Genomic DNA, 243,801 nt, shown 5'->3' on the forward strand with positions numbered 1-243,801 from the left:
GTCGCCCATGCACCGCCACCCCCTTGCACACCTCTCTCCCCGACAAAGATTGTTGCATTTGCAGTTTGATTTTGTCTGACACCGCCCCCTCCCCTCACTGTAATACTGTATTTATCTCCTTCGATGTAAGGTCCATCTGTGGCTTCATTATATGTGGTTAGTGCCGTTCTTTTCTTCGCCGCTTCGATCTGTCGCCAAAGCAAACACGAGATTCTCTGTTTTTGGCACAATCATGCAGATGACTATGATGGCTGCCGGGCTGCTTCGTCGGCGCCTGCTGCTGCTCAAAGAGCCATTTGCCCCCTCTTAAGGTTTCTTTGAAGCTGACAGGAAGCACTCAAATTGAGAGCTGCGCTGCTGTAGTAATCCTGAGATACCTGGCCGTCCGTCAGACCATCCTGCCGTACCACCATAATAACCGCAATAGGTCTACCCGGTACATTCGTCCAAATGCTCATCGAATGTATATATTGTATATTTTCCCACGTTGTTCTTATTATGTGCAACGTGTGTCCAATGGCGCTGAAAGGTTGGACCTCAGTCCATGAAATATTCCAAACGCTCTGAAACTGTGTGTGTGTGTGTGTGTGTGCGTGTGCGTGTGCGTGTGCGCGCGTGCGTGCGCGTGCGTGCGTGCGCGCGCGCGCGTAGAGGGTGCTTTTCCAAAGCCATACACATGAATAAAGTTTCTTTCCACGTTCATAAACTCAGTTCCAGAGAAGCACTTACCGCGGCCATTGTTTGGCCCCAGGACAGAATTAATATATAAACGAGCAAAAGTGTATATTTGTAAGGACATTGGAGATCCACACAGACAGAGAGACACGCACGTATTCTACACAGCCGGAATGACTCTTGCAGACTAATGTAATTAATAGCTTTTTATCCATGTAGAATTTGAAATGAAGATGTAAATTGTTCGTTTAACATAGCCATAGGACATGGAGGCTTCTGCTGTCAAAGTCAATTACAGACTCAGCATAGTTCCAGACTTTATGAAAACCTAATCAAGATGTGCTGCGTGTGTGTCTGAACACTGGCCTGCCAGCTTTTCCACATGCGTGCGTGCGTGCGTGTGTGTGTGCGTGTGTGTGTGTGCGTGTGCGTGTGCGTGTCGTACATTGTTTCTGAGCAGTTTTTGCAGACGTAAAAATATCTGCTCGGCACATCTCATCAGAGATATGAGTTGGTTCCAATTCAACTTCTTGCGTTGGAGGAGGGTGATAATCTTTAATAAAAATAAATAAATAAAAAGCTTAATTCCGCTGGGGCTGTTCCAGTGAAGTCAGTATTTGTGTTGCAAGTTGAACTTTTTCTCCTGAGTGTTCACCGTTGACACCTGTTCTCTTCAGAATTTGTGCGTCTGAAGGATAAAAGGACGCCTAATTTTGCAGACGTCAATGATGTTGATGAAAGTATTAAGGCAAAAGAAAAAAATGGACGCTGACAAGTAAAAAATTTTAGACGCCCTCAACCTCAAGTAGGTCATATTGGGAAATTGTGAAGAATGTATGAATTTTATATTTATATATATTTTTAAACATTTTCTGGATCCGGAAAACTACAATGCGGCACTTTAGGCAAAGAGGGAGATATGCTCATTGGACTTAATTGTTGATTATCTACTGTACATGACCGTCATCAATGCTGGGGAATGCTCAATGCTCCTTCTAATTTAGTGATTGCAAGAAAGAGGTGAAATTGTTATAAGCAGACACACAGAATGCAGTGTACAATGACACCTTGTACCATGTGGACACTTGACCTGAATTAGAGTTATAATCTATCCATGTTACTAATAAATAGTGAGTTTAAGACAGTCTAAGGTCGAAGTATATTCTTGAGAAGGCATAATAACAATTTTCCCAATGCATTGCATGCTGAATTTAAAAAAATATATATCTGACACTTTTTTTAAACTCCTGTCTAAAAACTTGTTTTCGAACGTCCTCTCTCCACTATTTAGTAATACAGATAGCGAAATATCAAACTTTCTAACACAACATGTCACGTTAGCGGACAAGTGAGAAAAATTCTGTTGACAGAACTCAGACGAGCTCGTCCCAGTAACGCATGCAGGCCGAGGTTTGCTTGTGCGGAAAGCCATTTATAAACGCCCAGAGTAGCCATTCGTGCTCAATGATTTAGGACTTTCAAAACACATTTCGAGCTCATTTGAATAATAATGGTCATAAAAAGCATTGCCTGAGGCGCAGCAAGCATACATCAAGCGGCAACCAAATGCCTTCTGAAGTTGTCGAAAGGCCTGCAAACACGGAAACAATTAGGACTCCCAACTTAATTTGCAAAGGGGGGGGGGGGGGATATGTTTATGTGCTCCTGCATGCTCATTTGAATGAGTTTGAAGGAAGCTGTTGTTCGTGCTGCTATGATTGATTGATTGATTGATTGACGAAAGCCAGACGCACTGTTCAAGGTTAGACAGTTTTGTTTGTTTGTTTGTTTTTTCTCTTCAAGAAACATTAAAAGCACGCCTTGCTTTTCCCCGCTTCTTCAAGCCCGCCTTAATCACACCAGGTAGCTGATGATAAGCCTCCGCACAGGGACGGATCAAACGAAGCCACCCACTGAAAAAAGATGACCTCATGATTGCCTTACATCAAAACGAGCACGCAATTAGAGATGAGTCGCGTTCATCAGGCTGGCTTCGCTTTGTGCAGAGGCTTTTCATTGTCCGCGCAATTGGCGGCAAACATCTTTGAAAGGAATCGCAAGAGACATGCACAATTTCATTGTTTTAATTTCAGGGATTGGGGGTGGGGGGCATCTACCTTGAATTTGTCGCAGTTGCAAGCTGCTTCAAAAAAATCAAACTTGACAATTATTAATGCATTCACATAACCAAAATGATGCCTTTTGCGGGTCATTTGACCTCCATACAAATGCACTTCGTGTCGGAACAATTGCCTGAGAGAATGAATGCTTTTCAGCCCACAATGGCTTGGCGAGGACCGTCTGCAATCGGTCATGTTCCGCAACTTTCAGCTGCAATTTCTTTTTATTTCTCAGCTAATCCTCTCTGATCTGGTTGTGTTGGCCGATTATCCTACTTCGATTGCAGCGGATGAAGCCATTTTTGTTTTGTTGATTTTTATTTAAACTATTTCTGAAGGAACGTTTTGGGAAACAATCGGATTACAAGCAAGACAAGCGACTCGGAACGCATTGAGGGAGCTTTTGTGTGCGCGGCGCTTTCAAAGAGGGCTTGAACGTGAGTCAAACCGATGTTTTCGCTGCTCCGCGACCTGTCATGCGCAGTGGCCGCCATTTGGCCGCCGTGATTGGCTTTCATTTGGCGCGTGGAAAATTGACAACTGCCACATTTCCAAGCACCACTGGCGACCAGCATTTGCTGTACGGTGACGTCAGAAGCCATGCTGGGGGGGGGGGGAATACCCAGCGCCGCTTAGGCGGAGCTGACACAAACAAACACGTTAGCTCACCGACGGAAGGAAAAACGCTCGCAGCAAAACAATGCAAAATGAAACGGGATTAATATTTAAATAGATCATTTGCAAGATTGGTATAATTAGCGGCTCATATTCATGTATTCACTTCAGGGGATATCACGTCGAAACATGTCTACTTATTCAAATAGGATGCAACATGTCACCGGGTGCACATATGCAAATGCACATATGCCACTAATTACGCGGCGCCTGTCACGGAGCGACAGAGGCTCTCTGCAAAAATCTTCAAAGTTGCCTATGAACTGTTCAACCGGGCTGCGCAGGTCTAATTAAAACACGCGTGTCCCCGAGGCCTTATCAAAGCGCGGAAGAAATATGTACATCTCAAATGGAGGAGAATTGGTTCAATCAAGGACCTCCGACGCGCTTTGGTCCCGCTTCCTGCTCACAAACTTGATTTCTGACGGGCTCTCGTCGCCAGAATTGGAGACTACTCTGACCCTAGTCGAGGGACTATTATTTTGACATCTCCTCCCCTGGCACGGCGCTAAACGTGACACCGTCGGAATGGAAATCAGTTTTGATGGTGACTTTATTTATTTCATTTTTATTTTTAATGAGAGGTAAAGCTTTGATTCGGATTCGCCCAGCGGGTTTGTCTCTCAGCATACTCTGATCTATACGTGATGTAGTCGTTTTAATGAGAAATGATTGGATTCTTCACCTGAGTAGCTCAAGTTTGATTCTCACTGAGAAGACCGTTTTATTCATCATTGATGTGGTGGAAAAAAGAAAGACCCAATCAACTTGACATGATCAGAAATGTTTCCGTCGGGATTGTTGTGCTCCAAATATAAATATATCCCAACTGTGCGTCGCCTGAAAGTTGCACATATTTATAGTATACAGTTCAACCTCTAAAGTCTTCTTTAGGGTTTGTTTCATATTCAAAACTTTTTTCTCGCATACATTGAAAAATCTGCAAAAATCTACTCCAGCGGCACCAGACGGCAAGCAGCATGAGAGTAACGGCTCAGATAGGCTCCAGCTCAAGAAGAAACGTTGTCATGGATAGATAATGCGCTCCAACGTGACCACGTTTTTCTTTGAAGTAACATTCTTCACGGTCACAAAAGTGTGTACGAACCATCAAAATACATCAATCGAAAATAGTACGCAATACCCACGCTGGACTTCTGCATTAGAACAACAGAGCTGTCGCTTTTGTTGTGACGCAGGTTAAGCTGAGCTCCCGCCTGTTTGCCATGTGATCCTGGAACATTTTTATCCTGTTTTGACAGACGATCGGAGCGGTGGGTGGGGGGGATAATTGCACGATTATTTTCTGCAACAGAAATGCAATAGAACGTCTTGACCGGTAATTCGCTTTTTTACAAACGGGAGCAATTGGCCTCCACTCCATTGCGCCATTTGGTTGACTTTTCGTCCTTTCCATTCATCAGTACTGGATTACATTTGAAGTCATATTTTACACGTTCCGCAAATGCTGTAAACATTTTTCAAATGAGACTCTCAGCCCAAACGTAAATAGGGAAAAAAAAAACAAAATCAATCCAACACAATATCAGCCATTTCTCAAAAAGCCGACAGGAGTAATACAATAATAAAAGTTGCAGTCAAAAAGAATTGCCGCAAAGGACATTTTGTATCTCACTCTCTTGCATTCAAAAACGTATCAATTTGTGTTAACATAAATTTGCATTTGCTCAGGCAAACACAAAGGGGCAGCAAGCATCGAGAGGCGCTCCGTGTGCCGAGCTGTCCGCGAAGCCTGTCTGCGCCGGCAAAATAAATTCATGCAGCTCAAATCAAAGTCATGTTGCACCCTGTAATCTTTCTCCATTAAGGATGTCACTTTTTGCAATCGTTTTGCAATTGGCGCCTAATATCTTTTACCACTCCACTGCAGGGGTTGGTGAGCTTTTGTGAGCCCGTGCACACTCATGCGCACACTGTTTCATCAAACAGTGTGAAGGTATCCCGCTGAAAGAATTGCTCATGTGTGTCGTTCAAATAGGAGATGAGAACGCTCTTGATTAGGATGGGAAGTCATGTGTGGTCATTTCACCATTTTTCTTCCCCCCAAATCACTTTCTGTCTATATACTGTACATACATATATATTGTATGTGTGTGTGTATATTATATAGCAACCATTCGCGCTCACAATCACAACCATGGTATACCCGGTTGAGGGTGTACCATGCCCACTGCCCCAAGACAGATGGGATAAGCTCCAGCACGCCCGTGACCCTCGTGAGGAAAGGCGGATTTGAAAATGGATGGATATTATTGTTTTCATCTTTGTTCACGCAAAGAGGACACGCCAAAATGCTTCCACACAAGGAGGATTTTTCGGGCCTGTTTGATGAGAAGGGACGCATTATTGGGATTGCCTTGCCAAATTACGACCGATGGTTCCATCTTCCCCCAAATGCTCTTAGTTGAACCTGTTGAACAACAAAACCAGTTGTGAGTCGACATGTTTATGTCGCTTACTTTATGCAATTTTGACTTGTGCATGTTGCAGATTGTTGTTTTTTTTGCAGTTTGCAGATTCAACCCCCCCCCCCCCCCCCGCCCATTCCCCCAAGTAAACCTAATGAAGTATCCAATGAAAAACTACCTGACCCTGACTACACTGAAAAGACCTCATTGGCATAATATATCATTTGGTTTGTAACAACCTCCATGAAGGTAAATAGGGAAATAAGAAGACGATCTATCACTTTTTTGGTGATTTTTGTTCTTGCTGTTTGTCGCATCCAAATTGTCATATTCAAGCTCCGTTATTACTGGTATCGGTCCCTTATTTGCGCAAAACACAGCCCACCCGCAGCAACCCATTCGACATACATTTGGTGTTATTGACCGAGGTTCATAAACTGTAATTTGAAGTTGTAGCGACACTGCAGGGTGCCTAATATCCTTTGGATTGAAGATGCTTTCGATAACGCGCCGTGAAAACATCGGACGAGTCAAAAGGTAACGCTTCCTCGATGCAGATGGAGCGATCCGAAATCAAGCCTCCCCTATTCTGCCCTCCTTCCTGTTTCGCGCGCTCCCGCTTCCTCTCACCACCTCACCCCCATCTCAATTGTGTCCCTCGCCTCTGGCAAATGGGAATCATTTGTTTGTGTGAACTTCCCATAACCTGCAGTGCGTGCGACACTTATCATTCAGAGTGCTGGGGCTCCTTCGTCCTCCTTCGTTATAATACCTCATCTATTCTCGCCCCCTTTCTTTACCGCATTTCAATATCTATTGTTTTCTTCTTTTTCTTTTTTAAATTTGACTGATCTCTGCTTTCAACCCATAAAACGCTTAAATTAATAAAGGTTAGAATGTCTTTTATCTCCTCGTATCCGGGATCGCCAATGGAGGAGAATGTTGACAAATGTTTGACAGGTTTTGAACTCAAAATGTGCTTTTGTGTGTTTGCTTTGTTTTAGGCGGCACGTTGGCCGAGCGGTGAGTAGTCCGACTCAAAGTTTTGAGTTCTCACCTTGACGTTCCTTGTTTATTATTTTTTTCTTTTGTGGTGGTACTTGGTGAAAAGGTTTGAGAAGCACTGCTGTATGCTACACTTTGATATTGTGTAGTGTATTTCTTTGTAGTTCATCGCTCCTTTATTTATTATTTATTCAGCAGGAGTACCGGGAGGAACTAGCCAAAGGTTTGGGTTGTGGTTGACCTTGGGGTAAGAAAAAAAAAATCATATATATAGTATATATTAAGAAATATTTTAGCACCGATCAGGAACCATGATTGGTATGAAACGTGAGTGAGCAACCTTTTTGACATTTCACCTATGTTCTCAATTTAGGATCTTCAATGCCAACATACAAGGTGGTGGCTTTCTATGACCATGTCCAATTTACTTATCCAAATGACATTGCTGTTTCTTGACCGATGCCATTGTAGTTTTTAATGGATAAGTAATGGGAACATTTATGCAGTTCTCCTTTTCTTTAGCACTTTCTGATCATCCAAAACAGCCAATGAAACTGCTTGCTAATGGTCAAAGGCCATCCGCGCTTCTTAATACCTAAATGAAGTCCTATCTAGATGATTCTTATTCTGGTTTCTTATAAATAAATGAGTGCCCTTCTTTCTCAATTTGCTCACTTCCTCGCTTAATCCCACTATTTTCCCCATATACTGCACCTCCCATTTCGACCCCCACCATCGTCCCTCTCCAATCTCCCTCCCCATGTAATCTCAAGGTGCACAGGACTGTTTTCATTATGGCACCACTCATCTTATCGTCCACCCTGTCATCTCCTCTGTCTCCTGTCTTTTTTTTTATGCCTTTATTCTAACAAGTCTGCATCTCAGAAGCCGGCAGCGGTCCACCCCTTTTTCATTTCCCTAATGTTCCCCACCAGACGCACCCTTGCCTCCCCCTAACCCCTAATTTCATTCCCCTAACCTGGTCGCCATCATCATCGTGATGTACAGCACACACCCCAGAAATCCCCTCCCTCCCCTCCCCTCGCTCAGTGTGTGTGTGTGTGTGTATGTGGTGTCTTACGTGTTTCAGTGGCCTTTTTGGTCTGCTCTGTATCTGCAGGAAAAACAGAAATAAAAGAGAGGGAAGTAAAGACGGACAGAATGAGAGGAAGCAGGCGTTGGGGCCGAGGTGAGCCCCGAATCTTCTTGCTTGCTTTAATCCTTCATTTATGTGAACTCAGCTTTGGAAATGAAGCTGTCACTGTATTTTACTTCCTTTCGGCCAGCCGCTGGTATAATCACAAACCACACACACACATACATGAAGCACACAAAATCACTCAGGAAAGGTGGAAATTCATTCCAAAGGTAGAGGCAGGAGGCTCACCTTGTCTCCTGCACAGCAAATCTTCGGATATGTTGGAGACAGAGAGGAATTATGGGGAAATGGACTGGTGAGGAATGATAGGCTACAATCTATGACTTTAATCTGAATTCGATGACACACGTCATTCATTTTTGGCCAATTTTCTGCAGTGCACAGAGCCCATGTAGTCTTTTTACTCATTTTTAAATTGAAAAACTATGCAAACTGTGCTATGGATGCACGTCAAACTAGCTTCCTATGTGTTATGAGAATGAGTGCAATGGTGCATACATTACACATGAATCGACATACACTGTATATTATTCAGTAAAATAATAATAATTGTTCATTTTAATTCATAATTTGTCGAAGACATCTTGCTAATTGAAGAACCAAGTGCACCATAACGGGCAGTCATGAAAAGCGTCAGCTTGTATATTATGGCGCAAAGACTTACACTGCCATCTAGCGGTTCTTCCGAACTACTCCAATGGCTGCTGACAAAAGACATTTTAATCTGGTTTGTCCAAAGATTTTTTCAAAAAGGATCTATTCAATTAGGTGTATTCATTGTATTTACGTTATTTATTAATTGAAGGAAAACATATTCATAATCATTGAACTGCAGAATTCATCTTTTTTTTTAAAAAAGTAAATACTGTATTCAAGAAAATATTTTCGCTGTTTAAAAAAAAAAAGCATACAACCACAATAATCTACATATCGATAAATTTGTACCACAGACATGCCAGCATTATTATCTTTTTCAAGGCAAACGTTGTAGAAAATATTTTCATATTCAAATACATCAGGCAGGTTTAATGAATGAAGAGAATATTTCCCAGAGAAAAAGTACAGCATGCTAATACTGTCTTTTAATATTTTTTATATCAGACAACACTTAACCGTTCATTTGAATGGAGATGTAGATATTCCTCCATGCAAGCTTAAAGCTGAAAAAAATCTTCCCAACAGCCTGTACAAAGTCACAGGTTCATTAAGATAATCATGAGGAAACAAACGCAGCACAATCAAGATTTTAGGATTCTGTCCATCTTGCTTTCTGCCATTCCTATCTTGACATTCCCCCTTCGTCATCCTCTTCAGGTGGAGCCGCCATCACGGTGATGTGTGATGGCGTGCCGTCGGAGCGGTGAGAAGGAGGCTCTCAGATGAGATATGTGACTGGCATGCTAACACACACTTTTATCTGAGGAAGAAGAGAGCGACGAGGCCCCCGCGTCTCCACACTGTGCCTTTGATTAAAGTTCCCTGGGTATACACTCTTGCAAAAACACACAGTGTTCGCTCATGCACCAGCACACATAAATAAATTGCAGACAGGAGCATACACACATACAGTGTGTGTGTGTGTGCACGTGCGCGCACCGTGTCCCCATTGTGGTTTGCTGTTATTTTGACCTGAGCCAGGCAGCGTGTCCATTATGTAGCTGATATGGAGGATTTGGCCAATGTTGATTTTAGATGGCCATAAATAAGCGGAGTGTATTTTCAGAGTCACAATGCAATTCAGCGGAGAAAGAGCTCTCGGTTTTATCCCCTGGACTCATCCACAGTGCGTGAAAGTGCGCACACACACACACACACACACACACACAAGGCATACTCCTCCAATCGGATTTGTGTGTGTCTGGACAAACATATATTTAAAAGTACATTTTGCCCAGCCCGACTCAGTTTCAGCTTGGAATGAATGTTTTACATTCCAGCTTGGCTTTAGGCCTTGCTTCAGTGTGTGTCTTCTCAAAGAAATGATGGAGGGAAAGTAGTTAGAATTTTGATGAACAGCATCATCCGGCAGTGAGGTTTCAATAGCCTGGGAACAAACTGTATATCCCTGACCGATGCAAACGTGCAGGGGGAATGATGACTTTCTTGGAGAAGAAATGGGCAAACATGCCTTGTCGTGTTATTGCAAATAATATACTGTACCCTAAATATATTTGTATCCATAGGTCAGTATATTTGTGCAAATATTGTTCCTGGGAGAATAATATACGGACGCAAATAACGTAAAAGTAATTTTGCATTTTGTGAGGAAAAGTTAATATTTCTTGTGATGGCAATTGATGGTATACATTTTATGGAAATCATTTTTCTGTCAAATCCTTTGTTTACTTTTATATAAAAAATATTGATCATAATCATACTGGGTACATGTGATGCGTTAATTAATATATTCAACCACAGAGATGAAGCAGACACTTCATTTGGTACCTAATCCGATACCGGAATTGTCTCAAAAATTATAATATATAAAATATAATATATAAACACAATAAATGTCATTTTGAGTTTTGATTGACACTGGGACACTGAGGCATTCATTTAGGTTTATTGGCATTGCAGTGTGCAACATGATATTAAGTAACCAAAATATTCCAAACGCATACCTGTCATTATGATCGTATGTTGCAGTCGAAAGAGTATTAACATTTTCTAATTTAACAACACTCAAACAATTTTTGCTTGGTTCTGTTTCTTGTGGAAGGGGTGATATCTACATGCCATAAATTATGATGGACATTGGTTCCAAGGGAAAATAAGATAGCAATGTAATAAACAGTGATTTGAGTGATTTCAGTCAATATTTTTTAGTATACTGTATTTACATCACCCGAAAAATCTCTTTGTTGCTATGTACAGAAAAGTAGAAAATATGAGAATATCTCAACACATATTGCGAACATGCATTATTTTACTCTGGCTTCTCTCCACCCTTTTACCGGATTAGTGTTTTGATAGCAGAGGAGTTTGTCAGTGTAGCTTTCATGATGTCAGTAGCCAATGTGAGCGCTGATATTTTTAGCGACTCGTGTATTCAAATGCTACATTAAAACAGTGGTCCTTTGGTGCATTCACCAGTAAAGTTAACGGTGCAGCACATTGAATCTTGGACAGTGTACTTACTCTTTGAACCTCAGATACTGGGCGAGGTTCCTTTTTTTTTTTGTCCACTATGATTGAGAGCAAAGGCATGATGTAATAGAAGACCCCATGTCAGGGGTCTGTCTGCATGGAAGGTGAAGGACTGGTTGGAGGACAAACGGGCTGGGGAAAGTGTTTGTACATCTCAGGGGCTTGACCTTGAGGAGGTGATGGGATGGGGGTGTCTGGAGAGGCTGCAGGGAGAGAAAAAATGTTGGAATAAAAATGACTTTTTTAAAAATATGGATCCGCCTATATTCGTTCTATTTTACTTATATTACTCGTGTGTGCATTTTCTCTACCTATCTGTTGGGTGTGTGCAACAGGCATGGTACTGATGAGCAGAGTGTGTCCTGTTACAGGGTCCTGGGTTAGCTGGGCGTGTGCTGGATGGTGAAAGTGGGTGTTGTCCGACGTCAGGCCTGGGCAGAAAACAGAGACCCCCATTGGTCCAGCATCAGCATGAAAATACCCGACCCCATGCCCAGGTAATGTGAGTTGTTTGACTTTGACATATTTGTGGAGAAAGTTTTGGTTGAACCTTAGATTCACAACCTTTACTGCATATACAGCTCTTTGTATATAGCGGTGGTTGTTTTAAAGGGCTCGATGAAGACAGTTGAGTTGAGTTGAGCAATCGATTGCAGAACTCGGATCTCGAGTCCCCGGATGTTTGTCCCACGAACTGATTATGCGCCCTGAAAATTTGAATTTTTACTCGTAAAACTGAATGGAAAAAGTCATCGAATTGAATCTGTGTGGAAAACAGTTTGGAGTTTGTATTTGTAAAACTGAATATGAAAAAAAATACACACAGATGACATTTCAGCAAGGAGTTCAAATTCAAAATTGTGCAATTCAAAGATTTAAAGATTGAAATTATACAATGCAATTTCAATGGATGCCCTTCATATTCAGTTTTTCAGTGCACTTAATCAAGTTTTGCGATTCAAATATAAATGAACCAGATTCATTTTTCTGGTGGCACATATTTCAGCCCCCCAAAAAACAAAACACAGTTTCATTTTCACTTTTGTGCGAGGGCAATGTTTACGTCGAGACGAATTCTCACCTCCCAGCAACATCTCTTGCAGCAGGTTGTCAATCTTGGCGAGACCGCAGAGCTTAATGAACTGGAGTTGTTCGATCATTTGCCAGGTGATGCTTTGCAGAGTGGGCAGAAGGAGTAGCAGCTCCCCAAAACGACCCCGCGAGTCATACTGGCGGTCATTAATGTAGTCTTCCAGACTCATCTGAACCTGCAACCCACAATGCCAACACTTTTAGCATTAAATCTCTATTGTGAATCTGCAATACTAGTTAGATTTGTGTTTTTAAGGAAAATCGCCCGTGAGATGTTTGTCCCTGATCTTAATCTGAAACAGGATCAAACCAATTACCTGCAAACGTGTGGCTTTGATTTTGGAAGGGTCCCGCAAAGACTTTGCATCTGCATATTGGGCGACAAGACAGGATAAATATCATGAATAAGAGTACAGGTGGAAATGTGACCCCTAAAAAAAAAGTACAGTTTAAGTTTATTGGCTATTAATGGTTAGTTTTCGCCTTATAGTGATATGTGTTGTACTTTTTGGAATGCCTTGAGTTGAGTTTGTAGTGAAATGGGTTTTGTTTTGAGGTGAATGTTGTGGCTTAAAGTAGCCACAAGATGGTACTTTTCTGTCTTTGTTATGTAACAAATTTGGCGATATGAGCGTTGCATGCTGGGGATGTTAGTCAACAGAAAGAACCAATGCCATAACGTTAGGTACACCCAGTAAATTGACGATAGTCATAGTTAAGATGAGGTAAGTTACCTGGGTCAAAAAAGACAATGGCCTTGAGTGCAGCATATTCATTGTCATCGATTTGAATATCTTGGAAAGGTTGGACCAGCTCATCCAGAACTCTGTTTGCCACCCGGCAGAGCTCAGGTTCCGGACTGTTCCTGTGTATCACACAGCCATTGCCTGCACACACACAATAGTGGCTTTCAGACTGCAGGAACCAATTCCAGAAGTTCACCATATACCATGGTACTTTGTGTAATCCTTTATTCACACACAAATAAGGTTCCTGGTCTTGAAGGTTTCACCAAGGTCAACCTAGGTACCTCCTGGCACTAAGGTCTTCCCGTACTTACCTGGAACGCTTTGGGGGAGTGGGATTGTACCGAAGTACGGTGATTGATTGGTTGAACTTGGGGATGTGCTGACATCACATACCAATATATTCTGTTAGTGAAGCCTGACCTTTTTCGGCATGTATTTTTGATTTGCACGCTTTTCCGGATGGACGTTTTGAGACGGTTACAAAAACGTGTGAGCGCGCCATCATCTTCTATGCCCTCCTCCCCAGACCTGCTAAGTTTCATTTCACTTAACTTTGTAGGACACCTCAATAATTTTCTGTTAATTATTGCTGTTACTCATTCGGTGTTTCTCTCTCAATAGGTAAGTGGAACAGGGACAGAAAACAACTCCGCCTGGATCATGGACGTGCCAGACCGCTATTTCTTAGGAACAAAGGTGCCGCGTATTCAAACAGCAAGTATTCCTGTCAGTATACCTACTAAACTTTCAGCAATTGTTGGTTTGTGGGTGTAGCTATTATATTTACAGAAATAGTCAGGGTTTGTATTGAGTTCCTCACCTGCTGTAATAATTTTCAGCAGCACAGTTAAGTTACCTACAGTGTGTGAAGGAGTATACGGGGTCGGATGTGGGTATGGTGACCCGGAGGCCCGTGCTGAGCCTCTTTCAAAATTCTAGGTAAGGTCATGGTAAAGGTGAAAAGGAGAAGGCGCGAGAACTCTTTTGTGTGTGTCAAAGTAGGTTGGTGACAAAGCTGCTTGCACTATGACGCTGCCACACACCCCAGCAATGAATTCTTCCACTTATACTTTTGAAGTCACAAAGAGAGAGAGAGAGAGAGAGAGACTTTCTAGTCAATCATTCCTCAGCTAACAAAACATTGAATCAGTCATCACATTTCAGTGCCGAATTATATGAATGCCCATCATCTCGAACAAGATGACATTCTTGCCGCCACTTACCTAAAAGCAGGAAGTCCTTGAATGGTATCGACCTTTTGGCCACTCCCAGCAAGAGGTGCTCGCCTGCATGTGCCCTGAGCAAGCTCACCTGCAGGCAAACACAGCAGACTTGAAACACAAACAATGAAAGAATGCATGCCTCTGGTTCTTACATTAATAACACTTATAAAAATATCCAGGAAGTAGAGTATATAGTCTCTGTATGCTAATAACTCTCTGGCTAATCATTACTTTTCAATATTGCTTGATTCAAGTACTTAGCTGGTGAGCTTCGTACAAGCATGATGTTTGGTTGTGGTCTTGCAGCCTGTTCTGTCAAGACTTTGAGTGGAAATTTGTAGGGAAAAAAAGCAAACCCTATTTGTTATAAGAATATGCAGGCTTTACCCAACATGTTTTGAAATTAGTTGTTTGGTTTCTCCCCACAACTTGTATTTACTACATCTCAGTTTGCCATATCACTGACATCTATTTAAAATACTGTTCATAAATTTCTCACATTTTAACAGAGCTATCTTCCGGGAATATGTTTTGATGTGTGAAAAGTGTGAACAACTGCAGTTGAACTATATCAAGTCTATGACTTAATTGAGCAGTTGATGGATTTCATAGGTGCGACATCTTGAAGCTTTGGCGGCAGTTTGCACTTTCTGAGTGTTGAAAAAAAAAAGAAAAATATATGCTTCCCAACCATGTGAAATAGTAAAGTGTAACTTGTTGCTACGTGGCTAAACACCTTTTCTTCTATCAAGGGTATTGTGACAAGCCTAGCCAGAGTGTGTGGGGAAAATAGTACATGCCAATTAGTTTGGACCATGAATGCTTGAATGAAGCATGATTGCCATCTAAATTGCGTTGGAAATGCAAGCTCAACTAAACAACTGAAAAGGGCACCCCGTTAACATGGACGTGTCAACGCTTTTATACAAAGGTGATGGACACCGGACTGTCTTCCTACCTGGTCATCCAGCGGTAGTTCTCCAAAGGATGGAATGTATTTGGCCCATTCCACCAAAACCAGTAGTTGCTGTCTCATAGAATCGCACACATCGGCAACAGTGGCGGATTTCTGCTCTCTTTCAGCTGCTATTCCAACTGGAGCGCTGATCTGAATAGAATCAAGGAGTGATGACAGTTTGAGTCATCACTGTGGTCCATGTACACACCATAGTTATTGCTGATCTTCAGGTCTATCTGGAGTTTGAAGTGGGATGACCACCTGTTGAGATATTGATTCAGCTTGGGCCAAAACTGTGATGGGTGGGAGGTCTTGATTGTCGGGAACGCTTCTTCTAGAGCTGATCCGATCTCTCTCATTTTGCACAGCTAAAACACAATGCACAGTTTAAGAAATGGGGAGCAAAACAAAAACAAAACAGAACTGGCAGTTGAGTGAACCTCTTTCTCCATGTCGACGAGATGTAAGAGGAGAGCAGACAGCTGGTTGGGCTAATGCAGGTTCACGTGTCAAGTGCCAGCTCTTTTTCATTTTAGCTTGTAACATACCGAGACTTTTTATCGGGACATCACATGAGCCCACAGTACTCTCTCATGCTATTTCTCTCTTGCACTTTGTGACTCCTTCAGTAATTTGTGTACCTCCGCCCCCAAAAATGATAAGCCTACCTTCAAAATAAAAGCTCACCAAATGAGAAATTGACGGTGATGCAGTAGCCTTATGAAGCTTTTATTTTGAAGTTGACCCGCGTGGTGGCTTGACGACATAGCCCCGAAACCATATTCATTTGCTGATTTAGGACGATATGAAAACACAAGTTAATTGTTCTGTCATTGTATGATATGGCACAAGCCTCTGGCATGATTTATTTATTATGGATTTATTATCCATTGTCTATTATACACTGATTTGTTAAGTGATTAACTTAATGATCTACTGTTGGCCATCTCCTAATTTACCTGGCACCAGACGAATAAGTGGACTATCGGCACTTTTTTTTCCACTTGAAGCGCTGGGTTGAAGTTAATATTTAGGAGAATGGTCATAGAGGCTGGCGTCAGCAAGAGGAGTCAAACGTTAACCAGTTGCAATCCTGAACAACAGCTTTAAATAACGCATGATTAGGGGTCATAAAAAACCGTGCCAAGGTTATTCTCCTAATAAAACACATATACTCAGACGCGCGCGCACGCACACCCACACGTTTGTAATCAGCTAGTTTACAGCTGCCACGATTTCCAACCATTTTGAAGCAGCTCTTGGAAGTAAGCCATTTTAGATTATTGCCTTGATGAAATATTTCCACCAAATCGTGAGAGCATAATCTACGGCTCTATATGTGAGTAGTTTCATTATGGTTATTTGTCCTGAGTCATGTAAATATCTTGCCGATTACAGTCGGTTACCTTCTTTTTTCATGCCAGCTCGGAAGCATTTGTTGAGTCTGCAGAAACGACACTGGTTCCTCTTATCTTTGTCGACGACACACTGCCTGCTGAACCTACGCATGACGGAACAACAGTTCAAGTAACAGCATTCCCATGCACAAGATGAGCCACATAGTTTATCCAGCGCAAGTCTACAATGTACGCCACCTTAACATGAGAACTGGCTTGTTAAGCTTTGGGTCCAGTGTGCAGGCGTACACGGGTGCAAAAGGAAAATATGCCCGCATGCACACAACGCAATGAAATTCATTGAAAAACCTGCAGTTGCAAAAATAATTCTGCTCGCTTCTGAGGTGTCCTTTCCAGACTATATATACTGTATGTCTATCTATATATCTAGAGATATACAGATATATGGGTTTGATGTCAAATAGCACGGCTCTTAATTTAGCTCCTGTCTTGGATATTAATATTGGCTTAGTGCAATTGAAGTAGATGCAAGTATTATTTTCAGATTCCTCCTCAGTTCTTCAGTATGTAGCTGCATAAAGAGGCTGTAGAATTTGTGCACAATGCCGGTCATAATCGGTATACCTGCAAGTGTAGATGTGGCTCTTGCGTATGGAGCGCCGAAAGAAACCTTTGCAGCCGTCACAGCTGGAGGCGCCGTAGTGTTTCCCTGTGGCTTTGTCTCCGCAGATGGCACAGTTACTGTTGGCCCCATCCGGACATGGCAGGCTTGATTCAGTTGGCATGCTCTCTGAGACAGACAAAACCCAGGGAAATACACAAAAATGTAGTCCAGATTGGTCGACAGTATTGGTACTCTAGCTCCCCGAGTGAACATCGTTTTTTCCAACCTTGCATTTCTGTTTTTCTTAACTGAACATTAATCATTAAGTTGATGGCTCATATGAATTGCTTCTCAAGGAAAGTTGTATCATATCGTTGAAAAGTTGGGTTTGGGCCGCAGTACGTTTGCCAGCGAGAATTTTGTGTTTTGCCGACACCGAATACCGCTCAGATAAACTCAACCGGGAAATGGCAAACATTGGATTCACTCAGTGGCTCCCTAATAAACATTCTTGTTGATATCCTTATTTCCACAGTCATCTCCGCGTCATTATTACCCTTGTCACGTTGATTATTATGATAAGCACTGCCGCTTTTGTCACCATAAACGGAACCGTCATCATTATCATTGTTTGCCACCTTGAAAAAGTTTGCCAAATAGAAATGAACATCATGCGAGAATGGAAAGAGGTCATTTTTGCTTCTATTTTGTCATCCTGCGTGCTGGGATGACATCAGGAAAATAGTCGCTCGTCAATAAAGCATTTTTATGACTCATACCTTCAATGCCTACCCAACTGTTCTCAGCTTTATTAAAATTCTGATTGCAAGCTTTTATTAGTCTTCCCTCTGCTCTGATTTTCTCATCCTGCTTGCAACATCATTCACAACAACAATCAATGGAAAACAGGGTAACATGCACAACATAAAATGTAATCAGTTTTCCAATCATCAGCATTTTAAAAGCTATTCATTGGCCTTCTGTACCCTTTTACTGACAGTTTCCACACAAAAGGCAAAAAAACCCCTGATATCATAGTGGTCAATCTGTGTGGTCTATTTATATTTTGAACGGACTTGTGATATTGTCAGAGTATCTTTCGTGTAATTTGTTTCCAATTTTCCATTTTTCACATTCGTGGCTTTTACTAGTAGTGCAGCAATAATGCAACGCGGAACGCAGCAAATTTGTCCTATTGCTCCATGAAACTTATTTTGGGTCATTTTAATGAATTCTATCCTTCCCTGTGGGGGAGTTTAACCAGTTTTACTTGTACATTATGTATTTATTCATTTGGGTTTTTCACATTTGCTGCTTTTTTCATGTCCAGCATTTGTATCATGTATATTTATTTTGGATTTATGAATGAATGATTTGTAGACCATGTGCTTTTATCAGCGTCCATGCCAGCTGTAAGATGTTAAGGAATGTGCTTCCTGTCCATTTGTACTCAGATGTACCCCAAATGAGCGTATGAGGTGTGTCCGAACATTTCCAGGAAGTGTCGCAAAAAAGCTACTCCATATTTCAAGCCCAAACAATAAGTCGTCAATATGGGCCAGACTTTAAACAAGCACATTTACATAAACAAAAGATAAAACCTGAGGTGTTTGCATTGCAAAAAGAGGCGAGAGTTCTGACACAATGACAAGGCACCTGCACAAAATGAGCATCTGACAGTTCCTGCCTGAGGAGACCATTGCTGTGTTTTGATCCCCCCCCCCCCCCCCACACACACACACTTTCTCTAGCTAAGGACGACTATTTAGGGCACCTACCTCCTCCTCCATAAAGTACATCGTCATTGTCAAAGCCCAGTGTGCTGTATGAAGGATCCAGACAGTCACAGTAGTTGGCAACTTCCATATCTAATAGAGATTTACTCTGAGCAACAGTTGGGTACTTCATTCCTGTGATCCTCACACTTATTTTCTTCTGTCAGTCCTTCCCTTTGTTCCTTGTGCTCACTCGTGTCCACGTTATCACACATCTTTCAGAGATGTGGGATTAATAAAACATCTATCATCTGAGGTGATTGGTCCGCAAACAAGGTGAGGAGGAGGAGCTGTTGCCAAGACTTCTCACCTCATTGTACAATACTTATCTCTCCTCTCCCCTGCACTGATCACAGGGATGGCTCCATGACAGTGGAAGATATCAGAACTTTGTTTTGTTTTTAAGAGTGTGAAAAGTGTTTTGTTTGATTAAGGTGGATATACTGTACCTCAACCTTTTTCCTTGTACAGGAAAATGTGTGCAAATGCATGAGCATGTGCACAGACTTATGAACGTGGGATGTTGGGTGTACGTGTCCTCCCCAGGCCTAATCTAATCTAATCAATAGTGGAGTAATAGCAACATCGCCTCAGCAGATACTATCTATAAATGCGCTCTTTGAAAGAGCCAACCACTGATAAGTCCATTAAAGCCCTCCGCAAACAATCTGGCTTCGTAAAACTCACCTCGCTGACCAGACCCCATTTAAAACTTGACGCAGTTTCAACTTTTTAGTTCAGTCATGCAACGGAAGATTATGAATTAAACCAAATGTGTAATTATATTATGACCACAGTTTGTTGAATAACATCTCACTGAGCACGCAGCAGTTTGTATTTAAAGTAGGCCATTTGAGGAATGTGTAATATCGTACACTGGTGAGAGGCCAACGGAATTCCCGAGCGAGCGCAAAAACGGAAAATGCAGACCAAAGGCAACAGACCTCAATGGAAGTCACCCAAAATGAAAAGTTATCCCCTCATTTTTTTCATGTTTGCACGTCGCCGGGCTCTCTCGGCCACCGCCTGTGGCGCTTCATCTGTTGAGCCGGAAGCACTTCAAGTTGTCACCATAAAGCAGTTTAAATGTGCAGCCAATTGACATCAGGGTTTGTGCTAAACCTCATTGTGTTTCACAAAGTCAGCAGTTTGGGGTATTATCTTGAAGACAGTCGTAAAAGTTAAGAGGACGTATCTGAAAGGAAGTGAGAGCGGAGATACACCTACTGTCAATACTGAGGAGATCACGAGCTGTGCCACAATGGTCGCCTTTACGAAAATATATGCATAACAATGAGTTCCATTGACATTGTGAGCATGTTACTACTGTATGTTTATTATTCAGATTTAAAACAAGATTGAGCATTACCACAAAGGTCAATTTTTGGATACTCTGGGGTATCGAACATATACCTAATATTTCATACAAAGTACCATATATGATATGTTGAGCATGGTTGCTTTGTTAGAATGAGAGGGAGAGCGAAAGGGGTGATTACATTTTAACCAGGCGGTGGGCTCAGTCCTCCTGACTCATCACATTTGTGGAGAGTGAAAATGTGCTCTTAACCATAATGTTCACACCTAATAACACCACTGACAAAAAGCATTTCTAGGAGTGAGCTTGTGGCCATAATAGATACACACCAGCTAACTGCAGTAGAAGCAGTCAATTTAACAAAGCAAAAATTCAAGGAGAACTGTGTCTGTTTTTAGTAACTTGTACAGTACCACTCTTGATGAATGCTTGCCCTCGGCAACAATCCCAGAGTAATAAGATTAATAAGCGCATAGTCATTGGTTTTACGGTCAACGTGACATAATTTGTGTGTGTGTGTGTGTGTTTTGTGTGTGTGTAGTGGGGGGTGGAAAGAGTGAAACTACAATAGCACGTTTCAGTTGTAAACCATTAGATTTTATTCTATTTTGAGTGACCGTCACTGTGTTATAGTACCCATAATAGAAAATTGGTAAGATTCATCTTGGAAAAGACAAAATACCTTCTGTTGATGTTTTTCATTTCAGTGACATACATACAGCCAATGCGCCTTACCTGTGGTTCTCTTCCTGTCTGGGATATGCATCTATCCAGGCGTCGACGCTGGCACTGAGCAAGTCCAACTAGGAGAGGCTGATTGTGTTTGAAGGTAAACGCATTCAACTTGAAAAAGTGAAGTTTGGAGAGGCGAGCAGCCTATAATTCATGGAGCGACACATTGAATGGCGCCACCATAGCCCTGCCATTAGATCGATTTACTAAACAAACTGAAAGATGGGTGGGGATGTTAAACAGTAACCCAAGCGCCATAAAATCCAAAAGGAGAGGGCTCACAAGGTGTGAGTGTTGGTGTGAATGCCTGGAAGTCAAAGCGAGGCCTTCAAGGTAAGAGCCAAAATGAGTTGGGGTAATGTTTCACAAACTAACTGCAATAACGGATGTTTCTCCAATGGCTCCTCTCTGTGCATTACTAGTTTGCCCAGCCTGTACTGAGGTTGAGACTTGCAAATGGAATGGATCCCTAAGTAATACAGTTCATGGTGGTGTAAGATTTTTCACAATACACAAGTCATCGGGCAAGATGATTAAATAGCCTTTCCACGGAAGCACAGTGAGCATGTCCTCCTTCCCAAGAGGGTGATGCAGCATGTCCACGCAGTTAAAAGGTGGTCAAGCTCAGAAACACCTCATTGACATACTGCAGTTCAAGGTGTTCCAAGTAATATAATCGGAATACGTGGTATGGGATGAAGCACACCGCCATGATGACGATGAAAGATAGACTCTTCAGCTGAGCCCCAAAGTCTTGCTGTAATGTGCATCGCCGGCATGTCTCCTGTATCAAAGCCACAGGACATTGGCTTGGAGGCCGGTCAGCACAATGGCGATCATGACGAATAACGTACTGATAATGTAGTTGTTTGTTTGTTTGTTTGTTTATTGAACATAAAACATATATACAGTAATAATTTGACAGAAAATAAGGTAGATAAAAAAAGAAAGAAATCAATCTTCATACAACACAGTTATTATGTTCAAGGGAGTAGGAAGAAGTAAAAAACTTATCTAGTCCTACCCCGTTATGTGATTGTATCTAATAAATCATTTTTATATCAATCAGAAAAGAAAAAAGTAAGAAGAAAGAAGTCTCCATTAAGGCTCATACTTTACCCTTAACCGTGATATTTTTACAACTTTTGGTTTGTATCGGGATTATATACTTCCACACCCTGACACTCTTGTGTCAATTTTCTCTTGTATTCAAAATGGATATTTATATACCTTTCTCTATTTATCAACTTAGTTCTGATTTATCATTATATTTAATGTTTTGAATTTATCATTTTAACTCTGATTGATGTAGGTTGTTTGTACTATTTTTTTGAATTTGTTTTTGAACTCAGCAAGCGATTTACTCATTTTCAGGTCCGTTTCGAGATTATTCCACAGATTAACACCTTTGATAGATACACTTCTTTGCTTGATGTTTGTTCTTGTTTTGAGTTTTTTGAATAAGTTGGTACCTCTTAAATCATAGCTGCTTTCTCGAATTTCGAAAAACTTCTGAATGTTTTGGCAGAGCAGGTTATTGTGTGCTTTGTACATTAATTGGGCGGTTTTAAAGTCAACCAGGTCATAAAATTTCATCGTATTTAATTTGATAAATAGTGGATTTGTGGGTTCCGTATATTTTGATCTATTAATAATTCGAATTGCTTTTTTTTGTAGGTTGAGAATAGGGAGTGTGTTTGTTTTGCAGGCATTTCCCCATATTTCCACACAGTAGGTCATATATGGTAATAATAATGAAGTGTATAATGTGTACAAAGATCTCTTATTTAGCACTTCCTTGGTTTTGTAGAGGATCCCTACGGTTTTGGCTATTTTTCTTTTTACGTTATCGATATGTGGCTTCCAACATAGTTTTGAGTCTATTACTAATCCGAGAAACTTGGTTTCATACGCTCTTTCTATCTCAATTGAGTTTACCATAATTTTAGCTTGGTGTTTGATTGGTCTTGTGCCAAAAACAATTAACTTCGATTTTTTCAGGTTAAGTGACAATTTATTTCTGTCGAACCAGTTTTTTAATTTGTTTAATTCGTTTTCTACGGTTGTCAGGAGCTGTTTCAGATTTATTCCAGAACAGTAGAAAGTTGTATCATCAGCAAATAGGACACATTTAAATTGTTTTGAGACCTTGCAGATATCATTTATATATAAGATGAATAGTTTTGGACCAAGCACTGACCCCTGAGGAACTCCGTGAGTGATTTTCAGTTGATTCGTTTTTTTATTGTTGAGTTGCACGTACTGATATCTGTTTTCTAAATAACTTTTTATCCATTTATAAGCTACACCTCTAATGCCATATCTTTCTAGTTTTTTCAATAATATACTGTGATCTATTGTGTCAAAAGCTTTTTTTAGATCTAGGAAAACCCCAACAGTAAATTCTTTGTTGTCTATATTAGTGGCTATTGCTAGTTGATCACCTTGGCAGAGGATCCAATGTTGTTGCCAAATCTGAAACATAATAATTAAATCTTTAAAAAATGTAAATCTTCAGAGATGCGCTGTGCAGAGTTCTCACGCAAAACTTGTGTCCTGTGACTGCTAATGTGCATGTGTACCATTGAAAATGATTTTCTGTTTTTCCTTTTTTTTTTTTTTTTGGTCACTGTCCAAGCCCATGGTTACTGGTTGATTTAGTTTTATTTCAAATGACTGTGACTATTTTCGAGAACTTATTTCATAATAATTAACAAAAAAATCAGAATGTTTTGCCTATTTGCAGCATCACTTCGATAAATGTGAAGAATTATTTGTGTATGTGTGTGTGTACATATAAAAAACTGGGTAAATTTCAGAGTGCGTTCCGAGTGGGGTTTGTTTGCAAGACGCAGTGCTCGCCATAGCAGCAAGGGGGCGATGTTGTGTTGAAGAGGAGCTGACAAGCGCCTCCTTGAAAGAAGAGGACTGCACGGCCCGTCGCTAGGCAACAATGCTGCAAATGAAGACTTGTTTGGCCCAGACGAAACTAGTTCAACGATTGAAAGATTTACAAAGGTTTTATTATTTTCTTGTCGAGGTTTCTTGCTCACTAATAGCCCAGGTAAAAGATCTCTCTGTAGCAAATTGAAACGATTAGTTAAAATGTAAGTCCTTGTGTGCGTTAGTTCACAGTACAGCTTGAGTATTAGTAGCTACCGTTAAGGACCCACTGTACTTTCAAGTGCGTTGTCTTTTTTTCGTTCAGAGTTAAACTCGTGGCCTTTAAAATGCAAATAGTAGGCATGATACTTTAGCCAACGCATTCCTTTTAAAATTCGTTGAAGGCTTAAGTGTGTTATGCCGCCTGCTTCTTACCAATCATCAGGATTAATCAAGATGATCAGACGTGTACATGACATCACCGACGAAGTGTTGCTTATCAAGGTGCTCGTAATATTGATCAAAAGTATTTCGTTACGTAACGAGACGGCCACCCGGATGCCCGCTTGTGTACTTCCGCTTCAATTGTACCCCAAGTAACAGCGCGACGCTTGAAGTAAGTTTTGCCTGAATTGTTTCGCTTACGGTGGTCCTCGCTCATTGGAATGCGTTTGTGTTTTCAGCCATGCCTCCTCCGGAGACCATGTTCTGTTCCCAGCAAATCAACATCCCGACGGGACTGCCAGAAGTCCTCAAGAACTTCACGAAAGCAGCCATCCGAACTCAGCCCAAAGACCTGCTGGTGTGGTCTGCAGCGTGAGTTCATCTGCGATGCTCTGTCAGGTGTATGCTTGATAAGAGTGACGCCCTGCGTCCAGCATCACTGCACAAAAACCCCCCTTTGACCTCTGCGTCTCACATTTGCCTTGATTTGGCTGTCATTGGATCCCGCGAGCTTCTTTGTCACTGGCCCTCAACAAATAAAAGACACCGAAAAACTGGCAATGAACATGTGTAACCCCACCGGTCTATGACTGGCGATTGGAACTTAGCCACATTTACAGAAATTGAAATGAGTTATATCGTGAAACCAAATCATTGTAATGTGTCATTAGCTCCAAAATACGTCACCATCCTGATGTGGAGCCTGGCTGTCGAGTTTTGTGGAGGGCGACACACTGCCGAGGCTTGCCTTGAACAAGCAGCAGAGGAGAATACTGCACCTCCGCGACATGGCCTGCTGCCGGGTCACTCACAGTTCACCGCTGTGAGTGAGTGGCTCGGGGAGCAATTTGCATATTGTTACTTTACCAGCCGGAGAAGCCTCCTGGCCTTAAAAATGACCTGAAGTGCGGTTGACCAAGGACAGTCCGCTATTTACACTTTACCCGAGCTCGTGATATTTTCAAATGGAATTCTTGTACTCATCACACGTCCATTTTTGACAGCTACTTCGATGCGTTGGCGAAAGGAGAGATTCTTCCAGTCAAGGAGAGGCTGGAGATTAATTTTGGCAGCCAGACAAAAGATGCCATGCTGACTCCAGGTCTGCTAAAGACTTTGCATAAACAGGTACTGTAGTTTCATATTACTGTATGTCTTTTTCTGTTGTATTTGCTCATTAGTTCCTTTCTTAAAAATAAAAATGCCCCCCCCCCCCCCAAAGCTTAATAAAATGAACCTCTAATTGACGCCAGGCACTTGCCGGTTTAGGTCGGACACAGAAAGTCAAGACGTTTAAAAATATAATGGAATAATAGCCATAAAACTTCAATGGTATCACACCTTATGGTTTTTGTTTGTTGTGAATGAGAACATCATGCTTGTTGTCTCTCAACATAAACCAAAACCACATCAGCTCATCCTCAACACACAATTTCCATTGTCCCAAGTTGTATTTCTGTTGCTTATTATAAATCAGCATCTTTTTTAAAGCAGTTATCATATGTTTCTGTTCCATAGCTGTCCACTGCGGAAACATGCGGCAGGGAAATGCTGCAGGACAAATGGAAGGCTTTGTGTCTGCCCATGGAACAGCTGGAGAACATGCTGATCCTGGGCAACTTCAGCATGGACGTCAGCTGGATGGAGTTTTTTGCGCTGGGATGCAGTGCTCTGGGAGATGTGAGATTTTTACACTGTACTTAGTTTGAGATGATTCGTCCTTTTATCAGGGTCTCTAGACGTTTAAAACGATGACCCATGCATTCTGCTTCCTTAAGTCTGTATTTCCTCTGTAAAAAGTGGCTGGGCATTTAATCCCATTTAAATAAATACACACACACACACACACAAATGATATATAAAGTTCAGCAGAAAAAGGCTACACTGCAGGGGAGCCCAACAACGGGGGCACTGTAGCTCATTTGGAGTCATGGAAGGCATTCACGTGCAACGGCCCTCCATGACACCGACACTGAGTGACAGTAAAATTTCAAGCATGGCGAACATTTGAGAATAATGTGCTCAATGCTCGTTGAGCTGGAAAAAAAAGATGATGAAGTAAATGCTGTTTACAACTTTGACCGCACGAGGGCAGTCAAGCTCCATATTGCCGATGCTTTGTTGCGCGTCTTCCACCTAACTGTCTATTCTCTTTTCTAAGTCTCTCAAGACCTCGCTCAAGGTGGCCTGTGAGATCCTGACCGAGGATGAGGAGGGGGGTGCCGCGAGGATCCCTTTTGAGATATTTTCATTGCTGTGCACCTACCTGGCAAACCTGGACCCAGAAATGCCGCAGGGCCACATCGATGGCTTCCTCACGAGTTTGGAGCCACAAGTGTAAGTTATTTTTTATTTATATATTTATTCTTTTAATGGAGTGTATAACTTCCCGTTGGACTTATCTTGGAGTCTGTAGGGTGACACGACGACAGTGATAACTCGAAAGTCAAACGTCCCACACGTCGAATAAATGTTCTGGTTATTGATGTATGAAAAGTTAACCAAGAAAAAAAAAAATCATGACATCAGCAGATTCATGAGAGTTAAGTGTTTTGTAACGTTACCACTGAAGGACACCCGTGATGGCAAAGAGGAAATGTGACAACCATAGAACAGCTAATAGAACTTCATATTGGAAAGGGACTCCTCAAATCGAAAATGAACCCTATGAAACAAATTTACTATCACTTATCAACGCAAATTATTTTTACCAATCAAAAGTTGGTGGTAAATTCATCGACAGTCCTTGGCCACAATATTCCCTTTGTACGGTCGATAGACTTGCACAAATAAATAGGATTCAATCAAAGAGGCGTCTTACAAGCTCCCCGTGTGCAAAGAAATTGCAGCGTTGCAGAAGTGAGGCCGTGCGTTGGAATCCGGGCTCCAGCATTTCTGTGTGGCGTTTGTACGGTCTTCCAGTGCTTGCGAGGCTTACAGGGCCTACTAACATTCCAAAAACATGTTACATGGCTTGTGATTGGTTAGCGCTCGGCTCCAGCTCACCCGGAAACCCTCATGAATGAGAAAGGTTGTGCCCGACTACACTGATCCACCCAAGTATGCAAAGCTGTTTTACAACATGACAACTGAGAACATTCGGACCTCTGTTTGGCCTCAGTTTGAGGGTGGACCTTGTTGCGCAACCGCCAATTTTTTTAACTATATCTCCAGAGACATGACAAATGTGGCAATGTTGTGTAAAATAGAAGATGAGCAAGTGGACACAAAAGGCCTCCTTCTCTAGCCCTGGATGTTGTGTAACACGTTACCAAACAGCCTAATTGAGGCTGGATGTACTGCAGAGAAGTTTTAGCCGTCACTTTATTGGCCGCGACAGCATTCAAAGACGTTTGCACGTTGGAACATTTTGTCCACTGACGTCTTATTTCAGAATCTCTGCGATACGTTCTAAATTCACAATAACTTCCCGAAGGAAATCACTTCAAGTCAGTTAATGGGTTCCAGGCTCAAAGAGTCGCACAAGCGTAAAGAGAAATTAACCACTGCATAATAAATAAAATACAACCTACTACTGTACTTTTTGTATGCCCAACAGACATGTATCTGCAATGAGTTAACCTGTGGGGCTATGCTGATCACATTTCCTCTTTACTTATTTTGGGGCATCACACACACACAAATCAGAAAAAGGTTGTGGCTTAGGGGTGGCATTTAATATGTCGGATGCTCACTGAGAACTTTATTTTTGAGGTATTGTGAGTTCTTTGGATGAAGTCAGTCTACCTTTTAATTGTGCTGATTGAGCTCGATTTGCTATTACGTTACCTAGAGTTGCCTATGCGCATCAACTGGAATGGGATCGGCTCCAAGTTGTCATTTAACATGAGTTTGGGTGTACATGGGTGTCATATAGGTGTTTGTATATTGGGGGGAAAAAAACAAGTCTTATGTTGCAGGAAAATGCAGCACGGCATGATCAAACCTCTTGACTTCATCCATCGGGAGGATATGAAGCCGCCCAATGAGTCATCGGACTAAAGTTGAGCAAAGCAGTGTCACGACCTCTGAGTGTGTGATATGGGGAAAAAAAACAAACCAAAAAATGGTCTACATTTGGAATCTGGATGATCTGCAAGCATACAAGAGGGAACCACCACTGTGATTAGCAGTTGTCGGTCTAACTTCTCCCACCCAACCCTGTCATCTTATACTGATGATGTCATTATCCTGGCATATTGGAAGATGCTTAATTCATCACCGAGGCAACGCTGAACAACATATCCGTTCAACAGTTGAGCGCTAATTCCCATGAATTCAATAACTATTGAGCTGTTGACACGGCTGTTATCATTCGCTCACAGAGGTTTGTGTTTGGACATGTGCAATCATGTCTATTCATCCCGCTTTAGGAAGATTTGAACAATAAATGAAGCTCTTTCTATTGGCTGTATTTGGGAATGACTTGACACACACAATCACTGAAATTATCATTCAAAACGTTGTTAGGGGTCATTGTGAGCTGATTAAAACCGGTTCATTATTCTCAGTGGACTTTTCGATTCGTCCTTTTTTTTCAGCGACCAGCTAATTGAATTAAATGTTTGTCCTTAGTTTCTCATGAGGCCGTCGGCGTGAATAATAGGAAGAGTTCATCGATCTTGAAATAATCAGCACTCTCTCTTTGCCATTAAAAAAAAAAACACATTTTCAGTAGAATCAGCAAAGCCACATGTCCATTGACTATTTGTGTGCCTGCGCCTGAGAAGAGATCTTTGTGAGGCCTCGCGTATGCATCGCAGGAGCCCATGGAGTGAGCCCTATTAACATTTTTCAATTCATTAGCAAATGTTAATTGAAGTACAAGTAACTACCGTTTGTTGAAGCAGTTGCCATTTTGTTAATTAGGGCTGTGCTGAGAGAAGGTCATTTGACAAACTTGCGTGAATCCAATCACCATCGGTTACACCAGCACAATCCAGTCAAGTCAACGTCGAAAAGGGCGCCGGTTGCACGTTGCCAAAGTCCATCCCAATTGCTCCAATTTTAAAAACGCAATATCCCACACAACATAATATAAAGGGAATTCAATTGTGCTGGGTCCAAACTGTCACTCATAAAAACTCATAATATATGTGGGTGCCTCTCAAGACATTTTTCCTCTTTGCCGCCGCCGCCGTTGCTGTGTTTCTGTGGTGCTGTCATAAGTGACAAGTACCGAAAGATATTACCGACTCATATATCAGTACTTGTGTTCATATATGACAACACAAATAGAACCGGTTGTGCAATGTTGAGGCTTCTTTTTGGCCCCCATAATTAAACGACCAACTTCTTCCCATTGATGGTTTGTTCATAAATGGTCCGGAAAGTGCAGTTGTGTTTGTCCACAAAAAAAAAAGCCACGCGAGACAGCCATCACATTTTATTTACAGTCCTCGGTGGCCCTCTGAATCATCCACCAAACGACTTTGGTTTGCTTTGATTGTCCATGAGAAAAATAGATTTGAATGCGAAATTGATGATGTGGCTCAAGTTGTGCTAATTGCTACTTGTGCAAATCCTACATCACAACGTGTGGGTATAAAAACATGTTTTCTTCCAGGCACTTTTTGTGCTTTCAATAAACCAAGCGATGTTTTACGTCACTCTGCAACTAGGGAAATGACACTATTTTTTATTTTTTTTGTAGAATTCAATTTCATGTGAGTCGCTTTCCCTGGAAAGTGGAAACTCCATGCAATGAGCGGCCCATTCATCCAAATCATATCTAAGGCACAATCACACAAAATCTCTTCACTCTTCACGATTCTAAACGCTGCTTTTTACGTAGGTTTGCTCCTACTTGTATTATGAATGTGTTGAGCCCCCACGACACCGGCCCGCCATGTCCAAAGGTCAGTCCAGCCCTAGCTGCACCCGATGAAAAGGTGTTCAAACTAACATTTTTGAGAAGGCGGGCACAATACAGTGCTTTTTCAGTCTACTGATACTGCTATACTACAGATAATGTTCCGTCCCCAATGTCGTAGCGGAACACCATTGCAAACCGAGGATAGCCTGTACTTTAATCGAGAGAGAGATGGGAAGGGGGGGGGGGGGGGGCGCGAATAGAGGGCTGTCCCGGGGCCATGTAATCGGATTAAGAGACTGCATGTTCGGTTTGTGTCTCTCCCCGCCCTACATGTCACGTTTGGGCGCAGCGTTTTCAAACGTGTTGTTCTCCCTCTCACGCGCAGACTTGGGACCTCTTTGGACGTGCAAGTTTGCGCTCATTCAAGAATTGCGCGCACGTGCAGTGACTCCGAATCCCGTCGGGCACGCCACGAACTCATCCGAACGACCCGACGGCGAATGAGTGCACGAGGAACGTAACCGGCTGAGAAAGTTTGACCGGAATCCAGACCGGAGGAGACGGCCAGTCCTATGCCCGCGCCCGGCTCGCCAGTCAGCGCTAGCCCTGAGTTAGATGGTGCTGATCACGGACGACAGGGACGGAGGGGTCGCAGCGTCGCTCCGGGTCAAGCAGCTCCAGCAGCTAAAAAACGGCGCTGGCGTCGCTCAAACCCATCCGGCCATAGTCGAGGAGGAAGACTACCGCGGCTCGTGGGAGGTGGGCCAAGAGAACGAGGAGGAGGATTTCGAAGAAGTTGACTTCGAGGACTTGGACGACACCAGGAGCATCGTGTCCGACGACTCCTTCTACCCTCCCGATGATGCGTTCGAGGACTCCCCGTCCCCGCAGAGTCTGGAACCCGTCTCCTTCTTCCGGGCGTGCTGCACCAACAACGCCGCCGTCGTACGGATCATGATACGGCACGGGCTCGCGGAGGAGGAGGTCACGCAGACGGACCGGAACAACAGGGTACGGAGTGCATTCATAGAAACGCGCGACGTGAGGGCCACCTCCACTATTTACACTTGGACACAGCCATGCTTTACCCAATTTCAAGGGTTTTTAGCCTTCACCTTAGAGGGCAATACAGAGCCACGTCTCTATTTTAAATGCACATTGGAAATTTAAATAGGCCAGGTCAATGGTAAATGAGGTGAAGACAAATACATTAATAAATTCAACGCGCATGTAAAACATGTACAATGTTAATCATAAAATGGAGATCTTAAATTAGCAACGATCATATTAATGAAGCTAGAAAAATAATCACAAAAGGTGATAATTATATGGCTGTAAAATTTACATTGCTTATATATATGTATATATATATATATAATTTATATATATGTGTGTTTGTGTGTGCGTGCACAGTGTGTATCCATCTGTCCATCCCTCCATCCATCTATCCATTTTCTAATCGTCCGATCGTCACAAGGGTCGTGGGCCTGCTGGAGCTTATCCCAGCTGTCTTTGGGGCAGTCGGCGGGTAACACTCTAAACTGGTTGCCAGCCAATTGCAGGGTGCACGGAGACGAGCAACCATCCGTGCTCACACTCACACCTCGGGGCAATATTGAGTGTTCCATTCACCTGCCATGCATGTTTTTGCAATGTGGGAGGAAACTGGAGTACCCAGAGAAAACCCACGCAGGCACTCCATGCAGGAGCACACGTTTAAACGCCCTATCTTGCTTACACACTGAGATCAGTTCACTTAGGGCGTATCCGATTCTGGAGAGAAATAATTAAGCCTGGGCTTTGTGCAGAGGCTTACAGGACTATTTTAAGGCCTCGTGGGAAGGATACAGTCTGGCCTCCATGTAATACCATTTTACTGGGCCAGTTTTGCCTAATCAAAATACAGAATTGAACACAATCATTTTTTTTTCATGTGAAGTGAATAACTTTGTCGCTTCCATAGACTCTTTAACCACTGGAAACAACATTTAAAATAAAGAAGTCTTGCTTGACTGAAGATATGTGGAAGACAAGACATGAGGGGACCGTCTTATAGCATATGTGTGACGGCATTGCTCATATTGTAGCAAGAAGAAATGTAGCAATCAGTACTATTCCCTGTTCTATGGTTGCTAGTACACTTTTTTTTCTCTTCCTCGCTGAAACCTCTGTGTAGTCAGATGACAAAAAAAGAAAGAAATATAAAACACTGTGAAATTAATACTTCTCCTGCAGTCAGAAGATGTCTCATAAGATTGGGGGGGGGGGGGGGGCATGTCACAAACATGATACAAAACAGGCCATTAGTTCAAATTAACAATCCAGAAAATACCCAATACGATATTATGATTCATTTACTGGTTTCATCTGGTCTCTAATTGGCTACAGGCTGCAAAGTACAAGCTGTGCAACTTGGTCTATATTTTTATAGTTGTACCCCCTGGCAAAAATATAGTGTCCTTTTAACCCCTTCTGGGAAAGACTATGACCCTGACTCAACAGCCTTGCACACGCAACCCCCCCCCCCCCCACACACACAGAATCCATTAAGTTTAAATGAGGCCACTGTTCTCGTTCGCCCCCCCCCCCCCCCCCGTTTAGCGCCCGTCGACCACATTTTCCTAACAGGGTGAGTGCAGGAGAGGAGACAAGGAAGGACTAACACAGAATGTTGTTAGATTGTATGATAAATATGAGTGCAGGACAACAGCGCCATCAGGCCAAGCGATGCTATGGCAGTAGCCCAGCTAACGTGAACGATTGAAAAAATCAATGTCATGCACATGTGATTTGATATCGCTCCAGACAGGAGTGTTCACACGTTTCCATTGAGTGGAAATGGCCCTTGGTCTCACCCTTGCACTGTTGCATGATGTATTATTATTATTGTTATTTTGCAAAAAAAGACCGGCTATATGAGAGACATGCTTGGATAATTTTAATGAATCAAGAGGTTGACTGTCTTAATGAGTGCAGTGCATCATGACATCTCTCTTCCTGTGAGTGAGAAAGATAAGATGTTCAATTTCTGGCGCTGGATCCTCCCAAGAGGATGCTAATAATAACTTGACCACATTTCTTTTGCGTGATCGAACATGCAACATAACCGGCATTTTTTGTTGCAGTAGTATGGGCTTGTGGAGTGCATTTTTTTGATGAGCGCTTTTAATGCACCTGGAGTGATAAGTAGATGTCGCCACTTTTACTCACATTTGCAAGAGGCCACCAAAATGGATGGACTTGACAGATGTCGGTCGGGGTGTTGCCACCAGCTCCAGTTAAATTGCAAGCCAATGACAGGCACACGACTGAAGATGCGGACGTGAGGTCCACAAAAGATGAAACGATGGCATGTTTGAGTCGGAAATTGGTTTGCGGAACAAGTCCAACACTGTATGTGCATGTGTCTATGAGACAGGCTTGCATGTGTACAACCAAACAGATCTGCGCGGACCAGAGTCACGTGTGGTTTTACAGACAATCCACCAAGGATTGCCGACAAACATTCCCCCTTTGTCTCATCGTGGCTCCGGGGCCTGATGACGTTAATGTGATTACATGCACTCGGCTGACAGCCTGGCTTGTTTTAATAGTTGTGTTTGTTTTGCATCATGTCCATTACGCATGGGCTATAAATTCTGCCTCAAGCAGCCGGCACTAAGGGAAATTCCAAATACTCTGTCGGTGGGGATTTTATGTTGTGTGATTTCAAAGGTACAAAGTATAACATTGGATGTTGGTGTTGTTGTTTTTTTTTTTTTATTATCATTCCGGTTGTTTCTCCGGGACTAACCTGAGAGTTGCAGAGCGTTCCCTCCTTATGAGCTGCTGTACATATAGACCAATTTTGATATTGAAGAATATCATGAAACTAACGACAAGAGCCCCATGCGACTCTTTTTCATCCTTATGTTTCGGTTCTGCGTGGCTTGGGAAAGTACATTGCAAGTGTCCGTCAAAAACGTGTATCACTTCTCTTCTGTTCTCTGACTGTACACTAGGTGTCAGTGTTGCTGGTTAAAAAAATATTATCTTTCGTCGCTCAAAATGTGTGACACGCCTACAGCCTGGTCAAACGTTGTGTACACACACACACGCACAAAAAATGTGTGTGTGTGTGTGTGTGTGTGTGTATATATATATATATATGAGAGACAGACAGAGAGTGAGTTATGATGTGAATAGCATGTACAGTATACAAAACAGAGCTAAAGGCGCGACCCTATGAAGAGTAAATTTGTACTCGGCCATCATCAACTTTGTTTGTGTTGGCTTCTGACTGCCAAGAAAGTACCCAACTTTTACTTTTACTTTCAGCTGAATTTTCCAGGGTCATCACTGTGGCAAACATAAGCATCACTCCCACACAGAGCGACATTCACACGTACGCACACAAACAGCAACTCCTTTTCTGGCACCCAAAAATCAGACGGCGACTCTTGCTTATTTTTCCGTTGAGTTCAACATGTCTCGGTTTGCAGTGAAAACATGTCACATGAATTCACAAACGTCCGTGCCTACTGGCGCTGCTCTGCTTGGATTTTGCATCTCTCGGGGTTCAACGTGGCAGCACAAATCTTGCGTGCGTTTCCCTCATTTCATGCTCTGACTTTTTGTCGTCTCAGACAGGGCTGCTGGTTGCTTGTTACCAGGGTTACGTTGACGTTGTCATAGCGCTGTCCCAGTGCCCGTATCTGGACGCTAACTGGCAGGACAGCGAGGGGAACACGGCCCTCATCACTGCGGCGCAGGCAGGTCAGTCGCACAAACGCCCGACTCCATTCACAAAATGATGCAAAAAAAATGCCTTCAATTACTCGGGAACGAAGGACTCTGATCTATTCTGTTTGTGTCTGTCTTTTCTTTAGGTCACATTACCATCACCAACTACCTGCTCAACTACTACTCGGGCTTGGACATCGAGAGGAGAAACTGTCACGGCTTCACTGCTCTCATGAAAGCCGCCGTGCAGGGCCGCGTTGAATGTGTGCGCTCGCTCATGATGGCGGGTGAGGAGAATGTCTGTACGTCAAGTCCAAATTGTTCGCAGCACTGCTACATTTACAACCGGGGGGGCCAAGAACTCAAAGATTTGAAAATACTTTTCAATGAGGAAGTTTGAAAAAAAATCATGACAGTCGTTTGACCTGTTTGTTGAAGTCCTTGGTGTTCCCACCCTGAAGCGTTGGAGTTCCGAGAGTGTAACGTCATCGAAGATCTGACTCATTTCCTCTTGTTACTATCAGGAGCCACCCTAAACGCTCGAGACTGTGGCCGCCAAATGACCGCCAGAGAGTGGGCCTTGTTCACTGGGCGCTATGAAACTGCCTGGGTGATGGCCCGACTGATGGAACGATCCACACCGGATCAAATATGTGACGCGTACAGGTAAAAACCAAAATTCCTCCTCTTGGTCTTGCGCCTCGCTCCAGTTGAAGGCTCACAGCAACATGACTTTCTCAGTCTAGAATGGCCTCCCTTGGCATCAATGGTGGCCAAAGCCCGGGAGCCCCGAGGCTGTCTGAAGCGCTTGAGCGACTCCGTGCGCGACGTCTTCAACGTTGCCAACGTCACCAATCCCGAGGACGCCGGAGTCATCGACCACCTGGTGTCTGTGACGACTGCCATCAGGAGCCCATTTATCGCCGTGACTTGTCATACGGTGAGTGGCCGGAAAGTCACTCCCTCTTCCGAGTTCGAATGGGGATATGGTCTAAAATAGAGAATGGACTGAATAGGATTTGTGAACATATTTCCTCTGGTTTACAATAACCATTTTGACGTTCACCGATTACGAGACGGAAATTGTACTCTTGCGTATTATCACAGCACCTTGCAGTTGGCCGGCGATTAAACATTTGTAGCAACACGGCACACAACCCTAAACGCAGCGTGCTTTATCATGCCGCCTGATCATGTTTTTTTTCATGGTGTCACTCGGAACCCCATAGCGTCCCAATGTCAATCCCGTCCTAAACCGAGCGCACCAGGTATTGTGTTTTGAGCTTCTGGAAAGTTCTGCCAATGCCACTTGTATTTTAGGTGTGTCCTGACAGCCCCCCGAGTGTGGGCAAACGCCGCTACGCAGTTCCCGAGATCCTCCATCATCAGCGGGCCAAAGAGCTCACCGCCATCAATCCGGACAGGGCGGACACCCACCTGAAGCTGTTCCAGAACTCACGGATCACTTTGGTGCCCAAGCCCTCACCCGACCGACGGGCCAGCCTGCAGACACAAAGCACGACGCCTCGAGCCGGGAGCTCCAGCCTGACAATGTTGGCCTATAACGGAATGGAGCTACGAAGGACCAGCCTGCTGCCTCTGCACATGTTGCTCAGGAGGAGCAGCGTTAGGCCGGGATTCAGCATCCCCAAGGTGCGGGTGTCCAAGGCCCCCCCGCCCACTTATGAGCCTGAAAAGGTCCGCAGGAAGAGCAGCGCTAAAGATGGAGCCAGACACCTGCTGCAGGTCCCTAAGTGGCGATATAAGGAGCTCAAAGAGGAGAGGAGGAAAGCCGAGGAGGCCGAGAGGAGGAGATTGGAGGCATTAACCAAAGGACGCCTCACTGTTGGGATGAGGAAGTAGTGCTTCTTTTTAATGCGGAATAAACCAAAAACAGGTCATGAGTTGGCCGTTATTTGACTCAGGGTGACTCGACTTACCAGCAGTGTTCCAGAAAATGTTGATTTGTATCATGAAATGAATGGATGCAAAGAGGAAAAAAGATGGCAGTCGGCTTTATTGGTGCTTATGTCATTTGCAATGTCACGTATGGATTACCCAGGGAATATTATACTTGAAAGTGTTTGAAGCTTTAACTTATTTTTCCTATTTATTGCTCTTAAAAGCAGCCCTAATGGCCAAGCCTTTATTTTTGTAATTAAAAAAAATATATATATCACACCAACGTTTTGGTGGGGGGGTGTAAAAAAAACCCAATCCAAAGTCTCTTGAAGCACAACAACAAAAGCTTCATTACCTTTGTCGAAAATGACACAAAAACAGAATTATATTTGTACTAGGCTTTTTTCCAGCAATACACTAAATACGAGTGGAAAATCTTGTTGCAACATATTCTACAGACAGGCTGTGCTGAAAATACTGTACTGTATTTGGTAATAAATAAATGAATTATGCAATCATGTCAAAGCAGTTGTTCATTATATTACATCACATCACCAATTCACCTTTTCAAACGTATTTTTGCGGGGGCCAGAATTTATCCTCCATTATTTGCTGAAAAACTTACCGATTTGCTGTTGATGTCTTCAGGCCATCGGGTACCGTCTTTGTGCCCAGGAAACAATTTCAGGTTAGTTGAGGCTCTTCATTAAGACAAAAGTGGTCGTTTGCTGACAACTTGTGGCATCCATAGTGACCTACAAATCCTAGTGAGAGTTTGCATCAACTACTTGTTGATTTTCACTCTGCAGCAAGGCCCCAAATCTACATCACCTTTTGCCAAGCGTCTCCAAGGATTGAGCGTAACTCATCCGCGATCCTATTATGGACATGCACTATTGTGAATGGATGCATTATTATGTTATTATTATTGTTATTTTAGTGCCACTGCCTAAGGCAGCGCAACAAATACATATGCACAGTATATGCCTTAGTGAAGACGATTCATTGTATCCATAACCTGCAGAGTACAGTACACAGTAAGGTTAAAATATGATTAGTCTATTTTCCATCAATCCATTTTCTGATCCGCTTTATCCTCACAAGGGTCGCCGGGCGTGCCGGAGCCTATCCCCGCCGTCTTCGGGCAGTCGGCGGGAACCAAGAAACGGTTGCCAGCCCATCGCAGGGTACACAGAGACGAACAACCATCTTCGCCCACACTCACAACTTGGGACAATTTCGAGTGACAATTTCAGATTCCAAAAACTGCTATGCATGTTTTTGGAATCTGGGAGGAAACCGGACAACAGAGGTAAGTTGAAGGACTCCTTGCACTTGAAGAGACTAGTGCAAACCCCACATGAGCAAGGTCTCGTATTGCAGCATGTGGCCAAGACAATCATATTAACACTGAATGCATGACATAGTATGTAGGTCATGAGTCAGTCAGACGCTACAGATCCATGCGCACCAAATCCAGTAGACACTTAGCTTCTTCCCTCTAGCCATTACCTCCTTAAACAGCCACTGACCCACTCTTCTTGTACTACAAAACTACTGGTTACTCTAAAATGGTTCAATGATTTTGTTGTTTACGATGATACTAATGCAGCGTGTTATACCGGAGACAAATTCCTTGTGTGGTCTACATACTTGGCCAATAATGATGATTCTGATTCTGAGTGTTGCTGAACCAGCTGTTGGCCCTCAGTGTAACCTGAGGTTATGACATACTACAGGCGTGCTCCTCCTCCCGTCTATATGACCCAAATCCATCATTAATTCAGAGAAGCCTACATTTAGAAAAAGATGAAGCAGTACAGTGGAGACTGACATGACAGCAATTACAGTATGCAACCATGCGATGCTCGATGAAAGCGTGGGGATTTAAAAGAGTGTGACCTCATTCTGGATTAGCACTTTCAGGAGTGCCGGATTGGAGTTTTGCATGGAAACCTTAATAGGGGCCCCTGCTGGTTGCTTGTGGGACAGGACACGCAAGAATACGAGTTGAATGAGTCACACATGAACGAATGTTATTGGACCTGTGAAGAGCTTCGTACTTGATCCCGATATCGATACTATCATATCGCTTGTAATAATTAGATTGACAGAACGAGATATGTGCAATGTATTTTATTTTATGTTTCCACAGGCATGTGTAAAATGCTTGGCTGTGTGTCTTGAAACAACTATTCAACACCAGCTACACAACACGCCATACCTTCTACCTTCAAAAGAGGTGAGTCAAAGCAATATAAGTCGATTGATGAGCCAACCCGTCAACGGTGTCAGAATTTCACCATATCTATTCAGTTTACCTTTTTGAATTATTCTTTTTTTATCTACCTTATTTTCTGTCAAATTATTACTGTATATATGTTTTATGTTCAATAAACAAGAAAAAAAAAAAAAAGAATGTACACTAGGGATGGTGTTACCTCATGGAACACACAACTGACACTTCACATATTCAAATTACAGGAATACAGAATAACTCAGGCGTTTTTAACCCCAAAAAGATGACCATTTATAGAGTAGTAAGAAGTTTTAACCCTTGACGCGTGTTTACTTAAGAGCATGAAGTAAGTACAGTGGAGACTGACTGGTTACTCTAAAATGGTTCAATGATTTGTTGTTTACGATGATACTAATGCAGCGTGTTATACCGGAGACAAATTCCTTGTGTGTTCTACATACTTGGCCAATAAAGATGATTCTGATTCTGATGAAGAATCTACTTGGTGTTTTTTTGGGGTTAAAAATTCCTTATTCTGTAAAGTAGGCCATGTATTGTAAAGCGTTTTTAAAAGGAAATAACGACCATGTATAGGAAGGCGTTTTTAGCCGAAAAAACCCCACCATGTATACTAAGGCGTTTCGAGCCGAAAAAAGACCATGTACTGTAAGGCGCTTTTAGCCGAAAAAACACCGACCATGTGTTGTAAGGCGTTTTTTGCCGAAAAAAGACCATGTATTGTAAGGCGTTTTTAGCTGAAAAAAACGACCATGTATAGTAAGGCGTTTTTAGAGGGAAAAAATGACAGAAAAAAACGGCCATGTATAGTAAAGGGTTTCGAGCCGAAAAAAATGACAGAAAAAAACGACCATGTATAGTAAGGCGTTTTTAGCCAAAAACAACAACAACGTATAGTAAGGCGTTTTTGGCCCTTAAAAAACGACATAGTATAGTAAGGCGTTTTTGGCCCGAAAAAAACCGACATAGTATAGTAAGGCGTTTTTGGCCCGAAAAAAGCGACATAGTATATTGAGGCGTTTTTGGCCCGAAAAAAACGACATAGTATAGTAAGGCGTTTTTGGCCCGAAAAAAGACGACATAGTATAGTAAGGCGTTTTTGGCCCGAATAAAACGACATAGTATAGTAAGGCGTTTTTGGCCCGAAAAAAGCGACATAGTATATTAAGGCGTTTTTGGCCCGAAAAAAACGACATAGTATAGTAAGGCGTTTTTGGCCCGAAAAAAGACGACATAGTATAGTAAGGCGTTTTTGGCCCGAATAAAACGACATAGTATAGTAAGGCGTTTTTGGATCGAAAAAAACGACATAGTATAGTAAGGCGTTTTTGGCCCGAAAAAAACGACATAGTATAGTAAGGCGTATTTGGCCCGAAAAAAGCGACATAGTATATTAAGGCGTTTTTGGCCCGAAAAAAACGACATAGTATAGTAAGGCGTTTTTGGCCCGAAAAAAACGACATAGTATAGTAAGGCGTTTTGGGCCCGAAAAAAACGACATAGTATAGTAAGACGTTTTTGGCCCGAAAAAAACGACATAGTATAGTAAGGCGTTTTTGGCCCGAAAAAAACGACAGTATATTAAGGAGTTTTTGGCCCGAAAAAAAACGACATAGTATGGTAAGGCGTTTTTGGCCCGAAAAAAACAACATAGTATAGTAAGGCGTTTTTGGCCAGAAAAAAACGACATAGTATATAGCAAGGCGTTTTTGGCCCGAAAAAAACGACATAGTTTAGTAAGGCGTTTTTGGCCCGAAAAAAACAACATAGTATAGTAAGGCGTTTTTAGCCCGAAAAAAACCACATATTATAGTAAGGCATTTTTGGCCCGAAAAAAAACGACATAGTATATATAGTAAGGCGTTTTTGGCCCGAAAAAAACGACATAGTATACTAAGGCGTTTTTGGCCGAAAAAAACGACATAGTATAGTAAGGCGTTTTTGGCCCGAAAAAAGACGACATAGTATAGTAAGGCGTTTTTGGCCCGAATAAAACGACATAGTATAGTAAGGCGTTTTTGGATCGAAAAAAACGACATAGTATAGTAAGGCGTTTTTGGCCCGAAAAAAGCGACATAGTATATTAAGGCGTTTTTGGCCCGAAAAAAACGACATAGTATAGTAAGGCGTTTTTGGCCCGAAAAAAACGACATAGTATAGTAAGGCGTTTTTGGCCTGAAAAAAATGACGTAAAAAACGACATATATACTAAGGCGTTTTTGGCCGAAAAAAACGACATAGTATAGTAAGGCGTTTTTGGCCCGAAAAAAACGACATAGTATAGTAAGGCATTTTTGGCCCGAAAAAAAAACGACATAGTATATATAGTAAGGCGTTTATGGCCCGAAAAAAGACGACATAGTATAGTAAGGCGTTTTTAGCCGAAAAAAACGGACTGCCTCGGGAGTGCATGTCAAATATGCCAACAGTTCAGACCAAGTCACAGTCACTGGTGGCGTAGAGGTATACATGCTGGCTTTCCGTCCAGGCAACCCAGGTTCAAACCCTGCTCAGTGACGTGTGAAAATGCAACACCAATTACCTTTTTCCTGCAAACCTTCCAGAGTAAAAGTCAAATAGGCCGACAGTGCAGAGCAGCTCATAGTCACTGGTGGTGTAGAGGTTATCATGCTGGCTTTCCGTCCAGGCAACCCCGGTTCAAACCCTGCTCAGTGATGTGTGAAAATACAATACTGAGGATTTACTTTTTCCTGCAAAGCCTCCGGAGTGCATGTCAAATACGCCTTCAGTTCAGAGCAAGTCACAGTCATTGGTGGCGTAGTGGTATACATGCTGGCTTTGCGTCCAGGCAACCCAGGTTCAAACCCCGCTCAGTGATGTGTGAAAATTCAACACCAGTCACATTTTTCCTGCAAACCGTCCAGAGTGAAAGTCAAATAGGCCGACAGTGCAGAGCAGCTCTTAGTCACTTGTGGTGTAGAGGTATGCACGCTGGCTTTCCGTCCAGGCAACCCCGGTTCAAACCCCGCTCAGTGATGTGTGAAAATACAAGACCAAACAGTTACCTTTTCCTGCAAAGCCTCCGGAATGCATGTCAAATACGCCAACAGTTCAGAGCAAGTCACTGTCACTGGTGGCGTAGAGGTATACACGCCGGCTTTCCGTCCAGGCAGTGCGGGTTCAAAACCCGTCCAGTGACAGCATGAATGTCAGGTCCGATTGCCGAAAGCTGGGATAGGCTCCAGCAAGCCCCCAGTGACAGGCGATCATGCAGGAGAAGTGTTTTAGCCCCAAAAAAACGACAAGGCGTTTTTAGCCCGAAAAAAAACGACATATAGTAAAGCGTTTTTGGCCCGAAAAAAACGACAGTATAGTAAGGCGTTATTGGCCCGGAAAAAAACGACATAGTATAGTAAGGCGTTTTTAGCCCGAATAAAACGACATAGTATAGTAAGGCGTTTTTGGCCCGAAAAAAACGACGTAAAAAACGACATAGCCTTACTATGTCGTTTTTTTCGGGCCAAAAACACCTTACTATATACTATGTCGTCTTTTTTCGGCTAAAAACGCCTTGCTATACATGGTCGTTTTTTTTCACCTAAAAAACGCCTGACTATACATGGCCTTTTTTTTCGGCTAAAAACGCCTTCTATACATGGTCGTTTTTTTTCACCTAAAAAACGCCTGACTATACATGGCCTTTTTTTTCGGCTAAAAACGCCTTTCTATACATGGTCGTTTTTTCCGGCTAAAAAAGCCTTTCTATATATGGTCGGTTTTTTTCGGTTAAAATCGCCTTACTATACATGGTCGTTTTTTTCTGTCATTTTTTTCCTCTAAAAACGCCTTACTATACATGGTCGTTTTTTTGGGCTAAAAACGCCTTACTATACATGGTTGTTTTTTTCGGCTAAAAATGCCTTACTATACATGGTCGTTTTTTTCGGCTAAAAAAGCCTTAGTATGCATGGTCGTTTTTTTCGGCTAAAAAAACGCCTTACTATACATGGTCGTTTTTTCTGGCTAAAAACGCCTTACTATACATGGTCGTTTTTTTGGGAAAAAAAACGCCTTACTATACATGGTCGTTTTTTTCTGTCATTTTTTTCCTCTAAAAACGCCTTACTATACATGGTCGTTTTTTTGGGCTAAAAACACCTTACTATACATGGTTGTTTTTTTCGGCTAAAAACGCCTTACTATACATGGTCGTTTTTTTTGGCTAAAAAAGCCTTAGTATGCATGGTCGTTTTTTTCGGCTAAAAAAACGCCTTACTATACATGGTCTTTTTTTCTGGCTAAAAACGCCTTACTATACATGGTCGTCTTTTTGGGAAAAAAAACGCCTTACTATACATGGTCGTTTTTTTCGGCTAAAAACGCCTTATTATATACATGGTCGTTTTTTTCGGCTAAAAACGCCTTACTATACATGGTAATTTTTTTCGGCTAAAAACGCCTTACTATACATGGTCGTTTTTTTCGGCTAAAAAACGCCTTACAATACATGGTCGTTTTTTTCGGCTAAAAAACGCCTTACAATACATGGACGTTTTTTTCGGCTAAAAACGCCTTACTATACATGGTCGTTTTTTTCGGCTAAAAACGAATTACTATACATGGTCGTTTTTTTCTGTCATTTTTTCCCTCTAAAAACGCCTTACTATACATGGTCGTTTTTTTCGGCTAAAAACGCCTTACTATACATGGTCGTATTTTTCGGCTAAAAAACGCCTGACTATACATGGTTGTTTTTTTCGGCTAAAAATGCCTTACTATGCATGGTCGTTTTTTTCTGTCATTTTTTTCCTCTAAAAACGCCTTACTATACATGGTTGGGTTTTTTTGGCTATAAACGCCATACTATACATGGTTGTTTTTTTCGGCTAAAAATGCCTTACTATACATGGTCGTCTTTTTGGGAAAAAAAACGCCTTACTATACATGGTCGTTTTTTTCGGGTAAAAACGCCTTACTATATACATGGTCGTTTTTTTCGGCTAAAAACAACTTACTATACATGGTAATTTTTTTCGGCTAAAAATGGCTTACTATACATCGTCGTTTTTTTCGGAGAAAAACGCCTTACTATACATGGTCGTTTTTTTCGGCTAAAAACGCCTTACTATACATGGTCGTTTTTTTCGGCTAAAAACGCCTTACTATACATGGTCGTTTTTTTTCGGCTAAAAACGCCTTACAATACATGGTCGTTTTTTTCTGTCATTTTTTCCCTCTAAAAACGCCTTACTATACATGGTCGTTTTTTTCAGCTAAAAAATGCCTTACTATACATGGTCTTTTTTTTCGGCTAAAAACGCCTTATTATACATGGTAGTTTTTTTCGGCGAAAAATGCCTTACTATATACATGGTCGTTTTTTTCTGTCATTTTTTCCCTCTAAAAACGCCTTACTATACGTGGTCGTTTTTTTCGGCTAAAAAACGGCTTACAATACATGGTCGTTTTTTTGGGCTAAAAACGCCTTACTATCCATGGTCGGTTTTTTCGGCTAAAAACGCCTTACTATATATACATGGTCGTATTTTTCTGTCATTTTTTCCCTCTAAAAACGCCTTACTATACATGGCCGTTTTTTTCGGCTAAAAACGCCTTTCTATACATGGTCTTTTTTTTCGGCTAAAAACGCCTTCCTATACATGGTCGTTTTTTTCGGCTAAAAACGTCTTACTATAAATGGTCGTTTTTTTCGGCTAAAAACGCCTTACTTTACATGGTCGTTTTTTCCGGCAAAAAACGCCTTGCTACATGGTCGTATTTATTGGCTAAAAACGCCTTACTATACATGGTCGTTTTTTTTTCGGAGAAAAACGCCTTACTATACATGGTCGTTTTTTTCGGCTAAAAACGCCTTACTATACATGGTCGTTTTTTTTCGGCTAAAAACGCCTTACAATACATGGTCATTTTTTTCTGTCATTTTTTCCCTCTAAAAACGCCTTACTATACATGGTCGTTTTTTTCGGCTAAAAAATGCCTTACTATACATGGTCTTTTTTTTCGGCTAAAAACGCCTTATTATACATGGTAGTTTTTTTCGGCGAAAAACGCCTTACTATATACATGGTCGTTTTTTTCTGTCATTCTTTTCCCTCTAAAAACGCCTTACTATACATGGTCGTTTTTTTGGGCTAAAAACGCCTTACTATCCATCGTCGGTTTTTTCGGCTAAAAACGCCTTATTATACATGGTCGTTTTTTTCGGCTAAAAACGCCTTACTATATATACATGGTCGTATTTTTCTGTCATTTTTTCCCTCTAAACGCCTTACTATACATGGTCGTTTTTTTCGGCTAAAAACGCCTTTCTATACATGGTCGTTTTTTTCGGCTAAAAACGCCTTCCTATACATGGTCGTTTTTTTCGGCTAAAAACGTCTTACTATAAATGGTCGTTTTTTTCGGCTAAAAACGCCTTACTTTACATGGTCGTTTTTTCCGGCAAAAACGCCTTGCTACATGGTCGTATTTATCGGCTAAAAACGCCTTACTATACATGGTCGTTTTTTTTTCGGCTAAAAACGCCTTACTATACATGGTCGTTTTTTTTCGGCCAAAAACGGCTCACTATACATGGTCGTTTTTTCGGCTAAAAACGCCTTACTATACATGGTCGTTTTTTTCCGGCGAAAAACGGCTTACTATGCATGGTCGTTTTTTTCGGCTAAAACGCCTTACTATACATGGTCGTTTTTTTCAGCTAAAAACGCCTTACTATACATGGTCGTTTTTTTTCGGCAAAAAACGGCTTACTATACATGGTCGTTTTTTTCGGCTAAAAAAAGCCTTACTGTACATGGTCGTTTTTTTCCCGGCGAAGAACGCCTTCATCTTTCCTCTTCTTTTTCCCCCGTGACGTGGAATGATCTGCGGAGCGCACGCGGACCGTGCAGCTGGTCGGACGGGCCGCGTCGCGGTCATACCCCTCCCCCCTTCCCATTCATCCTCCCCCTCATTACATGTTATGTCTTCTGACTTGTTGTAACTGTCATATGCTAATTTATGTGCTAGGGTCTTTTTTTATCCTGGACTTAAATTATCCTCAGAAGAGGATAGTTCGAGTGTGGTTTTTTCCCCCCCTCTCCCTACCTTGTGGTTTCCTTTCTGAACTCTGACTGTAAATTTCCCCATTGCGGGACAAATAAAGGATATCTTATACATGTTCGTTTTGTTCTGTCATTTTTTCCCTCTCAAAACGCCTTACTATACATGGTCGGTTTTTTCTGTCATTTTTTCCCTCTAAAAACGCCTTACTATACATGGCTGTTTTTTCCAGCTAAAAACGCCTTACTATAACATGGTCGTTTTTCGGCTAAAAACGCTACTATATATACATGGTTGTTTTTTTCGGTCATTTTTTTTTCGCTGGTTGAGTCAGGTGTAATTTGACGTTTCGGCTCAATCAATCTGGCTGGTCCCACGTTATACTGTGCGAGCTGCTTTACTGGGTTAACGCGAGCTGACATGACACCTGCTTGCAAAAATGGATTACATGAAATAACACCTGGTGTATGCGCTTCTTTGCGTGTGTGTGAGTGTGGCTTGGGATCAGACTAACATCTCAGAGACACCGTTGTTTCTTTTCCAAAACGCCAGCTGAGCCCTCATCAGTCTGTGTGTGTGAATTCATTAAGGAATGCAGCTAAGGAGTATTCCGATAAACAAGCCTCCAGACATTTTGTTTTTTGTAGTCGTCATTTAATTTAAATAAAGAGACAATTTATGATTATTTCTGTCTTTATTTACGACGACAACCACAACCAATACCAAACTCCAGTTGAAACAGTGGAAGATTTAACGCAAGAGAAATGTGAAAGACAGCAACAATAAAATTCTTCATCTTAAATTAAAAGGAAATGATTTGTACTTCTTACTGCTGCAACATAGCAGTGACGGTGGTTTATGTGTCTTGATATGTTGGAAATACAGAAGGCTTGTGTGGAACAGAACTCCGTTCATCACAACCAAAAAGATGGAATGGTTAAGGTTTTTTTTACTCCTTGCTCCTTCCAATTTACATATTTGATGTTTTTTGGCGACGGGGCTTTTGTTTGGCTTGTTGTATCCTCAGACTCTTGGTATGTTAACGTTTGAATGAAAGCCCCCTCCCAAAAAACAAACAAACAAAAAAACAGCATACATCTCTGTCGCTTCCGATAAAAGGTACACAACTTGCAAAGGATTTGGCTTGATTAGCTGCTGAAATAGATGAAACATAAAATAGCACGGTGCAGGATGTCAACAGGCACTCCGGGATTATCTTTGTTTAAAGCAGGTTGCGTGTGCAGACCACATTAACAGTGCAGCGATGAGGAGGATGAAAAAGCTAAATGGTCAACTGCATTAAGATTTGCTATGTTACACTTTATAATACACCTTGGTGGCTCACATCAAGCAGCTAACTAAGCCGTTGACGCGATATTTGATGGCACCAACGAATGAGCCATTCAGTTCAAAGGATTCTTCCCTTAATTAAGACTGACCAATTAGTGGTTGCACTGCTGGAATGTTTATTGGTTAGAATGCAGTTTCTCCTTTTTGTGGCCCACGTGCAATGCGGCAACCGCCTGACTATGAAAACATGTTTTCAATCAGATTGTTTTCATTGTTTTTTTTGGGGGGGGGGGGGGGGGGGGGGTGTGTATTACCAAAAACAGATGATTTGCGGTTAGGGTTTTTTGGCCTGTTAAGTATGTACAAGGCCTTTTGTCTTTTTAATTGGTAAGTTTTGCGGTCTCACTTCACCAACTGTCATTGTGTTGACCGTTCGGTTGATTAAAGAATAGACATACAGATATCAATTACGACTTTCAAAAAGAAGGAAAGAGGAGACAAAAGTGCACCACTATCAGTGCAGCACCAATGCAGGGCAAGTTTCAGGACTTGAGTTGAAATAATAGCCAGAATAGTATTAGGCCTCTGTTGCAGACAATTTCACAACAGACGGAAAAAAAGAAAAAAAAAAAAAAAGACCAATCAATCAGGACATCCATACCTTGCGGTAAATCGTGTTCAGTTGGGAAGGCCGACCGGTGGAGTTAGCATGGCCACAGTGTAGCGAGCTTCCAGCTCACTTACGGGGCTGATGGATGTGCTGGTTGATGTGCTGAGAGGGGGGCAGCTTGGGGATGCCAGGCTGGGGCTTCTGGTGCGCCACCTGGGCAGCAGCCGGGGTGAAGTCCTTATCGCCCTGAGTCGAGTCAGCCAAAAAAATAAAAAGTCATAAGCAATTCAAGTGATGTGCGTTGATGACTTCCTGCTTATACCTGATGCTGTCCATATCAGAATCGCCTCTATTGTCATTGTATAGCATACAACGAAATTTGGGTGTCACTCCTGAGTGCATTTCGTAAAAAATTAAATCCTCAAAAATGACTTAGACAAAGTAAGAAAATGCCCCACAATGGGGAAATTTGCAAAGTATGTGCCCCTGTCTCAATTTTTGGGGGGAGAGGGTATTTTCTCCCCTTTCATGTTTGAGATTCAACAAACGAGACAGCCAAGCAGAACCCAAGTAATCCCAAATGATCTTGAAGGTTACATTGCCCATTATGAAAAGAAGGCTTCGAAATCCTCCGAACTGGTTGGGCCAACATCAGCAACAATAACTAAAATCAAGCATTTCCAAAGACTAGCAACGAGTGGTTCTCATCTCTGCGGAGGTATTTGGGCTCACTCGGGATTGAACAGCCTTTGCCATGGTAGAATTTCATTTTGTTAGACTCCAGACAAACTCACTGTATTATTAAGAAAGGATTATATTGCCACGAGGCTAACGTTAAATGTCTGAATACATGTGTCTGTGGGTGTGTTACCTTGGTAACCACTCCGGACACAATCAACGGGGCCTTGGGTGGACTGAAAAGAAAGAAGAGAAAACACAAGTTACTCAGCAATAAGCATGATACAATGTGCATAATTTATGCCAATGTCTTTTTACTGTGTGCGTGTGTATTAACTAATCATCTGAAAGAAGGGCCTGAGAGGGTTGCACTTGATACAAAGTGGAGCTCCATTTACAGATACATCTCAAAACCGCTACCGAGACTAAATTCAAAGACGCTAAGTTGTCTGAACAGCGCACCCCTTACATTACATAGTACACAGAGGCCCACACAAACACACACCAGATGGAGCTCCCATGAGCTTCAGTACCCCCCCCCCCCCCACCTCCCACCCCATTCATCCGAGCCAAAAACTGGAGCTCACAGCTACTGGATGTCAAAAGGAGGTAGAGGCGTGGGGAGAAAATGCCGTGCGACGTGCCCACTAGTTGTTTTCCTTCATTTCAAGACATACAATAAATAGCACACATTCTCTTTGTGACTATCTGCTCCTTTCTTGACAATTACGACAGTTTTTATTTCTGGTTCAATTCAAACTAACGCTATACAGAATATCAAATGGGGAGCCTCCGAACCCGAGAGAGGATGGCAGTTTTTCCATTGAAGTGCGTCGGTAAATGTGCTTTGCTCAATCACGTGCTGTGCGGACACGAGTCAGCTACTTTTTCCCGCAATGGTCTACGTCCGTTGCGGTCGGCCGCGTGGCAGGCCTAAGGGAGGCCAAAGGGCAGAGAAGGACATACGGAGGCAAACACCTTTATAGCAACAACAATAATAATAATGGATCGTTCGAGGAGAGAAACCGGAGGGGGGGGGGGGAGGGGGGGGGAGATATGGAGGCTGAGGAAAAGACGAGCGGCACGAGCGCCGACTCGACCTTGACGTGACAAACAAGCGCCGGCGTCTAATTTTACAGCGGCGTCACCCCACCGTCGTGCTGCCCACCTTGAAAAATCCCTTCAAAGACGAGCACAGGGGACTCGACGACAACGGTCAAAACAATATGCAGCAATGGAGAACTCGATAGAAGTATAAAATAGGAGCAACTTTTTGCCGACGGTGACACTGACTCACAGTGTCTGCAGGTTAAAAAGGAAGCCACCCAGACCTCACGTTCACTTCACGGGACCACAAGCGGGAGATTGGCTTCAATTTTGTCACATTATTTTAAGACATTTTATGGTCACTTCTTTTTTTTTTTTTGCTATACCAGCATAAATAAGCCAGCATTCTAAGATAAATTATGTGCCTTTGTCTCACACTGGGGAAATTTGCAGTATACAGCAGCAAAATGGGAGGGGGGGGGGGTAATAAAGTGTTTCATTGCACAAAATAAATGTTTCAGAAAAAAATGGCATTTGAAAGTGGAATGAAGGATTAATTGTTATTTTTAAGGATGACTACATTCTTGGTTTTGGAAAATGAATTTTAACGGGTTTAAAACAGCAGGGGGAAGCCAGTAATTAACAGCTCTGATGAGGCTACAATTAACCTAGGCAATGACTAGTAAATGACATTCAAGTGCATTCAAGTCCACTGCAAGGGTTCCTGAGTTGACATTTTGTACAGAAAGAGTTGGCTCGGGACATTTTTCTTGACCGGCGTGCAGAGCCTGCAGGGGGAAGCAGAGAGCCGTCAGAAAGACTGCCGACGGTTGTCTCATGAGGGAAACACTGAGGAAGCCTGGCGTTTGAGGCGGAGCCAAGAAGTCGGGATGCTAATTCACCGACGAGTTCAAAGAGTGAAATTCTTTTTTTTTTTTTTAATGTCGAGCATTCTTTGGAAACGGCCACTCAGTGTCCCGCAGCGCAGAAACTTTGTTGCCGTGGGCAGGGAGGTGGTTGCCACAGAAACTGAAGCACGCTGCATTTTCTTCACTTGCCCACATTCCCCCGCTTCACTTTTGCATCCAGGAACTCAATTTGCCACACAACAGCCTCGAACGAGTTGCCAAACAACCGTCGCTGAGTTTTAACGCGCGTGAGCTCCAGCGTTCGTATCGATGCACACATTTTGCCAGCCCAGGGTTATTTCACCCCCTTAAATTTTGAAGACTCAACGCGTACTCACTGTTGGCCATCGTTCCAAAGTGGCCCTGCGCCTAACTTTGCTTTGCACTCTCTTCTATTGGCATGAGCGCTTCGAGTTTTGATTTCTGCCGCGACCAATTTAAGCAGCAAACACGCGGGGGCCCGCATTATTTATGCCCTTTGTCGGTTGCTTGCAAGTGATGCTTTCAGCGCAGTGACAATACAACACATTTCCACGGCTATTGTTTGATGCATCAAAAAGGAAAACATCCACGCCAAACTCTTCCGTTTGTCTCATGCGTTTGCTTACACGGCCCTGACCTTTGCGTTGCCAACCCCATCCTCGACTTTCCTCCTCATCTCCGGCGTAAACAGGGGCCGCTGTCTCTCCACCTCCCTTTGCCCCATCTGTCCATCTGGGCTAGATTGGTTTCGGCAGGTGCTCCCCTGACTACAACGCTTCACTGGTCGCACCTGATGTGAAATTTACCCACTAGCCACCTGCTGGACATCCATCAGTCTGACTCATGGAGGGTGCGACGAGGAGTTTTTACTGATGGAGTGTAACTACGGCACTCTACACAAACTTTGTGTGGACAAAGACCGGTATTTCACAGAATAAAATTGTGGAGATCAGAGCAATGTTGTTAAAGCAAACAAATTGTATTCAGTTTGATTCAAGACAACATTGGCTGTTCGATGGTGGCAGCACAAAACAAGAAGGCTTTTTCGGATTGTCTCAATCAAAGTTGGCGCTGTTATCTTTGTGGAGGCAGAATTTTTGTCGTTTTTTTTTTTTTTTTTGAGATTGCACAGGTGTACCTAATGCTGTGGGTAGGCAGTGCATATAATCGGGCGTGACTGCAAAAATGTGCATAAAATTACTGCACTGATGGTAAAGGGCCCTGCCGTGCACGGCTTGTCAGCTCTGATCAGCACGCAACGTGAATATACCGTCTGCACCCGCTTTATTTATACTATCAGCAAATGGAATGGAAATTCACCGTCATACCCCACATTTGCAGCTGGGAAATTCTAATGCCGGTCTATCAATCTCCGAATGGTTGGAAGTCCTGAATACATCAAAGAAATGCAGATTAAATATAAACTCAGTAGGGCTCTGAGATCTGCAGACTTGTGTCGTTTAGTGGATTCAGACTTGAAGGTAAACATGGTGAAGCTACATTTGATGCTTATGCTGCATGCAAAAGGAGTGAAATCAGCCCCGAGTGTAAATGCTGTCAAATCCAGATTAAAAACTTTACTTACATTTTTGATTGAGGTCCTCTAATCATTTATTTATTCTTTAATCATTTCTTTTAGGATTTTTAAAAAAAACTACTTTATTCTTAAAACGGTTTAAATCTTAACATTTTCTCTTCTTCTCGTAATTCTGGGAAGCTAGTTTTATTTTCGCCGCTTTGCTTCTGAATGTCGCTAGCTGTTCTCTTTTTAAATGCTTCCGAGTGTTGTCTTTGCTTGTGTGAAGCACATTGATTCACCTCATGTCTGAAACGTGCTACTGAAATCAAGCTACCAGGTCTTGAAGAGGAAAAATGAATGCTAGTTTGTTCTACACTAGAAGATTCTCATTATACTGTTCACACTGCATGAAAAACATCAGAATTGAGTTGCCGTTTCAATTGAGCCACACGTGTCATTTTCAGATTTTGCCTGCGGCGCGAATTCAGCTGTGACCCCGTATACTTATATGAGCACGCGTGAAGCTCACCTACTGCTCACATACTCCTCCTCATCGTCATCTTTTGGCAGAGGTTCCGGAACAGCAGTCGGCTGGTGCTTCTGCACGATCCTCATCCCCCCGGCCTTCACTGCAACACAAACAGGTTTGAGAAAGACAATTTGAGTCACGACCACATATGAGGAGGTCTCATTCCTCATGTGAGCGGCAACAAATATCACAATACATGAATAATCCATGACATGGATTATGGGCAACAGCTCAGCGGAACATTGCTAGACCACACGCTCAGGTCGTCACTGCCTTGATCTGGCAGTTTCAGCAAAGTAATAATACCAGAGTACGAAGCCTTGTCAGCGGCCTTCGAAGCACCCAGCTGTCCCACCGGCATCGGCTGTCATGTGCCGTCATGAGATCTGTTGATTCAATTCAATTATTTTGGGAAATAAAGCTATTCATTGCCGTCTCGGTCCCTATCCCCCATAAATAGTGGGGATTCATTTTGGGCTCGGGGATTACATGATCAACAATCGTAAACATGCAACGACAAGGCCACACAAGACTGTAAAAAATTATTTCACGGTATTCTATGGTTTTCTACATTTGCTGTACTGTTGAGTAAAAAAAAAAAAACGTTCCTTGGGAATTTCTCCATTGTGAGACAAATAAAGGTTTTCTTATCATCCTTTTCATTTTGTTTTAAAAATGTACTTTACATGTTGATAAAATGATGTACTCTAGGTTCAAGTATGGCTGCTTTAAAACTGGCAATTAAAAAGAAAAAACAACAAAAACGCACTCCACTGGGGTAAGCCCACTTTCCTCACAAACATTTTCAAGAGACTTCCTGTATCAAGTTTGCAAAGGCCAGGGAAAATATGGAATAGTCCATTGCATGAGAAGAGGGGGGGGGGGGGGGGGGAGAGACAATCAAAGCTATGAAGACAGATGAAGCAATTTGATGTGGGGGGGGGGGGGGGTTGCAAGTAAATGAAGAGCAGAGATTCTTTTTCATCAAAGGAAACTTTATCTAGGGGCCCAGACAACTGGCTGGCTGTGTCTGCCTAATGGTAAATCGACCCCAAAAATAAACAGCATTACTGTATATTGCATTATATCTGAATGCACGCTTCCTACAAGAATTGGGGCAAGGTCAGTCTCAGCAGTCGCTTTCTGAGTGGAATATAAGTGACTGGTTTGCACTGCTCAGGGTATTAAAATCTGAAATTATCAACATGATGCAAGGCGTCGTGTGAGCGCCACACTTATGTAGTTTGACGGATTTATCGTTTACCAAAATGGGAGATGTTATTCCCTGCAAATGTCCACAGAGCGTGTGCACTGGGGCAATTCCTACTGGATAGCCACCTTTGAACTCAAAAGGTCTGACACTGAAATGTCACCTTATCTGAGTGCGTTATCAGTGCAGCTGCTGAGGCCGCCGTGGCCTGTCCACGTACACATTATACGTCCATGAGCCTCCTCGCTCACGAACCTCCACGTCACCATGGGGCTGCAGCTGCACTCTTGTAAGACGCCTCAAAATAATCATGCTATTATTAAAAAATGACCGTTGTGTGACTTGAGGTGCGAATTGGGGATCGCTCGTCAAGCAGGAAGTAAAAAAATGCCCGAACATTAGGGACGCAAACGTAGCACAAATGCTCACTGCCGACCACAAACACAAAAATAAGATTGTTAGCCGTATACATGTAATCCTGAAAGGGGCATATTGCTTTTTCGGTGCACTGCGACACATTTGGCTTTCACAACGATCCTTAACAACATGATTAGGCCTTGAGACGCGCAAGAAGGCTGTAAATAAAAACACTGGAGTAGCTTTACCCGCAGGAGGATGTCCACCCCTGGTTTCGATCTTCTCTTTCGGTGGAGACGACATACTTCAGGCTGCAAAATGTGTCGCCGTCAATGGTGTGCGCTGGCTACTTCTCGCTTTATTCTGGCTCAAATTCAGCACGGAACTCCAGTCTAGAGTCGTCAACGTGGCTTTTCCTCAGAATTGTTTGGGAACGATGCGTCATGGCGTCACGGGTGCAGCGTGCGACGTGACGTTACGTAACAAAAACTTTATTGGTCATAAAATGTTAACAGATATTAGAAATAAGAATAAGAAAACCATCATTTGTCTCACAATGGAGAAATTCGCAATCCACAGCAGCAAAATTGGGGGTAAGAAAGTAGAAAAAGAAAACGAAGTATTTGCATGTACAAAATACGTGAAATTAACTGCACACCGTACAGAATGCAATGTAAAATATAGAATATAAGATATAATGCAGCATATAAGTGTAAGTTGAGGGGTTCGTTGTTTTTAGTGGATAGCTCTTCTTTACGAATGACAAAAGGAGAGATGGAATCCTTTAATGCAGTTTGTTTTAAAAAAAAAGGGAGGGGGGAGAAACGTCTACACCGCAGAACGTTCGAGAACACAACTGCCATAACTAAAATCACTTCCTACTTCCCTTACTTTAACAGCCAATCAGAACCTAGCAACATAAAAACATGTCTAAGCAATTATTAAACAACAGAATATAATTTAGGTATGATTAACATGAAATAATATGATGCTCAAACATAAAATGATAATTAATAATATAACATAAGCTTACATATGCAAATGCATATGTGCTGCATCAGGTGGCTGTGCTATTTACAATGGGTGAATGGGGGGTGGGTCCAGGTTTTCACGCGTGTTTATTCGGCCGCCTGACAGCAGTCGGCAGGAACGAGCGGCGGTACCTCTCCCTCTTGCATCTCCCCCTAGCATCCTCCTGTTGCATATGACTTGAATATGATGCGATTTTGACTAACAACATAACAGCAGGGAGTACTTCAAGCAGAGAGACTTTTACCGGTACAATCAATCAGTGGGAGTTGTGGCGGTTTGCAGTTATCAGGTGAACCCAACTGCAGGGGAGCAGGCATGTCAGAAGTTTGGGGGAATGTCAAAACGTATTTATTCCCTCTCAAAATGGCAAACAAAAGCACATGGTAGCAAGAGCAAAAAATATCCTAAAATACCAAAAGTCCAAAGGCCAGGTTACAAAGTCAACAAATCAATGTCAATCAACTCAAATAAGGGGTCCTTCCCACTCACGATGACAGGCAGCGGGGAACCGAACAAACTGTCGAGACAATGAAGCATTCCTGTGAAAGACATGAGCGGAATGAGAGACCTGATTGGTTGACAAAAGGGGAGCAGGGCAGACGGAGACAAACACATCATGAGCAGACGAGGAAGACGGAGAAAATTAAGAACAACATGGCAAAGCAATATCAAACCATCAATCGTCAGAGCATTGACAAGAAATCTAATGGTGGCCTATCGCTAAGCATTCCGTCATCATCACCCTTTGAGTTAATTAGTAAAGCAACGCGTGTTAATGTGGTTCTGCTTTTAGTCTAAAAAGGAAATGCCACCGATAAGAGAAAGATTACCCACCCATTCGACTGTAATGTTGTGCCCATTGACAATTGTATACACGTCCGTGGCCACTAAGAAGCAAAGTACCGCTTCACTTCATTTCAATCTCTAGCTGTGAGCACTTTGTGCCTGCTCCTCTGTTGTTCCCAAAGCAGAAAACTAACACTGAGCTCATGAAAAGCGCTACCATTACCTCTGCCGTCCTTTATGGGTCATTTTAGGTGTTCCCTCCATTTTCCTTTTTGATATACAGTATATGGAGAGAGTTATGAGTTAGCGCAGAGAACATTCATTTACTCAGAGTGTAAATCCAAGGCACATATTAAAACTGCTTTACTGCCTTGGGTGGAATCCTTTCCTCAAGTCAGTGATCTCCACAACTGCCCATGGCTGATATCTCAGCGTGTGCGTGTGCGTGTGTGTGCGTGCGCGAGGAGAAGCACCCAGTCGATATCTTGGAGAGAGACAGAATGAGGACGTCACAGGTGAATGCTTTTGCTCAAACTGACAGACAGGTTCATGCACCCACATGCATGCACTCCCTCAAACGCATGAAATCATGCCTTGGTTCCCTTCGATCACTGGCTGCTTGAAGTACGGATGTAGACTGTCCTCAATGCAGCTACTTCCAGCATAGAAGTGAACATCTCATCACACCGCTACAGAGAGATGTCTTCTCTCCGTTGCCTTTTGTGTTTCATTCTTGCGTGCCCCATATGCAGCTTCCTGCTCCTCCATACCAGTTTCTTCTGTAGCAGCAGAAGTAGTTAACAGCCATGATTGCCTTCAAGTATTCTCTGTAGACAGCAAAGTGCTGTCTACAGAGAATACTTGAAGACCTTGAAGGCCACGTGGCCTTCACACGCACATACACATGCACACACGCACACACTTACGCATATGCAGCACTGTCTGCGGGAGGCAGCCGGCTGGCTCTCCTGCAGCAGCGCCAACATGCATGAATAGTCAACACCCATCTCCAGCGTAGACCGCTCAATATCTAACGGAACACCATGATGTGCGCATGTGCCAGACGACGAGCAGTAAAGAGAGCGTAAAAGTGCAATGATGTGCATAAGAAAATGTTCAGTGATTCCCTCACAAAACTACCAACCACTCATTTGACTTCTTTTGGCGTGTTTTAGTTTCGATTCGGCAGCATGGAGAAATAGCTAATCAAAACTAATTACCTTGTGTGAATACAGTCGCGCCAAACGGCAATCTTAACTTCATCAAAACAATACAGGGAAATTGCACTCAGTAGCACACCCCCAAACACACATTCAACTCCCTGTTGACCGTGATGAGACAATAAGAGCCTCATTTTTAAGGCTAGCTCCTGTTTTGTTTTGAATGTTCATTTTCTGCGGGGGGGTTTTTTTTTTAAATCAATCAAACCATGAGTTCAGCCTGGCAGCTCTGAACCCCCCCACTGTGGGTAGGGCTCGAATGGTAACATCCCAAAATGTAACACCGAGGCCCAATATAAGTGAGTATCTAACTCTTGGCGGCTTAAAGTTTATAGTTATAGCTTATAGTTTAGCTTATAGTTTACTCAGTTGATAAAAGTCCAAAATGGATTGTAAATGTTTCTCTTTGGTCATCCCCGGTACAAAGATAATAAAAAACAGCAGAGCCAAGATAATAGTCGATATTAACACATGAAGTATGGAAGCGGCCGCTTATGAATGCTAACCAAATGCTCTTTCAGGTCTGCTGAATGCATAAATAAGCGTCTGTTTACTAAAGTGCTCTTCATTCTACCTTAAAGGTGCTGGTGATCAAAGGCTGTCTGCATCGCTTCCAAGTGTCAGAAAAAAAAAAAGCCACGGATGTACATCTAAGGGGGTCGAGCGGGTAAGAACCTGAGAGCAAAAAATGTTTTTTAGCAAAAACCTTTTCAAGAGGCTTCAAAAAAAGGGAAAAAGTTATGCATGACTGAAGCGTGCCCTGATTTCTGCTAGCAGCTGGTACGGGGAATCATGTAGCATCTTGTTTTACTCAAATATTAAATGAACTGGTTTATGTTTGCTCCAAGAATTTTTTAATTTCTGCATGTGTTCAAATACGGTCCTTTCTCAGCAGGGTCATTTAAGAAGCATGAATACACAGTAACACACAACTCGCACCAGAGCCTGAGCATCTTCAGGTAGGATTTCTCTGTTGTTTCATCAGGGGAAGGACGGGCGGGCGGGCGGGGCGCCAGGGAGCCGCTGTTTCACGATTAGAGCAAGTGAATTCAAGTTCTGTTTGTACACCAGGTTTCTTTTTTCTTTTTTCGCTGCAAACACTGCGCTTTAGTGACACGGATATCTGCACATAAAAATTATATATTTATATTCATATATTTATAGATTCTATTTCAACAATTCATTCTAGTGATTGGACCGTGATTAGCAAAACCGGACTGACCGTCGGTAAGAATGCCTTGCATGGACACTGATTTGCACAGACACACAACGGAGGCATACGCGCACGACTTCACACATGCATGCATAAATACGTTCACCCGAATGAATGTGTCTGCACGCAGGCCACACATTCTATCACCGACATGCACACAAACGCACACGCATCCGTACACGCGCCCGCAATTGCTCAGAGCTGACACCAAGGACAGCTCTACACAGTACACCAAAGGGAAGCTACCCACATTTCCCAGTAATATCCGGATGGGGGGGCACAGCGACATAAAAGTTACAAACAGCAGAGCGAGACATCCAGTCAGTGTCTGAAAACTGAGACGGAATGTCCTGTTAAAGTCATCCAGGATTGACCCGAGAGAGGTCGGAGTTTGGCAAGGTCTTTCTTGTCCTTCGTCACTTTAGTTTACATTGGATTGTACAATATTTACTCTTGACGAAGTGATGATGCTGTCCCCTCCTTCACTAAAGACAAGATGAGCTTTCTCAAACACAAACTGTGCTTGGAAATATATTCTTTTTGAGGCAGTGAAAAAGCACTCTCCGTGTGTGTGCATTTCCATTTTCCACCAAAATATTCAATTGGATGAAGTTCGACTAACACAAATACTGCAAAATTGGGATGGTGCTGACTTCCATTGTGGTCTTCAAGTCCGCTTCTTATGTTCTTATTCATGTTTTTTTTTTTTTTGCCTTCCTCTTAAAACCAAATCACAAACAATCATCAAATGAAAGAAAAATTGTGAGCACGTTTGTAATACATAAAATGACTTCTTGAAAAATTGAAAAAATGTAGAAAAAAAATGACATTGCGTAAAAATAAAAACAGAGGCTTCCATGGGCAAAAAGGCAATAACAAGAACAACAACAAAAACAAAAAAGGGCAGGGGACAGAAGCAGTGCTACGTTTAGGCAAAGTAGGAGGGACCCACTTTGCTCCTCATATCTGATATGCTTCCATTCTTCCTGACCTCCTCATGCGAGTCATCCTCTCTTTGCTCTCGCCGCCTTCAACAAACGGTCAGGACTCCTCCCGCGAATAAAAGCTCTTTGATCCCCTTCATACGGTCATCCCTCGCTCGCCTCCTCCTCTTTAGTCATCTCCCTGTGCCTTTCGTGTTTGCTTTCTTTCATGACTTATTTATTCTGCACAGAGCGTTTTTGGCCCCTCACACACCTTCCACTCACTCAGGTGAGCAGAGCTGGGGTTGAAGACGTAAAGTGAGCGGTGGTTAAAATAAAATAAAAAATGAAAAAAGATAATGCATGCACATGCATTGTTTGTCACTTGTCCTGACTTTATTACACGTTCTTGCTCTTGTTTTGAGAGAGCATCAAAAGTCCTTGTCAGGGGGTTCAAGATTACTCAGCAAACTTGATGTGCTTGGAAATAAAGCAACAACAACAAAAATCCCCTCCACACACAGAGACACATGTGAACCCCTCTTCATCATCGACAAAATCGTCTTCATCAGCCTAATTAGACCCATGAGTCAGGCGAGGCTGGATAGTGGCTGGTCTCATAGTTCAATTCGCTGTACGGCCGCGATGCTGAATAGAAGTCTACATAGTTGCCAGTGGACTTGAGGCCCAGATGCATGCGCAGGTCCTCCCGTGGGTCCCGAGGAGGCCCGGCGGCACTGGGAGCCTGCTGGGGTTGGGCCTGAGGTTGAGCCTGTGCTTGGCCCTGGGGCTGGGGCTGGGTCGGCGGAGGCGGTCCCTGGTCCTCGTAGTAGGCCTCGTCGAAGCTCCTGCTCTGGCTGTGAGGCGGAGGCTGTGGAGGCAGAGGCTGGGGGAAGGAGGGAGGGGGTGGGTAATGGTCGTAGTCTTTTAGCACGGCTGTTGACGGACTGTCCTGTTGAGGCTGCGGGGGCATGGTGCAGGGCTGAAGTGGGGCCTGTGAAGGATGCGGTGTCCGGCAGACGGATGGTGGTGGAAGTGCAGTGAAGGGAGGCATGGAGGGGGGTGGAAGGTGAGGTGAAGGGAGAGAAGGCTTTCAGGCAGTGTCGGTAAAAACCAAAAGAAAAGAGTGGCGGGCACATGCTGCATAGGATTGATTGGGGCCGCCTTGTCACATCAACACAAAAATCTGCGCTCTCCTTTAACAATATACGAAATGACATTAGAACTGCACGGATATTTCCATTTTCCTTTTCAACACCCAAAAATTCATGAACAAGTAGGGATATACCGCCAAATATGCTTTTTCCATGAAAAATGGAGGTTGGCACCCCCCCCCCCCCCCCAAAAAAAAGTCTGAATAGGTGAATCTGTAGGTGGTGAGTGTGTCGGGGACCACAGTATAGGTGGGGGCAAGTTCAGGAGAGGGATTTTGCACAACTAATCAATAGTACATGCTTTTACAGCAGGAGACACTATTTGAGGAATTTCATAAGAGTGGCAACTTTTCAAATTCCTTCTCGCTATTATCTCCTGACAGCCTATGCCAAAGGAAGGACATGCTGGATAAACTATTTGACAGGGTGTACAAATGCATTCAAATCTTTTTTTTTTTTGAGGCTCACCTGGTTTGGCTTGATATCATCGCTGGCTGTCAGGTATGAATTTCGGAACAATGTAGACGTTCCACAGGACACTTGAATGGGGAAAACCAAATGATTAATAACGACATTTACATGTGGAGTGCCACTTCATTCTTTCTTAAAAATGCTGCCAAGTACATTATTCCAATACGATTCAAGTAGCCAGGACTAACACAACCAAAAAAAGATGTAAAAATAGAGACAATTGATTACATACTAACCAAACAAAAAGAACAAAGAAGAGCACTCTGCATGGAGACGACAATGCGATTGGTGGAAAAGAAAGACTCACTACACGCACAAGCACGGGCACGCGCACACGCACACACACACACACACACACACACACACACACACACACACACACACACACACACACACACACGCATTCTCATACGCACCTGCCATGCCATCTTTCCGGGATGTGTGCTCGCCTTTGTTGCTATGGAAACCAGCATTGGTTGCTGTGGAATCGTAGTCCATCTTGCGTTCCTTCAGACTCATCATCTCTCTTGGAGAGGCTGGAGCGCTTGCTGCACACACACACATACAAAATAATGAGAAGAGCATGAGAATTCACAATTCTCTACATAGCCATATTAACGCATGCATGAGCATTCTGGCCTGCCAAGGTGCATCATCATTCGTCAATATATACAGTGGGATGACCTGTGAAACATTGACATGCTCTACAAACTGCTTATTTGACACAAATCAAGATACATGATGTATAAAACAGAGAGATGCTTTTTATAACAGATCCAATGGGACTGTTTTACTTGTGGTGCAAATGTGGAGGTTACACTGACAGATTTATGACACTGTATTGGGATTATATTTGTCCAGTTGCACCATTTCAGCACCACTCTATTTCACACACATCACCGCAAACTTGCACGCTACAATAGTTGAAACCGTTGTTTTACCCCAATTCTCTCTCTCTCTCTCTCCGTCACTCGCTCACTCACTCGTTCACAGCGCACACAGCAATGTTACGCCCCTTATAGCATATTCAAAATGCTTACTCAGTCCCTCTTATCTTGACACACGGGATTGCCAGAATGCTGCCTACCTACCTGCCTGCCTGAGAATCTACCCCCTCAGTTTGCTTAGCTAAACATTCCTGTAACTACTCCATATATGTGGAGTGCATTAATGCACTGCAAGATTAGCCAGGGGCTTCAAAGTGAAGGACACTCTAAAAATACCCAGTCTGGAACAGTTCAGTCTGACTTTGCAGGTAACGGTGCAGCTGCAGTGGTGAACAATTTCACTGCATCATATTCTGAGATTTGTTTTAGCTACACGATATAGCTACAGGGGGAAAACATTGGAAATGGCCATTAGTGTAATCGTCCTACACCGCAGCAAACTATGAACACAACATTAAACATATTGCCTATTGAATACAGCAGAATGCCCCTATGTGATACATTCTTAGTTCAGCCAAGTATTTCTGGAAAAAACAAAAACAAAACTATGCACAATGCCAGATTAACTCCACAGGTGTGTGTGTTTGGGTTCTTTTTTGTGTTTGTTTATGAAGGGTCTAGGGATGGCAGAGGAAACTTGTAGTGATAGCTACAGAACCAGCAAAAAAGAGTTAGCCTCTTTATAATTTTATGCCAGTTAAAAATATTTCTAAAAACACTGGCTATAGATTAAAATTGATTTATTATGCCGACAGTTTAGGGCTGGAACAAATGAATTCACTTTACGTTATTTTCAACGGAATATGATGATTTGAAATTAGAATTGGATTTTTTTTTTTGTCTTTGGAGCTTATCCTTATCTTGTGGGTAGTGCCTGTGAAAACAGAGCTGCATATATTTTCTCAGTGCGCTTCTATGAACGCTCTCCCTTTGTACAAGAGAAATAACTTTCCTCGTTTCAACGCAAGATTCTAAAAATAGGACCCAAAAAAGCCTTTGTCGTCTTTGGCATTCCTCCCATATCATGATGACAGCAGCAAGGCAAAACTACCCAAATAGAATAAAGGTTTTGAAACACATTTTCTGAAGTGCCTTTAGAAATTATCTTTCTCTATTTGAACACAAAAGAGTTACCTATTACGGTCCAAGTCCTCTGTGCTTGACATTTAAAAGCAAAAGAAAAATTCAGTGCCTCTTATCTGCCTCCCAGATATTAACAAGAGACACTATTGGATGCAAACAAAAGCTCAGCCAGGCCAACTTTAATGAAAAAAACCCCCACAGCTTTAACTTGTTAAGAACATTACAAACACTATAGTTGATTGCCATGGCCAACACGACGACATAAAACTGACCCACTCCATTTTTAATAGCCACAAAACAAATGATCGAGCACCCATCTGGCCACAATATTAGGTACAGCGACACCATGGGCAGAATATTTGACGCAGTTATGGATAGCATCTCTTTCTCATATTTTGCCCCTTGGTTTGCTTTGCTTGGCCTTTGACTTCTGGCTAGCTCACTTACTACGGATGTATTTGGGCTTGCTCCCAACAGCCTCGGGAAATCTGCTGGGAAAATGTAGTGTGCTAAAATAGAAGATATTATGGATTACAAGTAGTTTGAAGTTACCCGCCATATAAATGAAGCTAGCTCAGCAACAACAGAATGACAAACTACTAAACTGTTACTAAAGAAAGGTAAACCTACTGTCGGTGGGTCGAGCCTTTAAAAGGTAATGGATATACGAGTACAATTATAATTACTGATGTGGTCATCATTCCATTACCTCCATTAGATACGTTGTTTTTTTTTAACCTAATGTCAAATTATTTAAAAAGATCACAACAATTTGGTCATAGTAAATAATCTGCACAAAGATAGTGATATTTTTGAGGAACAGAACCTAGCAAGCAAATATTGATTTACTTGAGGATCTGTGAACAGGGGTAGCCAAAGAGTCACATGTGCCTTGCAACCACCTTTGGCCACCTCAAAACACGCGAAGAGAGGACTTTTCAGACATGAAACCTTTTTCTTAACACGGAAAATATCTTATGACACCCCTGGGGTAGCTTCCTTTTAGCTGAGCGCTGTGACCTGACACCCGCAGAGATGCTGCCATCACCTCTGGTTACAGTGGCAGTCTAGCTGGGAGACTTGTTCAATCAGTTCTAAACACAGCAGGGTCCCCGTGGCGGCAATGCTGGATGCAAAGGTCTCCTTTACCCTCTGCCTCCCTGCAAACTCGTTATGTCTTTTCTCCCCAATTCCTTAACACACACACACACACACACACACACACACACACACACACACACACACACACACACACACACACACACACACACACACACACACACACACACACACACACACACACACACACACTTTCACTCCACCATCATTACCCTCTCTCCTTTGATCCGTCTCTAGGGGACGAAATCATGGAGCACATGCAGGGCGAAGATACAGATTCGCATTCATGTATGTGTGCGACCAGACAGAGAAGCGGCAAGAGAGAAGGATTACTGGAAGAGTAGAAGGTGGAGGACAGGTGAATAGATGGGATGCATTACAATCTTACAAACGCATGCACACAAATATGATGAACATTTCAATGTCACTGTCCAAGGTCAAATCCTCATCCCTGCATTAACCGTCCTTTAATACCTAATTCCTCTCTCACACTCGGTTTATCATCTCTCTCTGTGCTGTCTCCACACCCACACACGCATGACTACACGCATGGCTCCGTCGCTGGGTCCTTGAAGGCCCCTCTAAGCTGGGAGGAAGGAAAAGTACTTTTCTGCCTCATCAGCCTGCTAAGCCTGATGCGGAGAAAGCACAGCTAGAGGCTCCTTGACGCCCGATGCTAACAGCAAATGCACACTTTGCAAAGCATGAAGGCCACTGGGCTCCACCTAAAGGCTAACGGTAATCATGCTTCAAGTCTGTGGTCGGTGAGCACAACTCCTAATAGCTCTTCAGCACAGATGTCGCCAAACTGACCGGTCAACGCTTCATCGTTTACATGTCTAAAGTCCAATTTCTTCGGTAGACATGCAAGTAAAACATAATCACAAACGACTTCTACTTTTTTCTCTGGTAAATTCAGCCCAGAGACATATTTTCACAATTTGCATGTTTTGTGTATCGGATGCCAGCTCTTGCTGTGTGATTGCATGTTGCAGATTGTCATATTGCTTGTGAAAAACGTATTTCCATTTTTGTCATTAACATTTTTTTTTTACTTTTAAGGGAATGTCTGAAACGCGGATACCCAATTAACGTTAAAACACAGACTTGCGTGATTTTCACAGAACGGCGACGATATGCTCGTTAGAAAAAAAAGAAGATTTTTACCTTGTATTCACAAGTCAAAGAAGACTTTTGTAAGTGGATGTGAACTCTGCACGCCCCCAGTGATCTTTGCAAGCCATGTCAGATTGTACAAGGTTAAATTTAGTTCAAATTAAATATTAAACCTAAACTTGAATGACTTCATGGGAAGAAGAATTTCACAGGATATAAATACCCTTGGTGCAATTATGGTATGATGGTGACATCACAGCTTACACACACACACACACACACACAGACACACACACATTATATGATATTATAATGGCTACTTGTCGTATACTTACCGGAGCGGTTATTTGGAGATGTCCTGATAGGCGACACGGAGGGAGTTCGAGAAGATGAGTATGGTCTCTGTCTGTCTCGCTCTATTGTGGAGGCAGAGCCCACAAAGTGATACGGAGAGTAGCCATCCTGAAGTAAAAACACACCAGGGGAGACACTCATAATTGATGAGAAGAAAAGGCAGTGTACCGTGTTTGTGTGTGTATATATATCTATTCACACAGTATATATAGGCGCTCAGTGAAACGGGCAGGGTAGAGTCCCTCGAGGAGCAAATTTGGAAAGCCCTGGCTAAGATAGAGAGATGTTATTCATCCCATAATGCAAATAAAAATCTGACTATTGTTGACAAAGTTTGAGGTTCAACCCAAATCAGCGTAAATCTGTGAGGAACAGCCAGCTCCACAATTTGTTCAAAGAGCAACAGCTTGATTCAAACAATTAATTGTCTTTTTTATTCATCCCCAGGCTGTCTGTTCGAAAATGTACTTTTTTCTGCCAAAACGGACATCATCACATCAATCACCTCTTTCATGATCAGAAATTGTTCTGAACACTGAGAGCGGGGGCGGGGGACCCACCCGCACAACACAACTGGCCAGCACAATTGAAGACATTTTCATCAAGCCCGAGCACCGTCTTATTACTTTACTGGCAGGGACATTTGAACACAACAAGTTGGCATGAATAATTACTGCGGTGCCAATGGCTTTTCTGTTCGCATGCATATTGCTTGAGCAGTGATTGGAGCAAAGCACTTTTCAAAAATGGATTATGATAGTCCGCAACAATCACAGAGCTGGAACCCAATTCAATTTAGCATGAAGATAATTGGCTACCTCTGAATACAAACCACAAGTAGATGATAAAAGTATAAATGGAGATGTGCTCCATCATTGCTCGGCTGTCTGGGGGGCACGGGCTTGCCAATTGGTTCTGGCGTGCATACATTTGGGTTGGAGGTGGGCTGAATCATTTAAGTGGAGTTGCTGGCGAGGAGGAGGAGGAGGAGGAGGAGGAGGAATTAGATCAGGCAGCGGGAGAAAGGAGGAGGACAAGTGAGACAAAAGATGACAGCACGTAATGAGAGCGGGGAGGAGCGCGGAGAGTAATGGCGGGGCGGTAATGGGCCAGGCAAGCAGAAAGAGATACAGAGCAAAGGATCAAGAAGTAGGCTGTGTCCTCCTTTGACTTTCTCGCCAAAGCAATGAAGACAAATAGAAGGCGGCTCCTCTGACACCCGGTGCTTCAAAAGGTCGATCCGTTCCAGCCGCGCTCACTCGAACCACGTATCCATCAGTTCACTCGTCCTCCCACCCAACACACATCTCATTGTAAGCCGTGTAACCTCCTGATGGGCCACGCCGCCACCCCGCAATTGGACACGTGTTGCTCAAATGAGCGCAGTGGCCGAGTTTTGAATAATGAATGCAAATTCCGCGGTGAGCGATGGGAGCGGTCTGCCGTCCGCGGATGCCGATCTTTCATCGGGTCCTCAAAACGAGCCGCAGGGGGGATTTGAGAGCGCGCGCACGAGATACCCAAGGAATAGTTCAACATTCCATTGATTGAATTCACGAGATGGATGATCGAGGAGAATATGTATGGGTTTGCTTTTACCAAGGCTGAACGGATGGCATCACTGATCGCACGTCTGTCTCCCAGTCGGGAGATCTGGGTTTGAATAACCGTTGCAACATCCCTCAATGGAGTTTGAAATGGTTGCCATGAGCATTTCTTCTGCTTCTTTTCCTTTCGGCTCGTTCTGTTCCATCCATGCGTGTCTTCTCCATCCTACTCTCTGACATCATCTGCCCTTTATCAAAACTTCTCGTAGCTCTCCCGTTAGCTCCCTTGCCTGCCAGCTCCATCCTTCTGCCAATGTACTCACTATCTCTCCTCACGACGTGTCCAAACAAATCCAAGTCTGCTCTTTCTAACTTTGTCCGCAAAAAGTCCTGACTTCCCCACAGATGACAAACAATTGTTTCCAGTGTACAAATGGCATAAAGGACAAAAAAAAAAGCTGGCTGTTTCAATACAAACCCCTTCTGTGTGCATTTCAATCAAGCAAATGTCTCTTTTTTTTTTTTTTTTTTTGCTTATCAGACAATAGTGGACAGTTGTTGATGGAGGCGGCCAACCGGTGGCATCCCTCCAAGGAAGTGAAGCAGGAGTGCAAACACAGAATGAGGACATCGAACTCAAAGAAACCGAATACATTTGGGTACGAGTGGCGTTTGAAAGCACGCTGGAGACTTTTACACATGATTTATCTTTAAGGCAAGCGCCACTGTTGCTGAAAACAGATTTTGGCTTTGGTTTATTAATGACTGCTGCACCACTGATCTTTCAAGTCATCTCAGATGCTCTCCTTCGTGCAGTTGCTGTTTGTTTATGGGCCCTCACCCAACTAACATCCACTGCCTCCGCCGCAATTCCCTTTTCTGCTCCTGTGGAATTGCTACAGGAAGCGATAAACTCTACTTAGTGCTGTGACTGTCGCTTGACAAAGAAAAAAAAAAACAGGAAAACAAACCATACACTGATGTACTCAGAAAAACAAGTCTCAAAACACTCATTACGAGAACCAAACAAGTAGACTTATTAATGACCCTGTACTTTTTTTCAAAGGTTTTTTTTTTTCTCCCATCATCCACAACACTCACCCAAACTCTCTCTGTTTTTGTATTTGATCAGAAATATTTGGTAGAGACTCTTCCTGTCTAAATTGTATGCTAATCCATGTCAGGATTGGAGGCTAACAGGATTTTTGGCTGCTTCAAACATCCATGACCTAATATGTGCAAGGGAATAATGCAGGGTTCTGGGCTCAGATGATAAAGCCCAAGAGTGGATTTAGGAATGTAACGGTTGCCGGAGCAAAAAAGTCAAACTTTTTTTTGTTTGCTTGTTTTTTTGTTTACCAGGCACAGTTTCGTGAGTAACTGCAGAAGGAGACCAACAAAATGAACAGTAGTTAGACAATCCAAACACTGTGAGCTGAACTTAATTAAAGTTGCTGCCAATAGAAACCTCATTTGACCTTTATTACTTGAAAACACTAACCATCGAGAAAATACCTTCGAGGAAAATAAACCTGTCAGTGTTGACTTGCAGTTCACTCTAATCCCCACCGCCCACTGCCATCACTGAACTATTAGAAGGCCGCAGACTACAAGACAAGGCCAACTTCACTCCAGAACAGAGTGGCCAGTCTCATTTGATTGACAGTTTGATTGCAATTTCAACATGCAAGCTCCACACAGGATTCCAACCCACGACGTCGTCTGCACTGTGAGGCGGACGCGCTAACAAGACGACCACCATGCCGATGAAGACAAGATGCGTCTTCCATTGTTGATGAAGGCTTTCTCCATTATCGTCATGCCTGATCTCGACTCAATGGATTTCAAATGAAACCCGAGGTATGATCAAATGTTTTGTAAAACGGTAACAACAGGCGAAAGAACAACAGACGCACCCTCCGAAGAGATAAAAAGGGGACTTCTCTGGCTAAAACTCAGAAATGAAAACGTCTGTCCACTTCAAGTTGACAAATATTCAACCCCTGAGCAGTCCACATGGCCCGATACAACATTTGCCAATTATCACCTGGCTGGTTCATCGTGGGCAGCAGCTAGTTCTGTGTATTTCTGCTTTTCCTCCACACTAAATGGAGCAGAACACCAAGCCAAGGACACCATCTTTAATACCATCCAATAACTCGACAACACGCTCGTTAAGTACACTGGATTGCAGGCAACCTTGGTGGCAGATATTCACTTAACAGTCATTAGAAACAAATGAAGGAAACAGAACGCTCATTACCTTTAATCAAGATGCCAGGCTGTGTGCATTCATCATTGCAAAAAAAAAAAAAAAAACAGTAACTAGGAACAAAAATCTTTTTTTAGTGTGTGTTAATGGTGCATGTGTGAGCAATGGGGAGGGAAGGGGGGGGGGAGCACCATAAACTAACAAGCATGCGCACACAAACACCCCTCCACTGAAATCTTCCTCTTTGCATTTGCTTGTGTAGATGTGTGATGTCCAACTAAGATTCTTTATTGGGAAATGGGTTTCCTGGTAGCCAGCAGTGTTCAACTAGTTTTGTTTTGTTTGTTTTTTTCCTGGAGCGTATAATGGTTCCAAGTAGAGAAACCCTTGATCTTTGGTTTGGGTTGGGTTTTGACTGACCTCAAAGATAGCAAACAAACAGTGACACGTGTGCACACACACTCACACGCTCAACTACACTGTGGTCATTTTTGCTCGCACATAGATGAAGGATGTCATCATTATACTTGGATCATTAAACTGCACTGTCGTCATTAACAAGACATTTTTCCTGTCCAATACTTGTTCCGTCTATTCTTTGGTGGTACCGCTAGTTCATACTCAGCCCTCAACCCTGCTGATGAATATCTTGCATGTCACACCCCGAAACATAACCATGGAGGCACAGTGGAGCAAGCTCATCAGTGTTTACTGAAGCGCAAATTCTCTTCAATGATTCCGTCTGCACGTAGCGCCGGTGCACGTTTAACCATGTGCGGGGACCCCATTTACATGCGGCAAGACTTTAGCAGCAGGGTTGAACTGGGCTCACTACAGAGTTGACATTCAATGTCTTTGTGTGAGCAATAGCGTCTATGGACGGAGGTATTTGCAGTTACGACATGTTTTAAGGTAGCCATCTATTTGTCTTGAGAGGACGTTGCACCCGGTGATTAACCGGGTCACACACTAGCTACAGATCACTACTTGTTGCGGGGCCATGATTGAATTGGACATTTTGACCTATACATGTGCACTTAAAGATTTTAAATAAATTCATTCTTAAAAATAAAAAAATATAAAAAAACAGCAACGTGTTGGGGTACACGGCCGTCATGCAGAGTCACCACTGGCCATTCGCGTGAAAGCGCACCGTCGATATGAAGCGGACAATGAATGGAGCATTTAAAATGCACAGCATGTGTTCATGATCGCAACGTGTTACCTTCTTGTAGAGGGAACGCAAGTCCCTGTACTGCCACATGCTGCTGAGCACCTGAGAGGCCGCCTTAACCACCTTGGCCGAGTGTCTGAGGGGAGATAGGACACGGTTACATCTCCGCCGCACCATTACTTCTCATCACATTCCAAAGTGTTATTCCGTTTCCTGTCAATATCACCTTGGAAAGAAATGTGGAGGTTGTCGGCTCTTTAAGAGCAAGAAGGCCATTGCTATTTACAACAGCCAGGTAAAAGGACAGCGCCTTATCCCTGCCATTCATGCGTCCTTTGCCTGGCCACTTTGCGTGGAAAATGACTCCGGAAGCTCATAAGCAGTGGCTCCTTAGAGAGGAAAGTAGAGCAGATGCTTGCAAAATGAAAAGTGCTCTTCTGGTAGTAAACATCAGCCTTTTGCTCAGTTTCCCTCTGTTAACAGCAGCAACAAAAGCGCTTTAACGCCTACTGTATAGCTCAATTTTCTGCTTGGACTCAGTCGATGTTTGTGTTTCCACCGTCAAAAAAACACGTGACATCACCCTCTTGTTTCGGGAACATGAATAAGACTGTTTCCTCAAAACTCACTCGTATTCTTTGGCATTCGACTCAGCATGACTTAGATTTGTTCTTGGTTTTACTGTTTGGTGCTTTCTACCATCCTTATTACCGATTTGTTTTACTGTTTATTGTATATGTTAAATTGCTCCATGTACAGCACTTTGTATGCAGCGATGGCTGTTTGAAAATGCTCTATAAATACAGTTGAGTTGAGTTTGCTGGATGGATGAGACATTGGACCTTGATGCTGTCCCTACCATAGAATTTAAAAAAAAAAACGTTTTTGTACAATAAAAGTGCTTTTTTAAAAATTTTTTACACTAACAAATGCAGCGTAAATGCATTAAACTAAGCTGGTAAACTATTGGATTTCTTGATGGGGCAAAAGCTTCATTTTGTGATCGAGGCAAGGCTGTTCATAAGGAGCATTTCTTCTCAGTGAACCTACCTTGAAAAAAAAAAAACCAAACAAGATGTGTGAGCCATTAGAAGCTGACTAAACTCACTGAGAAATTTGCACTCTCTTCCCGCAACGGGCTCATCGCTCTCTGTAATGATGCCCTTGAGCAAAGTTCGGTGAAGTCTCTTTCTCTCCCCCCTCTTAACAATAACTCATTGTTTGACGTGCGGTTGATGTCTTTTCTAGCAACGCCTGACTTGCTGGTTGCCATAGCAGCAAGCAAGAACACCCTGCTTCGTCTTCTGACCTATATCATTCCTTGTTGTCGTTTCGGGATACACGAGTGAACCCGGATAGCCGGCTTCACGGAACAGATTGCTTTGGAATTTGGAGGTTCCACTAGTATTTTTTTTTCTTTGATAAAAGCTGCACATTTACGATAAGAAGACACTTTATGTTGTTGAAAAAAAAATCGCCCATGATAACGCCAAAATTTGTAAACGTTGGTAAAGAAAAACAACAAAAAAAATCCATTCATCAAGAAGCATCAAAGCAATAGAATTATGCGGCGAGGTGGATGGCTGACTAAAGATATTCTTTTTCGGTTTCCGGGAGTCAAAATTAAGGTGTCGCAGCAGTAAGCAAATGAACGAACGAACGGACGGACAAATATATAAAATGTGTCTTTAGTGTGAGGGGTGTCAGCTCAATCGTGTGGGACACTGTACATATATTTGAGCAGACTTAAATGTTTTGAAGATAAATGTGAATCAAAAAGAACCCCCACCCAAAAACAAACCAAAGTGACCTTCATATGACAAGTTGGCAACACTCACTTTTCTCCTTTACTGCGGGCGATGCCAATCAGTTTTTCAATTCCACCGGCGTCCCGGAGGGCTTTGGCGTTCTCCATATTCTTGGTGATGACTTCGTGTAGTGCGCAGCAGATGGCGGTGACGGTGTCATCAGACATGGCCTTGTTGGCTGGACCTGGAGTACTCAAGGTCCCGCTGCTGGGGGCGTTGTTGTTACTGCTGCTGCTGCTGCCAGGTAGTCGATGGATCAAGTCTCGCATGGCGTATTTACCTGAAACGGGAAGAGGGAAGGAGATGTTTTCCCCCCCCATTAAAAAAAAAAAAATCTTTGGTTTCATAGGTGCACAAAGGAGGGAACTACTGCTCAAAAACACTCAATGGCCGCCACCACCCGCGGACTTTTTAGATCCATGCTATACTTCTCCCTTTTGTCCTTTTAGTTGCTACCAAATGTTCTTTCTGCCGAGCAACCAATATCCACTCTGGTATTTTCTTCATCCGGCCACAGTTTGCTCAAGTATCAAGTACAACTTTATAGAACGAAGTAACAGTACGTACGCGGCGGATCAGAGGGGCCGTGTGAGCGTTTAACCTCGTTTCAGAAAAGTTTTGAAGAAATCAGAAAGTACAGCAAACATTTATGACTTAACGACGCCGCACGCTCGCGCACTTTGACTCCGCCATAATTCAGCGGACTTAAATCACAAAGTGCTGCGAAGGAAATTTAACAAGTTAACAGATCCTTTGAGTGTCTAAGTAATAAAGCAAACGTCTTGCACAGCGAGTGAGTGCTTGGATAACTCCATAAAGCTTTTGGCCTGAGAGGGCTCACTGTAAATCCTCTCACGCGGCCGCATTAATGCTCACGCTTAGAATGCAATAAAAGGGGCCGCCTTGCGATATTTCAGTGAATAGGCTGGCATATGAGGAGACGGAGAAAGAAATGACATTCAAAGGATGAGCTGTTGGGCTCATTAAGGAGTTGCGGGAGATTCGGTCGGATAGCAAAAGCCATAACAGCAGCGCGGAATAACTCGGGAAGACGAGCAAACCACACCACAAGCGAAACGGACACCATATGACGTGAGGCCAACCGTTCGAGTAAGCCATACGGCTGCACATTTATGATGAAAGGACACAAGAATCTGTCTTTGGGAGAGGTGGACGAAAAACGTGTGCTTCTGAGACCCAAAATGCATCTGAGTGACAACAGTCAAGCAAGGGTGCAATGTAGCAGGATTCCGTTGACAGCCAATAAGTCAAAGTGATCTGGGAAGGGGCTGAAAACGGCGAATAATCAGGACGTTCCGATGACAATAACAACCGTCAGACAGAGAGCCACACCGACGCCAACGATGAGGAAACACGAATGGTGAGCTCGTGTATGTGTGCAAAAAGATGACACACAACCTCACGCTCACACTATCTGTGAGGATGAGTCGTGGGTTAATTGGCCCAGCGTTATCACTGTCAGACAAGAAGAAGCAGAAGTTAAGCAGTTGTTTTTTTTGGGGGGGGGGGGGGGGGGTTTAGCCCAAAAAGTTGAGCGAAATATATAACTTGAATCACACCGACTCATTGAATGACTGATGAACATACTCACGATGGCTTTTGTTTGAAAAATTTGGGAGTGACTGGCTGAATAATTCACCCACGACATGACTAACTTACTGACCGGCTAATTTCGCGCGCGCCTTGCCAGAAAATTGACCGTGCCAGTGACTGATCGTTTATTGAGTGAAGTACTGATTGCATGAACAACTGACAGATGGTAATATTCAAAGTCGGGAATGGCTGTGCTGAAGGAGGGCGTGACAACTAGTCGACATTTACAGGTGCGTTTAAAAACATCTTGTCCGTCCATCCATTCTGTGCAGGTCAAATAATGATGGTGGTGTTGGGCGAGCTGCAGCCCCCCCCCCCCCACCTGACTTTGGGCTGGAGGTGGGCTGCACCCCGGACCGGTTGCCGCAGTGCACCTTTAAACAAACAACCAATCACTGTCACGATCCTCCCTTCAGTTTTGTCTTGCTTCTCTGTGCGTGGGCTCTTCCACGTTTTTTTTTTTCTGGTGCTTCTTCACTACGTGTTGCAGAACGGCCTGGCCTTGCTCCATCTTGACCTCGCTAGCCCCGGGCTAGCCTCCGTTGCTTCTCCATAACAATAGGCACCAACGGTTGGGGCGGGCTCAACTGAACTGCAGGAGCCTGTATTGTGTTCTGAGGCTCGCTCTAAAATATGTTGTAAAGTATCACTTTTTTTTTTCCTCCATTATAATCGACCACAATTTGTAAGTGTGACTAATGCAATGTCCATTGTGTGCGGATTCTGCTCTTCATCGAGTGATAAATCATCAAGTTGTGTGTGAGTCGCCGGAGGCCCACACATCATCATTTTGGCTAACCTTCAGTGTTTTGCTCACCAACACAAGTACGGAGAGATGTCAGGAAACCCCGTGATGGATCTTTTATGATGTGTGAGCGTCATGCGATAACCGCCCTTCCTGCGCCTGAATGTTGCAGCTGTGCGTTTTTTATTTCATTAGCAGCCACTTATCACAGTTCCCAGCTTCAAACACTCACACTTGCAATCAAGCACTTAGTGAAATCCCCCGTGGTACACCGCTGACGTTGCCACGGTAACGTCTCGGGCGCCGGCGTCATCAGGGCGAGACACAATGGCCGCGCGAGAAAAGGGGAGAGGTGTTATGAGCTCATGTCTGAGATGGCATTAGAGTGGGCGTTGAATTAAGAAGGTACGGTTGGAGGAAGAATCATACTCATGCTGAAGACAGGAAGGTGGGCAATGGAGGGAAGAGAGCGGTTGTGTGACAAGGAAAGAAAGGAAAGACCGCGAGAGCCCGCAAATTTGCCGATAGACTTGTCATTTCGGGTGACAGTTACATTGCATTTGACGTCGCATATTTCCCATAATCCCCGGTGTTGCTCTCCCTATTTGAATTACGTACTCGCTGCAAAAAACAAGTGAAAAAAAAATCTCATTAAATCGAGCTGAGAATTAATTAAGTGTCTTGAATTAATACCGATTTTGAATTAATCGCTTTTCATCCGGCATTAACTTTGTTTTGGTGGCAAGCGCAGCGTGTTTATAAAGAGCGTCACAAAATAGCTGCTCCATTTGGAACGGCGCGACGACTGCTTGGCATTCCAGCTTCGCTCTCAATTCATGTGTGTCAAATTGCCATCTCCGAGTCGGCGGTGCAGAATTGCAAAGACGAAGCGCACAGCGCTAAATGTCACTTCTTTCTCATGACATGGCTTTATAGAATATGAAACAAATGCCAACCAAAAGAGGAGCAATCAGGTGGGTGTGAAAGCAAAAGGTTGAGAGATGAGATGAATGACATCAACATGCCAACAGATTGCATTGAAGTAAACTGAAATGCACGCAAACGTGCGAACGTGTCGGCGTCAGCCGTCAGCGCTCGCTCTTTTTCGACTGATCTTCATCTGTAACCATTTCTTGGACCACACATTAACCCTATCCCGCAACCCCGCCCCCCAAAAAAACCCAGCGGTGACAACGTCAAACTTTGCAGCAGTCCCATGACAGTAATTTGAGGGTATTTAGCGAAAGACCTCTGCCACCCGAGGATGGTTTTGGCCGAGTTGAACAGAAACAAGAATTGACTGTGAGATTTGAGTCAGTGGGTGTTAATAAAGCTTCTGCACAAGGGCCAAGCAGGATGGGGCTCGGGATGTCTGGCCTCTACCTCTTTGCTGCCAACACCAATCATGTCACACCTTGCCGAGAGCAAACGCTCGTCTCCGAAGCGGCTCTTACGCTTCTCCGTTTGCATCACTCCGAGTTTGTTGTCATCTCAGTTCACCATGGATGACAGGGCCGTCAAAGCCAAGTAGAAAATAGACCGTTGTCGAAATGACGACTTGGAACCCAACAAATGACGACGTTATACGCGAGTCTTCCTCTAAAGCTGCTAATTATTCGGAGATTCTTGCCAGAATTCTTTGCTGTCTCGTTCTGTTCTGAAGAGGCTAATTAAGCAGCGCCATAGAAGTTGATCAATTGCCTTCGCCTATTCTCAATTAGCTAACTTTTTAATGATTCCCAGAGTAGATCATACTGTACATTGTTCGCATTGCAACCCCCCCCCCCCAAAACATAAGAATAGCTCATATCCAATTTTACGATGTGCCCCATCCATTAATTTAAACGGAGCCTTTAGGTCAATAATGTAACAGAACAGCTCACTTGCATTTGGTGCAAACTCCTTTTTTTTTTTAATGGCTATTATAACTTCTTTTTAAAAAGGAAAAAAAAAGAAAGAAAAACAACTACTATATTTGATATAGGTGACATTAATTAAACACATTTAGAGGTTTTGACAGCCAAATAATTTGCAAAGTTACAAAAACTACCGTGTTGAAGCCCAAACTAACGAGCAAAGAAATGAAAGAAAAACTGCCAAGTGCAAGGCATCTGCTCCGATGCGCCAGCTCAATAAATGTTGCATGGGAATGTGGCGCTTTGACAGTGGCATTACTCTGTGTTCTTCCACCACATCGAGAGCGCCCGCAGAGACTCCCGAAATCCTTCCCTGCAAGTGAGGGAAGCACGGTTGCTATAGAAACCACTGAGCCTACCCAAAAGCTGCAATAATTAGACATAACGGAGGCAGAGGCACACATGGACACTCCCCTGCAAAAGTCTTGGAGCCCACAGGCCAATTTATTTTTGCTGTCATTCTCCGAATCACTTTGGTTTCATTTTTCTTTAAAGCGGCAGACAAACGTTTTTTTTTAATTGCGAGGTGCTGATTTTCATCCCTCTGCACCACCCGCACACCGCAGAATCTCCCAAACCAAAGCCGCAAAGCAATTTTTGTTCGATGATTCAACAGATTCTCTTTTGACCGGAAATGGAAGAAAGTTCAATGATCAGGACTCACCGATTAACTCCTTGTTCCGGATGTCCAGCGCCATGTTCCTCAGAGCGGTGGCCACGGCGCACACAACTTTGTCGTTATCGATCCGCAGTAACTCCACCAGGATGGGGAGTCCTTTCTCCTTACGGACAGCGGCCCGGATATACACAGACCACTGCGAAGCAAGAGGAAAGGTCCAGGGTGATCATCTTTTTCACCAAACTCTTTAACTCATTCAGTACCAGCATATTCTGGACCAAGTCTGAAAAGGCGTTTAAAAATGTCTTTGGGAGGGAATGAGTTAATGGATCATGAGAATGTTCATCGGGGAATCGCAGCTTTTCCAGCCTTTTTGACCCTTTTTTCCCCCCCTTTCTTTTTTCATCCTCAGTGTGAGCACAAATGATTTCTGAATAAAAAGCGGGTCGGTGTAGCAAAACAGCCGTGGGAGTCAGACGGAGTCCCACGCTCGAGAGGGAAATGGCAGATTCAGGGTCCGAATGAAAGGCTGAAGTCATACAGTACAACCGACTCACAGCTGATCTATCTTAAGAGGGAGAATTATTTGAACTGGAGAGAAATCTTCAGGGCTCGGAGACCACTCTAAGCTCCCTCAGCAACTATCAGGGCACACTTAGATGTGTTTCTCCGCCCAAGACCACTCAAGGACTGCGAGCTTGTGTGTCATCCGCAGATAAATGGAAATAGGTAAAAGATAATCCGCCTTTTCAAATCACTCGAACTTCAAGCCGTTATTGTCGATTGCAGTCAGCAATCGGGGGGGGGGGGGGGGGAGGCTTTCATCATTTCAGGAGAATAATCAAGTGAGGAAAAGAAGCCATCCTTTTGCCTTATCTGGCAAACGGTATGCGTTTTCCCGACAGCGCGCCTTCTACTTTCCCCACTCTTCTCGATCGAGAAACTCACCAGACCAAACACACGTGGGACAGACGCAGAGAAATCCCTCTTGTCCGCAGCGCGTCCTTGAATTCAAGTGCACGTTTCAACCAAGAAAAACAAATGTAATCTCACGGGAAGCTGTCAACCGCATCCACGTTGCCGCGATGCCCATTTGCGACCAACCAAACGTGCCAGTTGAGTTGTGTCATTTCAAGGTGACAAACTCTCAATGGCTGTCTCCTTGCAAAAAAACAAACAAACAGACAAGCAACCCCCCCCCAAAAAAAGTGTATTCAACATCTCTAGGTTTGCCCAAGGATCACGCCGCCTTTACTGATCGCATCCCTTTGGATTATATGACACATTCCTTATTCTCAACAAGCTGCTTCCATCAGTTGAACCCTGGCTGGACTCCTGCTTGGGCTCAGATTACTTTCAAATCATTCCATTCCTGCTGTGCAAATCATAGGCTGCATTTCAAATTTAATTTCGTCTGCTCTTAATTATTTGGAGTCTGGGAATTCATGAAAGAAGAATGCCAAGATATTAGCCAATCGGACTATTCAACCGAGCATCCACTCTCTTGTCAAAGAGTGCACGGAAATGAAGAGTTTGAGGAACAATTTGGACGTATCCTTCTTTACCTTCCAGCTGCCAGCAGCCAGGTTCTGCAGGGCTCCGGCCGCTCCCTCGAGGGTGTCGGGATTGGAGCATTCGGACAGCAGGGTGAGGTAGGGCTTGACAATGGTGGGGTGCCAGAGCATTTGAACTCCTTTGGGGGGATCCACCGTGTCTGGAAAGGGGCCAACGCCGTCCCACTGGAAAAAAGGAGGACAAGAAAAAAAGGAAACACACATGAACACCACACAGATCATCTTTGAACTATTTCCATTTATGAAGTATTAAATAAGATGCGGCCTGACACTTTGATTTCTTTTTTTTAATTTATTGAAACTGATGAAATGCAAAGAGTGAGCAAGGGCAAAGGATGAAATAAAATAGCTGCTTTCACAGAGTAACTGCATTTTTATTTGGGAGAAATAAAACCAAAGCATTTTAACTGCCACCTCCTTCTCTACATCTCGATCCTTTTTGTTCACTCACTTGGCCTGTCACTTTTTCTTCCTCCACCCTCTCTCTCTCTTTCTCTTTCGTACCATTCACTGAGAGTGTGTCCCTCCTTTTCTCCCAGGATGATTATTTCTTTCTTTCTCGATGTGTCGCTGTTTTTCTGTCCCGCGTGCCGCGCATTATCCCGATAAACTCTTCTTTCCCCGTATTCTTTTTCTATTTCCAGACTTCTCCCTCTTCTTTGAGTTTTCCTCCCCATCGCCCTGCTCGTTCCGCTCAACTGCTCCCGCTTACCCACTTCACGGCAAACTAGGCAAGTGTGTGCTTTGCACTATGTATGTGTGAGAGGGTCTGTGCGTGCCATATTTACATCAATTGTCTGACGGCAAAACCAAACCCTTAATGAATATTGGAGACTGAACACAACCAACCTATTACCGACGTTTGTTGGCGGGAGTGAACGTGAACAGATGAGGTTTATGTCGAATGCTCAAAAGGCACATTATATTGACGTTTTAGGGGGAAAAGCAAAGCCCTCACACCTATTGTGGTTGATTCAATAGATGTCAGCAAGCCTTAAAAAAAAATCGATTGAATTTGTATGACTGCTACCCAAACAGGACAGAGCAAAATGTTTTATTTTGAACCGATGAGAACACTTATGAAGTTCCTAATTTTGGAGAAGTACCTCAACAATTTATGGCGCCTCATGGGGTTGAGGTCAAGGCTCTCAAGTTCTTCCAAACCGAGAGTGAAAGGATTTGTGCAGGGCGGGAAAGAAAATGTTGTTTGGCCATTTGTAACCAACCTTACAACGGCCACTGCAAAATATCTTTGCAAGAACAACAAGTAAGACCTCAGCGGGAACTAAGGTCTCGTCCATCTGCTTAATCGAATCAATGAATGAAGACGTTTGTCTTTATTGCGTGTATTTGATTAAAATGAACCACTTCTTCCCGCCACTGGTGGCAAGAAATTGTGTGATTGTGTGTGTGCGCGTTTACTCGTATGCAGCAGTCAATTAGGAGTGTTTAGCTTTAGTTCAGACTCCCACGCTGCTCTTTGGCCTTGCTGTCAGAGCCTCTAATAAATGATTAAGTGGACTTCATTACCACCTAAGTGACACCGCCTACCCTTATCTCTTGCTGGCGATCTGTTGCCCATTATTATTCCATTTTCTCCGCTCCTTACTGTGAGATATTGCATGCCGAGTGGGACTATTTTTGGGATACAGCTTGTCTTGGGTGTCCGACTGTGTAGCAAAAGTGATGGGACAGTAAGTGAAAGAAAAACGGCTGCTTTGGGTGTCAAGAATACGGAGGTAGAAAACAACATAACCGGCTCGTTTGAAAGCGAAACGGGCGTGAGCTCGTCCACTTTGCATTGCAACGTCGATGCAGCAGGCATGCACGACATCAACTGGCAGATCAAGATGGAATGGCTCGAAGACTTTTTCAGGTCACATATTTCCCACTTCAGAACAGGTACATGTGGTTCTGACTTTTTGACCCACCGGGCTTAAGCAAATCTCAGTTTATTAACTTGAAAGGGAAGGAACAGAGGAGACAGAGGGGAGGAGGTCCATACAATTAAGATTTTGACAAGATCTGGCTGGAAAAAAGAAAAAAAAAACTCGCTCATAATATAAAGTGTCATAAATGAATGAAAAGTTGCCTGTGATGCAGCTCATTCGAAAGGAGGCGACTGCATTGAAACAAGTTTGCGGCACACTTGGCGATCCGAGATTTCCACCCCTCCTCTGCATTATTCAGCGCACGCATCCGCAGTCTGGATGACTGACACCGTGTTCCTGCTACAACATGAAAGCCGGCTTCTACTTTTTGGACCATCGTGTGTCGGAACACAGCGTTTGGCCACAAATGAATATAAATAAATGAAAGGAGAGCTCGCAGCGCTGGGCTGCACCGTCATCACATCTGAACCCGAATGAGATCCGAGGCGGGTTTCCTGCAAATGAGGACTGGTGTTACTGCTTTATTGCATCAAATCTGCACACTCAAATAGCTTTCTTTCAATATACGCCCAAGGGCGAGCTACTGTACAGGGGCGTAGTTGCTGAGGGGGAGCCGGGGGACCACCCCACCCACTTACAAATAGCTCCATGTGTGAGATTACCGTTTTCCTATTCATTCAAGAATATCTAATTCATATCCACGAATGTGAATGTTAATTTGAAGATGTGAGACGGTAGCAGCGTACATCCTCAAAATTCTCTGGAACGCGATTCGTGTTCCGCAAAAAAAGTAACATGACCACATTTTTGTCATGAATAATTCTAAAACAAGACAAGTCACCACTTGTGTGTGTGTGTGTTTTTACCTGGTCAGCACCCTTCTTTTTCTTCTTCTTCTTGCCCCAACAGCCAGAGCTCTCTCCGTCGCGACCGCCGGAGTCACAGAGGAGGCCATCGAGCTCCTCCAAGCCTCCCTGCTGGCCGTGGGACGTCTCGGCTGCCAAGCGGTAGGACAGGTTCCTCAGGATGCAAACGCAGTTCTCCACAGTCTGAGTTGGGGAATGAGAAAGATGAGAGACCAGATTTAAGCGATGTGCACTCGATGCACTTGAGTGAAACGTCACGCTTGAGAACACGGCTCCAAGTGGAAGTGGAGGCCTGCTAATAAAAGTGATTTTTTTTTTCCCCCGACGACAAACGGTACTTTTATCCGCCTTCCACCCTGAGGCAGACTTGGTGGAGGGAATGAGAGGACTGAGGCAATCCATGGGGGATACGAATGTGCCTTTTATTAGTTGTGACTCTTAAACAGAATTAGAGAAACCTCAGGTAAACGAGACCAATAGAATTTCAAACATGCCGTTAAACAGGTGAATGTGAACTCACGCCGATGCGTAAATGTGAGCTTTCGTGCGTGCGGCCATGTTTAGTACGGAAAGCGGGGTGTCATCAAGTCGACGGAGCGGAAATTAACAAAGACAAATCCTCCATCTTTTCGCCGAGAGAGCGCCACTTTACAGAAGAACAGCCAGGGAGCGTAATTGAACACCCTCGGGAGACGCGACAAACAAAACAACGTCGCACTCCGGCGAGCCGCAGTCACATGAAATCCATTCCCTGCATCCAAACATCAACAGGTTACGTATTATTTCCAATTCACACTGACATTTCTATCTTCCGTTCCATGTTTCTTCATTCAGCGGCACAGCCGAGTGAATAAACACGTTTGATCTTGCCGATGATATGTGTTTAGTTTTTTTTTCTTTTAGAAAGGGAGTCAAGTTCAAGCATAAATAAACAGAATGACAAATGCTTTTATCTTAACGTCAAATGCGGCATTCTCCAGTAAGCCTTGGTATGAGATTCCTTTTGAGTTTGTAGAAATGTTTTCATCACCTTAAAGGCACTATGCCATCATTTCAAATGACGTCCAACCATCTGTGCACATACCTAACACATATCATGACATGATTTCATTTTTTTTTTTTACAAAATAATTTCAAATGACGTCCAATCATCTGTGCACATATCTAACATATATCATGACATGATTTCATTTTTTTCTTTTTACAAAAAAAAAATCAAAGTCATGGGTTGGTGGTTTTGCACACGGAGAAATTCCCCTTTTATGAAACCAATTATCGGGAGCATATTAGACTACAACGCAAGATCTGGCCTGAAAAAAGAAAAGAAAAGAAAAAAAAAGATGACCGGTCAAACCGCTAAAGCAAAAGAGCCGGCAGTTATTTTGCTCAGAACCACCTGCGAGTTCACCTGCCAATCAGTCTTTGTTTGCGAGGCAACGGCTTCTCTCCTCCGGTGGCTGCAGTCAGATGGCGGAGAGGAGCGGGCGGATAAACAGTGATTAAGGGAGGCCATTTAGAGAGCCTGGCAGACAGGGAGACCTTGAGAAGCCAGCCAGCCGGACCAGCCACAACATTGTTTATGCGATATCGACTGGCCAACACATTCTTTGACACGAGCGCACGTACGCCGCAGGCTCGGTCCGACCGCAACGTCACATGAAGGGGAAATGTTCACTGGATGAACACTCTATGGCTACTAAGAATAAAATATGACCCCTTCAGCCTCCGCCCCCCCCCCCCCCCCCATTTTTGGGAATGATTTGGTCGCAGAGTTACTGAACGGTGACTACAACAGCATAGCATAGCAATCGATACACGCACAAGTGCCCCGTCGTAACAGCAAAGGGTGATATCATAGCAAGGTTATTGGATGCAAGCACACACCTTGCTGTCAATCTCACTGCTTCCCAGAGAAGTCTGGATGACGTAGAGCAGAGCGTCCGTCAGACCGTCACACTCCCGCATCCTCCGTCTCGCCTCCTCACCCGCGGAACTGACGTTCCTGGAAGAATCACAAGCCGACCGAGTGGTCAGAGTGCCTTTTGCCAAACGCAAGGCCAAAATGCCGCGAAACAGGGAGCTTCACACGAGGGACGGTGAGGTCGAGAGCTTGGGACTTTCCCCCAAGCTCTAGAATTTGCCATCTTGAAATGCCAATAATAAAATGCAAATAATTATGAGTCGACTGCCGTAGAAGAAACATGTTTTTAACCCACCCACAAAATAATAAACACAAATATATATGTACTGTATATATCTTTTTTGAAAACGAATCACGGGTCCATTCGGAATGCGGGCGGCCATTTAGTGCATAGCGATTGCTCTTTCCCTCTTTTCTCTCTGTCTTCATTACATCATCATCTGTGCTCACCGCTTAATTACCGCCATAATGAAATTCCACCATGATGAGTTTGCGGAGAGCAGAAACCCAATAAGGGAAACATCAAAAGAACTATGAAACTAATTAGTCGGTCGCTCCAAGAGTTTGGCGTATAGGTGAACAGATATGACAGACACCAGAAATGTATCGATGGCATGCAGCGGAGTCCATTCATCATGCTGGCATTCGAGAGAGATCACAGCTCTTTGACTAGTCGATGAAATGAGGGCAATCCTTTATTGTTGGGACGAGAATGAGGTGAGAGAAAGACACAAGAACTCAATTAAAACTCGACGTCTAATGCTTGTGGCTTTCCAAGAGAAGGTCAAGCCGTTTTCACCGGCTCTGAATGCTAATGGAAAAACAAGCTCACTTTGCATAACTGGCTTCAAAGTGACAATTCTCTGCAACGAAGACTGACAACGTCTCATTCAGAGGAATAAAGACGCTCGCTTGACTTTTGAAATGTTGAACGTTTGCTTAGCTAGCTCGTCCGGTATTGTTCCGCGAGCCATTTCAGCAGAGTCTGAAAGAGTTTTTTTTTTTTTTTTTTTTTTTTTTTTGGGGCGTGAACTTGGTTGGGTCTGCCATCATGTCTTATTTCGCGGTTTGATGCGCTCTTCACCTTTTAGGGAACACCTCTGAGTGTTCATAAGATGAATGACGTTTTCATGTTTTAATTATTAAGATCACAAAATAACGATCTGATGTCACTCCTCATTAATTCCGTCGAACTCGTTAGCTTGCATCATGAAATAATTGCCCAGTGAGAAGAACGACAGAACATGATGAAGCATCCCATTCACAATTCAAACAGCCGTTATTTTGGCTCTGTCACGCTGATGAATCGCACGCCGCTCGTCGGACGATGCATCATGTCGTTTTTCCGAAATATGTCAGTCCGAGCGCACCTGCCATGCCATAGACACTCTTTGATCAATGCATTGGGGGGAAAGTAGGGCAGCGCCTCGTCAAGTGCCGCAAAAGGTGGGACATTATGTGGGGAGGAATAAAGGGATTGAGGTGAAATCGGAGAGTTTGGGATCGCCTTGACGAACGTGCAGAGTCCTCAACTCAACATTTGGACATGGGTGGCTTTGTTTCAAACAGGGAGGGCTTTTCACCAACAACTGCAAACGCGGGATTCCATTCGACGGCGGTTCTTGGTTTGAATTCAAGGACCACTTAAGAACTATCCCATCGTTGAAGTGCTTTTAAAGGTGGATTTGAGAGTTACTTCACTTACCACCGTGGCAATGGAAAAGAATCAAACACTCCAATTGTATGTCTCGAGAGGCGCGAGCCGCTAAATGCGCTTTGAGGACAACCCAAAGAGGCTCGGAATTCACTTTCCTCCAGTCGGCTGGAAGCGAAAAAGCTCCCTACCTCTCGGAGGACAAATCGAGTACCTATTTGCTCTGGAAATGATCGTTTCGTTTCGATGACCTTTTCCAGCATGATTCCTCATGCGGGCATCCAACGTGTACAGGAAACACATGGACACAAGTGAAGGGTTGGCAGATGGCTTTCTAATGTCGCTCAAAGAACAAATAACCACCGAGTGACATGAGAGCAGCTGGCGTGAGGTGGCGCGACGCACTCGTCCAACGGGGGTGTGTGTGTGTGTGTGTGTGTACAGTAGAGGATCATCAGCAGTTGTCTCACACACACACACACACACACACACACACACACACACACACACACACACATACACACGCGCACACCCACACACACAATCCAAATCCCCCAAAAATCCTACCAATAAAATGACAAGTTTGCTGCAATGACGCCCAGTCTCGATTCATCCGGCCACGAATTCTACGCTTGCGTGCGAGTGGGTGTTGTCGTGGGAGCAAACAGGAGACGGTGAAGAGTGTGCGTCTGTGTTGGTGTGCGTGTGTCCCGATTACCTCGGGAACAGAACCGCAGACAGAATAAATGTATACAGTGGAGAAAGCCAAGATTTTTTTTTTCTCCGTCTCTGCGCCTTGGCTGTGAACCAGCACCCTGCGGGAAGCTAAACAGAATTCAATTGAGGCTATTGAAATGCATTCACGGGTAAGCCTTTGTCCAAGCGTAGGGAAGCGTGCGCGTGCGCGTGTGCGTGCATATGTGAATTTGGGTGCTGATTGATGACATTGATTACTTCTGGGCTGATTAGGTGCTGCACACACGTAAACCAAATTCAAATGTTTGGGGTTTTGTTGCTTTTTTTCAAGCAAATATTACGTTTTACATTTTATAGATCCCAAATCAAATTGCTCCACATTGTGAAATGTTACCTGAAAAGCTAGATTCAGCAGCTTCCTCGATGCTGTCACTTCTCAATGTCAAGCTTCAACAAGCGGGAAGCATTTTTTTTGTTGTTGTTGTTTTGATCAGCCTCACGCACCAAAAAGAAAGTCCTCAAGTGACAACAACTTGAGTAAGTATGAAAGTTGTTGCTATGGTTACCATCTGGAGCCAAGAATCAAAGGCGTATGAGTTTAAACGGTGCATAAGAAAATAGTTAGCATTCATGAATATATGCATGGTGCACAATAAAATGCCTGCAACAATGAAATGAATATACACATTGTGCAATGCACGTGATGTGAATTTGAATGTCACAAATTCATAAAATCCGCTACATTTTTCCAACATTAAAAAAAAACATGGGCAGAATGGCAGTAAAGAGAGAAAGTACTGCAGGGAGCTAGCATGCTTTACCTTTGAAAAATCTCCCTATTGAATGTAGCGCTTGTTGGTTCGTTTTCAGGAATATGCACAAAGTATTGCAAGCCAAATTAGACTGCTGCGTTCATAGGCTAGAGCTCAACTGTCGAAGCTTTTCCGTCATCAATTTCAGAATTTCTGCATCAAGACCATTTTTCGTGTTCAGAATAAAGTGACTGTAGAATCTCTGCTTGGTTAGCCAGCAAACGCGGGGAAACACACATCGCCCCGGGCTGGTGGGCAGCCTTCTAAATTTTGCCGCAAATGCTTCGAGAGGAGCCGACTACGCAGGGCAGCCTTGCTTCAACCAACAGCTTAAAAACAAAACAACACAATCCACACGTACAATGAATCAACTCATTGATTTTTAGTCTTTTTATCTTCCCTAATAGAAAGACTCTGCGCATCTCGATCCACTTGTAACAATTAGCATGTCTCCACGAGAGTTTCCCGAAGTGTGCACGGTGCTTTTACCTGAGGCAACCGGTCGCATTTCGCAGCACCTGGGAAGTATGAAGCTGGAGCTTGCGGTCGTCATGGTGATTGGGGGAGGAGTCCCAGTTGGAGTGGGGGATGATGACGCTGTTGGTCAGCACAGCCAGCGCATCCTGGATGATTGGCATCTTGAGAGCGTCACATGACGACAGGTTCCACAGGACGCCTGGGCATAAAACGAATGAATTTGTTAGCATGATTCCGTTCCGACAGATTGGTTGATTTTTATCAGGAAAGATTTGCTTTGGAAAAATTCCTTGTGGTTCCCAAGGAAACGCAGTGTCTCCCGCTGACTTCCTCGGCTCTCTGTCTGCTAGCATGACATTTAGAGGCGCATATTTGATGGAATTTTAAGCAGACGGTGATGTGAACCTCTCAGAGGTGTCCAGGGCAAAGCATTTGGTTGTATTTTGTAAGGTTAAAAGTTGGATCTTGTTGCTCACACTGATGTGACAAACAAAGACAGCCTGAAAATTTGAACACGGCGACGGAGGAGAGGCCACAAGGCTCGAGCCCAAAAAAAAAGACCGTAGAAGGATAAAAGTTTTTCGCTTTCTCCTCTTCATACCCGAGGAGCAGTCCTTAAAACCGACTCCATATTTGTGATGAAGTGACAAGTAATTTTGTGCCTTGGCTACATTGCACACAAGCTGCTATCAACAGTCCGTGCATGCTCACACACTGTCTACCTGCTGAGACGACAACAAGCAATGAACACGAGACATTTCTCTTTCTGGAACGGCATACGAATGAGTCCCCATCAGCATTTGCAGAGTTGAAAATATTAACAAGTGCATGTACTGCTGACAAAGTTGGTGACAAGAAACTAATATGGGGGAGGACAGTCAGACAAGCTGAGTAATAATTTAGTCAGGCAGGAACAGACTGAGACAAAAGATGACACATGCTTTGTCGTATTGCCATGGTGAGCTTTGTCCTTTTCCTCCCCCAAAAAAAGGAAAAGAAGCTAGAAATTAAAGTCACCATGTCTCATGCTTCTGGAGTCATAGAATTCACACATCATGACACCGACACAAACTATTTATCAACGTATGTGAATAAAGAAAAAAAGAAATGATTTTAAAAAGGGTAAGGCCTGGATTTGTGTCAGTACGATAGTACAGTAAACATGCTTTATGAAATTAAACAACATTCCTGGCAAAAAAGATCTTCTGACTGCTCCCTACATTGGAAGAAATGATGTGTCGAATTTACTCCATTTTATTTCGTCAAGTTGTTGCACGAACGAAAATCATCTGGATCCAAATCCATTTTTGAACACGTTTCCTTTAAAAATGCATCCAAACCCAGATGATTGCTTTGTTATTGTGTGGGACCGTTTTATATTGGTAAAAGAGATAAAAAGTCAAAGCACACATTCATCTGTGCAAAAGCAAAATGTGGCAATTTGTGTGAAAGTAGGCCAGAGAGAATCAAAGAGGATAATTGCTTGTGTGCGCCTTTTTGACGGTCTGGGAAACAAGGACAAAGAGGGTGATAAGGTGATGACCAGTGCTGCTACTTGGCACCAATCAGGGGCTTGGACCTTTCTGTGCATGCGTTTCCATGGCAACATTTGCCATCACTGAGCGCTCACCAACCTTTTTTTTGCACTCCTCAAGCCTCTCTCTCTTTCGTCACCAATGCTCTCGTATCACAAGAACTTGCACAAGCAATTCAACCCCCCCACAAAAAAAAAAAACCCACACAAAAAACAACAGCACATTATAAATGTGTTTTCCGAGGCCTTAAAGGTGCGGACAACACAGGTCAACCATCTGGAGGAACTCAAGCCTGTGTTTCTTAAGAGGCTACGAATGTTGGCTCATGATTGCAATCAGCTTGCAGCCATAGATTGTGTTCTTCGTCAAGTGCCCGCGGACAGAAACTAGAGTAAAGGCTGAAGCGTTTTCTGGGACAAGGACATTGCGTCTGCCACTGTGTCATGTTGGCCAAATTCAGGTCTGACACACACTATCGCACACACATCTGCCTGCTCAAGAAACATGGATCTGCCACGCTTCACTAAACCTACAGGGCCCTTTGGAGTATTGCAGTCAGGTGACCAACAGACAATGACATCATTTGAGAGCTTTTTCTGTGTGCCAGCCAGAAAGTGTGTGCGTGTGTGTGTGTGTGTGAGTGTGTGTTCTCCTTTATCTCATCCACTCTAATCCGTCTCTCTCTCTCTCTCTCTGGGCTCAAACTGGGTCCCTCCAGACACATGACAGACAGTTTCCAAGGAGCCTGGTGGTTTGGGGGGAAATGTGGGGATGATTGCATGAATTCATGAATAAATGAGAGTATGACTTGTCAGGGGGGAGCCAAGCCTGGTAGGAGTCAAGTGGAAATGTTTTATGAAACAGCCCCTCAACTACACAGCTTGGTGCGAATGAGTTAACAGCAGAGTCAAAGACGAGAAATTATCCAGCATAGGTGGCAAAATATCCAAAACGAAAAATCTAAAGTAGACGCCTTGACTTACTGATTTTATATTGGCCGGTTTCTACATGCCGGTACTTTTTTTTCCCCCCATTCCTATTTTTAAAAAATAATTTCTAAAGTTCATTGCCTGTACTTTTGAAATGGTTTAATGATTGCAAAACGTCCGACTCTGCAACATATCGTTCCAAATCATTGGTCGGCCAGCATCACAGAATAAATTGGGTCCAGCATTGGATGTTTAGTCGCGAAAGACAATGGAAGTCGATCCGTCTTCACGACTAACATGCTAACAAAGAAAAGATGGAGAAAAACTGCCAAATGTCACCTGTGCCCCTCTCAGCTAGGCGGAGCATTCCATGAGCCGCAGCCCAGTCTGATGTCACAGTCCGGCACCTCAAGGTGAGCCCGCAAGCACGGATAGCATCTCCTCTCCTATTGACACCCGGAGCCTCGGTATCGACCGGACTTTGATTGACAGGCCCGGAAGCCTCAACTTCCTCCTATCTCACTCGCACGGAGGGCCAGGAAGCCAATAAATCTCGTCTAAATGTAAACTTCAGAAAGGACAACGCAATACAGTAAAAGGTTTCCTGTCTCATTTCCCAGACTACAAAGCACCTTTCATCAAGGAGGACAAAATTCGATAAGACTGTCAAGACGTGGATGGTAAGGAGGAATCTCATTGCTTCGTACTCAAGCACAACTACGTCTGGCTACGGAAAAATAAGGAGTAGCGCGAGCGCGTGCCGTTTGAGTGGCCGCCGTTGGCCCTGATGCATTCCCGATGGACTGATTCTTTGTTACCGATTTGTTGCTTTACTGTTGTACATGTTAGTTGCTCCATGTACAGCACTTTGTATGCAGCGATGGCTGTCTGAAAGTGCTCTATAAATACAGTTGAGTTGAGTTGATTGAACACTGATTAGTAATGTAATAGTAATTCCATCAATCCATCCTCCGATGAAAATCAGTAGAAGGGCTGGACTAACAAAAGTTAACGCCGATGGGTTTTGAAGTCTGAAGACCGTGAGAGAGAGAGAATCACACTGTAGTTTGTTGCATTAACTTGTCCCAAGGCTGCGGAGCCATTGTCATGCTGACAAACAATTGCAGCAACATACGGATATGACACTGATAGTTGAATGTGAATTATATAAGCGAGACAGCAGGGTGTCACGCTTCAGTGCGTAGAACATCGAATAAGATGATGAAATGTGAGTGGGACGCCGTTTGCAAAGTCATCATTTTGCATTGAGCATTTTACTCATTTTAGGTTGGGCTACAGAACTTGACAAATAAAAAAATGAGGAAATTTGAATTTTAATACAACTCAAGCAGTAGCCAAGTAACAAGACGAAAACGCAGGGGGGGAAAAAAAAAGTTGTGAGAGTCAGGATGTTTCGAGACAATATCGGCCCGCCTTTCATGAAACGTCCTTATTCGAATTTAGCCGCAGTGCTCCTTCACATTTGAAAAGAAATTCTTTAAAATCAATCAAGTGGAATGTTGAACAGCCTTGGTTTGAATGAATAGTTGCAGTTGATTAAAGAGCGAGTGAAAAAGTTATGAATGACGTCAATGGCGCCGCTAAAATACTGCCAGTGTTGATGTCAAGGACCCAAAACACGCCGCAACTGTTTGAGAGCGCGTCGAGCGGTTGTCTTCGACATCGCCAGTCAAATCCAAAGGAGGCAACATTTTGCGCAGGCATACTTTGCATCTATGCCCCAGATTTCTGTGCGTGCGTGCGTGCACGGTCTATTCAGAGCTTACACCTCCACATAACAGACGTGGTTCACTTTTTCCAAACCGTTTCCTGTCATGCAAACACTTTTTTTTTTAACCACGATAACAGCTCTTCTGTGGCTACCGAGTAACGGCGGCGGAAAGATAAGTGTGTTGCAAAAGACATCGTACCTGTGACCAACTCTCTGATTTCAACGTCTCCTGTTTTCCTCAAAAGGCGGACCAGCGCTGGGATCCCTCCGCAGTTCTTCAGGGCCACTTTATTCTCGTCATTGGCCTTGCCATAAACCAGGTTCCTCAGAGCTCCGCAAGCACTGCGGTGAACCTCGCTCATCCTGTGGTCCAGCAGGTCGACCAGCAGCTGGATGCCGCCTTGTCTGCGGATCTACAACACACGGACAGAAAAGTGATCACTGCGTCGGTTTCGCGGTCAAACTGTTGTCAAGGCGTTGTCCAGACAATAATGAACAGTTTTTTTTTTCTGGTCACCATTAAATTTTGAGCATGCTGAAAAGTTCTTTGCGACAAAAGTTTGAGATCATTCAAATTGTTGGCGAATGGCTTTGCCACCGTTTGCGATCGGCGTGCACACACTTGCAAACCTCGTCCGCTCACTAAGATACGGCCTGAAGGGATTCCCAAGTTCAGAGGTGAGACCCAAAATGTCTCACCACCTGGTTACTTTTTTTTCACTTGCGACCCCAAAATGAGGATGAGCAGTATAGAAAAGGGCCGAATGGCCAAACGCATCATACCTTCGAGCGATTCAACAGACCACACCAAAGATATGGAAAACCTGATGGAAAACCTTCCCTCTCCACCTTGGACAATAACTATCTGCCTGAAGTGCTTTGGTTTATAGAATGACAGAGACGGAGAAGTGACTTTGGCCAGGGCTTTCGGGAGAAAAAAAAGACAACAACTTCTAACATTGCATTGATCACATTGAAGTGAAAAGATATTCAAAAGGGACGGAGGTAAAGAAGAAAAAGGAATGCACAAGCGTGCGTTGAAGGGCAAGGAGAGGACATGGGTGGTTGATGACACAGCAGGAGTCTATTGAGTAAAATGACTTTGCTTATCTATTCAATTAAAAGGGATTAAGGGTTGCCGTGAATGGCAAACTAACCTTGCTCTATTGACTACATTGTTTCCTTGCTGTCCCCGCTCACGCCCGACAATCTTTAGCTGCGTTCCCTTCGTGCAAATCCGTCTCCCTCGTATGGCTTGTTTCATCTCATATTCTATGAAAACGGCATCATGCCATTGCTTTGCATTGTCTTTGCGTTACCCACGCGGCCGTCCGTTACCCCCCCCCCCCCGACCCCCTTATGCCGTGCAAAGAAGATGAGAAGCGGGGATTGATTGGTCTTTGTTCTGCAGCAGCCACAACTATCGGTAACCCATAGCGACAGCATTACTGTGGTAACAGTTAGCGGCGGCGACAGGCGAGATCCCGGGACTCGGGGGTGCTGCGGGCGTTCAAAGGAAAATAAATAAATGAAAAAAAAATCCCAGCGAGATACGCGGGATACACGGGTGACACTTCTTCGCCGTGATGGTTAACAAGAGTGTTAGTGGGCATGAGTCACCACATATGGAATGTCAGGACACATCATCGGCACACTTACTCTTTAGTGGCTTGATTGCGAGTGAAGACATGTCACACACCTTCAAAGCCATCACACTTGCATGCAAGCAGACCCTCATGCAGGTTTAATTTGGGGGGGGGGGGGGTGTCTCACAGTTTGCCTCGATTTTAGAACCTTTCAACCTTTGCCTAATTGAGTTTGTGGCCTCAAGCAGTGATTTCCCTATGGGGACCTTCCAAAGTAGGCCACCATTTACCATCTAATATTTGCACGGAGGCAGAGAGCACAATGAAGGCTTCACAGCAAGTGAAAATCGACGGTGACAAATTGCTCATTTTGTCAAATACCAAAACAGCAGCACCGATCCGCACAAATCTGACCACCCATCCCCCCCCCCCCTGCCCTCCATCCAGTACAACTGCTGGTTAGTAGCTTAATTTTCTTTTCTTTTTTTGTTAAGTACGTAATAGAAGTGCTTTTCTTAACTACCTCTTTCCTGCCTGTGATTTTTTTTCCCTGCCTCTGGAACAAAAGAAAGGCAGCTACTATTCTTCAAGAGAGCCTTGAAGAGCTTACTAAACACACAAACAAGTGCACTAAAACAAAACATGAAATTTTAATCAGCAAGGTATTAATGACACAAGTCGCTCCTGTAACATAATTCAACAGAGTAATGTTCAGTTGGCTGACAATGGAGACGTATCGTAAATAACAGCGGGGATACTGTTGCTACAGTCGCACGTTAATTGTGTTGACAAGCTTTCAAGAATTCCCCAATGTAATCAAATGAGCGGGATCCACAGAAGCTCTGAACTTCGCGATGCTTATAAGAACACAATCTAATGAATAAACATGTGAAGATTTCATTCTGGGGGATTTGTGTAGCTAGTGACATGCTCCACAATGTGCACGTTTAAAAAAAGAAAATAAAAAATCCTCATGTGTAAATGCTTTCATTTGCCAATTATGCGATAGGCAGGGCATCATTCATCTTGTCTAATGAATGATGAAGTGCTCTTGCCGCACTTTGGACCTTGAATGAAACACTGAAAGTGGTGAAAGAAACTCCCTGCACTTGAATGGGGAGGTTTTTTATTTGCCTCACCGTTGAATGCCTCCGCCGAGAAACGTTAATTGCCTCCATTATAAAAGACATTCAGGTGAAAGTTTTTTGTTTTGCCGAGTGGCGATGCGTTTATGTGCAACTCTGACTGCATTTTCCGATTTTACCGGCGCGGGCGGGTGGATAAGTCGCCTTGTGAGAATTGCAGGTATCGTCTTGAAGCTTAACTGTCTACGTTAGCTGCAAGTTAGCAGGTTCATCATGCACGCGTGCGTGAGCATGCACCTGTGTGGGAATGGCTACACACACAAGGCGTACTTTTTTCAGAAAGACATTTTCACCTAGATCAACGTTGCCACTGCAAGCGGAATGTCAGAATATGACTGATAATGGCCTTCATTCATTTAGATTCATCTCTTATTTTGTTCCGCTGAATGATTCATGAACCTATGCTCATGATTAACACATTTTTGATTGGATTTATTCTCTATATTGCACTAAGGTAGATGTCTCGTACATTCAAAAAGAATCATCATCATCATCGTCATCATCATCATCATGACTTAGCGGTAGAATTTTGACACAGTTCTTCTAATGAGTCTCAACAGATTGTGCACTTCATCCAGTCACGTGTGATTGTGTACGCCGACACTTTGTTTTTAGAGAGCCGCTCAAGTATCCCATTGAGGGCTTCCATCCGGAATTGGGTTTGCGAAAGGAGTGAGGACTGAGTAAATTCCATAGCAACGGTAAGATTAAACAAATCGATAGAAAGGAGAACTCAAAGGAAGGTTACGGGGGTAAGCTTTACAATTCCAAACAGGTTCATTTATCTGCCCATTACTTGAAATGGGACACGGGGAATGCAAAACTACGCAGAGGAACTTAATCCCCTCATTTGCGAGGAAGCGCTTTATCGGCTATGCCGACACTAACCTCAGCTTTGATCTTGTTGTCTCCAAAGCAGAGGTGTTGAAGGTATGCGGCAGCATTGGACTGCACAGATGGGAACTGATGTTGCAGCATCTGGATCACCTCTGGCAGCTCGGGATCCCTCCAGCCAAACTCCCTGCGCGCACAGGACAGATGGAGACATTTTGACTCCTTGGGAGACCAAACAAACGTCTTGCCGCTATTACCTTGGGGAAGACAAATAAAATCCCACACTCTCTAGCCATCACACCAAACGCAACCGTGACCTCTTTGTTATATGTGGAGACGTGCAGCTATTAATATGGGCCGTCTTTCATCAATTTCCACCCCTGTGAGCAAGAGTAAATCAAGTAAAACAACACCCAGGAAAGGGGCTCCCTCATGGTAGCGTCCACTGCTGACAATTCCTCTGGAATGGTCCGCCGAATGGGAAAATGAGGAGTGTTTGAGAAAGTGTGGGTGGGTGTATCTCCACAACCACCCATGTTATTTTCTTTAATAACCGCCCTTTAAGTAACTGGCTTTCAGGAAACTCGCGACTCCCGCCGCGATCCCACAAAAAGCCTTTGTTGAAATTTTGCAACCTGCATCGATTTTGCTCGATGGGGATTGATTTTGCCGTTACCGCCTTCACGCTGGCCCTTGTGTGCCAAAATAGCTTCTGCTATAATCCCCACCTGGTTTATTTTCCTCCGTTGCCCGTACATGAAAATAGGGTAAATACAAAGAAATTGAGCAGCCAGAGGAGCCGGAAATGGCCCCGGCCACCATGCTGCGGTCTCTGCTGGATCAAGAGCATGCGGTGTGAGAAGCATCGTTACAAAGCACGGAGCTCACGAGGAGTAAACATGGCTCTCCAAGATAAAGTGAGCTCTTGCCCGGACGGGTCTTTATCTGCCAAATGATAAGTGTTCATTCAGCTGGAAAGCATGGCTGATGGAGGGAGGTGGAGGAGCGATAGGAAGACCGCGCTTGAGGAGGCAGCGGGGGAGGAGGAGTGGGGGGCATTCCCAGGGCATTTAGGAAAAGGTACCCTCAAACAACACTAAATCACATGGGCAGATAACATCAGGGGACTTTGTTTATGTGTCTGTACAAGTGGCAAGATTTGATTAAGGCTGGAGACGTGGACGCGCGTGGCCCGACTTGTTTCTTTCCAAAATGTGTGTGTGTGTGTGTCCGTATAAGTGTATATTTATTTCTCTCTTTAGCTTTGTTCAAACCTTTAAACCTGTAAACCTGGCTGCGCGTGTGTGTGTGTGTGTGTGTGTGTGTGTGTGTGAGATCCATCGCTTCCAACCTCACAGCTCTGTCAGTGTACGTAATAGAAAGCAGTGAGATCTGCTAAGATAAGATAAGCATCGTGGCTCCCCATTAATTAAAAAAGCCCTGGTAGGGAGAGCAAGACACACACGGAGAGGAAAGCAGAGCAAAGAGCTGAGGGAGGATGGAAAAACCCAACAGAGGAGTACTGGAGAGGGGAGGATAAAAATACATTTCTTTTCAAAAGAAGGAAAGGATAAAGAGGTAAACAGCCCTCAGAAGGGACACCGGTCAACACTGGCGCTAATGAGCGGGACAAACCTGTTAAACACACCGCTGGGCGACGAGCCAGTGACGTGAAACAGCGGGATGCAAACATAGAAACGCAAAAAGGTTGTGCCAGGCACAAGTTCACACAAAATATGTATTATTAAGCTTGTTCTTGCCAGAATTCTACGAGCTTCGGTGCCTCTAAATATGGTAGATATATTTTTAAATGGCCTGTAAAGCTTTATTATTTGACACGTGGGGTTTTTTTTTGTTTGTTTTTGTCAGGCGGCGCCGTGCAGGGTGTGGTTAGCATGTCTGCCCCCAAGTCATCACGCGCCGACCGAAACTCGGCTTGGGTTTTTCGTGTCAAAATTGCATGTCCCTCAGTGTTTTTGTGGGTTTTCATATTCCATTGCCAGTAAATATGCATCCCTGTAATTTATTACGTCCTTCTTGCCCTCGCGGTTACATTCGCATCCATTTTCCGAGCCCACAACACATTTGAAAAGACAGCGCCCGACAGGAAGTGTGTCTCGCTGGCCTTAATCTGATTGGACAAGGCCTGTCATTTATGTTAACTGATTGGCAAACAGGGCAGCACCGTGCATACCAAAGCAGATGCTAATTAGGACCTGAACATCCATTTTGAGGGCACGGAAATGGACGGAGGAATAAAGATAGCCAGATTTGGTTAAGGGATTAAAAAATATTGGAAGGAGGAAAGTGAGAGAAAGTGCCGGACACAGTTTAAGTAATTTATAGCCTTAGGTGATGAAGTGTCTGTATGTTACTCCGGAGAAGCTAAATAGTGTGTGTGCGTGTGTGTGTGTGTGTGTGTGTGTGTGTGTGTGTGTGTGTGTGTGTGTGTGTGTGTGTGTGTGTGTGTGTGTGTGTGCGTGCGTGTGTCTTGACTTGGCATGAGCTGATCTAATGCAATGCTTAAGCGAGTTTCAAGAGAGAGAAAATTGATTCCTGCAATTCATATCGGCAGACAGAACCACAACTTGTTTTCTAGTGTCAGCATCGTGTTTGGATGAGGCTATATCGACAAGCCTTCAGCGGAAAAAAAAAATTGTGATATAAAATATTGATTCTTTGGGCTTTTATCTCGTGTATTATCGTTTGACTTAAGGGCTATCAAATAGAGCCAATCTCCGAAAGGGCTGACAAAAGATCATCATATTTTCTAAGGATGCAGTTTCAGACTTTCAAAAGGTCCTGTGGAGATATGGCCTTTTTCGACCGCGCTTGTGTTCGTGCAAGCTGCAGGCCAGTGCCCAGGCAAGCACCAGTTCTTTCGTTTCCCACCACGGAAAGTGGCTCTCGTTCTCGCTCTGGTTCTTGAAACTGGCCCCAATTATATGTTGAGCAAGACTCTGGCACCAACGACGTTGGGGGGTTATCATGACGATCGCAGATTTCGAGGAATGACTCCCTGGGGACACGGAAGTTTTGAGCGCTGGACTCCGGCACAATCGTGTCCCACCAGAAGAGCGATGGCAGATGTGCCCAGATAGCATGCGATCTCCGACTCGCGGCCAGCCCGGTAATCATCTAGGACCTTTAAGAAAGATAGACGCGTTTGCTGATTGCTTGACTGCTAGATACTACATACAAGTATTATCGATGCCAAGCTAAGTTGCCTAGCAGAACAATTACTGTAAGGATACAAATGAATAAAATACTTAACATTTTCAAACACTACGAATAATTTTATAGATATGAACACCTTGAACATCTTCAAGCAGCATAAAATCTCACTGAATACTGCACAATTGACACCCTAACAACTGATCCTGGGAAAAGCATCTGTTGTTCTATGCTGGCCCAAATGTCCCTGCCACTTCCAACTTCTATCTTTGTTTTTCTGTGACTTGGATGGCTGACATGCTGTGCACCAATCCCATGTGATACAGAATTGGAACCCTTTAGATACCGCTCTTCCCATCTCCAAAAGCTAAACTGCCCTCCCTTCACATTTGAATGCATAGCCAGTATAAGAAAACCGCTCTTGGGGTAGAAATAGAAGGAAAATGGTGAGAAAGAGAGAAGAAAAGAGAAGGCCAAGAATGAGATCAAGGAATGTGATGAAGAGAGGAGAAGTACATATTACTTCTTTTATCATCCTCATCACATCAGGACTAGTACGCCAGATGCGACTTGCACTTTCATTCTAGCCATACAATTGTCTGCACACAGCAGTAGCCCCCCCACCCCCCCGCCCCCATAAAACCCCACAGTGCCCATCTTAGTCTGCTCCTTGTTCTATATTAGATAGGTTGGGAAAAAAGACCAAGACAAGGAAGAAAAAAAAAATGAATAGACTTTCTCCAGGCTCTTCCAGTCTGGGATGGATGGCTAGGGAGTGTGAATGAAAGTTAATCAAAGAGTCTGAGTGACAAGAATTTGAGGTGTGCGGAATGAAACTGGCTTACACATCATGATGCTATGGATGCTGTGGGGAAAAAAAAAAGCGAAACATGAAATGTATGACAGCAAACATACCCGTGAAAGAAAACGCACACGTCAATTCATCTATAAATGATGAATAGTTCCAAATACCAACCAGTGTTAGAATAAAACATTCAGGCTTGAAGATGATCACACAAAATTTGAGTCCTAATCGACTTTTTGTTTTTTTAGTCATGAACTCACACGTACATACAGTACATTACACAAACTCATTCATACAAAAAAAGGAAAAAGTCCACACATATTTACAAGGCGATTATCCCATACACAATTTGCTGAGCACAAATTTTCAGCCCAGAGTCGCAATTCCCCTTTGATGCAGTGCAATTACTGAATGTTTACGCAGCAAAGCAGTGAAACACACATTAGACCGTGAGGTGACCTCGAGAATTATGCACCGCCCAGAGAACAATGTGATGATGATCATTAAAAGCGGCAATCTCTGGGACTTGAAACGCTACACTAGCCGATTGGAAGGTGACCCAAGGTTTGTGCGGATGCAGGTAGCCAGGAATGCGTCTCACAAGTCATTCAACACAATAAAAATGGAGCCAACTGTGAGGTTGATTGTTTTGACTTATCATACATTGCAAGCAGAATCAATTCATCATTAATAATGTGCAAATGTATGATAACTAAAAACAATCAACCTAACACGAACAGTCCGAACAAGCTTCTACTTCGTTGAGCGCTACTCTTTCTTCTTCCTTGCACATTCCAGCATGCTTCACTGACTGCCACTTGGCATCATGCTGCCCCACACAGGTCAGTCAAAGTACTACAACAGAGATTTTCGGTTCAGGGGAGGAGACTCGCAATATTGTTGGTGGACATATCTTTATGTGTGCGATGTGATGTGCTGGTCACATCACTATAAGAACTGATCATGCATGTTGATCCCCCCCCCCCCCCCCCCATGCTTTAAAAATACTCGAGGTAGTGATTCAAGCATACGAGATGTTCTGAGACTGAGGGAAGACACTAACTGCAGCCGTGATCAAACACAGTGAGCAAAATATCCGATCAAAATCCTCATCTCGTGCACTTAACCAATCAAAGTGAGAGAGGAAGATTAAGATGATGGAGGAATAAGAGCTGGCTGAGAAATTAGCGGTGCATTGTCTTTTGATTTGAAAGCCCAGATGCAATCACCTCAACAAGTAGCGCGATGCAGCCTCTGAATGAAAAGCAGGAGAAACGAGCTGGTTCCGTGCTGATAATGCTAATGAGGAGGTTAACGCGCGCGTGTGCATGCGAGTAATTGACAAATTGCAGCTTTAAGTCACGGGTCTCTTGAAGGTTGAGCTCACTGCGACCCTCCTCATCCACATGCTGCATGCAACGACAAATGAGCCATAGATAGGCTGACATGCTCAGGTCAAAACTGCATTCCATCTCTCTGAATATGTATGCACATGTTCGTGTGTGTCTCATCTGCAGGGATGTGTTATAAAATACAGCAAAGGTTTTTATGATGCAATATTGTATGTAGAAATATTTTTTTAAAGATTGGATTATTCTATTTAACATAATATCTTCACGTGCATAATATTGAGCAGAGCGTCCAAGCGAGATGCAGTCCGGACGTCACAAATCGATCAATGCCTGATTGTCAAGCAAAAAAGTTGGTTCAACTTAAATTCGCTTCACAAATAGTTCATTAAGATTTTCTATTTGATCTCATTGAGTTATTTCGACCATGCTGTGCGTGGAGGTTACGTGCACATTTTGCACATTGTGCTCATAGTCGCGTTGCAGGCATAACAGAGGTAGAATGTTACCTGCGGAAACAGGCTAGTGGCAAGCCATGGCAAGGGTGTGAAGTTTAACGCAAGGCTACCACTGTCAAGGTCCTGGATGCCGTCACTGGCATCGACGGGCATCTAATGATGCGTTTACGGTGAGCCTGCGCTGTCGTGCGCCGCAGCGACAGATGCACCAATCGAGCGCGCAGGCTCGGTAAAAGGGGCTATGCTTTACAATGTTTGACAGAGGGAGGGCTTAATGTATTTTAGTGCTCATTGTAAAGGCTGTGATTTGTGGCGGCGCTGTAGAATTGCACTGGTTTACGCAGTCATTATGGTCACCTGGCCTGGACCGAATGTGTGTGCGGGCGCGAGGGAGTAATGGGGAGTAATGCAATAATCGTCTGGCAGAGTCTCATCACAGTAACATATATTTATTGCACAGTCAAACACTTAGTCAGTGGTGTTGATTTACTGCTCTTTTTCAAGCTTATTACCTCTCCTATTCATGCACGTGCACGCCAAGGTGACAAGCCTGCTGCCAATATAGAGAGACGGTAAATCCAAATGTTTTGACTTGATGAAATTTAAAAATCTCTCTCTCTCTCTCGCTCTCTCTCTCTCTCACTCTCTTAATTGCTGTTGTAATAGAACAATGGGTGCCGTGTGAGTGTTAATATTTCGGCATTACCCACAGGCCCTTATGTGAGCTGAAGATAAAAACAGTGAAATGACGCAAAAGGGAGAGAAAACTAATCGACGGGTGTGTGGCTCGTGCACCTGCTCCGCTCGTTAGCACACACTCGAGCAATAAGACGGCAAGGCGAACCGCAGAGGGCACCACCACTCGCCAAAAGCTTCAGATGGCGACGCCATGCTGCAAATGATGGCGGTGATGATGACGTATAGCGTGAGCGCATGGCTATGATGGATTCGGAAGACAGAAATGAATAAGTGAGACTGTGTCATGCGCCGAAAATGACGATTACTAGTTCTTCCGAATAGCCAGTCGTCAGATCCAGAGGGAAGACCAGAGGAAAAAAGATGGAGGCGGAGACACAACCATTTGTTTTCATTCCAAGGTCAACCAAACACATCCCCCAAACATGCACACAAATAGATAGGCCACTTCCAAAAAGGAAAATGACGACAATGGGCAATTTACTCGGAAGAGGCAGGGGCGACGACCAAGCCACAGCTGCACATGCACTCGCACCCCCCGGCGCACCATCACACGCACGTACAGCTCTGCCTCGGGGCCGAGGTTCTGGCAAGGCATCATTACCCTCCCCTGGAGGTGATACCATATCCCAGCATGCATTTCTCGTGTGGAGTGGAAATGACCCAGGGGGCATGTTGAGAGGCAAAAGTGTGCGTCCTCTCCTCGATATTCTCTCCCTGTTTCCATTTCTCTGTCAATCCCTCCCTCACTTTGGGACTGTGACAAAGTATGCATTTACTGGCCCATCCACCCATCACACCTCGCTCTCGCTCTCTCTCTCTCTCTCCTAAGCACCGATGACAAATTGTGATCCCTCGATCATTTTAATTGCCCAAACCGATAGTATTTTGTTTCCTTTCGGCCTGCAGCCCCCTTTCGTCATTTACTCATGGCAAGGTTTGAATTTTGAGTTCCTAATCTTTTGACCAAGAATGCATCATGAAACGCCTTTTTATTTTTGTATGTATGTATTTATTTTTGGATTTATTTATTCAATTGGGACAGTGCACATTAACCAACACAAGAAGAAACAGTGTAAATGTGCCGGACTTAGCATAAATGCTAGTTTTCAGACGTAGTCCCAAGGCACGTTTCTAAAATAACACAGTGAGACACATATACTTTAAGACCACAAACACCAAATAGGTCATGAAAGAAACAATACAAGCAGTTGCAGTACTCAATTATAAGACAAAAGACCAGGACAGACAAATCACTTAGAACTACGAATTGGTTGGCCAGAAGCCCACTGGAACAGGCTGGAGTCTGGAAACGGTATTTAAATTATCGCAGTCTCTAATGTGTATTGGCAACTTATTCTAGGATTGCGTTCCTCTTACGGAGGAGATCATTTCACCGAACCTTGTTCTACATCTGGTTATATTGCAGTCACCTCTCACCAAGGCCCGAGTTCTCAATCCTTCACTGTTTCTCCTTTGAATGAATTTATCCAAGGGTGGGGGTGCAAGCGCATTTAAAACATTTTGATGACATAGGCATCCACAGACCTAACACCATTCAGCACAGAAAAACTCATTTCGTCAGACGAAAAAAAAATCACAAAGCAAAATGAAACTTTGGGAGTAATACAACATATTTTTGTGTTTAATGTAAAATACGTTCATATTTGACCATAACTGGTACTATTGGCTGCAATTCTATACTCCCTCATTAGTTCTTAGACGCTGTCCTTGGTCCTAATGAAACAGTCACCGCGTGGTGCTCTCCATGGTGCTGAAACTACTTTCAGCTTGCAAAGCGCACTGCAACAGAAGCTCTTTTCAAATAAAAACGTCACCTTCATAATTTCCTAATGGAGCCGCAAACTTTAAGCTAGCAAACCACACACTTGACAAATTTTCAAATAAAAATGGCAATGAATCATTTTCATGTATTATTAGATCCCTATCCTTTCCGTTACGTTCCAAAAATTGCACTCGCACCAAAGTGCTCATCAGAAGTTACTCCTGCATATTTGCTGAATAATTCTGTACCGTAGTATTACTGCACAAAATCTGAAAAACCTTAAACTAGAGAACAGAAAGTGTGGCAAGTAGCCACAGTTTATGAGGTGAAAAGAAATCTCTCTGCACTTGAGACAATAGTAATCCCCAGCTACGGTGTCGTAAACAGTGCAGTGACAGGTTCTTTCACTTATGCGGCTGCGGAATCCCCAGTTTGCAGATAATCCTGTGGTCAAGAATCTGTCACACATACAAACGCAGTGTACACTCAGCTTGCTGCCACCTTCATTTCCATCGAAAGCAGCTATCCCATCTGTAAACTCATACATAAGCAAAATATATCCAATCCACCAGTGCGCGTGTGTGTGTGTGTGTGTGTGTGTATATATATATATATATATATATATATATATATATATATATATATATATATATATATATATATATACACACACTGTGTATATACACACACACATACGTGCATGCGTGCGTTGTATGTTGACACAGTATGTTATTTTATTGTACCCTTAAAAATCGTTAGCTAATATAAAAAACATCAATGGAAAGGCATGTATGCGTTCTCCCCGGCAGAATGCTGCGGGCTTGCTGGGTCTTGTATAAGAGTGGAGTAAAGCAAACACATGGGAGAAACAATAGATGGCGGTCTTGTTTTTGAGCACTGTGTTGCAACAGCTTCCATTTGCTTTCCCATCAATCCGCATCTCACTTGGCCAAAGTCCCCCCGCTGACACACACACACACACACACACATACAACCTCGTTCAAGATGTTTGCAAGACACCTGTGCTTCTCTTGAGCTGTTAAGCTTTGCAACAATAACCATCCACACCCACCTCTTCCACCTTAGTGGTCCCTAATTCCCACTCTCCCTGAGCTAATGTTCCTCTCCCCCTTGTTCTTCCTCACACACCCCACCCACGGTGCCTCACTCCTTGTTTCTTCTTCCTTCCCTCTTCTTAATCAAACTCTTGTGTGTATTTTCCTTCCTTAGTGGCCACCCCTTATTTGTTTTCCTTTATTGACTGCCTTTACTTCTTCTGGGGCTTTAAGGGAACCACAAGGAAAAGAACACATTTGGGCACCCACTAATCTAACTTATAAAACCGCTACTCGAAATGATTGTATGCACTTTGAGCCACTTTCCTCTTCACCAAATCCCCCGTCTTACTCTATTTGCCACCCCATCCTTTTCAGGGTGCTTCTTTATCCCTTCCCTTCCCTTTGCTTACCTAACGCCTCTGCTTCCGGCTTCATCTTCACCCGTTTCTCACTTGCTTTCTCCTTTCTCCTTTCCATCCCTTATCCACTTAATCTACCACCTTCCTTTCCTCCCCTCACCTATTAGGACTTGGTGAGTACTCTGTGTCCTCACTTGTACTCCATCCCGCTCACTCCTCTGCAGCTGGTAATGGCGCCCTAACAACGTCACCAGCAGCCGCACATAACACACACTCACATTAGGATTCAATATACATACTGGGAAATATAGAACCCCAAACACATTGATTCCTTGTACGCGCATTAGCACACTCTTTAAAAAAAAAAAAACACGCTGCCTTCAGTCAAGTCATTCCTTGTCTCTAAATAGCCAATAACCCATTTAGCACTTCATGCAAGCTCAGCTTGATCCAATTATCGAAAAAGAAAGACTGCAGTTGGACGAGGCAGCCAGTTAACCTCGTTGGCAAAGAGAAATGTAACACGCAGTGCAGTCACAATACAATCAGATGAGGCAGAATGAGGGATTATCATGGACTGACAAAAAGAACAAGTGAGGAATTTGAGCTGTCACCGTTTTTCCCCATACATTTGATGTTTTGACAAAACCAGTCAAATGCGGAGGTATTCCTAACATTCTGTACCGTACACGAAAATAGCGTCTACATCTACCTTGTTGTCAATCATCAGCTCAACACAAAAACACCATCCATCCATCCATTTTCCGAACCGCTTGATCCTCACTAGGGTCGCGGGGGGTGCTGGAGCCTATCCCAGCCATCTCCGGGCAGTAGGCGGGGGACACCCTGAATCAGTTGCCAGCCAATCGCAGGCTCTGTCATCGTCATTCATCGATTGCAAGATATTTTTCCGATGCGTATTGAGAGAAATATAAATCAGTTTAATGTTTTTTTGAGATTTGTACTTTATATGGAGGGATCTTACCTGGGGTCCTTTTGAATGGAGTCAACGGAAGGCGAACGTTGCAGGGTGCCTTCTGGCGGCAAGGCGGGCCCAGACTTGCTATAAGGTGATTCGACCACCGAGGGGCAGTACTGCAGGGTGCGGTAAGGGTCGGCCACGTAGGGGTCCGAGCCGTACATGTCGCCTCCTCCCACGCTGGTGGTGTAGCCCGGTCCCACCGTGGCATAGTTGTTGCTCCCGCCACGGCCGTAGTTTGCCGTTCCCGTGCCGTGACTTCCTGTTCGCTGCAAAGGGGTGGAGTCGACACCAGGGGAGGAGGGAGCTATGGCAGGAAAGTAGGGACAAAGGACATAACTTAGGACATGCTCATGGAGACGGTGGGAGAAGTCTACAAGGACAGTTGATGAGATGGAAGGAGGAGAGCAAACGGGCATGTCTCCGTATGGATTGATAAATATTGGCCACATGCCCAGGATTAACAACAAGACCAATGTTTACCGCGGGGATTGGAGAGAGGGAGAGAGACAGAGAATGACAAATATTGTGTGGGAATCATTTAGACAAGTGCGAGGAATTGCGCTTGCATTTCAAGACGTCGCTCCTTCAGGAACATTCTAAAGGAGCTACAAAATGCTACGCCCCACACACTGCACGCTTTCCTTCTTGTCCTGTAGCTGGATAACAACGGGATGCACTTTTGTTTTTGGCCCGGATAATGAGACACCTGCTCGTGAGCGGCAACGACTGGAAAAACATAAAACAAAATGTGTTTTACGTGCTTAGCGAGACATGGGAATTGCTTGGTGACGTAAGAATTCTGCAAGGCCACCGGAGCTGTCACCTTCCTTCGCTCCTGTGTGGGAGCAAAGGAGCGGCAATATATCAAGCTGTTAATGTGAGTCTGGGGGCCTTGTTTCTCTGGCTGTATACACACACACACACACACACACACACACACAAGTGGGGAGGCCGATCCATCTCGTGCGTCATTCAATTCAAGGTAAAAACACAAAATGTGCACCCGTGCAAACGTACCCGCTAAACACGCTCTTCAAAGACAATGTGATAAATCACAAAGGTGCGGGATCAATGAGGGGGTCGTGATTGACTGGGGCTTTAACGCAATCCAGTGAGGCTCCTCCTAAAGGAGTATTAGCCCTGAAAATCGCAATTGAATCGAAAACCACACAGTCAACATGAGATGTAAATTGCTGCCTAAACAATCCTCTGACCACAACACCAGGGACAACCCACGATCTCAACAAATCTTCACATCGTAAGAATTTAGTTTCAGATTTCTGTTTGGTTGTTCAAGGGGCATCAAGCCAAAACTACAGTAATCCATTCACTTGCATACTCAAATGCATTCAAAATAACGAAAGCAGGTATCAAGTGGGGATTGTAATGTGGTTGTCTATGACAATGCATTCCTAACAATCTGGTGACCTTTGCCTTTCAGTCAAAAATTGTACATCATCCTGAGATTTTATTTTTCATCTGTAAGAGGCATCGTTGTTGTACACCACTGCACACTAAAACAAGCGTTTTTTTAACCACTGTATCTAATCAAGTGACCAGTGAGTGTACATGCGCGGGGCTCTTTTAAGTGTGGCCCGAGAGTACTTGGCTTGTTAGTGCTCTCTTGAGAAGTGGCACACACTTGTTCCCTGTCATCGCTCCCCTTAACTCACAAACACCCCGACTTAACACATCACACAACACTTAATTACCGTACCTTTTCTTTTTTTTTTTTTTTGATTACTTGTTTCAGACAAGCAGGAAAAAGACTGTCCTGTAAAATATGGAAATGAAGGTCAATATAATAAGAGTCCCTCGAGGGGTGAACCACATCTTATTCAAGTTCACATGTGAGGGGGGGGAAGTACAATCGAGGGGTATCTGCAGTGGGCATATGGCCAGTAAGAGCATTTCACCAGGCAGTCTGCCTTGCAACCACACTGGGAAAGATGCAACCCACAAATGCTCATATTGCAAAATAAAGACGTAGTAAATGAATCAGTGGTTGTTTGCCTATGGTCCCAAAGTCACAAAATGGATGGACAAGTTTGATCGTTGCGTCATGTTATTTCATCGATTTAGTATGGCCCACGGAGGACTTGATAAACCGAAATGGCAACTGAGAGGAAAAAAAGCTTCCCCATTTTCTTGATATTCCAGTGAAAAGTAGTTTAAGAAAAGAAGAAAAAAAAAAGGTGTGGAGATGAAACGATGGCAGAGCAGTGGCCGACACGGAGCGAGAGAGGGTAATGAAGCAGAGTCACTCCCATCAGAAACAAATCCTCATCTTTTCTCCCCTCTTTAAATCGTCCCGGTGTGGCGTCCTTCTTCCTGAACGTCTCATTAGTAGCCGGGGCTTTAGGCTAACACCACTAGCGTGCAAGTGAGACCGCACCCTCCCAGGGACTTGACAATGAAATAGGACAAATCTCCAAGCGGGAGAAATGGGTGGGAGGGCAAGCGAGATGAAAGGAAAAGCGTCAAAATGACCAGCAAACTCATTTTCTGGCAATACCGTGCTGTAGTTTTACTTTGATTTGGTTTCAAAAGTAGGATGAAATGATTGAAAAGCCCATGGGCTCCTTCACGTTACATTTTCTCGTACACTCAATCTTCTCTCTCCATCACCCCCCCCCCTTTTTTTTCCTTATTGAAACAGATTTGCGAATGTGTCATTTGTCCTGGTAGCGGTGCTTTCCGGCTGATGACTTGACCTTTGCAGGCCGTGCAGCCTGAAGGAAATCAGCAAGGGGGGCATGTTTAAAGATGCATACTTGTCATTGCATCTATTAGAATGACGCATCTTGACCTTTGCAAAGAACATACATCTGTTGAAAGTTGGTTTACTGTAGCAGAAGAAATGAATAAGTACAATACCTTCACTCTCACTTTAAAATGTGGCTTTTCAATTTCTTCCAGGCTGACCAGCTATTTAACAAAACGAGAACTATTTATCTTTCATTCTCTTTGTTTCAATCTATTTTATTTCATTTTCGAAACATAAAAAAAGAGCCGTTGTTCACTTTATTGAAAAAAAAAAAATACAATGACACGAACTTAACGGTGATTTCTCACATTGTCCTTACCAGCAAACGAAAGGGACACACTAGCTTAATGCTAGCCAGGCGGACGAGGCGAATACAACAGATTTCAGTGGGACCAAAGCGACTTGGGCAATCTGAGAAGCAATAAGATGTCAGAAATACGATTTTCTTTGCTTTTGCTGAACACGTCAACATCTGCTTGCAGTCACATGTATGCCAATCGAATTACTGTGACGCTTCTAAAAAAAGCACACCTGACTTACTTCTGAACCAGTGAAATGCAAAAGGCTACACCTCCGTGTCATGTAAGTAACCAATTACAAAAAGACAATATGTCAACCCTTCGCATTCATCCCACTGGCGTGTTTGTTTCCCCTCCGTTTGGTGTTACGTAAAGAAATACAGTAGCTCGCAGATGAGCGCCAAATGTATTTGAAAGCAAAATATCCGGAGTTATTCCAACACGATTAGATAGCTAGCGTAGGCGCCAGTGAGCTTCAAGCAAGAAAGAGTTGCATGAAGAAGTAGGAGATTGGCGGAATACAGTAGAGAAGTAGAAGGGAATCAAACCACTCCTCTTTCGGCATCCATCCTCCTCCTCACTTTCATCTCTGCCTCCGTTGCTTTTTCTCCTCCTCTGTCTCTGTCACTGTATTTTCCTTCATGGCTTTATTGCCCTTTTCTCTTCTTTCTTTATTTCTCACCTCCCTCCAGATCCATCCCTCTCTATCTTCAACCCATCCATCTCTCTCTCTTCCCCGCCTCATGCCTTTCAATCCCCAGCCTTCGCTCTTTTCTAAACTCCCTCTACGCTTCCGTTTTTTTTTTTTTTGCCAGTCATTCTCTCTTCATCATCCATTCATCCCATGTTTTTCTCAGCCTTTCTACCCAATCACCCTCTGTCTCTCCATCGTGCCGCTCCTACTGTAGTTGTAGAAGACTATGTGATCAGAGCCGAGGACATGTCCTTTCTCTCGACACGCTTCAACGCTCAGCACGATTACACAACCCCCCCCCACCCCTACTCTCTCTCTGTCTCTCTCTCTCTCTTGCGCACACACACACACACACACACACACACACACACACACACACACACACACACACACACACACACACACACACACACACACACACCAGAGCCAGCCAACTTCTAAATATCAAGGTGATTGACATGGTCGAAAAATGTACGCCCATGGGGCATTTTTGCGAGCAGTGCATTGAGGTCATGCAGATCTAACCTTGGCCACATCAGCTATAGGTGAACACACATGGAGCCGTACACACCGACACACGTGCTTGGATATGGAGGAGAGGGAGGATTACTTTCTCCCTAGTTTAATCCCTAGGAGCAGCTCCAGGCCAACACATAGCTTTTGATGTTCCAGAGCTAGAAGCAATGGCTGACACACACACACACACACACACACACACGCATACAGTATCGAGTGTTTTGCAGTGTTGCAGCCGTGGGACACTTGTCTGGATGAGGCAAGTTTAATTGGAGAGGAAGGACAAAAGTGTACGTCGTAATGTTATGGTTTGTCTGTGTGTGTGTATTCAACATGCTGTCAATGGCGTGGAATAGTAGGAGCGGTTCATTTGATGTAATGCACTTTCGAAACGTGATGACGCATGTTTAGTAGTCGCAAGGGGTTGTGCAAAGTACAGTCAACCTGTCGGAAGCAAAAGCGATCGCTGAATATTGGTCAACTTATTTGATTAAAAAGGTCTTCTTTTTTGGAATGTCCACCTTTGGTAAGTGAAGGGAAAAAAAGTAAAGGTGGGGCTAAAAAAAAAAAAAAAAAAAAAATCAGCATTTGCAGTATTTTTTTTTTGAGCCCATACAAATAAAACTGTCTTTCCCAAACTCTCACACATGACAACAAATCACGGTCATTGGAATTGCTAAAAAGGTCGCTTAGCTTCCAAGCTCTTATCACCAATCACCCAGAGAGCACATATCAAAGTTGCACAAACATCGATACCGAGCCAGACCTTTTACGGAAGGGAGGAAATCTATGAGTGCTTTTCCAGACTGACTTTTTACTGTTATTTAAACGACAGAGGGTCTATCAATAAACCAACAGGATCAACGGCCAAGCAGAAATTGATCTAGGCCAAGCACATCTAATCACAGCTGGCCGGGAGACTGACACAAAAGTGACTGGGGAGCTGCTTTGGCTAAAGGCTGTTAAGCTCTTGCACTTTAGCCCATTCTCAAATTAAAATGCATTTGCCAGGATGGGGAAACAATACACAAACGACGCTCACAAGATACAACGATACTGTCAAACCTTCAACACAAATGATCTGTGACTAATCATGCAAGTATCCCAGAATTATGGAATTTTAAAACACATGGTGGCAACAATGTATCCAAGCAGGCACTGCGCAACATGCCCTATTGATAGAGCGCATGCATGTGAAAGTACACATCCTTACACTGGTTGGCAAATGAAACAAAAAAACGGTTATGACCAGTGTCAGCTTTTAGGGCGTCACTTTTGCTTGACTACTTCCAATACAAATCTTCTACTGGGATATAGGAAATGAGATTCTGATGTTTAAGTCACCTCTTTCATTTCTTTAGTATGTTTCATCTGTTTAATCATTTTTAAAAAAAACAGCTTTGTGATCCCCGCCTCAAGCGGGTTCATCCTTCTCTTATGAATCGAGCCGGCTCTGATTAGGGTTATGAACATGTTTCAGTGTGATGTCGGCACACGATCTCTTTTTGTTACCTTTCTTGCTCTCCAGGAAGGGAATCATTCTCTCCGTTTAAGAGGTGCCATTAAACGCTCCTGCCTACAGGCCAGATGAAGCCAAATAAATGCATCATTTCCCCCCCCAAACTGTCTCCATCTTTATCACCCCCTCAAGCACCCCCCCCCTCCTCCTCTGTTGATGAGCTTGTCCTTGCTCTCTTATCCTTCTCGTCTTTTTTGTCTCCCTCCCACAAAGTTTTAGTAGCTGATTACGGCCCAAACAGAGCACATTCGACAGCCAGAGCAAATTGCTGATATGCGGATGCAAATCTGAAGCCTCCTTGATGGGGTTGAAAGAAAAAAGTCTGAATTTATGTGCCTTAAGAGTTCGCAAAATCTGAACGTCAAACCATGGACAAAGGTTGTGAGACTTCAGCTCAGTGAGCTTCTATAGCAAAAGGTGTCAAACTCTAAAATTCCCTTCACATTTAACCTTCCTCTGATGTTAGTTTTCCCTCGCACGAGTACCAGTCAAGAGGCGAGCAGCAGCATTCTGGACCCACTGGAGACACTTAATGGAGGATTGCCTGACTGCAGAGTTAAGTGCATTCCACTAATCCAGCCGGGATGTGACGAAGGCATGAATGACTGTTTCAAAGTACTCTTGAGAAAGGAGAGCCTTTTCTTTCGAAAGAAAGAAGCTGGATTCAATATTTAACAACGGCTAAAACTTTCAACTGAATTGTGTCGAATGCATGGCTTACATATCGGGACATGCCAGCTGTCAGTGAGCTGTTGTTTTTAAAATTAGAATTTATTGATGTGACAGTGTGTTTATGATTTCAGTTTTGGAACTAAATATTGTTTCATAAGCTGATATTACAATGGGGTCGAAACAGACCCAAACAATATAGAGGTTAAAGTTTCCACCAGCGTATTTAATGATTGAAAGAAATTGCTTTCTTTTTTAATGTGGTTTAAATAGAGGTTGCGGACAAAGTCAAAAAGCCTCGATGCAGTAAACACATTTATGTGATACTTTCATGCATTTGAAGGCAATAAAAGAGTCCTGGTGACTATTTCAATTGCATTCTTTTTGAACACCTTTTTCGGGATGAAAATTAATGGACAAATGACTGACTTTCACGCGGAGCAGCTAATGAGGTCTGCGAGACAACAAAAGGAACGTAAACAGCGGGAGCATCAAGACGGCGCTGCTTGAAATCAAGGGAAAGCCGCCTTGCCCGGAACCGCAAGCAACAAAGACAACCCGCTTTCGAGAACAATTTGCATCACGTTAACGTGACCCTGCAACAGTAGCAAGCTGAGCAGTGGGGCTCACTTAACTCTTTCTGAGACAGAGAAAAGAAGAAAAGAAAGCGCAGAGCAGAAGCCATACTGATATTGCGACAAAGGAAACCATATGTGAAAGAAAGAGATGTTTTGCCCATGCAGGAATAATCTCTTGAAATAGGCCATGTGAACCTGAGCTCCTCTGGGGCCTTGGCCTGCTTTAATCCGTGAGTGAACACTGAAACAATGCCCCCCCCCAACACACACACACACACACATACATACATAATAATAGATTGGCGGGAGAGGACCGCTCAAATTGGAACCATGTTCAGTCAACGCCTCTGCCGCTTCAATACAGAACCCAACATGACTCTGGAACTGTCTTGGAACGCAACAACGATATTGGTTATAGATCATTCATTAGGCTCAGTGGTTAAAGACGCCTTAACAGCACGGAGAGGTTGAGGCTCTAATTGAACCCAAGATATGGGGAGCGGTCGTAACGTGTCGCACTGCAGTTGCCCCGCTACAATCAACAACGTCATCGTATTCAGTTGCAACCTTGATTTATCATCACATTTGCAAAAGATAAGATATCCTTTATTTGTCCCACACTGGGGAAATTTACAACCTCCAGCAGCAAGAATGTAGGCAGAAAGAAGAAAGAAGAAAAAACAAACAAACACCGTTCAATTAAGTGCAATATAAATACAAAATGGATAAATCGCAGTGCTATTTACAGTTGTTTTCCACATCATTTAATTACTATTAATATTATTGTTGATATTTTTTATTCAGCAGCCTGTTCAAAGGCCACCTTTTGAAAAATCTCTCTTACTGGTTGGCGCAGGCATACTCCCTGATGCATCTTGCCACTTAAAATCGAGGAGCACATCATAAATGGGAGCCCGCGTTGATGCCATTCAGCACGCGGTGCCCCCAAGGATGCAACTTTGACAATTGTTGAAGGACTCGCAGAAAATTAGCCCCACTTTCTTTCCACGACGAGTGATCGTTTGTAAAATGTATCCCACTGAACCATCGCAGCTTAATAACGTGAGTCTGTCTTTGCCAAGAAACGCCAACGTGGCATAACTAATGACTTAGTCGTCGCCATATCAGCAGGGCTCTTTTATCAGTTCATTATGTGCAATCGCTTATGTAATATGAATGCCATTTGGAAGTTCTTGTAGTCGCTGCGCATTCAACGCATATGACTTCCTTATTCGCTAATGTTGAGGCTTTGTTGTTGATCCAGCAGCCCGTTGGCCCCGGAGCGTGTTTGACTTTAAAGTGTGTCTGGAAAACAATTGTCATGCTGGGGGTTTTGGAGCGGCGACTCGTGAAGCTCAAGGGTTGTCATGAAAAGCTTTACTTTGCATCCTATTGATTTTGGGAACTTCTGTGCAAATTTCCTTTGGTGTGTTTTCTTAGACTCATCGTCTGAGCTAACAAATAAAAGGGACGGTAAATTAGAGATCACAGCGAAATGGCTCAAACCTCTTTCTTAAGTGCATTAATTTCATGAAAACGCTACTCAGGAAGACAATCCTATCGCGGCGCATGAGAAGAAGAGCACAGCCAATAATCCGTTCATGCTAAAGTGTACCCAGAAAGCCGGCGACCGCGTGCTCAAAGGCAATTCTCATATCCCCTTCGAGCAAGTGAAACTGATCAAGTTCAACGCGGGTCTGGAGTGGCAGAATTTATTGCCACGGTTCTGACCCAAATGCTCATGATAGGGATTCCGGCTCGGCTGCCTAATGACATCAGGGGAACAGTGAACATGGCGAAACCACTTGGGTGTTTTCATGTGGGGCTGATAATGTTAATGGGATTAACACGGCGTACCTAAACCCTAAGCGAGATAAGCGCAGTGGGGCCCTATTAAAAATACATTGGCAACAATGGAGTGACGCAGCACAGCTGAGGAAATGACGACGTGAGCTTGACGGCACTCTCGCGATGCACTGTAGGTCCGTACCACTAAAAAACGACCACTACAATTTAACAACAGGTATATAAATAGCGCTCGGACACTGTCAATAATGTGCCTTATTGTTTTTGGACATTGCTGTCTCGTTCACGGTGATGAGTTCTGACAGATGATTTAGTTAAATCCCGTATATCATTCGTGAAAAGAATCCATTGGGAGAGCAAGGTTGGCCGATAAAACAATGCGAAATGATAAATATGGGGTAACGTCTACATTCGAAAGCCCCTGACATTTGAACATGATTCTTTGTCAAGGTTCAGGTTGAATGTTTTGACGGAACGTGTTGTTTTCTAATTTGTATGACTGTCAAGAAATGAAAATAAACGGAGTCGCCTGTACACATAACGCATGTTTAATACGGGCGAACTGAGGCCCGGCTACATCTATTATCATCACTTAAAATCGGACGAATCGGTTCAGAACCTGAACAAACTGGATCTAAACACGAAAGGTGGTGAGCGAAGAGTTTAGCAGGACAATGTAAAAATGGCCTACCGGTGTTGTTGCGATAGGGGCCGGTGTCGGGCCCTTGGCTCTGGCTGAGGCTCCTCATGGGGCCCTTGTTGTGGTAGATACGTTCTTCATATATGGGCTCGATATGGCGCTCTGGGGACCCCAAGGGTCGCAGGGGCTCCTGGCTGTGCTGACTACTGTAGGAGCCGCGGGAGCCTGGAGGGGACAGAGAGGAAAGAAAACGTTGCAAAGCTGAAAAATGCCCGTCAATATGTGGGGTTGATTTTGAGGCAGAGGAGGAAGACGGATTTGAGAAGGTCCACGACAGGGGGTCATCCTGACCTTGAGGGCTGAAGAGTGTGGAGTCCAACATATTGTGATGAAGAGGATGAATGAGGTAGGGGGGTAAGAAAAGAGGTGACGACGCTCACATTGGAACGGGCACTCACCGTGACGAGCGCGCGAAGCTGGGTGATGTAATGAGGTGTATACAAAGCCTTTTGCTCCAAGACCTGCCCAATTTTCCCCATTTGGGTGGAAGACCTGACAAAGGCCAGCCATTTACATATTGAGAAGGGTGTAATCAACAGCAGGCATTCAAAAGGAGGCCCTCTAAGTACACCGTCGTGACATGAGCACTGGTGGAAATGATGGATAATGAGCAGAAGGCAACAAAAAAGAGAAGGCGAGGAAGATGTCACTGCATTTCTTTTTTTCTTTTTTTTTAATCTCCACTGAACACATTGCTGTTTGTCAGCAATAAAATAATGAGATGCCGTGCGTTTGGCAGGCGGTCCAAATTCACAGGGCGATGGAGACATTGACAGCAGGCATTTGTTCATTACAGTGGCCGACAACTGCAAGGGCTGGGGCTTCCCTTCCACAACGAGAGCACATTAAATTAAGGAAGCAGAAACACACGCGCACGCACAGTGGAAAGCCATGGGTGAGAGTGAATGAGAGAAAGCGGGAGGGAATGATGGTCCACTGGAGCTATCGTGTCACGTTAGCGTGCTGAGGAGATTCTTGCCTCCGAGTGGGAGGAACGAGCCCGACTCCATGATTTACACCTCTTCATCTTAGCCAAACATTTTGGACGATTTGATGCTTTGAACTTAGTGGGAACGCTCCTTTTCTCGCTGGGCTAAAACAACGTGCACAAAGGCAGTCTCGGGTGAGTTTTGCGTGACACCTAAGTCACTGATCGCGATGGCGCCGAAGTTGTGTGAAAAGGATTCAAAGCAAATATTACAATAAAGATATTTGCCGGACGAATACTTGTAATTCCTTGGGTAAGTAACTCAACACACAATCTTGAAAGCTGTGACATAGTGCTGGAGAACCCCCCCCCCCCCCCCCCCCAAGATTAGATTACCTTGTTTTCGTCATTTTCTTGGTTCTTTTGATTGATGCCTTGCACCACTCGGCAAGGGTGTACCACATAATTGACAGACACAAAAGAAACCACGGAATACTGAAAAAGCACTTTTTTATTTTTTCAGTAGAATGCCACAGCGAACTGAGTGATTTTGGTTATTAAGGTATCAGCTCTTAAATTGATGAGCTTTTTGTGTTATCATCATTAGAGTAGATTTGTCCTGTCGCGGGTATTTAAAATGAACAAGAAAGTGAAGAAACTAGGATGCTCCAACAATTTCTTCCCCACGCCCATGACTGCCCTGTGTATATGCTTCCAACAAATTTCATGGGCAGTTAATTCTGAACGAGAGCGAGGCTTTTTATACTTGACCATGCAAAGGGATCACAACTGTGCCTCGGGCAACATCAATCAACGTCAACCCATTCAAGTGTCAATTACTTCTGTCATTGCTGGCTCTCAGCGTTAGCGCCACACAGGAAGGAGTTTTATTCCTCAACCTCCTCTGCGTTCTTTTACCGGTTACCAAGTCATGATGGCTACAATGCATCGGTGGGTTACTGTCAGTTTTTGTCTGCTTTTCGATGTGTTTTTCTTTCTTTAAAAAAAATGGGGTGGTCATTAAAATAGATAATTGAGAAACCAATCCCATCACCTAAATCACTCAACTGTACATTTATGTTGTACTTTTATAGAGGGCAGCCACAAGTGCACTCCGACACTTTTTGCACGTTAGAAGTAAATCTCAAGATACTAACCACAACACGCCGGCGGTGTCATTCACAGATCATTTAATTCAATCGACTTAAACGCAGCACTTGACCTTTCTAAGAATGGCTGAGTGGACCACTGATATGCAACGAAGAGGCTCCATCATAACCCAGGTGCTTAAATACCACTCGGCCTCCACACACGCACAAACAAAGCAACATTGACACGCTTATAGATTTTACCACAGGTTGGTTTTCCTATTCGGCAACACAAAAAACACATCGATAGCTCTTCCATGTGGACTCCAAATGTGACCAAATCAATCGCGCTTGCTTGCAACCAACGCGTTGACAACGTAGACGTCATCGGAGCGACCAGATTTCCGCCGCAAAATATTGAAAAGGCCTTCGTTACAACAAATCGCGGGAAGCAAAAAGCCACCGCGACCTTGATTCTGAGCAAAATTCCCATGCCAAAGGTTTTATGATGCGGAGAGCACGCACTCAGGAATTAGTGACTGCAAATCGAGTTTGCCATCCAGATCCATCGTTTTTGAATGCGGACCAAACTGAAGTTCAAACATGGACATCGTACCACCGGCCGATGCGCAGAAGCAATGACGACCAAAACCATATGACGACGCCGGTGCGTATTGACTCACCTGCTAGACTGCCGGGCCTCTGGAGTGTAGCGGTTGCGTAGAGCTCATGGGAAATCTTGTACTGGTCGGACGCGTGGTGAGCTGCGAGCCGTTTGGGAGACAAAGTGGCATAACTGCCGATGCCCGAGCTCATCTGCAAAGCCAAGGAGCGGTTCTCGGTCAAATAGCGCGAAATAAGCTCAGTGAGCGAGAAAGATGAAGTGCAGCAAGCGCTGCAATTACTTTATTCACTCTCTGGTGGCCGCAAGATGTAGATGTGTTTTGGTTCAGTTGGTTGCTGCACTTTTCAATTTGCTAAACCAGCTCACCTTTATTTCAATTTACACAAGGTAAAGTTGCCCAAAGTGGCTTCATGGATGGTAAGTGTCACTTTGTGCAAATCACTTGAAAGCACTTAGCATGACAGAACTCGGCCGGTGCCACACAAACGTTTCCTATTGGCACATGTGTAAACAGACTTTTCCAAATTCAGACAAAGGCAAACTCTGACGAGGATAACAACAGTACTTTAAAAAAAAAAAAAAAAAAACTGCTCCTCCCAAAATAATAATGCTCAATTTGTAGCTGAGCAATATTTTTCAATCTTTGACATGATATGAGAGTGACAGCCACGGTGTGTCCGAGGAGGGTCTTACCTGGTGAAGGGGGGATGATGAGCCGGCCCCTCCCCCGGTGCCACTGGATGTGGGTGGAGAGGCCAACCTCAAGGGAGAACCTCCGCCACCCCCTGTCGTCACGGCAACGTTGGTGCTAGAGGACAAGCAAACATCATTCACCTGCAAAATCAATTGCAACGTGGTTGACGAATTTTTAAAGGAAGGGTGGGAACCTAATAAATAAGAAGGATGTTTGTGTGCCGACCTTTTTAGTTATTGTCCCAAAGTTTGGGAAACTCGATACGAATTAAAGCACACTAAAGGGACACGTTGTATTTTGTACTGCAACCTATACGACTTTCACATTGAATGATTTCTTATCGTCCCTCCTCTCGTCATCTGGAAGAATGATGTTTTGCAATGCCGAATTCTGTCCGCCCGCCTTCCTTCTCATCCTCAGTATGAAAAGCAATTCATCAACATCGGGATGAGCATCACAGTCACCCGTGTACCTGAATGACTTAGCCAGGCGATTAGCAGGACACTGTTTGCTGGGAGAAGACGAGGAGGAGGAAGGCAGCCGTTGAGTGGTGGAGTACCCCAGAGAATCAGACGCCGATCCCAGGCGTTGGAGTTTATTGGGGGACCCTGGGCCCGAACCCCCTCCCCCACCACACAGAGGGGAATTGACTCGCTGGGCAGGTAAAGTGGAGCTCGAGTAGTAGATGCCTACGGGACAAAAGGAACACAAATAACAGAGATTCCAAGTTGAGCGCATCTAGTTTGCATGGTCAAAATTAATGTGTAACCTGAACCACGTGCTGCTTCACCAATTCTAAAGACAAAGAAAGTTTTGGACACCTGCGGTGTATCGTGGCAACCTCTTCTGCTGAGTATCGAAAAATCAATCCCACAATCTTACAGGTTGCAGAAATTTTAACCTTTTTTTTTTTTTAATCAAAGGTGGCGTGCATAACTGTCAGGGACATCAAATTGCAGCCGCTCAGCAAACTGTCATGCAATGTCAGCTTGATTTATTAATATGATAAAAAGCGATGGCTAACTGACCAGTGGCCAGAAAAACAGGACGGGGAGAGCTGAACACTTACCCGACCCTGCCCCACTTTGCGATTGTTGCTGCTGGGCTGCACGGCTCGAAGTCACCTGGGGGAGGGGGGTAAGAAACACAGAGGAAGAAGGATGAATCATTACGGAGTGAGGGTTGGGGAGGCAACGGAGCGGTATGGGGGAAATGCAGAGTGAATGAAAGGGGAATAAGAGAGATAAAGAGTAGGACGCATTAAAAAAAAAACTTATGCACAATGACTTCAGTCACATCTTTGAGCAAGGAGGCCTGCATGAACCTCGAAAAGAACGTAATGAAATCCCTGCAGAACACGGGGGGGCTAGGGGGGCATTCAAACAGACTCTTGGAATCAGACGACGAACGCAGAGAAACTGCGCTGACCGAAATAATCTCTCATTAAGCCTTGTTGTAGCACCTACTCAAAGTAGAGGAGACAACTACAAAGGCTTTGTGAATTCACATCTTAAATATCATGTATCGTCACATGAACCCTGTCGCTCGCAATTTCAGCCTTCAAAGCTCAATAAAGATGTGAGTCAACTCCCCTGATGTTAAATAATACACAATCCTGTGTTTTTTTAATCGAAATCGAAAAAGATGAGCTGCAGCTTGGCTCAGCGACTGTGAAGCTCACGAAAGCCAAGACAAAATGCTATCCGTGAGGTCTATCGTGAGCCGTTTCCCCACAAAAACGTAGTCGGGTTTCGTAGTACACAGTAACGCTTTACAATGAGAGAACAAATGTTTTCCTTCGGGCCCATCTCATTTAAAAACTACAAATGCATGGTTGGAATGTATCCCACGGGCATGTCCCCATTCTTTATGGTCAGATATGGATCATAAGAGTCTTAAAATAAAACGACCAGGTCCCGATAATAATGACCCATTAAAGTTAAACTGTTTATTGTCTTTGGAATGACAAAACTTGCTGCTTTAGACTTGACGCGAGGCGGTGGGAGGGAGAGGACATATGCCAGTGCTCCTCAGCTGAGCCCCATCGCCTTATGTTGATAATTAGGGCCGTAAAGGTGATCCAGAGACATTATTACCCACCCGAGCGGCTATAATAGACCATGTTGCAAGCGCGCGGTTCCCAAGTCACTTTGGGGCACTGGCATTATTTCCCTTTGGCTTGCAAAACTCAAATAAATAAATAAATACAAAAATAAAAAATCAGTCCAGAACTTCATACATGTTGAATTTGAGGGGAATTGACTCGCTGGGCAGGTTTCTAATGCAGTTTTTTTCTTCTTCTTTCTTATAGTTCAGAATTGTTGGAATTATGTTCAAACCATTTTTGGTTTGACAACATTGATCTTTTATAATAATACACCAGCAAAAAAAAAAATGCGACACAAATCAAACCAGACAAAGTGGCTCACATTGCTGACAGAGGAGTTCAAAATTGTGAGGGTTTCAATTGCAGCTCTGGAACTTACGTCATCTTCGAATCTTGATCAGCCTGTGACTTCAATGACGGCAACTCAAACAAGTTCAATCGACAAATGAACGCCTCTCGGTGTCTCAGCTTCAGTGAGTTGGACTCCACCTAATTATCATTTCGTTTTAACAGCTTCCTCAGCTGCTCATTATAATTTGCTGAAATCACCTCATTTTCCATGTAACCTTCATGAATAAATTACAAACTCTCATCTAAACAACCTCATGATTTTTTTTTGCCTATTCCAAATTGTATTATCAATATTGTTTATTCGAGCAGAATTGGGATATAAGTACACATTATGTGAAGCATGCACAGCATTTCATTTTTCTTTTAATATTGTTTTATCCCCCGAATAGAACCCCTGAACATAAACCTCTAATTAAAAATGTATGGAGGGGTAACTCATTAAAAGGGCATATTTCAAGTCAGAAACGTCTTCATCAGTATGCACCCGAGGAATAAGCATCTTGGGTCCATGATGAGCGAACCAAAATGAGATGCTGGACCCAAGATGCCTGATCGTGATTTAGGGAAGTTGCCCAAGTTAACGGCAGCATTAGGACAGATTGACGAGTCACGAAGAAGGCAAATAAACGATGAGCGAAACAGAGCGTCGGTTGTCACCTTTGCAGTGCTACTTCTGCCACTAAAACACTGGAGTAGTCGAGGTGCCACATCGCCATGTATTATTAAAGCAAAGCCTCTCAGGGTTATAAATACCCTGCAGAAGAGCACCGACATGCCGCTCCGTTCGATTTCCCACCAAATCGTCCTTAAACGGCACCTTCTTCAAACTTGAAATGTGCTTGTGTACACACATTAAAAAAAAAAAAAAAAGAACACCATAGCGCTTGGTTCGGCTCTGCCGAGGGAAACACCGACTGCAAGCACACGCCAATCACATGCAGCGTGCATGCCTGCGGGCCGCACCTGCGCGTCGAGCTGCAGCAGTAGCTTGTGAAAAAGTCAATTCATGACCCTCCCTGACAGCTCTGGCCCAATTACACTGACAAGGCTAAAACATGAGAGGCGATGACATCGAAAGCCACACACACACACACACACACACACACACACACACACACACACACACAGCAATGGTGAGCCAAGAGGATGAGGGGGAGGAGGTGAAGAAAGAAAGGCGGAGGACTGCCTTGGCACAAATATCAAATATGACAATTAATAATATGAAATCGTCTTCAGACAGTAAAACCCCCGAAACTTAATGATCGCGTCGTGAAAAACAAAGGCCCCGATATCTTCAAAAACACGGCGCCGATTAATGAGGGCAGGCTTGCGAGCGTCTGTTTGTGAGGCCCCTCGTGGGCAAATGAGCACGTTTATGGCAATAATGCATCACCTCGGAAATCCTGACGTACCGCATTACTCTTCATTAACGCACTGCTGTGATTATGAGGTGGATTCTACCGCGGCTTTATTTCTCAGGTCCTCATAAACTCAAGGCTCGCTGGAGTGCTTTTGATTGCTCTTAATTGTGTGTGGGTGAGCATCTTATTACCTGTCTCCTTAATAACAGCTTTTACCATGTTTGAAAACTTTGCAAGGCGGGGGCTGAACCCCTCCATCACCGCATTACGGGATAAGCGCGTGCCGCCGTTTGATATGGAAATAAAAGCCCGGCGAGTTTGCTATGTGCGATGAGACAAACTTGCGGTGAAAAGTACCGGCGAGGCCTTCAAACAAATCCATCAAGTGTTGTAACGACTGAAACAAAGTGACCCATCTGTTAAAGGCAAGCAAGTCGTGTTGTTTTCGCCGTCAGCGTCTTCAGCGCATCCTACCTGGTTATAGCTGTGCACGGCTCCCCCAACCTGCCCGCTGCGCTGAGGAGATGCTGCGGAGATGCTGTCGCTAAGGGCGAGGGTCTGGTTGCTATGGTAGCTGGCAGAGTACTGGAGCGAAGCCTCCGGGGTGGAGTTGAGCTGCAAGGAACTCTGGGAGAGGAGCGCAGGTCCTACGGACAGAGACGGCAGTCGGTTGGATGAGGGGTTGAGACTTTGTCATGCCGGCGTGCATGTACGCGTGCATGTGAGGAGAGAAAAGGGTGAGGAAGACCAGGGAGGGATTCAAACAGCTAGCGGGGGATGAAGGGGAGTGATTGAGAGGCAAAGAGTGAACCGGGGAAGCGAGAGAGAGAGCGAGAGAGAGAGAGAGGGAGAGAGAGAGAAAGCACAATTTAGAGCAGATAGTGCAGCAGTGCAGCACTCCGTGAGTTGGAGATGGCATACATAATTTATTAGCAGAGGGAAAGAGAAACAGAGGAACAGAGAACATGGGAGGAGGAGGAGGAGGAGGAAGGCTGCAAAGAAGAAGTTAGAACAGACGGAACAACTTGATATGTTTCCTCCCCGAACCGTGTCGAAAGTTACCTTGTATCATCGACGTGAACAAAACCTCCAATTGAACCCTTTTTCACAAAGCGTGGATGTTATACGCTGGCGAGGAATCAGCAACTTTTGGAAGCGACTTTGACTGCCTTCCTGCCTCGGGCTGCTGGGTCGTCTCAATTATGAGATGGCGTTCTTCAGACCACCAACGCTCAACTAAATGCATGAATCAATCCACGACATATTCCGCTTTATATTTCTGAGGCTGACACGACCGGTATATGAACATTCGCGACAGCACACCTGTATGACCTACTTAGCGAGACGAAACAGATCGAATGAAATGCTTTCGGAAAGAAAGTCATGCTTAGTTTGGATTGACAGCGATCGATGCGGCAATAAGGCGGCGCCTGATTAGTATGTGGTGCGCTGTATCACGCGGGCTAGTTCCAAGATTTCATAAGCTTTATTATCTTCGTCAAAAATGTTCACCATAGCGAGGAGATTGGACGGGTGCCTAATATTGTGAGCGGGGAGCGCACTTTCAAACCTGAGTGAAATGAAGTCGGCCACTGCGATCAAACCTCTCAATAGCCAGCAGTGTGGACGAGCGCGTTTGTGTTTAGATCACTTTGGGTTTTATTCAAGGGCAGTTAGGGATGTGACTTTTGCTCCCATCGCTCGTATATATTTCATTAGGCCACTATTTTTACTCCTTGGCTGTCTCTTTTCATTTCTGACAAAAGACTGATATGCCTGTGATGTGTTTAATTACAGCTCGTGGCAGATGCGCCACATGAACAAAAGCTTTAAAAAAAAAATTTTTTTTAAAGGCTACCCGGTGGCACGGCGCTTAGCTCGGAACACGCAGCAAGAAAGTTTATCTCCTTATAGATATTTTGAAGAAAATCAGAAATGAAATGTCAACAACACATTCTAACGGCTGGGGGGGGGAAAAACCCCGCAGCGAGCTGGCCCTGAGACTCAGACTAAACCGCGACCCTAATTAGGGCAAGTACAGACAATGAAATGGATGGATATGATTAGGGTACAGGACGTCACTTGCAGGATAAGGGCATTTTATATCTTATATGAGTTTATATATAGGACAAAAGATTGCCATCTCGCTTCTGATAAAATGAAACATTTGAGTGTTCAAGTGTTGTTGTTTTTTTTTTATCATGGTCGAACTGCGAAGACCAGTTGCAGATAAGAAGACCTTGATCTTTCAAATTTGAAATCATTAAGTGTGGGGGGGGCTGTTTTGGACAAATTAACTCCCTTGAGAACAAATGTGAACAGATACAAAAAAGTTTTTTTAATGTTTGAATGCATTTTGGCTGAAGCTGTGCTTTGTTTTGGTTTGCAGGTTTGCTTTGAGGAATATCAAGTGTGGGAAATAATTTGAATTTAATCAGGCCTCATTTAAATTCACTTTTAATCTGTGTTAGAAAACACAAAACAAACAGACGCAGGCACACACACATACACACACACACACACACACACACACACACACACACACACACACACACACACACACACACACACACACACACACACACACACACACACACACATATAAAATGTTGCCGATAAATAAACTCACTTTCCACACCGTCAAGGATTCCTGACTCCTGGAGGGAACGGATGCAGGAGTCCACCAACTCCAAACCCGTGGTCAACTCATCCTCAATATCCTTTTGTCCATCGGCTGAGAAAGCAGAACAACAAAATGATTCCGGGATTGAGCCACATACATGAAGAATGCACTGTATTCGTAAAATGGTGACCTGTAATGAAGCTAGGAGTGGCGAAATGGCAAAAGGGTTAATTACCTTGAGCATTCCACCGAAACTGTTCATCTGCCGAACTGCAAGCAAAGCATAAACACAAGCGCACATCACTACGTTGCAAAGACGAGCAGAGGTTCATGTCCAATGCGCATCTTCGGAGAGTACCAGAAATCAAAGTTTATTCATCATGAAGATGATGAAGCTTTTGAATAATGCCGCTTGATTATGAGCTGAAGCATTTGATAAAAAAAAAAAAAAAAAAAAAAAAAATGATGGTGCTCTTGTCATCAGCAATGGGAAGTTGTGCTACACTGCATCCAATCAGATAGCCACTGAAAATCTCCACAACCATACAACTGCTCCACGTCAAAATTCAGCGCAGATGCATACATGTGTGTTAGCGTCGCTGCATTTTTTTTGGAATATTTCAAACATTGTGTTTTGTCCCCCCCAGCTTTAATGCATAACCGACACATACATGCTACAGCTTCTGTGATTGTTCATGACAAATCTATGTTGTATGTCATCTTGCTGGCCGCAAGACAAAACTACAAAAAATAGTCACAGGCAGCATGATAAAGTAAGTCACTGGTTATATACGGATGGAGTAAGAAGCAAAAAAACCCCAAAAATGTTGAGACTTGAGACAAAAACTGACAGATATGTTGTGGTCCGTTGTGGTAAGCGGAGCGTCAGTCTACTTTGTTACGCAAGCCCGCTCGGAATACCGCAACACTTCAACCCCAACTGGCTGCCACTTTCTTAAAATAGGGACCCTGTGGTGTAGAGATGCTTTACATCACGCCACTCTCAACAGCGAAATCTCATAGCGCCCTCTGCTAATCGCATTGCTGCGCACAAACTACACACGAGTTCAGTTTTGAGGTCTGTTGTAATGTCCACAAGCAAAGCAGCCTGCTTGGAGTCCTACAACAAACATTTTAGGAATGAGGCACATGTTTTTTGTTTTGTTTTTTTTGTTACAAATTGGTTTATTGATGATACTGTAATTTCCGGACTACAAACGGCACGTGATTAAAAGCCGCAACAGCTCATTTTAGCCAAAACAACTCATTTGTACATACAATCGCCAATTCTGACGAATAGTCACAGGTCTCCATTTTACCGGAACCTTTCAGATTTGTTGTCACATGAGGCAAATTCACAGATGAGCATAGACCAGGATCATATGGCGAAGATGGCTGTAGTTTTTGCACTTGCTTAAAGTGCACAGCCATGTGCACCGCTATACCACATTTTTGTTCCCCTCGAGTCTCCCCCCCCCCTCCCTGCCTCCCCGCAGCTCAGAAGCACTCACTTATTTGTAGATCTGTTCGTTTATGGTGATATACATCCACCCACTGATGGTTGCCATAACAACAATCATCAATGCATCATCAGTCAACATGACAGGGTGACATGATAACTACAATCTGTCACTCAAAGCGGCTGGCATGTCTTTTATTTAGTGTGTGTGTGTGTGTGTTCCCTCATATCAAACTTGTGTGAAGACTTTGCACTAGATAAAGGCATGCTCTGGATTGATAAGTACAAAGGCAATGTGGAGTGACAGAGACATGTTTGTGTCTTTGGGGATGCGCAAACTATTGTGCCTGATGTCGCTGATTTGCACCTGCCTACATAGTGTATTCTATTAATGGAGGCCACCACTCATGTTTTTTTTTGTTTTTTTGCAATGTGGGAGGAAACCGGACTACTGGGAGAAACCCCACAAAAGCCTTGGTATGTATCTTGGCTTTTCACTGTAGGAAAACTAGATAACAGTTTTGCCTGTTAAGCAAGTCAAGGCTTGTGTTTTCCTACTGGCACACTGACCCATCACGAGAGAAAAGCAATTTTCTGCCCCCCCTCCCCCCTCCCCCCACTATTTCTATTCTCGAGATGTGCCTTTTTAGTCATTTCCAGTTGTGTTTGGGATGAGGTGGCAGAAAAAAAAATGCAGCAGAGTTCTGCTCAATCACAAGGTTCACTTGCAATGGGCCACGCTATTCAAAATGGATTCGAGTATTTTGCCACCTCATTTGAACGTTATCATATGCACTGTTCAAATGATGTCAGCGGTGTGGCAAAAGCAAGCCGAAGCTCCTTTTCTTGGAAATGTTTTATTCCAAGGTGATGCAAACGCAAAGTATTAATTTGGGATGCATGCACTTGTGGATCCATTAAGCCCCATGAACCGCAATCACTAAATAGTTTTCGTATGAGCAGAGCAGTACGCATTTGCATATGAATTGGAGGAGGACAGCGTTGCTGAGCACACAAGGAAATTAAGTCCAAATCGTATAACACGGAATCATTGTTTGCCAACAGTACTCTGACTGGATCCATAAAAACGTGGAAAAACCAACAAATTCAGAGCGGCGCTGATTTTTGTCTTCGATATTTCATTTGCCTTTTCAAAGAATTGCTGTTTGTCAGGAAAAACATTGTCTTGGCCATCAAGAGTACCAAACAAAAAAAAGGGCAAAATTAAAATGGGATATGAACTACAACTGAGTCATGCAGAAAACAGAATTCCAAAAGCTGCCGACAACCTTGTCATCGGTGTTCGTCGCACACGCTAGCCGTGCTGGTCACCTATGACTGACTGATAATCAATCTCCGTCTTTTTTAGAGCAGTCCTTCACCAGATTGGAGCATGTGCCTCTTATGTTGGAATGTGACAGTGATGTGAAAAAGGGAAAGCCATCGTTCAATTTGAATTGAACACTTAAATGAGGAAATTTCTGCTGAATGAACGTTACCAATATAAACCCTTTGTTGTTCAATTAGGGAAGCCCTGTTCCCAGGAGACATTCACTCTCCAGAATATGGTGTGCATTGCATGCTGTGAGCTGCTCATGCATACAATCGCTTTGATGCAACACACGCACACGCGCACACGCACACACATGCAGCAGCCACCGGCAGGGTGCAGCAAACTTGTGACCGATATCGCTGGTCTGTCTGACAGCAGCTGAACTCACCCACAGAATGATCTTATCACAATATATCTCATTCGGATATTTAAAAAAATAAAATGAAAAATACCAAGCATACATCTTGACATTTGGGTTGAACTTCTCTGTTCTGTTGAGGAATATTTTTCCACCACATCTTTGTAACGCTACAAACCACTTAAAAGACAACACCACAAAAGTTTTTTGGTTGTTTTTTTTTTTTTTAAGTGTGACGCAAGAAACACAAAGATATTTTGTCATAATGCTGATCCCCTTGATGGCATTATGACCAAAGAGATACGGTTCTGCATAACATCTCAGTTCTCCTTTCTCATGAAACGTGATATTTTTTTCCTAATCCGCTTTCAATTAATCCAGTTGTAAACTTTTCTCCCAGACGCAGATGAAAATGTCACCCTACACATCCAGACATAAATACAAGCGAGGCAAGCTCTAAACACCCATTTAAAAACCTTTTGGTGCTTGTGTGAGCACCAAAACAATTCCTCGGATATTTCCACATCAATGGATAATAACAGACTTCTCCAAACAATACATAAGCAGCAATGATATGTCATGAGGTCGCTGGGAACGTGAGCGCAGCGGAGCCCACTCAGCACAGATCAGCATTTCGGACGTGGGGTGGAAAAAAAGTCATGGACATTGTTATTATTCTACTCTGGCACATTTATCACCTGCCTTGGACCTACACGGTGCTCTGCAGGGCAAACCAACATAATTTATGAGGCGGCGATGCAAAAACAGCAATCCATTCATTACGTAGCTGCTTTGTACCACAGAGTGAGAAAAGTTGGTGAATAGGCATCGGGTGGCGGGTTATATAATTTACGGGTTAAAAGGATCCCTTATTGCATTTTGCTCCTGGCCTTTTTCCCCAGCAAGTGCGCACTTTTTGGGCTCTTGCTCTTTTCGCCATTCACTGTCAATGTTTTGGTTGCAGTTTTCTCTCCGTTTTCTGCCTCTGCCTCTCTGGCATTGAACCGTGGTTGCTTCTTATCTATTCGCACCAATATCTGGTGTTGGGGCAAGATAAGCATTCATTTGCATGTTTAATGAACCAACGCCCCCCCCCCCCCTCCTCCATTAGCCTCAGAGTGGGGACACACTAGTGCAAAGCAGAAACACACTCGCACATGCACAGGCACATGCACACACGCGCGCACACAGACCCACACATGCACGCGCGCACGCACTCACAATGCTACTGTTGCCCTAAAGGCCTCCATCTCCTTGCCGCTGACATGGAGTCACCAGCTGCTGACTCCTACAGAAATAAACATGGCCCATTTATCGAGCCTCACATTCCCAACTTATACGACAGACACACTGGCAAAGCATGTCATTTCAAAACGACCCTGACATCATTTGACATCTTGGAAAGAAACCAATGCATCCCCCAAACAAAGAACAGGCAAAAACGCTATCATTAGAAAGTGACCCGGATTTGTTCTGTGCTTTTAGTAAAGGAATATCAAATGTTCTTATATTGTCATATAATATAGAACTGTGTATCGGCCGGAAGTCCTGCAGGATTGAGGATACAGGTAATTGTGCTACAAATGTAAACAATCCGGATCTATATCCACACGCCCAATATATACACGTACAATATTTCCTAAAGCACAAAGATGTAATTTCATAGACACATACATCTAAGTGTGTGAAGAAACAACAGAGAGAGAAGCAGAAAGAGAGATAGACAGCCGGCTGAGAGATGGGCCCACCTGCCACCATTTTTCTCTCCTCTCCTCCTGGGAAATGTATCATCAGTCATTAGGAGGGACTATGACTTCTGCTCTCATCATTCACATGTGCGCATTCGCACACATACGCGTGCATACAAACTCCAACGCGGGGCATATTTTAAGGCGGGCGTCTGCGGCCGATAATTTGAGTTCTCTCTATGCAGCATTTTGCTGAGCGTATAAAACCGCCCGCAGCTAATGGTGTGATGGATCCCTCTATTATCACCCAACTTGAGAGAAGAGAGTGAGCTATAGTGAGATAAAGGAATCTAATTGGATAATATTTTAGTCCTGGCAAAAACAAGGAAGTGACCAGGGACGAAATATAGATATATATAAGCACGTAAAAAGCAGTAAAATGATAACTGCAAGTTAAAATCGAAAACTTGTCGGTAGATGTTGGCGCCTTCCACTACCTTAAATCATACGAGCTCATTTCGCCCTTGTCATATTTAAGACATGTGCAAAGGGCAGTTTGAAGACAGTAGTTTAAATTTTCAGGAAATGAAAAACAAAACAAAGGCTTGATTGTTTTTTTGATTGCCCAAATTGCGGCGAGGTAAACTGAACTCTACTTGCCGCTTTGGAAAACGTGAAGCGTACAGCACAATTGATGCATAATTTGATGGCACTTATTAGAATAATGAATCCCCCAGCACACAATCGGCGAAACGTGCGCACGCAGGCCAACTAATTTGCTTTTCTCTTGATTTCTTTTTCGCACAACAAGACAAACACTCACAAATACAATCTATCACTTTTTACCTCCCACTGACCTTCCCGTAGGGGAGTTTGGCAGATGTGTAAACTAAAAGCCGCTATAACCTGAGGACATGAACTTTACACCTTGCACTTCTCAGTTTGCACATCTCCTTGTGACTTTAAGCTTTATATTTGAGCTTGATGCTTTCAAAAGAAATTTGCCGTGACTGGTTACACCGCTATCTCATATTTCCTTTCTCTTGCTCCTTACACTTCATTGATAGATAATAGATAGAAACATTTATTAGGCTGACAGAAATTCAAACGGTTTTAAATGCGTGTGTGTGTTTGGTTATGTTTTATGGATTTCTCTCTGCAGCTAAAACCTAAGGGGGGACTTAGACTTAGACTGTCTGTTTACAGTATTGGCATAATCCACATGCTATGACTCTCATGATAAATAAATGACGGGACGATGCCCATGCACTGAAATATTTAAACCACAGATCATTAAAAACTGGCAAAAGGTTACATTACAAATGTGTTTCAAAATAGACGTTATATCCAGTTCAAGATGTACCTGATGTTATTATCATCATCATCATCATCATTATTCCCATTTCTGCGCTAATCTGTGAATGAAATCCATAGTAGAATGTCGGTGGTTGTGAAGGCAATGGGACCCAACCAAGGCAGAGGAGACATCATGCAGATTGTGAATAATACATAAGAAAGCAATATTGTCAGAGACACTTGCGGTCAGGTCTTTGAGAATGAGACAGACATTCTGAGAGTGTATATATACTGTAAGCATAATAGTGGAGTAAAATAACATTTGAAAAATAAAAGCCGAGGAATGACAGAGGCTAGAGAGCAATCTGGCAGAGGACAAATGAAGGAGAAAATGAGACAAGGAGAAGAGGCGAGAAATACAGACGCAGATAGCGGGAAAAAATACTAATAATAAATCAATGAAGCCATTTTGTGGCGCTGCCATGGGGTAATGAAAGCTATCTATTAGCTTTTCTCATTCCTTTCTTTTTTTCCCCATTTCCTTCGCTACCTTTGTACTATGTTACCACCCCTGGCACGGATACTGCTTGCTCGCTCTCTTTCTCTCTCTCCCTTCTTAAAACAATTCCATAGGAAAGCGCAGATGTAAAAAATCCCATTTGTTTCGCTCAGGTTGACGCGTCATCTGTAAACTACCTGCGGGGGCCAAGTCAAGTTCACAAAAGCAGAACTCATTTTATAGCTACAATTGACCCCTGATGCTTAAATATTGGTTCGTACTGTAGGTGTCATAAACAGTATCGCCTCACTTGTCAAGAAGACTTATGATGCTGCTTAGCTAGAATTCCATTTGCAGTGCAGGCATGCACAATGCAAGGTTGAATCCAATGAAACACATTTACAGATGTCTACCTTTTGCAAATGGCTAAATCTTATTAACTACCGCGTAATATTGAATGAGAAATTAAAGAACACAGTTGCTTTGCTTTTTTTCCCCCCCAAAACGGCTCCCAGGTGTCTGAATGAAAAGGTCCCAGATATTTGTCAGTCATAATACACAAAAGGAAGAAGATTTACAACACATCTAATATCCACTCATGACAAGTCAGTCTTGTGCAAAAAAGCCACGGCTCCTCTGTCGACTCGCACCAACCCGACCCGGCCCAATGTTCGTTTCCATGATCTGCTGGGGCATGCAGACCATTCTAATCTGTGCACCGCTTGGTCTTTTATAAATGTATATCGGGGGGGGGTTCGGGGTATTTTTTTTCTTTTGACATGAAATTTCCAACTGAGCTAAATCAAATGAAAGTGATGTGATTGAGTTAAAGAAAAGAAAAAAGAGGCCCAGAGCTACACAGCCAGTAAAGCACACACGAGACAGCAGGAGAAAAGAGTTTCCCCACGGGCCGCCGCTTTTGACTAATGTTCGAAAAATGATAAAGTAGCCCCCGTGTGGCATTTGGTGTCACACACTTGCACAAATCGGTGTCATTGCTACACACAGACGTGCGTTTCCTTGCTGTTAAGTGCCGCGGCGTTGCAAGCCAGCAGATCACAGTGTGAACAGATGTTCGCCGGGATGGGCCCACAACAGCGCTGTGAACAACATACTGCTGAGCTGAACAATTTTGGATAGGAGTCCAAGGAGATGCCTGAATTGCTTGATTGAAGAGAACATGGACAGAAAGGCACACAGCACACTGGCAAGAACATCAACCATTTATCGCTACATATAAACAGGGGGTACAAACTCCATATGAAAGTAACTTGCACTGTCTCACTCAGACCAGTGTCAGGGCCCGTGCTGAACTATTAAAACTTTAAGACTCTGTAAAGCCAAATGGAATGTCTTGTAAATTTGACACACCGCTGATAAAAGTCTTAACATTCCTGCCAAATTTGAATGATTAAAAAAAAAAAAGTTACCAAGTGCGGCCACTTACATGTCGAGAATTACATCATATGACAGCGCTTCAGTTGTTTTCTTAGTTTTTTATAATTCTGTGAAGATTGAAAGTTTACATTATGACTCAGTTGTAGGTGCGATGGAGCCGAAACCAGCCGACTTTAGGCACAAACAGGACAACGTGCTAACCTTGAAAACTCAACTGACCTTAAAAATGATAAATCTATGTTTGTTGTTCTGTTTGTTTCTCTGCTCGTCAGTGAAGAGAATTTGTGGGGAATAAATTAGACTTATTGGATAATGTAGTTGTACGTCACGCAAATCAGTTCGTCCTTTTAATTTCCTGAAAATAATTCTATTGAATGTTATGTACTACTGTAAAACATCTCTCCAAATGTAGATGGAGTCCGTCTGTCATAATGGAAGCCCGGGGAAATGAGCGGCGATGTTACAGAAAGGTTAGCGGCATCTCATTGAATGCTATCAGATCGCCTCCGATCACTCGCAGTCATATCACAGATGCCCTTATCTATACTTAGGCTGGGAACAATCGGAACAAAAGGATCACGTCAATCAAGGCGGCGGCGAGACGAAATCAAGCCGGACAAATTCACACATGAGCTCTGGTGTGATGCACAGACAGGGACGTCAAACGCACATCACACGTTGGAGTTACCGCGCATTGACAAGTTCAAGTGGGCGCGGGGATCAACGTTGACTCAGCGGCATAATGAGCTCCCCGCGGGCATACGCGCGACTAATCCTCTAGATCTGCTGTGATTACCAAAGGATGACGCAACCATGAGACAGCAGACAGGCTAGTGCTGCTCGAACCGCCCCCCCCTCGCCCTCCCCAAACACACGCACACTCACACACATGCATGGGGGGGGCTTCACACAGAAAGGCCATAGCTCCAATTCAAAACTCCAATTTCAGAAGTTCTGAAGCAGCTTTGTTGACCAGTATTCATCCATGCTGCCTGGAAAATATTGGAAATGGAATTAATCTGACCTAGGATCAAAGTATCACATTCATAAAGCTTTGCAGAACTTTAAAGTTATAAAATTGCCTCGCCATTCTCAACAAGTGCCAATATGAATCATGGTGAAGTGGTCAAGCATTTAAAGCTCGAGTGTTTATCATCACAGGAATTTCGATACACTCAAATCGATTTAAAAAAAAAAAATTATTCCACAGGGTGTTTTCCTTTGGATCCCTTTCAGGCGTGCGTACACGTACGATAAGTTGCTGGAGGGAGTCAGAGAAATGTTGCATTCTGATGAAAGTTTTCCCTTTGACATTGCAGAAGAGCGCCAAACAAAAACACACACCCAAAGAAAACTCTGAGAAGTGAAGAAGTGAAAACCCAACTTTCTAACTGACTCACAATGTGGATTTGTTTTTTTCTGTTTCGGAGGAAGGTGATTTAATGCGAGCAGATGGCAAGCGCGATATTCGGGCTGTTAGCATTAAAATGCCTCATTAGCATGTAGGGCACACTTATCTGCTCATCCATTTCTAACTTGCCCAACTGCATCATCAGAAAATAAGTTCAACAGCAGAAAGTTTGGTGGATTTCATAGTAAGATGGTGGTAGTGCAAAATTAATTCTTGTGACCAAACATTTTCAGTAGTATGGAAATGCCACCACCGCGGTGACTCTTTCGTGGCCTTATTCGCAAACACAGTGACATGTCAGGAATCAGCAGAGGCGCTATTAACTGCGTCTCTATAAAAGGTACACTTCCGCTATGGCAAACCTTTTTTTGGGGTGGACTGTATAATGTTCAAAGCAAAACGCACACACATGCTCACACACACAGCACTCGCCATCACCTCCGCATGCAAAGGAAAAAGGGGATCTTTGGTCGTCACCTGATGCTGCTCATGCTGCCGGCCTCCGATCCCAGCTTGCATCTCTCGAGTTGGGTGGCAACGATCTGACGCTCGGCTTCAAGCTCCCGGGTCAGGCGCTCAAACTGCAGCTCCTGTAGATGCACAGGGCAGACGGCGTACGTTAAACGGAGCAAAAGAAGGAAGGACGAGGACATGGAAATGTTCATGAATGGCGGCGGGCCGGAATATTAACGCCCACTTGCATTACAGGTCAACAGCCAATTATGCTTGAAGGAACAACTACGGTTATTGCGAGATTCATCTGCGTTATTTGGTGACACCTGACCGATGAATTGGAAAAAATAATGACACAAAAACTGGAAAGTGTCTGCAAAGAGTTTCTCACACACTTCAAGGTCTCATTGTACATATTGCAATGCTTCCATTTTACTGAAAGGTCTCATCATATGCAAAGTACTTTGTTTAGGCAACGTGTGACCTGATGCAACGTTTCCCTTGAGGCGCGTAGACAGCACTCAGCAATGCAACGTCTCAAAATAGGTGTCATCATTCTTTTCGCTCAGACTTTTCAGCTCGGATGGGATTGGCGTGCGAGAGTAGGTGGGAGGAGGAGTGACTGGTTGAAAATAGCCCAGATGCAAAAATAGCTTGTTCATCCCTTTGTTGACACTGTCGCTTGAATAGAAGTGCTCCTTTTGAATGTGTATAAATTAGGCTAATGAGCACGTTTGTGGAATTCCTCCTTGGATCGCGCTATCCCCACGTGGATGTATCATTTGAGCACGGGGTTTATTTATTTTCTGCATACCCGATAGTTCGAGCGTAGTGACAAATAACACAGAAGTGCTTCAGCAAAGGCCAGCCATGTGAAGCGACTTCTTGAGAACCTGTCAGGCTCACCTATTTGGTATGCTAGCTATACCATGCACACGACTGGCTATTGAAGCACCTTACTGACTAGTTAATATATCAGCACTTTAGCTTTGAAGTAAATCTGCCTTGAACCATAAAAATGACTGCGCGCAAAAATGCATTCACATACAAGTGAATCACACGCGCACGGATCAATAAGCGGAACTGTTGGACTCCCCCCCCAACCTTACACCAGGAATGTGCAAGTACAATCAATGTGTGTGCACGTGTGTGTGTGTGTGTGTGTGTGTGTAAGAGAGACAGTGTGAGAGAGCAAGAGAGAGAAGCAGAGAGCAAGAGAGAGTTGCAAAGAGCACGTGTGCTGGTCTGATTGGTTTTCAAAGCGCTGAATGACTTGATCCCCCCCCCCCCCCCCCCCAGACGCTATCTCAAGTCTCCCAGCTCAATCCCCTCAACACTCAACATTACACCACGGTGCAATGCAATTCGTCTCCCCCAACATTCTCAAGAAGCACTTACTCATCAATATGCACACTTTCTTCCCCCTTTTCTCATGCCTCTCACTTGCAAGCACGCACGCACACACACACACACACGCAACAAGGCCCCACTGTAAAGATATTACAGCATATATAGATAGAGAGAGAGAGAGAGAAAAAAACATGTCATTTGAAAGCACAGGGGCTAAAGAGCCAAACGCGAGCAAACTCGTACTACTGTGCTCAATGTCTCAAATTGATTTGTGAGCACCCAGCTTTCTTAAAATGAAAACAATCAATCAAAGAATCAGCTGTGTTATTGTATGAAAGGTTAGCTGAAGGAAGCAGTTGCAGCCCCACCCCAGTTTTCCAAAACACAGTACCGGTACTTACTCAGTTTGGCAGGCTCTACTTGCTATACACACACTAGCATGTGTGTGTGTGTGTGTGTGTGTGTGTGTGTGTGTGTGTGTGTGTGTGTGTGTGTGTGTGTGTGTGTGTGTGTGTGTGTGTGTGTGTATATATATATATATATATATATATATATATATACAGTATATCTGTATATTATACTGGTGATAAAAGGCCTTAATACTTGTCTTGTTCTGCTTTCTGCTAAAAACGAATTCCAATGCCGCGCTATACTTTGGTTATATTTTAATGTACGGTACGCGATAACAACCTCGATGTGCGGTACTTGGTATCGCTTCGGAAAGTATTGTGTTTGGGCTCTGCATGATTGGACAAAATGCAAGATAACAGCAGCGGCCCCGATATCAGAGCTGTGAATGGAACAAATTGCAGCCTTGCCCTCTCACTTTGTTAGGATAAAAACAAACCTCCCCCAAAAAACAATGTGGCTCTTTCGACACGATAGACAAATGATCCTGCTCGCCACCATAAAGACGCCGCGTGGCGTCTGCGCTTGATGGTCTCTGTGTGTGTCTGAAGATAAGGCCCAATCATTATAAAGTGGCCTATGGGTAGCTATTAGCGGCGCTGTTTTTGGATGGGAGACAAAAGGCTATCAAACAGAGCTCTGACCTTCTCTTTGAGACGTGACGCTCCCTCTCTCAACCCTCCCCTCTCCATCCTCAATCGGCAGAGGGAAAAATGAGTGGAAGGAAAGAGCGGGGAAAAGGACGCATGAATGCGAGCTGGTGAAAAGGTCGTATCGCTCTCGTCCGTCACGCCCGTGCATACTGAAGACCACCCAACCCCACAGGCGTCACATGCTACTTTTTTTTTTTCCAAGGGATCACCTTTCAGAGACTTATCCGTCCGTGGCCTTCCTTCTGCACCTGCCGCCGTTTTAATGAGTGCAAAGTCGAGCAGGGTGGGTGGGCCAATACCTGCAGGTGAGGACGGTGAGGTGACTGTGGTGATGAAAGTCACATGAGATGATGGCCACAGGGAGGAAACTTGATGCTCCCTCTTTATATATTCAAGAAAGAGAAGGGAGGGGGAAAAAAGAAAGAAGCACGGATATGACTCTCAAGTCAGCTACGTTTTTTTTTCTATTTTTCATCTGCAAAAACGATTGCAATTTAAATTTGGCGTCACCAAAGTGGTTTTCTTGCCCGGTTAGGGGGAATTAGATCATTAAATGGCATCAAAAGAATTGATTAAGGGATTGATGTCCCTCTCTCTGCGGCAGCTTTTTATTTTATCTGCAGTTGCAGTGTTGCGCCACTGTGGAGGCGCTATAGCAACAGCAGTGCGCAGTAAAGACCGAGAGCAACGGCTTACGTCCTCCTTCACCGAGTTCTGGTGCGCCTTGATCAGAGAGTGAAAGAGCAGCCATGAATTACTATCAGCGTGTTGGAGAAAAACCGAAACCAGAGCATCCAAGGCAGACTCCACATCTTGACAACTTGTAAGTGAACATTCATCCTACTTTGAACGAGACTGACCTCGTCGTGAGCCAGAGTCCAATAGGCAGGGAAAATCAGACCCTTTTCCTGTATCCGGCCTCGGGATGCTTCGATAAGCCCATGATAGGCACGGGCTTCTTCCCAGATGCAAGAATCGAGCAGGTCTACCTGATGTTACAGCGTCTCAATCTTTCAACGGTGTAAAATTGTCTGAAGCGCAAGGAAAGAAAATCCGTCTTGACAAGAGAGCTAAAACAGCTCCTTTAAAAGGGGAAGCGACTTGAGGCTGTGGACGGACACGCTGACGTATACAAATAGCGACTTTGCAAAAAACCCTCCTCGAGAACCCTGTCAGTTCTGTTTTGGGATAGCTGTCGGTTATTTCACTCAGAGGCGCTGTTCCAGAAAACAGCCTTAGAGAACATGTTGGAAATAGATGGAGCTTCGTCACGTTTTGGGAGGATGATGCGCTGCGACGCCTTCACGCAGCTGCGCCGAAACTCCTTTTCCAATCTTGTCTTGTACAGAGGACAGCTTTGTAGCCAATTATAGCACCCGAAACATATGATTTCATACCTCCACTTCTCCTGTCAATTTTAAAGAAGTGGGAGACAATAGAGGCGTTTGCACTTCAGGCACTTGGTTTTGTTTGACATCAATTTCAGACGCATCAACTTGGAGTACACCTTTAAAAAGGCAAGAGATCTGAAATGCAAGACTGCCAGCAGCTGGCCCATAACAGTTTTATACGCATTATAAATATTCAACACGCAAACACACCAATACTCTGACAGAGCTCCCCCTCGTTAAATTATTTAGGATCTCAGTGGGAAAAAAGAAAACATCTCTCTTTGTCTCTGATTTCACTCTGACTTCTCTTATCCACGTGTGGGTGTGTGTTGGGGAGGGAGGGGAGGGAGGGTGTGTGTGTGTGGGGGCGGGGGGTGCACGTGTGCACAACTGCATGCATTTGAGAGCTGTAAACAGGAAACTGTGAGTGTGGCCGAAGAAGATATGCACGCAGACTCAGCTTGGTCAGTCTTTATTATGGCTTTAGTGTTGCTTGTTACATGCACTCGCCTGTAAAAATGTAAATGCCCTGAATTTAAAATATGCCTTTAGCATAAAAAAAGAGTGCCCTTTTTTTATTATTTTATTTTATAATGTCAATAAAGGCTCAGGGAAAAGGGATTAGTATGTGATTTCCGCAATGTAGAATACAACATTGGCTGCAAAACAATCAAGCCATTCAAAGTGTCTGCTTCGTTTCATCTCACGTCCGATGAATGCTTGAATGCCTGACAAGTATATGCATAAAATGTGCTCTGAATTCTTATTATTAGTGATTTTCGAGAAAGTAGCAAGATGACAATCAATTCAATTTTGCCTACTGACCATGAAATGCTGACATTTTTTTTTTTGAATGGTTTAAAAAAATTTACCGGTACCTGTTTGGATGCACATGGGCGATTCAAAGCAAGTCGCGATTCAGCAAAAGGAAGAATGTCAAACCGTCAACGTTCATGATCATAACATCATACCTGGATGTGATCCTGTTAATAAATACTTTTAAGTAAACAAAAGAGACGCCTAAATGGCAGCACTTTAAGCGAGCAGCGGCGCTTCTTCACCTCGTTTATCTCAATCGTCCGTCTCCAAAATGGCTTTTGCATGTGTGATGAAATGAGAGTGTTGGTGAGGAGCTTTTGTGATTCACTCATCTGTGATTATCTCTCCCCTGAAACTGATTGTCTGGATTGCGCGTAAAGATCTCCACATCCATTCCCTACGGATGCAGTCGGAAAGTTCCAAAGCATTTCGCTTGTGATAGATTCCGCACCGGCTGGCCATTGTTGAAGGCTGACCATTCACGGAGCTCGTTCGATATTAGAAACGGGTGAACAAAATCACAGGCCGCAACATTTGATTGACTGTTGTGAACGGCAGTGGAGAATTACAAGATATGATCGAGAGAAATGTTTATACTGTTATACTGACCATCATTTAGGTCAGACCTCAGCACAATCAAGAGCGGGCGGTTAAGCGGAGCTACGTTGCAAGCAGCGGAATTATAGTGTTCACCTTCCAGGTTTTACGCGACAATTGCGGCTAATAATATGGCATGATTTGTTTCTTGTTAAAACCCTCTAGGAGCCTCTAATGTTTGTACTTGAAGTGTCATAAATCGGTGGCGCTTAGTCTTTAACTAATAGACGGACTCATCACGATACATCATTTGGCTTGAGCAACCATGATAAATTAGCAAGGCATATTGATCAAATGAAACGGGTGTTAAAGAATCCCGCAGAATGAGCAGCACTGATAAGAAGAGCGCTATCGTCCATCGATAAAAAACGGTGGGAAGGTCTTTCCATTTCCAAGGTCAAAACTATTCAGATGCTTTATCGATGGATTTGTGTCTTGAAAGGATCTTGAAATCCCGACACTGGATTAAGGGGAAAATCGATCAGGGTCTACTGCCCCTGGTCTATGACATTCACGTGCGGACGTACAGCAGTGTTCCGCGGCAGCGTAACGGTTCGTGCTCCCCGAGTATGGATTTGGCCGCGGACAAAATGTCATTTGGAAAATGTCATCGCCTAAATGCCATTGCGGCTTCGTATGTGTCCAAATTGTGCCTGTGTGTGTACTCAGACATGCTATCATCGCTGCACCCAGTAATGCATCCAATAAGTGTGTGTAATTTCTGGTTAAAAAAAAAAGGGGGAGGGGGGGGGGGTTGGTAACATCTTGCTTTTTGTTTTCTTTAGAAACGTATACGATTTATTTCAACAAGTACGGGAAATCTGTCGGTGGTCTGTTATTTGTTGATAGGATAGGAAAGGCAGATAAGCAGAGAGTTGTTTGGACGACTGGTGGCATGGGAAAGAGATTTAGTTAGGGAAGTACAGTATCTCAGTATGGCGGGCAGGCGTACAGGCTTGTAAATTGGTAGCTGCGTAAGTAGATGTTTGGGTGGGTAAGAAATAGAAAGAAGTCAAGCAGGGTATATCATACCCATCATAGATACTGCCAAACCAAAATAGAGAGGCACTTAAAAAAAATTTCAGACCAGCTGCAGAAATCGAGTAAAAGCGAATATGTAAACATGTCAAGGTTTACTGGCAGCGCACCATTGAGGCTTGTGGACTTGGATTTATTTGAACAGCTCTGGTTGTATATATGAAAGTGTGTGGTTCAATGCGGCTGCTGTGTGAAAGCATAGAGTTGCCCAGGAAGAAAAAGAAAAAAAAAAAAAAAGCACGCTGAACATAGCAGGGTTCAAATAAATAGTCCAGCTCTCCTCCACATGATGCGTCAGGACCCGAGGGAGGCCCCAAAGGTCATCTATCCACTTGCCATAACAAGCATTCATTTTGATAGGTTAGCCAGGTCGGGGACATGCAAACCATTACATAAACACACACACCTGCCACCAAGTGAACTCAAGCAAACATCGCAGTATACAAATCTGAAGGCTTTCTAGGAAAACAAGTAGGAGGGAATTGTCAATTGAGAGAGGCATCCAGGCAACAAATGTGCAGTTTGACGTTGCGTGGAGGCTGTCGTTAGCATGCCTCCAGTATAAAAGCGAGACCGGTGAGAAGCCTCAAAGAGAGAAGACAGTGGCAAATATTTTTACAAATGTGTTCTTAAGGCAGAGGAGATGAGAACACAAATAACGCACACACAAGGAGCAAACGCACAAATAAAAACAAACATGGCTCTATTGGCTTTGAAAAGACGAGGTCGACCGTGAGTGTGTGTGTGTGTGTGTGTGTGTCTATATACACACACACCTTTATTATCCTCGAGCTTGAGACCTGCTTTGCCTTCTGAGTCAGCCCCCAGTCTGGCGAAATTGACGATTGCAAGCATATAGTGTAGTGTACTGGATGTATTTGAAACTTCTGCGTGTTTGCTGTGTCAGACGTGACTGTTCGGGCATCTGTTTCTGTGTCTGTGTGCGCATGCGCGTGTTGGACACATTACGTCGGTCCCCAAGCCTAAACAGAAGCGACAGGCATGACGGTGATAAAAATCGCAGACAGGCCCTTCGGCGCAGCTTTCTATGATCGGTAAAGGGCTTAACAAGCATCTCTGCCAGCTTCTTTCTTTACAGTTCATTCACACTATTTAAATAAACCATTCACAATTGAGAACAGGGCCTTGTGTGTGTGTGTGCTCGAATGCGTTCGTATGTGTGTGTGCGTGTGCGTGTGTGGCCCATTCACCATCAAATGAACACAATACTAAATGCAAACAGATATGCCTGCATCTGCACTACACGGAAAACGACGATTAGATAATTATCCAGATGTCGCATGCAAAAAAAATAAAAGTCTCGCCACGTGCTACCCGGTTGCAAAAATCAACGTACGCGGATGGAGAGGGCTCCACAAGAAGATATACGAAGAACGCATTTCTTCCTCTGTCACTTTGCTCCTCTTTGTCACAAAGAAAACGACACATGCTCAACAGAAAATATTCTCCGATTTCCGCAGTCCTCTATGAAAATATTCTGATCATCTCTGCGCTTAATCCAAGTAAGACATTTGAAAACGTCTCACGTTTCAAACCAAACCAGTAACGGAATCATAATTTCTATGCGCATATTCAGCGTTGTCCATTTCAAACAGCATGACAGCAAAATGTGCTCTGACCGCTGTCCTTGGTCCTGAATCATGGAGCAACAGGCTCAACTTCTCTCCCCTGTTGCCGAGTTTTCTCCCTGCTTGTGTACAGGGCAATCACAATTTTTTATCCGGCCGTCCATCCATCTATTCACTCACGAATCCAACCACGCGGCGGCTCTGCGCTGAGAGGCCAGCGTGCTAACCAGTCCAGCACACCGTTCTTAAGAAATATTTTTAGTTCAAGTAAGATGTCCAGGCTCTATTTTATGACACAACTCTGATATTAGAGATGACTCAATTGTGGAGGTTGACTGAAACATTTTCCCCATGATAGATCAAAAGAAAAACAGACAAGTGAAATCGCCATTCGAACACCAAAACACATGGTTGATATTGAAATGCTGCAAAGTCTTTGAAATGCAACTGCGTAAACAGATTTTGTGTTATATGTGTCAATAATTGCGACTATTTACGAGGCAGTCACTTCTATAGTCTGCGGCGGCCGCCGTATACCGAACTGTTGATGATATCGCCGGCCTTTGAACGGCGCGTCTCATTTGTAGGTTGTATACACAAACAGAGATATAATCGCGAAAGGCAAACAGAAAGCTGGCGACTGTGCGGTAATTGGCAACAGAGAGGCTGTCGCCAAGTGGAAGACGAACGCTGTGGCCATGTCATCTCATTAGAGAGAGAGAGAGAGAGAGAGAGAGAGAGAGAGAGAGAGAGAGAGAGAGAGAGAGAGAGAGAGAGAGAGAGAGAGAGAGAGAGAGAGAGAGAGAAAAAATGAGGAGACATCGGGAAGAGAGTGGCAGATTCTAAACTGGAGGAGGGTTGGAGAGATAAACTAATGCCGAGAAAATCTGCATGCAAATGAATGGCAAACAAACAATCCCACACAATCACACGACGTGTACGCATGATGGAAGGCCTGCATGACATTGTTGATCAAGCAGTGCACCCGCATGTTGGAGACAATCAAAGTATGAAATTGACTTCATCGTGCGCGTTCATCTCTTTCTGAAAAAATAAATCAATACAAATCACCACCCCCCCAAAAAAAGCCATTAAGTGCTAGCCAGTCAACCACTGTGCCGCCCCAACATTCATATCTTTGTAGAATTCTTCTATCTTGAATTGCATTACAGTATGCATTTTTGTGCATGGTAGCATCATGATAAAAAGAGCCAAGTCAAACTGTTTCAGAAGTCCGTTTTTCAGTGCAGACATAGAGCGACGCGCTGAGAGTTGTTTATGCGCCGAATGCTTGCTGGGCAAGCGGGTGCCTTCAAGACAGTTTCAAAATGAGTCAGTAAGCCTTTAAAAGTGTTTCGCTGGCTCATTTTAACCTGCAGGAGTATCCTACAGTCGGTGTGAGTTGCACTGATGCCAAGGAGGACAAATATTCTCCCCCTGTCTCGTTTTTGGAAAGGCACCAAGGAATGACTCATCCGTCGCTCTGCTAATAATCACTGCTGTCACCCACAACTAACTCATCTCGCGCGGCTAAATGTCACCGAAAATAAATAAATAAAATAAACATGGAAGGAGTTTGACTGAATTAAAGACACACTAATGGTTGACTTGTCGACTTCACAAGTCCACGATGACTTTTAAAGCATGAAGTCGACTGGCTTCTCATCAAACGCTTTTAGCCTGCTTGAGGGGGAGGCAGAGCCACTTGTAGCAACAGATGTGAAGGGTGAGTGACCTTAATGCATTGAAATTGTCTTTTATTTTTAAATGTGCAGTGTTGGAAAGTGAAAGAGAACCAGGAAAGGGGAAAAGCCAAGCTTCAACAGGATTGTCACTAATTTCCCCGTGTGAGCAAAGTGGAAGGAGAGCAGGAAATTGTTCCTCCGCACGCAAAGACGCAGGTTATTATTTGCAAACACCGCAAATTCCCACCACGCAGACCCACTTGCTGGGGTGGGCCAAGAACGAGAATCGGTTTCCCCCGCTATGGCTGAGTTGTGCTGTCCCAATGGCACACCGAACCGAGCAAGATTTTTTTTTTCTTTTTTCCCCCTGGCTGCAACTTCCACCAGTGATGCTCTTGTGTTCTGTGTAGGACCTCTCGGTCCATCGGGGATCACTCCATTAAAGCAGACAAATTATGAAAATGAACTTTTGTATTGCTTCTACGCAGGGCTCTGGAGTGCCTGCCCACACATCAAGTGTGAAATTAAAGCAGCAAGTAAATCTTTTATTATGTATCTATTTTGGAAAATGTGTCTGTGAGCGAGTCAATATGCACATTCGTCTCACGATTTCATCATTTACATCATAATTTCCTCCCACGATGAGTTTGTCGGACCATGACTGGGCAGCCGGGCTCCCCGGATATGCCGTTGTCGAGTGATGGTCGGAATCTGGCACCAGACTCCGCAGAATGACTTTCATGTCAAAGGCAAAGGTAAGCAGAGCTGCAGCCTTAGCGCCGATTAGCTTTAGCGAAGGATGTGATTGGCACTTGTTTTAGAAAACAGTCACATGCTTAGTCGGCGAAGTTGTTTACATGGGGAGTGTGTGTTGGGGTGGGTGCTGGGGGCATTTTTGTTTGGTGATTAAATGCTGCCTCCAACAGTTAAAATAAAACGGAATCTGCTCGAGCCCTTGCTTCATGGTGGTGCGGGTGCGGGTGCGGGTGTGGGTGTATATGATTAAACTATCTAGCGGTGGCTGTGTGCACCCAATGTTAATCAGCATTTTGGATGTGGAGGTGTGAACATCTCCCATTAAGTAGGGAGGCAGTCTCGAGTCCCCACTGAACAATACTCGATAGATGCGTTGCTCGTTGTTAGGAACAGTGAGATGGCTCCCTTCATCCAAAAGGCACTAAGATCACCGCTGGTTGTCATCGTAATCAAAGCCGTACTCTGCATTGGCCTGGATTCTAATTCGATCATGTCTCTCGTAAAGCTCGGGCGCAACCGCAAACTGAGTGAAGTGGAAGGCTCGGTACTGAGGGATGGTCACAGGGTGGAAGTGAGGGACAGCATCCAAAGAGCGTCGACCCCCGGATGCAGCATGTCACCTAGATTTGTCACGTGACACCAGCCCTCACTCAGCAGTTTGAAATGCTGAGCTCGCCATCCTCTTCTCCACAAGCACAAGCACACAGCCAGCAAAAACAATGGTCCCATTGCAAAATAGGACCTTCGTCCCTCACTTTCAAAGAAGATCCAGGGAGAGGTGAGAGAGCAAATCGACACACAAAAATGGTAAAGCCAACCCTAACTTGTTTTACGGCTTCTCATATGTCGAGGGACCGCCTCTTACTTATGGTATTATCGATCAGCGCTGTCAAAAGATTACAGGAAAATTATGGCTGGAAAATGTGCTGCCCAGCCGAAGAAAGGTCGGTCTCAGCCTCAGGATAAATCCCCCTTAACAAAATACTCGATGACAAAACCTCGTACCATTTCGACGAGCCCTGATTTAAACCCTCTGGACATCTGCATAAGATGCTGAAAACACCACTCCAACTTTCTGCACAACTTCAAGCGATTAGCTCAGGAGGAGCGGCTAAAAAGCTGACATTTCCAATGGGAACAATAAAATACTTGCCCTTCTTCAACACAGACGCACTCATCTCAACCGAGATGATTGTGCAACAAAATATTCATCCATCCAAACAATAGTGTATTGCTACCCCGCTAAAGTATTTTTCCTGACATTTACGCAAAATGGGGGACAATTTTATACTTGTCTCACGAAGATCTCTCACCGTGATTTCTGCATTTGTTGTCATTTTGGATCCAAATTCATGTGGTGCCAAAGATTCCGTTTGCAATGTGCTTCTGCTTTTAAAAGGCTAGAGACAAACTGTCAAAGCTTCTCGTCATTCAAAATGACAGTGACAAAACTCCAATTGTTTGCACATGCTCGTACAGTCTCCTTTTTCAAATCATACAATAGATAGAAATGATGAAGGAAAGGATGATCAGAGACTTGGCTCTGGTTAGGCACACTTTGGCTTTTTACACTTATCTTGTCGAATCCACGTTAGGTGCTGCAAAGAGCATCCATTTCGTGCGCCGTTATCAAATTGAGGGCTTGGGCAGAAAGCACTCCAGCGTTTTGCCATTTGCTCCAAAGTCTGGAGCGGGCGAGGGGGAGCGCCATGCAAGTGAGAGATAACATGCGTATAAACAAAGAAAACGCATGCGGATCTCCCATTTGAGTGAATCCCAGCATGCTAAAACGAGCAAGTCTGAAGAAGCAACTGAATTTCACACACAGCGGCCTTCCAATCACATGAGCCTTCCATTTCTGTCACCTTTCCACACATCCTTTTAGAAATTCCCACGACCTCATAACCATACGCCCGCATTTCCTTGCATCCATCCACCTCATGTTGATTTTCTTGTCTTTCACGTATAGCAACCTTCCATCCGAGCTCTTTCCATATCTCCCCGAGGCCTTTGCATGCTTGTCTGAGTGTTTGTGAGTGTGCGCTCGTGCATGCTTCCATGAGCGCACGCGCACGTGTTCAACAACACTCTGGGGGGGGAGTCGTAGCGATAAAAGTCAGGATTCATTAGGGTGTGACAAGGAAAGAGCGGGAGCAAGGAAGATGACATGCAACAGATCCGCTTTCACACGCACACGGATGACAGTGTGAGCACCGCCTTGGCTCACCGCCTCAAACTCAAAGCGAAAGGGCAAAAAGGCAGACGGAGAGAAATGTCAACAATGCTTTCTGGGCAGCAGATATACATTTGAGTCAAGTTGAATGGAAAAAGCTTGTAGCCAGAGAGGGGAAAAAAAACAAAAAACAAAGCCTAAACATCATTGGGGTTGTGTCGCGGCCTTCCTCCACAAATAACTGACCGAATGCGGAGTGACACATCGTGCCGTCTGCTGATTTACCTTTGGCCTTCTTGTAGCCACAGGGTAAACGCTCACTCCTCTGCAGTCACTCTGTCATCATCTCATCTTCCTCACTTGCAGAATGGCAGGCATTGAGTTTTAACTTGTGAGACCGAAAATGCTAACGTGATAACGCCGGTGATTGTTTATCCACATGCCCCTCCGCCATGAGCCGGCGACCGGTCCGGGGCGTCTGGCTCAAGTCAACCGGCACATGCCCCCAGTTCACCAATGCGAGCGCCCTTTTTGGTGTTGTTTTATTTTACCGAGGGAAAATAATTTCTCATCTCGCAGGCGTGTTTGTGAGCACGCATCCGTGCACGTATGTGTGCAGGTGTGTGTGTGTTTACAAGCTTACGACCACGCGGTCAGAAAATGCACCGCTCGCGCTAATTGGCTTTATGGTCCAGTGTGCCGAGGGAATGCCAAGTGGAATTCTTTCAGGGAGTTAATTAACAGAAACGCATCAGTGACGGAGCCCTCGTCACAGCTGGCGCATCAGCCGAGCATGCCGAGTGCGTACGGCGCGTGACTTAAGAGGCTCATTCTGCACGATTTGCAAACGCGACGACGGCATGCGAGGGGATACATGAGATGCTAACTAGAAGGCACTGACAGGACAAAAAAAAAACTGTCCTCAAATGCATCAATAATGCAGCTGTACGCAGAGCGACGACCGTGGGAGGACACGGGTTGCCTCCGACTCTGCCACGACGTTGTTGCTCGTTGTGAGCAAAACTCGACAAATGGAAAATGGATGACGTGGAATCGGTCATTTGAAACGCGTATGCTATCGGGGTGGAAACGTAAACGGGATATGTTGAAAAGAGGTTGGCCGATATGAGCATTTGATTTTTACTGATCCTGTCAGCGTGTCAGGAGATTTAAGGTCGAACAAAAGGAAGAAATCAATGCGGTTACGCTGCTTGTTAATGCATCGAGACGCGCGTGTTTTTTTTCATTGCCCAAATTATCCACCAATGCCTGATAAAGCGAATCAAGCATCTTGCGCACAATCATAAGCTTCATTATTTTATCAATAGCCTGGAATTCTTCATGTAATTAGTTTGGATTCGCTCAAACGGTATTATGTTTGATCCGCTTTCATTATAATGGATAGAAAAACCATCCTCGGGCAAAAGGATCATGTATATTTAAAAAGGGTTTTCTCTGGGATTCGTTCATGACAGAGCGAAGGGATGGAAAGTAAGTAAGTAAGTAAGAAGAAAGAACATCAGTTCAAGGGTGGGAAGCGACCAAAGAGGGTGAAACGAAAAGTGAGAATGAGAACAAAGAAGCACTGTCAACACGGGAGATATTCACAGTGACGAAGAAGGGAAAATTGTGGGAATGACAGCTATTGTCCTCACTATTAACTCATAGTTATATAGTGATATATATAAAAATCATATATAAAAAGCGCTGAAAATATTTCAGTTTGAGTCAATCAATCCAATCCAGACTCAAAACGTGAGCATCATAAAACGTTGGTGTTGTGAGACACTGACACTGGAAAGTAAAATATTAGCCTGGATAATTGGCATAATACACTTTTTGGCATGCTAATTCATATGCGTGTGACGTGTGTTATCTTGTTCATCAGCAGAGAAAACAAACAAACAAAAAAAATCTTCATATGAGACAATATTCCACATCCAAGAAGTTTATGACAAAACGATATGAAAGGACATTAATCAACGTTGCCTCCAAGCTACTGGTGGTGATGGATTCCCACCTCGCGTAAAGTCGGGGAGACAATCGCCGTGGCGACCACAGCCAAGCTCATTAGCCGCGGGTAGCTGCGCAGCTCTATCTTGACGCCAAGCGGGAGAGGGGGGCGACGCTACGATGCGTTCTCAGCGGCGATGTGTCACAATGCCATCGAGGCAGAATGCAGTTTGAGAATGAAGGACGAGCGGAGGTGCGACATGGGAACTAAGCAAGAACGAGTGTGAAGAAAAATATAAGCAAAACCAAAAAGGAAAAGACGTAGGAAAGGCAAAGATGGAGCAATCTCTGGTTTATTTCCCAGAGAAGTCCAATGACAGAGCCATTCTTCATCAGCCAGTGTCTTTGCCGTGAATATGTCAACAGCGGCGGCCAGGCGAGTGCACGGGAGTCATTTATCTATTTAGAATGCCAAAGGGAAGGAAAGCTAAGGGCACTAAATAACAAAGACGCAAAAGGCGGGTGATTGAAGAGCTAAATTCACTTTCAAACGGCAAAGCACAGTTCAATTACCGCTCGCTGTGGCAAATAATTTCAAGAAAACTTTCAATCGTGGGCGTGCAATGAGGAAGTGGGTTGTTTGCCAAGAGTTTTCCCTGTTGACATTGAAATCCCAATGTTTGGATAGGAGCGCAAATGAGTCATGCAGAAGCGCACAAAAACAACACAGCAGCATCCCAAAATAGAGGGCTCTTTGCATACGCGGGAGTTCGTCAAGGTGTAATCTCTGGCTGCGTACTATTTTAGGAAATGTAGCCTTTCCCCCGAAATTCACTCACTTAATGCCCTTTGGCTGGCAAAGAGTGGACAGTATTTAGCGTCTCTGCCGTCAGCTAATAAAGGCACGTTGCAATGATTAGCATTTCACTCGTCCGTCAGGAAGAAAAATCATCTTCATTTTAAAAAAAAAGTTACGAATCAAAAACATAAAAGAAAACTATATTCAACTTACGGCATTATAATAATATTAATATGATGATAACGATGTGCTCCAAAGGTATTTCCTGAAGCGCCCTCCCAAAGGTGAATCTTAAGTGGCCAAGTCGTAAAACTGGGGCCAAACGAGTCTTCAGATTTAACTTGGGAATTTGGCTTTTTCCCCCGATTGTTGTTCCAAAGTTGATCAGCATGCAGATGATGTGAGCTGACGTCGCTTTAGCATGCAGAGAGTAGAGGTAGGTGGAGGCTAATGCTTACTTCGCAGGAGTCACACGCAGCCTTAGAGGCTAATGAAACAAAACCCGTTGGGGGAGCGATGCTAACCCTCTGACAACATGGAACACACAGTCGGACTTGCACTAAACTCATGCAGAGCTGCACAATGGCACGGCTCCGTTTCAGCCCCGTGCTGGCAGACGGACACGCAGTTAGCTTCAATTACATTGAAAGTAATCACAGGTGCACAGACACAACCCCACACGCACACTGTATCTCAGAGAGTTGTTTACAAGGAGTTCTTCCAAGGTCTTTGTGATTAAAACCGCCGCAAAGCACTCCTGACACTCCATTACCCAGCATGCCCCGGGTGAAGCAGGAGCGTACATATTGATTTCACGCCTCATTAGATTTGGCGTCCAACAATGTCATAGTTCATGCGAGTTCGACGGGATCTTGCATCATTCCGCAATGACCGGGCACCGATGGGGGAGGAGACGGTCGACACATAACGAATGGGCGCGGTGAGTTTGGGCCTGTTGCGGCAACATACTTTGGCAAGTGGGGCCGTGTTCTTGACCCACTTCCCACTTGCTCGTGGTGCTGAAAGACAAAAGTCTTTTTTTCTTTCCCCATTGGAACGCTAAAATGTCAAACCTCAAACCACTGTCAAGCGTGACGTCAGTTCAGGAGGCACTGCGTGCTTCATGCACGGGGTGCACGGGGGCCTGTCCCGTCCTTCTATATGGAAGCGCTAAATAGTCCTTCTGTAAAGCCCGTTTACCGTACGGAAACATCAAATGATAAATCTTTGTCTAAGTAGCTGCCAAGAGATGGGTGGAAAAACTGTGAGGGCCATATGATTTAAATAAGCATGAGTGTGACGTAACAAGGGCCTACATTTAATTGCAAAGACACTTTGTTCCGACATAGGTGGCTCGGAATGATTTCATTTCTTGCGGAAAGCTCTACGGTGGTCGACTTCCCCCACACAACGGGTGGGCCGGCACTCCAGAGCAACAACTATCTCAACACTAACGTCCACTATTTATCTTCCTTTTCGTTATGCACATAAAATTTGCATTTTTTTCTTTGGAGGGGGGGGGCACTCTTCTCACCCATTTTTCCTACATACGCGCCACTTTTTGAGCCAAACGATAAGAGCTGCCAGCTACTGTTGAAAGTGAATGAAAGGAACATATTGACCAGGTCAAAAAAAGCTATTCCCTTTTCATTCGCAAATATTGACCAAAGAGCCTGAATATTTTAATTGCTATTAAATTATTCACTTGGAAAAGTGAATCAAATAATTGTATTTTATTTTATTGTTCTGAATTATGTAGCTGATGAAATATTTGATCATTGACCAGCATGAACTTCATTTGAGCCTTGCCACCTTAAACCGCCGCGTCACCTCCGTGGACAGTTTCAGCCGTTTCAATATCAAGCCATTTTTTCGTTCTGCTTTATGAGAGGGATCTTTGTGTTTTCAATAGTCTGTTAGATTTTTTTCCATCTTTGCCTTGACATTTCATACATTTGAGAACCATGGTCTTGACATTTATTTTTTATTTTTTTTGTCATTTCAGCGTGCGCGTCCTTTCAAGCACTTTGTAATGAGCACCCATGAAAAGTGCTTTTATGAATCAATTTAACTGAAATGCTTATTTTTATTCACAGTTTGAAGATGACATTTTTAGTAACTGAGGGTCATTTCGCTTTGAAGCAAATAAAGCATATTCCACCTCATGGACAGTGGGGATTGGCTCATCACCAAGAGTTTAAATTATGGAGACAACACAGAACAGCGGTGCTAGCGGGAAAATCCAACCATTGTATTCTGATGATGCAAGGCAAGGACTACGCCTGCATCATTCAAAGTGGTTAGGACGTACATTCTTTTGTTGACAGATACAATCCAATGGGTGCTCTTAAAATCGAACATTGTACAAAATGTACCAGACCATCAATTATTTGTGCGGGGAGGGGGGGGGGGGGGGGGCATTTTACGTTTTATTTCATTTCCAGCTCGTTTAGAAAGGAACACATAGCTCTTTTGCCGAGAAGGACGACGCCAAAAGATATTGCGGCGACACACCTTGCGCAAAAAATGATTACAAGTCCCCTTGGCAGCTTTTTGTGTTGTTTAAAAGCCCCTCGGTCGACACACCTCCTTCCTCAGGGGGAGAGTTGCGGCTGCCATTTATCAGCGTGTCCTGAAGGCTAAGGGAACAAACTGGAAGAAATAAAGCTCCTTTATTGCAAGCAGGACAGATTTGACTACACGGTGCAAGTGAGAGATTGATACTGTAAATGCAAACTGTGCCTCGCCTGGCACGGGAACGCATCTTCAACTTCACACTCCTTTTTTTTCCAGGCCACTGTTGTCATGAGCAGAATAATACCATTTCTCAGAGCGGATGTCACGCTGGTCTTTAGACCGCAAAGTGGCTTAGACCAAACCAACCGTGGGTTTTGCTGCACGCAATCTCGCCACGAGTACGCCAAGACACAATTCTTGACAAATTACAAGTAACACACTAACAACGAGAGTTAACGGAGTAACACTAACTCTTTTCGGAGCGGCGTACATTCAACAGAAGGAGCTTGTCAGAAAGAAATTAAAAGCTTTTCCTTTAAAAGGCCAAAACGGCAACAACGAAAGCAAGTCTGGAGACCAAGCTGCGGTCTGGAGTATGGAATGTATTAGCTTGTCTGCGCTGAGCAAGACCTTGCTTCTGTCACTTACACTAACTCTGTCAGTGAAGACCCTTTGATGGTGGATTTGTGGATTAACGCTGACTTTCAGCTCACATGCAACAAGCTTAGCGAGGAAAACCGAGCCATGTGTAGTTTTAATCACGCGCATACCAAAGACAAACACATCTGCATTAAATAGGCCGCAAGGAATCCGCGAGTCAAAGGCACATCGGAACTGGAAACAAAGCATTGCGGGGTCAGATGGTGGCCGTCAGAGGCCATTGTGTCATGACTGCAACCCGCAAATCTGCCGTTTCGAGATGATCAAGCATATTTATGCTACGTTCGTGCCAACCTCCACAACTTTTACGATCAGCGTTGCCCCTAATAACGTCACTCAGTAACGCGTTACTCATTCGTTCTTGCCATTGTGAGTCGAAAATCGAACGTGCTGCGATACTTAATGCGGTCATCTGATTCAAGTTACAAAATATAGAAAGTCTCTCTTCGGGTAGGACAATAGCAGACCGTTGCCGGCTGCACAACTGAGTGTCGTCGATCACCACACCTAATTCAGCCACGGTCTGCCACATGCAGCAATCGGCACCCTATCGTCTCGGGGGAGTGACGTCACATCTGCAGCACACTGCCGTCTTTCGGAGGAAGTCACAATTTCGGCTTTTGGAGCGGGAACTACAGTCCTATGTTGAGTAAGTGACAGAGACTGATCAACTCTCACTTTCGTTTCAAATGAAGTCGTCATCAATAGAGTGAGCAAGTTCCTTTTTCAAGGTAACTGTGGCAACCTTGTTCAAAATACAGCATCCAATAGCAAAGTACTTCCTACTCCATTACACGCTTTCTTGATTCAAGCCACACAAAAACAGATTTCTTTCCATTCAGACCTTTGACTAAAAATCTCGGCGGCAATACTGTAAAGCATGTCGGCAGCGGTGGGCCTCTTGAAGTTTTACCCGAGGCAACCTGAGAGATGATGCAAGGCCCTGCAAAGCATCTCAAGAAACAGTTCCGCACCGAGCGGTCCGGGAAGATGTGAATGGTGGGCGTTTTAACTGAACATTTACACATCAGAGAACGTGCCGATTAAAAGTCGGACTCATTTCCCGTTGGCGTGGCCGACTCATAGTCGACCGCTTGTAAATGACAGCGCCCCGACCAGCGAAATCTTCCAGTGAGTTATTGAAAGTTAGTGAAACGGTCATCCCTAATACGGATGTCAAGCGCCCTTCCGCCAGAGTAAATTGGCTATTCCATCATGGTTTCATTCAAGTAAAAATGTATTTATTGCCTCTGAAGTTTGTTGTCGTGCGTATGCCAATTACTGAAGCGGCGCTCGGCGCCACGATGAATGAGTCCAAGCCGAAACACAGATCACCCGATGCAATTAGTGTGTTTATTTCTCACGGTGCAACTTGGGATCGACAAATGCCTTTTGTTTTTGTTTTTTTGTGGGGTTCTTTTCCTTTCTCTGTTTCTGAGAATTTGGATTTTCTACTTAAATGAGATCAAAAAAAAAAAAAAAAAACAATGGAGCGCGCACACAGACATACTCAAAATACCGTGGCTGTTGACCTTTACGTGCTGCCTTGAAAGCCTTGCCAGTCACCCCCACCTATAGCCTTGCCTTTTCTCCTGTTCCGGCAACAGCAAAACGACCACATCAAGTCATTGGATAGCTTTTAATGACTATTTCAATTATGTCTGCTTGGCAACAGCTGGAGCCCCGGTAATACGTTGTCATTTCCGTTCATTTGTGCTTCTCACACTGCTACGGCACTTTTCAATCTTTACGCTTTCCATACACGACATAGCCTTCCTTGAATAATGGAATGAAAACTATTAATTAGAGCTGCCAGGAAAGATGTTTGAAACGCTATGAAGGAAAGGAACCGAGGCAACACTAAATACCAATATACCAAAAAGTCACATATACTTGTGTTAGCGTGGAATATACTTCGAGGGGACCTGAAGAAGCTAAATGGTGATTTCATATTCTTGCAAAACGGAGCAATAAGCATCCATCAAAAGCAGCGTGAATCGTGATGGTTTGTCGACTGCTTCTCAGCTTTTTTTTTTTTTTTAACCATGGAAGTCACGCCCCACCATCTTCACTAAACACAGCCTGTGCTCTCTCTAACTAGCATTATTTTCATTTATTACAAAAATAAGAAAAAAAATGAAAGAGTTTTTTTTACACATTTGCCACCCCCTCCCATCCCTGAAACAAAGACATCTGAAATCAAATCAAGTCAAGTCACATTTATTTCTATAGCCCTTAATCACAAACGGTCTCAAAGGGCTTCACATGCCCACAATACTCCAAAAACACCATCCGGGGAAAAATAAGAAACCTTGAGAGGGGACCGCAGATTTCCCGAGAATTCCACTTACAGGATGATCAATGTTACCAATTTACAAGGCAATCTGCAGATGAAAGAGTAATAACTAATAATTCAATTCAAGAAGGAACCCGACCATACCATCAAAAATTGTAAGTGCACTGCTCAATGACTGCAGGTATTCTTTGAAGCGTGTATGAGGGATATTTTTTTTTTTTAAACCCGCTGACTTTCTGAATAAGTGTGAGTGAAAAACAACCACTTTTATAGTTATTAAAGGAATATTCACATCGAGAACTGCTTTTAGGACCCAGAACGTTCCATCATTGAGACCAAGAATCAGTCTGTCCAGTTTTCAGTGTCAAAGCGCCACAGAGGCCCACTGTCACGTGTAACAGGAAACGTTGGTACCTGCTCTTTGACCGAGGCCAGGATCGAGGAGGTTGTCTCCGTCTCCGACCGGTCTCCGTTGGAGGCCGACATCACCGGGGGAACCGTGGCTCCCTTCTCCTGCTCGGCGGGCTGCTCTGGCACAGGCATGGCTGAAATATCAAAAATACACACGGGCTGAATGAACAAAAACAATCGCAGCTTTCCTTCTCTTTCTTTACTCTGCATAATGTACGTGTTTAATCCATCGTGTACAACGTGAAAGCCAAAACCCAATGTTTCATTTGGAGCAAAAAATATAGACCGGTATATATAACACTGATCAATACAAAGATGTCAGTATTTCCTATATAACCTCGATTCACAATCCATACAGTAAGAGGTATGTTGGAAGCAGTCGAAGGGGAGGCTTTTCAAATCATTGGGCAGCAGCAAATCTCACTTCCTGCAACAACGTCACCTCGGCTTGTTAAAAGGAGATGTGGAAATGATCGCCATTTCAATTACTTTGACTGTGAAAAAGGGGAAAAATGAAGTGCAAAGAAAAATCAAGAATTGTTTGAAATCTTGAACATGGGGAACCTTTTTGGAGGTAAAAGCTGAGAAGGCGGTGCCCTTTCATCATCAGGCCTGCATACACGCGTGATTTAAGATGCATTGTTTGCCCGCTCCGAATGGAGTCGGCGGCCGCGTAAGGCCTGCGCAGGCAGAAATAGTTGACGGGCCAGAGACGCGGACATCTCACAAGTGTGAAATTAAATGTTACCTGACTCATATTTTCTGCACCGTCCTCCTTACGTCTCCTCCATTCAGACAACCGACGCCAGGCTTCAAATGCAAAATTAATACGCGGTTGACATTTGCGAGGCATCTTCAGCCACATCATTCGAGCGGATTTTGGCACACTGATGAGTCATGGATTGATATTTTCCAGGCCGGAGCCTCATCATTGATTAAACACGGAGGAGACACGGCAAGGTGTGCATGATTGCTCCAAATCCTCCATGTCGTTATAAATCGAGGCTTTACTCAAACTCTAAGAGAACCAAACGGACAGCGTTAGTTACAAAGCGGAAACAACTGAGGTTTATATTGCATCTTCTTTAAAAAGCATCCTTAAAAGAATAATAACAATAATAATAAATAATGAGATATCGCAAAGAGACCACAGGGAGCGGACGTTGTCAATAGAGCAGAGTAAATAATGAGCCAAGTAAGTGGAGACTCTTTCCTGGGAGACTCATCAGTCCAATTATAAAGTCTAATGTTGACATCCGAGTCGGTGCCAACTTTTGTTAGGTCAACGCCGTGGCCCGTGCGCAGCAACGCCAAGTCGAAGCGCTGCAATAATGATCGCTGTCCTACAGTTGCAAGTGTAGTTGCTAAAAGCAGAGGCTGAGCAAACAATAGCGTCCTACATTTAGTGCGAATGATTTGTGTCTCAATCTCACAAGATGTTTTGTACGTTATTGCTCAAATAGCAAAAGATAAGATAAAAAATTATCCAGGGGAGCGGTAGTCATCATGTGGTACAAGTCCCACAACTGCTGTGAATGGTCGGCTTGCAAAATATTCAAATTGATTTTTTATTTGAACGTCCCCCTTTTATAAAGATTACAAAGATGAACTCATTTGGACTGTTTAACTGGATTCTTGTCCTATCAAAGCTTTGCTAGTGCCAGAACTAAACATGAAATTTGTACGATAGATTTGGATTTTTTTTTTTTTTTTTTTTTTTTTTATGAACACCTACACCTACTAGCTAACTATTTTTCAGCATTGGTCATGATGGCGGAGAACTTTTTTTTTTTAAGTGATTTTGATGTCACACATTTGAGAACAACCTCTCTAAGATGCAGTTTCCACGTCGTCTGAGAGTCAAGTTCTTTGATTGGCTGGCAAAATGAACAACGACTTCCTATTTTTTCCTCGTCTTATTTCTGAAATGAACTCAACACCAGGGATGGAAAGAGCAGCGTACTGCCGGTCATAGCAGAAATCCCCGGATAGACCTCACCTCCCCATAGCTGACATGTTGTTCTTCCGTAAACCAAAAGAAGCCGAGACCGAAATGAGCAGCGTCATCCGCTGGCTGCAGCTAAGACACGATTCATCAACCAAGCATTCTACGCAATCTCCCTAACTCCGATTGAGCAATTAGTTAAACGGGAGAAGAAAAGAAGGCTTTTGCAGCCGGCCTGACAACAGTGGCGCCATGACGATACCATCTCTATCGAGGGCAAGTCATCCATTCGCACGAGGAAAGACCGTAAACAAGTCAGAGGGTTCGTAAATCAAACCCGGAGTCCATCTTTGAGTTAGTTCGCTAGCCAGCGGACAGAGACAGCAGGCGAGGCAGGGTGGCGTCTGTAAATAAAAGATGCTGCCGAGGCAGCCTGCAGATGGATATTTTCACTCTGGCTGACAAACAGCACTTCTGAGCCTGGCATCTCCACTCTACAAGCGGAAATGAGTCACCACACTTTGGATCCCGAGCAAGCGAGACCCCAGCAAAGACAACATTGGAGCAGAGGAGCGTCCCGGAGCCTCAGCTGTTTATTCGACACCTTCGCAAAGGAGTGGGAGTTTTACTGACATTGAGTAACGGCGTTTTTGAGGCGTGCGGCTCATCAGATATCCTCCATTATTGCTCGCCTTTATCAGCGGGACACCCCGACAACAGATCCAATTACATCCTGTGCAAACCGAGCAAATTCCTCCATTTCAACGCCTTGCAAAACTGTTTAGCCATCTTACAATACACATCGGGATGAAAGGTGATCATCTACGGAAAATCATTGCGCTCCGTGCATTGGCCACGACCGCGTTGAGGAAATTGCAAAGCCGGCGATAATGCCGCTAACGCGTTTCCCCATCAAGTGTCACAATGGTGCGCTCTCTCCCAGAATGCTTTGCACGGCGGCTATTGTCGGCACCTTCTACCGAATACACGAAGCGCTTTCTGTGGAATACAATGCGACAGGGACCCGAGCCCCGACGGAGACGGATGCACATTTAATTGCACTCTTTGGGATGTTTGCTGCTTCCCGGTAATCTGAACAAGGAACGGCTTTGGTGGGCAGGCGACAGTAATGCCGTGGCATTTGAGGGCTCGGGCAAAGTGTCTTTGCCAATCGGAATTTGTTAGCCTGATCATGCAAAAACATGAGAAGAATAAAATACTTTCTTGAAAGCTCGATGGTTGACTGGTTGCAAAAGCATCAATCACCCACGGTGACACTTGCCTCCAAAAGGGCTCAACAATGCAAAATATTTAAAGCCTGACAGGGCATCAAAAAGTATTTTTACTGAGAAGCAACAATCATGGATGGTTTCCTTTCACATGATTTGATTGGATTAATTCCCTCTGTTACTCGTCACAGAGAGAGGGGAAAAAAATCAATTCAAGTCAATTGGCTCCACATTATCATCCATATTAACTCAGACAAGCCTCCAGTCTGATCCTGTCTTGTGATGGAAAGATGTATGCCCGTGCTTAACTCATTTAGTACCAGCCAATTCTGGACCAAGTCTGAAAAGACGTTTAAAGACGTCTTTGGGAGTGAATGGGTTAAAGGAACATTGCATCTTAGTCAAGTCAATCTCCTTATTTCAGAGAAGCGGAATGGCTCCGATTCATTTGTAACTGCAATGCTTCTTAAAGAGGAACGCTTTCACGTCTGCTCGCACGAAATCAAATTGGGACTCGATCTGTGAATGACTGCTCAGGGTTTTTCGCACATTACTCGTGTTGAGTGCAGACTTCAACATCGTCAGAAGCTTACACAATAATCACGGCTAACATATGGCTAATAGCACTCGTGTCAGCAGAGCGAGGCCAGGATCAAAATGAAGCAACGATCGTTTTCATTTTCACGCCCAATCTTGCCAGCCGATCGCTCCTGGTGCCAAACGCTCTTTTGCTTTTCTAAAATGTTCCCCCGACGAACGGCGCATACGAGCGTCTCCCATGATTGATGGCTCTAATTTACCTGCATGTAATGTCTCATATTAAACTCTGAATAATGCATCATTTGCTCAGATGAAGTGTGTGCACAGCTGTACGCAAACTCTTCCAAATGCTACAGATTTTTTTTTTTATTTAAAGACAAACTTCCAAAACAACTGAAGCTACGACAATGTGTCGGTGGAATCAAATATAACAAAACAGCCGCTCCTTCTAGGCATGACAACCACGAGCTCTGCTACATTCGAGGCACAATCATTCAGTCGGAGTACACAGAGGATTAAATATATCCTGAAGTCAATCCAGTGCAAAAATAAAGAGCACTTTTTTTTCAGGAAATATCTATAAATCTGATACTTTTACTGCAGCCACATTTTTAAAACGGGCCTTTTCAAACTTGTCATTCTTCTGCAATACGATGGGGGGGGTTCTATTTACTAGGGATGTAACCGTAATGCTAACCGTCAAATTGGGGAGCCTGTGCTAGCACGACATCACGGACATAAAACGTAACGGGGCAACCCACACAAGAGATCTACCTGCGCAGATCTTAAAAATGCACGCCGAGTTTTACGTTCCCACCGGAGGAGCGATAAGCCTGAGTAAAGCCCAGAAGAAACCCGAGGATGAGACTGCAGGTGGACGTGGCTCACGTCTCCGGCGGCCTTGTTCTCTCATTGCGGAGGCGGCTCACACACGGCTGCGATCTCACGCCCGAGGCCTGCCGCTCTACCGCGGCCTCAAAGGCGGCCAACTTTCACTCGCCCGATCAATAGCTGCGGCTACCGCGGTCCTCCGATACGCTCAACTTTATTACTCCGAAGCCCAGCATTTATCAGAAGTCACCCGCTGCAAAAGAGTCATATTCAATCGCACTGCGAAAACGCCTCTATGGTCTGTCATAGCCTGGAGTGTCGACTGGAAGTACAACACGACGCATTCGCGCGCACGCGGCGCTACAGTCTGTGAAGCAGGTTGACCTAGTTTGGGGTGCGTATTCGCAGACATGTTAGAGAAAGTATCTGCATAAAAAGTCTGAAGTCTATTCCCCCCCCAGAGTCACAAAGACGTGAAAATCATTCCAAACTTTCTCGTCCCTGTCACGCAAAGCAGCCCCTTGTCAACATATCTCCTGGCAGAATTTCCCTCATAATGTCACTTACTTTGGAACTGCAATGAAAGGAGGAGTGGAGTACATGAGGCGACAGATCGAAAGGAAAGAAACGTCGAGACACACCACGGACGGCCGTGTCACCTGAGGCCGAAGCTACATCCTTATCCGGTTGACATACGTTGACTTTTTGGGTGTGACAATCTGTATGTTCATCAGATTAGCAGAACATAACAAGACTACAGTCACTTTCCAACAATTTCAATAATCGTCACCATAAATGTTGAGAATCGGCGCTTGAACGGCAACTGCGAGTCTGGAGCTCGCAAGGAGCGGAGAGAAAACTACTGCTGATTTACTCCATCTCAGCCCGATGGGGGCACTTGGGCCAACTCGTCCACGGCTTCCATCGGAGATGTCGGCATCGCTCTCTCGATTATGTAAACAGCAAAAGCGGCCCGTTTTCCACGAGCAACACAGAGCGAGGCAAAAACCTGCCTTACAGAAAACCCAACCTGCCCTCCTCGACTCCTTTCTACCTGGGCCCGGTCCCTTACAGCACTTCTTGTTCCTGTTCAAATTTCACCCTGCAATCTCCAACGGGATGTCACTCGCCGCCTCCTCTAAATAAGTAGGGCAGTTACTTGGAGAGGGGGAGATCAGAACTGACAGGTCAGCCTCCTAAACAAGCCGCATTAAAGGGGAAACTGGATTGAACAAGCTGGAAAGAAAAAGGAGGAACGAGGAAAGGAAAGGATGAAGAAGAGAGGGGACATTCGGTAACACGCTGCTGCAGATGCCGTTTTCAACATGGATTGTCGAAATACTTGAAACGACGGTTGTTGTAAAAGCCAGAAAGGGTGCAAACAACATCGATGCAATGCCCGATGAGTTTTAATTGCAGGGAAGTCACACTATTTACATTATGGTACAGCACCTCTCCTGTCTCATGGACACGACATTTCTTGTGCGATCGATCGGTTGATTCAAGGGGGCGGGGACACAACACTATGGGCATATTTTTTAATATATATGTGTTATAGCGGTGCGTTAATTCGACTGTCTTTCACATTGAGGTTGTAGTTGAGATGGTTTCTAATATTAGGCACTGCTGGCCAAATGTAGCTAAATATAGCAACTCCAACGTTTGATATCTAACAAAGCGGCAAGAGTAATTGATGTGACTTGCGACGCATGCGGAAGGTTGACGAGACGTGTGTCGCACAGTGCATGTAGATGTTGTTTCCACGCTCCTCCAGCTGCTCGCAGCACCAATTCTTCCTGCTGGGTGTGTTTGATCGCACCGAGGTGCCACACAGCTGTCAGAGACGGGGGTTGGGGGGGGGGGGGGGGCCCGCTGGGACCCCGCCTCATCCTTCCTGCCATGACGTCACCATCTCGCTCACCGGCTTCTTCACTCGCTCCTCTTTTTGTATTCCTTTCGAGCTCAAACGTCCTTTCTCTTTCTCATGCAAAGTGTTCTTTAATAGGGTGCGCGTACATCAAGTGGCAAGTCTGCGAATGCCACCGGGTTGCCGTTCCTCTTATCAGCCCCTGAACACATCCCTCCAGAGGAGGCGGCGGCGGACTGTGCGCGCGCCCGTCTGGTTCTGGTTGAATCGTAATTGCGACTGTTTGTTTGGCAATGCCCGGAGAAGCGTGTAACATCATGCGCAAGTATGTATGTGTCTGTCAGAGACACAGCGAAACAGACGGCGAGAGGGAGAAAGACGCGCTAAAAGTCTCTCGCTCTCCTGCCTCCGTCAGCCCGTGGCTGTCAGCGGCATCTTCCACTCTTGTTAATCTTGGTGTAAAAACTGAATCACAGGCAAAGCAAGAGAACAACGCCGCGCCCATTGTCACAAGCCAAAAGGCCCTTGGGGGGGTGGGGGGGGCAGATGGCGTGACGGGCTAACTGTTAGAGGACAGCCAAAGAGAGACGCCGCACACGTGACAGTCAGAAGCGCAGTGCGAGGTCTGATGGGAATAATGGGAGGAGGCTTGTCGCATGCTGCTCAATCGGGCAGATTCAACAAGTTCCCTTCAAGTACAGAGACACAAAAGAAGCAGACGCTACGGGGACACAAAAGAAGCAGACGCTACGGATGCTTTTGAGGTGCAAGCACGCAAGACTGGTCACGAAAACAAAAAATTAAAGAAATCAACGCGTGGTGGAAACTAGTCTGACTGTTGTTACCATTTTGAGCGGGATACCAATTCCGTCCCTGCTATTCCCTCCTCCGGCACTCATTTTTTCTCGGTCTATCCCAGTTTCTCGGGGGGGCAATGATGTCCTTAGTCTAGGCTATTACCACAAGAGGCATATGGGACCTTGGTGAGTTGTAAAGCTTCCTGGATTGACGTTGACACCCCCCCCCCCAGCAGCAATGTGTGTGGGGAGTGCTTCGGAGAGAGAAAATGAAAGAGACAGAAGAAGAGAAAGATGGATCACAATCCAATGCACCGTTCTTGGTTCAGATTCAAATTGTAATTTAAAAGTGACATTGAAGAAGAAAAAAAAACCAAACAACAACCATTGAGGTCACCCAACCCAGGTGTCCATGGCGATAAAGTCAGTTCCACTTGTTTAGAGCCGTGAACACTCGCAAGTGTTTCCACCCAAGCTCCCCAAACGAGATTCCTCCAACTCACAGCGTTGATCTCGCCCCGTCGGATGCCAAAGCCGCGGGAGCCGGCTTCAAGACGATTTTCCCAGCTAATTCCACAGCTGCTACCCCACTGCCGAGCTTCGGGAAGCGCAAAGCGGCCTCCGAGGGAATTCCAAAGCACTTTCTCTTTCCCGTTCTGCTCATTTTGTTGACATACAGTAGCTTTTATGCTTGTGAGCGGACACATTTCCACGTCAATCTTTTCTCACCCCACCGACATCGCTGCATTTTCAACAGAGGTCGAAGAATGCTAATTCGGCGTGGCAACACACGGAGCCAAAGCGAAAACCAAGCAAAGGTCCGCCGAGCAAAAGGTCAATCGCGTTGCGGCCCTCACAACTCACTCGTATTTAGTCAGGCGGCACGTCGGAACAGAATGAATATCAATTGCGAAATGTGGCTAAAGAGAAGCAACACCTGTTCAGTCGACCGCACGGTGACTGGCCTCTTCTCCAACTGCCACGACACCAAAACACTAGAGTTGGACAAAAGGCGCGAGTCTTTTCTGCCGTCTGCTTGCTGTTCCATTTCCCGGGGTGGGGATCGTTTTCTTTTGCATTATCAGCGTCAGTGTCACAAAAGGTCAAAGGCAAAGGAGCAAAACACAAAGTGCATCCTTTGGTGCCGTCTGAAATCAGCTCGACCGACCGTTTTTTAGGTTAGATGGCGTGTTTGATGATTCCATTTCGTATGGGCTGCCACTGAACGACAGCCCTTTCACAGTATATTGAAACTCGCATTGTCATTAACTCGACATATAAAATCCCCCAACAGACTGGCGGTATATTACATCTCCAGTCTATTCTCATTCTCAGACCGACTTGGACTATGATCGCCTGGACTGACACGAGACTGATTATTTGTAGCTTGTCTTCTTGTCCAATTTGCGCACAGCCTGGCAATCAAATCCAAACAGTAGCACGTTTCAAATTACGGCAGCACAGTGGACGAAAGGCGCCTTATTAACCTCGTGTTTGCAGGCTAACACTGGCACCCCGGCTTTTCGTAACAACGCTATTGATTGGGCGTAGACCAAGAGAACCACCTCAGAGATCCAAGCATGACGAGGATCATGGATCACCGCTATGTGCGCGTGCTTCTGTCAGCCCCCTCAGCACTCAGGCGTGACAGGTTGCCGCGATTAAATTAGCATTTCAAGCGTCCCCTTGGAGAGGTCACCGTGCTGGAAAGATAGATCAGCTACTTCCCCCGGAGGCCAAAATTAATTAGATCTCGCATCACCTTTGTCCCACCAAATTTATAGAATTGTTTGGATAGTGGGCGAGGTGGAAGCTCCACACTGAATCTATTCCCCCACTCTCATCGATCACGATCAATACCTGCTGGCGTATTATAACGTTGAACCAGTGATTCTCGCGTTGTCACGGCAACTCGAGTGACCTCGCAAGTAGTTACCATGGACTCTAAACTACTACTACTGCTACCACTATTGGGCCTTGGTGGAACAATGAGCTCCTAAGGGGAACCTTCTGACCCTCAGTTTATGCAACTAATCACAGCTACCAGGGGGGGCAAATTTGCATTGGGAATGCTACGGTGTACTTGAGATACAGTCTACTTATTGAAATGGCGAAGCCCTAACATGAGGCATGTTCTAAACGCCGTCTCCGCAAATTAGCCATCAAGCAATAAAAACCTCGGTGTACTTGGTGTTCTCTGATCACCCACGGTACAACAAAGTGATGACATCACAAACGTCAGCAGAAAAATAAAACCCCCCGTGATGCACATTTGCGTTAGAGGGAAACCATTAAAGTCCAATCGTCTCAAATAATCACATCGGCAAATACGCACGCATTCCATTCCCCGGATGCAACACGGACACGTGTGCAACTAGAAAGTAAATAAGCTCAACGGTTTGTGTCGTCTTGTCTCAGCACGGTCCGGTGAGACAGAGGAAAGCCGAGCAAGACAGATATTGTGCATGTCTGTTCAAAGGATTTGTTTCATTTCTTTTTCCCTTTGAGAATGCCCGTCTGCCACTCGAAAGCCGGCGCATTGTGAGCCTAATTGGCCTGAACAACAGCGAGGGGTATCGCTTGCCTTGCGCCGAGGACTGTGGTGTTTTGTCGAGACATTTTTTTTTGGGGGGGGGGGGCTCCATACAACTTAATGTCTTGCGACGATAGCAGAATAGAGTGAATTAGCAAAGCCAAATCATGCGCATTCAGTCGCAGCCAAAACCAAAATAAATGACGGCGCAACTGAAATACCAGATGGCATTTGAAAAGTCACCATCACTTTTCCAAATTTTACTTTTTAAGCATGAACTCGTTTTAAACAACAATGTATAATTCCCTATTTTAGGGCTTCCAGAAAGAAAAAGAAAAAAAATACTTTTTGTGGTTTAATTTGCTCACTCGGCACCAGATTTTCTGTGATGAACACGACATTGGGATGAATTCAATCTTGTGGAAACGGTCTTAAAAATTAAGTGACTTCAAGTGCACAATTTATAAATAATGCATGGGTAAAAAAAAGAACAAATATACCCTCTGGAAAATTTGTCACTGAAACGCTGATATTCTCCAGCACCCACTGCATCCTTACATAAAAGAGGCCCCTAAGCTTTGCTCCGAGCACGTTCGCAAGGTATAATTCAGCAACCGCCAACATCAGAGCAGCAAAACATGTTCACTGCTTGCATCAATGCCCTGGTCAATGTCTTCATAACTCATTGCTACACAAAGGCCCAGACCTCAGAAGAACTGCATGTATTGAAAAATCAATCCAAGTGTACGATTCGCAAATTCTCTTTGAAAATCATCATTTTGCTGTGACGTGTACTAAATTGTCAACCATCAGCGTCGAGCAAAGGCAGCTTACAGTGACAGCGGCTCGAAGCAGCCGTCGTTAGCTCAGGCAAAATGAAATCAACCGCTGCAGACAGCAGAGGCCGAGACTGGCTGGAGCGGTGGACAGGCGTCGACACACATCAATAAATAAGTAACCGAATAAAACACTTGGCGCTGAAACCTTCTTTTCCCTCTCTTCACTCAGACATGCGGACAACACTCTGGCTAAAATCGCTCGGTCCACAGGTGGTCGGTCGTCATGTGCATATATATATTTTTTTTTTTTGCTATTTTCTTCTAACGTGGTGAAAATGTTGCAGGAACTCATCCAAACAGTTACAAATGATTTCAGGTGGCTAAATGATCAACGACTATGAAATCAACTACTTTGGTGTCTAAAGGAGAACAGAACGGCATGACGTCAGCAACCATTTCAAAAATCGATAAATAATCGTTTTTATTCATCATGATATCAATATCAATTAGAATAATCATCTTTTTTCTTCCCATAGTCCTCCAGCCCTGACGACCATTCTACCACTCGGGGAATGCGCGGTATGTTCTGAGCTTGGAAAGGGCCGCCTCCCGACTAGCCCTGATTTCGAGTCTCCGCCGGTTAAGATATAACATGCACGTTTTTGGAACGCGGTTTCGCTATGCCGGAGTCAATTGGAAAACCGGTACGCCGGCAGAAGCCGCGCAAGGCAGACGTGCTAACCACGCAGCGACAATGTGAAACAACCGAGTCTCGTGCTGCATGTTGGCCTTGCGGAAATCCCAAAGCGTTTTGCGCGTTGTGTTTCTAAGGCTCCACTCGGATGCTAAATTAACTCGGGCACACCTGCTATAGCTGAGCCAATTATGAATGCAGCTCAGCAAGTGTCATCGACTGAGGCCCAGATGTGATGCCGTGGCTGGGAAACAAACGCATACTGCTCGCAATGCCCTTTTTGAATCTCTGCATCGTCCCCCATATGCTGGATTTTACGTTTCGTCGCCTCTGGTTTGGAATGGGAAGCTTCTTGCTCTTTCTCCCTCCACGGCTGCATCACAAGCTCTCCATTTTCCACCTAGCTCCCCGTCTTTCACTTTCCACTCCACCTCCCCATCATTTTCGCCACTTACCCCTTCCTGCCAATTCCCTCTTCTGTCACCTGCATCCTTAACCCAGCGTACCTTTGCGCCGTTTTGTCACTCGGCATATTCCCCACCTCGCTCCTCCTTTTATCACTTTCATTTCTTGACTCCCTTCTTCGTCCCTCCGGCCGATGGGGAGGACAATAGAGCGGAGGAGGAGGGATGATGGAGGGAGCCCCATCTGCGGCTCGCTCATTAGGAGGAGGAGGGAGAGAATCAGGGCTAGAAAACACACCGAGGCATCCACACACGCTTTGCTGGAACCATTCCAACGCTGACACATCGCTATCTCCAAAGCTCACCGTCATCAATCACGCCGTCGACAACATTGCGAATGGTGCGATGCTTTCGTAGCCTCCTGCACTGTCGAACTTCTACGGCAAATTCAATGGAAACTTCAACCGTGGCCTCCAAAGGAAGAGTTCGCTAACCGTTCCTTTCCTTTACAAATGACAAAAGAGCGCATTGCATTTGGAATGGGGAGATTAAAAGCACAAGGGTACTCCAGAGGTGAAAAAAAAAAAAAAAAATCCTGCTTAAGCTTACTTTTGACCAGGACGTGAAATATGTGACACATGATTGAAGGGATTTCAAACCGCGTCTTCAGTCTTATCCATCTTGAACAGTCCTCCCTTTTTACCCGAGACTTTATTCATAAATCCTGTTTGGCACATTATCTGCAGCCTCTGCAATGTCATGGCAAAATCTTTCATTCATTTTGTTTTAAACACCTATTTCTTAGGATAAGGATGACACACGTCTTAAAAAAAGTAAAAAAAAATAATAAATCACAACCCCTTTTGGGTGTTCACCGGAAGGTCAGCAGATGGTGAAGTGACACTTGAGTTGCAAGGGAACGCCAACTCCAGTCAGCCAATAGGTGAGCTCAATAAAAACAATTACAGGAGACGGGCCACCTGTTCATCTGTACAAAATGAGCTCGCTATGTTTTGACATTGGTTGAATGAAATAGTTGAAAGAGCTTCTCATTGGCCTGACGTATTATCATCAATAAGAATAGGGCTGTCTTCAGACCTCCACCCTGGCTTTATTTCCCACCTTGTTTACCGATGGCTTTCATCATGTCCGCCCATGCACTCGAAAAGTCGACATTCACATTTCCCATCGTTCCACGAGACCACCAGCCTCAACTTGCATCTTTTCTGCAGACGGTGTCTCCACAAGGGGGCGCATATTCCTCATGTCAATGCCAATGCTTGACCTGTGTTGCAACGTGACTTTTTTCTTTTTCTCTCCTTCACGGCACATTGCCTCACCCCTTGCAACGCCGCCCTGCGCAGCCGCACATAATGTACATGCCCGAAACGGCCACCGTATATCAGGTGTAGCTTAACCTGTGGCCGATGAGCATGTACGCACGATGCGGTCCAAGCCCTTGGATAAGTAACTTCGTAATAGGTCACGGTTCATCGACAAAGAGGAACGTATTTCTCTCAGTTGCTCCCCTGTATGAACGTGCTCCTATTGCCTCTTACAGAGGTCAAAAGCTCAATGACAAGCTCCTCCATCAAGGACTCCCCTGCCCCTTTAAATTTAAAACCTTGAAGCGAAATCTCACAGCACACAAAACTAATCACGCCATCATGCTTGGAGACAATATTTCACTTGTCAAAGTGGGTGTTGAAAGTGCGAAATTCACTCGCTCGTCTTTTGAGCGAGATCAACATTTAATGTGGGGAAATGTCGAACGACAAGGAGCAATAACACTAAAGTACATATGAATATTAAACTACAATATTTATACGCGTGAACCGAAAAGGGACGTATTTTGGTTGTAATGCTGCCAGACGCCGTCATCAGCAGTTACACGGAAAACGGTAATGATTACACATTCGTCATTCAAATGGGCACAATTAAGAGCAAGAGAGATTATTGCTTAAATGTGGCCCCACGGGAAAGCCAGGCTGGATGCCGTGATGTACTGTGAGAGAAAAGAAGAGTGATGCTACAGGTTTAATGGCGCATAACGTCTATTTAATCTTATAACACTTCAAGCCTTATGGGGGAAACATTGTAAAAGTGTCCATTAGTGACTGTGCATTGTGCTTGTTTTTTTTTTTTTTAATGTCATTAAGCGAGCTCATCGATGTCGACTCGTGACAAAAAGCATGAATGATGGATGAGCATATGGAGGCTGTCAACACCTCCCACGAGTCCATCAAAATGCAATCAAAGCACCGGGCAAGTTCACAGCTCGTGTCACTCAAGCCGTGGTCCTCCCATGACACGTGCTCGGATGAAGGAGAAAGCATCAAATCTTAATCGTGTTTGGTGTCAAGAGGAAGTCAGACAGATAGTATGTCTTTGTGTACTACATACAAAGCGGAAGGGGGGGGGGGGGGGGCTTTTTGGTTCCGCACACTTTAAAAGGGAGGTCACATGAGTCTGCCCAGCATGTCGTCTTACTTTTTTTCCGAGAGCTCCCAGGAAAAAGGAAATCAAAGCAGAAAGGAGGGAAAGGTCATATTGACGCCCGACGGGTTCACGACAGAGCGGCTGTGCATCAAACAATCCCCACCCGGACTACAGCATATGCCTTCAGGCGGACTAAGTATCGATGCAAACTCCTCCCTGGCCATCAGCATCCCTCTTCCATGGCCAGCTCATCATGGCCGCTATTCGGACTTTCGTCAGCACTCCATCCTTGCGGACGGCAGCTGGCAGCCTCGCCGACCGATCGATAGGCACCGGCGGCTCAATTTGCCCCACCCCCTGTCTCAACTACGCCACGATAAAGACTGCCGGGTTGTGCCACCGCCGCGTAGCGATTAAGCATCCCATACCGCTGTGCGAATTAGCCTAATCTGTGTCCGCAACGAAAGGACCAGGCTACACAGGCCCGCTAGGGACAGTCGCCGGACCGAAAAGAAGCTCAATGTACAAAAGGGAGATGCACGCGAGGGTGTTGCCTATATGTGACAAAGAGAAATATGGCACCAGAATACACTGATGATGGCAATAAGTTGTGAAATGGTTTCTCACTTAATTAAAGCGGAACGAACCTCTGAAGTCAAATGTCACCATTTGTAAATCCGTCCGTCCATTTTTTTTTTAAAATCCAACTCATTCGAGACGTGGCTGAGTTGGAGCCTCCAGCAGCTTTGTAACATGGGGGGGGGGGGGGGGGGCAGCTTCAAAGTTTGAGTACTGTGTTGAATGCCCTCAGCAAATCTCATTGGAGCTCAGCTCAGCGAGCATCAATTCTTAGCCTGCGTTGTGCTTTTTTTTGAAAAGATGGACCACTGCTCGACATGACATCAGGTGAGGCTGTTTGATTCGGCCTCTTTGGCGCAAATGATTAGAAAGGTGCCTAGAGCTGGGCAATTGTTTCTTTGAGAACTTTCCTCCTGGCTTGTCATCTTTCATCTGCACCCTGGCACACATATTGAGTTGGAACCAGCTAAAACCATCAAGTCATACATTGGAACGTGGGCGAGGCAGAGCCACACACATCTTCATAAAAATTCTAACGAGAATACTTTTTTTTTTTTTTTAAATGACAACTGAAACTACATTTTACGTTTATGAAACTAACTATCATCACAGCAAAAACGTCCTTTGTTTTCAGCTTTAACAATGAATTTCCGACATGGGCTTCCAGAGGGTTTTTTTTAAATCTGGTTTTTTGTTTTACAATAAAGGAAGGTCAAACAGTCGTTTGAGATCTGTAGTTCATTTTAGTGTCCGGTTGGTGACGTTTTGTATGCTGCACACTAAAAACTCCATATATTTCCAAAAAATACAACTAATACTCAAACTAATAAACCGGCACTTTGAGAAAAGATAAATGTATGAAAACTACAAGAAATTTAACAAATACGCTGCTTTAAAAACTAAAAACGAACGTCAACACGAAATAAAAACTACAATGAAACAAATCTAAAACTATGACAACCCCGATCACTTCAGCAAAGCCTGTTGGTCCCAACGCAAGACAAAAAGCCAGTGTACACGGTGTAAATGATCCAAAGAGAGTGGACTCATGTTCACAGTGGTAAACCTTGCCCAACGGTGGTGAGGACGTTGCGTTGTTCAACTTTTGTACCCTCAATTATTAACTTCTACAGTCTGGGAAGGTACATGTATTGTCGGAGCAGCTAGCTCCAACGCAAAGCTTTTTTTCTTTTCAGCACCGGGTAAAACAGGAGTTCAATGCCATACAGCGAGACCTTGCCGTGTACTGTATAATCAAATCGGCTGGCTTCACCCGCTCGCCGCATGACGACGCTGTCCATCACGCACCTGTCGGAGTGCTGACATGCAGTCGGTTGTACATGCACCCACATCATGTCTAATAACGCCACCCCCCCCCCCCCCCTGCACATCCTCCTCTACCTCCAGGCTCATCAGCAGGATCTACTGCACGCCCTTGACAAAACTGCCAGCACAATGCCTCTCCTGTAAAATGTCGATTTATCATCACAAGAAAGCCAAAAGGGGTGATGGGGAAAACTAAACCTGTACGTATCCCTGCCTCACCTCTGTAACTCGTGCTCTTCGAGAGGAAGCAGTATGTTCAAGGCATAACTTCACCTCGTTTCAACAAGCCTTCCTTAAGGTGATGCTCTCTCACACACGAGCACCTTTTCATACAAGAAGTAATTGCACATTGAACACATTGAAGCGGTGTGGGGTCTGCCGGACGTCTGAGGCCAACACAACAATCACGTTTTTGATACCGGCACAATGTCTGACGAATACTTTGCACGTCCAATTGTGGAGGGTGACAGCATCTCGTTTAGATTCTCAATACAGTATTCGCTCATTTAAAGAATGACAATAGACAAAAAAAGACCTCAGGACTTACCGAAAAGAGCTCCTGGCCACCGTCCCAGCCACCGGCGTCTCCTCGATTCTCCTTGCGCCCCTGGTGCGCCTTTCCTCGGGGTCCAATCCGCAGCGTGCTCGCCTCAGTCGAGGGTGGAAGAACGCGTCCGGTCGCCTCGTCCTGCTTCCAGGGAGACGGCGGGGGCAGCGTGCATTTGCAGCTCGCGGAAGGACTGAGGCATCCGCCGGGGGAGGTGGAGGAGGACGGGCGATGTGACAGCAGGTAGCTCGAGGTGTTCGGGGCGGAGGTGTGCAGGCGGGGGAGAGCGTTGAAGCACTGCGGCTGCAGGAAGCACCGGAAAGGAGGCAGACAGCCGCTCTCTGTCTAGCTCGGGCACTCACTCGGTGGCGCGTGCACGCGTTCCGTCAAGCCCTCCAATCACGTGGTGTGGCGCGCCCCCTAGAGGGGCTACGACGATATGACGGGGATGATGCTCCCTTCTGAGCCGCCGCCCTCGGTTGGGACGGAGGGGGTCATTGAGGTGCAGTTTGTGTAACCCGGGGCTCTCAAACTCCTCTACGATTCAAATCTTCAGCTCATCGGCGACCCGTGCGGGAGCCTGATAACGATTAAAATTAGATGTGTTGCTGCGAGAAGAGATGGAAATCATGCAGGAAAGAGTTGGACATCCCTGGAAAACCCGTTTCAGACATCACGTGGCAGCAAGCATGACATCATTTGGGCATCGCCTTCAGGGGCGTGCAAAGAGAAGGACAGCTGTTTCTACATGATGAAATGACAACAATGAAGGGTCTGATTTTTTGGAAATGAATACAAATGCAATTTATTGGGATCTCATTAGATTGTAAAAGAAAGTGCAGTGCTCAGTCATTTGTATACGCGTACATTTAATAGGCATACTACAGTACTTCTCATTAAACTGTGTAGACAATAGCAAATTAGCTCGTTTCACCTCTCCTCGGCATTTTTCAAATCATAAACTGCTGATGATCAATGGTCAATGTTTCTGTCTGCAAATACAGTACTTGCGCGTTTGTAGAATGGCCGCTAGAGGGCGCACTTTGTCAGAAATTGAATCTGCGTTCAAACCCGATACTGTAGTGTAGCAATCCCAAAACCCCACTAAATAACGTTAAAGGGAATGTATTGCAGAATGATGACGAAGCCAGTCGTAATGACATGCATACTGACTGGTGATAATCAAACGCACTCGTTAGGCGAAGCAGATTAGAAAATGGATGGATGCATGCCTAAGTGGAATACTATCGCATGCAAGTCGTACACTCGAGAAAATATGTGCTCATGGGATGTACATTAAAGCCCGTAGTTGTTTCCAAAAGGCTGGCATAGTTATGAAATGCTCCTATAAACGGAGTTGTAAAATTTCATCCGTGTGTACCGGGCATGAGGCTGAAAGCAATGGTCCAACAGATTCAGGAGCATTCAAGACATCCACAAACGGGTTGGAACTTTGCCATGCATACGTCACATGACTGTCTTGGATACATGTGATTTAACATTGCATAGCGTTCTTCCCCCCCCCCCCCCCCCCCAAAAAAGGCACTGACGAGAAGCCCAATTCTCTAAACAGCCACATTTTTTTTAAAAAAAGTGTTGCAATGTCACTTACAGGAAATAAACTCAGAATTGTAGCTTTCACTTACACCTATGAGGCAAGAAACTATTCCGGGATATGTTTTCAAAGTTCCACCCTCATGTCTGTGTGCGACTTTGCCAAGCATGTGTATATTTAAGCAATAACCTTAGATTGCATTAGTACACAAATAACTGAACTACTTTGCCAACCATACTTAGACCCCAAAATAAATACATGCTATCGTTGAATTTCGTTTTTTTTAGAAATGTATTTGTGGCATATAAGAGGACCCATCACACAAATGGTATCACCTTTGAATGCTGTAATGAATTCAAAATTGTTGGAACAAATTTGGCAGGCATATGCTGAAAGTACCAAGGTGTCATGATCAGAATTACTTTTAAAGTCCCCAGATTTAAAAGTCACGTGAAACATCTGTGTCATGAATACAATGCAAACTCATCCATCATTATTCAAACAGCTTTATGCTCAGGAGGGTCACAGGCGTGCCGGCGCCTCTCGGAGCTGACTTCGGGCAGTAGGTGGGGTACACCCTGCAGCACTGATTGCCAGCCCATCGCAGGGCATACAAACAACCATTCACACTCACAATCACACCTAAGGGACAATTTTGTGTGTTTCATTAACCTGCCATACAAGTTTTGGGGAATGTGGGAGGAAACCGGAGTACTCGGATGAAAACCCAGGCGGGCACGGGCGGTGAACATGCAAAATCCACACAGAAAAGCCGGAGCCAGAATCGAACCTTGCACTTCTTCACCGTGAGGCTGACGCGCTCATCAGTCGACCATAATGCAAATTGAAAAATGCAGATAAAGTCATTTCAGATTGAATAAACTGTGAAATCCTGTCGGGACACATCTCCACATACTTTAAAAGTGAATCATCTCCCGTAATCTCCCAAAAGAATCTGGCTGTGTGTGGAGCATCAGGAGTGTTTTGTCGGCTGCCACCATGGCAACCATCATATTTGGACCCATGTCTTCATTCATTGCGGACCTGAGAGCCATGGCAAAAACACACACATATTTGTATCATTTTCATGATAGTAATCATATCAGGATTACAACAATATGTGGGTCGGAGCTTTTCATGTTTGTGTAGTGGGAAAAGTAATCTCAAAATTATCTCTTTTTGCTAGTCCGTAAAAATTGCATTTTGCACTGCATGGAAGAAATATAACTTTTTCATGCTAACCGGAATTTAAACACAACTCTTCAAATGAAGTCTGCCACCGCTTGCAGTTAAAGGCTGTTTAAAAAAACGCTAAAAACATAAAATAAAGGGTCTCAACGACATTTTTTTTAAACTCACAATTACTGTCGTGCTGGAGTCATTTCCTGTAGTCTGTCTGACTTCCTCTTCCTGTCTGCTCTTTCTGTCCTGAGCCTGGCCAGCATACAGGATAGCAATTTCATTGGACTGTCATCAGGCAGGGATGTAGTTGCATGGATGTGCAAGGGGGCATGGTTCCTCCACTTTCTAAATCACACACACACACACACTTTGCAGGCATTAAAACAATTACGATTCAACATGTCAGACATTTTAAAGCGCAGAATCAGGTGTGTTTCAGCAGGGATGGATGGAAAATCAGCCCTTGAGGACCGAGTTTGAACACCCCTGGTTTCCTGAGTGTTGGTCCATGTCATAGTGCATAGGCACACATACAGTATGTAAACGATGGGAATTTACATGATGTAAAATCATCTTAAGAGGGTCACTTTCAAAATGAAATACTTAATATGGACTATAATATTTTTTTTAAAATGTACACAGATGGACAAAGACTCATTGGTGGAGACGTAATGAGACAGTGAAAGTGTGGCCAAAATGTCATTGTGCAGTTTTCGAGCCAGTCTTGCTCTCCGACAAACCTTTGATGAGGGGAAGACGACTCACAATTTAAGGGAGTGATATAAGCTTACGTGTGCGGTGTGCTGTGTTGGTCAACTCCGGCACAACACACACTTTAGTGCATTCATAACAGAAATGGACAGTTCGTATGTGCGTGCGTGTTTTAATTCGTGCGTGTTCATCTAAATGTGCTTTTGTAAATTATGTCTGCTTGTTTTAAGTGCACATATTTATATGAAAAGCGCTTTCAAATAAAATGTATTATTATTATGATTATTATTATTATTATAAATGGCGATTGTTTTCCTTGTCGTGCGCAGCGTGCGCCTCTCGCGTTTTAAGAATCTTACTCATTTAAAAAATAATAATAATAATGTCAATGAGCAAATTTGAAGTCACGAGGTCAGAAGGTGGGCAACGTCCCAAACTCGTGGGATGGTCTCGGGAAATTGCACAGAGTGAAAAATGAGATCCAAGTGGCAACTGCAGGAAGTAAATATCACGATACTAGTGTGTGGCGCAGATAGGGCGTGAGGAATTAAAACACACACGAACTGTCCATGCGCGGTGCAGCCACGGGAACCCACTTCTGGAGACTGCGAGGTACACTGACATGTGCGGACCGCATCTCCGACGGAGCAGACAGACGGCCGTGCGAGCAGCATCGCTAACTCCCAAAATAAGCCGCGGTGAATATGAATGAAGAATGACCAATGGTAAGTCGTGAGGACGAGTGCAACTCACCGAGACTCGGGAATCGAAGGCGAAGTGTCAGAGCCGCTTCCGTCCCTCCAGTGCGGCCGCCTGACCCTCTCGAGTCGTTCTCGACAACTGGAATTCCTCGTTTATCACTTCCCATTTGACACTCAGAAGGAAAGTGAAATTAAAAAGAGCATTTTAGGTGGCGCATTTACAGGACCGGCGCCGTTTGAATCATATCGTAACAATCTTATCAGCATGCTAGCCTGCTTTAGTACATTATGACTCATGTCAAAAATGCTGGAGGGGAATATTTTGAAGTGTCTATATTTATTAAGTGCGTGTTTCTCCGCGGAGTGCACTCACTGGCTACGATACACCTGCAGCCCACTAACAGCTGACAAAAAGACAACTCGGAGTTTTTCAGCACTGTATACACAACGGGTTAAATGTGCAAAAATGTCTTTCTTGGCATCCTTGTATGCCTGTCAAGACATCCCGCTACACTTTGCATTACTTGCGCGTCACTCTACTGTGCCTGTGAAAATCGTTTAAAAAAGTGTTTTAGTCAACCTCTTAAATGCATGGCAAGAAACGCAAAACCAAATTCAGGGATTTCCCAAAAAGTTGCATCAAATAGGGAAGACTTTTGACTGACTTGCTAAAAGGATCATCTTCTATCTCCCACAAGCATCTTCTGCGCATTAGTCTCCTGCTTCTTCTGCTTCTACCTGTGGCCTCGAGCTGCAGCAGCCAAAGGTCTCTCGCAGAACTTGGAGAGGATTACATGGGAATCGTGCAAACTAACCTCAACAACGCAGTGAGTAAGAACACACGCACAAGACATTTCAGTACCATCAAAGAGAGTAAAAGTGCAGCGCATCAATCATGCAGACTAAGAAAGCCATCGATTCTTTCCAGCCGCCCCCCCCCCAAAAATGCTCCTTGCGAGTGCTCGCATTTTGAATTTATGAAAGGCATTCTTGTTTTTGTTAAACATCAAAAATACCTCATGTTGCCATTTGTTAAACCAAAATATAATCAAGCTCCACTCCATGTTCTGTATCAGCATGAACCATTGGTGCCAATCACGCATGCGGTTTTGACATCCAGCGTGAAATGGAACATTATTATATCGATGCAATTCATGAGTCAATTAACATGACTGCATTTTCTTTTTTCATAAGAAAGAAAAAATCGTTACCCTGCAGGGAAATGCATCATGCACTGAGGACATACATAGAGTGCAAAACTGTTTGCCAAGAAACAACACGGTGAGTCAGTTGTTGAGTCTTTAGTCCCATTAAAATTCCCATGACTGATTGTGGTTTCATCAAAGCATTGTCATGAACCAAAACGATGACATACCTTGGGGGAGGAGTTATTTCGGGTGCACGGCACTGCCCAACCATAAATTTAGATCATCCGGACTTGGATTTATATTCGTGTTTCAAAGTGCTTTTGTACACGTGTGTTCTGCAGGATTTTGTCGGCATCTTACACAATTTAACCTGCCAGATGGGGAATATAAAAGTTAACCACACACAGCAACTGGCCGCATCTGTCCTCAACTCAATAAAGTGCACGTGCTCTTTGAAACTGGTAAGTCCAGACGGATTTCAATTTCAAAAGTAAATATGGATGGACGGGTGGCTAACACATAAGTGGAATAAAAGAAGTCACCCGTTAGAATTTCATACAACTAGTAGTGCAGTCTGAGCAGGAGGTTGGTTTTCATTGCCGCTTGCTTGTTTCGTAAGAAGCGCACAAAGGAGTCACTCTGAACCGCAAGCGAAAGTTCAAGTTTGAAGAGAAAAAAAATGATAACAGTCCAGTGTAAACATAAAGGAGACATAAAGGAGCATCTTGTGTTTGTCTGTTTTTTTTTTTAGAGTGAAGAACCCAAAGTGCGGCCAAAGAGGAGGAGGACTGCAATGATAAAAAACCACAAGCAGCAGCGAAAACTCAACAGGGGAACCAAAAGACTTTGCAAAGTGAAGGCAATCTTATCAAGCATGAGCGAGTGCTACGAGATGCTGAATTCGCTGTTAGGGAACACTTGATCGCGGCGCCCCGCGTGGTTTACTTTGACACTCGCCAATTCTTACGTACGCCTTGATTGGGTTACGACAGAGGACGCTTCCACTTCATAGAAGCTCCCCTGCCAAGTGCCATTTTCTCTTCCGTGTGGTTCTTTTCGGCTCGTGTAGAGCAACTGACTCTTTCGATATGCTAGCAAGCTACACAGCCGACTCAGTGAGAGGTCCAAAGGTCAAGCAGAGTTGTTTTATGATTCAATATGGCTCCATTTTGAACGCAAGCTAACTTGCTCAGTCAAGTGTGGAAGGGGGGGGGGGGGGTGAAGGGGAAGGTGCTTTCACCATTTGAGCGTTTCCGCGCATCTAATTAAGGCAGTTGTCACTACGTATTCAAACAACCAGATCCCAATCTTCAATGAGCCACGGCAATCATTTTACATTATAAAAATCTCATGGCACATATAAACAACGATACCTTTGTACAAACTAATGAATACATCGTTTTCTGATTCCGAACGCCACCCTTTAGGGGAAATCGCCGGATGAGATGACACGGCAGATCACTCTCTGCGTATGACTGATGCTTTAAAAGCTCATTTTGCCACACATGGCTGAGCGCAAACTCAGACCCGACTCCGTTCAGGGTCAGCACCAAGAAGTTCTCGTGTTGGATGTCTTCATCGCGACGGTAATGCAGCTTGGGCGGTTCAACCGTTCGATTGCCACATGTGTTGGAAGTGCTAAACTTGCCCCTTTGTGCACAAGAAGCCCGCATACACTTTTGATGTATACAACCATTGATACTGAAAATATATTTATAACCAAAACTGTAAAGGTTGTTGTTATCTTCAATGAACACAAACACAGTTGCCTGCTCAATATTTTTTTATTTATTCATGGGGGCCAAATATTGCATGAGGCGCACAGACACTTTTTTTTTTTTGCACACGGATGTCCTTAATCATTTTCGCTTCCATAAGAATTGACCGTCACATCACTTGAGTCAATGTCGTACTAACTATCCTGTGGTCCGACAGCCTAAAAGTAATGCGAGCTGCATATTCTCCAAGTATGCATGTTACATCTGTTTGTTTGTTTATTGAACATAAAACATATATACAGTAATAATTTGACAGAAAATAAGGTAGATAAAAAAAAGTAAAAGGAAAGAAATCAATCTTCATTCAACATAGTTATTATGTTCAAGGGAGTAGGAAGAAGTAAAAAACTTATCTAGTCCTACCCCGTTATGTGTTTATATCTAATAAATCATTTTTATATCAATCAGAAAAGAAAAAAGTAAGAAGAAAGAAGTCTCCATTAAGGCTCATACTTTACCCTTAACCGTGATATTTTTACAACTTTTGGTTTGTATCGGGATTATGTACTTCCACACTCTGACACTCTTGTGTCAATTTTCTCTTGTATTCATAATGGATATTTATATACCTTTCTCTATTTATCAATTTAGTTCTGATTTATCATTATATTTAATGTTTTGAATTTATCATTTTAACTCTGATTGATGTAGGTTGTTTGTACTATTTTTTTGAATTTGTTTTTGAACTCAGCAAGCGATTTACTCATTTTCAGGTCAGTTTCGAGATTATTCCACAGATTAACACCTTTGATAGATACACTTCTTTGCTTGATGTTTGTTCTTGTTTTGAGTTTTTTGAATAAGTTGGTACCTCTTAAATCATAGCTGCTTTCTCGAATTTCGAAAAACTTCTGAATGTTTTGGCAGAGCAGGTTATTGTGTGCTTTGTACATTAATTGGGCGATTTTAAAGTCAACCAGGTCATAAAATTTCATCGTATTTAATTTGATAAATAGTGGATTTGTGGGTTCCGTATATTTTGATCTATTAATAATTCGAATTGCTTTTTTTTGTAGGTTGAGAATAGGGAGTGTGTTTGTTTTGCAGGCATTTCCCCATATTTCCACACAGTAGGTCATATATGGTAATAATAATGAAGCGTATAATGTGTACAAAGATCTCTTATTTAGCACTTCCTTGGTTTTGTAGAGGATCCCTACGGTTTTGGCTATTTTTCTTTTTACGTTATCGATATGTGGCTTACAACATAGTTTTGAGTCGATTACTAATCCGAGAAACTTGGTTTCATACGCTCTTTCTATCTCAATTGAGTTTACCATAATTTTAGCTTGGTGTTTGATTGGTCTTGTGCCAAAAACAATTAACTTCGATTTTTTCAGGTTAAGTGACAATTTATTTCTGTCGAACCAGTTTTTTAATTTGTTTAATTTGTTTTCTACGGTTGTCAGGAGCTGTTTCAGATTTATTCCAGAACAGTAGAAAGTTGTATCATCAGCAAATAGGACACATTTAAATTGTTTTGAGACCTTGCAGATATCATTTATATATAAGATGAATAGTTTTGGACCAAGCACTGACCCCTGAGGAACTCCGTGAGTGATTTTCAGTTGATTCGTTTTTTTATTGTCGAGTTGCACGTACTGATATCTTTTTTCTAAATAACTTTTTATCCATTTGTAAGCTACACCTCTAATGCCATATCTTTCTGACCTTATATACCAGAATTTGGGTTTACGAAGCAGCCAAAATGTGTAAAAAAATAACATTCACCTATGCTTGAAGGTGCCAAGGTTATCACCACTGTGAAAGAGACCAATACTCGTTCACTGTTGATTTAGCCACATTAATAGCATTTTAAATAGTTGCGTTTTGAACCAGTTATGACAAATTAGTATGCCCATCATTTCTGGGGTGTGCTCCACAAACAGAAGATGCAGCGAAAGACATTTACTGGTCAGTATAATCATGAACATGTAACAATAAAGGGAAAACAAACAAATCCAATGCAACTCGGTACAGATGCAACAAAGTCATCCAGTAAAATTGGGCTGGAATAAGAACGGAATAAATAGCTAGTCCAAAAAGGAAAAGGAATGCGTGGGCTTCCATAGAAAGCTACAGTTTGTGTGAAATCTCAGCATTAAAAGTCCAAAAGGTGCTTGGGTCACAGTCTATTTAACAAAAAAAAAAACACCAATTCTTTCCTCAGTGGTTCATCATATTGCACTTACGGGCAGGAACAAATTCTCATCTGATGAAATTGAGAAGTAGCAGTCGTGACCGCCATGCTTGACTGAAGACTGAGCGACAGGGGGAAATGATGCGCATCTCACAGCTGATTCACACCACACTTCATATTTTTCCTGTTTTCCCAAACAGCGCTTCGCCCATTCCTTCACACCGTCACGTTCCAGGAAGTCCTGTCAAACTAATCTTTTAAATGATAATCGAATTTTATTGTACCTGATTGATGACAGTACTGTAATAATATTGCCAGAGAGTTTCTTCGCCCAAGACTTGGCAGCGAGGCTGGCCGAAGATCCGCCACTATCAAGTAATGGCCGGCGTCTGACGCTTGCATACAATCACCACAAGTCTCCGGTGAACCTCGATAAGGGGCTAGATTGGTTGTTTGTCATCTTTTATTTTCTTAATGGCGTTCTGAAAGGTCCGCAAAGTTGCTGTAAATAGCAACAGTCACTAAGGTAATAACACTAGTTAAAGTGATTCTAATCTAACAGTGACAAGCAGATAGATATTAAGCAGGCTGCAATTTTTTGCCATGCGTATTTTGACTGAAGAATGCTGGCGACATTGTGCGGAGGAATCAAGCAGTATGACGCATGTTTGGGAAGTAAATGACGTGACAACATAAATTCTAGGCCCACGCGAGGAGAAAAAAAAAAGTGTAGTATTCTATGAAGACGAAATGGATGTCTCAGATACACATCCGTCTGATGCCACACTCGCAGCAGAATTTTGCAGATTCTATGGGGTACCTGGTCCCACATGAGTGACAAAACTTGCTCTTGATTTCACCATTGCCCACGGTGTGACAACCGTCCACGTCATCCCTGCGGAATTGAACACAATCCACGTTGGAAAAAACTTCCAATTGCTTTGATTATTGAACATCTAATGTCTTCCACTGATGCTGCGATTCTTGCCAAGTGTATTTCAAGGGTTTTTTCAGTCAATAAAAGTACTACTGTATTAAGACTTTGGACACGACTAGTTTTCAAAACGCATTTTCCCATCTGAAATAATGGCATGCCAAATCCTCACCGATACACCATAAAGCAATCATTTGTTTCATTTCAGCTGTGAAGCGGTACATGCTTCTGATTAACACATGGACTATGCAATACATCTTCCAACCACAAGAGGTCAGGAAAGCGAAGCATGAGCTTCCTCCCGAGGAGCTTTTCCTGAGTTGCTGGGGAGTTTGCTCACCTCGTTATGCAAGTGTCTTCTTGTTTCTTCTTGTGGAGCGGTCCTCTTCCGGGCGGAGTGTTTCTCACGGGACCGTACCCAGAGCCCACCACTCGGCTCTTCATTGCCACGCTGAAATACAAGTCGAAGGAAAATAAATGCAAGAGGAAAAACGGATGATTCCGTATTCTCACGCGTCAGTCGGTGCGCACTCACCCAGAAGCGGGGCTCGTCACCCCAGATGTGTTTGTCCTCAGTGAAGCTGCAGAGGGGGCCTTACCGGAAGGGGCTCCTAGAATAGGAAGACCGTGTGACTCAATGTGACGTCTTGTTCTTTCCGAGCTCGTGGCCTCGCGTATCCATCTAACCGGAGGTGCTGAATGTGAAAGTGCTTTCAAACAAATCTTGCTGCGCATGTTACCGGTAGTCTGGGCAAGGCCCACTTTCGCGGGCAGACGAGAGGGGACCGAAGGGATGGTTGACACCGCAGAGTTGACCTTTTTGACAAGTGCGGGTGGCTTGTACTGAGCACAGAGCAGAGTGCAATCAAAAGTTGGAACGCAGAACCAAAGTGAACTGCAACTCCGCCAAGACCGGTGGTGGGGGTTTATTTACTTAGCACCAAAAGTATCATAATTTTCTATCGATGATAAAAGTTCTCTTATCGCTAGGAAATACATTTTAGACAGAAAGCTTTGAATTAAATACCTCTAAATGCATTTTCATGGATCTATGTTTTAAGTCATATTATTTCCAAGATTTCCAGTGACATTTTTCAAAGCCAGGGGACACCCCCGACACATACAGTGGTGCAAAAGTGTTGAAAAATACCTGCGCGCGAGCAGGCATTTTCTTGACATCGCCCAACTTGTTCTTGTTTCCCATTCTGGAAGCCTGATCCCGACAGAACTTAATGTGTCCTTGAGCGGCGGTTTCGTTGAACCTCCGCTGACAATAAGGACACTGGACTAGGTCTGAAGAAGAAATTGAGAGAAAATGTGCATGTCAGTGTTTGGTGGCAACATGAGATTTACAAAGTGTTGTGGCCATGATTTCGCTATTACTTTCAAGGTCCCATGCCAAATCCTTTTTTTTTTCTTTTAACAAAATCTTGGATGCCTTTTAAGCCGGTTCACCATTTGATGTGGGTTGGAAATACCCAAGATGGCCTTTTCAAGCTATTCTAGGTCCGAAACACTTGGCAGATGACACGGTTGGATTTCACCTGATTATTTGTATTATTTATATGTAAATAAGCTTTGCACCGATTGGTAGAAGCCCTAAATCTGCATTTGGGAAAGGTGCTGTATTTAGTGAGCGGCAGCTACTTTCGTTTTTCAAAAAATGAGAAGGAAGTTAAGACACAGACATCATGAGCGGATTTATAGTCCCACTGCTGCCCGAATGGCAAGAAAGGAGCCCGGTCGAAGGCCATCATGGAGTGAATTGAGCTGAACATTGCCAAGACATGGCTCACACTTAACGCAATGCAAAAACAGAGATTTATGGAAACTTTTGAACCAAGGTATGTGCTTTCAAGCCACAAATATTTTGCCTGGATACATGTGAGAACAGCCCGGGGGAGAGCCAGAGGGGGGTGCGCTGTTACACTTACGATTACATAATGGCCAACCAAGCCATGCACATTCATGATTCATTTGACGATTTGTAAACATTGAATAGGATTAAATTGATCTAAATCGGACATCCGATTTGGGTGAGAAAAAAACCCCAACTTTTTAAGTCGCAGTACAAGTTAGTTTCAAATGTGCCGAATCTGACTTACCTGGGTCATATGAAGGAGGAGGAGGCGGGGGCAAAGGTGCGCCTTCTTTCATGGCCCTCATGCTGGCCTTGGATGCCTGGATGGCCGCGATGAAGTCTTCATGTTTCTTGCGCCAGTTGGATGGCTTCTTTGGGGGTTCCGCCTGGCAGGAGGCAACATTCTGAACATCATTCTGTCATTTCAACGGGTACATACCGGATATGTGTGCGAGTTGAACAGCAACACACAGAGCCTCCGAGAACACTGAAGCGGACTCTCGTGGGTTTTAGGCTCAGACACAGTTCTGATTTGATGGCCGCAAAAGCCGATTTTCTCCATGTGTACCCTCAAAGTGATCACCCAAGCCTTCCAAATCGTTCCTGTTTGCATGGGAGCTAATCATACCATTCAAGAAAAGCTGTGTTGTTTGTAGCATAGGAATTTTTAATTCATGCAATTAGAGGCTAGAATGAGTGTAAAGCTGGTAGAGATGGAGGAAGTGGGTCTTAAACACTGTTAGGAAGTAGGCCACAGCTCAGAGGTGGATTGTTATCTAAAACAAAAATAAATAAATCAACTTACTTTGTGAGAAGACGATGAACTTTGGGACTGAAATATAAAGTAGTTGTATTTTTCGTTTTGCAAATGTGGACACCAAGCAAAGGAATGACTTCAATGTTCAAGGGACATTTTACATTAACTTGCAGACATTGATGTGATCACGTCATCAAGACAAAGAGCAAGATGGCACTGCTGGGACCAAAAATGAGCAGCTTAAAAGATGGAGGGGGCCACAATTTTTCATCAGCACAACCAGGGGTGAACAGTGTTATCACAATTCAGAGCTCAAGTGGCTGAGAAAGCCAAAAAAACAAAAGCTGCCAACCATTGGCATGAGGTCATAAACACAAGTGGAAATATCGCATGTTCAGGGATGCTTTGAAAGGCCAGTGGGACTCAAATCTGAAACTTTGGAGTCCAGCCACCACATCATTGTGTGACCTTACCTTTGGTTTTAGGGGTTTGAGGGTTGGGATGTCTGTGCCGGCAGCTCTTTGCCTGCTGGAGTCAAAAACCTTCCTCCGTTTGGACGCAGACTTTTGACAGATTTTGGAATGCTTCTCCTGGAGAAAAAGACAAACCCTTTCCCAGGAACCACACCAAATACCACCTAACTGCAACTCCCATAACAAGTTTGCCATTATTATAATGGCCAGTGTTTCGGAATGTTAGCAGTGATGTTAACTTTACCAGAACTTTAGGGAAGAACATTCTTTTACAGGTGTTACACTGAGATAGATCGCCAACAGGAAGGGCCTCCCCATCTGAAAGTGACATACGGAGTCCAAGTTCAACAACATAATATCAATATTTGTTTTGTTGAGGCATTGTACTGCAAATTTTGAAAAAAAAAACAAAGCTGGCATGCGCAGTCATTGGCATGCATCAACGATGACCAACTTTTGTCGCTGCCTAGCGGTAACAGAATACTCATTTATTCAAGAGCTGCTATCGACAACAACTCCTACCCAGTCATCAAATCTAAGACTCCTATATGTGCCAGCGCTCAATCTCAAAATGACCCTAGTCTTTCATCTTTGAGGACATCACAACCGGCATTCACCCGGCCCACACCCAGTGCCGGAGGCATCAAAACTTTGAAAGGTCGCACAGACCTACTGACAGTGCCTGCTATTAGCTACCAGTATGACCTCCTTAGAGTATATGTTAACATGACTCTGGAGCAGAGAGTTAGATGTAAGCCTTCCAGCCTCATGTGATCAGAGTGCATAAGCAGTTCCTGGATGACAAATGGGTATTGACTGATGAGACGCTCTTCCATTTTGAGATACAATGAGCGTCAGATCAAAGAATCACAGGGGCCCTGATCCCTGCAGGGCATCACGCCCATCTCCAAAATAACCTTTTTTTTTTTACATCGTAATCATTGATTGTGCAGTACATTTAGATCTATCTCAACAACGATGTTGACGTTTGAGATTAACTGTATCTATTTAGAAACAGCGTGGCTGTAAAGAAGCTTGTTTAAATGCGTGTGTCATATGTACAATTAATCGTGAGCACTGATACTAATGACGACCAGCTCCCAAATACAAACACGTCCGTTGCAGTCTTTACCCAACAGCTAGCGTGTACACACCAAACGTTTCATTGCCTGGCAGAGGCGAGAACCCAAACAATAGGAAGTCGCTGACAAAATTCACAATGACTGACCGCCCCAAAATCGCAAACTGAAATTTAACAAGCAAAGCTATATTAAACACCACAATTTAACTTACCATCGAATTCGTCCATCATTACCGTTTCTTTACTTGTGGATGATGTACTTCAGCTGTCCTTACAAACAAGATACTTGTCTTCGCCGATAATGTAAAACAGTTCACCGCTAAACATTTCCTGTTTTGTTAACAGACGCTGGGAGATTATCGCATTTATTTATTTGAACCCCCACGGTCCTCGATTTTTGCTTCTCTTTTCACGTCAACTCCTGCCCACCAGACATCCCACCGATAACCCCAGATCAACCGAAGCCCAAGTAGGGACAAACGTTCGAACAAGTCACGACGCAAGCGTCTCTGCGGCTGATTTTTCACAACAATATCAGCTCTACTTTAGGATTTATGTTTTAAATTAAATCAAATAAACATAAATATCACCAACACTGTAACCCTGAACAACTCAATTGTCCAACAAATGTAAATCAAATAGTGAGCGTGATTTATTATTTAGTGGGAGTTTCTTTGCGTCTCGATAGAATCGGTCAGTGGGGAAGAAGTCTCTTGACTCTAATGTTCTTTGGGCTACCAATGGCAACTGGCTTGTATGATGCTAGCAATATGTCAACATCTCAGGATTCCATTGGTTGTTACTGCGTGGTCCGCGCTCATGTAACATGCTCAAGATGAACCAGCAGATGGAGCATGGGAGGTAACCTCTGCTCCTAAACTGGAATGCGCAGTCTAAATCGACTTTTTTTTCCAGGTACACATATGCAGGATGCTATTATCATTTTGTGTTAGAGTCTCCTGCGCAAACGCCTTTTCTCCAACCTGAACGTATACACAAAGCAAACATTGTGGCAGCTGTTTTGCACCTTGAGCACATATGTGTCTTATGAATGGAGTTACTGACAAGCAGCTGCTTTGAGGGAAGGCTGTGTGGGACTAACAAGAGAATCACTGTTCTCCACTTGACGCACACGTCACATAAACCGATACACGCTGTTCACCATTTGTTTGACAAACGCAACGAGCGTGGTCTTTATTTTGAAACGGCAACCGGAAACACACACGCATCATCCCATCACCACCTTGACGTTGACGCTGGTAAACCTATTTGAGAGTGTGACGAGATTTGCCGAGGTACCGATCCTACACCTGATGTACTTGACCCCACATGCGAATATTTGGACGCCTTTTTAAAGCTTTACAGGTACCGCTTAACAATTCAAATTGCTCATGTGATGCAAAATGACGTGATGTAAACAACGCAAGCTGTGTTTGCAGGTTCAGCGAGGGGCCTTCCACCGCAGACACGCATGTCGGTTTATTATTGCAATCAATGTGCGTGTGGCTTTAACATGCACGCACACGTTCACATGTAATCATTTTGTACTATGCGTATTATTACCTTTCGCCGCACGGCGTGCCAAACAACAGTGTGCATTTCAACGCCTTCTTTCTGTATTTTATGATTGATTTCTAAACGGTAATACCAGTTAACTGACTGCATTTGCGCACTCACTCGGAAAGTAAATGTGGGTCCTTGCCCTGGGAAAGGTGACATATTATCCATTTTGTAAAGTTGTATGATAAAAAATAATACATTTAAAACCACTCTTTCCATATTTATATATATTTAAAGGTGACCACTAATTAATGAGCATTTCTATGTATTTACATTTAAAATCACAGGACATAATTTAAAGGAAAATCTGGGGCAAAAGAATCAAGATCCTTGCTACTAAAAAAATTGATATACATTTGGGTTTGTCAAATGTAAGACCACAATCTATGATTAAAATCTTAAGCATTTTGTTAAGTAAAATGTATTATTAGAATGTGTACTGTAAAAGCACCACTAACCAGAAATTACCCATTTTTTCCCCCCATTTGTATTTTTCCCATTTGATTTATTTATGACAAAAAAAAATGTTCTGATTGCATCAGTTGTTCAAGTTATGGCCAGCTGAGCGCTGCTCCCACATGGGACACACTCACACACTTGGCTAGCAGGCTGTGTCAGGAGTCCAAGCAGGTCTAAATTATGAAAACTTCCAAATGAATATTGCATCGGACTTGAGCGTACCAAACAAGCGCCAGGGATACATCGTTTTCTAAGAGGCCCTGCCCCTGCATCATTGAAGAACTGAGCCTTTCAGAAGCAATACCACAAAGTAAAATAATCCTCTTACTATTCCTCGGTGAACATCTGTGGGGTCTCACCCATGCTGACACCACTGGGAACGTGGCAGCTGCGTGGGTTACGTTGCTCACTCACATGGTGAAAGATGTATCTGAAAATAGATGGGAATGCTCGCACAGTCATTTGAGGCTGCTGTCAGTGGGCCACCAACCTTCAGGGCACAATGCAATTCAATAAGTCCAATGGAGCAGCGTTGCTTTGCATAGGTTAGGTGCCAGTCTCCTGTTAATGAAGACACCGCAGCCCAAGCAGAGAACAGGCTGTGCAGCGTTGAGGAGGAGGCTGGGCGCAAGTGAATGGCACCCAAATCGCCGTGGCAACGCGACTCCAATCACGCTTTATGCTCATTCCAAGTGAACTAGAATTTGAATCTATTCCACCTCGGGCCATAATTTCATCTTCTTGTCATCAGTTCAAGAACACTCCGCTTTCTATTGAAACAAATGCTCCTTTTGGCTCCCTTGTGGGCTGATCTCCAGAGATTGACGGATTAACTCCAAAAAAAGAGACGGCAGGCCTTTGTCAAAGGGATTTTCTAGATACAGAAACCCCACGTCGATATAACATACCTTGTTTTCCCAATTTTTTTTTCGACAAGCGTGTGCAGGCCCTGCGATGGTGAGGCGTGGCAGAGATGACGGATGTGGAGGCGACCTATGAGGACTTCATCGCCTCTCGACGGTCCGGCCGCCGGAACGCCATCCACGATATCCCAGCAGCCTCCGGGGGGCCGGGACCTGCGGATCTTTCGGCGAGCCTGGCGCAGCTCAACATCAACAAACCTGGTAAGAGTGAGTGAACACAACGGCTGCCCGGCCACAACATTGTAAACATAATGCACAGTTTTGATTGGCACTTTAAGAGACATGAGCTGAATGATGCAGCATCACCACTGTCGGGTGGAAACCTTCCAGATCCAAATTTCATATTTTTTCACAAATGTACAGTATACTATGAGTCAGTCCCCACATGCGTCTGCTATTTTTACTAATAATCAACCAAACTAAAATGTCTGAAATGGCTTAAGGGCAAATCTCTGAACATTATTGGACACTATAAAGTCACATAACTCCACCTTCTCGTCACTTTGCGGCATTCATATCTCGTTCTGATCAAAGGACAGAGATGCGTGTACCTGTCCAGTGTTCTTACATCACAGTAAGTTCCATTTCCTGTTTGATTATTTTCATCACAAAAAGCAGGAAAAAAATAAAACAAACACAAAAGTGGAGCTAAGCTAATGTCGCTAAGGCTACTATTAAACACAAACGTGTACACCCGTGAATGCCGAGAAAATCAATCCAAGTAAGAGTCTTTAATGGAAAGTCGAAGTCTTCTATGGAACGGGCCAAAGTCCACACAAGGATTTGCGCGCATGGATAAAAATGCAATAAAGTACCGGGTAGCTGTGTCATAAATCAAAGTCCTTCAACTCTCGAGTCCAGAAGTGAACACAACCATTCACATCGCCACCGAAGGCCAATGAACTTAACATGCACGTTTTTGTCATGTGGAAGGAAGCTGGAGTACTCGGCAAATACCCACGCACGCAACGGGAGAACATGCAAACATCACACGGGAGGCCATAGAGGAACATCAATTAAACCAATTTCCTATTCATAATCAAAACCACAACACAAGCAATCACGGGAAATAAGACCTTCAAAATAAAATGGCACACTGCAGATTCTGCAGGCCTTGCAAGAGACTGACTTGTCAATTTGCTTCTCTGTCCTCCAGCTGATGAAGGTGAAGAAGACTCTGACAAGGCGAAGTCTTCGCCAACAAAAGATGATAGCCAATGAGGAGGCAGCTCGTCAAGTTTCTCAACTCAAATGGTGCCCGTGAGCAAGTTGTGCTTTCTGGTGATAGAGACATAAAACCTTTTCCCACTCACTCGCTGCCATAAAGCGTGTTATCGTTTTGCATTCAGGCGTGTTCCAATTTCCTTAAAAGGCCCCATTCCCAAGCTCAACTTTCCTTGAGAGGCCAAAGTGAAGAAACATGGTCAGTGGTCCTGAAAGGAAAGGCGAGCAGGGTCTGGGGCCATTAAAGGTTACCGGGGAAGGCCTCAATGTCCATTCGGGACTCAAACATCCTGTCCTTGTGGAAGCACGACACCACCGCACCTTTGAGGATTCCGGGGTTGTGTTTGGACATCACCATGTTGTCCCTCTGGTGTTCTTTTGGAGAAACCCCACACCTGGTATTAAGGTGTGTCAGATAGCCGGAAGATGGTACTGTTGTTGTGTTTAGCCTGGTTCCAACTGAAGGAAATAACGCACAGGAAACTGGATCCTTCTTCAATCCTTCTTCAACCCCTTCTGTTCTTGAATGCACTTTGCACTCTTGTCATGCTCATTTCCTTCCTTCCTTGAGTGCACCTCTTCAGATCCATTTTTTGGCCAAAGTGCTCGATCGATTCCAGCTCCCAATTTATAATTCAATTCCTAGTCTTCGATAGAACCTAATGGTTCCACTGTCCCAAAAGTGTGCCATAGTTCTGCTAAATCTGGATAAATCCAAAGTGATGTTGATTGACATTTACTGATCTGTGTGTGTGTGCGCGAGTGCGCGTCTTCAAATATGATACGATGGTTAAAATGATGTGAAATACGGACTGCGCTCACCTTTAGTAGTGTGCTATTGTACATCATCGGCACATGTTCTATCCAGAGTTTGTTTTCGAGATTTTTCAGTTTGTCAGCCCAAGTAACTGCCCAGGGATGTGCTTTTCGATTCAGTCTCCATAAAATGTTTACCAAAACACAGTGCGCACACTTTTCTGTGTCAAATTAAAGATACTGGCATTGTTGCTAATATTCTAAGGAAATCTATAGTTGTTTTTTTTTAATATTCAATCTCAATTCAATAGCATGAAGATGTGAACACTAGTTGACATGCGGGTTCCACTTAACATGTTGTTATTGTCGTACGGTTTAACTAAAATTGTGGGAATATTTTGTATAGTTTGGATGAGCAAATAAAACTGATTGAAATAATAAAGTTGACTCTTTTTTAAAAATATTGACATACACATAAGTGAGCGGATAAGTTCACTTAAATCAACAGTGGGGTTTTTTCCCTTTCATTCCACATTTTAGTTTTTTGAGCCTCAAGGACCCCAGAAATTATGCAAGGACTGACACTTACTGTGTTAGTTTGGATATAAAACAGATTCGTGACCCCTCCCCCTTCTCTCCATCGTATTGTTTGTTCACTGTCGACTTGACTACCGGGGATGTCGCAATAAATTGGAACCCTGCCGGACCTCTTCAGCCTATGATACATTTGAAATGCTGGAAGAAAGGAAAAAAACTCTGCATTTTTAGTTGTTGAAGTTTATTTTGATAACTGGGAAACAATTTCCCAGTTGACTCTTGTTCCAACCTGAGGATTCTCTTACCATGTAAGAAGCGCATCAACATGATATAAAACATGTTGCATCAGTTATTTTGAACTCGAATCTCTTCGCTTCAAGTCTACTAAGGCTCAAACGGTTGTTCAAAAAAAAACAAACCGGTGAATGAAATCATCCATTCATCTTGCATACTCCCTACCCTCACGAGGGTCACAAGTGTGCTGGAGCCTCTCCCAGCTGACCTCGGGTGGGAGGCACACAACCATTCGGAGAGAGTCAAATGTGAGAGGAAGCTGGAGGAAATGAAGAGAACCCACACGGGCACGGCGTCGACATGTAAACTCCACACAAGAGAGCCAAAGCCCAGAATGGGACCACCAACCTCAGAACTGAGAGGCAGATGCGCTAACCGCTGTGGCCTCTTCACGCCACCGTCTTGTGGCTAATGTCCAAGTGTCAGAACTTTAACCAGACCATCTACTTCCTGAAGCGCTTGAAGAGCGGATGGATGCCCTTTCCGAGAGAAGACGATTTGCTTTTACTCTGGTATTCCATATAGACGGTGTCATCGGCACCAGACATGGAGCTCATGGTCCCCGTTCGCCTTGAAAACTGTTAGGGAAGAAGAAAGGAAAGAGAAATGCCAAGGCGGCAGAATGATGCGGCGATGCGAAAGCTTGACCATGTACGTGAGGCTTTCGCGGCACCCACCTGTGGTTTTGTGCCCACCTCCCCTGCCACCGTTTCCTCCTCGGCATCCATATCGGAGGCAGCCAGGACCTTTTGGAGGAGCTGCTGTTGCTCTTCTCTGGTGGAGAACATCAGGTCTTCTTCCTCCATTCCTGCCAACTGCGTGATCACCTAGGAACCGTACATGGCTTTGAGATGTTAAATGGCCATTTGACATGACATTTGGCTGTGGGCTGGGGCTTATCCTACCCCGCACCCTTTCGTTACCAAGCTGTCGCTCGGTAATGAGATCCAAAGTCAAAGTACCACTGTGTACAAAAAAGACAGCGTCCATGTGTGGAACAGTTCAAATCTACCTTGAAGCTGTAGCCCTGGTCCACTAGAAACCTCTGCCTCTTGGTGGAGTACGCCATCTCCTGGGTGTCCTGAGACACCAGCGAATAAAAGAATGCATTGTATTCCTCGGCAACCATTCCTAAGAAGGAACACGGGCGATGTGAGAGTGGACATGTGTGCATAGAAGACCATATACCGTGACAACACGAAAGAAACAAACCTTTCTTGGCTCTAAGGACACGACCGAGTCTCTGGGCCTCCTGCCTCCGTGACCCACCATGAGAGGAGATTTGGATCAGAACATTGGCCTCTGGCAAGTCAAATGAGGTGTCTCCAACCTGTTGGATGGTCAAGATATACGGTACTAAAAGTAACTAGTGCAAAATCATTTATTTTTGGGAATAAAACGAGAAAATGTTTAAGCGTAAAAAAATTTGAAGACAAATCAAATCACTGCAATTGTCTGAGTTCCTTTTGGGCCAAACAAAATTGATAAAATTGGTTGTTTGTTTTGTTTTTTTTAAGTGCAAATTTGTCCATTCAAGTATGGTTTCCTTGCATTAACAAACTCCTTGCATTGGAGTTTGCTCGATACTTTCTACTAAATTACATTTCTACTGTAGTAACATTTAAATAGATCTCTCAAGTGCAAATTTTGAATGCAAATATGCTCACTATATTAGGCATAAAATTTCCCACACAGGCGCGCGCACCCACACAATAATGGTGTTTTTACCAATAATCCCAATTTTGTAATCGTTGCGTGTAATAGTCGTAATCGGAATTGAATGTCAATGACTTGCACAGCTTGACAAAAACCCATTCTCACTTTGTTACCTTGGAGATAAAAATGGTGTTGATCTTGGGATTGTGTTTGAAGTTCTGCAAGATCTGCATACGTTCCCCTTGGGAGGTGGGGCCGTAGATGTAGGGCCTTGAGCAGACAATTAAAGGGAAATGTACTCGTGAAATACTGTATTTAAAATAAAATAAAAAGATATTTGGGGTGAAAATACATACTTGTTCAGGCGGATTGCGTATTCTTTCAAGGCAAAGACATTATCGGCAAAGACAATAATCTTGTCATTGCGCCGCTCATGAAAGCGAATGAGGAACTGGCACGCCCGGAACTTATTGGGATTCATGGTATAAAGCAAGATGCGCTTCTTAGTTTTGATGGCCACGTACTCTCTGTAAAACTCTGGGGACATCGGACACCACACCTGCAACATAGACATTCACGTTTAGAGCAAAGTGCCCACAATCGAGAACCCCCTCAGATGCGCTTTAGCTCGTTCACCTCGGCGCACTGGACTTTGGCGATGTAGCCGTTGCTCTGCAACTCCATCCAGTTGGCTTCATAAAGCTTTGGCCCAATGAGGAAGTTGAGGTCCACAATCTTGTCATCTTCCCGAACTAAAGTCGCAGTGAGGCCCAATTTGCAATGCGCCTGGACGATGGTCAGCACACTCCGAAACATTTTGGCTGCAAAGAGCAACATGGTATCAGCAGAGGATCTCACAACATTTCTTTGGCAAGGCAACAGGATGTGTGATCGGGATAAACCTTACCGGGAATGGTGTGTACCTCATCGAGAATAATGAGACCCCATTCTTGGCTTTTCATCCACTCCATGACCCTCTCGGCCTCCCAGGAGCGCTTGGTGCTGTGGCCCAGCATGGAGTAGGTGCTGATGGCCACTGAGCAACCGATGGGCTTGTCCTTGGCATCGGAGGTGAAGCGGCAGATCTGGGAGTCATCGATAGTGGACCACATCTTGAACTGGGCCTTCCATTGCTCCACGGACACCGAGGAGTTACCCAACACCAGGCAGCGTTTGCGTACCGTGCACGCTGCTGTCACACCAACTAGAGATTTGCCCGCGCCTGGAAAGCGGGACACGGACAGAACTTTGTGACCAGTTAGTCGATGCAAGTCAGCTTGCATTGAGAAACATTTTAGATGTCTTGTTTTACAGTTAAAAAATACTGGCCAACAATAAATCAGCATTCTCACCGCAGGGCAGCACAATGACTCCGGAACGAGCGCGTCCATTGCCAAACATCTTGCGCAGACTTTTTTCCTGGTACGGTCGGAGCACGGCCGTCGGCTTCAGGTCTATGTTGATATCCGGGTTGACGGTATCATTCCGAAAGTCATACTCGGCGAGGAGCGGGTATTCCAGCTCAATGCAGCGCTTTTGTAGCGCCTCAATCATCTCCTACACAAAACCACGACGTTCAGGTCAAGTTGAAAAGTCACAAAAGAGGTTGCACACTGAGCGTACATCACCAATGTACGTACACCGCACCTGTTGAATCTCAAAAGACACGGTCTGAGTCTCTTCCTCCTCCTCTTCCTCCTTGTCCATCTGCTCATAGTAGCTGAAGATGTCTTCTGGGACCTGTTGCTCTGACGTTTGACCATCAGTGGGCTGCTGTGAGGTGGAAGCACCCCCTTTGTCCTCAACAGTCTTGGAGATCTGTTGAAAAAAAAAATACATTATCGATTTGTTTTCTTCGTGAGTGCAGTTGGACATTTAGATACAGCAGTTGAAAAAAATATCGGATGTGAAAATGGATGAATCTTGGTTCCCGCCATCAGTTGTTTTTACACTGACCGAGTTAAATTAAAGAGTTTTGGACAGAAGGTCGTAATAGCGGGCATACCGCTGACTTGCTGCGGATGACCTCTGTAATGAGCTCGCCGTCTGTCCCATCGGGAGCACAGAGCCGACATTTCCGGATCTTGTCGTCCTGCAGCAGACGCTGGATCACATCAGGGAATGTGCTCTCAACAAAATACCTGAACAGACGTGCAGGTAAAAAGTGAAATAAAGAGCAACCAAAACAATAAAATGGAATCATTGGAATCCTTTGGAAGTGGCTCGAACCTATTATGCTTGAGCACCAGCTTGACTTTGCCATAGCTCACAGTGCAGAGCTGGGGAAAAAGAAATGTCAAATAATACCATACAAAAAAAAGGCACACTGAAGACATCATCATCTCACTGTTTGACTTGAAGGTGAACAACCCCTTAAGAAGCTGTTAAATATTTGTTACTTGAAGGTAGTTAATGTGACCTCAATACCATTCCTTAGCCCGTTAATGCCTTTTTGCATTCTGCTCTAAGTTAGCATTACATCATGTCTAATTCCCTCTATGCGTTTGTCTATCTGTGTTTAGATTTTTAAAATAAACTTCAAGTGGAATGCCGTGCACAGCTTGAAGCAAGGTTGGTCTCGAGTGTAATATCAAAACATTTGTAAAGGTCCGAGTACCAGTACTGTCCTCCTGAGATCAATATCGGCGCACCGGTAATTCATACCTTAATAAATTGCACAATTCCATCAGGCACGGAGGTCTTGCTGAGTTTCTGCAAATACTCCACTATGTCAGAGGTCTGCAGCCCCACACTGACGGCAGCATACAGTGAATATGCTGTTAGCTTGTACTCGTGAATGTGGTTGGGCCTGCACACCGGCTCCGCAATGGCCACCAAGAAATCCTGTGCATACTTATAAACTGGTGAAAACGCTTCGAGAAAGATGTGTCCATCTGGAGCCTGCAGGGGGCAAAATAAACTACAAATGAATGAGAGCAATGAAGAACCTTGAATTAATTCTGAAAGGCGATCTTACCACCCAGAGGGGTCGTGAGGAGTGGTCATTCTTCAGAAGCATCTGAACACGATAGTCTTTGGCTCCATATTCGTCCAGTTTGGTGCTGGATTCATCCACTTGCTTCCCCGCAGCAGCAGGTATGGCATCCTGCGACTTGCCACTCACCACGTCTTCATCATCTTCCTCCTCCTCATAGAAACGCTTTTTGGATTTCTTCTCTGTAGACCGTAACATGTTTGTTGACAGATGACAACACACAATAGTCCCAAGGCTCGAAGTATACGCTGTGTAAATTCAGACATTCACAAACCAAATGCAGTGTAGTGGGAACACGTGATCAATAGTGTCAGCATACGAGACAAAGTAAACTAGAGGTATTAAACTGCAGTATCAATGTTGACAATATCCACGTCGATGGCAGCATTTTATAAAACGGTACACAAAAGACGTGCACAACGCATTTTAAAGGTCGCATCCTTTTCTCGAGCCTGAGATATCGTGTCTAATTAGCAGGCGGAAACATAATTCATGAACTCACCCCGATCCCCTTTATCCCTTTTCCCCATTATAGCCGCCGCTTCCAAGTCTTTCTGACAATGAATCGTTGTCGGCAGAACAGCGAAGTCGATAACGTACAGTTACTGTCGTAGCTTTCGAGCCACCATGGCCAATTGGGGAAAACACATTTTCTTATTTGATGTCAATAGCGGTTGGCAATCCCGGTAAGGTACACTATCGCCACCTACCGGAGTGGAGTGTGCGAATGATTTTTTTTTAATGTTTGTTCACTACGCCTCTCACATGGCAAAACATCAGACGGTACTCCATATTAGCTCAAGAGCAGTAAATTGATACAAAGATTACATTCCAAATAGTGTCTAGTACAGCCATTTATAGATAACAGTATCACACACGGCTCTTGATGATGTGCTTTTGAGATCACTTCTAGAAAAACATACAAAAGGCAAAGAATTTGAGACTGAGAACCCAGCACGGCACGTGTCACGTCTGAATTCTCTTACATGCTGAGAGGTCCTTGGATTTATTCTAGTATAAGTTTAATGTTTTATTTTTTTCAATGAAAACAGTAGGCACAAAAGTCAAAGAGATACACAAGAATAAAGTGGATAGCACAGAATACATTTTCACCAGGACAAAATTGCTCTCTGTAAATACTGTAAGAAATGAAATAATATTTTGATACAATCGATAATATCGTCATCACTTTGTCTGGTAGTCTACACTGGAATGTAATTTACATGCTTTACATGTTGACAAAGTGGAGATTTTTCTTGGCTAAAATGTATACTGATGCTTACTCAATTACAAGTGACTAATTTCCCTGAGGGATAAAAAATCCATGCATGTCCTTATGGAGTTCAGTGTTCACATAACCTCGAGCTACTTCCTTGAGTGTTCTGCCATCAAGAACCAAGATGAAGTTCAACTGGCCCGGATTGGTGTTGATTACAGATGATAAAACCACACCTAGAAAAAGATTAAGACCATGACATCAGTCATACCCACTCATAGTAAAAAAGTAATTCCCCGGGCTCTGACTGATTCTGCAAGACTTTGTGGAAATTGGTCAGGTCATGTTTATCAATGTCGACAGTATATTCTGCGTGTAACCTACTGCTTATTGTTCTCCTGCTCATTGTCTTTTGCAGCGCTACAAAACAAAGCATTGAATACAACTGGTGCAGGTGTACCTAATGTAGTGACGGATCTATTTTCCACATAACGTGCCCGTTCACCGCACAGAAACGCTTACCATCATCCTCTGACTCGCCATTGGGCCTGGGCACAAACACTGCCTCGGATGGCCAGCAGTTGTCTTCACTCCAGGTCAACATTTGCTTGCTTTCGGTGTCAAATTTCATAATCTACAGCAAAAGATCAGATGCCAATTTTAGAGGAAAGACATAACCGTGGAACTCGGATGAAAAGGATGTTGTGGTTTTTCAGTCGGAAGAATTAAACATTATCCTGTTGATCCAAAAGAGGCGAGTGCGCGTGCACGTTTCCTCTCTCAGACGTCAGCGCGGTGATTCGGGCATCCGGTCAGAATGAGGGGAAGTTCTTTCAAGTATATTTTCTGTACCACTCAAGCCTGATGGACTTCCTTTCTTCCCATTGTTTGTGTTAGCTCTGCGCATAGCTTTGCCAAATGAAGACAACCCATGGGGACGGTAACCAAGGCCAAGTGGGGTTGGCTTTTTGTTTGAAAAACTTCGAAGTCAACAATTAACAGGTTCCCACCTTGTGGTTTTGTCATTGATGCCACTCGGGGGAAACAATGTTACTGTGAACAATGCACTTCCTGACTTTGGAATCTCTGCTGATTCAAAATGGCTGGCAAGTCAAGGGAATTCCAGTCGTCGTTGCATTTTGTCATTGCAAAAGAAAAGAAAGCCCAAATGTTACCTACCTCTTTCGAGAGCGCCGATTCCTCGACGCAATTGCCATACACGAAGCGGTGTCTCTTGGTGTTAAAATCGTAATTCATTCGTGGCAAGTCAATCCCTGACGAAGAGAAAAATGGGAGTGTTAAAGAGCCCAACACAACTCACGGAAGGTCACGACACACCGGCATGACGTTCACCTCCACAGAGCACCTCCGCTCGGCACATGAGTTTGCCTTCTTTCTCTTTCACCGCCGTGGCAGTGGTGCATGTGACTTTCACCAGATTTTCTCCGATCGCCGCGCCCTGCGCACCGAATACGGCTCAGCGTCCCTCTTTGGGGTCCAAGTCAAAAACGGCATGTGGTCTCCTTACCTTGTTTGCTTGAACGGGAAGCGCAAATCTCTTATAACTTGGTTTGGAGTAGCTTTCGTTACGAGATCCCGGCGTTTCCTTCAGATTCCTCACATAAAACATCTCATACAGGCCGTTGTCCTTGTATGCGATGACATCAAATACGACGCAGCCGTCGACCTCGAAAGCATTCACGTGATGGTAGACGACCATAGCTTCAGTGTAGTACTTAGTCTCCACCACTTTGCCTGTCTTTCTGTCTATCAGGTGAATCAGAGTCTGAAAGAGGATAAAAACTGGATTTTTAGGATCATTAACTTCCAAGTGTTCGGTGGTGCTCGATGAAAGGTGGTGCTTGCATTTTCTTCTGGACAAAACTTGAGGCAGCTGGCCCAGTTGACTCCCCTCATGTAGGCGGTGGCCATCTTGAGGATGTCCAGTTTAAAGGGCTGCTCGATGAAGACAAAGTAGTTCTCCGTCATGCCGAAGCTGTGGTAGTAACTCGGCGTCAGGAGGGAGCGGCAGGGTACTGAGCAGATCACCTCTGCATTCTTCAGAGCGGGGACTTTCTTGTCTTTGTCTGTGTGTGTGGGGGGGGGGGGGGATCTGTGCATAAAGCAGACCTCACAAACCTCTCTGGAGGTGTCATCCAAGCACTTGAATGCTTGAAAATGTTTTTTTTTCTCTGCACGTCTGGCCTTACATACAGAAGTGATGTACAGTCTCTTGTCGGAGGTTGCATTGCATTTTGACCGCAGATAAGGATCCGGCCAGTTGAATTGTAGAGACAAAGTAGAGCGGGTCATTATTTACCTTTCTGCGAAACAGCGGGGACTTTGAACAGCAGGTATTTCGTCTTGCCCTTTTCGGCGATACAAGTACCCATGTTGTAGGCGTTACCCTCCTTGTCATAATGCGGATGGGACGTCGCCAAGTTCACAGGTACAAACTTCATATAGTCCACCTGAGAGGAAAAAACAATATGTATGCTTAATGCACTTCATGAAAGCCATCCCTTTTTTTTTGACGGATGAAGCTGACCTTATCCTGAGTTTCCAGAGTGACTGGGTCAATTTTGCGAATGTAGTTGGTTTCTGAGGTGGCGAAATAATCCTGACCGTATTTGATAAAATTGCTGGCACCATTGTCAGTGAAGTCAGGCACTGTGTGGTTGAGGAAGGTGATTGCCCTTGAAAGAAAGACACAAATATGACAACGTAGAATGGCACAATTCTAATGGCGTCCGAGACAAAACCCACCCGGGGGCAAAGTGGGATGAAGAGGTGTGGAAGGAAAGTTCAAATCAAATATGGGACAGATTGTAAAGAGGATCAAGGGAGGAAGCAGAAACAGGAAAAGGAAACACCAGCCACAACAATATGACTGCTTGAGCACTATATATATCCAGTGGAAGAATTGTCGCCGACATTATTGATCAAGATAAAGTTTTGGTTCCCTCAATCAATTGCACAGGAAGTCAAAATATCAGGACTGACTCACAGTGTGATGTGCTGCAGTTCTACACACGCACCAGGCAATCAACAGTAACGCATTATTAAATTACTGCGCATCTGTACATTCCAACATAAGTTGGGAATCATCAATCACACTTGAAGTTGTCTTGACTACAAGTGCGGAAAGTGCAATCTGCCAACATAAATACTCTTCAAACTCAAGCCACTTAGTCAAGATTAGGATCGAGAGTGACGCTTACTTGACAATGAAGTTTTTGCTCGGGTCAGGGTAAGCCATTGTTCCCATTTCAGACACAACAATTCGGTTGGACTCCATGTTGGCTTTATAGGTGTCGCTTTTCAGGAACCGACTTCGGTGGGTCACTTCACCTGTGACGGTGCAACGAGAACAGCAAAAAACAGTCGGTCAATGAATTATTCATTCAAAAGAAAAGTCATGCGAGGCACCAACCATCCTTGAAGGAGAAGCTGTGCATGATGGACATGCCATCGAACCAGTGGTCGTAGCTGGTATCGCCCACCGAGAAGATCCCGGGGCCATTGCGCAGTAATGTGCCTTGCAACCAAGAGGGGATGCTCCCTAAAACAATAAAAGAATGACTCATGCAAATGTTTTCTGATGCCGAGCACACAGACTAAAAATCAAAAAGAGAAACTACCTTTCACTTCTGCCTTCAGAGGCTCCGGCTGCTCTGTTGCATTTTTGCAAAGGTCCATGTTGACAGAGAGTGCAAGTGAAGGTGTCGGAATGAACACACCAACATGCAAAACGGTCCTTTTAAAGCCCTTTGCGAGGGGAGGGACAAGAGGAAAAGAGTTATCTCATTGGCAAGCGGGACCATAAACACGAGCAACATACAACATATACGCTACCTGTGTGTGTGTGTGTATATACTGTTCACACACACACACACACACACACACACACACAGTGATCATTTTACAGCTTGAGCACTGCGAGTCCCAGGGACTCGCTGATCAGAAAAGTATGAGTCCCATCGTGCATTTAGAGAGTCCCAAATTTCGAATTCTGAAATGCTCTACTTATTCAATTGCATATGGTAATAACACAAACAACAACAAATTGTGTAACTCGCATGATTATGATGAAGCTGTGTATCTCATCTTGAATGCACTTTTGTCTTATTCACGATGTCTATTTCAGGGTGCCACCACCATTAATTAACTCTGTCAATGTCAATGAGGATCACTTTTACCATGATTGCTTAACATTTAGATTCCTCAATAACTTTCCGAAGAGAGGACATGAAGCGTGTCTTGTATTCGCAGTTCCTGCTCCTTATCATAGTTAGATGAGGCCTCTTTGGCACATAGCAGGAGTAGTAGTCGATAAGCTGAGCTTGAGCTAGGCCGTTGTGTCACTGTGACCTTCTGTCCAGGCTGCGCATCTTGCACCCATGCGCATTTAACATTTGAAAGCAGTTGAGACCATGAAGTCACACATTGTCACATGGGCTCGGCCAGGCCGCCCCATCCCCACCTGTGTGCGAGTTTTCGAGTGAGTATAAGAGTAGGAACCATTTTGGACAGAATAAGTCTCCACGGCTGTATCTCAATTTTCTGGCATCCATGAAATAGTTCAAGTGGGAATATGCAATTTTGTGGCCACCACCATTAATGTAGCGAGCGGTCCAAGGTTCCCACAGAACAACGACGTACGTGTGGAATTCCAGGAAACTCACTCAGTAACAATTACATAAGTGGTACCTGTTTACAAGGCACGCTATAAGTCTCAACCTCGCTTGCTATTCACATTGCATGACTGCAAATCAATCAATCAATCAATCAATCCATATTTAAGCAAAATCATGGTCAACCTTTCGCAACTATCGACACCATTTCTCACTGGATTCAGACGTAAAAGGTCACTTGAGTTAGTTTCACTGCTCTCCATTTGAAGGCAGTTTGACCCACTTGCCCAGCCTTAAGTAATGAACTTCGTAGAAGTTTGATTTCGAGAAACAGCTGGCGGGCCAGATTACTTTATTGCTTTGCTGTATCGCAATCAATTATAAGATAAGATAAGAAAACCTTTGTCTCACAATGGAGAAATTCCCAATTTACAGCAGCAAAATTATGAAAGGGAGACGATCCAATCACAACAAGCCTACTTTTGGCATGAAGCAGAAAGAGGCAACTTTACGATCTTAACAACCAAGTTCATCACCAGTTGTTTACCTTTCCGATCAAATGAGTTTACTGTGTCCACAACCCATATCACCGCACAAGACTATATTTGAGTTGTTGAACTTTTACATGCGCCACAATTAACCTTTGCACAAACTTGTGAGTCGTGTCCAATTTATTAGGTTGTGTTGTGCAAACAAATTCTGGATAGAGGGAAAACAACATGGAAGATAAAAGTCTTCAATAGGGTATAAAGTCTCAGTCTTCACGTTTCATAATCTTAGGTTGAAATATCGGCTTTAAGATTATGCTTGGCTCCATGTTTCGAGGCAGAAATGTTTGTGTCAAATCATTTTTGTGATCGATTTATCCGATCCCCCGTCTCCTCGGTCCTCACGATAGCACATAGCTATGAATTGCTCGTTCGACAACTGTGGCATTGATAGTTTTCGGCAGCGTTTGCTGCACCCAATTTAGAATGATCTTTGCAAAGCCTGAATTTTTGATGTCATGCCCTTGGATAACTTCAGATTGTGCACGTGAACTTGGGTGATGATTGCACAGGCTGTAGATAAGTCAGACAACCTTTGAGACGTCATCATCATTGTTATGAAACCTCTCCTACAGTGCTCAGAAAAATAAGCGTTTTATTCATTTCTCGGTTGAAAGCATTTTCTGAATTTGACAATGATTAGACTCATTCGTGGTGATGATACGAGACGAACTCATATATTTGAGGAAAAAAGACCATTTACAAACGCCACCCTTAAAAACTATGAATACAGAGACTCGAGTATGATTCAAAAACTGAAAGGAAACGTGCAAGGTAACAGTCCTTGTAAACCTCTTTGTGTGAATGGTGACACTGTACCGTATCACAAAACTATCATGAAGTCAGCCCCCAACCATAAAAAGTTGCGAATGTGAGTGGAACTTAGCACACGTACCGTCATACCAATGGGCAGTTTCTGCAAGTGCAACTCAAAGCTCATGATTTCAACAGTGATCAATCGCAAATGATTTCATCATCCCGTTTCAGTTGACATCATTCTATGGCTTTTGCGAACAACAGGACGAGCGCAGAAGTGATTGACAATGCGGTCAAATCATGAGCGGGGGAGGAAAGCGTGAGGATAACACTTGTGAGCGCTGTGTCACGTGGCCGAAGTGACAAACGCGCATGAAGAGTGTTCACGACAAGCATGCATGCATGCAATATCCGCGTCACTTTGGAGGGTCCGGCTTGGGCGTCCCTACATGAGTCGACAGCAAGGCTCCTTGTTGCTCGACTGGTCCTCCTCCGGGGGTCGCAGTTTCAGGAGCGGAGGATCTCCGCTGGCTGGTGTGAAGAACACCTGGCTGGGGGACGCTGCCGTCTCTGCGCTGCGTGTCCCCGGAGGACTTGCCACCTCGGACGCAGCGGCAGAGGGGGGCTCCTCTTCTAGGGGTGGGGTCAGAGGTGGCGGAGGCGCTGGGCATTTATTGAGCTTGGCGGCCGCCCGCTGCCGTTTTAGGTCGGCCAACGTTTGGCGGGATTTTTCTCGAGTCATAGAGTCCGAGCCTTCTTCGTCCAGGGGCCCCGACGCTGCGTTGAGATGGTAAGAGGCGCTGCGTTCCATGCGACCTCCCCCGCTCCATTGCTCTCCGGGCACGGAGGAAGCCAGAGAAACTGATGCGCCTCCGTTGCCGAAGCTGGACACACTATTGCCGAGAGTAGCTTCTGGCTCATCTGCACGTGATGAGGCGTCACCTCCAGTCTAAATGTAAGGAAGGATCAATCAATTTATTGACGTTTGCGTGTGCTGTTCTTAAATATACAATTTTTATGAATAAATTCAAAATAATTGATAAATATAATCATAAATGTGACTGTGAACAATAATAGAGGCAGAATGGGGTGTCAGGAAGGGGCGGACTCTGTTTATGTTGCGCTGGTGGGAGTAGCCTGACCGGGTGAAATTATTCGATAGGCAAACCAATTTTTTTTTCTTTTTTTCGTCAATGGACGCTATAGCTTCGCGTTTGCTTTCAAAACTTAGCTTGTAGCAAACGTGCACATTTTCAGCATGACATCTCTGATCCACTGGTGAATGGACACTTTGATCCTCTCCTCTTTCATTTATAACTGCTTCAGACAACAAAGTGTATGCAGAAAAGTGGTGAAGATCGCACGACTGTCTGTGTCCTATGTGTTGTGTTGTGTTATTTTTGTTATTTTGACTTCAAAATGGCGCCGCGTGAGTGGCTGCCTTTCCAGCAGCTCCTATATTTTGTTGTTCTACTTCTTCCTTTCATAACTTTGCTGCTGTGAATCGGGAATTTCTCCATTGCGAGACTAATGAAGGTTTTCTTATCTTATCTTATTTTTTCCCCCTAAATAGGGATGACAGCTGCAGTTGCCCAAAAATTGGATCATACCGGTGATTTAGAAAAGTGAATAACGGCAGAGCTCAAAGGAGGCAGTGAGAAAAGGCCCCAGACGTGACTGAGCAGGTGATCATTATTTTCCTGGAACACCATCCGAGTGAACCCACAAATTCCATTTTTGAAACGGCTTCTTCAATTGCTTTTCAATTTCAGCGACAAGACAGTTTTTTTTTCTGGAGTTGCTCACATGCTGATGAAGTTCATTGTCAGTCAGACGGTCCTCATCATCATCTTGTGGTTCGGGCTGGCGGCCCCTCTCCTGCCACACCATGGCCTCTTTGTGATGCTCCCGCCTGTACAGGTTGGAGCGCTCGTTCACACTGACGCGACGCACCACTTTCCTGTACGGACAAACGAGACAGAAGCATATCAAATCTAATCCCACGTCTTTCCTTCATCACGATCGGTGAGCCCAACATCCGATTTTACCCTCTGCTGCCAGTACTGGAAGCTCGCTTTTGCAAGGCGCCTTTGTGACGGTCCTGACTCTTCATGATGGCGTCATGTTTGTGCTTGAGGTCCATTAGTTTCGCTCTGACCTCCTCATCGATGCACACATCTTTGAAAACATTCAGGTATTATTAGTCGTAGAAGTATGAAAATAATGTTTTACATTTAACAACAACAAAACATGCCCAGGGGAGTCTCTTCCAGGATGGACTTTGTGTCTAAACTGGCTTCATGACCCACCAGCAGCTCCACCATTTGGATCTATGATGCAGACACAGACAGCATTATTTCCTCCTGCGCACTGTTTTGAGCGAGTTCGAATAGGAAGGTTGGGAGACTGCAGTACTGACTTGTCCCCAGCAGGAGGCAGCATGCAATGGCGTCCACCCATCACAGTCCTTGACCTCCACCTGAGCCTTGTGCTCCAGCAGTAGGTCAGCCACAGACAGGTATCCATTGGCGGACGCTATATGCAGCTAGCGGCACAACAGAATCCACAAAGATATAGCAAACGCAAGTAGCAATATCAAGCAAATTTCACTGATGAAATGATTTGTCTTATTTCATCATAACGTGGAGAACCGCGCTTTGGAGAGAAAATAGGACAATATTTGCAGTTTAGGAAGAAAAATTCTCACCAGTGTTATCCCGCGATCATCCTGACTGTTCAAGTCGGCTCCGTCGCAAACGAGAGCTCGGATGTCAGCAAGCATCGCCGCCTCTTTCGCGCCTCTGCACTCATCTATGCGGGCCTGTGTTATTCCTGCACAAACAGACTCAATTTTGACTTTTGCTGCTCAATGATGCTTTTAGCCATCAGTCAAATGTCAAAATATTGTAAATGGAGGTGGTATATTATTTGAACCATCTCTCTGACCCTGTTCAGCCATGACCATCTCCAAGAGCTCAAGAGTGGCCTCATCCTCACAGAGGTCATAGGGCATGTTTCCATCCGTATTGACGGCCATCAGGTCGGCCCCACTGCAAGTACCGTACACACAAAAACGGAAGAAGAAATGGTTGAGAGCGCAATGACTCCTAAGTTAACATATTTGAAAAGCCTCCGGATGTAAACCGGAATGAAGCCTTACTAGGATTTATGTTAGGGCTAACTTTGAGAGCTCTCCACCAGTAAGTAGTCTGGTCCAAAACAACAATGGAACCAGGAAGATTAACTTAGAGCAGGAGAAAATGTTCTTCGGGTCAACTCACGCCTGAATAAGGAGCTGCACCAGGCCGGTGTGCCCACAGGTGGCAGCAGCGTGCAACGGTGTCCACAGCTCACTGTCGCAGGCATTGACGCTGGCGCCGGCGTCCAGCAGGCACTGCACCACGCCCACAAAGTCATCAATGCAGCACTGGCAGGACAGGACAGGTGGACATTTGCATGAAGCAAATTCTCAGGAGGGAAAACAACAATAGTGGCAACGTGCTTTTCTCAGAGGGAGCTCGCCGGCCAAAACAGGACTTTTATGGCCTTGCGCTTGTAATCCGACTGGAATTGTTCAGGAAATGAATGCTCCCCTTAAAGTTAAAACCCTGGGAAAAAGTCATTGCGTCTGCATCATGACGATAAGTGAAGGCTTAGACCAAATACAGACGAGCAGTGCCAGACAGAAACCGAAGAGCGGATGAATAACGCTGCGCATTGTTGAACTGTTCAACCTTCAGATTTTTGTTTAGAAAACATGCGTGGGCTGCAGTCGTCGTGATAGTACAAATGAACCCGAATCCCACTTAAAGATTCCATTGGGGAATTTTAAATAGCTCGCGCAGACCCAAAGTGACCCAAGTGATCGTAAGTCCCGTGTTTACCTGATGGAGGGCAGTCAGTCCGTCTTCGTTGACCAGATCGGGGCTCACGCCGCTGTTGAGCAGCTCCCTCACTAGGTGGCATCCACAAGTAGAGCCATAAACCTTCCATGAAATGCATTGCAGAAGTCTTGCTTCCATATATAGACATGCGTGTCAGTGGGCAAGCTAACAATGCACTTAAAGGATTCGCCTCTATTCTTAGCTTTGATCCCGCACCGGACAAAGGACATTGAAAGATGGTGAGCGTCAACTATACGTGAATATCTTCCTTATCTTCCTACCAAAGTAAGGCACCTACCCTCATCCAGGTCATTGCGTGCAGCTGCATCAAGAAGGGTGATGGCGCTGGGGAAGGTCACTTTTCTTGAACGCTGCTTCTTATCTGCTTTGGCTTTAGCGCCTCGGGCCGAATCCTTCTCCACCTGGGCCCACGCCTTCAGTTGTTGAGCACGCCGCCTCTGGGCGTGTTTGAGGCGTTCGGTGGCACTCAGACGGCCGATGGTGGACATCTCAGCCAGTAACTCGCTGTGATCCGCAGCCATGATGCCACAACGCAGTCACTCGATGAGTCTGCCTCCTTTAGTTCAAGTGTTGTGAAGGCTGTATGCTTCCAAATAAGTCTGTTATGACATTGCGAGGGTGCAGGAATGCATCTACAAAAATAAAGCCCCCCCGCCCCCCAAAAAAAGGACGTACATCCACCGATTCAAACTTAAGTAGGGGGATCAGATGACAGATATCGCCGTGGTTGCAGGAAGGAGCAACACGTAGAATGACCGCAATGCCTCTTTGCCATCTTTCACACCCGAAGTTCTATCATGACAGGAAAAATGAAAAATGGGTCAAAACCCAAAAGCAGTCAAGCTGAGGATTGCAACCAATCGTCATTCCTGCTCTCCATGCCATCGGTGTGATGCTTGGTCAATGATCCACCGTTGAAAGTCCAATTTCCTATGCGGTTAGATGTTGTCATTCATATTGGTGTTGATTGATTTCCAGACGCGGGTCCAAACTAAGGGATCGTCTCGAAGGGGATCGTCTCTAAAAACCTCTTGTAGATCCAAGTAGCTGCTATTCAAACACTGGCACCGTGTCAGCAGCAGTTGATGCTTGCGGTGCTCTCCAAAGATTTTGGGGCGGTGACTGGCGATGATTCAAAAGTCACCGCAGATTGCGTTCCAGCCGGTAACTTTCTGGCCGGGCCTTCAGGGAACCGGGTTGGGCCACGCAAGTCTTCTGGCGGCAACTGTGGGAAGGGACACTTGATTTATTGAACATGTTTCAGTACAATGTACAAGCAGCTCTGTCCTACACTTGTAACCGTTAACTCTTGAGCTCCTGCGAGTACCGGTAACTCCCTCCCCTCTGCCACTCATCTCCTGAAAGAAACCCGAGACGGCGGGACACTCGCCATTAATGATTGACGCACCTCGCGGCCCAACTTTTCAGGCGTTGGGCATAAACGCAAGGTGAGATATAGGTGAGGTGGACGGAACACGGTCGAGGACATGAGACAGGGCAACATCGTAGCCTGGCATGCTTCAAGCAAGATCTCATTAGCGGAACACACTGGGCAACGTCTACACGCACACTTGGCGCTTTCTCAGTGACACATAAATGATTTAGACGCAGGTCTGCGAGCGCCCAGAGGAAGGTCAGCACCAGGCACACGAAATAGAGAGTGACGGCCAGGGCCTCCTCCACAGGATGGGGATTAAAGGGCCAACCTTGGCATGACACCAACCAATGTTTGTCATTTTCTCCTTTACAACTTTGTCAGACTATTTTGGGGGGTGGCAACTTTGTTTCTACGCGTCAGGAGTTCCTTAGATTGAGGCAACAGCTTAACACGCCGCCCTGGGCCGGCGGGCCTCCAGCAAAAAACACAATCCCCCTCAGACCAATGTTTTTTCCATTTGTAATAGAAAAAACATGCTCTTCGTACAGGTGCGGTAAGTGCCGCAATTTCCACGTCGACGGTGAATCGGAGGTCTGTCAGACTGAGAGGGAAACTCGGATGCGGTTAGCCGATGAAAAACAACATCATATGCGTCATTTGAAAAGGGTTTGAAAGGATGAAGGGATTGGAGAAACGAGGTAAATCCCCACAGGAACGTTAACCGCGGTGTTAAGAGCTGTAATTCCACACACAATTGAAGTTAAAACTGAAGTGCACTCAACAAAACCACCGATTGGCCTGAGAAATCATTGATTTTGCAATGGAAAATGTCTTACAGGCTGGTATTCATGATGATTACAAAAAATAAAAACACTTTGACAACATTAAAAGAAATGCACTGCGCCCACGCAGTGCATTTTCTGTCTGCTTCAGGTCCAAATGGGATCTGGCAAACAAGTCGAACAAGATGAAGTCAGCCAAGGAACTCAAGAATCTCCCTGATAAGAGACTAATTACGCTTCCAAAAGCAGCCTGAGGCAGAAGTCTTCTATTTGATACCGTTCGAAGCCCGCTGCGGCTGATCATACGTGTCGATATGCGGGTATATTAGACGACTTATCAGTGTTGGTGTTTGATGGGCCACTGCCTGCCTTCAATAGGTGTCCATCGTGATTAGGCCTATTCAAAGGTGTTGAATTGTACACATTTTGCATCCTGGACGACGATGGCGCAAAAATAAATAAATGAATAATCGGCGGATCCCAAGTGAGTACGATAACTTTCAGATAAGATACTTATAGTTAACCGGTACAATCAAACAAATTAGAGTTTAGTATTTGCTTTTATGTCCGGAAAATAACAGACAAACCCTCCAATGTAAGCACCCAATGCAGGATTTGTGTTCCTGTTTCTTGAAAAATCTGTGAAAGGGTCTTTTAACTTCGTAGACAGGTTTTGCATGGACAAATTCCGATCTCATACGCTTAAGTAAAAAAGGTTTTGACTGATGGGCAACACTGAGTTCTGGCTGTTTGACTTTGTGGACTGATATGATAAAAGGGAACGTGCTAAATCACTGATATTGTACAAACCGCTAGTGTCGAATGGAACACAAACACACACACACACACACACACACACACACACGGAGAAATATGAAGAAATATCCAGCGCCTGCTGAAATATTCCTGGGTCAATCTGACATTTGTGGACTTTTTCCACCTCACGACTTAACAGGAAGGGCAGTCCAGAGCTGCTCTGACACATACACTTTCATTCAACCAGGGCGATGAATAGAGCCCTATGAAACACACGAACACGCCGCTGAAGCATTCATCAAGCGGGCGGGAGCAAAACTCACAGGAACAAAGCCCCGCTTAAATCCCAGGTTGGCTCGGGCCTAAAATGTGGCAACATTCGGGAGTATGCGGGTGGTCGTTTTCATGACGAAATGGCGCGGCACGGGCATTGTGCCCGCCGCAGCTGAGCTGTTCGATGAAACAAAGCTGAGTTCAGTGCCGATGATTCTTGAATGACCCTCTGGCGGACGCCAAGTGAGCTAATCTGCTTGCCAAATCATCACGCACCATGTTTGTGGGAGTCAGCAGCGTGGGCTAAAGGTTTGGCGAATGTCATCGGAACAATTTCAAAAGATAGGTTACAGAAAATTGAACGGGACATGGAGGTGTCCTTAAACATATTTTTGACGCTGGTTTCAAACATGTTTTCACTTTTCTCCTCACACATCTGCTTTTTTCCCCCCATTTTGATTTTTGTTTTTTAAGTTTGACCTATAAAAGCCTGCGCAATATAGACTTTACCATGCCTGCAATTAATAGCTGTGATGTTTCAGAAAAAAATGGCCACATGTTGCTGATAACCCCGTATTTGTTATTTTATTCCGTTTATTATTGTTATGAAACTTGATTTACTCAAGAAATAAAAAACGATTTCAAAATATTTTGGAAAGGTTTACTTGCATCTCTGATTTACAAATTTATTAAAACATTGTATAATTGTATTCAGTATAATGTGAATATGTGGATAGTGTGATTTAATATTGTAGATAAATTGCACACATAAAATCCTCCTCCATCACTCCACCTGATACTCTGTTCAGTTAAAAAAAAACCCGACCAATATATAATGCCGTGTTGCAACACTGCTTTCTTAAAGCTTCAATAAAAAGTCGTCACAAAAAGATAAAATATTGTTCATGTGAAATGACAATGCACCAGTTATGCTTTAGTCATACGATCGAAGCAGACCAAGGTCCACTAACTTCAATACATTGTTGAAATGTCACCTGACCTTTACTCGATTTCCTCCAAGTTCTGACACCATAAATGCTGCTGCTGGGTGTGCACGTGTCAACTAAAGTCTGCCTGCTAAGCTTCATTTCATTTGTATACTGGTGAAATAGGCAAATGTTGGACCTGTATGTAGTGTACTGTACATACCTGAACAAGAATAGGTAGTGTACATATGATTTAGAGCTTGCAAAACTGGATGGACAAGAATGCAAACATTGATTATATTTAACCGAACTAAAATGTGTGTGAGGTCGGGCCTCTGTCGAGCCCTTTTCAGAGTGACACGCCCAATTCCGACAGAACTACACGAAGCTTATTTGAACCCCGAGGCAAAATATTCACCTCTGTGATCCAGCCCGATACCGGCTTCCTGAAAGTGACTTTTCCTCGAAAATGAAATAAAAGAAGATGAATGCACACTTAGTGTCTTGTTCATTTCTTAAAAACGCATCAATATCAATCCGATTTCAGGGATGTTTTTATTATAGGCTACTCTATTTATAGTACAATTCATTACTTTTACTTTTCATGGTGATGTTCAATATCATGGCAGAAGTAAAATTAGTTGACATGATAACATGAAACAATGGCCATGATGATCGCTGACCATTTGTAACATTAGTGCATGAAGAAATAAATGGATACAAGAATTGACAGTAGCGACATATGACGGATGGAAGGAGCCGAATAGCTCAGCTCGCTTCAACAGGTGCTCATCAGGCAGGTAAAGTTGGCGGTTCGTTCAACTTGCTCGACTTCGATCATCCAACGACACCGCGAGCGCGTAAAACCAGCGAGTGTTCTGTGGTTTCCCTCGGGCCGATTTTCGAACGCCCGCTGAGTTTCGCTCGAGTCTACTTTCCCTTATTCTTCTTCCGTGTTAGCATCCGCGAGCGGCAGCTTCGCTTTGCTTTTCAGCAGCGATGTCGGGCGCACAACTAACGGGGACGTCATTCCATGAACGGTCTAACCACTGCGTGCAGTATATTATTTTGTAAAGGTAAAATGCAGAATTCAAAACAACAAGGTTTCTTACCTGCGCCGTTGGCCGTGTGCGTGGAGGAGGGCTCCGGTGCAATTGAGTCAGTCAGCTGTTGCCTGCTGCTCCTGCCACGGCCGGCCCCTCCAGGGAAATGCTTCACCATAACAACCACTCTGGCAAGCTCTCCTCCTGCTCTTCAACTCCGCTAGAGGGCGACAACGCCACACATACAGCATCATCATCAAGAATAAAAACAATAATAATTATTATAATAATAAATAATAGTGTGCATCTAAATAAACGTGTGCGTCTTGGGGTCCTGATGACGCTCCAAGTCGACAGCATCAACACTTGTTAACGTGGAAACAAAACCATTTCGAATTTAACATAAATGAACAGCGGTATACATTGGTAAGATTGGGTAAGGACGGTGACAATATGACACTGACTCAACTATGTCAAAGGAACAATCAGTTAAAAAAAATACAGACGTATGACAAAATACATACAGTACGTACATGCAAAATACGTGATCTTTATACACTTCATTTTTTGCTCATACATTTTCCAATGCATGAATAGAAGATCTACTACTCTCATCCAACAACAAAGGGTTTGAAGCAAACAACTGACTCCAGCAGAACAGGTGTCATACGGTTCAGAGTATTGTCGCATTTACCGGTACAAGCTTCTACTTGAACCTCCATTTCCGGACCTTGCCCCTCATGTAACGATCCTTTTTAAATCTTTTAACTCTGATTATGATCTTTCATTGCCTTTTGAAAAAACGTTTTTCATGTTGCAAGCACAATAGAGGCAGGATATGATGCATCAACAAGTAATACATTCTAATCTAGCAGGGATTCGAAGTGTGGTTAGAAGTACCATGAGTCGCTTGTGGTACACGGACTTCCTCTAGTGGTAAGCAAAAGCATCACTGCCTAAGTGCGGTTAAGACTATACTTTGCATTTAACGGTTTGTTTGAAACAAATATTCAAGTGCAATTTTCATCTTGTATGCAATACTTTTTAATTGAATCACGGCGTATATTTTTTACTCTATTCAAGCACGGTGTTTGTTCAAACAACTCATTATGTTACACTGACATATAATGATGTGAAATAGACGTTTTTAGAAATAAAACATCATCCTGATTTTTGGATGAAGGCTTAGGCCTACTATGCTTCTGTATTTTAATATTGTTCATGATGGTTGTACTTCGGTATGAACAGAGAGCATTTATTTGGTAGTACTTGGTGTAAAAGTTAGAGTCGCTGCAATAGAGGAAGTAAGAAACCTTTTACATGAAAAAAAAAATCTTTCAGTCAAAATGAGATGGACCAATACAATGTTCCCACACCTCAAGTAATGAGAAATGTCCCTGCCACCGAAGGCCTTCACTTCATTTCTCATCTTGGGATGGGCAGGGTGCATCCCTGGGCAGCTTTAAGGGGATTTGTCCAGACACAATCAGTGAACAGTGTTGCTCTAGAAAATAGCCGCTTTCCCATTCATATGGTTTGCCATTCTTCTCCACCATAGTTTACTAATCCAGGCCAAACCTATTAGACGACACTCCAGCACACAGGAAGAGGTCGATCGACAGTTTGTATTTAAATCACTGAGCACTTTATGTATGCAAATTGCGCCGAGTGAACGGTTGTGCGTGTCGCCTGCACATGTTTGATTTCAATGTGACACAAAATGCTGTGCATCAAATCCATTAGATGAGTATCAAAATTTGAAGAAATTGAACTGAAATATAACATCTCGTGCAGCATGCTTACAAACCACTAAAGTAAAAATTTGGCCCCAGCTTTTGAGGGCTTTAAAGTGGGATCAAGTCATTTCGGAAATACAACATGAATGACGAGCCAAACTTTGGCATCTAAAATTACACGTTTGAATAAAATAACTGCTGACACACAAAAAAAACAGGTAAATATTTACTATGAGAGACAAGATTGGGCCAGTCGAAGAATATTTTACATCAGTAACCGCATGCCAAATGTCGGTGTTGCCAATTGGGTACTAAAGTGGGGTCAACACAGGAAAGTGTTTGAAAAAGGTTAGCACCATGTGCAATTGTTGGGCTGGGAAAAAGAAAAAAAAACACTAAACATAATTCGTATATATCATGAACAGTATTTTCATTTCACAGGATTTAAAGTTGGACATTTTGAACAACCACTTGTCAAAAGTGGGATTGTCAGCTGTTTGATTGGTCGAGAGTTTATAATTACAAGTATGAAAAAAAATACTACAACTGGGATGGAGTGTCAATATTAGCTATTTGCATTGTAGGGTTAGTATCACGAATGTTTAAAATAAGTAAAGGTAAAGACCACTTTTGCCACTTTCGGGAAATAAATCCAGGCCAAGTGCCATTTCTAATGTGGGCCAGTACTAGAAATGTTTCTGAATTTAGTTTTGTCATTATGTCCTGTGACCATAACTATTTGAATCGATAGCCAGTTTCCAAAAAAGAAAGTCGTGGATGTTTACTTTCTTCCATTGTTTCTTAACAGCCTCATATATGACGTTCCCATTAGTCCATCCTTTAATAATAGGCATAATAAAAAGTGATACAGACCGCTCAGCGTGAGAACTAGCAGAGGATATTACGGCTTTGTTGATTCATGACTTTTGCAAGAGAATATTTGGGGTTTTTTCGCAAACAACTACAAGTTTGTTCTTGTCCAAGGTGTGAATGTCCTGCCTATCGAAGACACTTCGCAGCTTGTCAGCCAAACAAAACCCACAAATGGTGTTGAATGGCCCCCGAATCTACTCACATGCTAAGTAAGCGGCTTTTGGGGGGGGGGGGGGGGCGGGGGGGGGGGGGATCGTCAGTGACCAACGGGGTTTCTCCTAATCCAACTTGTTTTCACTGTCTTGCTGCGAAGCAAGAGTTGGCACATTAGCACACCGTTAATTGGAAGAAAAGACGCGCATTCCCGAAACTCGCCACATTCTGGGGCGAAGGGGGTCCTGCAAAGTCCCCCCCCCCCCCCCCCCCCAGAAGTCCAATGCATGGTGAGCACCATCTCTGGAAACCGGAGCCTTGCAGTGAGGCGCGCAAGTTTTCCTTCTTCAATGTCATTGCATTTCATGATCCAATTTCGAACATGCAATGTATTGAATGGGTGCTCCGGGGTGAATTTAACTGACAATAGACTGCAACAATCTCCCAAAGCAACTGCTTGCAAAATAGGACGAATGGTGTCAGAGTTAGCTATGCAATAATTATAAATGAGAGATTCCTTTTGTATATTGCCTGCAAGAAGTTGTTGATTGCGCGTAAGGCTCAATCGAAATTACCACCTGTAACTGGTAACCCAGCCCCCCCCCCCCCTTTGCTCCTCCTTTACAGAGGCCGCAGTATCACCTCATACTGATCGATGATTGTAGTTTACTGCTGATGAACGTCCCTTTTCAATATTTGATCTTCACGTCTTCCCTGACAAAGCGCAAACGCTCGTGCGTAAATCGTTCAGTTCCGCAGCGTCTCCAGAACAAACTCCGCATCAGCGCGTTAAAGCGGTGAACTGATAGTATCATGAAGGTAATTCGCAGGTTTACTGTCGCACACACAAGTCCCTGCCCGCCCCCCCCCTGCGGCGATCAGTCATCCTGCTCCCAGATAACGCGTCATTCTCTTCTCGATTACGCAGCGGGATTTACATGAAACTGTTAATTGTTTGCTCTTCAAATAGTCGGCCTGGAGCCAGCAGTCTGCCACAAGTTAAGGACCGACTCTTGGCCCGCCCTCCCCCAACCCCCCACTCTTTCTCTCTCTCGACCTCTCCGTCCTCCTGTCCGAACGCGCCGGAACCATCAGCATGACAAAGCGCTGGCCGGGGCACGACCTGATGGCACCGCCCGCTCTCTCCCAACTCGGAGACCACCAGCTCGACTTGAGCTGGGACCCGCGGCAAAGTTGTCCACCCGGCCACGTAGCGCGGAGCTCAGCGGTCCGGCACCGGAGCAACCAGCACCCGCCGCCGAGCTCGGAGGAGCCCGCAGTCGCGCACCCGCGGGGTCGCGTCGGCAACGCATTGATGGAGAAACTCTCGGCACCGCTGCCGTCGTGCGGGAACGCTCGCGATGCCGAGCCCGAACTCGAAACTGTTCCCCGGCACGCGTGGAGCGCTGAGCGGGAGACGACCGGCGCAAGAGGTGGCAAGAAGAAGAATTATCAGCGCTACCCCAAACCACCATACTCGTACCTGGCAATGATTGCCATGGTGATTCAACGCTCTCCGGAGAAGAAGTTAACTTTAGCGGAGGTAGAGTGGAATACAAAACTGCAAATGCACGCAATGTCGCTTTGGGTGTTGTTTTACGCACGGACCTGTTTGACATTGGAAGTCATGAACTCGGACAACACATTCAAAGAGGACATTTCTTCAAGTCAACAAGATATCGTCGTCGTTGCCTATACGATAGGTTTCGTGTGAATGTTTAAAAAAAAACACACACACACACAGCAAAGCTAATTGACAGCTGAGTGACTGGCAGCCATGCCATCACAGTATTGGGCTTGCTGTGATAAGCTTGTGCTACAGAGAAAGCGCACATAGTGATCTGTATCACAAATATGATTAGATACAGTACGGTACATGAGCCTCGACAGGACATTTCATTTCAGCTTTTTGTGAATCAACGCGAACTTGTACAGTGATTTGTTTTGTTGTTGTGGTTCCAGATCCTGAAGGAGATCAGCACCCTCTTCCCGTTCTTTAAGGGGAATTACAAAGGATGGAGGGATTCTGTGCGACATAACCTTTCCTCATACGACTGTTTTGTTAAGGTTTGTATGGTGACATAGATTGGCGGTGAAAGAAGTTCAGCGAATGAATGATATTTTGACATTCATCACTTGAACACGACCGATCGACAATGCGAATTAACTCGGATCGTTGACAACATACAGTAGGTCAGCGCGGGTCTGGATAGTTTTGGGCCAAACTGCATATGCGGCGCTTCTATTTGCACATTTCTACTTCTTGTGGCAGTACTCAACTCTGAATAATCATTTTCTACGCATGCTTCCACCCGCAGGTGTTAAAAGATCCCAACAAGCCGCAGGGCAAAGGGAACTTCTGGGCCGTGGAGCTGAGCTGCGTTCCTTTGGAGCTCCTAAAGAGGCAGAACACGGCCGTGTCCCGCCAGGATGAGACCATCTTTGCGCAGGATCTGGCCCCTTACATCCTGCAGGGACACAAGCCAGAATTCGAGCCGCCGCCGCTGCCGCCTCCCGGTGACCCCGTGACCAGCCTCCCTCCCATGCGATCCGGGAACCTCTCCCCAGCGCAAGACGACTTATTCCGACCCAAGCTGGACTCATCCTTCGCTATCGACTCCTTGCTCCACAGCCTCCGTCCCACTAGTGGCTCGGGGGTCGTGGATGTGGGCATGAGAGACTGTTGGGGTGAGATTGAGCGCCCCCAGTTGTCGCCCCCTCCGCGACCCCGTTACGCCTCCTCTGCCCGCAGTGTTTCCGCTAGCTCGGCTAGCCCGGCTTCCACTACCTCCTCTTCCTCTGAAGAAGACTGGAAGGGGAAGCGTCTCCCCCCTGATGGTCAAGCGGGATCGGGCAGCTATGAGGAATATAAAGCTCCGCTCCATAAGTCGGCGCGGCGGGATGCAATTGCAGCCCCTTGGGAGCTGCCCACCTCCTATGCCAAATACGCCCCACCCAATGCGGTGGCGCCGCCAAGCATGAGGTTCAACGGTGGGTCTCTCATGCCCCTACATGGTGGACTTCCTCTTTACGGCTACGGGAGCTCTCCTGTGGGGCCGGGTCACTTTCTGAGCCACACGTACTGGCCCATCCTCCCCAGCGGACGGGTTTCCGTCCAACCCCCTCCTCCGCTCATCATGGACTTGGACAACATGCTGCAGTCCGTGCCACCAAATAAGAGTGTGTTTGACGCACTCCTGCCACCCAGTCAAAACACGCACCACCAACCAGCCAGTCATTACGCACTGCAGAATGGGTCGGCCCTAAACCGATACGCTCCGTATTAACTCCTTTGAGCTATTGACTCTTTTAAACTGTCACTTTAGTGCATGCGAACAACAATTGACATTTCTGTTTGAGTAACGGGTGCAAACAAAAACAAACAAACAAACCCCCCACCTTTTAACTCACCACTGAAAAAAACTACCTCATATTGTACAACCAAATGTATCTACCTCAATCCTACAAGGAGAACAATTTGCATACGCCCACATAAAGCTTATTTATCACCGCACTGCCGGCCTTACTCGCTCAGTTTTTTTTAAAGATTGTCTTTCCTGGAGAGCAGAATGTGTTTTGTACTGAATTTTTACAATTGTTTGAGGGCAGGGCAGTAAATGGGGCATATACTAAAACCTTCTGGCGTTACAAACTCATTTTCGACATTCAATTTAAACTGCTTTGATAGCGCATTGAAGGCGCAGAAGGGCCTGATTATCGACATTCACACTGCATTACTGTAAAGTAAATATTGCTCAGGTTGGACTTTAAAAAAATTATATATATATATATTATATATATATATATATATATATATATATACTGTATATATAATGTATTTTTTTCCACCATTGGACCTCTACCTCGTGTTTTTATACTGTCGGCAATGTGGACCCTGCACTGTGGTTTAATTTGCACTCTTTTGAAGTCGTGATTGTCTATCAAAACTATAAATGTCAAACTGCGATGACGGGTGAATATTTTTGTCCTTAAAAAAAAAAAGACATCCTTTAGCCTCAAGGTTGTCTCCGAGGTTGAACTGTTTAAGGAATGTTACACTGTATCTAATAAATGCTGTTTTAGTCCAAATGTTATGTTCAGTGTTGTTGGAAAATACACGGTTTCCTCCCCATATTAAGTGTGTAAATGTCCTCTGAATTGGAATTTCGATGTAATTTGTGTAAAATACACTGAGGTGGTACTTCATCCTTTAAAGCTTTTAAGTATGTCAAAGTCAAACTGATTTGACTTTTCTTGCAAGAGATTCTTTCTTCCATTCAGTTTAATTTAAAAAAAACATAATATCTCGGCATCTCCGTTTTACAGAACCTTCTTTTGATAGTTGCTCAGGCTTGAATTAGTCATGTCTGGTGTCAATGAGACCGCAGCTCTTGCAAGCGTTGAGCTGATAAACTAAAGGAGATAATTCTGGGAAGGCTCAAAGGGGGGGGGGGGGGGGGTCATGTCTCCAATCTTCATCGCCCCACAGATGGTGTTTGAGCACAGGAATTGAGATCCCTAAACAAGGAAGTTATCTTTGATCAACCATGCACGGGCTCCGAATTGGAATTTGCAGTGAGCGCGAAGAAGCCATCTGATTTACATCCAAAATCCAGCAGCCGTCAACCTCCTGCTGCTTCCTCCGCAGTGGTCGCTATCTCTTTATCAGCAGCCTACGCATGCCAGCACTCCCTTCACCATGCCCCCCCCCCCCTGCATCATTCCTCACCCAAAAAAGGGAGGAGGGAAACAACACCCCATGCACCCCACCCAAATACAAGACAATGCCGGGCTATACCTCGGCAATCACTCACGCCAATTGAAATGTACGACTTGTGCGACGAGACCCTTTTGTGCTTGGTTCAGCCAAAACATTCCGGTATTCAAACTACAGTTTAGGGGGGAGGGAGGTCGATGTATTGAAGAATTTGACCGATTTCTTCATTAAAAAAAAAAAAATCTCCAAAAATCTTCAAACCAAAAATGAAGTGTCTGGTAGATAAAGGTGGAAATTTTGCTGCTGATTTGTAAACCCTTGCAAACGATGTATGGTTAGAAATGTATTTTAGCAAGGTGTGCCTGTCATTGCCGTCGTCATCTGAAATTCTCATGGAGACGTCGGCCTTTAAAATATTTGTTGAAAAAATGACGAATGCTTTTCTGAGAAACGTGTGCCTTTAATGCGTCTCTTTTTGTCAATGTGGCAATGTGTGCCTCCTTTGAAAGGACGTCTCGCTCCGAACTCCTAATCTTGTCATTCCTTCAAAGCACCGCACCTTTCCACTTATATTTGCTTTGTTTCCGCTCTGTCACACTCCCTCTTGTGCCATGCGGTATTCAAAGACGCTGCCTCGCTCAGGGAAAGTCTCATTCAAGCGCCTGCGCTTTGTCTGTAGTTTTCTGTTTGCTTCCTCCACCTTCCCATAGCCCCCTCCCCCGGGGGTGTAGAGGCAGAACATGTCCTGTAGATGGAAACAAACACACGCGCAGTGGAATTAGCACATGGATTCCCAACCGTCGGGCTGAGTCAGCCTCTCAACGTAGTGTACGAAATTGTTCTGGATCGGCTATGGTAAAAATGAGTCCGATCTTTTAGAATATTATTGGATTGGATAAACGTTATTGTCAAATGTACTGTATGTGTAACATACAGCACAGATGAAATTTCTTCCCTCTCAACATAGAACAAGAGGAGCCGCTGCGGGTGTCATTATTCAACTGGCTTGAAGAACCCCTTTAAAATGGTCTGAAGCCCTGTTTTGAACTCATCCATTGGAATCCAACTCATCGAAAAGAGGTCATTTTGATGTCCTACCCCGGGTTGAAGGCTGACGCTAGTCTTGGCACCCAAGTTGAGCACTCTGCCATCAGCTCTGTGAAGCAGGTTCAGACCCGCCGCACCGGCTTCACCCCCTGACCAGCAGAGAAAGAGAACATTGTTGAAAAGGGTTACGCAATTCAAACACGACATTTTGAAGTCAGTTTCAATGGGGTTACCCTCAAGGCCATAGGGGCGCGTGGCTCGCCTCTCACTCAGTACAGAAAGGACGACTTTGTCACGGAATAAGAGCTTCCGAATCACACCGTCACCTCCACGGTACTTCCCTGCACCTCCTGAAGCAGGTCGCAAAGAGAACTGCTCCAAAATCACCGGGTACCTAAGAAAGATAGCGCACAACTTAGCTGCGATACTAGATTGCGCAATGCTTTGCTACTTGTTGCATGGTAACCCTGACATAAAATTGACCTACACCAGTGAGTCTCAACTGGTAGTCCCAAGAGTGGGTCGCGCACCCATTTTGGGTTGATTCGTGGACAGCGGTTCAAACATTACATGTACTTGTATTTTGTTTTACTACGTACAATACAGAGCCGCGCCAAGTAACCAACGTGGAACATATTCATTAAGCGACAGGAAATGTTACTCATTTGTGCTCTAGTCACTAGTTTACAGGATTATGTAAACATAGGCAGCGCAGCTCGGCCTTTGGTTAGCGAGCAAGCAAAATGCTTTTGGTGGAGGCAGCAATGTTGTGGAAAAACACCGCTTTCCTATTAGACGGGGCTATGGGCTGACGAAATGAAGCCTTCGGCCCTCACTTCAACATAGTTCCTTGGCATCAAAATACCCCAAGATGGCATCAAAGCAATCGTTTTATATCAGACAGGGCTTTAATTAATCTTTTGTTCAACCAAATCTCATGTCTTGCCTCTTTTCCAGAATCTCTGGGTCAGTGATGCGGGTGTTGGTCATGTGACTGTGAACGCCACTTCTCCCATTCCAGCTTGGCCCTGCCCCGGCGCCACCAGCGACGGTCTCATAATAGCCAACTTTGTCGCTGCCAAATGAAACGTTGTTCATGCAACCCTGAGAACAAAGGATGTGGGTTGTCAGACAAGGGCCACGTCTCAAACGCAATGACGATCTTACCGTCATCGCATCCCAGCCATCCTTACCTGGGAGGCGGCGCAGACCTCAAATGCCTTGAAAATGACGTCCACAACTCGCTGCGACGTGAGCACGTTCCCACCAACCACAGCGGCATTCTCTGAAGGCTGCAGGATGGAACCCGGGGGGATGACGACTGTGATCGGGGCAAGACAGCCCTGAGTGTGTGTGGGGAGAAAAGCATTCAACAGCTCATTTCATGGCTTAGTGGCTCAACTCGTGCGATGGATGTCCCAGACAAATGAGATGAAGCCGAAAGAGAAAGAAGCATCAGACCTGATTGAGGGGGATGTCCTGTCCCACCATGCAGCGCAGGCAGTAGATGAGGGCCGAGAGGGTAATTGCACGTGGAGCATTGCAGTTGCCCCAAACCTCCGTGCCTGTCCCAGTGAAGTCAAACACAGCAGTGCCCTGTCGAGGTCAAAGGCTATCAATGCTCACGTATTCACTCCAAGGCAGAGTCCAAGACAGCGATTCACTCTGAAAACTTGTTTGGTTGCATGGCAACAATTTTTTGGGAGTGTGAAAATGTGTTTCACGATGGAGGTTTTTTTGACAAAAACAACATTCCGTCTTCTCTACAAAGAGTGAAGCGGGGTACTTCCTTGTTCGTGGAGGATGGAGAATAGGCACGAGCATGCCTGTGAATATTCTCGTTCATTGAGGTCATTCCATTTTCAGGGCATTGAATCGATTGCAACTGGACTGTTCTGGTTCTCTCCGAAGAGGTTTTGCCTCTCATTCGAGCGGACGTCATAAATTCATGCACACATTATAGACTGGATAAGACAGCTCGATCCTGAAAGTCCTAAAAGTTAAAGTGACTGCCATGATAGGAACACAGTCAATAGTGACTATCGACATTTGTACAGTAATATGTATGATAACAGAAGGCAGGCGGTACGAAATGAAATGCAGTGGCGGTGTAGTAAATGCACACTGAAACTTTCTGCCGTTGAACTGCTTGTGCTACATTGAAATTTGCATACGCCCAGACAAAACCTCGATGGTCAGTGGGAATCATGATGTCAGGTCACTGGCAAGATGGCGTCGACTTCATTAGGTCATCACCTCATCTTCGTTAATCTGGACCCGCAGGCGGATTGGGGTGCCGTCATCCATGAAATCCTCTGACTCCACCTCGAGGGAGCCGGTCTGTTGTCGCCGACGACGCGCAAAGTCTCTCAGCATGTCCCTCACCGCCAGCTCCGCATTGCTCTGCAACGGGCAGTGGCCATGCCATTACCAGAGGTCTCCTCTCTACCGTTTGTTCTTGGGAGTCGTTGTTACCTGGATGTAGCCCATGTAGGCTTGAACTACTGCCAGACCGTAGCAGTCAATCAACTCCCCCACCAGCTGACTGCCTCTCCGGTTGGCTGCTACCTGAGCGCGCAGATCCGACAGGTTGTCGTGGAGGTTCCGAGTTCCGGACGACTCCGGGTATCGGGCCGGAGCCATCAGGGCCTCCGTCACCGCTGGTGAGCGGACAGCCAGAGGCCGTCAAGTAGCAAAACACAAAAGCGTTGTGGGAAGAAATGAATGTAAAATGTCAAGCTGCACACACTGCACGTTATTGGGAGCCTGTGGTTCTTTTATCGTGACCAATGTATTATTTCATTTAGCATTTTAACCTAATTAAATACAAAGGCATGGGTAAGTGATGTGTCGAGGTTAAAAATGAGATAAAAACGTCTGTCCGACATTTGCTGTTCAAAAACGAGATTATGCAAATGCGTCTTTATCCCCATCATCTCAAACGTCTTGATTAAAAATAGATTGCGCCATTATTTAAATGTCCAAATATTGGATCTTTGCATTTCTGTGAATACAATTTTTATGTTACATTGTATTTTTAGTGCAGTCTGTGCCTGTGCAGAGCTGAAATGAATATTGACACATTTAATTAAGGTCTATCCTATCCACAGCACTGAACGCTTGAAAAATAAATACAAACACGACAAATCGTTTGTTCTTGGCCTACCTGAGACGGAAAAGTGGTTAGGACTGCATGACTGTCCGTGTTTTATGTTATGTGTTGTGTTTATTATTTTACTTTATGTTAACTGTTTTGTTAAGCGCTTTGTTACAGCTGCCGCTGTTGTGAAAGCGCTATATAAATCAGCATGTATTGTATTGTACCTTCTTCCTGGAAGACTCCGCCTGTTACCAGTTTGAAGGAAATGAAGACGGCTCCCTCCTGCTGCAGGGAGGTGGAGTGTGGGGGCATGGAGCCAGGAGTGATGCCGCCTATGTCTGCATGGTGCCCCCTGCTGGCTACAAAGAACACCGGCCCACTTACACCTTTCTGAAAGACCTGGAATTCAAGGAGGGAGTGTTGGCGTCGGAAAGCAGGGCGAGGTGAGAAACAAGGAAAACAAGACAAATTCTGCGGGGAAGTGACTGACTGGGGTGATGACTGTGAGATCAGGAAGGTGACTGCCGCCGGCACATGGGTGGTTACTCAGAATCACATCTCCTTCTTTTAGTTTATCCCCCAGAGATAAGATCTAATCAGAAAAGAAGAATTGAATATTTGGGGTCAAACAAGCTCAAGTGCACAGCGCGAAAAGCTTCCATGCCTGGTACTGGACAGTCTCCTGCATGGCGCCAAGATGGACAGGAATGTGGGGCGCGTTTGAGACCAGACCGCCATCTGGTCCAAATACAGCACAGGAGAAGTCGAGACGCTCCTTGATGTTGGTCGAGATGGAAGTCCGTTGCAGAACTCTGCCCATTTGTTCTGCAGGCCCACAAAAGGTCAGAATTTGCATGGATGACTTCTTATGAGTATATGAATTAATAGGAGGGCTTTTGTTTTGTTGCCGATCCTGTTGCCAGCCAACCTGCTATGCTCATGAAGCGATGGGAGAAGATGGAAAGCTGCACCGTGTTGAGTTCTGTGCCCACTGCGCAGTGGGGGTCGGAGCCAACCGTCACGCACACGTCCCCCCTCTCTGTCAAACAGGCCTCACAGCAAGGCTCCACCAAGATGGTGCTGAGGAGGAAATACAAAACTATTCATCAGCCAACCCGACAAAATGGAATGAAACCCAATACGAGAGGTCTGCCTTTCAATAAATCTCATGCCTACATTTGATTGAAATTTTTCACGATGACGTCTTTTGTGGAAGAGCAACGAAATCACACTTCTTTTTTGCAGTCACCTCGTTAATGACACAAACGGGGCAAATACCAGCAAGCAATACGATGCACAGCAAAACACGCATACCTGTGCGGGTGTAGCAACAACAATGACAAAGCCACAGCTATTTGAAAGCGTAACTCAAGTGCCCGTGCCTGTTCTTGTCAATGATAATGGCTGGTCCCAGGATGGTGTGACCACAAAGAAGTTCCTCCCACAGATACACCGCGGTGTCATGGTAACCGTCCTCGAAGTAGCATTTGGTCATCTAGGGGGAAGAGCAATGGTGATACATTGTCATTGAGCACATGTCCACACCACAAGCCTTTATGATTTGAGGTAAGCAGTCGGGATGTCCTTTTTTTTTGTTTTTTTAATGTCATTTAGCAAAAAAAAAAAAAAAAGTCCAAATACCGTGACAGGTTTGGCCTGACCACGCCCCTTCTTTGGTTTGTACGTCAATTTGATGCCTGACTTGCCGCAGCCCCTCACTCTGATGTCATCTACCATGATGGGTCTCTCTGGGATGGTGAAACCAAACTCCTTTAGATACCTAGACAAGAACAAAGCCTCCGCTCAGTGTCATACGGGCAGACGCGGTCGAAATCTTGGCACGCAAACCTTTGCGTAAAGGCACCGCGGAAGTCGCCAGCTTGACAAGTCTGTTCGCTGCGGGGGTAGCCGGTTGCGGTCACCATGAGAGCGCAGTCTGTGCCCTCGTAGCGCAGGTGGAGAAAAACCTCAGTGGTTATCTGGCCACTGACAGGACACAAAAGACTGGTTTGAATGCCAAGTGACAAAACGGCAACATTCGTCTTGCAAGCAGCAAACAGGGCGAGACGGACCTGTTGAACCCACGTGCGCACAGCGCGTCGTGGCAGCGTTTGGAGAGCAGTTCAACTCGACGGTCAAGCTCGCCGAAAGAGCTGCGTTCATACCGCAGCGAGCACGGCTCCTGGACCTCCTCCACAACGTCCGCTAGAGCCAGACCGTAGGCTGACAGCACGCCACTGTACCTAAAGGCACGAGCAAAAAAAAGGACGCTGTGCAGCAAGCAAGTGACAAATATCACAAGCTAAAAACGATGGTGTGTAGTATGTATGTGAAGCTCAACAAAAACACGTCGGGTACGCCTGCGCAATCCAATGAGATCGAACTAAATCTGCAAATGTCAACCGAACTTTTAAAACTTGAATTAACACTGTCTGAGGTCGTATCCATCTGTTTATCTGTATATGACCTGGAATTGGCTGGCGACAACTACAGGGTATACCCACTTTTTGGCCCAAGTGGAATGTGATCCAGACACCCTAACAGGAAAATGCAAATACTAACGGAGGGTTGTTACTGGCTAACGTTGCCCGCGTGTGCCGAATAGTGTCCAGTGAGACAAAGGCAAACAAGGAAAGATCACTCTCAAGTATGATGATTACTTATGTATGAAGACGGTCTTCATCCCAAGGGCTCGGGCGATAGCGCAGGCATGCTGGCCACCGGCGCCCCCGAAACACGCCAACACGTGCTGTGATGTGTCATGGCCCTTTGCCTGGAGTGCATACACGCGAGTTAACATTCAACCCATTTCGCCGACCCAAATGCAAAAGTCGACCCTGTTACTTGGATACCTGCGTCAGGGCTCTTATTGGCCGACACATGGCCTCATTTGCCACGCGGACGAATCCCATGGCCACGTCTTCCAAAGTCATTTCAGACTGGCTTTTGGGCAAAGTACCATTGTTTGAGGGGTTTGTGCCATTTGCACTAGCCTGTAAATAAATACGTAAATAAAATTATATATATGTTTAAAACAACTTCGTATGTTGCTCAAATTGGCCTAAACATGAGCACAATCTACTTGTGATTGGTTAGAGGACAAGAAGTGGTTGATTTCTTTGGTCAGACAACGGAAATGCATCATCGTCTCTTCCAGGGATAGAGGTTCGTTCTCGCCGGGCCCAAAGATCTTGGGAAAGAAGGAAGGGAGGAGGCGGCCGAGAGCTAAGTTAGCATCCGTCACAGTCAGAGGACCACCTAGGAAAATCCAAAAGGGATGTCAGGTTACGTTTCACCAGTGCAATGCACATATGTCAAAACACCATGAAATCATTGATGGTTTTGTACATTACCTTTCCGATAGCAGGCCGGTCCCGGATGTGCACCGGCAGACTCCGGTCCAACAACAAACATCCCTGACCTGACAAGGAAACCGAAATGAGAAGACAAACACCCGTCAGCAAAGACATACGACGTCATGCCAATATTTACCGCACATAGCCGCAACGCAATCGTGTGAAATGTGCTCACGCTCTGTCACTTGAGTTGAAGTACACTTACTTGAAGTACTTGATACTTGTGTTAAAAAATGCTGATAATAGTCAAAGTTCTGATTCAAATCCTCAAGTCAAAGGAAAAAAGTACAGACTTTAAAGTAAAAACACATTATTACGGTCAATCCCAAAAAATACCCATTTTGCTAATTTGGCATAACGAAAAAAAAACCCCTCACATATAGGTAATCATAGTTTCCCGCTTTCAATGACTTTCATAGTGCACTGTTCTCTCTCTCTCTCTCTGTTTCTCAGAATGTTGCCAGAATCTTGAAGTGGACGGCATAAGACAAGATATGCCTCAAAAAGTATTCTTGACTTGGGCAATTCTCTTAAATCAGGCTTCTCTGAATCTGCTGCGGCTTTGCGTGTAAATGCTGCCTGCTTCGCGTTTCTCAATTCCCTGCTGTCTCAATGTTTTTTTTCCCCCCAAGTTCCTAAGATCTAAATCAATGAGGCAATCGATTGATGTCTTCTTTTTTTTTTAAATCTCATATAGCTCCGTCACTGCATCATTTTTGTTGCACTACGGGACACTCTACCTTGCTTCTTGACTCTCTGCACACTGTACGTTTGTGTTCATGACCTTAATGTGTATTTTGTCTTTGTCTATTTCTTGCTATAGTGGTGAGAGTGACTTCAACTTCAGAAGGCAAAACTCCCTGTGTGTTTTGATACAATTGCGCAACAAAGCGAAAACACAAAAAAAACAAGACTATCTAATGCCCCGATATATTTTCAAACGTATCGAGTAACAGTACAGTCGGAAAAATAAACTGTAGTAGATACCTGGAAAAACAAATCTTCGTAAGCACAGTAACCAAGTACAAAAATGTCTATGACAGACCTGAAGAAGAGTCGCGAGCCTCCGCCCGCCGCAACGGTGTTGATGTCGAGCTGAGGCGCTTGAAGGGTGACTCCAGCTGTAGTCGCCTCAAAAACGTGCTCAAACTGGCCCGCGTAACGACTCACATCGGTAGATGTGCCTGCGGAGGTCGAGAAAGCAGCATTTTTATTTTTTTTGTGGCCACAGAATGGCTGTTTTTTTTTTTTTTTGTCATGAGACAAATGTTCATACTGCACATAGCAAACCGTAGGCCGGACTTACCACCCATATCAAAGCCAATCACAGGTCTCTTCTCCATCTGGCTGTAAGAAGTGACAGCGTAACCGACGACTCCACCGGCTGGGCCGGACAGGACGGCGCGCGAACCACAGAACTGCTGCATTGGAGTCAGACCACCATCCGACTGCATGAACAGGACGTCCACATCCTGACGACAACGGGTAACGTGAGATTAAACGGTTGTGGGAAGACACCAACCAGGCACATTTTGGTGTCGTATCAAAAAGGATCAGTTCACCCATCTTCTGCACCTATTCATTTTACGTTTACATGCCATGTAGTCAATATACTATATATGGATGTACAATAACTTTAGGTCCTGACCAACTACTTTTGGGGCTAATGTCCGGAAAAGGGGAAAGGTTTGCTTTTCCATTGGTAAAGCAAGAAAGACAGAAAACTATTTCAAGCTAGTTGGAGTCAGTCTAAAGTTTGTCTCTGGACTGTGCCAACAGCCGCATTCCGAGAGTTAATGCTTGAACTTCCTTCTCCTTCATTGTTGCTATTACTTAGCATGTCTCATTTCAAAGAAGGCATTCAATGCAATATCGTTTTGCCAATTTCCCCAGCCACTGGAGCTCTGCTGTAATGACACGTTTTGTGACCTTGCAACCCGGCTACCAATTGCGGCAGGTATCAATCAAGCGGGCTCTGCTTTAACAGACAAAAATAACGAGACAGATTGATAGTTCTGTTCCCGATTCTGTTGCAATACTGAAATGACGATGTCGTTTAAGAATCAACACGTCACACTTTCTACGTTCATGACAGACGACATAACGCTGAAGAGCTTACCTTCAGAGCCCCCTTAAACCCCGAGGTGAAGCCTTTAAGATACTCCCGAATTTTGGGGGTGAGGTAGGCATCGGCGCAGACAGTGTAACCTCGGGGGACCGCCCTGACCATGGGCATGACCTCGGAGGACAGAGAGACCTGGGTGAAGCCCAGCCGACGAGCCAGGGCGCCCACGGCTTTCTCGTGGTCGGACCACCTGAGGTGGAAAGAGATTTGACGGGGAAAAGGACATTTGCAGTCACAGCTCACTTGTTTCATCACCTAAGAGCGTCCAAACCAGTTGATGCCATTTGGAGGGAGAAGTCTGTATGTCTCCTCAAGGTCATGTTCTCATGATCCAAAATGCATTGTTCTTTGCAAATGCTGGCTTTGGATTGGCTTAAAACGCACTTTCGATCCAACAAATATGGTTTCACGTGTACAGAGATTTTCTTCAAACGTCATTGTTTGTGGACGTAGATCTTTAGGCCGCAGAGGTAGGAAGCTGTTTTTGTTTTTTTCTTTTCATGTTTGACCATGTAGACTTCGCTTAAGAGTAAAACGCATGCAGCTGCACTGACTGACGTGTAGGAATGAAGCAGAAGCACAGCCACACTGGTAATTCCACGGGACAGAACTCCTTTCAGGTCCTTCTCCACACATTCCAGATCAACCTCCTGCCATACTTCCAGACTATCGCCGGTGCTTCCTGGAGATACACACCCAAAAAAGCAAATCAAGCACATTCATGCGTCACACAAGCATCCGTATAATAATACCAATAAAAACTAGAGAATGCTTGATGCCAATGCAAGCATTGTCAGTATGGCACAATTCTGAGGAACAACATGCAAACAAGAAAAACAATGGTACTCTTAATGCAAACAAAGTGATGCCCCATTGATTATATTTTGATGAAGCTCCAAAAAAACCCCAAAACATTCCAAAAGTGTATGTGGGGAGTTCATTTGTACACCTGTCACGACACGCTTGCGATCCTTCCTGGGTAGCAGGCAGCCATCTTGCTGGAGGACCACGCGCTCATCCACCTCGATAACCTCCTCATACAAAACTTCAGGCACTGACACCTCCTGTGAATGCACATATTATACGATACGTTCTGTCAAACTGGACAATGTGCAAAAAGACAATGAAGGACACCGGACACATACAGAGCGGCGAAGATAAACCGATAGGAAGGTACATGTAGAGACATACGGACGTACATGCGTCCTTTGTAGAGCAAGGTGGGAGTATAATTTATACAACTGTAAATGACACCTTACGCAAGCACAAATGACTTCTGTTCAACCTCCAACACTGACCCTCATGGATAAGCAACTACTTCACCATTAATGGTTCACTGGTCAAGGGGCAAACTCTAAGACGCTTCTTTGAAAGATGACCAAACAACCCGGGTTATCTCCAATCTCCATCTACCAACCAAGTCGAACAGCTTCGGCCTGGCTTGCGTTCCAATGTGCAGCAAGTCTTTGAAGCCTTTGGTGACCAGGAGAACCGTCCTCTCCCCCTGCCTCTCGAGTAGGGCGTTGGTGGCCACCGTTGTGCCCATTCGGATCCAGCCGATACGAGACGTGTCAACGGGCTGGTCGCGAGGAAAGGCACGTCCCGTTTCCTGTCGACCAAGACACAGCAAATTCGGTTCAAATATATCACATAGGAATAAAACAAGGGCATCTGTGATATTGTTGTTTGACGGCGCTTTCATGATCTGCAATAATCTCTCACCAAAGGTCAGCTGGGAAATCAAACACTTGAAGAGTGGGAAAAATAACCATGCTCTGTTTTGATCAACACTGCCGGAGATTACTGTTGTTGCAGCTCAGACATCAAGGTTTACCTCCTCCAGGACTCTGCGGATGCCCTCTGTGGGGGCGTCGTTGTAGTTCTGAGGGTCACGGGAGAGCAGTTTGAGGACCCTCTCGCGGCCATCTGGTAGGCGAGCGAACACGTCTGTGAAGGTTCCTCCTCGGTCTATGGCAAAGTCAAACTTCCCTTCAGTGTGGGCCATGGTGAGCAGTGTGGACACCTGGGAAACACATCTGGGTGAGGGAGTGTGTGCTCTGCTCATTTTGTCCCGACAACACGTAGTTTATTTATTTATTTTATTATTTGCCGTTTCCATGCATTGAACTTGAGAAGCTAATAGTTGGAGGTACAAATGTCTACATTTGATAGTTCCAACCAGTGACTGTTTTTGGTCTTGTGCAAACTACTAGAGATGCCTGGCATTTAAGCACTACAGTATGTACTTGCAACTTGGTCGACAACTGCAAAATGAGTTGCGATTTGAGACGCGCGTTGCATCATATTAATACAGTACGCATAACAAGTGTTCAGAACGGAAATATGACACGTGTACAAATGAGAGTGGGGCAGGGAAAAAAATACTATTGTACATCCATGTGGTCAGGAATAGAACGCAAGTCTGTCCTCATGCAACGTCACAACTGTATTCACAAAAGGTTTGCAGCTCGACTAGGGTGCAAGTGGTCGACTTTGTTCGTGTTTGCGAGTGCGGTGCGTTACCGTGCAGTCGATGAAATGCTAACTGATTCAACTCACCCGTCAGCCGCAAAATGATCGACGATAAGGTCGTTCTGCGTCAAGCCTTTCGCGTGCTGAAATCAAGTCGCCTCCTCTCGCTTGCTCTTGAAACTACACGCACGCACACACGTGCGCACACACTCACACACACACAGACGCACGCACATCTGGAGCTCCGCCCACTTGGAATCCTCCCCAACAGCAAAAAGATGGTTTCTTCTTAATAATCATAAGTCAGACAAGATAAAAAGTAAAGGGCAGTCGCCAAACACGTGGTACAATTTTGCAATTTACGGATGTAATATGCACACACAATGAAAAACAGAAATAACATTTAAATACCCGTTGAATTATATATCATTTGTTAAAAACGTTTTTTTTCCCCGAGCAAATGGTGATACGTTCAAGCTAGCAGGGCTTTTACAAGTAGCCTAACACTATCAGAAGAACAGGCCTAAATTTACAACCTAAATTCTATTATTTAATTCTATAAATGCGACGTTAAATTATTCGTTGTACTTCCTGTAATGGATTTGAGTGTTGATGTTGGATGTTTTAACCAATCAGATGTCATCTTCCATGCGCTGACTTGTCAATTCCGAGTGGCTGCAGCCAGGCATCGTCATCAAACCGGAAAAGGCAGGATGGATTTCAAAACAAAACTATGCGCTGTCAAGGCAGCAAGTACAGCGTAGATTTGAAATGAAAAGCGAAAGCCCTCTCATAGTCTGGAGTCTGGCCTTGGTTTTTAATTGGACTCGATAATGCGGTCCCATTTAGGAACGGGAGTGTTTCCTCAACCACTCGGATTTAGAGTTTGCGTCACGGGGCATAAATCATCAGCATTTTACCTCTTTGTGGAGATCAGAGCAAAGTTCGTGCAGAAATATGCAGCAACCTGCTTTACATTCGGGTAGATTAAATTTTGAAGAACACTTGCATGATGTATTTTGTTGATTTTTACTTTTGGTCATATATTTACATAAATATGTAATAAATGGCAGTGATTGGGTGCAGTATTGATGGTTTCTTCAGCTGTGACATTCTACTGATATCAATATGTTGTTTTCTTGATGGCAGCGCATTCAAGACACCCCGTTCATTAGTGTGACTACAACATCAGCATTCTCAGTTTTTGTGTACGGTGTACTACACAATTTGCAGATTTCTCCATTGTCAACAAATAAAGGTTTTTCTTCTTCTGTCAACAAATAAAGGTTTTTCTTCTTCTTCCACTATTTCATACAGCGCTCATCAGTTGCGATTAGTTTTTCGAGTATGAGTACGTGTAGTTTAAGATCGTTTGCAGCAGGCACAGATGAATAGTGCATTTGAAAAGGAGCACCCACAAAAGGTCATCGTTTAAAGGGTATTTAATGAGCATTAAGGCACACCAGACACCACACATTGATGAAATTTGATCACAAGTTAAGACAGTGCAGTATTTTGCATGGCTGGTCAGTGCAGGGTGGTGGTGCTTTGAAGGAGGTACTCTATTTAGGGTGGATTATTATTATATTTTTCTTAAGGGGACACTGCTTGGAATTTTACATCATGACATTCAAGCCATGCATTTGAAGCCAACAGTGGATCACGAATCCTCACGGATACATTTTACGGATCTATCGAATATATAAGTCAGATTTGGAAGGGGCCATCGGCTTATACACGTGTTGACATATGACAAGTTTCAGTGTTACTGTTAGACCACTAATCAATACGCTACTCACCCAGGTCATGATAATGAGTTTAGCATTAACGGTACCTGTTTTCCCATCAGCTGCTTACATGATATCAAACATGGACGACATGCAGTTTCCATTCAGCGGGCAGAAAATCTGATTAAGGAACAAAGCACACATGCTTATAAAAACTATAGAAGTCAATATAAAGTTCTAAGAAATAACCGACATTGCACAGGCACAGGGACGAACACCCTGATTGAGGAAAAGTCCACTTTGGTGTCATGTATTGCATCTCACGCACATCTGGAAGGCTAGATTTGCAGAGGAAATTATTTTCAAAAGGCACCGCATACAAGAGTCATTATTATGTTATCATCAGAAAGCTTGTGCATTTTACGGTAGAACCTTTCAAAGTCTGCTTTTGGCTCTCAACTTGTTCAGCGAACACTTGGTGTGACAATATTTGGTTTCGAGGTCAATCATTTCCATACAAACCACACTTGAATGACTCAGTGACAGTTTTGACAATCTGGATGGCACTTTTGACGGTTGACATTGCAGCGACATCCTCCAGTGGTGTCGCCAGGACCCTTGAAAACAAACAATGACATACAATTGTTTCAATTGCTTCAAACATGTTGTTGTTTTATTAGTGCCACAATCGTGTGGGTGAAAATGAATACGTGAACATGGGTCTTGCACGCCATCGATCTGGTGGAACAACCCACCTTTGGCCCCCAGCGTCGCCCTCTGGTGACCCAGCAGATTTCAGTGTGACAAACAGTGCAGCGCAGCCAATCACAGCCGTCCCTCTTTTGCACAATGATGCCGCACTGGGGACAGTGCATTGCCTCCCCGGATTGCACCAAGGTCTGTTAGTGAAAAGCAAGATATGCGTTGGACGATGGATACATGCTTGCAATGCTGTGCATTATGCTCACTTGAAGTAGATCTGTTGTCCTCCGTGCAGCAGAGTCGTTAATCGCGCGGGCCGCAAGATCATCTTGGTATTGCTTACAGTTCTTTCCCTCATGAACAGCCTGAAGAAAGCCAGTGTTTTTTTTTTGTTTCTTTTTTGCATTGTTACATTTAATATGTTAGCCAGTGGCTGTCACTTTGCCAAAGTATTTTTTCATGTTGTGCAACACGTGTGGTAATTATTACCTTGCAAATGAGGCAGTTCTCCCTCGCGCATACGGGGCAGTGATACACATTGACCGTGTCCTCGTACACGCACCAGCCCGGGCAGTCTGCGGTGGCACAGTGGTAGCTTCCTTCGCATCGGGACTCCGCCACGGACAGACTTCTCTGCAGCCAACGTTGGTACTGCTCTGGTGTAACCAACTTCCAAACGGGTTGAAGACAAACGTTAAGAGAAGAGCAGCCGTGAAGAGCTTCCAAAGTGTCTCGGGCTTACTCACGGCTCTGATCTCCCTCTCCTGCAAGGAGCACGTGCAGGCATACGTGTCATCTCTGTAGGGGCAGGACACCTCCGGCTCCTCACTCAGCATAATGACGGAACGCAAGCAGTCTCTAGGCAAACATGCATAAAAATATCATAGTAGGTGATTTGGCCGAACCTTGTGTTTTTCTTATGGGCTTGTTTTCAATTTGTTCGGCCTATTGATGGCTTATTTCACCGATAGTGACGGCTCTTATTGCTGTAGGGGCAGAATTGTTGATACATGTCGTTGTAGTTGGTCTCGAAACTTGTGAAGCTCTACCCAATAAGGCCGGTGAGTGTCTATGGAGTGCCTCCCCTGCTTAATATGCCATATTTTATAACACGTAAGACTTCCCTCGTCACTCTTCTTACTTGCAAAAGCAGTGGAGACATTCCCTGAGCATTGCACCCTCTCCTGGCTTAAGTTCTACATAGCAGATTCTGCAGTCCAAAGGCTCGGGATTTGGTACCAAGTCCTGGCCGTCCATCCTCACCAGTTGGGCAAAATTCTGCTGCCGTTCCTCTTCTCTTGCCTGGGACAAGAAGGATTTCCATGAGCCGAGACCTTATTGCGCATTATTGGCATAAATTTCACGTAGCAGCTTTTGTTGTCACGCATGCACATTGAAGCTTGCGTATCTGCCTCCTGCCCAAAGACAGCTGGGATAGGCTGCGGCACGCCCGCGACCATTGTGAGGAGAAACGGATCAGATAATGGATGAATAATGTAGCAATTGGAAGACAATTATTGCATTTAGGTCAACAAGGAATCATTTAGAACTAATCAGGGAACTTTGAGAATCGGTAGTAGACTGCACTAAGAGAAAAGGGGTGAATAATTTTGCACGCCCCAAAGCTCAAAAAGTTCAGGGTGGGGCTAATATTTTCGCAAGGCACTGCTTCTAAATAATGGTGGATGTGTTTGCCTGGGAGTGCGTTCGTGTTTGGTAGTCCTGGGCCAGGTTATAGAGCAGAGAGTTGTTTTGAGTGCCCGCACCCCTCAGCTCCCCTCTTTTCTCTTTCTCCTTCAAGAAAAAAAGAGACAGAAGAGAAGAGAGTCAGCTTGAAGTATGTCGCCTTCCTGCCGATGCTCGTGTGTTCAACCCCAAATATACGAGAGGATCACTTGCATTCGAATGATATTTCTATGACATTCGCCACATAGTCCAGATGTCTGGTCATTGTCAGGACAGCTCCTACACGTGGGTGTCTATTCCCAGATAAAGAACGGTCTTCCTACCAGCTGGTACTGTCTGATTGCAATCGTCTCCTCCTGGAGCCATCGGAGTTCCAGCGAGTCCGGTTGGTACTCGCCCGGGACAGCGTAGGTCTCAGGGCGGTTCGTGCTGCAAATCTCGCAGCCTGGCCGAGTCGGTTTGTTGATGTACGTGCAAGAAGGGCACGGCCAACCCTAAAGGAATACATCATCGCAACTTTTACTCTTTATTTTGAGCTGTCAATTCACAGTATCTCCTCAAATCGAGACCACCTCCGTTGCGTCATCACCTGTATATAAATGAACGGCTTATCTTTAAAAAAAAAATTAAATTAAAAAACACCTCCTTGCTCTGCTCAGGAAAGAATGTGTCATCGTAAAGTGTCATGCACACAATAGTCTAGAAAAAAAAAGAAGTGGTGTAAAAAAACACCATGTTCTGCTCAGGAAAGAATGTGTCACGGTAAAGCGTCATGCACACAATAGTATAGAAAAAAAAGAAGTGGTATCGAATATCCCTATCCGGAGTTTTTTTATTGATTTATTTTTTTTACATGTACTGGTCTTTCAGTGGACTTCATTACGTTTGTGCGGCTGTGCCCATTGAATGAATTTTTCCAGTGTGTTACCTGAGGGAAAGGTGTGTCTCGGATTAATTCTTTGTTTAGTTGAGGCGACGTCACATTGAAGGCCTTGACTTCTTGCTCACTGGCATTTCTTTTCTGGGACTCTTTGCAGACATACATGTAAAATGTCAGTACACGTGATTGGTGTGGTATGAGGGCCACAAAATCAGGAGTGTCACTCACCAGCGTTGCCGCTATTTAATCTAGCCGGCAAGGTGTAACACAATCTCTGTTCTTGAGATGCGATACTGTCATGAGAGGAGTGAGAGAGCAAAGCAGCAGATGGAAGAGAACTGTGAAGAAGTATGCTCTCCTGGTCCTGCTGGAGGTGTTGGCGGGTCAAGTGAGCGTGGGACGCTGACAACAGGTATAAAAAAGCCGTGTCACCATCTTGCCGAATGCCGTATGAGGCCAGGGAACGCTGGTTAGTGCATAGGCACTGGCCAATCACCCACCGCTGCAGCAACGGGTGAAAGCCGTACTCCAGGAACATCTAAAAGGTGTCGGGAGGAAAACAATCACAACGGGGGGTGAAAATAAGCTTGAAATCACAACGAGGGGGGGAAAAAAATGACAAGATGGCACACAAACCTGCTGTTTCAAAGCTGCGGTCGTGATCACAGGAGAAACTTTCATGGTGACGCAACATGATGAAGAAGAATCCTCGACGACAACAGTCAATCTGTTTGGAGAACAGGGAACATTTGAGAAACTCTGCCACTGTGGTAAATCGTGGCCACATAATTGGGTATGCCAGCAAAACTGAATGGGATGCAATGCAAGAGCTCCAAGTTCTATCTTCACAAAATGCCCTTTTGCTCTGTCCGAGACTGGGGTTTTCCTGTGTCTCTGCTCCCTTTGAAAAGTATCATTATGCAGCGAGGGGGTGAAGTCGGAGCTCATTTCTCAGATTTTCCATCTGAGGTAGCCTAAAGTGTGACAGAGGCTTGTAAGAAGCAGTGTGAAAGGCACACGCAGAGCAGAAAGATGGGAATGGAGGTGTGAAGTTGAACATCTAAGACTCACTTCTCCTTCACCTATGTGTTGAATGCAATTGTCGCATTCTGACAATGTTGTTATAGGTCACACCTTTACAGGAAGCTAAGTCGATGTTGTGCAAGTGCAGACAGAGAGGTAAAGATGACTCGGAAAAGCACAACCCTCCAGAGAAGTGGAACGATCTCCGTCAGTGAAACATTGCTGTCTGAAAGTTGTCAATGTAGTATGACGGTATGGCCGCCAGGCGGCAGCTATTTGTGAAGAAACGGCATGACGGTCCACTTACTTTATAACAGCGTGTTATCCATGTTTTACATAAAGCCATTTTTAAATAAAGGGCTCTGATGAGTGCGCCGTTTGTGGCACGGCAACAATACATCACGCCTGCAAGTTGACAGGTCTGCTCTTCAGGCGTCTGGTGCGGTGGCATGTACCAACCACTTCTGGGAACAAACAACCTACTTGATTTCAGTGTCTTCACATTGTCGCAGGGAGGGTTGGATCTTCAGCACGGCCTTTTGGCAGGAAAGCTTGGCAGCAAAGATGGACGCTGCCTTCATGTCGCCGGCCTCGATGGCTCTGGTCAGCTCGATGCATGCGTCTTCTACAGATGTTTACACATACACGTGCACACAGACACACGCGCGGCCCACTTAAGGTGAAATAATAAATAAAGAAATAAAACTCAACAAATGCATGATGAGGCTGTAGCCGGAGCTCCAATGGGTCAATGCATTAATGATTGAATGAGCACATCCATAATAAAGAGGTGATCAGTTACTTTCTAGATCTACGAGGTGAACAAATTGTGAAATAAGATTGATGATATTTTATACTCACCTAACTGCTGCAAAGATGAGGTGTCCTGGAGTTGGACAAACGTTGCGTTATCATCTTTAGTGGCTGCTGCTGAATAAAAGAATTGTAAAAGTATAGAACAAATAAAATGAGAGTACCGGTAAGAAGAATAATCACGTTTATTTGTATTGCCCAGACTCTCACGAGTCTGAATGGGCTTTAAAAACCCACAGATGAAAGCGCCATCACCTGATCCAATGATAATGACATCTTTAGATTTGAGGAAAACCTGTACGCCTTTAGCGAACACACTTTTACTGACATATTCATGTAATTGATTTATGGCCCAAAATTGTTTTTGAATCGAATTGCAATTTGTGCATCTAAATTCGAATCGGCTTCACGCCAAAGATCCTCAACAATGACAGAAAGTCAGGGTTCAGCACATAAACACAACCTTTTCATTCACCTACGAATAACACAGCATCAAGAGCAATGGGGAGTTCAGTATTTTGCTCAAGGACACTTTAACATGATCACAAGGGTTGGGGTTTGAACCCGCAACCTTCGGGGTGAAAGAGGACAACTTGGCCACTTGAGCCATGCCGCTCCATATCTTATTACGATTTATGAAAGTTAAAACATTCACGCAAAACGTGATTGTATTGTGCAAGGTAAGTTGTGGATGTCAAAAGGAAGGTGTCGCTGACCTCTGTGCGCTTCCCTCAGTGATGTCGTCATGACAGTGGCCCACTGCTGAGCCTCCTGCTCACAATGGAAGTTGAAGCTGATACGATCGTGCGGAGGCGCCGACAGACTCAGCTCGTGACATTTTGGCGTTTTCACCTCATAGTTCACAGATCTCAAATCATACTTGGCAATCGTCTGGAGGAGGAGAGAATAACGAACAGTAAGACGATAATGATGTCTGATCCAAGACGGTACCATATTGCTCTCCCTTAGCACAACAGTCTTATCTGAAAAATGAAGATTGGATTGTCTCAGCAAGTTTCGGTTTCTGTTCAAGGAGCGCCGCCACACCCAAACATGCCTTGATTTGTACTCTTTTGGGGAATTGTGGTTTCTTATGCCTCTTACAATTAGAGATCAAGAATTTTAGCTCACAAATCAATTTGAACTTAATATTGCGTGGCACTACATGATGAGCAAAACCACTACATTTCCATACTTATACTACAGCTAGCCGTTTTTAGTCTGCCCCTTTCTCGGAATCAAGAGTTAACTGGCATGTATAATATATAACAGGGAATTATGAAAAGATAAGCTTTTACGCACCAGGGCTTCAGACACTTACCAGGCTCCAATAGGATCAAAGACGGAAAACTGTTTTGTTGACATAATTAAACGGCCCTCAAGTGTATCGCGAGCAAACATGCAATACAATCAATGGGTATGAAGCACGAGCATTTAGAGACGCTTTGGAGTCCAAAAGAAATGTGTTCTTGCTGACCATAATGAATAAAGTGTGAAGGGGATTTCCAAGCCAAACGCCACAGCTTAAACGTGCAGCCCCCACCGTGATGCCTGGTAGCGAACTCACCGCGCAACGGCCATCGCCGCTGCACTCTTGCAGTGACAGATGGAATTCCCCGGACTTATTCAAGTCCATACTGAGCTGCAGTAGAAGAGACTCCTCGCCTGATCTCGGAAGACGCAGCGGTCGAATACCAGAATGGCACAACGACACCCGAACAGACATAAGGACGGTTTGACAGTTGGGTTCTGCTTGCGACGCTCCATGCTCGACAGGCGAAGGAAACGCGCGCTGTTCCGTCGCGATACTGGCGGTCCAACCGCCCGAACTCAGTGACATGGTGTCCGGCGACGCATTGAGAAAACAGACACGGTTTTGCTCTGCTTCAAACGCTCTTGCTCGGAGTATCAACCTCTTGAACGCTCCAGACGTACTGTATCTGACTCCTCACCGACAACACAGGAAGTAACTGCGTGGGCTGTCAAATGTCAGGTCCGGGAACTCGAAATGGTCTCCTCGTTTGCTATATGCCGTAGCTCCTATTGCAACACAAAGACGGTTGGACCTCATGCAGAGGAGATCACAAAATATAAAATCATTTCTTCAGAAGCGACTTTTATTCCGACTGAACCCGTCAGCCACTTCTGCTTCGTCTTCTTCGGCTTGTTTACAGGCGAGACAAAGCAAAGAGTGTACACCGCCGCTTATTGGAGTGGTGTGAAACTACACTTTAAGCCTCCTGTTGTGTTGCGTGTCGTTGCGAAAATCTCGAATAAATGAATGAAGAATAATTGAATGTTGGTGCAAATTTGCTACCTGATATTGTTTTACAAAGTGTAAAGGCACGGCCTGGTACAAATAGGTGTTTCAATTCGGAATTTGTTCTATTTTGTATTGGCACCAATACAGTTCATAGTAACACCATTCATCATACGCATACTTTCACGAGAGGGCCAAAGTCCATCAAGTCCTGTGATATCATAATTACTTGTACTGAGTGGATTTTTCAGTGAATCTGATAATGACAAAGCAGTCCAAGAAGTTCAGTGTTCACAGATCCACTGGTCACTAAACACGGTATACTAACCTTAGTCATGGTACAGTACAATTAAAAGACAGCAGAGCATAATGGCAAGTCAAAAAACAACTAATATGACCAAAAGAAAATCCCAACAATAATTATAAATGAACACATATTTTACAAAGTAATGCTAGGATGTGTAATGTTGTTAATGATGGGGGAAATTGATGATACCTTAATCTGAATTATTGTTTGCTGTAGCTGTATTCTAATAATGCTATAATCAAGTTATTTACCATTCAATATATTTAAAAAAAATTTTTTTAAACTGTTTAACGGTACATGTGTGGTGAGGTTACAAACCTAACAATTCAGATTTTTTTGGGGGGGGGAGGTGGCATGGACAAGGAGAAAATGAAATTAAATGCACGAACATAGATGAAAGCAAAGAACATTTAACTGCGGTCTGTCATGTGTTGGACATTACTTTGGAGTTAATGTTTGAGGTTTGCGGGCTCCACGTGCATCGAGAGAAATAATGTGGTCGTCTCTCCTTGAGAGCTCTCACCCCAATTCTTTCTCACATCACCTTGAAAGAGTTTTGCTCGTAAACCTTTGTGACATGGAGATGATTACCTCAAATAACATGTCATTTACTGTCCATGTCTTATTTCAAATACAATGGAGGCTGACGAGGCTCAACGGTGAAACGAAGAATGATTTTAAGATAGTGTGTATATCAAACTAACCACAGGAGGGCAGCAAAGTTTACATAAAAGTTAGGGCATGTTATGTTTCTCATCGAAGATTTTGATTTAATGATTGGCCCCTGAAGAAATTATTTCCTTGATTTAAATATTTATACAGAAACGTTTCTGAAAATATTTCTAAATTCGTGTTCTTCAGATTCCATGATTCGTGTCGCACTTGAACCCACAATTTTTGGCTCTAGTCCGTGATGCCATAGGCAGCTGGATCACTCATGATGGCTTTTTGACACGTCTAAAGAAGAACAATGAGTGGATATAATACTTTCATTTGTTAAAAAGCTGAGTGAATGCTCCGATAAAGTCAAGATAAAGTCCCCATTGATGACTTACTTGAAGCATTTTTTTTCCCAGGTAAGAAGATGATCCACACAGAGTAAACCAAGCCCACGCCATGTTTCGGCTCCAATTTACGAGGCAATTAACAAAATATACCGTAGCAGGTACAGGGAATGAGCTAGAGAACGCAGGTTTGGCCGGCCAAGTTGTGAATTACTCACAGAGGCTGGTCTTTCTCAATCAATAGCACATTTCTCAATGGCTTGAAGCAGCACAGTGGGAGGATGCTCGGGTACCAAGCAAGTTGTGACATTCTAATTCAGAACTTCCGAAAGAATCCATTTATAGAGTTGATATTCCCCCCCAAAGTGGGGCCGGGGGAGACCTGCGATGTAAAGATCTCACATGGAAGCAGTCATCCATTATGTGGTCTCATGCTGTGACTCGCCCAGGTCTCATCTGTGGTGCCATTCACACAGGTGATG

General features: G+C 44.3%; 14 protein-coding genes and 2 long non-coding RNA genes across 37 annotated transcripts; 6 read left to right on the forward strand and 10 right to left on the reverse strand.

The window, feature by feature from the left end:
- Positions 1 to 8,023: 8,023 nt before the first annotated feature.
- On the forward strand, positions 8,024 to 14,007 carry LOC147186734 (uncharacterized). Its single transcript, XR_015099000.1, has 4 exons — positions 8,024 to 8,093; positions 9,378 to 9,546; positions 11,582 to 11,707; positions 13,673 to 14,007. It is a non-coding gene; the product is annotated as an uncharacterized LOC147186734 (long non-coding RNA).
- On the reverse strand, positions 10,665 to 21,288 carry hnf4g (hepatocyte nuclear factor 4, gamma). Of its 2 annotated transcripts, none has more exons than XM_086101946.1 (11): positions 21,023 to 21,288; positions 17,215 to 17,380; positions 16,639 to 16,733; positions 15,494 to 15,600; positions 15,233 to 15,382; positions 14,275 to 14,362; positions 13,037 to 13,189; positions 12,620 to 12,669; positions 12,292 to 12,478; positions 11,522 to 11,641; positions 10,665 to 11,413 (listed from the first exon to the last, which is right to left on the reverse strand). In XM_086101946.1, exons 1-11 carry the CDS (start codon positions 21,051 to 21,053, stop codon positions 11,292 to 11,294), a joined length of 1,269 nt encoding a protein of 422 aa, XP_085958072.1. In that variant the 5' UTR covers positions 21,054 to 21,288; the 3' UTR covers positions 10,665 to 11,291. The 2 variants fall into 2 exon arrangements, with proteins under 2 accessions (XP_085958072.1, XP_085958073.1); XM_086101947.1 differs by lacking the exon at positions 21,023 to 21,288 and adding an exon at positions 18,973 to 19,206.
- ropn1l (rhophilin associated tail protein 1-like) lies at positions 20,508 to 30,694 on the forward strand. 5 transcript variants are annotated; one of them, XM_086101950.1, is made up of 6 exons: positions 20,508 to 21,116; positions 24,586 to 24,718; positions 25,351 to 25,474; positions 25,865 to 26,026; positions 26,508 to 26,683; positions 30,547 to 30,694. In XM_086101950.1, exons 2-6 carry the CDS (start codon positions 24,588 to 24,590, stop codon positions 30,680 to 30,682), a joined length of 729 nt encoding a protein of 242 aa, XP_085958076.1. In that variant the 5' UTR covers positions 20,508 to 21,116; positions 24,586 to 24,587; the 3' UTR covers positions 30,683 to 30,694. The 5 variants fall into 5 exon arrangements, with proteins under 5 accessions (XP_085958076.1, XP_085958078.1, XP_085958074.1 ...); XM_086101952.1 differs by lacking the exon at positions 20,508 to 21,116 and adding an exon at positions 23,660 to 24,037; XM_086101948.1 differs by lacking the exon at positions 20,508 to 21,116 and adding an exon at positions 23,661 to 24,083.
- Positions 30,695 to 30,776: 82 nt separating this feature from the next.
- On the forward strand, positions 30,777 to 37,303 carry ankrd33ba (ankyrin repeat domain 33ba). Its single transcript, XM_086101945.1, has 6 exons — positions 30,777 to 31,172; positions 34,787 to 34,916; positions 35,030 to 35,170; positions 35,408 to 35,549; positions 35,625 to 35,823; positions 36,204 to 37,303. Exons 1-6 carry the CDS (start codon positions 30,777 to 30,779, stop codon positions 36,744 to 36,746), a joined length of 1,551 nt encoding a protein of 516 aa, XP_085958071.1. The 3' UTR covers positions 36,747 to 37,303.
- A 9,440-nt stretch (positions 37,304 to 46,743) lies between these two features.
- On the reverse strand, positions 46,744 to 54,653 carry dap (death-associated protein). The gene is made up of 4 exons (XM_086102278.1): positions 54,447 to 54,653; positions 52,632 to 52,731; positions 48,840 to 48,882; positions 46,744 to 48,214 (listed from the first exon to the last, which is right to left on the reverse strand). Exons 1-4 carry the CDS (start codon positions 54,499 to 54,501, stop codon positions 48,095 to 48,097), a joined length of 318 nt encoding a protein of 105 aa, XP_085958404.1. The 5' UTR covers positions 54,502 to 54,653; the 3' UTR covers positions 46,744 to 48,094.
- A 3,414-nt stretch (positions 54,654 to 58,067) lies between these two features.
- Positions 58,068 to 172,725, reverse strand: ctnnd2a (catenin (cadherin-associated protein), delta 2a). Of its 3 annotated transcripts, none has more exons than XM_086102124.1 (25): positions 172,397 to 172,725; positions 155,890 to 156,020; positions 134,816 to 134,928; positions 125,132 to 125,166; positions 124,903 to 125,007; positions 122,748 to 122,920; positions 119,524 to 119,578; positions 118,927 to 119,143; positions 118,454 to 118,568; positions 117,819 to 117,951; positions 115,111 to 115,284; positions 105,575 to 105,875; positions 94,959 to 95,091; positions 91,539 to 91,752; positions 87,156 to 87,342; positions 83,468 to 83,585; positions 81,584 to 81,766; positions 78,817 to 78,990; positions 77,297 to 77,447; positions 72,388 to 72,637; positions 70,601 to 70,685; positions 65,598 to 65,724; positions 61,414 to 61,545; positions 60,995 to 61,065; positions 58,068 to 60,366 (listed from the first exon to the last, which is right to left on the reverse strand). In XM_086102124.1, exons 2-25 carry the CDS (start codon positions 156,016 to 156,018, stop codon positions 59,950 to 59,952), a joined length of 3,792 nt encoding a protein of 1,263 aa, XP_085958250.1. In that variant the 5' UTR covers positions 156,019 to 156,020; positions 172,397 to 172,725; the 3' UTR covers positions 58,068 to 59,949. The 3 variants fall into 3 exon arrangements, with proteins under 3 accessions (XP_085958250.1, XP_085958252.1, XP_085958249.1); XM_086102126.1 differs by having other exon boundaries at positions 58,068 to 60,258; positions 105,575 to 105,941; XM_086102123.1 differs by having other exon boundaries at positions 105,575 to 105,941.
- Positions 172,726 to 174,282: 1,557 nt separating this feature from the next.
- On the reverse strand, positions 174,283 to 176,715 carry LOC147186740 (uncharacterized). The gene is made up of 3 exons (XR_015098958.1): positions 176,598 to 176,715; positions 175,311 to 175,478; positions 174,283 to 174,995 (listed from the first exon to the last, which is right to left on the reverse strand). It is a non-coding gene; the product is annotated as an uncharacterized LOC147186740 (long non-coding RNA).
- On the forward strand, positions 176,336 to 178,913 carry LOC147186741 (uncharacterized). The gene is made up of 5 exons (XM_086101541.1): positions 176,336 to 176,569; positions 177,244 to 177,372; positions 177,740 to 177,826; positions 178,035 to 178,154; positions 178,445 to 178,913. The coding sequence occupies exons 1-5, from the start codon at positions 176,567 to 176,569 to the stop codon at positions 178,613 to 178,615; spliced, it is 510 nt and encodes a 169-aa protein (XP_085957667.1). The 5' UTR covers positions 176,336 to 176,566; the 3' UTR covers positions 178,616 to 178,913.
- Positions 178,914 to 179,458: 545 nt separating this feature from the next.
- On the reverse strand, positions 179,459 to 187,143 carry zc2hc1a (zinc finger, C2HC-type containing 1A). Of its 2 annotated transcripts, XM_086101538.1 has the most exons (10): positions 186,930 to 187,143; positions 185,881 to 185,954; positions 185,637 to 185,753; positions 185,212 to 185,238; positions 184,651 to 184,792; positions 183,696 to 183,838; positions 183,286 to 183,388; positions 183,081 to 183,156; positions 182,886 to 182,996; positions 179,459 to 182,506 (listed from the first exon to the last, which is right to left on the reverse strand). In XM_086101538.1, the coding sequence occupies exons 1-10, from the start codon at positions 186,946 to 186,948 to the stop codon at positions 182,371 to 182,373; spliced, it is 948 nt and encodes a 315-aa protein (XP_085957664.1). In that variant the 5' UTR covers positions 186,949 to 187,143; the 3' UTR covers positions 179,459 to 182,370. The 2 variants fall into 2 exon arrangements, with proteins under 2 accessions (XP_085957664.1, XP_085957665.1); XM_086101539.1 differs by lacking the exon at positions 185,212 to 185,238.
- Positions 187,144 to 189,709: 2,566 nt separating this feature from the next.
- Positions 189,710 to 192,081, forward strand: pkia (cAMP-dependent protein kinase inhibitor alpha). Its single transcript, XM_086101542.1, has 2 exons — positions 189,710 to 189,860; positions 190,816 to 192,081. The coding sequence occupies exons 1-2, from the start codon at positions 189,710 to 189,712 to the stop codon at positions 190,878 to 190,880; spliced, it is 216 nt and encodes a 71-aa protein (XP_085957668.1). The 3' UTR covers positions 190,881 to 192,081.
- Positions 192,059 to 197,762, reverse strand: ercc3 (excision repair cross-complementation group 3). 5 transcript variants are annotated; one of them, XR_015098957.1, is made up of 16 exons: positions 197,624 to 197,762; positions 197,104 to 197,303; positions 196,791 to 197,027; positions 196,356 to 196,405; positions 196,132 to 196,267; positions 195,774 to 195,944; positions 195,479 to 195,683; positions 195,034 to 195,348; positions 194,763 to 194,947; positions 194,483 to 194,685; positions 194,300 to 194,396; positions 193,683 to 193,800; positions 193,483 to 193,601; positions 193,148 to 193,297; positions 192,819 to 193,048; positions 192,059 to 192,729 (listed from the first exon to the last, which is right to left on the reverse strand). XR_015098957.1 is itself a non-coding variant. In XM_086101535.1 (15 exons), the coding sequence occupies exons 1-15, from the start codon at positions 197,649 to 197,651 to the stop codon at positions 193,002 to 193,004; spliced, it is 2,211 nt and encodes a 736-aa protein (XP_085957661.1). In that variant the 5' UTR covers positions 197,652 to 197,762; the 3' UTR covers positions 192,059 to 193,001. The 5 variants fall into 5 exon arrangements, 4 of the variants coding, with proteins under 4 accessions (XP_085957661.1, XP_085957660.1, XP_085957663.1 ...); XM_086101535.1 differs by having other exon boundaries at positions 192,059 to 193,048; positions 193,483 to 193,551; XM_086101534.1 differs by having other exon boundaries at positions 192,059 to 193,048.
- A 364-nt stretch (positions 197,763 to 198,126) lies between these two features.
- Positions 198,127 to 202,054, reverse strand: bco1 (beta-carotene oxygenase 1). Its single transcript, XM_086102001.1, has 11 exons — positions 201,979 to 202,054; positions 201,771 to 201,899; positions 201,559 to 201,688; positions 200,886 to 201,033; positions 200,658 to 200,808; positions 200,204 to 200,424; positions 199,866 to 200,123; positions 199,691 to 199,796; positions 199,517 to 199,611; positions 198,860 to 198,971; positions 198,127 to 198,573 (listed from the first exon to the last, which is right to left on the reverse strand). Exons 1-11 carry the CDS (start codon positions 202,034 to 202,036, stop codon positions 198,419 to 198,421), a joined length of 1,563 nt encoding a protein of 520 aa, XP_085958127.1. The 5' UTR covers positions 202,037 to 202,054; the 3' UTR covers positions 198,127 to 198,418.
- A 2,043-nt stretch (positions 202,055 to 204,097) lies between these two features.
- ppp1r16a (protein phosphatase 1, regulatory subunit 16A) lies at positions 204,098 to 213,546 on the reverse strand. The gene is made up of 11 exons (XM_086102647.1): positions 213,408 to 213,546; positions 208,458 to 209,405; positions 208,160 to 208,230; positions 207,557 to 207,702; positions 207,222 to 207,325; positions 206,983 to 207,107; positions 206,695 to 206,820; positions 206,530 to 206,605; positions 206,324 to 206,453; positions 206,082 to 206,235; positions 204,098 to 205,224 (listed from the first exon to the last, which is right to left on the reverse strand). Exons 2-11 carry the CDS (start codon positions 208,699 to 208,701, stop codon positions 204,721 to 204,723), a joined length of 1,680 nt encoding a protein of 559 aa, XP_085958773.1. The 5' UTR covers positions 208,702 to 209,405; positions 213,408 to 213,546; the 3' UTR covers positions 204,098 to 204,720.
- Positions 213,547 to 217,196: 3,650 nt separating this feature from the next.
- Positions 217,197 to 219,387, forward strand: foxh1 (forkhead box H1). Its single transcript, XM_086102324.1, has 3 exons — positions 217,197 to 217,643; positions 218,063 to 218,167; positions 218,419 to 219,387. Exons 1-3 carry the CDS (start codon positions 217,197 to 217,199, stop codon positions 219,385 to 219,387), a joined length of 1,521 nt encoding a protein of 506 aa, XP_085958450.1.
- Positions 219,388 to 221,256: 1,869 nt separating this feature from the next.
- oplah (5-oxoprolinase, ATP-hydrolysing) lies at positions 221,257 to 234,215 on the reverse strand. 2 transcript variants are annotated; one of them, XM_086101831.1, is made up of 28 exons: positions 233,005 to 234,215; positions 232,280 to 232,413; positions 231,863 to 232,054; positions 231,395 to 231,509; positions 231,004 to 231,127; positions 230,440 to 230,635; positions 229,627 to 229,792; positions 229,366 to 229,504; positions 228,318 to 228,385; positions 228,047 to 228,222; positions 227,817 to 227,957; positions 227,625 to 227,737; positions 227,037 to 227,207; positions 226,813 to 226,950; positions 226,606 to 226,744; positions 226,347 to 226,459; positions 225,893 to 226,044; positions 225,629 to 225,789; positions 225,455 to 225,556; positions 225,189 to 225,363; positions 224,340 to 224,524; positions 224,121 to 224,267; positions 223,326 to 223,460; positions 223,058 to 223,207; positions 222,811 to 222,968; positions 222,098 to 222,258; positions 221,916 to 222,013; positions 221,257 to 221,562 (listed from the first exon to the last, which is right to left on the reverse strand). In XM_086101831.1, exons 3-28 carry the CDS (start codon positions 231,989 to 231,991, stop codon positions 221,410 to 221,412), a joined length of 3,705 nt encoding a protein of 1,234 aa, XP_085957957.1. In that variant the 5' UTR covers positions 231,992 to 232,054; positions 232,280 to 232,413; positions 233,005 to 234,215; the 3' UTR covers positions 221,257 to 221,409. The 2 variants fall into 2 exon arrangements, with proteins under 2 accessions (XP_085957957.1, XP_085957956.1); XM_086101830.1 differs by having other exon boundaries at positions 232,280 to 232,468.
- Positions 234,216 to 234,341: 126 nt separating this feature from the next.
- On the reverse strand, positions 234,342 to 241,921 carry shrprbck1r (sharpin and rbck1 related). 9 transcript variants are annotated; one of them, XM_086101838.1, is made up of 15 exons: positions 241,701 to 241,921; positions 240,465 to 240,639; positions 239,797 to 239,865; positions 239,419 to 239,560; positions 238,549 to 238,639; positions 238,141 to 238,450; positions 237,961 to 238,061; positions 237,356 to 237,526; positions 237,042 to 237,140; positions 236,488 to 236,648; positions 236,093 to 236,204; positions 235,836 to 236,015; positions 235,613 to 235,741; positions 235,400 to 235,543; positions 234,342 to 235,261 (listed from the first exon to the last, which is right to left on the reverse strand). In XM_086101838.1, the coding sequence occupies exons 2-15, from the start codon at positions 240,493 to 240,495 to the stop codon at positions 235,181 to 235,183; spliced, it is 1,821 nt and encodes a 606-aa protein (XP_085957964.1). In that variant the 5' UTR covers positions 240,496 to 240,639; positions 241,701 to 241,921; the 3' UTR covers positions 234,342 to 235,180. The 9 variants fall into 9 exon arrangements, with proteins under 9 accessions (XP_085957964.1, XP_085957965.1, XP_085957959.1 ...); XM_086101839.1 differs by having other exon boundaries at positions 241,684 to 241,921; XM_086101833.1 differs by having other exon boundaries at positions 239,797 to 239,862; positions 241,316 to 241,921.
- Positions 241,922 to 243,801: the final 1,880 nt, after the last annotated feature.

The sequence above is a fragment of the Hippocampus guttulatus genome, chromosome 21, assembly GCF_054856545.1.
Source record: "Hippocampus guttulatus isolate MCC_2025c chromosome 21, RoL_Hgut_1.0, whole genome shotgun sequence".
NCBI classification, from domain to species: domain Eukaryota; kingdom Metazoa; phylum Chordata; class Actinopteri; order Syngnathiformes; family Syngnathidae; genus Hippocampus; species Hippocampus guttulatus.

Coding starts and splice junctions, on each gene's coding strand:
- hnf4g (XM_086101947.1), bottom strand. CDS start 19,102: ATGAAGTACCCAACTGTTGCTCAGAGTAAATCTCTATTAGATATGGAA. Junction 15,383..15,493: donor CTGAATCAATATCTCAACAG/GTGGTCATCCCA, acceptor GATTCTATTCAG/ATCAGCGCTCCAGTTGGAAT. Junction 11,642..12,291: donor GCAAGAGATGTTGCTGGGAG/GTGAGAATTCGT, acceptor TTTTCTGCCCAG/GCCTGACGTCGGACAACACC.
- ropn1l (XM_086101950.1), top strand. CDS start 24,588: ATGCCTCCTCCGGAGACCATGTTCTGTTCCCAGCAAATCAACATCCCG. Junction 26,027..26,507: donor GATGCAGTGCTCTGGGAGAT/GTGAGATTTTTA, acceptor CTCTTTTCTAAG/TCTCTCAAGACCTCGCTCAA. Junction 26,684..30,546: donor ACGAGTTTGGAGCCACAAGT/GTAAGTTATTTT, acceptor TCTCACGCGCAG/ACTTGGGACCTCTTTGGACG.
- ankrd33ba (XM_086101945.1), top strand. CDS start 30,777: ATGGTGCTGATCACGGACGACAGGGACGGAGGGGTCGCAGCGTCGCTC. Junction 31,173..34,786: donor AGACGGACCGGAACAACAGG/GTACGGAGTGCA, acceptor TTGTCGTCTCAG/ACAGGGCTGCTGGTTGCTTG. Junction 35,550..35,624: donor CAAATATGTGACGCGTACAG/GTAAAAACCAAA, acceptor TGACTTTCTCAG/TCTAGAATGGCCTCCCTTGG.
- dap (XM_086102278.1), bottom strand. CDS start 54,501: ATGTCGTCTCCACCGAAAGAGAAGATCGAAACCAGGGGTGGACATCCT. Junction 52,732..54,446: donor GGGTGGACATCCTCCTGCGG/GTAAAGCTACTC, acceptor TTTGTGTTGCAG/TGAAGGCCGGGGGGATGAGG. Junction 48,215..48,839: donor TGTCCGGAGTGGTTACCAAG/GTAACACACCCA, acceptor GACTCGACTCAG/GGCGATAAGGACTTCACCCC.
- ctnnd2a (XM_086102123.1), bottom strand. CDS start 156,018: ATGCCTGTGCCAGAGCAGCCCGCCGAGCAGGAGAAGGGAGCCACGGTT. Junction 122,921..124,902: donor AATCCTTGACGGTGTGGAAA/GTGAGTTTATTT, acceptor CTCTGTCCGTAG/GACCTGCGCTCCTCTCCCAG. Junction 105,942..115,110: donor CCCCTATCGCAACAACACCG/GTAGGCCATTTT, acceptor CTGTCCTTGTAG/ACTTCTCCCACCGTCTCCAT.
- LOC147186741 (XM_086101541.1), top strand. Junction 177,373..177,739: donor AAACTAACCTCAACAACGCA/GTGAGTAAGAAC, acceptor TTTTTTCATAAG/AAAGAAAAAATCGTTACCCT. Junction 178,155..178,444: donor GCACGTGCTCTTTGAAACTG/GTAAGTCCAGAC, acceptor TTTTTTTTTTAG/AGTGAAGAACCCAAAGTGCG.
- zc2hc1a (XM_086101538.1), bottom strand. Junction 185,754..185,880: donor TGTTCTTCCCTAAAGTTCTG/GTAAAGTTAACA, acceptor CTTTTTCTCCAG/GAGAAGCATTCCAAAATCTG. Junction 185,239..185,636: donor TCAAACCCCTAAAACCAAAG/GTAAGGTCACAC, acceptor TTTATATTTCAG/TCCCAAAGTTCATCGTCTTC.
- pkia (XM_086101542.1), top strand. CDS start 189,710: ATGACGGATGTGGAGGCGACCTATGAGGACTTCATCGCCTCTCGACGG. Junction 189,861..190,815: donor GCTCAACATCAACAAACCTG/GTAAGAGTGAGT, acceptor TCTGTCCTCCAG/CTGATGAAGGTGAAGAAGAC.
- ercc3 (XM_086101534.1), bottom strand. CDS start 197,651: ATGGGGAAAAGGGATAAAGGGGATCGGG. Junction 194,686..194,762: donor CCAAAGTCCAGTGCGCCGAG/GTGAACGAGCTA, acceptor TCTATGTTGCAG/GTGTGGTGTCCGATGTCCCC. Junction 193,801..194,299: donor ACACCATTTTTATCTCCAAG/GTAACAAAGTGA, acceptor ACCATCCAACAG/GTTGGAGACACCTCATTTGA.
- bco1 (XM_086102001.1), bottom strand. CDS start 202,036: ATGGACCTTTGCAAAAATGCAACAGAGCAGCCGGAGCCTCTGAAGGCA. Junction 201,689..201,770: donor CAGCTTCTCCTTCAAGGATG/GTTGGTGCCTCG, acceptor GCACCGTCACAG/GTGAAGTGACCCACCGAAGT. Junction 200,124..200,203: donor AGTTTTGTCCAGAAGAAAAT/GCAAGCACCACC, acceptor ATCCTCTTTCAG/ACTCTGATTCACCTGATAGA.
- ppp1r16a (XM_086102647.1), bottom strand. CDS start 208,701: ATGGCTGCGGATCACAGCGAGTTACTGGCTGAGATGTCCACCATCGGC. Junction 207,703..208,159: donor GACTGACTGCCCTCCATCAG/GTAAACACGGGA, acceptor CTGTCCTGCCAG/TGCTGCATTGATGACTTTGT. Junction 207,326..207,556: donor GTGCAGCTCCTTATTCAGGC/GTGAGTTGACCC, acceptor CGGTACTTGCAG/TGGGGCCGACCTGATGGCCG.
- foxh1 (XM_086102324.1), top strand. CDS start 217,197: ATGACAAAGCGCTGGCCGGGGCACGACCTGATGGCACCGCCCGCTCTC. Junction 217,644..218,062: donor AGAAGTTAACTTTAGCGGAG/GTAGAGTGGAAT, acceptor TTGTGGTTCCAG/ATCCTGAAGGAGATCAGCAC. Junction 218,168..218,418: donor CATACGACTGTTTTGTTAAG/GTTTGTATGGTG, acceptor TTCCACCCGCAG/GTGTTAAAAGATCCCAACAA.
- oplah (XM_086101830.1), bottom strand. CDS start 232,450: ATGGCCCACACTGAAGGGAAGTTTGACTTTGCCATAGACCGAGGAGGA. Junction 230,636..231,003: donor CTTCTGCTTCATTCCTACAC/GTCAGTCAGTGC, acceptor TTTCCACCTCAG/GTGGTCCGACCACGAGAAAG. Junction 229,505..229,626: donor GATTGGCTTTGATATGGGTG/GTAAGTCCGGCC, acceptor CGACCTCCGCAG/GCACATCTACCGATGTGAGT.
- shrprbck1r (XM_086101832.1), bottom strand. CDS start 241,588: ATGTCACTGAGTTCGGGCGGTTGGACCGCCAGTATCGCGACGGAACAG. Junction 238,640..239,418: donor TGTGAAGACACTGAAATCAA/GTAGGTTGTTTG, acceptor TTCTCCAAACAG/ATTGACTGTTGTCGTCGAGG. Junction 235,544..235,612: donor GGACAACAGATCTACTTCAA/GTGAGCATAATG, acceptor TTTCACTAACAG/ACCTTGGTGCAATCCGGGGA.